This window comes from Phragmites australis, chromosome 7, assembly GCF_958298935.1.
Source record: "Phragmites australis chromosome 7, lpPhrAust1.1, whole genome shotgun sequence".
In the NCBI taxonomy this organism is placed as follows: Eukaryota; Viridiplantae; Streptophyta; class Magnoliopsida; order Poales; family Poaceae; genus Phragmites; species Phragmites australis.
In genome coordinates this window covers 31,379,686-31,629,036 of record NC_084927.1, presented here as the reverse complement: position 1 = coordinate 31,629,036, position 249,351 = coordinate 31,379,686, and the positions used below count along the sequence as shown (strand labels likewise).

At 44.2% G+C, this 249,351-nt stretch overlaps 25 protein-coding genes, 1 long non-coding RNA gene and 2 pseudogenes across 40 annotated transcripts; 16 read left to right on the top strand and 12 right to left on the bottom strand.

Moving 5' to 3' along the window:
* Positions 1-14,485: 14,485 nt before the first annotated feature.
* Positions 14,486-15,650, top strand: LOC133925583 (uncharacterized). The gene is made up of 6 exons (XM_062371460.1): positions 14,486-14,693; positions 14,782-14,884; positions 15,034-15,164; positions 15,244-15,325; positions 15,438-15,570; positions 15,633-15,650. Exons 1-6 carry the CDS (start codon positions 14,561-14,563, stop codon positions 15,648-15,650), a joined length of 600 nt encoding a protein of 199 aa, XP_062227444.1. The 5' UTR covers positions 14,486-14,560.
* Positions 15,651-31,443: 15,793 nt separating this feature from the next.
* LOC133923623 (uncharacterized) lies at positions 31,444-32,798 on the bottom strand. Its single transcript, XM_062368906.1, has one exon. The coding sequence runs from the start codon at positions 32,678-32,680 to the stop codon at positions 31,625-31,627; it is 1,056 nt and encodes a 351-aa protein (XP_062224890.1). The 5' UTR covers positions 32,681-32,798; the 3' UTR covers positions 31,444-31,624.
* A 13,896-nt stretch (positions 32,799-46,694) lies between these two features.
* LOC133924758 (lysine histidine transporter-like 8) lies at positions 46,695-49,048 on the top strand. Its single transcript, XM_062370448.1, has 5 exons — positions 46,695-47,243; positions 47,358-47,494; positions 47,607-48,034; positions 48,139-48,270; positions 48,370-49,048. Exons 1-5 carry the CDS (start codon positions 46,897-46,899, stop codon positions 48,862-48,864), a joined length of 1,539 nt encoding a protein of 512 aa, XP_062226432.1. The 5' UTR covers positions 46,695-46,896; the 3' UTR covers positions 48,865-49,048.
* A 5,419-nt stretch (positions 49,049-54,467) lies between these two features.
* Positions 54,468-57,460, top strand: LOC133923622 (L-ascorbate oxidase homolog). The gene is made up of 8 exons (XM_062368905.1): positions 54,468-54,611; positions 54,733-54,842; positions 55,495-55,765; positions 55,865-55,967; positions 56,179-56,521; positions 56,602-56,973; positions 57,077-57,155; positions 57,257-57,460. Exons 1-8 carry the CDS (start codon positions 54,468-54,470, stop codon positions 57,458-57,460), a joined length of 1,626 nt encoding a protein of 541 aa, XP_062224889.1.
* Positions 57,461-59,236: 1,776 nt separating this feature from the next.
* On the top strand, positions 59,237-60,941 carry LOC133923621 (GDSL esterase/lipase At5g55050-like). Its single transcript, XM_062368903.1, has 5 exons — positions 59,237-59,489; positions 59,670-59,806; positions 59,924-60,148; positions 60,333-60,606; positions 60,718-60,941. The coding sequence occupies exons 1-5, from the start codon at positions 59,237-59,239 to the stop codon at positions 60,939-60,941; spliced, it is 1,113 nt and encodes a 370-aa protein (XP_062224887.1).
* A 2,384-nt stretch (positions 60,942-63,325) lies between these two features.
* LOC133923620 (GDSL esterase/lipase At5g55050-like) lies at positions 63,326-65,014 on the top strand. The gene is made up of 5 exons (XM_062368902.1): positions 63,326-63,581; positions 63,679-63,815; positions 63,945-64,172; positions 64,277-64,550; positions 64,665-65,014. Exons 1-5 carry the CDS (start codon positions 63,326-63,328, stop codon positions 64,886-64,888), a joined length of 1,119 nt encoding a protein of 372 aa, XP_062224886.1. The 3' UTR covers positions 64,889-65,014.
* Positions 65,015-68,444: 3,430 nt separating this feature from the next.
* On the top strand, positions 68,445-73,416 carry LOC133924755 (uncharacterized). The gene is made up of 15 exons (XM_062370446.1): positions 68,445-68,909; positions 69,493-69,845; positions 70,223-70,346; positions 70,453-70,567; positions 70,670-70,833; positions 70,924-70,995; positions 71,221-71,289; positions 71,363-71,443; positions 71,507-71,626; positions 71,728-71,802; positions 71,972-72,052; positions 72,171-72,244; positions 72,325-72,385; positions 72,706-72,761; positions 72,938-73,416. Exons 1-15 carry the CDS (start codon positions 68,793-68,795, stop codon positions 73,014-73,016), a joined length of 1,641 nt encoding a protein of 546 aa, XP_062226430.1. The 5' UTR covers positions 68,445-68,792; the 3' UTR covers positions 73,017-73,416.
* A 261-nt stretch (positions 73,417-73,677) lies between these two features.
* On the bottom strand, positions 73,678-76,433 carry LOC133924756 (uncharacterized). The gene is made up of 4 exons (XM_062370447.1): positions 75,656-76,433; positions 74,494-74,613; positions 74,055-74,102; positions 73,678-73,966 (listed from the first exon to the last, which is right to left on the bottom strand). The coding sequence occupies exons 1-3, from the start codon at positions 76,232-76,234 to the stop codon at positions 74,091-74,093; spliced, it is 711 nt and encodes a 236-aa protein (XP_062226431.1). The 5' UTR covers positions 76,235-76,433; the 3' UTR covers positions 73,678-73,966; positions 74,055-74,090.
* A 970-nt stretch (positions 76,434-77,403) lies between these two features.
* LOC133923727 (uncharacterized) lies at positions 77,404-78,946 on the bottom strand (annotated as a pseudogene).
* An 11,023-nt stretch (positions 78,947-89,969) lies between these two features.
* On the top strand, positions 89,970-90,649 carry LOC133925582 (protein IQ-DOMAIN 17-like). The gene is made up of 2 exons (XM_062371459.1): positions 89,970-90,374; positions 90,470-90,649. Exons 1-2 carry the CDS (start codon positions 89,970-89,972, stop codon positions 90,647-90,649), a joined length of 585 nt encoding a protein of 194 aa, XP_062227443.1.
* A 1,784-nt stretch (positions 90,650-92,433) lies between these two features.
* On the bottom strand, positions 92,434-96,694 carry LOC133923619 (mechanosensitive ion channel protein 5-like). Its single transcript, XM_062368901.1, has 5 exons — positions 94,354-96,694; positions 93,921-94,044; positions 93,530-93,823; positions 93,235-93,437; positions 92,434-93,072 (listed from the first exon to the last, which is right to left on the bottom strand). Exons 1-5 carry the CDS (start codon positions 96,315-96,317, stop codon positions 92,787-92,789), a joined length of 2,871 nt encoding a protein of 956 aa, XP_062224885.1. The 5' UTR covers positions 96,318-96,694; the 3' UTR covers positions 92,434-92,786.
* Positions 96,695-101,858: 5,164 nt separating this feature from the next.
* Positions 101,859-103,825, bottom strand: LOC133924754 (uncharacterized). 2 transcript variants are annotated; one of them, XM_062370444.1, is made up of 3 exons: positions 103,562-103,825; positions 103,184-103,344; positions 101,859-102,248 (listed from the first exon to the last, which is right to left on the bottom strand). In XM_062370444.1, exons 1-3 carry the CDS (start codon positions 103,691-103,693, stop codon positions 102,086-102,088), a joined length of 456 nt encoding a protein of 151 aa, XP_062226428.1. In that variant the 5' UTR covers positions 103,694-103,825; the 3' UTR covers positions 101,859-102,085. The 2 variants fall into 2 exon arrangements, with proteins under 2 accessions (XP_062226428.1, XP_062226429.1); XM_062370445.1 differs by having other exon boundaries at positions 102,181-102,318.
* A 5,669-nt stretch (positions 103,826-109,494) lies between these two features.
* On the top strand, positions 109,495-112,293 carry LOC133924751 (calcium-dependent protein kinase 12-like). Of its 2 annotated transcripts, none has more exons than XM_062370439.1 (8): positions 109,495-110,427; positions 110,688-110,861; positions 110,935-111,075; positions 111,185-111,297; positions 111,377-111,544; positions 111,622-111,749; positions 111,981-112,080; positions 112,149-112,293. In XM_062370439.1, exons 1-8 carry the CDS (start codon positions 109,728-109,730, stop codon positions 112,206-112,208), a joined length of 1,584 nt encoding a protein of 527 aa, XP_062226423.1. In that variant the 5' UTR covers positions 109,495-109,727; the 3' UTR covers positions 112,209-112,293. The 2 variants fall into 2 exon arrangements, with proteins under 2 accessions (XP_062226423.1, XP_062226422.1); XM_062370438.1 differs by having other exon boundaries at positions 109,497-110,427; positions 110,688-110,831; positions 110,923-111,075.
* LOC133924752 (uncharacterized) lies at positions 110,587-118,275 on the bottom strand. Of its 4 annotated transcripts, none has more exons than XR_009910848.1 (12): positions 118,002-118,275; positions 117,777-117,837; positions 116,668-116,718; positions 116,545-116,592; positions 116,254-116,419; positions 115,899-116,137; positions 115,613-115,703; positions 115,405-115,533; positions 115,160-115,313; positions 114,769-114,863; positions 112,205-113,038; positions 110,587-110,997 (listed from the first exon to the last, which is right to left on the bottom strand). XR_009910848.1 is itself a non-coding variant. In XM_062370442.1 (12 exons), the coding sequence occupies exons 5-11, from the start codon at positions 116,281-116,283 to the stop codon at positions 112,964-112,966; spliced, it is 753 nt and encodes a 250-aa protein (XP_062226426.1). In that variant the 5' UTR covers positions 116,284-116,419; positions 116,545-116,592; positions 116,668-116,718; positions 117,777-117,837; positions 118,002-118,275; the 3' UTR covers positions 112,162-112,281; positions 112,935-112,963. The 4 variants fall into 4 exon arrangements, 2 of the variants coding, with proteins under 2 accessions (XP_062226426.1, XP_062226425.1); XR_009910849.1 differs by having other exon boundaries at positions 112,205-112,281; XM_062370442.1 differs by lacking the exon at positions 110,587-110,997 and having other exon boundaries at positions 112,162-112,281; positions 112,935-112,978.
* Positions 118,276-120,016: 1,741 nt separating this feature from the next.
* LOC133924753 (putative alpha-L-fucosidase 1) lies at positions 120,017-126,839 on the top strand. The gene is given in 6 exon segments (XM_062370443.1): positions 120,017-120,646; positions 121,195-121,428; positions 122,662-123,429; positions 125,524-125,586; positions 125,588-125,845; positions 125,847-126,839. Coding segments are annotated over 6 exon segments (2,490 nt in total). The 5' UTR covers positions 120,017-120,104; the 3' UTR covers positions 126,472-126,839.
* A 2,135-nt stretch (positions 126,840-128,974) lies between these two features.
* Positions 128,975-132,138, bottom strand: LOC133924750 (thioredoxin-like 3-3; annotated as a pseudogene).
* Positions 132,139-140,934: 8,796 nt separating this feature from the next.
* On the top strand, positions 140,935-143,087 carry LOC133924749 (cytochrome P450 86A4-like). Its single transcript, XM_062370437.1, has one exon. The coding sequence runs from the start codon at positions 141,193-141,195 to the stop codon at positions 142,807-142,809; it is 1,617 nt and encodes a 538-aa protein (XP_062226421.1). The 5' UTR covers positions 140,935-141,192; the 3' UTR covers positions 142,810-143,087.
* An 11,669-nt stretch (positions 143,088-154,756) lies between these two features.
* On the bottom strand, positions 154,757-156,773 carry LOC133924748 (uncharacterized). Its single transcript, XR_009910847.1, has 2 exons — positions 155,297-156,773; positions 154,757-155,054 (listed from the first exon to the last, which is right to left on the bottom strand). It is a non-coding gene; the product is annotated as an uncharacterized LOC133924748 (long non-coding RNA).
* A 2,525-nt stretch (positions 156,774-159,298) lies between these two features.
* On the top strand, positions 159,299-173,616 carry LOC133924747 (mitogen-activated protein kinase kinase kinase YODA-like). Its single transcript, XM_062370436.1, has 13 exons — positions 159,299-159,544; positions 160,714-161,506; positions 161,587-162,327; positions 163,364-163,451; positions 163,560-163,622; positions 163,881-164,041; positions 164,153-164,228; positions 168,691-168,750; positions 168,862-168,969; positions 169,941-170,177; positions 171,610-171,701; positions 171,998-172,709; positions 173,127-173,616. Exons 2-12 carry the CDS (start codon positions 160,959-160,961, stop codon positions 172,509-172,511), a joined length of 2,688 nt encoding a protein of 895 aa, XP_062226420.1. The 5' UTR covers positions 159,299-159,544; positions 160,714-160,958; the 3' UTR covers positions 172,512-172,709; positions 173,127-173,616.
* Positions 173,617-177,549: 3,933 nt separating this feature from the next.
* Positions 177,550-179,536, bottom strand: LOC133924746 (aquaporin PIP1-2-like). Its single transcript, XM_062370435.1, has 4 exons — positions 179,086-179,536; positions 178,665-178,960; positions 178,427-178,567; positions 177,550-177,849 (listed from the first exon to the last, which is right to left on the bottom strand). The coding sequence occupies exons 1-4, from the start codon at positions 179,417-179,419 to the stop codon at positions 177,754-177,756; spliced, it is 867 nt and encodes a 288-aa protein (XP_062226419.1). The 5' UTR covers positions 179,420-179,536; the 3' UTR covers positions 177,550-177,753.
* An 11,614-nt stretch (positions 179,537-191,150) lies between these two features.
* LOC133924745 (branched-chain-amino-acid aminotransferase 5, chloroplastic-like) lies at positions 191,151-195,294 on the top strand. Of its 4 annotated transcripts, none has more exons than XM_062370430.1 (10): positions 191,151-191,408; positions 191,518-191,615; positions 192,313-192,490; positions 192,622-192,798; positions 192,880-193,011; positions 193,109-193,207; positions 193,762-193,878; positions 194,262-194,357; positions 194,472-194,584; positions 194,924-195,294. In XM_062370430.1, exons 1-10 carry the CDS (start codon positions 191,310-191,312, stop codon positions 195,045-195,047), a joined length of 1,233 nt encoding a protein of 410 aa, XP_062226414.1. In that variant the 5' UTR covers positions 191,151-191,309; the 3' UTR covers positions 195,048-195,294. The 4 variants fall into 4 exon arrangements, with proteins under 4 accessions (XP_062226414.1, XP_062226415.1, XP_062226416.1 ...); XM_062370431.1 differs by having other exon boundaries at positions 191,358-191,408; positions 191,518-191,859; XM_062370432.1 differs by lacking the exon at positions 191,151-191,408 and adding an exon at positions 191,739-191,859.
* Positions 195,295-200,648: 5,354 nt separating this feature from the next.
* Positions 200,649-208,555, top strand: LOC133924741 (uncharacterized). 5 transcript variants are annotated; one of them, XM_062370425.1, is made up of 9 exons: positions 200,649-201,673; positions 201,817-201,901; positions 204,476-204,551; positions 204,666-204,848; positions 204,988-205,040; positions 205,536-207,003; positions 207,105-207,199; positions 207,288-207,537; positions 207,623-208,555. In XM_062370425.1, exons 4-9 carry the CDS (start codon positions 204,713-204,715, stop codon positions 208,216-208,218), a joined length of 2,598 nt encoding a protein of 865 aa, XP_062226409.1. In that variant the 5' UTR covers positions 200,649-201,673; positions 201,817-201,901; positions 204,476-204,551; positions 204,666-204,712; the 3' UTR covers positions 208,219-208,555. The 5 variants fall into 5 exon arrangements, with proteins under 5 accessions (XP_062226409.1, XP_062226411.1, XP_062226407.1 ...); XM_062370427.1 differs by lacking the exon at positions 201,817-201,901 and having other exon boundaries at positions 200,649-201,049; XM_062370423.1 differs by lacking the exon at positions 204,476-204,551.
* Positions 208,556-208,613: 58 nt separating this feature from the next.
* LOC133924742 (rop guanine nucleotide exchange factor 3-like) lies at positions 208,614-211,146 on the bottom strand. 2 transcript variants are annotated; one of them, XM_062370429.1, is made up of 7 exons: positions 210,634-211,107; positions 210,421-210,537; positions 210,176-210,330; positions 209,997-210,071; positions 209,601-209,888; positions 209,187-209,519; positions 208,614-209,085 (listed from the first exon to the last, which is right to left on the bottom strand). In XM_062370429.1, the coding sequence occupies exons 1-7, from the start codon at positions 210,911-210,913 to the stop codon at positions 208,966-208,968; spliced, it is 1,368 nt and encodes a 455-aa protein (XP_062226413.1). In that variant the 5' UTR covers positions 210,914-211,107; the 3' UTR covers positions 208,614-208,965. The 2 variants fall into 2 exon arrangements, with proteins under 2 accessions (XP_062226413.1, XP_062226412.1); XM_062370428.1 differs by having other exon boundaries at positions 209,187-209,888; positions 210,634-211,146.
* A 10,100-nt stretch (positions 211,147-221,246) lies between these two features.
* Positions 221,247-223,484, top strand: LOC133925581 (subtilisin-like protease). The gene has a single exon (XM_062371457.1). The coding sequence runs from the start codon at positions 221,247-221,249 to the stop codon at positions 223,482-223,484; it is 2,238 nt and encodes a 745-aa protein (XP_062227441.1).
* A 2,531-nt stretch (positions 223,485-226,015) lies between these two features.
* On the bottom strand, positions 226,016-228,460 carry LOC133925580 (subtilisin-like protease 1). Its single transcript, XM_062371456.1, has one exon. It carries the CDS (start codon positions 228,395-228,397, stop codon positions 226,016-226,018), a length of 2,382 nt encoding a protein of 793 aa, XP_062227440.1. The 5' UTR covers positions 228,398-228,460.
* A 1,333-nt stretch (positions 228,461-229,793) lies between these two features.
* On the top strand, positions 229,794-230,581 carry LOC133923618 (uncharacterized). The gene has a single exon (XM_062368900.1). It carries the CDS (start codon positions 229,904-229,906, stop codon positions 230,195-230,197), a length of 294 nt encoding a protein of 97 aa, XP_062224884.1. The 5' UTR covers positions 229,794-229,903; the 3' UTR covers positions 230,198-230,581.
* A 1,707-nt stretch (positions 230,582-232,288) lies between these two features.
* On the top strand, positions 232,289-239,392 carry LOC133924740 (uncharacterized). The gene is made up of 2 exons (XM_062370422.1): positions 232,289-232,631; positions 238,815-239,392. Exons 1-2 carry the CDS (start codon positions 232,388-232,390, stop codon positions 239,009-239,011), a joined length of 441 nt encoding a protein of 146 aa, XP_062226406.1. The 5' UTR covers positions 232,289-232,387; the 3' UTR covers positions 239,012-239,392.
* Positions 239,393-240,142: 750 nt separating this feature from the next.
* Positions 240,143-246,879, bottom strand: LOC133924739 (acyl-CoA hydrolase 2-like). 2 transcript variants are annotated; one of them, XM_062370421.1, is made up of 17 exons: positions 246,712-246,877; positions 246,544-246,636; positions 245,925-245,992; positions 245,106-245,187; positions 244,925-244,971; positions 244,676-244,801; positions 244,145-244,222; positions 243,370-243,457; positions 242,783-242,895; positions 241,811-241,873; positions 241,682-241,737; positions 241,291-241,383; positions 241,004-241,060; positions 240,826-240,927; positions 240,672-240,720; positions 240,512-240,580; positions 240,143-240,422 (listed from the first exon to the last, which is right to left on the bottom strand). In XM_062370421.1, the coding sequence occupies exons 1-17, from the start codon at positions 246,725-246,727 to the stop codon at positions 240,345-240,347; spliced, it is 1,278 nt and encodes a 425-aa protein (XP_062226405.1). In that variant the 5' UTR covers positions 246,728-246,877; the 3' UTR covers positions 240,143-240,344. The 2 variants fall into 2 exon arrangements, with proteins under 2 accessions (XP_062226405.1, XP_062226403.1); XM_062370419.1 differs by having other exon boundaries at positions 246,544-246,879.
* Positions 246,880-249,351: the final 2,472 nt, after the last annotated feature.

Sequence of the window (249,351 nt, the reverse complement as noted above, 5' to 3'; positions counted from 1 at the left end):
CGACAGAGAACGGGCTTCAACCACCTGGGATCCATTTGATGCGTCCAAGTCCAACAACGCCTCTTTACGGCCGCGGCGGTGCGCGGGCGGGCCTCTAGACTCCATCTCGTTCGTTCGTTCTCGGCTAGACCACCTCGTCGAACCGCGCCGGCTCTCCAAGCGCGTCGTGGCAGAAAACACTTGGCCCGTGCAGTAGGCGGCCGCCTAGACTCCATCTCCAACTCGGACCCCGAACAGTCGGACGCGCCCGCACCGCCTTCCTTTCATCCTCTGTTACGTGCGGTCCAATCCGAAGTCAGGTTCTGACTCACGCTCAGAACGCACGCCGGAAACTAATTCAACTAACAACCGTGCATTACCACTACAACAGTTTCTAAATTATATAAATATTTATTATATTTCAAGCTAACATAAATCAAATAACCAAATATGATGATATATATTTTAAATAATTCAAATTATGTAATAACACAACTCGTAAAATATAAAATAAATAAATAACTCATTATAACCATCGAAAATAGCACTACTAATTGAAGGAACCATACGACATTTAGCAATACCTAAATATATTGTATCTAACACTTTGTGACCACTAACACTTATCCTGCTATATAAACCTTCGGTCAACACTCACATATCTCCATTTTAGAGATTCAATTGAATTTAACCTAGAGCCTCGGAACATTGCATATTCTGGTGGAAAGTTGCCACTTTTGATGTGCCCGTAACAATGTCAATAGTCTTTAAATGATGGGCAAAGTCATATGGATCTCCATAAAAATGCTTATAGGAGTAGATATTGTTCATCTTGTACTTGAAGACGCTTGTTCCACTGAAGCTGTCACTGAAATGCTTTGACGTGAATAATGTCAGGTCGTCGACATTGTTCACCCTACACCATTCTAGCCTCCGATCCAAGAGATTGCACTTATAGATCACATTGCTATATGTAAAGCTCCATGCCCTATGTAACATGTTCACTATGGTGTCGGCTATGTGTAGCTCACTGTTTGATTCCAGGTAGTTACGATGGCTGAGTTGCGCAGACGGTGATAGTGAAGACATCAGCTTCACGATCATGGTTGCATCGATGGTGATGCTGCTGCAGATGGATATATCTTCGGTGCAGTCGATTATCAAGAAGCTCTCTTTGCAGTGTAAGATGGAATCCAGGTAGGTATCGAGCAACGTCTATGCATTGTCCCCCGATCCGGCAGAATGCGACCTCTGTGGACCTCGTGAGCATGACCATGACCACGCACTCTCGACCGTCAACGTCAAGCAACACAGAGAACACGATCTCATTGTAAAACACGTGCCTCATCTTGTCTAGCATGATGGCACTTGTTTCAACCATGTTAACGTAGTCGTCATTGGAATGGAGCACCCACCGGCCATCGACTTTAGACATGCATGTTGAGGAGGGCGTCGTTATGACATGCTGATCGGCCAATGGGAGCTAATTAACTGATTGATTGAAGTTTCTATATTGGTAGTGCATGTGGAAAGAAATCCTAAAGGCTATGGTTTTTAAATAGATAGACTAATTGATAGAAATGGAGATAATTGCGTGTGATTTCAAATTAATTAATAGAAAACTGACCATGTCTAGCGGGATTGGGTGCCAAATCTGATCCATAGTTGATTGCATGATCTTTTTTTAAGGAATTTAACAACTAAAAATAATTAGAGCAGATTAATGAAAATCAATGATTTCTCAACTGAGAGGGAATGATCATTGGATTTAGATCCGAGGATTCATATAGTTCCGTGGACGCTTGTTGGGATAAATATATGATTTTCAATGGTTGATGACAACTCATTCTTCATCATTGAATTGAATGAAACACCATCAAACGAATCTTGGTTGATGGATTTGTTGGATGTTTAATAGATCTAAGGATGTTGATTGTTCCATGGATACTTTTTAGAGAATGCATATGATTGTTTCGACTCGTGCTTTTATAGTTTATATTATATATTATACTATGTTGTGAGTAATTCAAATAGTTGTTTTGAAATTAGTAGTAAGTTAGAAAATTTTGACTGTGCACATTCTAGGAAGTCATACATTTATAAACAGAGGCAGTACATAGTTCGGAAATACCTTGTATTTCTTGATGAAGCCTTTTCATGTCATGTTTGAATGCTAACATGTTGAAGATTGTGAGATATTTTGATTCCTATAGTCTACTTGCAAGATATCGGTTAATTGCTGTACCTTTCTTAAGCAACACAAAATTGATCGGTGAATTCTCATTTTGTTGTTCAGGTGGATGTCCCAATCAGGTACCTAAACTTCTTCCTTGAAGACTATAACGACCTCGAGAATATAAAGAATGTATTATTATCAACTAGAATTTGTAATCTCTTGGCTTTATTTTGCGCCCCCCCCCCCCCCCCCAACTCGATCTTCCTGTGTACATAAACTCTTTTTCTAATATATCTGTAACCTGTAGGGACCTAGTCCCTCCAGTTACATGAGAAAGGCAGGTATTATTAAGGAAGGAGGGATGCAAACTAGCGAGGTGAAGCAACGACTCACCGCAGTCATGTCTGAGCTGGTTTCTAGCCATAAAACAACTAGAACAAGTGGTTAAAGAGGTACGTAATTAACTATATTAGAGCCGCGCGGCTTCCCGGCCAGGCGCCGCTTCCACGTCACAGGAAAATCCTCGCGCGTTCGATTCGTCATCCAGCGTCTGCTGTTGCGCGCTTCGCGCTTCGCGCTGCCGTGCTGGGCCCACGTCCTCTGGTTCTGTGTCTAGCGCGTTGCGCTGTTGTCCGCCGCGCGCCCACGTCCTCTGGTTGTGTGTCTCGTGCGCTGCGCTGTTGTCCGTCACGCGCCGGTTGAAGGCCTTTGCTGTCCCGGTTGGCTCGTGCTGAGGGATGGCTGCTGTCCGGTTCCCACGTTGCGTGACCGCCTCGCTGTTTGTGCCCTCCGGTGCCCATTGTCTAGCCTGGTCCGCAGCCCATGGAGTCTCCGCCCTCCTCTTTCCTCTTCTCCCCCCTGCTCCCTCCCTTCGCTGCTGAGCCTTGGTTCCTTGACTGGATGCTGTTGCTTGCTTTGGTCGCTGCTGCGTTTTTGGATCCCTTGCTGTGGTCAGTTCCTTTTTGCTTCTCTAATTTGGTTTGCGCCCGATTTGGATCGGACGTTTTTTCCCCGTAGATCCGTGTGCCTTTCTCTTCCGCACCTTTAGTTTGTTTCCTTTTTTTTGTGCGTTCTCTTTTGCTGTCCCTTTCTATGGCGGTGTGCTCAGCAGATGCTGTGCTCCCTTTTACATGTATCGATCTCTTTTTGGTTGTTCACGTAGTAGGGGGCAGGGAAAGCGATGTGGAGCTTTCCCTTTTTCTCTATCTCCCGTATCGTTGGGTTGTTATGCTCTTCGACGATTTTTGCAATCCCATGAACCTTTTCAATCCCATGGAGTTTTTCCCGGGGCTCGGTCTGCGTATTTTGTTTATTTTCCGTTCATTTCAGCCATTGTTCCCTGGTTTTTTTTTTTATCTTCTCGCTGCCTCTTGTGTTTTTTGCCTGCCCTTCTTTTTTTTTTTTGTCCCTGTTGGCTATTTTCCCTGCGTCTTTTTTGCCGTTTAAATAGGTTGGCGGATTTTTCCTCTCGAATCCTGCTTGTTTCTTCGTCATTGCGATCCCATTCGTTCGCTCTGATGTTGGTTGCTGTTTGTTGCTCCAATGGAAAGATTTGGCCCTCCAGTGCTTCTGATTGTTCTCGTGTGCAAGAGAGCAAAAGTGGAGCAGGTACAGGAGAAGGTAAGGAACAGAGGCTGTAAAAAACAACGCCAACCGATGAAACCCAACCTGAGGCTAATTTTTTTTAGCTCTTTGTGTAATTACAGCCGAAGAGTTTCAAGAGCGAAAATATTCAACATTGTACTTGTTCGTGGTGGTTTCTGGTATGGTCTTATTGTTCCTTTGTTGACCCCCCGCGCTCCCTGTCCGCTCTGCTTTAGGCTTCGTTGATCGTTGCTCTATTTTTATTTTATGCGAGGGGGGGAAAAGAGCCTGCCGCGTGTTGCTGATATCATCGGTATACTGATTTATGCTTGTTAGTCTAATGGGTGTCCTTTGTTCCATGTAGGTTTTGCATCTTTTGTGGCTCTTTGTCCCGTTTGGTTCACAAGGAGGATCGTTGCTCGATTGAAAACGTTAGCATTGATAAGGTATACTTCGCTCTCCCCTTTTATTGTGCCTAAGCAATATGTTTGTAGCCATATTGTCTGTTTATCCATGAGATTAGTCGATGTGCTATAATTGTGCTTAGACCATTGTGTCCCTACACATTCTATACCAGTTGCTAGATTACCCCTGCACATTATATTACACCATATTTTCCTTGTTCTTGTCATGCTGTGCCGCATATTGCTTTATGCTGCGCTCTTTACGGTTTCTGTTATCTTAGATATCTCACATCCTTTTTAAAAGATTGTTTATCTTTCCACCCCTTGCAGTTGTTTTCACTGTTTGGTCCATGAGCAGATTGCCAGAATACTGAGCTCATCTTTTCTGGTTTCCCAGGTGCAATACACCTCTCGCCCTGTTTTAGTTTGTTACCTTTGGTGCGATGTTATAAAGCGTATTGTTTGTCGGCTCTATTGCATTATTCGCTATTGCATAGTATATCACCTGCTACGATGCTCCCACATATTACACTATTGCGTATTTGTATTGTTTCTTCAGGATGGATTTGATCATATCTGTTGTTCTGACATGTATTCTTGGTTCCCATGTAGGTTCTTATAAATTAAGACCCCTTGTCTTATTCGATCTAGAAGGAATTGGCGTTGAGCCAAATTTGTTATCCTTGGTAAGATAACCCCCTCCCTCTCTATTGTCCTTGATTGATTTGCCGGTGACCATACTATGTGGGCATCTTATTCCTAGCAGTCTTCCACATGAAATTTGTAGTCGTATTTGCATTATGTTTATTACATTATCTTATTATGCAGAATATAGCGACTGACACATTGTTCCCTTCTTTTTTTTTTATTTTCCCCCTTTTCCTTCCTTTCCCCTGGACATCTTCTTCTTTTTCCTTATCCTTGTATTAATTGCTTGTTCTTTTCGTGTATGTTCCGAAAAAAAAATTGGGAAAAAAATAGCAGAGGCAGGACAGCGTTAGTGGCCTTATGTTTGCTATTGGAACTTCCTACATCTCCCTTTTGCAAATCGTTGCGTGTAGATGTCGCTTGCCATACGTTTTGTTGCTTTGTGAGGTTGCTAACGATGGAAGCGTCCTTTGTGGAGTAGAGATTGAGCTTCCTTTGCTGAGCTTCCAGAGCACCCCGCGCCAACTCTTTTTCTGGTCATCTTGTGAGGCAGGGTGCATGGCCGCTTATGAGCACGCTGCGCTGCAAGCCATTGTTTGTCTTCAAAGTATATATGGTTTTGTTGTGGTCGATTACAATTTTGGAAGGTTAGTTCTCTGCCAAAAAAAATATGCATGTTTTGCTTCCTAATATGCGTATCCTATGAGTGTGCATGCACATATTATGGCTCGCAGCCTCCTAATACTTTAATGGTCCCTGTGTTTTTTTTAAAGCAACTTGCATCGTTATATTTCTTTCTTTGCCTATCCCTTTCAGTACATATTTTCCCTACTCTATTTGCAGTGTTGTTGGTCTCTTGCTTTTACTTCTTCTTGTACTTTTAGTAAACAGATTCGTATCAGCGTTTCCATGTGCTACCGCTCAAATAAGGGGAAAAAACAATATAGAGAACAAATAAAAAACACATTCTTCGCTGCATGATTATCCTAATTTTTTTTTTGCCATTGTCTCTTTTTCTCTCTGTTTGTTTTCCCACCTCGTTCGCGCCATATAGACCCGTGCTTTTCGCATTGGTAGCCAATGGAGCCGTGTTCGTCCCAATCGCATGAAGCCGCTGCTGCTGTGCCATGTGCGTCTATCATCTTTTTCTTTTCATTTTCCATGTTTCTCCTTATGTTTAATATGTGCCGCTGCTAGGCTCATCACGTTTATGTCATTACATACCTTTTTATTTCTTGTTTCTTCTCTGTCACCCACACCGTCTCCGTGCCACCCGTACCCATTACTTTGACGGCGTTCAGCATTTTCGTCTGCTCACGACACACACTCTACGAGTGGAACTCGCAAAAGACAAAGTATGTCTCCTTTTCATACCTTGTTGGATTTAACCTATACACCCTCACAGCATTAGATATCTCAGTTCCTTATTGATAAATAGGAAATCCTGAAAAAGGCGCCGCATATCACCGCCCTTTAGTTCTGGACCCAACTGAGTGCCGCCGTAAACGACGCAGATTACTAGATCAGCAGAGGTTGAGGCTTGCAGGTGATTGGTACCAGCTTGTACCATCAATAAGAATCCTTTCTTGCCACTGCTAATAACCTTCACCTGCATTATCTAAGCCTTGTCTGCTGCCATGCTCTTCTAGGACCATTACATAATCACAGCTCTTCCATAGAATTTGGCCACTTCAATCAGGATTACATTAACGCGTTGAAAGGTACGTGTGGTTATCATGCTATCCCAACATTTCCCGTAGTATCGTTACATATTCTGTCACCCTCCTACCCTCCTCTTCTCCCCACAATTTTACACGCTCTATCCCTGCTCCTTCAGCTAATGCAAATAAATGATTAGTCGCATATGATTACAGCATTCTTACAAGCTAGCTAACCGTTGCTTCGCTCTCTTTCTACGTTGCTATAACAAATCTCTCCATCGTTGCAACATTCACGGTGTTTTGATTCTAACATCTTGGTATGTAGCTTCTTATCCTCATCGCTCTTATTTTGGCTCACCTGACTACGAGTGTAGATATTGCCATGCTATATTTTGGCTTGGAGAAAGGGTTAAATCTGATTCATCAATAAAAAATAATAGGATTATCTATAATTCTTGCTGCAAAGGAGGCAGAATTTCTATACCACCCTTTAGAGCCCGACCTGAACCTCTCAATACCTTGGCTAAATTCAATGGCAACGCTAATTCCAAAAAATTTATAAAACACATTCGCCAATATAACTGCTTATTTGCCTTTACATCAATGGGAGCACACATAGACCGTTCTATCAACGATGGTCGAGGACCCCCCGTTTTCAAAATTAATGGTCAAGTTCATCACCGCATTGGCTCTCTACTCCCGCACGAAGGAACACCTCCTAAGTTCATTCAACTATACATATATGATACCATTAATGAAATTAGAAACAGATTACATGCCTTAGATCCAGATGAGATACCTAGAGATCCTTTAGATGAAACAATAATTGAAGAGCTAATACAAATGCTTGATAACCACAACCCATTTGTAAGAAAATTTAGGCTTGCAAGAGATAAGCTACGAGAGCACGGCAACGAAGAATTTATCATTAGAATTATAGGCGCAAGAGAAGGCGACCCAGTACAATACAATTTACCCACGACTGATCAGCTTGCCATGCTTATTGTTGGTGACTTTACATTAGACACATTCAAGCGAGATATAGTGATAGAAACACATAGTGGCCAACTCCACCAGATATCTGCGCTACATCCCGCTTTCATGGCGCTTCAATACCCTCTTCTCTTTCCATATGGCGAGCGCGGTTTCCAAATTGGAATACCCTATAATGACACCAACCCGGTTCAAGGTACAGCGCGTGCTAAAGTGACAATGCAGGACTATTATCGTTATATGTTCCATTATAAAAAAAAATCAGCCAAATCCCTACTTATGTTACGGTTCTTTATCAAGCCAGGCCAAGGTTGATGCCCGCGCTTGCATAGATGAAATGAGGCTATGGTTTGTGCTTAGCAATCAATCCAAACTCAGAGTAGAGAATTTACAAGGTATCACTGATGCTGTCAGCCGTGGTTGCACAGATGGCAATGAAATTGGCAAAACAGTCCTACCGGCTTCACACACAGGCGGCAGACGATACATGATCCAAAATTACCACGATAGCATAGCAATATGTAGAGTATACGGCCCACCAGACTTCTTTACAACATTTACATGCGATTCCAAATGGCCAGAGATTCATGAAGCCCTATGCAACGAGCCAGGACAAAAAGCAACAGATAGAGCGGATATCATCGTACGAGTATACAACATGAAACTCGAGGAGCTTTTACAGGATATTAAAAGCGGCGCAGTCTTTGGTCCCATTGTCGCAAGTACGTTCCCCTATTCAGAATAGTTTTCCTCTTCGATATTTCTCACTGCCGAATTAACTTGCACGAATACTAACCATGGTCCCTTTTTTTAATTATTACCCTGCGTTTGCCCACATCGCATCAGTCCTACATACCGTCGAGTTCCAGGAGCGTGGCCTACCTCATGCACACATAATTGTGTGGATCTCCCACGACACTTCTCAACCAACAGCTGCGTTCATTGATTCATTTATAAATGCTGAGATCCCGGATCCAAATATTGATCCCCTAGGATACGCATTAGTTGCTGAACACATGACACATGGACCATGTGGTAACAACCACCGTGATAGTCCCTGCATGAAAAATGGCAAGTGTTCCAAAGGATACCCTAAAGCTTTACAATCTGAAACCACGATTCAGCAAGATGGCTTCGCCGTATATAAAAGACCTATCAACAACAGATATATTCAAAAAGGAAACATGCGGCTAAACAACCAATGGATAGTTCCCCACAATATGCATTTGTTGAAAAAATTCCAGGCACATATAAATGTAGAGTGGTGCAACAAAACCATTTTTTATCAAATATTTATTTAAATATGTAACCAAAGGTCCAGATTGCGCCAAAATTTATATCCAGAGAATGACTAATGCCCAAGATGCTCCATATGATAATGATACTCAAACTGTAAATGAGGTTAAGGAATATTTAGATTGTCGCTATATCTGCGAGCAAGATGCATGTTGGCGCATATTCGGATTTGACATCCACCGTCACTTCCCTGCAGTAGAGCGCCTCCCTGTACATTTGCCACATGAAAATAATATAACATATAACAGCAATGCTAATTTGTCCGCAATAGTTTCACAAGAGTTCCTCCGCAAAACAATGTTAACTGAATGGTTCGTCGCCAACCAAAACTATTCTCAAGGAAGAAATCTAACATATTGCGAATTCCCTTCCATGTGGCGATGGGATGAAACACTAAGAATGTGGCGGCCTAGACAAATAGGATCAAAAATAGGCCGTTTATACTATGTGCATCCATCTGTTGGCGAACGCTATTACCTCAGAATGCTGTTAATGATTGTTAAAGGTGCACAAAGTTACAATGATATCAAAACATATAACACTATTACATATCCAACATTTAAAGAAGCATGCAACTCGCGCGGCCTCCTTGGTAATGATCAAGAATGGTTTGATGCTTTCGACGAAGCAGCAACCTGGGCTACTTCCGCGCAGTTAAGGCAGCTGTTTGTTACAATGTTACTTTTTTGTGAAGTGAATGACGAATACATTTTCTTCGAAAAAGTTTGGGAGCATTAGCTGATGACATTCAATATAGATTTAGACAGGTCATCAATAATCAAAGCTACCAAATACCTGAACCTGAATTGCGAAATTATTTGCTAGACGATCTGTCAACTCTGATTGCAAAGAATGGAGGCAGGATCAAAGACTTCAACTTGCCGCAGAGAACATGCAACTCTCAAACAGCGTGCGCAAACCGATTTATAGACGAGGAGTTATCATATAACGTTGAAGACCTGATGCTTAAAGCAAATCAGTTAGTTTCAAAACTTAATGACGAACAACACCATGTCTTCAAACGCATAATAGATGCGGTCCTTAATAATACTCCTGCTTCCTTTTTTGTTTCTGGTTATGGAGGTACTGGCAAGACCTATTTATGGAACGCTATAGTTACGTACTTACGAGCGCGTCGAAAAATTGTCCTTACTGTCGCTTCCTCTGGTGTTGCATCATTGCTATTGCCAGGTGGCAGAACAGCCCATTCTCGCTTCAAAATTCCTTGCGAAATAGATAATGATACTGTTTGCGATATTAAACGAGGCACCATGCTCGCTGAGCTTATTGAGGCAACTTCATTGGTAATTTGGGATGAGGCTCTAATGACGCATAGATCAGCATTCGAAACCTTGGATAGGACATTTCGTGACCTACTATCGTCCCAAACACCATGCATGCAACATATTCCCTTTGGTGGCAAAATTGTTGTTTTGGGAGGTGATTTTAGGCAAATACTACCAGTCATCGAGGGTGGTACAAGGGCACAGATTGTAAATGCGGCAATAATAAACTCGCCCCTTTGGAACAATATCTCTGTTTTAACATTAAACAAAAACATGAGGCTGCTTTCTCCGCTTTTAGAACCACATGCCCAACAAGAGATTGCTGAATTTAGCAAATGGGTACTAGACCTAGGTGAGGGCAAACTAGAGGCAATTACACACGAAGGTGAATTAGAGCCCACGTGGATACAAATACCTCATGACCTACTGCTCATGACCAATGATGACAAAATTGCTTGCTTAGTCCATGCCATATACCCAGATTTGAACGTAAACTTTCCTGATATTTCATACCTTCGTGCAAGGGCCATACTCACTCCAACATACGACTTGGCAGATCAAGTCAATACGCATATAGTGTCTATTATTCCTTCCAGTGAAAAGGAATACCTTAGTTGCGACAGGATATCAAAGGCGGAGGGTGTTCATGATTCATATGACCTACTATATCCTGTCGAATTTCTAAATTCATTAAATGGAAATAATTTCCCCCCTCACAAGTTGCACCTTAAAAAAGGGGTTCCAATAATGTTACTTCGTAACTTAAACCAATCTGGAGGCTTATGCAATGGAACACGCCTGATAGTTACAGCTATGGGCGATATGATTACTGAGGCACAAATAATCACTGGCACTCATGCAACCCAGCTTGTATATATTCCCCGCATTTGTTTGACGCTGAAAAACCCTAAATTACCTTTTATACTTGAACGTCGTCAATTCCCTATAAAGATATGTTATGCTATGACTATTAATAAAAGCCAAGGACAAACACTCGATAAAGTAGGCGTGTACTTAAAAAAACCTGTATTCACTCATGGTCAATTGTATGTCGCAGTATCCCGTGTTACCTCAAAAACTGGCCTCAAATTATTAATAGAAGATGACAACAGACGCTGCACTGATACAACACGTAACATAGTATATAAAGAAGCTTTGCGATTTATCTCACCTGCAATTGCTTCATGATAGAACAGCCATACATTCCCCTACGGGAGAACCAAAAAAACTTTCCACCGTGAAACTGCACGTAAAAAACAGCCGTGCAGCAACTGCAAATACTGCTTGCATTCCTACTTACAGTTACATACTACAGCAACACAACTATGTATCGAGCTACATTTCCTCATACAAACATACAAATGCCAAAGATACATTTCATCAGTCGTTTATAAAATGCAAGGTACACAGCAGCATCTATTTACAGAGCGATTTTTTTCATCAATGCCCATTATTTATATCCACTTGGTGCAGGTGATTATATTCATTGCCAGTTCAACCGTTCTATTGTTCCCTAATATTTCCAGTGAATGTACAACCTGCAGATCCTCAACATGGCATTTGATCTCCTCCCGACACTACATCCAAAATCTAAACATTGGGTAATTTGCGTACGTGTTTCACGCAAATGGGAATATCGTGCTGGCACTGATGATGGCCCAATAGCGCATGTGGACCTTGTCCTTGCAGATCAGGAGGTACTAAATCATTCCTTCATGTACCTTCCACACTTCTATACCATACATATTACTATGTCTTCCATTTACTTATTATATACCTATCTACATATTCCCTTTTAATTGGTAGCGCACAACAACTCTATGAAAACGTGTGACTCAATTCTGTGCACCGCTGTTTGTTCCAAACAACGAACAGAAAAAATGTTCTACTTTCCTTGATGCAACATATGCTTCTGTTGACCCAACCTGCTGATTATTATACTGAAATCAAGTGTGCATATTTCATGTAGTCTTGTAGCTATCTGGAACCAATAGTGTACACAGAATTTCAAAATTTTCAACATACCAAGGGTATGACATACGTACCCACATTCACATGCTTGCATTAATTCTTCTTGCTCATCTAAACATACATATTTTCCATGATTGCCTACAGACCAATGCCATTTCATAGATCTAATGTGCGGGTCAGCTAAACAATGCTTTTGATTACCTAGGAACTAATAAATTTTGAACCAGATTCTAACAACCATAATTACAATCTACAACTAAATGCTATAAAAAAAACCATTCCTTCAGAGAACCTACAATTTTTGAAATATATATATATATATACATATATATAAGTACACAAAAAAACCATACAAGAGTCTTGCGCTTTTAGAATAAATGCATTCTCTAACTGTTGTTGCAATGCTTCACCGTATCCTTATATACAAATCTCCTTCTCATACCTATTCCTGTTCACAACCCTTGTACCTTAATTGTAGATGATATTGGTGATTATGCGCACTCTATTAACTTTTGCAAATACATAGATAACATATTTCTACTATTTCTAATAAAGTATAGTCCCTATAAAAATTTCAATAATATTAGAAAAGAGCTTACCACAGAGGGTTTGCAATTTTAAAATACAGTCATACTCTAGCTATTGCTGCAATGCTACACTATATCCTTGCTATGCTTTTTGTCTATTCATTGTCCACCAATGTGAATACTTCCACTTAATTCATAGCACTCAGCAGGTTTATCAAAACCTATAATACGCTCGACAACTTTATGAAAACCTATGGCGCAATTTTGCCCACCACTATTTGTTTCAAACCATGAGAAAAAAAAAGCATTCCTTTTTTTGCGTGAAACATCCAACTCTATCCGATCAACCTACTGCTTGCTATACTGAAATCAAGTGTTCATATTTCGTATATGTTTGTAACTCTTTGCAACCAATAGTATATACATAGTTTAAATTTTTTCTAAGTATCAATAGTATAACATCCATGTCCAAATTCACATACATCTATTACTTCTTTTATTCATTTGGACATGCACATTTTTTCGTACTACCCCACAGACCAATATTGTTTTGTTTCTCCAATATAGAAACCGCATAAAAGATACTTTCGTTATGTACAAAACAATGGATTTTGAAGGAGATTCTAAAAATGATAGTTAAAATATGCACCAAAATGATATAAAAAAGAGAGTTGTTTCACAAACCCTACAATTTTAATAATTCTAAAAAAGGGCCTTATGACAGCGCTTTTGTGTTTTTAAAATAAAACCATCTTCTAGCTCTTCCCGCAATGCTCCACGATATCACAATATACAAATTCCCTTTTCACAGCTATATCTCCTTAAAAATCTTCTACTTTATTATATATAATATACGTAATTAGTCATAATTCATTTGGTTTTCTAACTATACATACCATGTCTTCAATATTTCTAGCGAAATATAAACCTCACACCAATTGTGGTGCTACTAAAAAAGACTTTAGCACAAAGGATTTACAATTCTAAGATAGATCCATACTTTACCTGTTATTGCAATACATCACCAGATTTTTATGCAGATATCATTCTCATACCTATCCCTATTCAGAACATCACATAGATGATTGTGCATAGCCTATTTACTTTTCCGTATATATACACACCATGGTTTACTATTTGTATTCAAATCCTTGGCCAAAAAAAAAATCAAACAATACATGCCTTTGTGTTATTGCCTTGTATCTCCTTCTGTATTACATCGTGTGTAAGTTTTCCTCTATATATGCCACTCATTTATGTCACAATTGACTCATGCATACCTTGTAGCTTCAACAGCTGCACAGATTTTTAAAATCTTACATATAGAGGGTTAAAGGTTCAGGCCCATAGATAATTCCTATTTTGGGCGATTGATAATTTCTAATGCACCATCGTTATGATCCTTGGACATTAAGAAAGCCAACTGATTTCAATGCAATGCCATTTTTAGAGCCTACCATGAACATTTTCGGTAAAATCAGTTTACCCAAGCGTATTGCTGGACTCTTATATGTTTCAAATTAGATCTGTTGTCTGCCTCGGTTGCCTTATCTGGTTAGGAAGAGTGCCTTGCCAATAGATTTGGTGTTCCATTCTTCACAATACTTTTACCCTTGCCCTATAAATGCAGATGTCTTATTGCACCGCGTCCCTAAGCAGCCAAAAAAGCTTCAACCTCCAGACCTTGAAATCGACACTAAAACAATTTTGCAAACATGCAGCTTCTTGTTCCACATACATATGTGCGAGCACAATTCTTTACATGTCTTGCACACTATATTATCATATGACATATTCTACCTTGCAGACACATAATGCTTTCTAAATTTACACATACAGTTCTAGAATAACAGTTTGATAATTTACGACACTTACTTTCAATTTGACCCTGCAGGGAAATGCCATCTACGCCGAAATACCTAACTCTGAAATAGACAGTAAAAGTCCTTTGATACAAGAGGGTGGCATCTATATCATCAGCCGTTTTAGAGTATCAAAAGCCAAATCCTTTTACAAACCTGTTGATAGACCCTATATGCTAGAATTTACTTGCTACACAAAAATAACTCCAGCAAAAGATGTCCCAGAAACGTTCCCAGCATACATCTACAAACTTACACCTTTTGCTGACCTTCCAAGACACGCAGGCGAAAACAGGAACTTCCTAGGTTAATACCAGTGGTGCCTATAATTCAATAATCATGTACTCCCACCTCTCAAACAGGAACTTAACACATACTAATCTAACCACTGCAGATGTTCTTGGCATGATCACTGAAGTCTCCGACACACACTCGGTGCAGCTTCCAAATCAGCCAACGCCCACTTTAAACAGAGACATTGTCCTTAAAGATCTTAGGTAATCAACACATATTTACAATCTTATATACTAATATCTGTGATACAACATCAACCTGTGTTTTCGATTTTATATATTAATTCTTTTGACACTCCATCACAAATACAGCCAATACAGCTTTACACAAAACTAATTCTGTTTATCCACAGCAATGCTGAAATTAGATTGACTCTATGGGGCCGACGAGCTGCTGAATTTAGCATCGACAGCATTTACAATGAGGAACAAGCTAAGCCAGTTGTTGTCCTCATCGTTGGCAGCCTCATGAAAACCTATGCAGGTAACCATACCACTACACACAACAACAGCAACTCCTTCACTATGAAAAACCAACATTCCCATTTTGTTCGTTTCAACAGGTCAAGGATATTTGAGCGGCAATACCGCATGTCGCTGGTATTTCAATCCCACAATTCCTGAAGCTGAACAATTTTACACCGCGTAAGCACTACTAAAACTGCTCCATACCATTCCATGACAATCCTATGCCATTCTCTACTCTATTTTTCCTTAAAATATTACTGCATGTTTACTAACAAGTATCCATACACAGGCTTCACAATCAGCGCCTACCAATCAAGCATATCACTGCTGCCACACAACAAGCAACTCCACTGCGAACATCACTTCACGTCGAAGACAAATATCTCAGCGATTTACAAGCAATGGATCCATATGACTTCCCGGTATGCAATATTCAACCTATCATTGTAGCTACCCATTCACAGATTACTTCTTTCCACCACAGTTTTACACCTACCTCTAAATAACAAAGCATAATTAATCATTCCTCCATTATTACCTGCATCCCTTACCAATCACTCAATAAATCCAATGATAGGACGGTGGATATCGCTGCACTATTACTATCACCCGTCTAGTGCTAAACACAGCATGGTGGTTCCCATCATGTAATAGATGCAGCAGAGCCTGTGCACCAGATGCTGATGGTTACAGGTGCAACACATGTTCTTGCACAAGCTACCGTTTCAAGTAAGAATCACTCTCCCTTTCCTTACCATACAAACATATGTACACTGATTGATATTACTGATAAAAATCGACTTATCTAGATACAAGCTATGCTTCATTGCAAATGATGGAACTGCCGAAGCTGAGATGATAGCTTTTGGCGACGTTGCCCGGCGTATTGTAGGTAAACCTGTCCAACAAGTCCTGCGATCATCAAGATCTGCAAATAACACACCGCCAGACATCGCAGCTATAGTGTCTTTAAAATTCACTCTAGCAGTTACCTTAACAGAACAGAGCTACTACAACCCCCAAAAATCATACCAAGTGAACTCTGTTGTTACTGCTTATGGAAGGCAGCACGCACTCCCACACACAGGAGATGACCAGCAAAAACAGCCAGCAACTTCTCAAATCCCAATCCATTCACTCACATATCCAACATCGTCAAGCACCCACCCAACATCTCAAACACTAGACTATCCCATCAGTTCTTATGCTGCTCCACCTGATCCTACGGTACCATCTGAACCCAAGAGCACCGCACCATCACCGCAATCAGATATTGAGAAAGTGACTGCCAAGAACACGCCACCAGATGCCGTAAGAATGCACCCTTTTTTGTAGCCTATTACATAGCACATAAACACACACGCCACTTTTTGTTGTGATTACAAGCCAATAAATTAAATTCATTTTGCAGACCCCTCCCCCATCATTGGACCATGATGAGACACCATCGAAGAAATCTAAACTCATGTAACTGTCCATCACCATTACATATAAAATAAATATCCTTACTATTCTACTGCATAACATAACAAATGTTTATCCCTATAACATGCAGACATGATATTGGTTCATCTAAACATTCCGCTGCTCACAAAAGGCTATTCCAAGATACTGTAGACATTGCAAAGGCAAGCATACCTTCTCCTCACTGCTTAACCCCTCATATGCATTTAGTCACTCATCCTACTGACTCAACTTTGCACATATGCTTCTCTATTTAACTAGAACGACAATACTATCCGCAAAAGAAGCAAAAATGATTCTCCCGGATCAACAGCAGGCGCATCACTCCACTTGGCGACAGATCAGTACAGAATAAGCCTCCTCCAACCTTCCAATTTACATAACCTCTTTTGCAATCAGTCTTAGTATTGATATTGTCACATTATTGTCTATTCACACAGGACTGCTTTCCAGGAACCCACAAATGAAGCCACAAAAGCGCCCAATCTGAAACCTCCTCCTGCACACAAAAACAAATAACAAAGGTTGTTTCAATCATATACCACCTTTTTACTATCTATTTCCCCCAAAACCACAGCACAAACATACTAACAATTGCTTCCTCTTCTGCCCGCAGGCACCTAAAGCACTGAACAGAAACTAACTTTGGACCATTGCTTATCTTTTGCCAGTGAAAGTAACCTGATGCTCCCTTTTGTTTACAGCAACTTGCTTTTGCAGCTCTATTAGGCAACCTGTTAACTTGCCAACCAATACTAGATACACTATCAGTGCCCTTCCTGTACCATTATATGTACATATAAATCCTATTAGGATAGCAAAAATGCGGAAGAAGCTAACCATAGCAAACCGCTATCACTATGTCTTCCTGGAACTAGATACTATGGACAAAATAGCATTAGCCTCTTCTAATGATGGCCATGTATAATACACCAGTCTATATTCAAGCATCCACCGACATCTGCACACTAAAACAGCTTTTATGCTTTTAAACAACCAGTACACAAATATATTCAGCACTACTTCTAACACTGTTACTTACTAAATTCCTCTTACAGTATTTTGTACCTGAAAATCACTACTCTTATTGCTATGAGAAAAACAGTATTTCACTTTTGCCGTTGCCAACCTAGAGGTATTCTTCCTAACAGCTTCCTTACAACAATGGTAGCACATAAAAATACATATACTACTTTCGCACAGGATCTGTAGCTAGAATTTATATCAGCCACTATCTCGGATCTCTGTGCCCTTGCATGTACAATTTCTATGTCAAAATGCTTTTGCAATGACCCATTCACACTACATCAGCTTTTCTTTGCACATGAAAACTACATATACTAAGCCATCTTTTGTTTACAATCATTTGCCACCCAAATGATTCGGCTGTGATTCTCATTCTCATAACAGCAACACTTTGCATCATCTAATTACTCATTCATTTTGTTGACAAACTCCTCCCTCCAGCTTATACCTACCTGAACACCAACACATCTGGTATGCAAACTGATCACCTCATTCTATTGGGATCTTGAAATCTAAAATAGCTGCTGCATGTATTGTAGATTCTTTGCCTTATGACCACTCCCCATCTTCATTCTGCATTTACTTTTGTCACCGCTTACTCACTCAGCAAATTCCGCCACTGCTGAAACTATTTCCATCAGTTTTGCTAAATAACCACATAACAAAGGAAAAAAACCTAACAGTACATACTCTAAATCCTTTGACTCCCATTTATCTAATACTTCACTATAAAAAAATAGAACTGAGCAAAATATACCTTTATACTTCACAGCGCTGCTGTCACTCGCGCGCAAAGGCGCGCGCAAGACACTAGTAATTCATTAAAGCTGCCGTGCCGCACAATTGCAGGAAGTGTTGCACAATTCGCTTCTGGCAGTTGAGGACACACAAACACACCACATGTCTTAACGTCCGTAGGCAAACATTCTGACTACGTATTTGAGTAAAACACTTAAAAATGCCCCATGTTCGTATTGTAAATTTTCTCCATTGCTTTCGTAATTTCTTGTTTACGTAGATGGTTGATGCATTCCGTTAGATATATGGGCTTAGCCCAACTAAATTTCAAATAAATCTTAAAAAACCAACTAAATAGAGGTGAGGGTGTACCTTTTAGTTCTATCTTCTTAGCGAAGGTGAAGTAGGACCAATTTAAAAAGAATTACCTCTTTCACCCACTTAGCATATATAAATGAGAGAATTAGGAGAGCATATGTGCGCGCTCTCTTGCCTCACCGTGGCGAAGGGCGCATGCACACGACACCTGCGTGCATGGTTCGTCGAAATTGGATCAGTAGCTTGCGCATGTGCGACCTCTTTTGCAGTTTTATTCTTCTGCTGTGTGAGCAAACATGTATATGTGAAAATCGTGTCGGTTAATAATCTGATCATAGCACATAATCGAGTCCAATCATGGTGCATCTCAACCACATAATTCTCTATATATATCTGCCCAGCCGTCGCCACATATCATATACGTAATTAGGGTTTTACCTGTTTTTGTTTTGTTGCGCCGTCACACATAGTTTACTCCATCCAGTTGTGCCTGCGTGCATCGGCGAACGGAAAAGCAAGTTTCTAAAATCCGTCGCTCTTGGGATCCTACACTGGGAGAGGATGAATAAGGTTTTTAGGAAGCGCTCGTCGCGACTGCTCAGGATCTACTTACTCTACATTATCGCAATCTACTTTGTCTATTGCATCACCATCATGGAAGCTTCTATATCTCTCGCTGACGTCGGGTACTTACATTAGGATCTATTATATATTAGATATATTGCCGAAAGCTTGTCGGGCTTGTTGAGACTTTATCGGGGCTTGTCAGGTCTTGTCAGAATCTTTCTTGGAAAGATAGTCAGGTTAGTCGGTGCTCGACGGAGCTTATTGTTTGTATATGTTTCTATTCATGTTATATTTAGGAATTGAATGAAACTAAATTTGAAAGTGTTATTTTTTCAACACAACATTGAGACCTCTTCCCAATATGATTGGCTGAGCATCACGACAAGGAGGGAATAACATTTTTGGGATCAACACAACTGTGTCCTATTAATTTCGAGCATGCTCTGTCAATGTAAAACTTGAGTGCTCAATTTATTGAATTAGAAGATGACTGAAAATATAATGGAAACTGGACAGTTAAACAGTGTCCAATGAGTTGTGACAAGCTGCTTCTTTAACACCATTGTGTTAATCAGGATGGGCCTGTGTGATTTACGTCTTGTTCACATATCATGCGGGAGATATGCAGGAGTATAAATCGTTTATGATGATTAGTGCCATGATTATACCAAAAACAGACTGGCAAGCATAACTCAAAAATACTGACGATATATGATATTCCTTTTGCCTTTTGAAGTTCTTTGCAAAACTGTGCGACTGCATTTTGCTTTGATCCTTTCGTAGCCTATAAAACCAGAAATATGTGTTCTGAACTATCATCCAATAATTCGTACAGGATTTTCCTTCGTTTTTTTTTTAGAAAAGACCTGAAAAAAATAACCAGTGGAACTCTATAGAAGTGCCCTCTTCTGGCTCTTCAAAACTCTTTAAAATGATGAGCTATCCAATCCACCTCCAGAAAACCCCCACCCACGGGGCGGCTGGTTGCTACTTGAAGTTGCTTCTTGGGATCTGGCATCTATTTCACGGCGAAGGAATTCAAACTCCTTTTCTAGGGCATCCATCTTATGTAGCCATTGTTGGAGGCATGAAACTTCATTATGTCCATTATGTCGCCAACCATATCTCATAATTAAAGGGGGAATCTTTGGTGTAAACAAATTATTTGGTGTATATATGAAAACAGCAAATCTCATATGTCCGATCCTGATTTGAATGCAGCTCTTCCTCTCACCATCTCACTGGTCATTTTGCCAAGAACCCTGTGCGGTGAAAATTTTCATGCAGAAGGAAGAGCCGGTGGATGGTGCGAGGAAGATCCGGTGGGATGGTGGGAGGAAGAGCTGTCTTCAGATCTGAACCAGACGAACGGGATTTGATGTTTGTATATTTGCACCGAATGATTTGTTTGCACCGAAAATTTTCCGGAGGAGAGGAAAGGAGAAGGTGGTAGAGCAATGGTGAGCCCGTGGAAGGTGTCGGCGGGGAAGGGTGGCAATGACTACAAGATGGTGGACTAGTTCGGTTGTCAGTGCATCGATGCTGCACTCGGATCACGCGCCTCACGTCCTGTCGGGCTCTTGTTCACCCACCGGTGATGCCCCCAGAACCCTATTTTTTCAGTTTCTTTGTACTATAGGTGACTGAAATCGCAAAAAAGTTTAATCGATCAACTCCGGCGAGGGGAGCAAAGAAGCGCAGGGGCTGATGTTGAATGTTTTTAATAGTTCAGAGACTAAACATAGCTGATATCAATTTTAAACCAACAACACAACAGGTGGTTGTCCAAAAATAGACTTTTCCCTAGCAGAAATAGACGACATGACAAGCATCTAGATATCTCATAGCGCATCTGTTTACTGAAGAATCAATTTCATATTATATTTAGAGATTTGGAATTGGCTGGAACTTGGAACCCAGCAGAGTGCTCTGGGCTCGTGTCAATTGAATTGGAACATGAACTGGTCCAAATATTGGGCTTCAGAAGGAACAGAAGTTTTCGTCAAGCGGGGCCATAGAAAACCATTCGGTTGGCACTTGTTTGAATTTTAGCCCAATAAGGCGGCTACTTGAAGCCCGGGTCCGAATTGCATAGGCCATGACTTTAACGGCCCAGAAAGAAGTATATTAGCAACTCGATCTGAGTAAGTGCCGGTTTGGCAAAGCTCTTAAGTAGCTCTTTGAGTGAAATTAATGGAAGCTCTGTTAAATAATAGTTTTTAATTTTTAATTTTTAAGGTAATTTTATGGGAGTGATTCCCTGTTGGTGAAAGAAAATATTTTTCACAAACAAAGTACGGCGAGAGCTCACTTATAGGAGTGTCTCAAGCTTGAAGATGAAGTAGAGAGGAATACCCAATGCGGTGATAGTAAAAAAAATATGTTCTGACCTGATGGCTACAAGTCTGTTTATAGTGCCATTCAGGGTGTGGGTATACAATCATGCCCCTATCAGGATAATGATACACGTTTCTCTTATGCAATAGGGACCTAGGGCTGGTCGGGCAGCATGCTCTAGACCTAGCTAAAAATGCTATAACCCTATTTGGAGGATATTTTCTAACCATGACAGTAAGTGGTGGCAAGCTTGGTCGTCCATTGCGGTGTCGTATTTTCCAGCGTGTCAGGCCAGTCACCACTTGCTCCTAGAGTATCAAGGTGGCCACCACATGACCGACATTAAATGCCAGTCATCTCATGGCAAACATCATGTGGCCGACGGGCATGCTTCCGCTGATCTTTATTAGGGACTCTTCCTCCTTCCTCTAGCCTCCGGGAGTCTGCGACCTCCAAAGGTCAAGGGTCTCCGGGCCTTTGGGGGACTCCTAGGCTCGGGTCTTTGGGACTGTTCCGATGCTAGGGATCCGAAGGGGTCTTGAGCCAGAGTATCTTTGGGCTTAGACTGGCCGAACCAAGGGGCGTCAGGGGTCAGATAGCTTCCCTAGGCTCTGAGAGTTGGTGACCGGAGGAGGAGGCTCATAAGCTTCGGAGGCCTTGGTTGTCGTAGGGGGTTCAGGGCCCTAGGGATCCGGAGGAGTCCTTGATGGGGGCTTCTTACATTATCTATGGCTGGGGTATTTCCCCCAATAGCACCCCTTCATCCGCTGACCTCAAGGTCTGGAGGGGCGAACGGATGCAAAATTGCAAAAGAAACTAGCCCAAGCCCTGCCATCGAGTTAGGATATCCGAACAGCTTTTCACCCAGATTGACCTCTTAGCGATGGCCATGAGTGATGGCATCAAGGCTCAATGGAGAGGGTGTGGTCTGAAGCTTAGTGACAAGGCTGAAGACGGACCAAAGGGCTTCAAGGCTTGACAAAGACTATGCTCTGAAGTCCCACTGTGGTTTTTGAGGGGGAAGCTGATAGAGGGAGCTGAGGGAGGCACCTCGTGACCCCCCGCAGAGAGGCTTGACAGATGAGAGGTCGCCCGAAGCCTAGTAACAGTCACCGAAAGAGGGGTCGTTGGTGGCAATGTGCTCCGGAGCCTCAAGGTAGAAGCCGGAGGCGCAATTGACATCAGAGCTGAAGAGTGGCAAGGCTTGTTGGAGACGAAGTACATGGTGGTGTCGAGGGAGGAAGTCTATTACCCTCTCAGCATTGGCCATGGCATGGGTCGACGGAGATGACGAGCTCTGAAGCCTACACCGAGGCCGGAGGTGTAGCCAAAGTTAGAGCTGAAGATCAGCGAGGTTTGATAAAGATGATGGGCACCGAAGCCTAGCAAGGTGATCAGAATTGAAGTCGATGGTGATGCTGAGGGAGGAAGCCTATGAGCCCCTCAATGCTAGCTGTGGTGTGGGTCGATGGAGACGAGGAGCTCCGAAGCCTACGTGGAGGCCGGAGGCATAGCCAACATCGGAGCCAAAGACCAGCGAGGTTTTACGGAGATGACGAGCACCGAAGACTAGCAAGGTCATAGGAATTAAAGTCGACGTTGGCGCCGAGGGAGGAAGTCTGCGACCCCCTCAGCGCTGGCCGTGACATGGATCGATGGAGACGATGAGCTCCGAAGCCTACACCAAGGCCGGAGGCATAGTCGACATTGGAGCTGAAGACCGACGAGGTTTGACGGAGATGATAGGCTCTGAAGCCTATCAAGGTGATCGGAATTCAAGTCGATGACAGAGCTGAGGAAGAAAGTCTGTGACCCCCCTCAACGCTGGTTTGGCGGGGGTCCATGGAGATGATGAGCTCCGAAGTCTACGTCGAGGATGGAGGCGTAGCCAATGTCGGAGCCGAAGACCAATGAGGTTTGACGGAGATGACAGGTAGCAAAGCCTAGCAAGGTGATCAGAGATGGAGTTAACAGTGGTGCTGAGGGAGGAATTCTATGATCCCCTTAGCACAAGCCGTGGCGAGGTTTGACAGAGATGACGAGCTTCAGAGCCTAGCAAAGTGGTCAGAGACAAAGTCGACGGTGGCACTGAGGGAGGAAGTCTGCGACCCCCTCAGCGCTGGCCGCGGTGAGGGTCAACAGAGATGACGAGTTTCAAAGCCTACACCACGGCCAGAGGTGTAGTCAACGTTGGAGCTGAAGACTAGTGAGGTTTGATGAAGACGACAAGCTCTAAAGCCTAGCAAGGTGGTCGGAGATGAAGTCGATGATGGCGCTGAGGGAGGAAGTCTACGACCCCCATCAATGATAGTCGTGGTGTGGGTCAATGGAGATGACGAGCTCTGAAGCCTACGCTGAGGCTAGAGGTGTAGTCAACATCGAAGCCAAAGACCAATGGGGTTTGACGGTGACGACGAGCTTCGAAGCCTAGCATGATGGTCAGAGAAAAAGTCGATGGTGGTACTGAGGGAGGAGCGACCCCATAGCATGGGCCACGACGTGTGTCGACAAAGATGGTGACTTCCAAAGCCTAAGCCGAGGTCGGAGGCGTAGTCAACGTCAGAGCCGAAGATCAATGAAGTTTGACGGAAATGACGAGCTCGAAGCCTTGCAAGGTAGTCAGAGATGAAATTGACGATGTTGTTGAGGGAGGAAGTCTGTGACCCCCTTAGCGCTAGCCACGGTGAGGGTCGACGCAGATGACGAGCTCCAAAGCCTACGGTGAGGCCGGAGGTGTAGTCGGCGTTAGAGCCGAAGACCAGTGAGCTTTGAGGGGGACGACGGGCTCCGAAGCCTCTAGGTAGTCCGAGCATGCTCTCTAACGGTGAGTCTTCTCACCATTTGAATTGTCATAGTGGGGATTGTGTGTGGAGGCGAGATATTCTCCTATTTTTCTGGCACGAGTAAATGATGACGCCAGGCAATGGCAGTGCATCTGATGGGGTAACACGTCAGTTTCTTTGTGGTATTGTGCCAACAGCCCTTGCATACGCCAAAAGAGGCTTGAGCAATAAACATGACGAGACGTTTATGCAAAAAAAAAAACCAGAGCATTAACATGGGATGCTGCCACATGTGCAGTTTGGACTATGGCATGGCCATGGGCCCCCAGAGCAGTAACTAGGAAAGCCGTGAAATGACACCCATGGCGATTCTGCTTCCATCCTGTGGCACATGTTAATGGCCGGCCAGGCTATATAAGCAGGGGTTCACTTAGCTAGCCATTCACTATTGCCTTTGTAGGGTAAGGAGGCGATCCTCCTTGGTTGATCACGGCATTTTCTTTCTCTTCATCGTCGGAGATGTCGATGATCTCGAGTGATCTGGTAGGGGCTGGGCCACCCCTGATGTCGACGCTGGTTCCGCCAGCCGTGGCACCATCGGGGCAGGCAACCTAAAGGGCCCTTATCCCAATTTGGAGTTGGCGCCAGGCTACGTGATCTTGCCCTCACTGATAGGGCTACTGCCTGTTGCTCCATCTCGATCCCCAACCTTCATGGTTTTTCCTACCGAGATCGTCGATATCTTCAATGATGAGGAGGAGATCGACTAGGATCTCCTGGAGAAGGAGATTGACGAGGAGGATAAGGTAGAAGAGAAGGAGAAGGAGGTGTCCAAGGTAGAGAAGACCAAGTAGGAGGGAGAGGAGGCCGAGGAGGAGTCCTCCTGCTCCTCTTCATCCCGTGACAGCTCTGGGGCCGGCTACTGCATTAGTTTCCGCAGTGGTAGGCCGCACATGAAGCGCATGCATCGCTTTTAGGACCTTGCGGTTTCCTTCCCTATTCTTTTTTGGTGTTTTTTCTCTCGAGTAGTCTGGAGTACCTGGAACTCAGAGAGGCATGTGCGCATCTTTTGCATGTGAAATTATTAATATACTATCATCCTTAGATCTGTTTGCTATTTCATGATTAATTTGTAGTGCTTTTTTTCTTAATCGAAGTGTCAGGCGATCCTCCGAGCAAACCGGGTTTGATCCGGAAGAACATCTTCCTTGATCCTCAGATTTAGGAAAAGAAGTGTCATGATGGGGCCAGACGTGTTCTCTAGCACCTAGGCTCCAGAAACTTCCCTTTTCCTGGCTCACGCACCTTACGGTTGTTTACGGACGGAGTGTGCGATTATAGGTGCGCTCTTAGTGTCTTAGGTGCGACTAGGGCGACAAAAACTCACACAGGTTTGGACCTCGAGTCGACCGAGGTAGGGACCTTTGGAGGATTCAAGCCTCAACCCTTATGGTAGAATTTTTAGACTTTTACACCTATGGTGGAAGTTGCAAGCACTTATGCTTATGGTGGAGGCGTAGACGACAGCGGAGCTGAGGGACGGCGAAGTTCAGCGAAGGAAGGGCCATTCGGTGCGGTGCGATGGTGGCCACAAGTGAAGTTAAAGGCAAGGCCGTGGGAGGAAGTCAGCTACCCCCTCAGCACTGGCCACAGCGAGGATCAACGGAGGCAGGGCTATCGGGGCCCCACGTCGGTAGATGCAGTAAGGCTTGACGGAGGCAAGGCTGGCCGAAGCGTCGTAGCATGGCCAGAGGCGGAGTCGATGGCGAGACTAAGGGGGGTTCCACTACCCCCTCAACATGTAGTCACGGTGATGCTCGACAGAGATGAGGCCGTCCGGAGTGTCGTGATGAAGCCGGAGGCAAAGTTGATGGCGAGGCTAAGGGGGACAGTCCACTACCCCCTCAGCGATATACGCGGTGAGGCTCTACAGAGGCAGGACCGGCTAGGGCATCATGGTGTGGCCTGAGGCAGAGTCAATGCCAAGGTTGAGCGGGGGGGTCTGTTACCCCCATCAGCGGTATACATGGCGAGGCTCTACGGAGGCAGGATCGCCCAGTGCCCCCCGTGACGGTAGTCGAAGATGGAGTCGAGGGCGAGGCCAAGGGAGACAGTCTGTGGCCCCTTCAGCGGTTAGTTGCGGTGAGGCTCGACAGAGTTAGGGCCGTCTAGAGCCCTGCAGCGATGGCCAAAGCTAGCATATTCCGACTCCCACTCAAACTTCTTGTTATCTTAGCCCCTGCCTTGTTCCTGTAATTGTCTTAAAAATAATGCATTTTGATAGAGTTAGAAAATTTCTACCTCCTACACAGGATCGTCGAAGCCTTTTGACTCAGAGACTCCCCAGCCTCCCTCGCGCTTTTCGGCTACGAGCAAGCGGAGGGCGTGTCTTGCATCTTATGCACACTACATAGTGTGCATCACGCGAAGCATCATTCCCCTAACCCGCTCACGTCTTTTGATTGCGAGCGGGCGGAGAGCGTGTTTTATCAGCGCCATTGGCGTGGCTTTAGCCATGGCAGGGAAGCATCTAAGGTGATTATGCCTCGTGTATGTATATGCATATGTATGTATGCATGGAATGAGGTAATTTTAGGGATAATCGATAAGTTGATTCACGATGCTACCGAGGCAATGCTTTTGAGGTGCGGAGGGTTTTGATACCTCGAGGCGACCGATGCTATGCTTTCGAGGTGCAAAGGTTTTGATTGCTGTGCACTATGTGGCACAATTTGAGCAAAGATATAACTTAAGTTTTGTATGTATTGTTATGGGTGAACAGCTAACTGCAATAGGGAATGTCACTAGCTCGGATGACTATTCTCATCATACGCCAAATTGAGGCTTTTATATGGCTATGTAAAGGTCGAAAGTAGATGGCAAGGCTGAAATGGAGAGGTCTACAGTGGGGCATACCTTGGCCTAAACTGGGCCTTTATAGCAAGGCCGGAGGCTTGGAAGCCTCCGCAACTATCGAGGCGGTGGAGGGACAGACACCTCCCACGTGGGTTGTCTGCTGAAGGGGAAGGCTACTTGAACCTATGGGGCAACCGAAGCTTGTCTGCCAAGGCCCAACAGGCCTTCACCAAAGGGGCCCTGCCTGGGCCTTCGGAGCGGCCAGAGACCTGGGCGAGGCCTCCCATGTCACGTTTGATGTTTGACGATGCTGGATGCAACTATTTAGAGCATTAGTGAGGGGGATGATTCGCCCCATGATGTTTTTTGGAGGCAGAAGTCGCAAGGGCTCAAGCCTGGTTGCCCCTACACGACTGCCCCCACATGTGTAGTTCACCGATGCCATTTCAAGGGGCCATCGGTGATTCTTCACCGCTTGTGTGCTGCACCTTTGGTGGCGTAGTTTGAGTCGACAGAGCTAGTCGAGGGGCTCAGTGGCCTACTCCAGGCCTACGATCAGTTCCTTTCCCTACTGTGTGTGCCGCCTACCTCTCGATGTACCCTTGCTGGAATGTTACCAGTGTTTGGTAGTCCTCGGTATTATGGGCACGTCCAACCCTATGTAGAGTGCACCAGTGCCCCTCCGTTGGCAATTGACCTTGGGCGCGTCGTCGTTCAGGGGAGGAGACTTAGCACCCCCGACCGTGCCGCCTACATCGTTGGTGAGATTTGCGCACTTCGGACCCCATGGCCTCCTCGGTGCCCCTTTTCGCCGAGGGAGGCCAAGGAGGTTGCCGAACGAACAAGCTTTTAGAGGACAATGGTTCTACGAAAGTGTCCTAGATGTCGTCACAAAAGTCATCTTAGGGCTGGGTCCAAGCACAACTGCCCCTAGGTTTTAGCGCCCAGAACCATCAGAGGGTGGCCTACACAGCCGTGGCCTCAGCCGTAGCCCCTTGTGGTACAACAAGCTCTTCGCTGTATTGCTGCTGAAAAGCCTCCGAGACAACTCTGCCCCCTATGCCAACCACCGCCGTGGTTGTGATCGGTTCAGCGGTAGCCACGGGCCCCCGTTCCACCTATCTGTGGAACTGGTGGTGGCACATTGAGTGCTTGGCTACGACTACTGCGCCGACCTTCACACAAGTGTGATAGTAGAGCTAGTCGTCTGGGCTAGTGCCCAGGTGGCCTCCTTCTCTGATGACATCCTACCTCTCCTAGTACTTATATATTCCTCCCCACGGATGACGTAACTGTTGGTGAAAGAAAATGTCTTCCACAAATAAAGTGCGACAAAGGCTCACTTACAGGAGTGCCTCAAGCTTGTAGAAGAAGTAGAGAGAAAATAAATACCCAATACGGTGATAGTAAAAATCTGTGTCCTAGCCTGATGCCTATATGTCTATATTTATAATGACATTCAGAGTATGAGTACACAATCACGCCACTACCAAGATAAATACATGTTTCCCCTATGTAATAGGGACCTAGGGGCGACCGGGCAACATGGCCTAGGCCTTGGTAAAATTACTATAACCCTACTTGGAGGATATTTTTTAACCATGGCAGGAAGAAGTGGCAACCTTAGTCACCCATTGCGGCGCCGCAATATCTAACGTGCCAGGTTGGTCACCAGTTGCTCCTGGAGTGTTAAGGTGGTCACCACATGACCGGCATTAAATGTCGGTCATCTCATTGCAGACATCACATGGCCGACGGGCCTGCTTCCGCTGATCTTTACTAGACACTCCGCTTCCTTCTTCTAGCCTCCAGGAGTCTGCGGTCTCCGAAGGTCAGGGGTCTTCGGGCCTCCGGGGTACTCCTAGGTTGGGGTCTTTGGGTCCATCCGAAGCCAAGGATCCAGATGGGTCATGGTCGGAGTGTCTTTGAGCTTAGACGGCCAGATCAAGGGGCGTCGTGGGTCAGCTAGCCCCCTCAAGCTCCGAGAGTCGGTGACCGAGAAGGCTCACGGGCTCTGGAGGCCCTGATTGCCACAGGGGGTCTAGGGCCCTAGGGCTCCGAAGGAGTACTTGATGGTAACTCCCTACAATATCTATGGTCGTGGTATTTCCACCAACAATCCCTGAAATAAACTAGATGATAGGAGCTAAAAAAAAGTAGCTTTTTCTAATTCACTTTTCATGTAGAATTATTTTCTCTGTAGAGTTACTCTAAAGAATCATTAAAAAATAAATTTGAACCACTGAAATTACTTCTTTTAAAGAATCACTTTCTTAAAAAAATTTAAATCAGAAGAGCTCTACATACCCTAAATCCTTAAAAAAAATGGATCTGACTAAAAGCTGCAGGAGTCTAGGAGAGGAGCTAAGCCAGGCACGGGGACGCGCTGCTGCGTGGGATCCAAACTCCGAACACCCGGCCGACACGGCACGGCCCCGACAGCCAGAGCCAGGACGCAGACCAGTAGACCACAGAGACCAAGACGAAGGCAAGCCAAGGAACGAGAGGAGAGCGCTGCAGTGCAGACCTACGTGGAACTAACGAGTTCACATCCACGACGCGGGCCCGAGGAGACTCGGGAGGGCAGCCTTGTCGGGCACCAGCCAGCCAAGCCCTGCGCGTTCCCGTTTCATGTATGCCACTGCCAGTGCCCGGGCCACGTGAGACGCGATCGATTCGATCTAACCTTAGCTTCATTCGACTTAAACAATGGAAACCCGGTCGCTTCGTGCATGTGACGTTGCGACGATTTGATCTTATTTGTACATGGGGGCGTTGATCAATGGCGTTGGCTGGGCAAGCTACGCGTATAACGTGCGACGCACTGATGCTTCTCGCCAAACCGCGTGGAGCAGGTCGTTGCTGCAAGTGATAGCTCCCCCAGTGCCGGTCGTGGCTTCATGGCCCGATTCGTACGTCCATATTTCTAAATCAGGATTGCAATTCGTCAAAGTTTCAAACTGAACTTGCAACGCTGTGTATGCATAGTCAGTTAAACATTGGAGAAACATGTGCTGCTTTGACACTAAGATGGATGTGCGCTGTGTATCTCTCTTGCCCACATCTTTGCATCGCGATGCACAAATGCACATGGTACTATTTGCCGAGAACGAAGGGAAGGCACCTTGATGTCTTTCTGAAATGAGGCGCGGCGTGGACGGGCAGGTAGAGGAAGGGCGAAGGAATCCACACCGACCCACCGAACGCACGCCATGTACCAGAGGGGCGGAGCTGTCCATCGATCGAGCCGCCGGTGCGTGCTCCCTGCACAAGCGCAAGCATCCAGCTATGTCCTCGCGAACGCACATCCGTCACCAGAGAAGCATGTCCCCGGCAAGGAGCAGAGGTGACACGAGCTGGACCCGAGAGCACTTGACTGGCTCGTTCATTCACAATTCATAGGGCAGCGAGAGCCTGCGACTTCTGCAAAAAATAATTGTTCTGTACTGATGATCCACCATTCCTGTGGCCTCGAGTTGTGATGGCAATAGGCAAATCGGCCAACAAGACAGTAAGATTCAGGTGATAAGGCACCATTGGATCGGAAAATAGTAGTCTGTATTGTATACTGCAGTGCTCGTGATGTTACAGTCTTTAAATATAACATTCTTTTGATTTAGAAATAGTAGACGTATTTTTTTAAAGCTAGATCTTTGAAGTTAGATTTTAACTAAAATTTGCTCATTAAATATATCATTTATAGTTACAAAACGTATATAAGTATGCAATATTTTTAATTATAAACCCAATTATACAATTTTTATGCACTATACATTATTATAATTTAATTAAATATTAATCAAAGTATAGAAAATTGATTTTTTTAAAAAAAATACGTATATTATTTCTGAACGGTGGTTACTAAGGGATGGATGAACGTCAAATTCCTAGTGTTTCTGGTATGGATTAGATTCCAGTCTTGTACGGAGGAGTTTGGTTCAGATATCTGACGTCTTTTGTGGTAGAACTGCACCATTTGGATCAGAAATAACGTGCTGTAACCGGGTATGGCGGCTGTAGCCATGGGCGACCAAAATTCTTCAGCGGATTTGCCAAAGGAGCACCAGGTATATTCTGTTTGTACTCCCCAAGAGGCAAAATTTTCGCTCAATCTAACTGCTGGTTGTCAGCCTGGATATTGCCGAGGACGAAGACTTTGTGGAAGAATGCGCTGCATTAGGATTCGATCGGTTGTTGACAAGAACATGGCCAAAATTCCGACTTTTGCAATTTAGAACGCTTGGTTTCAAATCTCTTGAAAGATGCAGGGGAACGAGCATATTGGATCCGGGACGATAATTTACTATATGTACAAATTTTGTCGAAGCATACAAACTAAGACAAAAAGTCTGAAATTTTAATTCGAGTGGTTCGGAGTCTTCGGACATCAGAAGCTCGGGCTCAGAATGTTGAGCAACGAGACTCTAGTGTTGACCAAAGCCCGGAACACCTTCTCGCCGCTGCCGTCGACGTTGGCGATGCACCGTTCCAAGTTCTCGTGGCGCTCGAATGCCGCCTTATGCGCCCTCTCCTCCGGCTTCATGCGGGCATCGGACCGGAGTTGCACGGTGGCAGACTCGTCGTCGTCGCCGCCGTTTTGCTTCTCGGCGGACCGCCGCTTCGCGCGCGACATCCAGCGCACGAGGTCGGCCACCCACCATATGCGGTGGTGGTTGGTTCTCGGTGCGTCTGATGAGGCGGTGAACTTTGCCGGGGCGGTGATCCAGCACGACGTGGAGGCGACGTCGACACGAACGGCGGCGGCGGAGTTGGAGAGGGAGGACAGGCCGGAGAAGACGGCCGCGGAGCCGTATGCCACAGCGACGGTCGCGTCGGCCACCGCGGCTGCGAGGGCCGCGGTGTCGGCGGGGAGGTCCTCCGGCAGCAGCGTGGGGGGCTTGCCAGCCACGGCGCGGACGGCGGCCGCAAGGCGGGGGAGGTCGCGCCCACCGCGTCGCTGCGCGCGCGACGCCGACGCCAGCCTCGCGGGGTCGCCGCGCCGCAGCGCGGCTCGCGTGTCCGCCTGGAGCGCGGCGAGCGCGACCAGCGCCTGGCGGAAGCTGCCGTGCGCGTCCGCGAGGCGGAGGAAGTCGTCGAGCAGCCGCTCCGCGAACGGCGACCTCCCCAGCCGGCGCAGCGGCTCCTGCGCCTGCGGGTGGTGCAGCAGCTCGGGGAGCGACACGAGCACCCGGCCGACCTGCGACGCGGCCGCGGACAGGGACGACGCCGTCGGCGCGTCAGTGGAGGGTGGCGACTGGCCGATCACCAGGCGCAGCGCGGCTACGTCTTCGTCGAGCTGCAGCAGCAACGGGTGGAAGCGGCAGGGGAGGCTGGCCGAACGGATCCGGTACGCGGCCAGCTTGTCGCTCGCGGTTGCCAACGCAAAGGTGTCCGCTGCGGGCTTTCGGGCCGGGAACGAGATGGTGCGTTGGTACCCGGCCATCGCGGTTCTGGCCGCGCGGTGTGGTGTATTCCAATGTTTTTGCCGTGCCGAATGGCGAAGCGGAGGCGGGATTTTAAAGGTGGAGCTGGGACCTGGGAACGCGCGCGGAAGGCGTGCGTGTAGGGTGCCTGCAAGGCGACGGGGGTATCGTGTGCTTTATTATATACAGGGTACACGAGGGCGCGGGGAGCTGGGAGCCGTGGGTTCTGCCACATTGACTGCCCCGTGCGTTGCAGCTGCACGCAGTGCCGGACCGCTAGAGAAAAATCCTATGAGACCAGGTCTCTAGACTCATCAAATTAGGCCTCCTCCAAATCATGACATCGTAGCGACACTAATCTTAAATCATACAACCCCTAATCCAATCCAATTCCTAAACCCTTGCACATACTTTCTATTCCCGATCTAAACTCTAGAACTTCCATCGCAAGAGAGACAAGGAACGTGGCTTCGTCAACAAAGAAGGGGCTCTGGAAGATCGAACAGACTACACACAACTCGGTTTTGCTTTTGAAGATCAATAATTTGCATAATGCTCTGCTCTAGAAACAGTTTTATCTGATTTTGGCAAATACTACTTAGATGTTACAAGGATTGCCCGGGGTTTATGTGTGTGCTCCAACGAATCTAGAATATGAGATCATGGATACATCAGATAAAAGTGTCAGACTGAATTGAAAAACGCCGCAGCATGATCAGGGAAGCAAATTTATATCAACCATTAATCTTGTCAGGATGATCCTCATTGATGTGATTATTGGTGAAAGAAAATGACTTCCACCAACAAAGTTGGAGATGGAGTCGACTACGTGGGTGAAAGAGGTGGAGCCGTCCGGAGACCCCGACGGCGGAAGCTGGATACAGAGTCGACGACATGGCCGAGGGGGCTATCAGCGAGCCCCTAGCGATAGCCAAAGGTGGAGCTGACGATAAGGCTAATGGGGGTAGTTCGTCACCCCCTTAGCCGTGGACGCGGTGGGCTCATCAAAGGTTGGGCCGACCGGAACCCCCTATGGTGGTAGCCAGAGACGAGGTTGATCTCGATTCTTGCACCAGTCTTGTGCAAGATCGGTCAAGTCTTTTGGAGCTAGTGAAACTCTGCAAGCTGTACAGTATTGATCAAGCCTTTTGGCTCCTTGACTTCTCGACCCTCCTCGCGCTTTTCAGCCACAAGCGGGCGAAGGGTGCGTTCTATTAGTGCTATTGTCATGACTTTAGCCAAGGCAGGGAAGCTCCTAGGGCGGTTATACCACATGTGGGTCTATGTACTCATGTATATATGTATGTGTGTACATGTATGTATGTATGTATGTATGTATGTATGTATGTATGTATGTATGTATGTATGTATGATACATATGTATGTATGTATGTAACCCAACCCCCTTGCATTCTGCTGCTGCTAGCGGCTGGAGGGTGCAATTTTTTAGGGGTGCTTAGTTGCGTTAGGTGTGAGCAAAGCTAAACTCTTCGTTGGCTAGTGGTTTGATGCAACATATCTATGGCACGGAGCTATGCCTTCAAGATGTCGGGGGTCTATATCTCTCCGACATGTAGCCGGATGGTCCATACCTCTCCTACGTGAGGAGGGTTCACACCTCTGCAGCACGTAGTTTAGGCCTTAAAAGATGCTAGAGGGTCCATGTCCTCGCCAGCACGGAGGCTATGCATTCAAGATGTTGGTGGGTCCATTCAGCTCTCGCATGTAGACAATGCCTAAAAGATGCCGGAGGGTCCATGTCCATGCCGGCATGGAGGCTATACCTTCAAGATGTCGGTGGGTCCATACCGCTCTGGTACGTAGCCAATGCCTTAAAGATGACAAAGGGTCCATGTCCACACCGGCACGGAGGCTATGCCTTCAAAATGCTGGTGGGTCCATACCAATTCGACACGTAGGCAATGCCTTAAAGATGTCGGAGGGTCCATGTCTACACCGGCACGGAGGCTACGCCTTCAAGATGCTGGTGGGTCCATGTCACGTCCGATTTTATTAGACAAAACCATATACGGCTTATGTGTGCTCAGGATATTTAACACACGTAAGGATGTCACAGGTAAAGTAACAAAAGCAATACTTTAAATTAAATAAACATTAAACTCTTACAGCAATCGACATATATTGTCTTTTAGGAAGATATCTGCAGTAGAACAGAAGCACTGGTGCACAACAACACCATAGGCAACCGACCAGGAGATACGCGTCTAGAACATCAGAACCTCGTCTTGATAGTCTTCAACATCTTCACTCATTGAGCATGCTATTTTCCCTATATCATATGGTATAGGAAAAATAGCATGTGTGAGCACATCAACAAGCATAGAGAAAAATAACAATATGCAGGCCTATAACAATGATAGGCTAACACATAGGTTTATTTGCATAAATATGAGCGATAAAAGATAGTAAGTAAAAGCATTAAATAAAGTGAAGATTAACCACACTTTCCACCAACATCACCACTAAAGTCAAAATCTTACGCAAAACCTTCACCACACATACCATCTAGTACCATTGTAACCACATCTATGACCATAACCAAAATCATTTCAACACCAACTAATCATGTGAGGATCCAAGTCTCTCATGGCCGTGAGCATGACAGAATATCAGACTTTATACTTTGTAGAGGTTGTCCAGCTTTTCCCACGAGACGTGATTTCGTCTCCTGCAAGCAAGTGACTAAATCCTCCATTATGCCCGTGTTAGCTAGACGTCTACACACTTCCAAGGTGTGCGGCCACGAGATCACTGCAAGGCTGTTATAAAGTTTCCTCCACATTGTGCATGCCCGCTGAGGTTTCATCGCCGTCAAAGTGGCGTCAAACCACCCAGAAGCCCCCTCTTATGCCTTGTAGTTCCAGAAAGAATTACTCTTCCCTTTCACTACACATCACTTACCACTAACTAAATGGTTGTAGCTTAAAAGCCTTCCCCACACAGCCACTCTTACGGTTTGGCACATACATGTTGGAATCCACAAATTAATAAGCCAGGCCCCCCATAAGAGCTCATGGTTGGTACGATACTTCTTAGGTTGTTGCTCTACGAACCGGTTCTTACTTAGGTTACTTGAGCAAATACTAAACCAACAACATAACTACGATCATCATCAACACCTCTTGCTCAAGGCCTAAGGTTCCATGTTGCTATGCCATTGTTCAATTAACAATCATTATTGCATAAGTTCATTAATCAAGTATAAGACACTTCAAAATATTCTCGACAGCATGGCTAAGCAATTCTACCCATGAAAGACGTATAATCATAAACCGATGAGGCCTTCACTAGCATCAGCGTCTATGTGGCCTCGATGGCACATCTAGCGTTGCTGCACCGCGCGGGGTGCAGCCATCTTGGGGTGCTGGAGCAACCAGTCCCTGATTCCGCGGTGGAGGCCATCCTGTCCAAGGTGCTCCCAACGGAGGTCCGTGCAGCGGTGGTCGGGTTTCGCTAGGGCATGTGGACGAAGAATGGCCGGTCGGCGATGCTGCAATTCATAGCATATTGCCTAAGGCCAAATCGGCATCACATGTCCTTTCTTTGGAGCCATCATTTCTTGAGACTTGACCTGATCTGGCTCCCCCACCTTGATCTCTTGTACCACATTTGTCAAGGTAGCATCTTTTTCAATCTAGATTACCTCTTTAAAATATTCACTGTTTTGCTTGAGGAGGTCTTTAGTCAATGTGGGAGCCAAAGCATCATTGTCCAGAGCACCACACCTGATCAACCCTATAGGATGGACACCTTGAATTTTAGGGTCCCTTTCTAGCATCTCATCAGATAAAAGATCTTCATCATCCTCACTAACTTCCAGATCATTCAATGCATCAGTTTTCTCTATATTCATAATTCCACTTACTTTATCACTCCCGATACTATTTAAGAGGAATCAAACCATGACTTCCACCAACATCAGAGGGTAAAATGTCAGCACTTCCTCCAATAGTTTGAGCCATAGCAAACTGGGTTTGTCCAGAACCTTGCATCTTTGGAGGAGTAGATTGAGACTGATCATGTATCAGCCTCAAAGAGGAAGCACTCTTGAGATAGATTTTGCCCCCACTAGTAAAAACAAATGTAGAAACAGTCCCCTTTTCAACATTAGTTTTGGCCTTCTTAGGAGTCCTCTCACTAAGATTAGGCTCTACAGGAGGACATGGATCCTCTGCATTAATAACGATTAATGCAGATAATTACTATTTTGCACAGTAATATGAGTCTGTTGCTATAGTTCTCAGCATTCATTAATCACCGTTTACTGTGGATTACTATAGCAACAGTGTTTGATTCTATTGTAGCGTGGATTTGTACTGTAGCACATGGTACTATAGCAATACTGTATCAATTGATCCAATCCATCCATCTCCAAATCAACGGTTGTGGAGTGCCCCTAATGCACTCCATTGTAGCTCTCTGCAGTTGCCAGAGGATCCCGATCGTTTGCAGGATGTTTCTCTTTGTCAATGTCAATTGGGACAATAACAGATTCATTTTGAGGTGGTTCTTCCACAGGAATTTCTCTTTCAAATAAGAAATCATGGAAAAATAAGCCATCTGGCATAGCCAAGCAACCTTCAACTACCGCAGAGACTTTTTTTAACATCTATACATCCAATTTTCAACCTCACAAATTCCTGCTTGTACATGCTAGCTTTATCAATTTCCAGTGTAATACCAACCAGAGAACCCACATAGGCCAAGACTAGCTCAGACCTGCACTCATGAGGGATTCTTCTAACACGAAACCAAGCCACTTGCAAAGCACCTTTAGCACTAACAGCAGGATTCCAATTAGAAACAATAATTTCAGCTTTAGCCCTTCTCATCCCCATAGAAGTAAAATGGGACCACTCCTCTAGCTTTTTAGCATTAGGAAACCACACACTGTATTGAGTTTCTGACCATTTTTTAGCATGGCGTCTCCAAAGAGCTACCAAAAATGTTTTGGAACTTTTGTTCAATTTTTTGAGTCGTCACAGAGCCCCACTGTTATCATAGCAAGGCTAGCACGTTCTTTCACAGCATAAACATTAGGAACATTCTCAATAAAGAACTCCCATTGTTGTTCAGCACTTTGAGTCCTACACATAGGTGCAATGAACTCCCATGGTTGGCGCTCAAGATAGAGTCGAGACCCATGCCCTTCACGATCACACCGAACACATCTAACAACCACAAAATAATCTCTTGCAAGATGATCAAAATATCCACAACTATAGAAAGCCCCAACATCAAGATTACCACCCCCAATCCCTATTCCACTAAGAAGAAGAAGATTTATGAACTGCCTGAGAAGATCCAGATCACTTATAATGTTTTGAGGTGGATTAAGGTCAGAGATTGGCGGTAACACATGTTTTCCTCCCTATCATCATGCATCCCTTGATATCTCTTAGATCGCATCTCTGGACGATGATCCAGGCGACCTCTATTGGTATCACCAGCAGCAACCGCCCAAGGATCTGGAGCCTAATGCACAAGGATTGAAGAAGAGTTAGCATTTTTGAGAACCCTGACTTGGATCCAGATCAGAACGAGGACCATATCCCACTAGCTGCCAAGTGTGACCCCCCTCAGAACGTCCAAATCCACTTCAAGCCGTAGTATGGCCATCTCTGTGCCCAAATCTTCCATCTCGCCGAGATCCCCAACCTTGCCGCCCCGCCATAACCACCAGAGCAACAAGTTTGTATCGAGGTGGAGGTGAAGCTACCACTTGGGAGAATGATCTCGTATCTCCGATGATAGATCCACTCCAAACCAAGGAATCAAGTGAAGAAGGAGATTTCTAGAAGTGTTGAAGTAGTCTCCCAAAAGTGGGATTGAAAGAGAGAGGCGCAATCAGTGGAACCCTAGAGTTCTCCACAGTTAAAGGAGGAGGGATCTCCACTAGACCGTGGAAGCTTGAAACTACCCTTCGGGAGGACTCTGGCCCCGCCCTCAGAGACCGAGCGCTCACCAATGGTGGACCATCCCACTCCATCGGCGCATGTCCTAAGATCCCTGGGAATATTCGAGTGTTCACCCACGTCGCTTCGCACGCCCCAGGAGCGCGCGACCTCAACCGCGTGAATGTCACATATCTGAAAGCCTCTCGAGGGAGAGAGAAACGATGTGCCGCAATCTCCCTTTTCATGGCCACCGATGGAAGCACGGTAGCCGGCGGTGGTCACCCCGGCTGGACAAAACGAGCGTAACTGTCGTCCCTCATGCCAACAAGATATGTGTCGAAACTATCTTGGTGATTCATAGATGGCAAGGAGGAGAGCACAGTTTTGTGTCACCTATCATGCTTCGAGCTCATTTCTTTAGATATTTTCCTAAGCGATTAAGGGCATATTTGTTAGAGCTCTAGCTCCAATAATTTCTAAAGCTAGGGATGACTAGCTTTAGAAATTCTTAGAGTTGGAGCAGTGGATAGATTGAGGTACTTTATTGAGTCATCTTGTTTTTATTTTGCACTGAAAATAGATCTTTAAATCATTTTATTTTATCTTACAAACTCCAAATCTTATATGGATCTCGGAGCTAAGCTCTGTCAAACAGAATCTAAGCTTGATGTGGACAATTTTGATAGGATCCGCAGAGGAGACAACCTTTGTCCATGATTCATGAATGAGCTCGTGGAAGCCTTCCATTTGAACCTGAAAGTTCTCAACCGGAAACATGAATACCTTGCCATGAAAAGTTCCTTGCGAGGAGAGGAGAGTGGTCAGACATGAGGGTTGTAGATCTCCTGTCAAATTTGTTTAAAAAATGCAATTCCTCTTTTAAATTTTACTGTGAAGAGAGGATGAGAGAAGCTTGAAGGTTGGGTTGCTCGCCATCTTGCTTACTAACGGATAGACGTCAAATAGAAGTTCCTTTAGAACACAATGGTTGCGCCGGAGCCAGGCGGTCGGATCCTAGTACACATCATTTTGCCTTGGCTCAAAAACACATATCATTTTGTCCGGCCATGCAGAGGACAATGAGCAATGACATCCTAGCATTTAAAAGTTTGAGTTTCAATGAGAAACATCCATTTAAAATGTTCGAAATCTAGTTAATTAATTTCAAAATGAAAGTCCAGAAGTATTTGAAATTCAGATCTTTTGTATAAGCGCAAAATCTAGTTATTTCAAACTGGATGTCCTGAAATGTAGTTGAAATTCAGATTTGCCATATAACCTTTCCCAAAATGAAACTAGTTTTCAGTTGGAAATTAAAATTCCTCCTAATTTCTTATAATTCAGCACCGGAATCAGCCAATCGGATCCTACTACCACACATCATTTTGCCTTGGTTCGGGAAACGCATATCATTCTGTCCGGCCATGCAGAGCGTGCACAATGTGATGATACTGTCGCCAAACTTACCGCCCTGGCAACGCTCACTGAATATGCTCCATCAAGCTGCCTCGAGAAGAACACTATTTCAAGTTCCAACAGAAGATTCTGCGTGGTGCTGGAACTGTTATTGCGAGAACGTAGCACGTAGGATAGGTGCGCAGTGCTGTATATTCCCCTGCCCCCTGGGAGGCTGGGACACTCGCAGCATGGACCCATGGACACCAGTCAGGCAATCACCGCTCACCAGCCAAGCCTCCTCGCAGGGCCAGACTCGCACGAAACCGGTTCCTCTGACGTTGGTGGAGCAACCTCATATGTGCACAGTAACTCGTGAGAGGTGCTACAGTTCTCTGATGTAGCACAGTAGCGAATTTTACTGTTCATTAATATACTGTACCGATTTTACTGTTCGCATACCTACTGTAGCGTCATATCTTGTCCGCCCATTTGTGATCGAACGGCTCAAACCTGCCCAACTGCTCTCTGACGTCAAAATCTTCAACCTCAGAGGATCTCGTTTCGACTCGCACACCGTCGGTGCAGAACTCACACCCAACTCTAGGCGTATGGTTTAGCCATTTTACGCACGCATATATGCACCGCATGGTATGCCATAGATATGCTTACACGTGAAGTATGATGAGAAGTCGTGTATCTCGGACCGTGTGATCGACTGCCTCGATTAATCTGGAACATGAGAAAGGCGAGATCGCGACGCCTGTGTTGACCTCTGGCTCTTGAACGGCCGATCAGCTACACGGCAACTGAATACTGTATATGACTTGAGCTAACTCTAGCTGCGTGTATGGTCACTGGTCACTGGTCAAAACTCATGACCCGTAGCCATTCTGAAAGTGACTCGGAGAGCTCATCTCGACATCTCGTGCTGTTCCTCGTGACGCCAACGGCGCTCTCTCAATTACCATCTCCTGACCGGCACTTGCGGCTGCGGTTGCGGTTCTCAACACTTCTTGTTGACCTAATTAGATGGATATTTTGAGACCTGAAACAAAAGGTAAACACACATGGCGAAGAAGTCAGATCAGATGAAAAGAAGAACTGACGAAGAAAAAGTCAAGTTCCTGGAAGGGTATGGTCTTAGTAATAAAGTACTGAGGAAAATTTGAGACACAATCGCGCCGTGCTAACTATTTAAGATGGGGTATTTGGGGTCTATAGCATCACTGTTGGCCTGTCGCACACGGCACCATTGCCTATTATTTATTGACGAATGAGGTCAATAGTTACAAGACTGCGAGTGTAATTTAATCCAGAAAGGAAATGGTATTGTTTGGCTCCTGTTCTTAATCTTGGAGTAGCTAAACTGCACAAGCAAAATAAAGCTTTCCGTTAGATCAACAACCATATCTCGTGACTAGCAATAGAAAGAGAGCAGAGCTCCTCGTGATTTATATATTAGAGTTGCCAAAACGAAAAGAAATGGAATATTTGCCCGTCGAGTGCGGCCTATATCCAATATTGATTCAGGTCCGGCGTATTTAAATGTTTCAACACGGATGCAGCCAAAAGACCAGTCAATTTTGAGATTTGTTGAGAGCTGAGGCTAGAGACCAAGACTTGTTTTTGCAAGCCTCTCTGCCCCGAAGAGCAATCCCAAGTGGATATACATGAATACTGATATAATCTACAGTTTTTTTTTGGTTTTTTTTTTTTGCTTTGATTAGGACTAGTGATCAGTTGTGAAGCACACGAGCATTTCACATATTTTTGTTTGATATATTGTTCGAGTGACATGCATCATTGCATGGTGCAAAGAAGGGGAAGTTGGTTTGATTAATCTTTTTGTTACAAATATGCCAAGAAGCAGTTTGGAGCTTGAATGGTGCAAAGAATTTTGAGCATATACATGTCTGATTCTATGTTTCTTTCAATCATGATAGCAAAGTCACAACAAATGTTTCCTCGGAAAAATAAAACAAAAATGTCAGTTTCAATTGATTGAAAGTAATAAAACTAATGTGATGAAAACTAGTGATGTCAGCGTTAGGCGCCCCTGCATGGCATGCATAACAAACCGACTGAAGAATAAAAGAAGGGCAGAGGTAATAAGTTCTATAAACACTAGTGGACTAAAAACACAATACGATATGCAGCGATAATAGCATTGATTCGAATTTAGATGTGAAAGACGAACGCTTAGGCCGAAAGGAATCGCCGTCTGGTAGGAGATAGAAAGCAATGCGCCAAGGACCGTTTTGTTTCTGCAGACAAACATTCAGCACTGAATAACTAACTATACTTGGAAAGTGAGTGCTCCCTTTGACGAAAACCTCACATATTTGCCTCTCAGAAGTCAGAAGAAAAGAACCAAGAATATGGAAACAAAGTGTTGCTCGTTAATTGTTACAGCATGATCAATCCGAGAAAGCGAAGCCTCCAGGATGACAACAATTTGTTGCAGAAAAACCCATGCTATGTCTTTATCTTTTTTATGTTTTACAAGGACAGGACACAGGTGGCATGGACAGTCACTGTGTTTAATTCCCCCGGACAAATTCAGATGTCATCGATGTTATGCTGATCTATAGTAAACTCAAGAACAAGGCATACGCAAATGCATCAACTATGCATTTCTCATGTAAGGAAGTAATAGGTTGGGTCCATCAGATGCCAGTACATTCTTTTGACAGCAATTACCAAGCAGCACATGCTGTGTTTTAACTGAGAAACGCAAAGCGAACAGCTTGCCAAGGTAACAAAAAAGGGGGGCGACCTGCACCACACGGAAGTTCAATAGCTATGCTAACCGTATGTCAGGAGCATGTTTCGTGACCATTTCTTTTTGCTTTGGATGCCGTCCAAGTGTGGTTTCCATGTAAAGAAAAGAATGTCCAATGATGGTTGGGATCCTTCAATCATGTTTACCAAAAGGCATATCCCTTGATGGAAGCAAAGGGCTGAGAGGAGGAACAAAGGTGAATGCGTCAGTTCAAGCCCAGATAGAGATAGGCCCTCGTTTATCGACTAATCTGTACCCGGGTTTTTCCTAACGTGGTCGTTTAAGGGCCTCACCTCAACCACCAGGCTCGTTCCATTTAAGCCCATCATGTACTTTCTCCCGTCCGTCCGTGGTAGATGCTCTCCCGTTTTGAACTGTGCTTGTGCCTGTGCCTGGATGTCGGCAAATGCTACCGGGATCCGCGCAGCAGGGCGTGCGTCGCAGCTGCAGGTTGCACACGCGGGTTGTTGTTCAGCCGCGCCGAGAATTTGGGGGGCGGGGTGGAGATTTCAGAATTCTAAACTAAAGGTGGCCACGGGGCGGGTCAAATAGGCTGGCACAGGGCCATTTTAGTTTGGTCCAGACACGGCGGTTTAGCTTGGATCTTGTAGGTTGGTACGGTTTATTTTACTGTTTATATTTTTTAATATTTTATATAATTTATTTAGATTTAATACTATATATGATACGTTGTGTAATGATAGTTCGTTTGGCTTCTAAATAAAAGATCGTATGTTCGATTACAGGTTAAGTTTTTATGATATTTTTTAATTTTTTACACACTGACGGGCTAAAAAAAGTCATCGAGCATACCGTGTCACGGTCAGCACGGTACGATTCGGTCTTAAGTGGGTCATGCCTAAGCTGAAATCGCGACACATGGATCAGCATGACACGAACCGTTTAGCGAACGAGTATAAACGAACTGTACCTCAATGAACTCATGCCGTATTGGATCGAACCGTCCATTTAGCCACCTATGTTCAGAACCAGCGCGCCACGCATTAGCTTCATGAGACTGAAGATGCGCGAGACCGGTTGCCCTTTAAAACGTCCCATATGAGTGAAACTGATTCCCACTAAAAACTTGCTTTTTTAAGCCACTACGATCGTCGTCCATCATTATTTCTGCCGTTTTCCCAACTTTCTTCTGCCTACTTCTTTCGCCTTTGTCTTTTGCAGCTAGTGAGTGACCTGCAATGTGTGCGGCGTGCCTTAGCCTGCTCGACCCATCAGCTGACAGCCGATATCCATTTCGTCATGCGAGTTTCTAGCTCCTTTTGACAAGTCCACACCTGTATGGGCTAGGCCGCATACCCCCGGTACGGTTGGTGTGCTTCACAATTGTCAAACGCTTCGTAACTAACACTGCGAGACCTGTGCCGACCCTTCACCCTTGGTCACCAAAAACCATCAAAGATCGGTAGTTGTACAACAAAACTTCTGTCAAAGTCATGCCTGCTACAGAAGGACCTGAACCTTGTTTTGTCAACAACCTAAACCTCACAGCATCTCTACGACTCTACCTCTGGATTGAAATTCCTTCAAATATATGGCTACGTTGGTTACTTTTGTACTGAAAATAACTTTATTAGATTGTGATTGTGATTTTGATGATGCATAATAATACAGTTAATGAGATTAACATGTTTATTAAGAATATATATTAATAAGTCTTTGGTCTTATAGATATAATATATTAAAAAGTTATCATAGTCGGGACAAAATTTGATTGAATTGGAGAAGTCATAGTAAAAATGACTACACCGTAAGGTCCAGCGCAAAGGAGTTGTGAACGCCAGAGTATTTTTTTGCCGGGTGTTTTTACACGCCGAATGATCTGACGATGTGGAGATATGAACGCGGAGCATTTATGAGTTGAAACTCAAGGATGGTACACACCGGAAGGTACGATGATTGAAGTGTGCACGCCAAAGTATACGCTGAAGCATTTGTTGTAGAGAAGATGTCAAAGTCCGGTTTGGAGTAGTTTAACACGTCGAATGGTCCGACGATAAAGCAAAGCAATGCCGAAGTATTTTGCACTCAGGAAGGCGCGGAATGGCTCAGTTGAACATGCCAAAAGGTCCGACGATGAAACTGGTGAACACATCGAAGCATCCATGTTCATATTGGTTTTGAATAGAGTTCCAATGGCTAGTTTTTGGAAGGTGTACACGCTAAAAGTTTCGGTGAGTACAATCTATCTACACCGGAACATCCGGCGTATACAAAGAATTTGAACCATTGTGGCAACGGGTAGTCTGCGGGGTTGAAACTATAAATACCCCTCCACTCAGTCATTTGAAGGTGTTGGAGTCTAGAAAAGCTCATATACACTTGAAAAGATATTTAAGCCATCAAGTTACTAAAAGTGATCATCTAAGGTGATTAAACACAACATTAGATAGTGATTAGTGCTTATAGACCTAGAGATAAGTGTTGCTAAGTGCTGCAAACTAGAGAGTGGATCAAAGAGTGATCCAACCTTGTATCGAGAGGTACGGTAGCATCTTGGAGTCTTGGTGACTCGCTGTTACCTTGAACCTTGGTGGCTCAAACTTGTTGACCCTCTGACTTGGTATGAAGCGATAGCAAGAAGTGTGTATAGGGACACCGAGGTCTTTTTCTCGGTGTTTAAAACACCGAAGTTAAGATATCGTATAAGTGATCAAAAGAGAGGTTAGTGGTGAGACCTTATCTTGATGGCTTGGTTGCTCATCGTGTTTGAGGGCTGTCGTGCTGGCCTGGTAACTCAAGAGTTATGACTGGAAGAGTCTTGACGATCGAGAGCATATCTTTTGTAGAACTCTAACGTGGAATAGGTGTGACTTGTGTGCCACATTATATTATTTATGTCAAGTTTATTTTCTTTATTTTATTTATGTTTATATATTTATATAATTGTATTTTATCTTTCTAAGTAGGTTGTAAATCTTTTTGAATCGTAGAATAGTCACGCTAAATAAATCTAGATCGTATTTAGATAAAAATTAATATAAATTTATCTTGTAAAGTTTTTAGAATCATTAATTTTTATATATCCTAATTCACCAATCTTTTATTACTTCATCGTTCCTCACATCTTTCATCACTGGATTCATGCCCTTTTGAAGTGCTTGGACGATATTCAAATCAGGACCGATAGTTGTGGGGGTGATCTTTGTAAATGGTGTTTGGTGATTCAGGATGACAACATGCGTCGCATTTCTTTCTAGCTTCCAATTTGCCATTTTGCCACCTCTGCATTTGGCTGTCACATTTCATCAGCACAATTTTAGGTTGGGATTGGGTAAGTACTTACTATCACAGAACATAGCGGTGCCACTTGCTGCACCCCATGGATAGATGGAATCTTGTTTTATCAGCTTCCATGGAAATGAACGAAGATATATATGCTGAATCTCCTCTTGATGACTCCAACATGGTCTAATCCCTGCTAAAGATGTGAGCACTCAGACGCTTCGACAATATCCTACACGAATCCCTTGACACAAAAACAAAAGCAGTGGAGTGCCGTGGAATAATGAATGTTTTTGTAAACGAAGAGAGTTGCCTATTATATTAAAAAGGAGGAGCCACGGAATAATGTGGCTGATCGTCGAATCATGCACGCGATTTGTCGACGGTGGTAGAAATCGCCGCACCCAGTTGTTGAAGTTCAGTTATCCGAATTAATTGTCTCACCGAAGAGGCAGAGACGCATGGATCCGCTCATGTCCAGCCGTTCGGGAGCTGATGCAGACACCAGCAGGCATATTGCACACACATGCATGTCATTGTGGCCCGACAATTTGACTTTCCGTTACCACGAGAAGCCGACAGCAACGCCAATGTCATCGATCAGTCGAAGCAAATGATTTCTACCGCGGTAGTTGTGCAGGGGACTCTGCTGTCTGCTCCAGTAGCGACATCGTTACGGCTACACCCGCTCTGCTCACAGACCCCGGCGCACAACGTCCGGACCTACGCTGCATGGTTCACCATTTCACCAACCCCGTGAACGAGAGAGACACCACCTATAAATTCCGAGTCCCGTGAACCGCTGCAGGAACAAAGAAACTGAATCGCGCAGGGTGAGCAGTACAGGCACAGCCAACAGTTGGGCGCGTGCAGCAGTGCACTGGAGCGCGCGGCCATGTCTTCGCCCAAGGAAGCGATCAGCGAGGTGCAGTCGGCACCTCCGACGCCGCCACCGCCGGTGTCCACCCCGCCGTTGCGGATACACTCCCCGGTGCCCAGCCAGTCGCCACTGCGGGCGATGGCGACGCCGCTCGCGAGCCCCGTCAAGAAGGCGGTGGCGAGCGTCAGGGGTTACCTGGAGGAGGTCGGCCACATCACGCGGCTCGGGGACCCGCGCGACGCCTGGCTGCCCATCACCGAGTCCAGGAGCGGCAACGCCTACTACGCCGCGTTCCACAACCTCAGCTCTGGCATCGGCTTCCAGGCGCTCGTGCTCCCGATCGCCTTCGCCTTCCTCGGATGGTGCGTGGCGTGCTGACGCTTCTAGGCTCCTAGCTAGTGCTGTTCCATCGAGTATGCGCATGTTTCTTCGTTGCGCCATGGTTTAGACAGCGATGTGTTGTTTGGTTCTTGCAGGACGTGGGCGATCGTCTGCCTGACCCTGGCGTTCGTGTGGCAGCTCTACACGCTGAGGTTGCTCGTTAAGCTCCACGAGCCCGTCGCGGGTGGCACCCGGTACAGCCGATACATGCACCTCGCCACGACCGTTTTCGGTGCGCGCGCCCCTCAATTCCCGCCCTTCTTTCAGACTTGAACGGCAACGTCATGCGTGATTTAATCGATGGTTGTTTTTGTTCTGTGCTGACGCATGGTTTGGCTCTTCAGGCGAGAAATGGGCGAAGATCCTCGCGTTGCTCCCGGTGATGTACCTTTCCGCGGGGAACTGCACGGCGCTCATCATCATCGGCGGCAGCAGCATGAAGATCCTGTTCAACATCGCGTGCGGCCCGGTGTGCCTGGCGCGGCCGCTGACCACCGTGGAGTGGTACCTCGTCTTCGTCTGCGCGGCCGTGCTGCTGTCCCAGCTCCCCAACCTCAACTCCATCGCCGGCGTGTCGCTGGTGGGCGCGACCGCGGCCGTCGGCTACTGCACCATGATCTGGGTCGTGTCCGTGGCCAAGGGGAGGGTGGCCGGAGTGTCCTACGACCCGGTCAAGGCCCCGAACGATGTGGACGGCGCACTTGGGATCCTGAATGGCCTCGGAATCATTGCCTTCGCTTTCAGGGGGCACAATCTTGTACTAGAGATTCAGGTAAGCCAAGAAATGTATATCTTTTTCCAATGCATAGATAGCACTCCATTGCTTGTGTCCATTGAATTGATGAAAAAAGGTCACTGAGTGTGTTTGCTTTGCAGGGCACGATGCCATCAACTCTGAAACATCCTTCTCATGTGCCCATGTGGAAGGGTGTCAAGGTAGCCTATGTCATCGTTGCGCTTTGCTTATACCCCGTCGCTATTGGTGGCTTCTGGGCTTATGGCAACCAGGTGCTTGCCGCACACCTGACCTTCGAGTAATATTTGAGATGGTTGATTGGTTATCAGTGATCGAATTGTAAGGTTTGCGGTACCGTTTGTTTCACGCAGATACCTCCCAATGGCATCCTGAGCGCTCTGTACAAGTTCCACAGCCGCGACGTGTCCCGGCTGGTGCTGGGGATCGCCACGCTGCTGGTGATCATCAACTGCTTGGCCACGTACCAGATCTACGCCATGCCGGTGTACGACAACATGGAGTCCGGGTACGTGCACAAGAAGAACCGGCCGTGCCCGTGGTGGCTGCGCTCGGGCTTCCGCGCCTTCTTCGGCGCGGTCAACTTCCTCATCGCCGTCGCGCTGCCGTTCCTGTCGGAGCTCGCCGGCCTCCTCGGGGGGGTCTCGCTGCCGGTCACGCTGGCGTACCCGTGCTTCATGTGGGTGGCGATCAAGAAGCCGGGCAAGGGCTCAGTGAGGTGGAACATCAACTGGGCTCTCGGAATCCTTGGCATGGGCTTAAGCTTTGTGCTCATAGTTGGAAATCTGTGGGCTCTTGTGGAGAAAGGCTTGCGGGTGCAGTTCTTCAAGCCTGCGGATTTCCAGTGAAAACATGCGAATCTGTCAAGTCATAGGATTCTTAATGCAATGTAATGTTATTATATCTTAGTATTGTTTTCCTGAGAAATGTATGATGCTATATTTTGAAATGTTGAATTTTCGGGAAGCAAAGTTGAATCAACGTATTAATTAGCCAGATTGCTCGTGCAATTGCACGCCTATTTTATATTTTTCTTTGGTTTTGAATTTGTTTTTTCCTATACAATTACGTGGCCTCATAATAAGGGCACACGATTGCACAACGAATATAATGGTACATTGATTCATGTACTTATAGCTTGATATACAATTACGTGGCCTCGTAATAAGGGCACACGATTGCTCGGGGTCACCTACCTCCTCGGAGGCTATCAAAAGTCAGTCGATATGATCGATCACAGTATCTTCAGGTGTTGGACGAACTTGAACACTGCCAGACCAAAACAGCAAGTCGAAGGAAGGAAACGTCTAACTAAGGCAGTCGTAGAAATACACTTGTCGCTGGTTGTTGTCCCTCGTCGACCGCTCCAGATCCCTCCGCACCGCCAGTAGTTTCACTCGGCAAGCTACTCAAAGAAACAGGTCACAAACCACGCAGGAATCAGCTGGTTGAGTCTCACTTGAATAGCCTAGGACTATACAAGGATAGGTTGTGGTAAGGCCGACGCACCTCGAAGATAGGCATGTCAACGGGGAAAAATCCTGCGGGGAATGGGTAACCATCCCCGTCCCCGCTCGTGGGGAAAAAAAATTTCCCATCCCCACCCCCGCGTGGGGAATGGGTACCCGACGGGGTCCCCGTCCCCGCTATCAAGAAGGAATTTTGGGCTGGGCCGATTGGAGTTAGGCAGAAATTTTCGGGCTGGACCAATTGGAGTTAAATAAGCTCAGCTTAATAAAAATAAAACTTAATATCCAGGGCCTGCGGGGAAACAGGGACGGGGGATGGGGAACCATCCCCACTCCCGCCATACCCGACGGGGAGGATTTTTTCCTCATTAAACTCCCCGTGGGAGAAAAAATGATCCCATCCCCGTCCCCTAATAGGGGAATTCCCCATCGGGGAACGGGGATCGGGGCCCGTTGATATGCCTACTCGAAGATCACTCTGTAGGATCTCTTGCTCAACCACAAAACTAACTTCACACTTGGCCACTACTTCCTAACTGCGCTGGTCGTTGGTGTCATCGATAGATGTGGTCGGGGGCTTGGAGCGAGCATGAGGGTCAGTAAATTATAGAACTCAACGACCACAACAGGAACACAAGCCCATCAAAGAAATAAAAAAACTCCATCCAGGTATGATACAAGCCTAAGTTACAATCTGATGTTTACTCTTCAATGGTCTCCATTCGTAAGAGAGACCCTACGAACTCCACCGCCCCTTTGCACTACGCTTGCAGTCTCACCTTGGCTTTGGCACCAGCGATCACGACACCCTCCCGGATGACCTTGAGGTTGAAGTTGGGGTTACAGCAGTAGCAGCACTAGAGAACGTACCCCGCTGCGGCTTTAGCCGCCTTCGCCACATCCTTCGTTGCCCTCGCCGCCAGGATGCCTGGGAGCTAGGCGAACTTCTCCCACAAGATATTGATGGCGTAGGCCTAGCTCTGCGCGGACTCTTCTTTGGTTCATGAACTTCCAACCCGATGCTCCGCAGGTCATTCACTCATCCTCCATCAGCTTGTAATGTCAAGCGGTGAGCATGGTCTTCTCCTGTTTAAGTGCGGCATTCTCCCGCTGGAGCGATCGTCTCGCCTCCTTTTCTTTGGCCACCAGCCTCTTCAGCTTAGCGCACCTGCAGTATGTCGCTTCCTTCTCAGCGATCAGTTTGCTGATGGAGGCGGGGAGGCTGGCGACCAGGGACGAGCAGGTCGAAGGTGGGAGCGGGCTCCACGGTAGGCTCTGCACGCATGAGGGTCACAACAAGTACTTTCGGCGTCGAGGCCACTGTTGGTTCAGGGGTGGAGCATCTTGCCGAGACGCCGGAGGAGGAGTTACGATCGGGGTTGTTGGCAGGTTAGAGGACATGTAGCGACGACAAATTACGAAGTCAAGAAAGAGCTCGAGGTATCTGCGCCTAACTAAAGGACTTACCGCGCGATTGGAATGGGGAGTACAACTCTCCTCGTGAAACCACTGAGTTGACCCGGCGGGGAGGAGGTCATAACTGTCATCGAGCGGTCGGCGTCCCACATGCGTGTTTGGACGCTTCCGTGGAAGCCGAATCATCCACAGGTCTCTTCCCCCTGCGTGGAGGCTTGGCGAGTAGCGGTCTGGTCACCCCCGGCTGACTCGAGGCGAGGCTAGTCGCTCCCCTACTTGTCAAATCGCATTTAATGGCGTTCACTCAAGTGTTTTTCCTTCCCCAGGTACTCCCTTTTGACGAGCTTCATCGTGGCAGGCGTGGTGCTTCAATGACCCGTCTTGTAGCATTTAATGCTACAGGACAGCCTTGCAGGCAAGTGTGACGACGGCCGGTGGATGTGACAGGGCATGCAAAGCGACCAGAGCATGATGGGCGTGCCTGCCTCCCCGTCATAATGAGCTAGGAGTGGTTAGCTTCGTTAGGAGTAGAATTGCTATAGAGTTTGGCATGATCCATTTGTAAATATTCCTTTTCCTTGATATATAAAGGGGATGACTGGCTTGTAAGGGCACAAGAGAATCAGTTCACACATTCATAAGAAAATACATAGAACGTAGGACTATTATCCTATGGAAAGCTTGAATATAGATAAATCCTTGTGTTTATAAGTTCATTCAACACACACACGCAAGAAATGCAGACTCACACAACCATCATCTGGTATACCCCAAATACATTATCAGGTATCATCCTCGACAATGTAGTTTTGAGTTATGTATAGTCAACATATTTAAACTAGACCAGAGCAGATATGGCTTGGCCTAACCTGAGCACGAAGCCCAACCCAAACTTGACCTAAAAAAGTCCAAATATGCAGACCCGAAGTAACTTAATGGATGGGCTTAGGCAGATGACAGTAAGCCTGAAACAAATCAGGCTAGGCCCAAGCCCGGCACAAACAATTGTATCTGGCCCAAACCCCTTTGTCGCTGCTGTAGGTCATGGCTACTATCGTCTGCGGTTTACGTATTCTGCCTCGCCCACCGCCTGCTTTACACGATGATACACAATGCTTTTACACGATGGATGCTTCTTTTTTCTATTTTTAACCTACTTCCAATTATTATGAATTATATTTTATATGAACTCTTTATTTAAATATTTTGCTTCCCAATCCGTATGGAAATTAAACTATCGATTGTTCATTTTTATTTTGAATTTTAGCTATTTATTAATTTTATTTTAGATGGACTTTTTATTTAGATATTTTGCTTACCAAATTGTATGAAAATCAAACTACTAATTTCTCATAATTTTTAATTTCAAATTTAATTTGTTAGATGATCATAACAATCAAAGGTGTAGATTCCTTTTTTTATTTTTTATTAATATGGTAAAATTTTCTTTAGAGAGGGAACGTGGGGTTTCTTTTATGGACATATCTAAAAATTGCACATACATGCTTTAGATTTACAACATGCACACCTATTTTTAGTAAAAAATATCTAAATATGAGTATTTTATTTTATTTTATTTTTAAAACTTTTTTACATCTGGACTTCCAACATTTATCTATGACTCACTTCAATGTGTGGCAAGAAACAGATGAAACATTTGATAAAAAAACAATTTGGTCGTACGCTTCTTAAATACAGTTTGTAAGCAATTTTGTGAAAAATCGTAAGTAAATTATATTAGATCTGTGAGCAATTTAAGAAATAGGTTAAAGCAATTCAATCCGGTGTTCAACAATTTTTCAATAAATTAGAACCATTCAAAGGTAATATTAGATCTTTCTGCTATATGTTTTTAATAAAAAATGAGAATAATTTGTGAACAATTTTGCTACAAACAAAATTCATAAAAGCAAATTGGTTCAAACTCGCAAACAATTTTGTATATTTTCAGAAGCAAACTAGGTGTGCATGTCATAAAACTCAAACATACGCGTGTAATTTTTAGATTTTACATTCTTTTATTGTCCATTTACTAAGATAATAGATGACTCTTGTTAAGAAAAAAAACCCACCATGGGCAATTGCCATGGCGTTCGCTGTAGCGCCAATGACTGCGGACTCTGTCGAGTACGAGACTAGTAACCATTATGTCCTCACAAACCATCGTTTCCTTCTACTCGACTGTGGCAACTGTGACATAGGCACTTGCCACTTGGTCGTCAGCGGCGTCAAAGAACAACCAACCTTTGTAAGCTCCTCGACTTGCTGTCCCGCGGTAGCGCCTTTGTCTGCAGCGTCTGCATCGGTGACTCCTCCCTAGAGGACTGCCACGCGTGCCTCAGCGTCGCCGCGTGGAGCATCACCAAAGCCTGCGGCCTGGCCAGCCGGTGCGTCGTCCGACGGAGTACACTCCTCCGCTGCCTCGTCGGCGCATTTGTTGCGACATCACTCCATGGATGATGGCTCCCCATGACATCCGAGGTACGCAGTTTGTGACCGTCACGAATCTCCACCCCGCGCATCGGCGGCCTCGCGTCGCGTCAGGGTGTTGCGCGTCGTCGTTAGGCACAACGCCGTGTCGTTTGTGCCGAGAGTCCTAGGGCGGTGCTCGACGTCCCTTTCTCTAAACCGCTGGCCAAGCTGGAAGGCACAAGGTCGACGCTCTCTGTGGGGAAGGACAAGGGCCGCGGAGCTCGCTGGATATGAGATACCGTGCATGGTGGATGAAGGCGTGGGATTTCAGGAGCTCCTCACGGATCGGAGGGCATGGAGCGGAGCTCGCAAAGGAGGTGGAAGCCCACCTGTGACCGGTGAAGGAGGTGGCGGTGATCGTGCGCAGATTTTTTTATGGGTAAATAAAATTTACTGTAAGTATCGAAAATACCGGATAAAATTAAAATAAATTTAAATAAAATTAAAAAATAAAAGAAAATATCGGTAAATATGGTATAAAAATTTCTACCAGAGTGATATACTGGAAAAAAAATTCCGTGTCGCGAGTCATGACTTTTGTTGCGAGCAAGGAGCATGAGCAAGAGCAAGGAGGCGGCGTGGAGACGGGGAAGTTTTCCGACATGGGCTGGCGTGGGTTCTTCCCCATGGAAACGACGAGATTTGGGACGTGAATTACCTTTCATCTGGGCTCCCAAACAGTATGGCCATATGGCCCGGGGAAATATGACCCGTGGATTTTCCACCCAGGGAAATGGGCCGGGATCCCGGCGGGAATTGATGCTTCCAAACGAGCCCAAAACGAGGTGCTAGGCCGACTCCAAAACGAGAGCTTTGATCTTTGGGCTGACTATTACGCGGGAAATACTTGTGGGTAATGGGCCGGCCTGGTGCTCGGCCACAGCCAGGCCTGACTCGCTCATTCTTCGCTGGGTCTATCTCAAACAGAAATCGTTTTAAAAGATGATCTGGAGCGCCGCATCTCCCTGAGAATCCGCCGCAGCTTGCCTCGTTCATAAATACGCCGGCGGGAGCCGACGCAGCGTTGCCATCTCCTCCTAACGAGAAAAGCTCTCGCCTTGCGGCGCGGGAGGAGACGAGGGAGAGCGGTCCAGATGGCGGGAAGAGACGAGGGAGCTCTGGTTCTTCTCGCGTGCATCTGCTTGTCCATTGCCTCCGCGGTCGCGGAAGCTCCGTACAGATTCTTCGATTGGGAGGTCACCTATGGCGACATCAGTCCCCTGGGTGTTTCGCAACAGGTGCAAGGTTTCGCTCTCTCGGTTTAACCTGCTAAGCTATGAAACGCGTGCTACATCATTCTGCGGTTTCTATTGCATCCGCCGATTATTCAGCATGCGTTATGTGTTTGCTTTTCTCTAGGGCATTTTGATCAACGGGCAGTTTCCGGGACCGGAGATCGAGTGCCAGACGAATGAAAATTTGATCATCAACGTGCGCAACAGCTTGCCGGAGCCGTTCCTGCTGTCATGGTACGATTAACTCTCCATGCTGCTGCACTATTTAATCTGCTCTTTTGCCAATTTCGATCAGTTTATATATAGGACGAACACTGCGCATTATACCGATGGTACTATTAGATGCCGTGCAGCAATAAACTGCTTTGTTGATCACGGATTCACGGTTACTTAAACTAGATGTACCATGCATGATGTCGTCGAGAACAAACAAAGCGACCGGCCAAATAGTGGAAGCTTTTTTTTGGCGATGCATTGTGTGCGTGTAGTATTGGTTGCTTAGGCACTTTACTCCATCTCCTCTCTCCGTATCAACAGACTAACTTAGACGACCTTATCTTCTCTTAGGGGGCTTCTGTATTTAGGGACAAAGAGGCAGGATAGGGATTGTGATAGAATGTGGACCGATAGGAAATGATGAAGGGTCCAGATTAGTCCAGCAGTGGGGTATGATATCCAAACGGGCCCTAAAGTATACAACATGAAGTGCATGTACGTCTCCTGTCTGTCGTACTATTTGACGGAGTATTTCTCTCTTACGAGAGTTTTCATGAGCTGGGAAGTTAGTTGGGAAAATATTTGATCTGCTTCATTTTCCGGTTAATATATAGATTTAATTTGTCCAACAGAAATGTTAACTGATTTGCTTGTTTTCATAAATTGGAAGGAACGGTTTGCAGCAACGCAAGAACTCGTGGCAAGATGGCCTGTCCGGCACCAACTGCCCGATCCCGCCGGGCCAGAACTTCACGTACCATATGCAGGCCAAGGACCAGATCGGCAGCTTCTTCTACTTCCCTTCGCTGGCGTTCCACAAGGCCGCCGGTGGCTTCGGCGCCATCCGCATCCAAAGCCGCCCGCAGATCCCCGTCCCGTTCCCCCCGCCGGCCGGCGAGTACACCGTGCTCATCGGCGACTGGTACAGCACCAACCACAAGGTGCGGCATATGACGTCGTCGGCTTGTGTGAAACATTCGCAGATGGTTGTCGTTATTCTTGGTGGTACTGATCATTGGGCATCCGCTTTTGTTGCGTAGGCTCTCCAAGCTACGCTGGACAATGGAAACGAACTGCCTTCCCCTGATGGCATCCTGATCAACGGCAAGGGTCCAGATGGTGCGAACTTCGCCGTTGAGCAAGGTGATTAACTCCTTTCCTTCTTCACGTGAACACGACTTGGTAATTTTCACGTTACTTTGGTGGGCTTTAGTCGGATCAAAACTGCACCTGTTTACCAAAACGGCCCAGATCCCTTTTTTTTATTTATTCCGGCCCATTACACCAAACATTCGTAACCTGAGAAGAACATGGCTGATGGCTCACTCTGTATCTCTTTTTCTCCATCGTGCAGGAAAGACATACAGGCTTCGCATTTCCAATGTTGGCCTGCAGAACACGCTCAACTTGATGATCCAAGACCACAACATGACGCTGGTCGAGGTGGAGGGCACCCACACGCTGCAGAACTCGTACACCTCCCTCGACGTCCACGCCGGCCAGTCGCTCTCGGTTGTGTTCACCGCCAACCGCCCGGCCAGGGACTACCGCATCGCCGTCTCCACTCGCTTCGCCAACAGCACCCTCGACTCAACCGCCATCCTCCGCTACACCGGCTCAAGCCTCCCTGTTTCCGGGTCGCTGGCCGCTGGGCCCAGCGACGTCGACTTCTCCCTGAACCAGGCTCGCTCCATCAGGTACACTCGTCAACTCATCCGGGCCGTCCAAATCTCAGTCGATTCGTATCTGATCCAGTTAAACTTCTCGTCGTGAGCAGGACGAACCTGACGGCGAGCGGGCCGAGGCCGAACCCGCAGGGCTCGTACCACTACGGCTCCATCAACGTGACCCGCACCATCCGGCTGGCCAACTCGGCGGGGCAGGTCGGCGGGAAGCGTCGGTACGCCGTGAACGGCGTCTCGTTCGTGGAGGCCGACACGCCGCTCAAGCTGGCGGACTACTACAACATCAGCGGCGTGTTCCGGCTCGGCGGCATCCCCGACGCGCCGGCGGACGGCGCCGCGGAGGTGCGGAACGAGACGGCCGTCATGGACTCGGACCACCGCTCCTTCGTCGAGGTCGTGCTCGAGAACAGCGAGGACAGCGTCCAGAGCTGGCACCTTGATGGCTACAGCGTGTTCGTCGTCGGGTACGTAAACCATTCTCGGAGATTCCACATGATCTTGCGTTAAAACCGACACCTTTTGAGATTGATCTGTGACTGTGAGCCTTTGGCTGTGAATTCCTCGTAGAATGGACGTGGGAACGTGGAGCGAGCTGAGCAGGGATGGCTACAACCTTGTGGATGCCGTCTCGCGGTGCACGGTCCAAGTAAGAGCCAGTCGCGTACATGGTTGCGCCTAGTCCAAATATACGTGCACAGCGGCACAGGTTGATGCTAATCCGTTATTCATTTTTGTTGCACTGTGCAGGTGTACCCAAGAGGGTGGACGGCAATTCTGATCGCGCTGGACAACGTGGGCATGTGGAACTTGAGGTCGGAGGTGTGGGCGCGCAGGTACCTGGGCCAGCAGTTCTACCTCCGGGTGTACACACCGACGCACTCGTTCCGCGACGAGCTCCCCATCCCGGACAACGCGCTCCTCTGCGGCCGCGCCACCGCCACCAACAGCTAGCGACCGCCTGACCTCGCGGTACTAAGCAATCAGCTGAGGGTCAACTAGAATGCGACCCTATACGTGATGTTTTCTAGAGTCAGGTTGGAGGCTCCACCACTCCGGGAATGATCCGATGAACGGACGTGTATTGGCTTGCTAAACAGATGCCTTCGATATAAACATTTTTTTAGTCTATGTTACTCCATCTCCTAAAAAATGTAAGCTTTATTTTGTTTCGAAAAAGTCAAATTTTATAAATTTTAACCGATAATTAGTTAAATTATATGCACGCTTAGTATATACATTTTGTTTTAATAGATTTGTATTTCAAAATATTTTTATATCCGCACAAGCAGGAACTGGAGACTTTAAATAAGGTCCTAATGGCCTTTGAGAGATGCTACAATCTGATTATGAACTTAGCTAAAATAGAATTATTCCTGATTAGATGCCACAACGTTAACATCAACGGACTCCTCTCTAATTTCCCAGGACAGATCAAATCCTTCTCTTGGGCTCCCACTGCATATAAGGAAATTAAGAAAGGTTGACTACAGTCATTGATTCACAAGCTTATAGGTAAACTTGAGGGTTGGAAGGGCATTTCTTTGGAAAGGACAAGTCTCAAAAAAGGTTTGCGAGTCAGATGATTATGGTACCAATAGATAGACACGCAATGACTGTGGGCACATCTTCAAGTGCCATGTGACAAAAACAAACATGAACTTGTTTATGCTGTCCACGGTAGTCACAATCGGAAATGGCAAAAATGCCAAGTTTTAGCATGACAGTTGGGTGAATAGCTTGGCCCCAATAGTAATTACATCGGACTTGTTAACGCACGCAAAAAGAAAGTACCAAAGCCTACGCAACTTAACAACTCAGGAGGAACTCGCACAATTCGTCAAACTTTGGAGCGTGTGGCAGAAGATCGAGCTTGACCTGCTTCGGAGGATCAAATTCCGAATAGCAATAGCATCGCCCTGTTTACTGTTCCAAAACAGAAAGTTCTAAAGGACGGTTTGGCTTCCAGGTAAAAGTTCCTTTCCAAATCCCGAATACAGTTTCCCTCATAGCAATAGCATCGCTCTTGCTCTAGACTATTTGAATACTCTTATTCTCGCGCTCAAGCGATAACTATATCTCAAAGATTCAACCGCTGATTTGTTTATGCCTCAGCCGTCATCCAAATTTCCTGAAAGCAGTCACATCAGCGTGCCCTATGCCTTCGACTGAAAAGGATTCCGGCCTCTAGGCGCATGGAACATGTCATAGCTCTGTGCTGATGTATTCTATGCTTCACAATGCAAGCTTGCTGCGACGTCGCGTCTGCCCAAGAGCCACCGGCTTGCAACCGCGAACGGACTGAAAATCCAATCCTGAATTTTTTACTGAACCACAGGCGATCCGAAGTTGTACTAGTCTTCTATACGCTGGCACAGAATGCACAGATGCTTCATCCTAGCTCTGTCTGTGCTAGCTACTTCCCAACAATGACAGGTTGCGATTGCAAAACCGTACTTCTCTGTGCGTTTTTAATAGTCAGCGTGATCGACGAACTCAATGCTGCGAGGTTAACCGTTTACGCATTACAGAACAAAGAGCATATCCTTTAGATTATTTACTAGGACGAGGGATTCGAAGATACTGACACGTATACTGCAGTATCTTATGCGGGCCCATTGAGTCATCTATTATGCAATCCTGTCTATATATATATATGTACACATACATGGCACCTCCTTACAAATGCTAGCATCGGACTGAAGAAGCAGAGAGCCGGTCATTGCTCCAATGGCTAGCCGCGGCGGGGCATTCGCGTTCGTTGCACTGTGCTTGCTCGACCTCGCGCTGCACGGCGCCGCGGAGCCCCTCGCGCCGGCGATGTTCGTGTTCGGGGACTCCACGGTGGACGTCGGCAACAACAACTACCTGAAGAAGTGCAAGATCGAGTGCAAAGCTGACTACCCGCGCTACGGCGTCGACTACCCCGACCAGGCACCCACGGGCCGGTTCAGCAATGGCTACAACTTGGCGGACCAGCTAGGTATGTGCATGGCATGTACACATACGTCTCTCTGTCCAGCCCTAACCATTCCATGATAGAATTATTGCCGTTTTGCTCCAAATCGAGAACAAGTTGGTGACATTTGCAAACGACGTTGTGGAGGAGTTGTTCAGTAAGCAGGAAATTAATGTGACTGATCAATTTGTTGCCGACGAACAGCTCAACTCCTTGGCTTTCCCGAGAGCCCACCACCTTTCCTCTCCCTCCCGAACGACAGCCTCATTCCACAGATGAGCAAAGGCATCAGCTTCGCGTCAGGAGGGTCGGGGCTCCTTGATAACACCAGCTCCCATGCGGTACATGCACACTTATGCTTCATGTTTGCCCAACGATGCATGTTTTTGGTTGATCGTTGGGATGCAAAGGTTCGGATATGAATCGCTGACCTTGCATGCATTGCCTTGTTTGTGCAGTGTGGCGAGGTGTTGTCCATGACCAATCAAGTCCGGAACTTCACAAGTCTTGCTCGGCAGTGGAAAATCGAAAACCAGACGGCGGCTGATCTCGTCACCAAATCTCTCTTCTTCATCAGCGTCGGCAGCAACGACTTGTTCGAGCACGCCGATATCACGGTGGATAACCGTAACGACACCGAATTCTTGCAACTCCTCGTCGCCTCCTACTCGAGCTATCTGAAGGTATCAAAACTATACTCCCTCCAATCCAAGAAATAATTAAGTGATGTTTTTATTAATTTTTCATAGACAATAAGATGCCACTTTAATCACTATATCTTGTTTTTAGAGGTGCCACTGCACTGTATCTTGCTATTAAGGGCTTTGCATTTTACGACACTGGCCATCTGAACGTGAAATGCTACAGGACTTGCACAGAGCCGGGGCCAAAAAGTTCAGCGTGGTGAGCCCGTCGCTGCTGGGGTGCTGCCCGTCGCAGAGGCTGATAGCACAGGAGAGCAAGGACTTCGACAAGTACGGCTGCTTCGGCTCGGCGAACAACCTCTCCAAGCAGTTGTATCCCATGATCGCCTCCATGCTGCACGACCTCACTCTGGAGCTGCCCGGCATGAACTACTCCCTCGGGGACTCGATCAGGATGGCCGAAGGGGTCTTCAACAACACGCACACGCCTGCCTATAGTAATCATGCAACTCAACTAAGACCCTCGATCCTCCCCTAATTCTTCTTAGATTTCTCTTCTGGTGCAGTGACGTTCCATGATTCTGATGCTAATGCTTTGGTTTCTGCAGACTTCACGGTGCTGAGCAAAGCGTGCTGCGGCGTAGGCGATTTCGGCGCGAGCGGGTGCAACTCCTCGGTTCCCCTGTGCCAGAACCGCGCCAACTACATGTTCTGGGACAAGTTCCACCCGACCGATGCCGCGTCGGCGGTCACCGCGAAGGAGCTCTTCGGCAACACCGGGTCCTTTGTCCACCCGATCAACGTGCAGCAGCTAGTGACGTCGCAGCCGTAGAGAACATTTTTGCTTTAATTTGCACTACATATACCTACATGCTTTGATGATACCTTATTACTACGACTATGCTACCAATTAATAATAATAATAAGCGGTGGTGTGAAGAATGTACTGGTGTGACAATTAGGAGAGTGACGGTTATAGAGATTGCCGTGCGCGTCGAGAAGTTTCCCACTGCGGTGTGTTCGTGACCGAAGATTCCTATATGTATTGATGTTTGTTGCTTGTCATGTTTGTCCAAAACAAAATCCGAGAAGTTTGCACGAATGATAAGGACTGCATATGTGTTGTTTCTGTTTTATACGCGTTGAATGCCAGCAGTAGTCCTTTTCTTCAATGTTGTAAAACAATTTCAGTCGACTGGACAATCGACTGAAAACTGAATTTTTTTTACAGCTGACTAGATCAGCCTTTGGATACAAATCTAACAGCTAGCATTTGTTTCAGTTTTGCTGAATGCGTCAGCAGCTTGTACTCGCTAAGTTTTTTTTTTGGGAATACAGTGTTTTTTCGCGTCTTCTAAATTTCAGAATTTAAGAGTTGCACTTAGGCGATGACTTTTCGATGGGGATTAGGGGAGGGGTTGATGAGGGGAAGGGGGTTTCCTTCATATTAGACTTAGAAGAGATCTTTGGGATGGAGGTTGGTCTAGCGGAGAAAGTGGTTGTGGGGGTGGAGCTGCGAGGTGGCATGGTTGAGCTGAGACGGGTGGAGCCAGGTTAGTACGGTGTCAGGTGGGGCGGGCAAGCAAGTCACTGTCGATGGGGAGAAGAAGAATAGTCAGCAGGCAAGAGGAGAAAGAAAGAACCACGTTTGTCCGATTGAAATCCGATGGCTGGGGAGCGTCGACTGAATCAAACCATTTTTTAGGCGCCAGACGGAGAGCACAACCCTTATTTTTATATCATGTTTGACAGAGCTCCAGCTCCAAAATCCATGCAGGATATAGAGTTTGTAAGATAAAATAAAGTAGTTTAAATATTTATTTTTAGTTTAAAATAAAAACAAGATGCGTCAACCAAAGACTATCACTCTGTCCACGGCTCCAGCTCTGAAAATTTCTGGAGCTAGGGCTTACCAGCTATAAGGCCTCTTTTGGATTTGCGGGATTTTTTTTCCCCGAATCCTACGTTTTTCCTGTAAAATTAAATTGATTCCTATGAAGTTTCTACGTTCCAAAGGAGCTCAGAAAAATCTTTAAGCTAGATCTCTGTCAAATATACCTTTAGATCATGTTTGTTTCGTGCTTCTAGTTCTGCTTCTGCTGCTACCATAAATCAGAAGTCAGAACAAATAAGATTTTGGAGAAGTGGCTTTTAAAGAAGCCAAAAACCTACTTCTAATGAAAATAAACTAAAGCTAAGAAGTTTGTTGAGAGATGTTTTTCTTGAGAAGCTATATGCTAATAAGCTAAAAAATTATTATAAAAAACAAAAACCTATTTAAAAACAGTTTTTCAGACAATAAAAACAAAACTTAAAAAAAAAACCTAAAAATAGAAGTACAAATAAATAGACTCTTAGTTAAGTTTGTTAAAAGGAGAGAAGAGGATGAGTATGAATTGTAAGCCTGTATTGACTTGCCCAAAATGGGCAATATAGAGTAGAGACATGATACACACTGCAAACACTAATACTAGAGTACAATGACCACTTTACCCTTAACAAATTTAATGGGCCCGCCACCCGCTGTTCTCTCAAGGGCGTGGCAGTTGAACCCGCTAAGACAATGGACCAAAATCACCAGTGTACGGGCCCAAAATTGAACAATATGTGGCCTGTTACTATATGGGCTTGTAAGTTATACAAAGGTGAGCCCGTCTAAATTGTAAAATTGTGCTTGTACATTTGTTTTTACGGATTTACTAGTTTCAATCAGCTGATATCAGAGTTTTTTTTTTCACTCGATATGTTATCCATCCGACCGTCTAATTATATATCTGTCTTTTGATTTGTACTTAGTCACGAATTTTTGTCTGACATGCAACAGAAAATTGTATATGCCTCTATTATAGAAAAATATTATTCACTTGTAAATCAGATTTTTTGTCAGCCATTAGATCTTCATCTAATAGTTATTGTTATTAAGTGAAATATATATTTGTTTTTACTGGATTGAAAATTAGTAACTCGCTTGTTTTTAATAGTGGGCGTGATCGACGAACTCAAAGCTGCAAGGTTAACCGTTTATGCATTACAGAACAAAGAGCATATCCTTTGGGTTATTTACCGGAGCGAAGGATTCGAAGATGTGAACATGTATACTGCAATGTTTTATACGTCCATTGAGCATCGCACGTCTATAAATGTCAGCGTCGCACTGAAGAGACAGAGAGAGCCCAGTCAGGACTCAAAAGCAAGGAACGCAGTAAGGGGGCTTCCATGGCCAGCCGCGTCGGGGCATTCGCGCTCGTTGCCCTGTGGTTGCTGCTCGAGCTCACGCTACACGGTGCCGCGGAGCCCCTCGTGCCGGCGGTGTTCGTGTTCGGGGACTCCACGGTGGACGTCGGCAACAACAACTACATTGAGAAGTGCAAGATCGACTGCAGAGCCGACTACCCGCACTTCGGCGTCGACTACCCCGACCAGGCACCCACCGGCCGGTTCAGCAATGGCTACAACTTGGCGGACCAGCTAGGTATGTGGTATACAGTTTGTGTGCAGGTTCTGGAGTGGAAACTTTGTTCAGTGAGCAGGAAATTGTGTAATTGACCCACATCGTTGCCGACGAACAGCTCAACTGCTTGGCTTTGCCGAGAGCCCGGCACCTTTCCTCTCCCTGCCGAACGCGAGCCTCGTTCCGCAGGTGAGCACGGGCATCAACTTCGCGTCAGGAGGGTCGGGGCTCCTTGATGACACCGGCAATGGACATGTGGTAGATCCACACATCTATCTATATACTATACTTGCATATATGCTTTACGTTTGCCCGCCGTACGTGCTTGGTCGATTGCTGATGCAGACAGATATACATGTCGCTGACTTGGCTTTGTTTCTGCAGTGTGGGGAAGTATTGTCCATGACTGAGCAAGTCGGGAACTTCACGAATCTTGCTCGACTGTGGAAAAGTGAAAACCAGACGGCGGCTGATCTCGTCTCCAAATCTCTCTTCTTCATCAGCGCCGGCAGCAACGACCTTTTCGAGTACACCGATGCCCCCCCAGTCCCTAACCGTAACGGCACGGAATTCTTGCAACGCCTCGTCGCCTCGTACACGGCCTATCTGAAGGCATGAATCACCAAAATACTCCATCCAATCCAAGAAAACTCAGGACTTGTATGGTGCACAAGTGGCTTTGCATGTTCGTTTCTCTGAAAGTGAAACCACTGCAGGACCTGTATGGCGCGGGGGCGAAAAAATTCAGCGTGGTGAGCCCGTCGCTGCTGGGGTGCTGCCCGTCGCAGAGGTTGGTCGCGCAGGATCGCAAGGACGTCGACAAGTACGGCTGCTTCGGCTCGGCGAACAACCTCTCCAACCAGTTGTACCCCATGATCGCCTCCATGCTGCACGACCTCAGTCTGGAGCTGCCCGGCATGAACTACTCCCTCGTGGACTCGATCAGGATGGTCGAGTGGGTCTTCCACAGCCCCTCCGCGCCTAGCTACAGTAACCAGCCACAAGCCTTGCTCCTCACATATTGTTTCCTCTTAGAATTCTCCGCTGAGATAGAAAATTAAGCCATACAATTCTCATGTCGATGTTCTGTTTCCCGCCCGGCAGACTTCACGGTGCTGGACACGGCGTGCTGCGGCGATGGGCGGTTCGGCGCAGGCGGGTGCAACTTCTCGGCGCCCCTGTGCCAGAACCGCGCCAACCACCTCTTCTGGGACGACTACCATCCGACCGACGCCGCGTCGGGGGTCGCCGCGAAGATGATCTTCGGCGACGCCGGGATCTTTGTCCACCCGATCAACGTGCAGCAGCTAGTGGCGTCACGACCATAGATCGAGCAATTTGATTGTGTGGTTCATGTACCTTCATGCTCCGATGATATCTTATTACCACTACTATGCTACTGCGAATAATAAGTTATGCTGTGTGGAGGATGTACCGGTGTGACAATTACGAGAGTGACGGTTATAGGGATTGCTGTGCGCGTCGAGAAGTTTCCCATGACGGTTGCAGAGATTCCTATGTGTATTGAAGTTTGTTGCTTGTCATGTTTGTCCCAAACAAAATTCGGGAGTATATACACAGTTCATACGAACGATAATGAGTGAATCCAGGAGTATATAGGGATTGTTTCTGTTTTAAACCCCTGTGTACCGCACCAGTCCTTTTCGTCAAAGTTGTGAAACAAATGTTTTAGTTTGGGATCAAGGGGCGCTCAACCGAGATCTTAAGGAGTGTTACTTTCGTTCCGAAATAATGGAGGCCATAACCATATGTTCAACTCGTGATTATAGAATTTAAAAATCTGTCTTGAATCATGTCAACTTTAAATAGGAGTATGTTGGTCACGTGCATCACGTGATATGGAGGCTAGAATAATTTTTATTCCTCTGTTAAAAAGAACTTAAATTTTTAGATAATAGAAATAATTTCAGCCTTTTGCATCTTCCAATACATACAACCTTTTGTTCATTCTTACATATTCTCATCCTGGAACATTCCAAGGATTAGATGATAAGGAAAAAAAACAAAAGGTCGACATAATAATTAGCCACATATTCTATAATTAAGCCGTCACTCATTTTTGACAAATATTTTCATGGCCCCCACTTTCAAAGCTTGGCAGGTCTTAAATAAGCTTCCCTTTGATCAACCCTCTGAAGCAACCTCCATAATCGCAACCAATATATCTCCCTAAAAATTGCATGCAACAAAGATATATTAGAAGTATGATTGAATACAACATCTTCCGGCAGAGCCATATTGATCAAAAGATGACTGCTACCCCCATTAACATCTCGTTCTTAGTTCTTGCTCCATTTTCTCTTAGCTAACTACCCATAATGTGACTCATACTGCTAGGTTTTTAATACCTAAGGCAATATAGATAATTTGCCAACAAATTTTAGTAAAGTGGCATTGAAAGAAAATGTGATCAATGGTTTCATTATGGTTAAAAAACAATACTTTTGGTTTCCCTTCCAGTTTCTTTTGATTAGATTATCCTTAGTCAAAAGAACACATGTACTTAAGTACCATAAGAAAATCTTAATCTTTATGGGAATCTTGAGTTTCCATAGACATTTGGCAGCGATAATAGTAGATCTTGATATCATTTGTTTGTACATGGATTGAACTGAGAATAATCCATATGCATGTAAATCTCACTTATATATGTCATGTTCATTACATAATTGAACAAAGGTTATTTGTAACATCACATGTTATCAAGCAGTTAATTTATCCTTACGATCAGTCTGCGAAATGAGAGGTTTAGTGGTAGAGATCACATAACATCTGCCACAGTGCCTTGTTTCCTTTGAACCACATTATATAATGTCGAAATTGTGCACTAAGAGGAGCATTACCTAGTCATATATCATTTCAGAACCTAGTCTGGTGGCCATTGTGAACTTGGAAGGAACCCTATTTAAGAAAGTTATTTTTAACTTTCATGAGCCCTGACCAGAAATAAGAATCACTTGGTTTCCCTTCTACCTGGGTGAGTGTTTTACCGCCGAGATATTTATTTCTAAGCATTCTTTGCCAGACACCATCCTCGTTAAGTAGCCGATAAAGCCACTTGCTAATGAGGTATATATTCTTAATCGAGAGATTGACAATGCCAAATCCCCATTGGTATTTTGGCTGGTACAAAATGTTCCATCTAGCTAGTCTATATTTCTTCTTGTGATTGTTCCCTGGCCAAAATGATCTAAATCAAAGATAGTCCAATCTTTTAAGCACACCACAGGGAACTTCAAAGAAAGACATCATGAAAATAGAAAAGACAACTTAAAACTAAGTTGATGGGTACTAATCGACCATCTATAGATATAAGTTTTTCCTTCCAACTACTTAATTTCTTCTTGAACCTCTCTTCAACCCCTCTCCAATCTCTATTCCTTAGTTTCTTGTATATCAAGGAATACCGAGGTAACGAAATGGTACCTGACCAATATCACAACTAAATAAATGTATGTATTGGTCCTCCCATTCTTTAGCATCACCATAACAGAATAGCTCACTCTTATGAAAGTTTATCTTTAATCACAAGAGTTGTTCAAACACACAAAGTATGAGCTTAATATTTTTAGCCTTTTCAAGATCATTGGTCCATAGAGATGATAGTATCATTTGCGTATTACAGAATTGATAATCCATCATCCGCCAGGTGTGGAACAACTCCAGTGATATGCCCATCATCTTTAGCTCTTGATATTAGTACTGCAAGCATATCAGCCACACTGTTGAAGAGAATAGGCGAAAGATGATCATCCTGTCTAAGTCCGTTATGAGTTTGAAAATAAAGTGAAACATCACCGTTGACCTTAATTCCAACATGCCCCCCATACACTATATTTTGGATCCAGTTACACCAGTGTTGAAAATTCTTTTATTCTCAGAGTTTGTTGGAGGAAGTATCATTTCACTTTATCATATGCTTTCTCAAAGTCAATCTTAAGTATCACCATATTTTGCTTTTTCCTATATAATCATGAATGGTCTTACAGAGTATTATGACTCCTTCCATTATATTGCAACCAATCATAAAGGCTATTTATGTAGGACGGATTATTTTTGTAGTCACAATATTTATTCTATTAGTGATAGATTTAGTAAAGATTTTAAAACTAATATTAATAAGGCATACATGACAATACTCTTGAATTTTTAACGCATTACTTATTTTAGGGAGAAGCATAACTACGTCAAAATTCAAGCTGAAGAGAGAGGAATCTCCTGAGTGAAAGTCTCTAAATATATCATGAGATCATTTTTAATGACTTTTAAAAAGACTTGGTAAAATTCAGCCAAATAGAAGTGTGTACTGTGTGCTCTGTTATGTCCATCTAGAAAACGGGAGTTGTTCATTTGGGGTTGTGGCAGTTGAGTTTTGAGCCCTATCTATTATATTATTATTTGAGTGTTAAAAGAATACTTTTGCTTTTAAGGTCATAACATTATCACGTTAATAAAAAAATCTAAATCACTCATTTTTATAAATATATAACCGTTTAAATTAAACCAAATAGTACATAAAAAACGGTTAATAAATAGCTAAATTTGAAATTGAAAATTATGAAAAATTAGCCGTTCGATTTTCAGATATTTTGGGAAGCAAAATATCTAAATAAAAAATCTAAATAAATAAAATAAATAATAATTAAATTCCCAAAATATCTAAATAAAAAATCTAAATAAATAAAATAAATAATAAATAAAATTAATAAAATATTATAATAAAATTAGCTACGCTATTAATATAGACCACTTGCTAGTTACTCGTTGCCCATTGCATACGCCACCTTAGCCCAGTCCAGACTCAGCCTCCTTGCCCGGCTAGGGCCCAGACTCACGAAGGCCGGAGCCTACACCTGCCGAGGCATCGACGCAAGAGGAAGAGGAACACCTCAATCGCTGCCGGCCCATCCGCCCTGCTCGCTCGGCGCCTCGGTCACTTCAGTCCCCCGTCTCCGCGCCGCCGGCCGCCAGGATCGCCCCTCCCTCCCGGGCCCTGGCTCCTTAGCCCTCGCCGTCGCCGCGCCCCACGCCTGAGCTCCGCCCCCCTCGTCCCGCCGTGCGCCCACGCCCGCGCCCGGCGACCGTCAGTTACGAAAACGAGATTAAGCATAACCTTGGCTTGCTCTGTTGCTCTCAGCAAACGCTGGTCACAAGTCGGCACTGGGGGATTAGCTCGGGTTTAACTCAAAGCCTTCACCCACCTCCAGCTTCATGGCGGCCACCAACGCAGCGGCGGAGGCGGAGGCGGAGGCGAGGAGCATCCTTGCACGCGCCGCGGAGTCCTCCTTCCCGCCGCTCCACGCCGTGCACCACCTCCTCTCCGTCGGGGTACGGCCTCTCCCTGACTCGCTCATGCTCTGTTCATTGTTCGCTATTTGTTGATCCCCCCCCCCCCACCCCAAATTCCGTTTCACTTTCACGTCTGCGCGAGCGCGTTGGATTTAAGTAGGCGACTGTTAGGGACGATTCATGTAGTGCTGTGAACGTTTTGGATTTAACGCTTGTCCTGTCTCCTATCCTGAGAAGTGTGCATCGCGTTCTATCGGGGTCGAGGGCGATTGTTTGACCACTCGTCTTCACTTTAATTATGTCTACACTACTAGTTGTTTCTAGTTTTAAAATTTAGCGAAGAAGAGAGGTTTTCTTCTGTGATGTAGCCTCTTTTGGTACATATGAAAAGGAATGTAGGAGATAGTAAAAGGAAATTCTGACTGCTGTTTGTTCAACAGAGAGGAACACCCTGTTTCCTGTGCCCCTAGTGAGTATGCTTGGGAGCTTTATTGAATATTGAGCTTTTACTTATCTGGTGGTTCTTCAAGTTCGCCTGTTATTCAGTCATTCAGTGCACCCTACCTGCTGATGCTTTTGTTCATAACTGGAGAAAAATGATGAACACTATGTTGTATTGCAGATCTGTGTACGATGCATCCTTCGCCTGTTTGGAGCCTATAGCAGTTCCTGCTCTTGTGTGTCTCTTACGGCATCAGTGTTGCATTCGTTTCTTGAAGAGCATGATGATTTCATAAAAGGAGGGTTTTGTCCATGTCTGTCAACAGATGATGCATACTGCTCTGTCTGCTTGGGAGTATTGCTGCCAGCCTGCCATCAAGATGAAGGGAAAGGAACGCCCCATGGTGTTTCTCATATTGATAACATCTCTTCAATGATATCTCAAGTAGTCCAAAGAGAGAGTTACCAAGTTGACGGGTTCTCTCTAGAAATTTCACTGCCACCAGTTATAGCAGTTACTGAGCGTGCAGTTAGGTAATCATATCTACTTAACATCTCTGACTCAGTTTTTCTGTTGCACCATTTTCGATTGGCTATTCATAGAGATAGCACTATATTGATCATGTAAAAAATCTAAAAGTTTTTGCAGGATCAACTTATAAGGGGTACTTGATACAATCATATATTGTAAAAAAAATGTCATCACAACTTTGTTGAAGTAGCAAAAGTTTCATCATAGTCAGCACTGGGCCATATTCAGTCTTAATGTATGATTAAAATGTAAACTCATGCCTTTTCCGTTGTTGAGATTCACATGGGACTGTGTTGTCAATCATTCTAACATTTTTCTTATATGAAACATGTGATACCGCATAAATATTTGCATAACATGTTGACTTTCACCTGAACAGATTGTATATGAAACAAAAATATGGCAATGAGAATTGGTTCAAAGACAAAACGTTTCCACAGCAAACCATGTCAGTGAAGGAAGCCTTGCGACTCTTGATAGTACCATCACTCGAGAAACAAATTGTAAGTGTTTTTGTGGCTGCAACTTTTCTGTAGTTCTGGTGATACCAGTCTAAAACTAACAATTATTTGTTCGCTTATCTCAACCTGGTTGACTGAATTTGTGCAGAATGCTAAACATTGTAACAATTCTTTTCGAATTCGCTTAACATATACTCATGGTGATGCTTCACAAAAGCTTCAAAGTTTATTGCCAAATGAACATGGCCGTAAAAGAAAAACAGGTTTCATTATACTAGCACTCATCTTCCAACATACTACTTTATATATTCTTAAGATGCATCAGATTTTCCATCCATCTGATGATTTTTGTGATGTTTTAACAGAGTCAAGAAATGGAAGTGATACTTATAGTGAGGCTCACAAAAGGAATTCAACAGATGACAATGGTAAACATACAATAAGTGAATCAGATTCATTCATCAACAAGACTCTTGAGGGCATCAAAGATCAAGAGTTATGTAATTTAATTCAGTTGCCACCTGAAAAGGTGCTCACTCTTCTACTACTATAATATTGATTTGTTCAAGGAAATAAAAAAAAATTACAACTTTTTCATCAACTAATTCGATCCCTTCAGGTGTCCAAATCCTGCCATCTTGTGATATCATGCCTGAGATCACCTATATATATTGGTGGAAGATACTTGAAGGTGTGCTCAGTTAATTCTTTGTCTAACTTGCATTGTCATTCAGAGCAGATAATAGCATATAGACCATTTTGCTGCCCCCCTCCATTTTTTTTGGCATAACTTAAGGAATATTTTGTGGACTACTTCTTTCTGTAAAAGGTTCACACGTTTACACTTGCATTGAACCTGGTGCAATGATATTCCAGTAGGTTCCTGTTCACTCATGATACTATTCTTCATTGTCAGCTTTCAAGGAATGTCAGTCAGTCATGTTGGATAATCGACGATGAGAGAATGGGGGAAGCATCAGTTGAGGTAAGCTTCTCTCTCTCACTCTGCCTAATCCAAGAAAGAGGAGCACAGCTAAACATCACTATAACGTTTATAGGAGATAATTGGGGAGAACGTTCGTGCCATCTGCAGATGTGATAGCTACAAGTTCCACGCTGCTGGAAGAGAAGACATTGATGTAATGTTATAGTCTGGAACTGTGCATGTTGATATTTTCTATGCTGATCATACATGAATGCAGGTACGGATGCTTGGATCTGGTCGTCCATTTCTAGTTGAAGTCCTGAATGTTCGATCCATCCCATCTGCAATTGAAGTTCAACAAATTGCAGAAAAGATTAATAACTCTGAAAAGAAATATGTAAGAACTCAATAATGATACTGAATCAACATTGTAGAGGTCGCAGAAACTGACACACACTTGGATTTCATATGATTTGTTTTTGTCTCATCATTTTGTAGGTCAGAGTTCATAATCTCAAGTTGGTAGGCAATGAAATATGGACCATGATGCGTGAAGGAGAATCAGAGAAACAGGTACTATATCAAATTGAGGACAATATATCATTTTGCTGAACGATGCTATTAGACTTTGTTATTTGCTTTCCATCAATCATTTTTCCTGTCATGTTACATTATTACCTAAATTCTGAGTCTATACATTGTCTTGCTGAGTATTAAGGCTTGTTTTACTTTATATGCGCAGAAACAATATGCTGCCCTTATATGGACTTCTCGTGAACTGGCGGATAATGACCTGCATAACATTTCCCTTATGAAGGATATGGTATGACAAACTTGTGAGCTCTCAATATTCGATTGTGCTTATTGATGTCGCTCTTTAGTTGCTCTATTGAACAAATTTTCCTTTAACGCCTGACAGCATTCTCTTGCCTGCTCTGTAGGAAATTGTACAGAAGACCCCAATAAGAGTACTTCATCGTAGAAGCCCGTTAGAACGAAAACGTATTATACACTGGTGAGACTGATTCCAGCTTTATGTAGTCCGTTATTTCAAATTTCATATCATCTCAGAAGCAGCATTTTTTTCTCAAACAGGATGGAGATTGAGAAAGTTGCAGGCAGCTCAAACTATTACTTGCTGCATCTATGCACTCAGGTAAGTACTGCAACCATCTTGACATTTTTAATAGATTATTCCACTGTATATCCTTCTTTGTGTCTGTATGTTATTTTTCTGTATGTCTAGATGGATTAGAAAATGTTGCGGTTGTTAGATCTTTTAGTAGATATCAGCCAAGAGAATGCATAAAAAATTAAGGGTCTGTTTGGATACGGAGGACTTCTCTAAAAATTTATAGGAGTCAGTTGAAATTTGATCTAAACCCAAAAGATTCGGTCCCAATCCCCCCTATCTAAACATGTCCTTAGTCTATGTTATGTTGCTCTTTCTCGTAATCCGCTGTTATATGTTTATAGGCTGGGACATACATTAAAGAATTTGTGCACGGTGATCTTGGACGCACGCACCCAAGGTAACCTCGTCCATTCAACTGTCACATATACAGCGGCCTAATGTCTTCGTTTCAGGAAAAAGAAAATTCTAAATACATATCCAGTTCTCTCATTTCATGTGAAGACTGAACTGATGACCTTGGCTCTAGAGTTACTTTTCCTAATAGGCCTCGTTCCACTTGTCTTGCTATTGCAGTATTGGTGCCATATTACAGTGCAGAGCTGAGATATTGCAACTCGATGTCACTGATGTTAAGATGGACCTCCTGCAGTAGCGTGCCCCTATCTGATACCATGCTCCATTTGTATGACCGGTTCCCACATGTGTGCGTCTACGAGACGCGATCCCTGCATATGACGAGGCAATGCTGTAGCGGCAAGCACAAGGACGCCAAAATCTGTTCTGTTCGTTGTGCGTACAAGCTCATGGAAAAATAAAATGCAAATTCCCGCAGCTACATTTTTGTCCATGTTGCGGAGAGAATCGACCCAACCTCTTTCGGCTCCAGTGTAACCTTATGCTGTAGTATCACAAAATCATATGTACATCGAGTGACGCCCAGGCTCCAGTGTTACCTTATTGCCTAACGCTGTTAAACTGGGCAATGACACACTGATACTTTCCAAATAAGCAAATGAGATCATACTTGTAGCTTGGTAACTTGACACAGAGAACTCGGCCCTTCTCTCCTGTGTCGTTGAAATGCAGCCATATTATTCACGGTAAGCAAGATTTCGGGTATAGTTTTCCTTGACGGCCAGGGTACGGCGGTACTAGTGATATTTCTGCTTGGGATACGTTTTATTTGGCAGTTTTTTGGATGTTAAATACCATTGGATGGGTTACTTTTTATTGGTATTAGAAACACATCATATTATAGCAGGGCAACGTTTCACAATTTAATGAATCCTCCACTTATTTGATGGGATGGTTAAGAGATTACCCTGTACTACTCAATGGCATAGCTGTCATGGTTTAGCCCATGATATGAATTTGTTCAAAATTCAAAGTACTAACACACCCAAAACATATTTGGGAGTACCAACATGCCCCAACCATATTAAGCACAAAAAGGAAACTGAACAAAATCTCCAGTCAATATACACAGCAGCAATTTGATAATTATTAGCCGAGAAACTGAAACATCTGTCTAGTTCAAGCTCTGCTGCGCATCCACTCCAAGAAAATTATATTGGCGCAGTTCAGTCCTGTTTGGGGATTGGCCTGCATTTACGAAAACAGTATGCTATTGTTCATGAAATTTGACAGCAGTAGAATGAGCCCACATTAGTCACAAAGATTGAAGACTTGCCTTAAACTACTCAAACGGTCCAGTAGGAATGCAACATCACTCAACAGCCTGCACATTAATATTTGTTTGATGATTAGAGCTCAAACATACATCATTCTAAACACACATAATATAATACACCCAACCACTTCTGCTTCCTAAGTCCAACAAGAAATGCCCGAAAATATCACTTGTGAAAATTAGTAATATTTTTAACGTGATGCCCTCAAGAGTAGCCTATGTGTCAAAGTTTGCTTCCACTCTTCTGTAGATGTGTCCATATAGACACCAAAACTTGCTTGTGGACAAGATTTAGGTAACAATTTCAAAGGGCATCCTTTAAATGCTGAAGATGGCAGATTCACATAAATCAGATAGCAAAAAATGATAAAGACGTAGGGAAAAAGTAGCTGGCAGATAGAAGATGACAAGATGTGGTAAATATCTTATGTAAGCAAACCTGGTTAAGAGGGTTGTCTGGAGACTTCTTCCATAGTTTCCATATCATGTCTTTGTACTGATTCAGTGTTAGGCCTGGCTTTTCTTCCTTCAGCTTAGGGAGTTCTGCCTCTTCAAATGCCTGTCATAAAGATTATCCCAAATGTATTTAACCACCAAATGTCATATCAAACAGACAGAAGTTAAAACAAACACCAAGATTATCCCAAATGCATTTAACCACCAAATGTCATATCACACAGACAAGTTAAAAACACACACCAAGGGTTGGATTTTGTAAACATGATCGCACAGAACAGAACACGCCGCCTTATCAAAAGTCAAGTAATTAAATATGTATCTTCTAACAATCCGGTTACACTGTATTCCAAATTCAATTACTGAATATAGAAGACTGCTAGCGTGATTTTCTTGGATGAACTATATGCTACTTCAATATTTTTATTTTAATATATATGTAAAATTATTTTGTGTTTGTGTTTCTTACTTTGGAAAATGTTGTATCGCCAATCGTGTTGTCTGTATAGTACATCGGTACAACTTAGATTCGAACTAACTCAACCCCAATATTATATTAAATCTAAATGTAATGGATCAGCAACTATTGCACATTTCTCATTCTCCAAGTGTGATAGCTGAATCAGGAGCCATATTAAAATGCATACTCCAAAGCATGCCATCTCAACAGCCTAGAGGCTAGAGCAGGAGAGAAACATGCCATCTCAACCATAAAAATAGTGTGCTATTTTCAAACGGTGCTACTGGCATTTGGAACAATAACTTCCATGGATGGTACCCCATTCATTATGTCCACACAGCAGGTAGTGTTAGAACTTATAAGTCAGATGTCAACTCATCCCCCTCCTCTCTTAAGAAAATTTCAAATTTAATTCCCAGTGTGGATATTGATTATAAGAGCACAAGAAGGCTATGCCAAACCAGTGTAAACCATGCATCACAGAACATACTACCAAAATTACTAAAACATTTTTAAGCAAACCTAATGGCCATTCAATGACAGAATTATACTACCACAGGGTCATATTCTTACATTCCAGTACCGCAGATATCTATTTTCTTTGTAATCGCAGTGTAGTCCTACAAATTTAATGTAGCTAGGAAGCAATCTAGTTAAAAGCAAACAAATTTTGGTCGAATTATACCTTGAAGGACGACTTGAGGCGACGCTCGGGATGCTTGTCAGCGGGCAGGGCCGCCTGCGAGTCCACGATCGACATCCGCGCGATGGCCTCGTCCACCGATCTGGCCTCGATGATGGAGTCGTCTCTGTTGGTGTTGGCGACGAGGACGACGCGCTCGTACTCCTCCTCCTCGGCGGTCCGCGCGGCGCGCTTCTTCGCGGCCTCGGCCTCGCGCTCGAGGCGGAGGCGCTCCTCCTCGCGGCGGCGCGCGAGCTCGGCTTCGGTGACCTTGGGCGCAGGGGCTGCGACGCGTGAGGCCTTGCGCACGGCGGCCTTGGACGGGGCCGAGGCGGCGGAGGCGGCGGCGGCAGCCTCAGCCTCGGCGAGGCGGCGGTTCTCGGCCTTGCGGGCGGCTGCCTCGGCGCGCTTCTCGGCGTCCTCCTCGCGGCGGCGGGCGGCGCGGGACTTGGGGCCCTCGGCCTCCTGCCAGTACTGCTCCTCCTTGGAGCGTTCCTGGCGGTCGCGGCGGTCGGCCTCCGCGGCGGAGCGGCGCTCGCGGACCGCCTCCGCCTTGGAGTTCACGCCCATCTTCTTCGGCATCGCGTCCCCGCGTGCGGGGGCCGGTGGCGCGGCGTGGGGCTGGGCGGCGAGATTGACTAAAACCTTTGCAGCCCGGTGCGCGATTTGGGGGATTCCGGGGTCGGCAAGGTGTCTTCGCTGGAGAAATCGGCCGGCAGGCGCGGTGCCCGGCCAGGGCACGCGTGAGAGAGCTTATTCTGTACGCGCGCTGGTCATCGGGATGACGGTATCATGTGAGAATTGAGCTTCGCAGTTTTACCATTGTTAAAAGATTGGTTTCACAGAATTATCACTCAAAAATGTTACCTCTTATTTTTCTTATAATTATATCGATTCATATTATGTATAATGATACTTAAAATATTATTTTAAAACTGCATTATGATAAGAAAATCAAGGAGACAATATTTTGAGCGGTGATTCTGCAAAACTAATTTTAAAAATGGTAAATCTGCGAAACCTATTCTTTAGATTAGTAAAAATCCAAATTTCTAGAATGCGTGTTTTAAGGGCTTGGGCGGTTACAAAAGTTCTCGGCAATTTCATCTCCACCGCTCTCCTTCAATTTTGGTTTTGATGATTATTATATCATCTTTTTTTCCCTTCAGGATTCATACTCGGTCATGTGAATTTTCGGACAGCAGCAGTTTTACTGTTTTAAAAAAACTTAGTAGCACTTTCACTATTCAATGTAACTGTACCTCACAGACCTGGAATTCTAGAGCGCGCAACGGATACGGTTACTAACTGTGCACCTCTTGCCGTAGCAGCATGCTAGAACTTCATCGTACGACTCCAGCAACAACGTTGGCCAAGTCGGGCAGACCAAACTCAAAGCAACTCAATTGTCTTCAACAGAACAAACGTAAACAAGGGAAAGGGCTTGCTTGCACCACTCTCGTTACCCTTTAGATCCGTAGACGTATGTCATGACGCTGGGTCACTGACCTGAAATGGTGACGAAGTAAAAAAGCATGTTGCTGTACACGTCATGCCACTTTGAAAACCTGACCAGTTGTAAACTAGCAATACAATATCAGTTCAACCTAATCTGGTAGTGGTCACTTAGAAACTAGATGATCATATTCTATACAGGAATATCCCTCGAACTAAACATACCTTAAAATTGCCAATAACGCACCGAAATCACACACAAGACTCCTGCCGACTTCGCGTGGGTTTCGCTCAACTCAATCGATCCAAGAGACCCCCATCATCTTCGCCGCGAACGCGTATCCATCCGCCGCCTCGTCGATCTGCCATCCACAGAACGCAGCGACTCAGTCAGAAAGGAGCAGAAAAACGTGGCAGCCTTGAAGGTTTGTTAGGGGGAGCAGGGCGGGCGCGACGAAGCGCTTACGATTTTCTGCGTGGACCGCCCGCAGCCGTGCCCGCTCTTGCGGTCGATCCGCGCGATGATGGGGTTCGTCTGCGGGCTGCCCTCCGCGCCCGCGCGCAGGACGTGCTGCATCGTCTGACGGATCGGAGTGGGAATACCCAAGCGACCAAGCCTTTCTTGGTGGGAAACAGATGCGAACCGGTACGTTACGTACCGCGAGGAATTTGAGCGTGTGGGCGCGGTCGTCGTGGTCCACCGTCAGCAGCATGGTGGGAGGGTATTGGCAGCCGAAGCCGCGGCGGGCGTCACCGCCCTCGTCCCATGGCCGCCGCACGTTGTGGAGGGGAGAGTACCTCGGCCTCTGAATCTTTTCTCTCTCGTTTTTTTGGAAACTATAACAACTCTGACTGAATCTACGAGGAATGCGGAAGCAATAAACAATGTCATACTTGATAAGCCAATAAATTCTTCCTCTTTCTCCGAGCAACCGAAGTTGCAAGTCCACGCACGACCTAGGTGCAAACATTGCCGAGCACATGTATGAAACGGTATTTTTTTTCCAGTGAAATTAGTAACAAGTCATGACCTTCAGGAAAAGAAGCCGAACCTATGGTGAACTTATGGAATCGAAGCATGTCCATCAGACCATAACTCCCGCATGAGCCAGAGCGCAACCAAAAAGATCAGGCCGCGGCAATCAACCACACTAGTTCTTGCACATTTTTTTTGCATCAAATCATGAACTGAGACAATGCGACACAAAAGACTAACCTGATTCATGCAGGCAGCTACCAGGAGGCCTCCGTTGCTTCCGCCTTCGATGCACAGCCTCGTCGGGTTGGTGTAGCCGGTGGAAACGAAGAACTCGCCGGCGGCGATGAAGTCGTCGAAGGCTCGAAGCAGTTCTGCTTGTTCGCGAGTGACCTGGCCTTGTGCTAGTCCTCCCCGTATTCTCCACCGCCTCTGATGTTCGCAATGCACGTCACGAATCCTACGTTCCTCATGAGGATGACACGGGCGATGCTGAAATGTGGTGTTATGTTCATGCCGAAACCACCGTAGCCGTAGAGTACAGATGGATGTGATCCGTCAAGCTTAATGTTCTTCTTGGATACAATGAACATTGGGGTCTTGGTTCCATCCTTACTCAGATAAAACACCTAAAAAAACAATAGGTAGTTCAGGCATAATGATGAGATGACAGTAATAGTAACATCGATAACAGTTTTTCAGCTTAGGATATTACCTGTTTTGCGTCAAAATCCGTCCGATCAAATCCTGGAACTGAAATTTCTCTGTACACGTTCATCTCCGGCATCTTTGTGCTAACATCGCCACTTATAGATGATTCCGGGGGTAAGGAAGCCTGCAAACTCAATGAACACCTCGGAATCGACTCTCCTAGTGAAAGAAAATGTATTCTATAAACAAAATGCGGTGAGAGCTTACTTACAGAAGTGTCTTAAGGTTGAAGAAGAAATAAAGAGGAAAGATATGCTAAAAATCTGTCCCCTAGCCTAACGACTATAAGTCTATATTTATAGTGTCATTCAGAGTGTGAGTATATAATCATATCCCTGCCGGGATAATGATACATATTTCTCCTATGCAATAGGGACCTAGGATTGGCCGAGTAACATGACCTAGACCTAGGTAAAAATATAACCCTACTGGGAGGATATTTTCTAACCATGGCAGTAAGTGGTGGCAAACTTAGTCGTCTACTGCGGTGCTGCACTATCCAGTATGTAAAATCGGTCACCACTTGCTCCTGATGTGTCAGGGTGACCACCATATGACAAGCATTAAATGCTAGTCATCTCATGGTAGACATCAGTGGCTTACGCGTTTGCTTCCGCTGATCTTTACTAGGGACTTCACATCTTTCCTCTAGCCTCCAGGAGTCAGTGGCCTCCGGTCCTCTGAGGGACTCCTAGGCTTGGGCCTTTAGGACCGCTCCGAAGCCAGGGTTCCAGAGAGGCATGAGCCGGAGTGTCTTCGGGCTTAGACTCGCCGAACCAAGGGGCATCGGGAGTTAGCTAGCTCCCCAAGGCTTTGAGAGTCGGTGACCCGAGGAGGAGGCTCATGGGCTCTGGAGGCCCTGGTTGCCGCAGGGGGTCCGAGGCCCTAAGGCTCCAGAGGAGTCCTTGATGGTGACTCCCTACAGTATCTACGGCTAGGGCATTCCCCCCAACAGCACCCCTCATCCGTTGGCCTTGAGGTCTGGAGGGGCGAGCGGATGCAAAATTGCAAAGGAAACTAGCCCCAGCCCACCTCTAAGTTAGAATATTCAACAGAGTGACCTCTTAGCAGTGGCCGTGAGCGATGGCGTCAAGGCTCAATGGAGACGGTGTGGTCCGAAGCTCCGTGACAAGGCTGATGGCGAGCCGAGGGGCGTCGAGGCTTGACGAGGACTGTGTTTCGAAGTCCCACAACAGTTTTCGAGGGGAAATGACATGGGAAGCTGAGGGAGGCGCCCTGTGACACCCCCCCCCCTTCGGGTTGTTGTGGAGAGGCTTGATGGGGGAGAGGCCGTTCGGAGCCTAGCGGCGGTCACCGGAAGGGGTTTGTTGGCGGCGATGTGCTCTGGAGCCTCAAGGCGGAGGCTAGAGGTTTAGTTGATGTCAGAGACGAAGAGTGCTAAGGCTCGTTGGAGATGAAGTAGACAGTGCCACCGAGAGAGAAAGTCGGTGATCCCTTCAGCGCTGGTTGTGATGAGGTTCGACGGAGACGATGTGCTCCGAAGCCTACGCCAAGGTAGGAGGCGTAGTCAACATCAACGCTGAAAGGTGGCGGGGATTGTCAAAGACTGAGTAGTCCGGAGCCTAGTAAGGTGGTCGAATACGAAGTAGATTGTGGCGTTGAGGGAGGAAGTCTGCGACTCCCTTAGCGCTGGTTGCGACGAGTTTCGACGAAGATGATGTGTTCCGGAGCCTACACCGAGGCCGGAGGTGTAGTCGACGTCGGAGCCGAAGACTGGCGATATTTGACGGAGACAACAGGCTCCGAAGCCTCTAGGTTGTTCGATGAAAGGATCTAATGGTCCTAGATGGAGGGGGTGAATAGGGCTTTAATCAAATTTTAACTTCTATCAATGTCTAGAACAAATAGCAACATTAACCTAGATGAAGGAAAAGCAACTACTTGAAAGTAAGCAAGCTAGAACAAATCAAACAAACATGCAAGCAAAGAACTCAAAAGTAAATACAAAATTAAAACTTGCATAAAAGTAAATGCTTGAAGTAAATTGCAGGAAAGTAAGTGAGTAGAGAAAGAGGACACCGATTTTTTCTCAAGGTATCGAAGAGTTGACACTCTCTACTAATCCTCGTTGGAGCATCCATACAAGGATATCGCTCCCCCTTGAGTCACTAAGGCTCAAGTGCTCACTAGCGATTACCACTTCTTCATCTCTAGATTGACGGACATCAAACCAAGTACAAGCTCTTCCAGCTGTTCCCACGAGAACTCTAAGAGCTCACTGAAAACACCTCTAATCACTAAGATCGGCTAGATATTTCCAACTACCAAGAGTAACAAGCTAATTGCTTCACTTGATCCCTATCAAGCCTAGACAACAGCTAAACGCACACTCGCTACTCTTGAAGTACTAATGACGTCCTTAATCTTGCATTAAAGAACTTCGAAATCCACTCAAGTGCTCTCTCTTACTTCTTGATGACACAAACAATGTATGAAACTCCTCTGGGTTGGAAGAGAGATGAATGAAATCGAGTAAGGAGGTATATATATGCTAGGTCCAAATCTAGCCGTTATCTAACCACCCAAACTTTTTATGAACACCGTATGGTCTGGTGTACACACCGGGCAATCCGGTGTGTTTTCTTTTTGCAAAAGCTGGCTCTGCCAGCTATCAATAGTCATTACCTGAATTGCTTCGATAGTCTTCAAATCACTACACCGGATCACCTAGTGAGTTCATATCTCCCTACACCGAGACACCAAGTCAGAATAATGCTCTGGTGTGTTAAATTCCACAACACCGGATCATCCAGTGCCTTGTACTTCTTCTCATCTAAAAAATCCAATATTCTATTAAATGCTCTGGTGTTCACACTCTTTTAACACCGGATCATCCGGTGTACTTAACTTTATTTTTTTTTCAAAAATCAACCATTCTGTTAAATACTCCGGTGTGCTTTTTCTTCTATCATCAGACTATCTGGTGAGGTCAACTCATTTCTTTGCAGAACATTAAATTGCTTCGATGTGTATAATTAGTTCAACACCGGACTATCTGGTGAGTATAATTTTTCTGAGTCTCATCCAATTCAATCAACTTTGAGCTCTAACTTCTTGACTTCTCACCCATGAGTTTCTTTGAGCTACCTAGTGTTAGAATTTCACAAGTGTGCATCCAACTAAATCTTAAACTCAACTAGGTCAAGCTACAACACTTAGCTCCCTTTTATAGTATGGTCAAAAGACTAAAAAAGGAACCTGTAACTACTCTAAGTACCCTTCATCACATTGTGACACTTAGAACAAGATGATCCTTAATTTTAATGCAAATATCCATTGATCGTCCAATAGAATTCCATAAGGGACCAAAAAATACTCATATGATCATTGTGAACTTAGTTTTTTTATTCCCTTCAAAACATACATATTAGTCATAATGATACGGTTGTCATTAATCACCGAAACATTTATCACTTACATAGGGGACTAGATGCTACATCCGAGCATGCTCTCAGACGGTGAGTCTTTTCACCATTTGAATTGTCATAGTGGATATTACGTGTGGAGGCGAGATATTCTCCTATTTTTTGGCGCGAGTAAATGATGTCTCCAGACAATGACAACGTGTCTGATGGGCTAGTGTGCCAGTTTCTTTGGGAGTCTTGTGCCAACATCCCTTGCATGTGCCAAAAGAGGTTTGAGCAATAAAAGCGACGAGACGTGTGTGCAAAAAACCAAGGTATTAATGCGGGGCACCGCCACATGTGCAGTCTAGACTGGGGCGCGGCCACATGCCTCCAGAGCAGTAACTAGGAAAGCCGCGGAATGACACCCATGGCGATTCCACTTACCTTTCGAGGCACACGTTAATGGCTGGTCAGGCTATATAAGCAGGGGTTCACTTAGCTAGCCATCCATTGCTGTCTTTGTAAGGTAAGGAGGCGATCCTCCTTGGTTGCTCACGATGTTTCCTTCCTTTTTAACATCAGAGATGTCGATGATCTCAAGTGATCCATCTGGGCTAGGCCACCCCTGGCGCCATCGGGGGCAGGTGACCCAAAGGACCCTTATCCTGGTTTGGAGTTGGTGCTAGGTTACGTGGTCTTTCCCTCACTAATGGGGCTACCACCCGCCTCTCCATCTCGATCCCCAGCGTGCATGGTTTTTCCTAGTGAGATCATCTATATATCTGATGATGAGGAGAAGATCGACTGGGATCTCTTGGAGAAGGAGACTTACAAGGAGGAGAAGGCAGAAGAGAAGGAGAAAAAGGCGACTAAGGCAGAGAAGACAAAGGAGGAGGGAGAGGAGGTTGGGGAGGAGTCCTCCCGCTCTTCTTCATCCCCTGACAGCTCTGGGGACGGCTACTGCATCAGTTTCTGCAGTGGTAGGCCACACATGAAGCGCATGCATCGCTTTTAGGACCTTGCGGTTTCCTTCCCTATCCTTTTTTTGGTGTTTTTTTTTCCAGTAGTCTGGAGTACCAGGAACTCGGAGAGGCATGTGCGTGCCTTTTTTATGTGAAATTATTAATATACTATCATCCTTAGATCTGTTTGCTATTTCCTGATTTATTTGTAGTGCTCTTTTTTTTTTCTTGATCGAAGTGTCTGACGATCCTCCGAGCAGACCGAGTTTAATCGGGAAGAACATCTTCCCCGATCCTCAGGTTTAGGAAAAGAAGTGTCATGATGGGGGCAGACATGTTTTCGCTCGTACCTAGGCTCCAGAAGCTTCCCGTTTCTCGGCCCCCTCACACCTTGCGGTTGTTTACGATCAGAGAGTGCGATTATAGGTGACTCTTAGTGTCTTATGTGCGATTATGGCGACGAAAGCTCACACTGGTTTGGACCTCGACGTGACTGAGGTAGGGGCCTTCGAAGTGCGGAGGATATGGACCTCGACACTCATCAGGGAGGATTCAAGCCTTGACGCTTATGGCAGAGTTTTTAGACATTTACGCCTATGGCGGAGGTTGCAGGCCCTAACGCCTATGGCGGACAACAACGGAGCCGAGGGACAGTGAGGCTCAGTGGAGGCAGGGCCATTTGAAGCAGTGCGATGGTGGCCAGAGGTGAAGTCGACGGCAAGGCAGAGGGAGGAAGTCAGCGACCCCCTTAGCACTGGCCACAGCTAGGATCGACGGAGGCAGTGCTGTCTGGGGCCTCATGGCGGTAGACGCCGTTAGGCTTGATGGAGGCAGGGTCAGCCGGAGCTTCACGACATGGCCGAATGTGGAGTCGATGGTGAGGCTGAGGAGGGAGGGTCCGCTACTCCCTCATCCGCTACCCCCTCAGTATGTAGTCACGGTGATACTCAACGAAGATGAGGCCATTCGGAGCGTCGCAGTGAAGCCGGAGGCAAAGTCGATGGCAAGACTGAGGGGGGCAATCCACAACCCCCTCAGCGGTATACGTGACGATGATCTACAGAGGCAGGACCGTCCAGTGCTCCCTGCGATGATAGCTGGTGATAGAGTCGATGGCGAGGCCGACAGAGACATTATGCGACCCACTCCATAGCTAGCCGTGGTGAGGCTCGACGGAGGCAAGGCCGTCTAGAGCCCCGCAGTGGTGGCCGGAGCTAGCATATTTTGACGGCCATTCAAACTTCTTGGGATCTTGGCCCCTGCCTTGTTCCTGTAATTGTCTTGAAAATAATGCATTTCGACAGAGTTAGAAATTTTCTACCTCTTGTGCAGGATCAACCAAGCCTTTTGACTAAGAGACTCACCGGACCCCTCGAGCTTTTCGGTTGCAAACGAGTAGAGGGCGCGTCTTTAATCTTATGCACACTACGTAGTGTGCACCGCACGAAGCATCATTCACCCAACCCACTCGCATCTTTTGATCACGAGCGAGTGGAGAGCGCGTTTTATCAACGCTATCATTGTGGCTTTAGTCATGGCAGGAAAGCTTCTAAGGCGGTTATGCCATGTGTGTGTGTATGTATATATGTATGTATGAAGTAATTTTAGGAATAATCGATAAGCTGATTCACGACACTACCGAGGCAATGCGTTCGAGGAGCGGAGGGTTTGATACCTTTACGTGACCGAGCTATGCCTTCGAGGTGCAGAGGGTGTGCGTACCTTCGAGGAGCGGATGGTTTTGATACCTTAACGTGACCGAGGCCAAGCTTTCGAGGTGCGGATGTTTTTCATACCTCCAAGGAGCAGAGGGTTTTGATACCTCGACGTGGTAGAGGCTATGCCTTTGAGGTGCGAAGGGTTTTCATACCTCCGAGGAGTGGAGGATTTTGAGACCTTAACGCTATCGGGGCCAAGCCTTCGAGGTGCGGAGGGTTTCCATACCTCTGAGGAGCAGAGGGTTTTGATACCTCGACGCAATCAAGACTATGCCTTCAAGGTGCAGAGGGTTTTCGTACCTTTGAGAAGCGGAGGGTTTTGATACCTCGACGCGACTGATGCTATGCCTTCGAGGTGCAGAGGGTTTTCATACCTTCGAGGAGCGAAGGATTTTGATACCATAACATGACTGATGCCAAGCCTTCAAGGTGCAGAGGGTTTTTATACCTCCGAGGAGAGGAGGGTTTTGATACCTTGACACGATCAAGGCTATACCTTGGAGGTGCGGAGGGTTTTCATACCTCTGAGGAGCAGAGGGTTTTGATACCTCAACGCGATCGAAGCTATACCTTCGAGGTGCAGAGGGTTTTCATACCTCTGAGGAGTGGAGGTGTTTTATACCTCGACGCTACTTAGGCTACGCATTCAAGGTGTGGAGTGTTTTCATACCTCTAAGGAGTAGAGGGTTTTGATACCTTAACATGACTGAGGCTATGCCTTCAAGGTGCGGAAGGTATTCATACCTCCGAGGAGCGGAGGGTTTTGATACCTCGACACGACCAAGGATATGCCTTCGACGTGTGGAGGGTTTTCATACATCTGAGGAGAGGGTTTTGCATACCTCCTAGGAGTGAAGGGTTTTGATACCTTGATGCGACTGAGGCTATGCTTTTGAGGTACTGAGGGTTTTCATACCTCCAAGGAGCGGAGGGTTTTGCGTACTTTCGAGGAGCGGAGGGTTTTGATTGTTTTACACTATGTGACACTATTTGAATAAAGATATAACTTAAGTTAAGTTTTGTATGTACTATTATGGAAGAACAGCTAATTGCAATAGGGAATGTCACTAGCTCAAACACTATTCTCATCATACATCAAATTGAGGCTTTTATATAGCTATGTAAAGGTCGAAGGTAGACGGCAATGCTGAAATGGAGATGTCTACAGTGTGGCGTACCTTGGCATAAACTGGGCCTTTACAGCAAGGCCGAAAGCTCAGAAGCCTCCATAGCTGTCAAAGAGGTGGAGAGGCGGGCGCGTTTCACGTGGGTTGTCTGTCGAAGGGAAAGGCTGTTTGAACCTCTAGGGTGACCGAAGCCTATCCGCTGAGGCCCAACAGGCCTCCATCGAATGGGGCCTTGACTAGGCCTTCAGAACGGCTGGAGACCTGGGCAGGCCTCCCACGTCGGGTTTGATGTTTGGCGATGTTGGCCGCAACTATGTAGAGCGTCAGTGAGGGGGAGGTTTCCCCCACGATGTTTGTTGGAGGCAGAGGTCGCAATGGCTCAGGCCTGGTTGCCCCAACACAGCTGCCCCCATGTGTGTAGTTTTGCCGATGTTGTATCAAGGGGCCATGGGGATTCTTCACCGGTAGGGTGCTGCACTATTGGTGGCAGAGTTTGAATCAGTAGAGCTAGCCGTTGTAGGCCTACGATTCTCGGGTCACCCATCGTTGGTTCCTTTCCCTACCGGGCACATCGCCCGCCTCTTGATGTACTTTTGTAGTATGGGAACGTCTAGCCTTGTGTAGAGTGCACCAGTGCCCCTCCGCTGGCAATTGACTAGGGGCGCGTCATCGTTTAGGGGAGGAGCCAGAGCACCCCCCCCCCCGACCATGTCGTCTACATCGTTGGCGGGATCTACGCATTCTGGAGCCCATGGCCTCCTCGATGCCCCTTTTCACCGAGGGAGGCTGAGGAGGATGCCGAGCAAACACATGCTTTTATAGGACAATGGTTCTACAGAAGTGCCCTGAGTGTCGTCACAGAAGTCGTCTCGAGGCTGGGCCCAGGCACAACTGCCACAAGGATTTAGCGCCTAGAACCATTGCAGGGTGGCCTGCATAGCCTCAGCCTCGGCCATAGCCCCTTGGGGTACAACGAGCTCTTCGTTGTATTGTTGCTGGAAAGCCTCCGAGCTGACTCTGGCTCCCGTGCCAACCATCACCGAGGTCATGACCGGATTGGCGGTAGCCACCGAGCCCTCGTTCCACTCGGCTGTGAAACTGGTGGTGGCACATCGAGTTCTTGGCTGTGACTGCTACGCCTACCTTCACGCAGGTGTGGCGGCGGAGCCGATCATCTGGGCCAACACCCAGATGGCCTCCTTCTCTGGTGGCATCCTACCTCTCCTAATACTTCTACGTTCCTCCCCACGAACGATGCTAGCACATTGCCTCCACCGACGTCTACCACAAATGTCGCATCCGTCGTGTTATCTTTACACTAAAGTACTATGCAAGAATTGTTTTTATCATCTCATAAATCAGTCATCATCTTGATTCTCCTCACATGATTGTTATGGACGATCAATTCTGAACGATATAGTCTCCTCCACTCTCCTATTCAGTTACTCACCATTTTTCTCTCTTATGGAATTATATGATCATATTGTGAATTTATGTATACAAATATATTTTTTATTATGCTATTTTTTTATTTCTTTCAATTGCTATATCTTAAGTTGATTTTATATGTGTAAAATATATGTGTAATTGCTAGTAAAGGAAAGTACGAAGATAAATTGCAACACACTGAATAATGTGATGCCACACAGACCTGCACGAAAAGAGGATGTCGCCATGGCCCATGGAGGTGTAAGAATGTTGCCAATTGCCATGCATGAGGATGCGTGGCTGTCACGCGCCAACCACGGAACAGGGTCACAAGTCACAACTTCGTTGGTAGAATTTGATAACGTTCTTTCGAATTCCAGATATGACATTTTTACTGTAAAGATTCTCCTGACTGTAGCGGTCCTCTCAAGAAAAATGTTGTCGGATAGCTTGGATTTTGGTTTGATTCATTTGCGGTATGTTTGGTTGTTTGAATCTTTCCAGTTTCATCTGTTAAATGCGTATAATCGTTATCTATATTTATTGTTATAGTTTGATTTGGTGGATATAAATATACGATTTCGTCCTGGCTCGAGAGTGAAACTCGATTCGAACTTCACTTCGTAGCTTGATCTATTTTAAGCTTACATCTATTCATATAGATAGACTCACTTATCAATATCATAAAATCATCTCCATACGAGTAACTAATTATAATCTCAACTCTTGCATCCGCTCATGTGGCTTCAGATTCAGTCAACCAAACATAAATTTAATTCAGCTTATTTAGACAGATACAACCAACCAAATACTCTTTTTAACAAATATAACTTCACTAAACCTACTTATACGATACAACTATACAAAACCTTATCCGACGAATCAAACACACCAGAGACTCACATCCCCAAATCTGGGCCTCCTGTTTCCATTCATTACAAACGGAAATCCATGTTGCAGCAGTTTTAGAGCGATTAGGGATTAATAGCAACAAGATAAAAGCAGATAAACTATTTTAATGACGTGAATGATGCCATACGGTTGCAACTCAGGTCAGCTGCACCGCGCCGCATTCCATTCGGTGATGCGCCTGCAGCTTCAAGGCCCCGCCGGCCACCCACCAGACGGGAACGAGATGCTCTGGCATTAGGCTTCTCTGACGTTGTTACAGCGCCTCTGAATCCATGCATTTGTTGACGAACGAAGCAGATCGACTATACAGTAACATAGCGAACAGTGAAATCAGTACGTTCTTGTAACAAACAGTAACCGTAAACCACTGTTCGTCACTGTAACGAATGCAAATGCTTGTAACTCTAAACTAATTGCACTGTGCACCTCAGAGGATCCGGTTCCCACGAGACGGCATATCACAAGCATGCGCCGTGCAGATGCGTTCCGGTCCGGCACACAGTTCCCTGAAACCGGGCTCCGCTCGCGTCCAGTGCCCGGTTTGCTGTACCAAACCCAAAACCGGCACCGAAACCTGGTTCCGCGGGATGCCGTAGCCCCATACCTCATCAGCTCCGCATGCATTGCTAGCAACCACATAAATCCCACACATCCTGACCGTCCGCCCCTCGTATCCCAGGGCCCAGGCCAACCTCCTGCCGCTCACAGGCCTATTTAACTCCGCACGTGCAGAGGAACCTGGCTCGGAGGCGGAGGCCGCGCTGAAGCGGTACGTGCAGAGGCGGGGGTCGTGATCGTTTACATGCACTCCTCCCTCGTGAACCGCGGCGACAACTTTCCCGGCGTCGGCGCGGTCCGGGCGGCGTACAAGTCCCCGCCGGCTGAAGACAGGTCAGGGGGAGGCTGCACTCCGTGTGCTTCGCGCACCCTGGCCTCCAGTCCGGGCTCTTTCTTGGCCACCTTTGGACGTACGGCTCCACTTCATCGCCTCTGGGTGCGCACATCACATCATTTGGGCCGTGCAAGTAATTAAACGGCGCGAAATTTACTGGCATTTGCGTTCCTCAAGGGTATGCCTGTATGGCAACTCGAGGCACGTGACTAGCCGCTTGTTCGACGCCGAACGAGCGGTGCGATGCGGCATGTTTGATGCCGCGCGCGTCCATGGGCACCACCGCCTCCCTGCATTCGCCGCGCTGCGTCTTGTGGTTGCCAACGGGACGCGGCTGCCTGTGTTGTAGGTCTCGAGTTTTCCCACTGTTTTGTTCTTGTTGAACACAAGTTGTGCTTCGCTTTATCGTGCTTCCGCTCCATGTTTGATAGTAGCAGTTATCTAGTTGAAATCGCATATGGCTGGCTCTGTTAACCTGAAAAGTTCGTACAAATCGGTGAACCGTGTAGCAATATTGTAAGATCGGTGGGTCAGCAAGTCATGGACGATAGGAAGAACAAACAAGTTGTCAAATTTTCTCCCGATACAAAATTCACGATAAGATACAGAACAGCTCATCGCTCTATTTCATCCCGCCACGTTCCTGCTTTCTTCTTCTTCTTCTTCTCTCCCTGTTTTTTTTTCCACGCTACGCAGCGGACCTTGAAAACTGCTGTATCCTATCCCCTGTCGACTCGCCATCTCTACCTGGCACCACCAAAAAACCGCATGGACATGCTCCGACGCCTGCTTTGCTGCCTCGGCACGCGCCACCGCCAAGGGCAGCTTCGGCAACGCCATGATGGCCGCAGTGGTCAGGACGACGCGAGGAAGGGCTTCTTACGCGCCGCCCTCGTGGCCGGCGCCGCGCGGTTTAGTCGCAGCGAAAACGTTGAGCAGCTTGAGACGCCAACGCCTCGCTATCGCCGGTGGCCGCGCCAGCGGGGTACTAACCGTATCTTCGCCCGGTCTCCCCCGTGCGGCATTGCCGGCGCCGGGTCCGTCGAACCGAGGCCTGTAACAGATGCTACCGCGACGGCCGTGGAAGAAGTCATCGGACGAGCTGGCTGCCATGGGTTCTCCAGGGATCATGCCGCGGCCGCCACCATCCAGGCCCACTTCCGCGGCCACCTGGTACGCACGTTAACTTGCCGCTCTGCTCTTGACGAGTCTAGTCTGCTTAGAACCCCACGCTCTTCAGTGCTTCAGAGCCTTGTCCGTTTGATCAGGCGAGGCGGGCGCTCCGCGCCCTGAGGAGCCTGGTGAAGCTGCAGGCGTTCGCGCGGGGTTCGTACGTGCGGAAGCAGGCCAACGTCGCCATCCGGTGCATGAAGGTGCTCGTGAGGCTGCAGGTGCGCGTGCGCGCCCGGCAGCTTCTCTCGACACGGCAAGCAGGCAAGGTGCATTAGGTGACAGAAGATCCACTGAATTGCTATCAATTCTCTTTCTGCAGAAGAGTTGGCATTCAGCTGACAAAATTTGTACCTCCATTTGTAAATGAAAACGCCAATGCCTGCTCATCTTTATTCTTTAGAAGTGGTCCACGTTAATAATGTGATTAGTATCACTATAATATTTTGTTATAATAACCTTTAATTAATTGTATTTTACCTAGACACTTTATTTAGGTATTTGATTTTTATAATAATTTTTTTAAGACTATATTTAATATGAATATTTTTTCCTATCCTAACCCCAATTTCAATTATTATTTATTTTATTTAATTTGGATTCTTTATTTAGATATTTTTCTTTTCAAACCATATGGAAATCAAAGTGTTAATTTTCTATAATTTTTTGTTCCAAAATTACTATTTTATTAATCGTATTTGATATAGACTTTTTGCTTTAATTTAGACCATTAGATGTTCATAATAATGAATGATTATGTCTTTTTTTTTTCAACTAACATGGTAATTTCATGATGTTAAGAGCGAATATGTTGATTTCTTTTAATACTTAAATAATAATATAGATAGATAGATGTAATTTTAAGCCAAAATAAGAGTGATATCACTACTATAAAAAGTGTCTTCACTGTCATCTCTAAAGTTATCTTCACTATCTGTTTTGAAGCCAGCAGTGGGAAACAGACAGTGGTAGTTGTGACTATCATTGCCAGCTGAAGGTTTCAGTCGATAGTGATAGTCCATGTTCGAATTGATATTTTTTGGCAAAAAAAAAATGAAAAAAAACTTTCTTTGCTCGACCAGGCACCCCTTGCGTGCGTAGTCATAAGTCACGCGATTTTTCGCGCGTGCGTGGTTCATGGCATTCGAACATGGGATCACTTAGCTTGTGCAATATATCATTATCATCCCACCACAAAAGTTCTTGTGATAAGACCATCCCCAACCGATTCCTATCAAGGCTTAGAATCTTTTTACGAAGGGATTTTTATTTTCTTCAGCGCTCCAACGATTTTCCTTCACGGTTCCCGTCACGAAGGGATTCCCAAGATCATTCCCATCAGAACGTGATTCTCGCTCTTTTTCCTTCATGAATTCCTTCGAATGGAAGCTGTTGGAGATGGTAGAAAATAAAAAGAATGAGAACGAGAAGGGAATCGAGAAGGGAACAAAATGGAAGGAATATAGTTGAAGATGGTCTAACAATAACATTTGCAATCCTTTTGAACTCTTGTATCTGAAACTTCAAATGATTATTTATACATCTAAATGATATCAAATGAAAAGGTTTCCAATTACAAAGTTGTAGATCTCATCAAGAGCTATAATTTTCATATAAAGTTTATCCCCATCCGATTTCGTATGAAAAAAATTATAATTTTTATAAGATATGGTGTCATCTATTATCACTATCGATTCAGTGATACTTGATAAACTATCACTGTCGGTTCGTGGCTAGAGCAGACAGTAATATTCAAGTTTCACTGTTGGTTATTTTCAAATGTACTTTTAGTGCTGATCCTTGATACGAACCGATAATGATATTTCATCATCATCGACTCGTAATGAACCGATAATGATGAACCGATATATAAAATAGTGTATACCTTTTTTTTTAAGAATACCTAGGATGCAGGGGCTAGCTGGACCCAGGGCCATGGCCCTAGGTACAGGTCTAAAACGCTTATAAAAATCTCATTCAAATTTAAAATAGATTCAAACGGTTGTAGAATTTAGTCTATGACACATTAATCTGGCCATTGGTGTGGTAAGATCCTAGCTCCTTCCCTGGCAGGAAATACTGAAATTTGCAGGTACAAAGTCAGCCATTAATCTTCTGATGAGCTTAATGATCAGAATTATTCTGTAGCGAAGATGTTTTACTTCTCATCATATGCACCAAAGGTACGGACCACAACACAAAAAAAATTACAGGAAAGAACAAGTGATGGCTGCAGGGACAGCAAAACCTATTCGCTCCTCGTCAGCAAACTGTCACAGCTCAAACCACTCAAGGGAACACTTCCTTTCACAAGATGGAGGCAAGGACACATCGGTATACTTCACCTCCTCGTCCTCAGAAATACTACCTAGCAATCTCATCGCTGGACTGGTGGTGAGCGCTGCCAACAAAATCTCAATAAGTTGTCGTCCATGTTGACGGCATCCTTGAAGACTGGATAGTAGGCGCATTCCGGACATTGATGTCGAGCGGCAACATCCGGTACTCGATGTCGAGATCTTTCAAGACCTTGATCATCTCCTGGAGTAATAGCTCTCTTCTCTCGAACCTCATCCCCATGTCGTGGAAATTGATCGTATGACGGCACCAAATGGAGACTTTTAGTTTGTTTGTGTCGTCCACGTCGCGGAGGACGACCATGGAACCAGGGTACCAATGTTCCTTCTTGTTGTCAAGGTAACTGAAATTTAGAAGGACATGCTTGGTAAGCCTAAAGCAGTCAAAACGATAGAAAAAAGGTATCTAATATCTGGGAATTCTCATGTAAGTGATCAGCTTGCTCATCACACCAGAGAAGTGTGTTTCTGACAAGAGAAAATGAAGCTAGGGCATTAGTACTTACTGCAATAGTCTTTCCTTCATGAGGGCCAATTTCTCCACTGGTGTTGCGACATGAACCGAGAAGTCAACTGCATCTCCCATGTCAGGACTCCTATAGTAATTCATAATCGGTAACGCGGCCAGCTTACTGTTCGGATAATACACCTTGAGATTGTCGTATCGGAGGAAGATTGTTGTCATGATGTTCATCTCCTCCACAACCACCTTGAGATTGTCACATTTGAACAGTTTTTAACCAAGTCAGTTGTGTGAAGCAATTCTTCAATGTAGATAGAGCATCAAGGAGAATTTCTAACCTGCATTCCATCGACTTCACAACGATCACCGACATCGAAAGGGTGCATCACAAACAAGAATACGATGGCCTCGAAGATCGTCCTAAGAGTGTTCCCAAACATGAAAACTGCCACAAGAAGCTGCGAGCTGAGCAAGACAAAGAATTTTGACGTTGCGATCCCTAGAATGAGAAGCCATAGCGCAAGCACGATCAATGCGACTACAACATTGGCCATTTGGTGGAGCTTGTTCACTGCGGTTTTCGTGTCGTTGAGCGTCAGGGCAAGAGCTTTGCGCTCTCTGAATGCGTTTACCTACATAATCCACACGACAGTGATAGAAATCTCGAATAAGCACCGTGCAATTTCTTCCTAAGATAGAGCAGAGAAGGAGCTGTGTCGAGACCATTACCACCCAGTTCTTGAGTGACCTCTTGCTGACCCTGTTGTGCTCCTGCGCTCCTTCAAAAAGATCCAATGCTTTTAAAGCTTCCTCCTGCCTCATGAAACGCATCAAATCTGACAAGTATATGTGCCTGCAATAGGTTCAGAATGCAGGACGGGCTCAGCATACTGCCATGATATTTCAACAACATTTTAAATGTGACAATTTTACTGAAGGTTGCTTCTGAATTTCAAAACCCTACTTCCTAACAGACAATAGAAGATGCCAATTATTCAGTCGACATAAACCCGCTATCGAGTGCAGAGAGATCTTGTCAGGTACGGTTTATGAGCAAGTTGTGTTAAAAAAGATAAGAACGAATCTTGACACATATCTGACGGACAGAAAAGTGGGTGCAATGAGATATAGCAATTCCGAAGAAAGAAATGCTAGTGCTCACTTGGACCCAGGTTTGGCGACGTTATGGAAAATCCTCTTGGCAGCAACCTTGGCCTCGTACTCGCTGTGTATCTCTGTCGCCAGCTCGTCCTCGCCCGTTGCATGCTTGATCTGCTCGTCCATCGTCGTCAGCGCCCCGTACCGAACAATCTTCATCAGCCTCTTCATGCTCCACGCAGAGATGTTCTTCTGGCTGAGCCTGTGCAGCTGGTCGATCGAGATCCCCTCATCGAAATGCCGCTCGGTCTTCTGCCTCTGCAGCTGCTTGCTGACCCCTCGCCTGGACGGGGCCGTCGTGAGGCGTCCGCTCTTCGTCCCGGGCCCAAACTTGCTCGGCATTGCTGCCGTTTGGAGCTCATTCGGGATGGCTGCCCCCGCACTCTGCAGCCTCTGCACCTCGGCGAGCATGCGGCCTTCGTCCACCAACGGCGGCCCGGAGAGGGTCTCGATGACATACTGATTGAAGAGCGCGTCCTGGATCCTGTCGAAGTAGGTCGAGACGTGGAAGGACGAGGCGAGCACCTTGAGCAGTAGTGTCTTGACGAGGCGGATGACCGTGGCGACGAGGAGGCAGCACAGCACCTTGGTAACGTAGGGAAGCACCAGAGTGCGCGTCTCCCGCTTGGCGTCCTTGTCGAACAACAGGTGCCATGAGATGAGTGCGAGGCCCAGCCAGAGCACGTTCCGCACGGCCCGGCGCACGCCGTAGACGAAGTAGAGCACCTTCTTCCGTAGCAGGAAGTTGCGCTCGACAAAGAAGACGGCGATGCGGATGACCCAGCCGGAGACGAGGCGGCCACAGATGAGCACGAACACGAGGAGCTCCCATTTCCAGAGGTGGAGCCCAGAGAGCTTCTTTTTGGATAGGCTGGGTATGGTGAGGCTGCAGACCAGCGCGCCGACGATGACCACCAGGCTGATCCACTCCATGATGAGGAGGCAGTCCATCTTGTCACGCTTGAAGTCGGAGGTGAGGCCCTCTTCGATGAACGGGTCGTCGTCTTCGTCGTCGAAGGCACCTGACTTGCCGACGGGGCCTGACTTGCCAATGAGCCCCGACTTGCCGATAAGACCCGACCGGAGCTGCCCGGACTTGGGCGGCGGCCCCTTTGCCACAAACGACTTGCGATCGTTGCGCTCCCCCTCGGCGGGCGGGGCACTTGACGGCGGCGGGGGATCCATTAGCCGGGAGCGCGTCTTGCTACGCGCCAACAGGGTGGACCCGGTGGACGTCGACGTGCAGCGTAACACCTCGGGAGTGTCCCCGTCGGTGGTACTCAGCTTCCGGTTGTCGCCGGCGTCGTAGGATGAGGAGGACGCCGACGACGACGACGACGGGGAGAACCGTTTGTGGGGGTCTTGAAACGAGACGCGCAGCTCCCTGGAGGCGGAGACGGACGTCGGGGCGCGCGGCGGCCTCCTCAGCTCCTCCATCTCGATGTCGGGGTCTAGCGACAGCTCGCCGCCGGCCGCCGCCTGCTTTCGGAGGAAGCTGCCAATGAGGCGGCTTGGTGGGTCTTCACTGGACTCCCCGCCGACGCCGCCGACGCTGAGCGCCGGGGACGCCGGCGATTGCGGCGGCCGATTCTTGAAACTGAAGGAGTCGCCGTCACGGGACACGTCGGCCCCGGTGCTGGGCGAGGTCGACGCGCTCGACCCGGACCCGGACCGCCGGAGCACGGTCACTGCGCCCCCGTCCCGAGGCGTGTTGACCGTCGAGCTGTAGTTGGAGCTGTGCCCGGACACATTGGCGCCGCCTCCGCCCGCGTGTAGGGAAACTGGGTAGTGCGGTTCGGCGTCGATCTTGACGACGAACTCCCGGCGGCCACCGTCGTTTTGGTGGCGGTCGCGATCTTTATCCTGGTCGAAGTCGAACGACCCCGACCGAGACGAGTTGTTCGACCCGTACGACTTGATGCTGCTCTTCCGCTGAAGGTCCATCGCCGCTGGAGGCGACGACCCCATGCCAACGATCTAATCAGCAGCTCAGGAACAGGCCGTGGATCCTAGGCTATTAACGGGGGACCAGGCTCAAAACACGGGGCGGCAGGCAGCCGCGGACGCTCATGCATGCGCACCGCGCGGGTCGGGCGCGTTCATGCGGTGCAAGCCTCGCCTCGCCTCACGGCACGACACACACCGACGCACGCATGCACCTGTGGCGAGTGCGCGGTACCGCGGTTGGGGCGAGCAAAAGGCAGAGGCTCTTGGCTCGCCGGGGAGAGCGGCGCACGCGTCGGGCAGAGCCGGCGCTATCTGGCAATGGGCGCGCGACGGTTTTACGTGAGCGTGGGGGCGCCCCGCGCGCTGTATATACCGCGGAACGGCGGGGCATGCGCCGGGCCCGGGGCCGTGGCTGGCAATCATGCAGACGCGGTGCTCTCCGCGACCAACGGCGGGCGAAGTTAAGTTGGGGCTGTGCGATCCTGGTGGTGAGCTCTGGTGGGCTACCGGTGGCTATTTTTTTTTATAAGTACTTGTCTATATTAGACAAAAAGGTAAATGCGTACATCAATAGGTACAAATACAAACACATATGCAAAGGATACGGAGAAGAGAAGCGAAGCGTCTATACCAACTTACACAGAGGACCTGTCCATACCAACTTACACAGAGGACCCTATAACGAAAGGAAATTACAAATAGGTCCTTAGAGACCTTTGTGTTTGCTAGGAACACCACCCATCGTCAAATTCCGCCAATCTCAAGGCGTCGGCTAGAGGAAGATGATGACAACATGCTCCACACCCGGACCAAGAACATCACCATCGCACAAAGGCTTTGAAAGGAGCCACAACATCAACTCGTCTCTAGAAACGAGATCGAAAAAACCTTACTCAAGCATCAGCCAAGGATACGCCCATGCGAACCTGATCCTAAAACTGCCACTGTTGCCGAAAGACATCATGAAAGAAGGGTAGCTTCACTCGCCATAGTACCATAGCCCTAGTAGTCACCACTCCTTCCCCTTCGCTCCACGCTGCCGTCCAAGCCGCCGACGAACTAGCGCCACCCGCTACAGAAACTCAAACCAATAGCCCAAAAATGACCTCTGCCCTCGCTAGCAACAACACCGACAAGCCAGAAATAACCAGCACCACCGGCACAACACTGGTGATCTGGTAAACCATACACATACTCATACCCATACACAGACATATCCCATACACATACGCAGCAAAAACACATACGCAAAACAAACTTATGCAATGCAGAAGCAGAAGACGGTCCTCGATTTGGTGGTCCAAGCTGAAAGTCGACAGTCGGGCAAGGCGGACGAGGACCATGACAGCACCAGCGGCAACAACCGCACAGGAGGGGCACAAGGACGCATCGGACAAGAAGTCGAGCATCAACATCCTGTCATGCCCGAGCCTGCAAGACCCGAGCAACAATGGCGCCATCGATGCCTTGGCTGCCTGCGACACGCCTACAGCCAACAACCTGACCCGCATCGACAAGCTCCACCCAAGCTCGATGCACCTCTGCACGACGACGGAACCGAAGGCTCCACCGAAAACCCACAAGCCCACTAGCTAATTATCCCCTACTAGCTAGTCTACAGGGTTCACCGGACGTCGATCCACCGGATCCTCACCCCCTCGGGCACCAAAAGAGGCTGCTGGAGGAGGGGATTTAACGAGATCGATGCCAGCTTCTCAGAAATCGCTCTCAGTTCGCCTCTTTTTTTTTTTTTTACTGTAGATGGGAAACAGTCTTTCTCGAAAGCTCCAACCCTTATCACATTTTACCGATGGCTATTTTTTAGTGGAATGACTAAACATCATGTGAATAATTTTAGGTCAAAATCATTCGAATTTTGACCTTCTTATATGATGTGGGAACTGATATGGGACGTTAGATCGTGATCCGATGATTAGAATTCGAATGATTATGAGGAAGAGAATCATGTCAAAGATAGAGCATGTTTGGTTTGTGTCTAAGTTTGTCACGCCTAAAATTAGTTATGCCATAGATTTTTAGCAACTGTTTAGTTAACTGTCACAACTGTAACAAACCATATTTTGTTAGTCTTCTGGTCCATACGTCGTATACTCATATTTTTGACTAACTTTTTTATACTTGTAGCTAAGAATTTATTAGCTATATTATTTATAGCAAATCATACTTGACTAATCTTAAACGTAGCAAATTTAGACATGAAATAAACATAACCTTAAACATTATTTTTAGTCACTTTGACTTGCCACCCTTGGACATTATTTTTAGCCACTTTTGACTTGCATCCCTGTCTCTCACGTGAGCGATTCAATCGTTGGTGCCTTGCTGCCGCCCTCTCCTTTGATCTGGTGCCCTCGTGATACCCGTTGCCTATAAGCACTTTCGACGAGAGCAATGGCTTGCAAGGTATCTATCATCGGTTGAAAAGGATAATAACTTTATTTTTTTTAAATTATCACCGGTTAAAAGGACGACGGGTGTCTATTGTCTTTTCAACGGGTAACAATAGATTATTTTTCAATTTTTTCAAAAGGATGGTTAGTTGATTTTCGAAATAAAAAAATTCAAGGCCCTTGTGCGTGAAACGTGACTGCCAGAGAGAAGAAGATGGGCCGATTCATGCTGGCTGCCAGGGACAATTTCCTCGACGCGCCCGGACGGCTTCCTTGCGGGCCTGCTAGTCCAAACTATAGCCTATTGGGTAACGAAAGCCCAAAAAATGCCCAAGTATAGGTCCGCAGAAAGCGGAAAGGAAAATCCCCATCGCCGCCGAGCAACGGAGGGACGCCGGAGGGCTCGGCGACCGTTGGGTTGGCTGAACCGAGTGCTTGGCGCGCGCACATCGACGCGTTCTAAGCAGCGCTGCTCGCGTCAATGGTTAAACGGCCCTGCCCCTGCAAACCATGGTTAGGTTCGTCGGTCACCGTTCTCCTCTTTTTCTCTGTGCTGTTTAGCGTTCCCTGTGAAGCTTCGGGCAGGCGACGAGTACCTAGCGTTTGGTTATGTTTTTCCCCCCCCCCCCCTCTTCGCGAGGGTTTTGTTTGGGTCTGAGTGCTGATTGCAGAGTAAAGAAAGCTCCCCATTTGCTAGGATCTGATTGTTTGCTTTCACTTTACCACGTGGAATTTTTGACAGCACAACAGGTTTATGAACTGTAAGGAGAGATAACCACACGCACTTTCATTTATTGATTGTAAGTCAAGAGGTTATATATATAGCATGCCAATACTAATGTGAATGCATAACTAATGTGAAACCATGACGAATGTAAATCCATAATACGAATGTGTGACACAAGGCGATTTAGGGTGTGATTGGTTGTCCGTATGGACCATATATTTAGGTTGAGGGGAAGCAGGCTGAGCGAAGTCATATTTGTTGAAAAGAGTAGTGTTTGGTTCGTTGTATCTGTCTGGACAGATTGAGCTGAGTTTTTGTTTGTTTGACCGAATATGAGGACACATGAGCGGATACAAGAGTTGAGATTGTGATTGATTGCTCGCTCGCATAAAGATAATTTTGTGACACTGATAAGTGGGCCCGCCTGCATGAGCTGACGCATGAGCCTGCATCTGCCGGACCAGCTGCGGTGTACATTTACATCCATCTAAGCCAGACTGAAACATCACATGCAAGCAACCAAACATGTTTCTATTTGAGATTATACGCATTTACCGGTTCTGGTTGCTCTCATGCAGACAATCAATCAGACCCCTAGTGACCGGCTGCACGAACTCTAACTATATATTGCGCAACCCCCGACGGAGATCATGAGGATTGATCTCTCCAGGGCGATGTGGCGGAAGCGATTTAGTGGCTAGGTTCAGGAACGAACCCCTCTGATACTATGTAAGAAGAAATGAACTAAACCTAGCTCAATTAGTTGAGGGTATAGATGTACGTCTAGATCACCCAAGTTTGAGTTCTCTTGATGTGAATTTGAGTGTCTATTTTTTAAAAATAGATGTGTGCATTTTGGACATCTTGATGTCTTGTTGGTTCCGGAGGCTGGAATTATACTTCTATTATTTAAAATCATATAAGCGAAGATAATAACGCGTACTTTCATTGATTGATTGTAAGTCACGAGTGGTTATTTATATAACGATAAAATTGGTAAATATATATAATGATAAGTCCTATATAAAAAGGAAAGTGGAATATCAACGCCGGTAGCATTTAATTAATCGTATATATATATATCCTATAAATCCTTGTATATATTCACAAGCACTCGATATCCCTACTAAATTCATTGAATTGATTCTACTTAATTATATCGAACACCTCACATATTTTACATATAGTACCATTGATGATGGATTTGATCATACACCATATGCCTTTGTTATGAATAGCAGTTGAACTATCTCCACCACCGTTTGAACCTCCATTAATACCACCTATACTCTCAATCCCATCTTTGATTTTACTCTGCCCACTAGTATTGTCCAATTCCTCGTTTTCACTACTAGTGCTAGATTCTATCTTTAATGATGATTTTTCAAAATCTATCTGCTAAGTATCATCAACGAAGTAATTCAAATATGATTGAGTTTCTCCCATGAAATATATCTCAAAGGAAAGAAAGAACTTTCTAATAAGATTCTGATTCTGGATATCTTGGTTTCCCTTGTAAAAATTTGTAAAATCTATGAATTTTCTATTTATGATCATGATAGTCTTTGTTCAGTTGTATTGAAGTTGTTTTCGATTTTATTTGTTAGTTGTCAAGACCCCGTGGAAATACCTACCTCTTATTATGGAATTAATATAGCCAGTATTTAACCAGATCTATATTATTCCTTTAAAGATGCCAAAATGTGTGGGATACTATATATATATATATATATATATATCCTCACACATTTTGAATGCGTGCCGTAACATGAACAAACCAGACCAGGGTACAAAAAAATATGCAAAATTTAAGGTAGCCTCTGTTTTGTGCTAGAGAAGTAGAGACCACTCCTCGTGCCCAAGAAATATTATTGTATTTCTTCCAGAACTCTCTAGGTAGATTTTCTTGCTTTATCATAGCAATTTTCATAGGCACTAGAAAATGGTACTAAGTATATTAAAGGACTTTCTGACTCTTAAAGATTCCGCCGTGTACAGATACAAGGCTATAGATAATGCAAACAGCAAACGGAGGAGTTGTGATGGGACATTTTGGGATTAGATTAAGAATATTGACGTTTTTCTGACTTATCCATGTACCTAAGCCTTGCTCAATAGCGGCACTATCAGCTAGGATGGTGCAAACGTGAAGAAATGTCCTTGCTGATGGGTATTCCTTGTTACTTCAGTTTACCTCTTTTAAAATGGTTCTGTGGAATCATTAGCATACACGCGTTTTGCTCTATTTCAGTTTTTTCATTATTGATTCCTCATGTTCACAAACTTGGTGAACTTAGGAAACTTGTTCGTGTAAATAATTTTGTATGGATTTCCAACACCACTTATGCTTCGAAACTTGAATACAAGCAATGTTGCGACTTATATATTTCAAGCAGTCAAGGATTCATATGATACAAACAAAGCTGTTTTGACAATTTCTCATTAGTCAATGATCTTGCTTTCTATGCGAGGCAACAAGGTTATCCGTACTTATTACTTAATTACATAAGTAGTATTGGAATATAGGCATACGCTTAAATACTTGATGAGAAACAATGTGTAGTTTATTTGACCCAAAGTATAACTGACACAGGACTCGCATTCATATTTTCTGATTTCCCCATGTCTCAGCTTATCCTTGGCATGGACACCTAAAAGATCACAAAAACAGTGGTATTTGGCTGGCATGGAGTTGATGAGCAGATTCCGGTAGATCTCTCTTGCAGGACATATGTGATAGCATGCCTGCTTCTGCCGTTCTCATCCATGGACAGTGCAGGTGCATTAAGATAAGCATGAGCACTTCTTTTCCACCTGCACCCAGTGGGACAAGATGGTTTGTCTGTCATGTTCCATATGCACTTGGATATTTAAGATTCTTCTCCTAGGACGTAAGCATATGAATGTAAGCACGGAACCATGATATACAAATTTTTTATATACATATGAAAAGCCATGTTGGCACTGCATCACCAGAAACAGTTTTTTACATATATGTTTGAAGTATGATCTATATTGTTGTTTCATTAATCCAGTTGATAAGCACATATTCTTGCTAGGTTCTTAATTTTCAGAGTTTGATAGGATAGTGCTCATGACCAAGGTTGTCAAGATCCCAATATGGATCTAAAATCTTACGATCCTACGATACTACGAAATTGATCCCACCATATATTCTAAATTCATAGTATCATGATCATAGATAAGAGTTATATGTGATTCCACAAAATCGTTAAGATCCTATATACAATCACAATACTACGATCCTAGATGAGAGTTTTATAAAATCTCATAGAATCGTTAAGATCTATACATAATTAAGTTTTATTAGTTTAATCTAACATGTTTTATTAGTTTGTATCTTTAAAAATCTATATTTAACGATATTTCATACTTATTAAATGTATTTTTAATATAAAAAAATAAATTAAACTTTAAAAATAAAAATCGCATAGAATCGTGATTCTATGATCCAATCCTACGATTTGATTCTGCTCAATAAAAAATGATACTATCTAAGATCCCAATCCTAAAAATCTTGCTCATGACCATAACTTATATGGCATTGTGACAGGGAATCCAACTGAGGAATTGGATGGAGTGGGATACAGGTTGTTTTCCACACCGGACCACTATCCAACTTCTAAAGGATGGTGGAAATTACTATTTAGAAAGGTGCGCACTAGCGGCGGCGAAACTACAGAAAGAGGGCAGAACGAATGGATGACATGATTCTACGACGAGTTTACCAGTGTTTGATGCCAATCCGTGCCTCGGTGCTACTGGCGGCAGCAGCCACCGTCCTGCTGTTCCTGGTGATGTCTCTCCCCATCATCTTTGCCCCGTCTCCTTCGTTTCCGTCCTTGAGAATCTCCCGTATCATTTGCTCGAAAAGCACGTAATCTTCCACCTGCCTCCAAATAATTCAGTCGCACCAAGCCACATGATCGTAATAGGACTTGAAAAACATGATCATAATATGGAACAACAGTTTTTTTTTTTTTTTTTTTGGCTCCGATGATTATCTGCTGTGGTAAATACCATGCTGAAATCGAGCTGGTAAGTAGATTGGGAGTGGATATACTGACAGATAACAAAAATACAGTTGGTTAACTGCAAGGACTGACCTTGAGCTCCTTGGCTTTGATTCTCGCAGCTTCCTTCTCGGCAGCGAGGCGCCGCTCCTCTGCTTCCACCTCCTTCCTCCTCCAGAACTCGTCTATATCCGCTCTCGTGATGCTGTACACCGGGACTGCCATCCTTCTTGCAGCTTTGGGAGGCTGATTTGGTGGCTGCAGAGGTCGTGGCAACTGGCAAGAGAAACGGTCTAGAACTCAGCTCCTGCTATCTTCGTTGCAGTTGTTATTTCTACTAGATTGAGGCGCAGCAGGCGGCAGGGTCACCTCATTTCATATATATACACCTAAAATTGCAGGGTCTTGCGTTGCCGAACTTTTTTAAAATAATATTATTTTATTGAAAAATTATAAAATAATACTCAAAATCTAATAATTGTATAAATATGTACATGTCGGTATGTGAAGTGCCGACTAGGGATCTATCGGTACTCCGCGTGCCGACATGCTACCTGACAGTAGACCTTAGGGTGCCGACAAGTCTCGGACGCAGACGATATTAAAAAAAAATTATAACTTTTTCATATGATCTTTGATTGAGGTAATCTTTATATAAAAATTGTATCTATTGATGATATCTACAACTTTATAATGAACGTTTTTCCATTTGAATCTATTTAGATATCCAAAAAATAGCTAGAAGTTCCAGATCTAGTTTTATAGATATTAATTTTTTTAACTTTTTTGGAATATAAACAGATTCAAATGAAAAAGTGTTTAACTACAAAGTTGTAGATATCATCTATAGGTACAATTTTCATATAAATATCTTCATCCGAGATTATATAAAAAAGTTATTATTAGAATATCGTCTGCGGGACACAACCGACAGGCCTTAGGGCCCACTGTCATGTAGCATGTCAGCACGCGGCTCCGCATGCTGATAGGTAACTAGTTCTGCAAATATCAGATTTTGAACATGATTTTTGCAAATTTCCAATAAAATAATATTATTTTTTAAAAATCTGCATCACCCACCTAACTACTGAAAACCTATTGAATAATAATCTTTCGGACAGCCTCGAGCGCCTATGGATCACAATGGGAGGACGGCGTGCATGTCGCTTGTGAAACCTGAGGCTTCGTGAATCTTTTCAGTAGGCATATGTGAGTATAGGCTATAGGTCTAGCATGTGTCTTAAGGTATGTGTGTAAAGGTGTGGTGTGTATTTTGACTTGCGTTCAAATATTACAGCTTGTACCCTAGGCTTGATGGGTTAAAAAAAACTAATCATAACTTTTACAGCTGATGGCAATGGGTTCAGGCCCGTTGCTTTTCTTTCTCATCAACTACAAAATGAAAATGAAGAATTAGTTTGCAGCCATAATAAACTAAAAATTGCACAAAAGATATACCCTTGGACTTGTTTTGAATCCAATTTTGTGAGCACATTAGAGCCTTCAATAACTGAGAAGTGAGCCTACTGCGATGCTCACCAAAAACTCTCTCACTAGTGCTAAAAGTATATTCTGAAGCTAGTGTGGTAACAGGAATTGCAAAAATATCCCTTGCTATCCTCCTTAAAGTGGGATAATGTGTTCCAGCCATCTTTCACCAATCTAAAATCTTGAAGTTCTGTGTTACTAATAGAACCAATTCATCCTCCAAGTAACGGTCTAGGTGTTCCAGCCATCTTTCACCAATCTAAAATCTTGAAGTTCTTTGTTACTAATAGAACCAATTCATCCTCCAAGTAACGGTCTAGATCAGATTTAAATCTCATATATGTTGGCCTTTTACTTGTAACACGTGCACTGAAGGAAGATAAAAAATCCATATTGCCAAGTGAAGGTGCCGGTGATTCGGTGTTACCTTTATTCTCTTCCATATGGTACTCAAGCATCAAATCACTTAACAAGTCTTTTACTTCAACAACCTTATCCTCACAAATTTTACCAGTCGTACCAAGTAACCACTCAAAACACATAAGCAACATTAAAGTTTTGAATCGAGGATCAAGAATAATTGTGATTCCCATTAATCCTTGAATGTCATACCAATACTTAACAAAATTTTCTATCATAGTTGCTAACATGGCTTCTACCAATAGATTGCCACAAGTCGACCATTGCCTAATATTTGTTCTAATCTCACAAATTTTGGTGAAGTAAATATTGACAGTGACATATTCAATTCTAGAAAATAATTCAGTTATGTCACTAAATAGTCTAAGCCTTTCTACAACATCCGATGCAAATTGCCATTCTTTCTCACTTGACACATTAGTATATTGCCTATCTGCAGGACTTGCTCTCTTGAAAACAGCCTTGTAGGGCAATGCAATACTAAGCATTTTGAAAGTTGAATTCCATCTAGTCTTGCAACCAAGGCATATCTTTTTGTCAACACTAACTTTGACATACTTAGCTATCTCCTCAAACTTCTTTATCCTTTTTGGTGTGGTTGTCCAATAAGCTACACTTTCACGAACATTCTCAATTGCATCTTTTAGCTCTTCTAAACCATCCTTAACAATCAAATTAAGGATACAAGCACAATAATGTATGTGTAACACTTTCCCATCATTCATAAGCTTACTTTTGCCAATCTTCCTCACAAGCATAGGAATTACTGCATCATTTGTAGTGTAGTTGTCAAGTGTCATGATGGATATCTTCTCATCAAGATTCTATTGGACCAAGGATTCATAGAGTTCTTCACTGATGACTTCAGCGGTGTGAGTAGCAGAAACATAAATAAACTTATATAAGAAATCAGATTAACAACAGAAATCTGCAATAAAATACAATCATATTGACAAGTCACAATAATTACCTCATGATGATATTTCTAAGAGTTCAAGATTCATCAATCAAGTGGGCTGTTATGGCCATATAACCTCTCTTTTGATTGTCAGAGGTCCACATATCAATAGTGATAGCCATCCTAGAATTAATTCCAGCCATGTATCGAATGACTTTCTTCCTCTCCAACTCATATTGCACCATAATTTTATTTCTGAAACAAAATAAAAAAAACCCTTAAGAAATGCATTTAACACTTGGACAAAATATAATAATATTATAAGTCATATACTCATATACCTTATCGTGTTCCTAGTCTCAATCTTGAATAGTGGCTGAAGTGCATTTACAAATCTCCTAAAACCAGTATGATCAATCATGCTTAAAGGGTACTCATGGGGTATTATCATTGCACAAAGTTCTTTTCTATCTATGTCTTGATTAAACGTGTAATTCTCCACCGACATTTTCCCCAAATCTACAAAACCAAACCTCAAAGAAGATGGAGCCAATGTCTTGTCTCCCTTCAACTTGATCTTTTTAAGTGAACAATTCTTTAAATATTCTTTGTTTCCGCAGAGAGCTTCTTAAAACAATACATGCATTTAGCCTTAATTGTGACCATGTATTGCACTCTCTTAAACTCTTTCCAAACAACTGAAGTGAGTTTTCCCTTTGGCCCTGGATCAGCACCTTCTTCATCTTCTTCTACCTCAATCTCCTCTACATCATCATCATCTATGGGAATTGGTTCTGAGTCATTCACAGATTCTGGACATGAGTTTGATTCTGGATATGACGCTTGAGACAATGGAGATTGACGCTACTTCTACTCCCACTCCCACTAGCCGTAGACATTTTTTTTTCATCCGGCACCAAAATAACTCATTCAATATAGTAAATAATTACTTGCATGCATTCTTAGATATGAGTGATGAATTATCTGCTATGAATCTTAGGTGTATGAGATCCAACCATCATCTGCTCATAAGCAAAATTCTGCCCCTTTCCTAGTATATGGTCAAATACATCTAATTACATGAATGAGCTGCGGGTAGGGATGACAAACGGTCCAGACACGCCAGGTAATAGCACTCCATTGTAAGTCAACTCAAATGCTGCAATCTTTTACAGTTTAATAATTACGCATATTTGTTGCCTTTATTCAGATAGGAAACTAATGTCACAGCACATGATAGACCTTAGATAGACCTGATCCAAACTAAAAAAAGGTTGATGGGTGACAGGTTCCTAGTGAAACCAAAAAAAAAAACAATAATGACACTTAATTATGAAATCAGAATCTAAAAAATGATCTCTTATCCAGTTATCCTTAACCTTCCTGGCATAGGCAAGCTATTGAACCATGTCAGAATCAAAGGAAGTTGCTTCCTTCACTAGTTTGCCAGCTATGACATTTTACCATTATCTGTTTGCTATTCACCCAGGTATGAACCAACTGCAACAGTAAATGAGGTTGCTGCCTTGGAAAAGTGACATTTTCAGTTCAGAACAGGTGCCATGGATGCAAATGATGCAATTCTAAAAGACTTAAAACCTAGACTAAAAAACAGAGGAGGTATATAGGTGAATACAAGCTACAAAGGTATCTAGATAGCTTCACCAAAATAATAGCATACAACATAAAATCATAAACACAGTGAATGCCAAACATCTAGCACAGTAGGGAAATTTGATGATACAACACAAGAAATATAACCTGCTACCTACTTTATCGATGAAGGATATAGAAGTGTTAAAAACAACTAGAAATATTTTTTGACTTCAGTACATATGGTTCATAAACACTATGGAAGTGGAACCCATATATATACCAAAACATCACTTTCTATGCCATCAACTGTTACCAATACTATATCGTTCAAAGTTTATGTCATCACCCCGGAGGCTGCAGAAGCAGGTTGTTGCGGCCAACGGAAACGTCCGAATTGGAAGATTTGGGAGGCCTGCGGTATACTTGATGAGGAGTCACTTAGGCTCATGAACAGCGGCAGTCAGAGCTTGGATGGGTGGCGACAGCGGCGAAAGAATCGGAGAAGCAATCGGCTCTGGATCAAGGGTGACTACGACAGTGGTGTCTTTAATTGGAGGAGGTGCCAACCGAAGGGATGAAGGAGCAGCCACCGGGTCTTCTTTACCGACGTCCTTGTCCTTCGAATCCAGTGAAGCCCGATCAATGCTAGTGGCGTCCCTTCGGGTATGGGTCCGTCGGACGTGAGTCAGTAGAGGACTAGGCGCAACAAGGAAGAAGGAATCAAAGGAACATCACCGGTTGTTGTCGTATGTGGTGTCGGAGAGTGTCGCCATGGAGTAGTCGTTCAGAGCGACGGAGGTTGGGAGGCCGGGAGGGGAGCGGTGCAGCCGTGCGGTGGCCAGGGCGCCGAGCGAGGGGGTTGGCGGCTGGCCAACTGGGGGATGACAACGTGGGCGGTGATCGACTGGGTGCTAGCGGCTAGCGACGTGGGCGATGGGTAGGTGGCTGGGCACTGCTGCTGGGCGACGCGAGAGGCGACGGGTCATCGAGTCACGACCTCATGAGGTCACGAGAGTCTGCAGAGTGCAGTCGTGTAGACGGGGTTAGGGTTTTGGATTAAACCGAATGAATGAGAAAATGAGGTGGGTTGGTGCTGCAGTGAGCTGCTACGTGGTGGATTGGTGCGGGATCATAGACCTATGGATAAACATGTTCAGAAACTACGAAACGTATCCAAACCCGTTGTACCTGATGGGTGCTGATTTCACCGTTAACAGACCGTGCAAGTGGTCCCTTTCGCGAGCAGAAGATGGACGCGGAGCGGTTTGCCCGTTTGCTGAAGCCAGCGTTGGAGAAGTGCAGGCTCCTCCACGCTAAGCATTTCGCGGGCCAGGCTGAAATGCCAGGCCAGAGGATTCCGGACAACAGGCTGAAATATCACCAAGCCGGGCCTGATCCTGGGCCTAGTGTACAACAAAGCATAAGGCGACACTGGACTTGAGAGCTAGCATACGGCCGAAAATGGCGCGGAATAATTTGACCGTGCGCCGCTGCTTATCACCGACACCGAATAAAAATCCGCCGCGCTGAGCATGCAAATAAGATAGCGTGATTCCAAGGCATTCTCTGAATCTTCCTTTCCATCTTGAGACGACCAAACAGGGCATAAAGCTCAAACGCCGGACCAAAAGTAAAGAGCGAAAGGTAGGCAGGCGCAGGAGAATCGGCAGTTCAGCATCGCTTTGCAGCCTTCCTATCCTCGTCGACCTTTCGCTCCCAAAAGGAGCACTTGAAAACCCCGTCTGCTCTCTCAAACCATCTCGTCGATCTCCCACCACACCACCTCGACGGCTCGACGTCGTCGTCCAAACGAACACAGAAAGAAATACAGGAGCAGACAAGGCAAAACAGAAAGCAATGGGCAACTGCTTCACCAAGAGTGACGAGGTCGAGATGCCCATCACCACGGAGCCGAGGCAGCGGCCGGCGCCGTCGTACGGCTACCAGCCGCCCCCCGAGCGCAGGCCGTCCTTCCGGACGAAGCCGCAGGCCTTACCCTCGGGGAGTGGGAGGGGGTCGCTGTCCCGGCGGGCGCCCGCCGGCGAGGTGGGCCCGGTGTTGCAGCGGCCCATGGTGGACGTGCTGTCGCTGTTCGACCTGGAGCGGGAGCTGGGGAAAGGGCAGTTCGGGACGACGTACCTGTGCAAGGAGCGCGCGACGGGGCTCAAGTACGCGTGCAAGTCCGTGTCCAAGCGCAAGCTGGTGCGCCTTGCCGACGTGGAGGATATACGCCGGGAGATCACCATCCTTCAGCACCTCAGCGGGCAGCCCAACGTCGCGGAGTTCAAGGGCGCTTTCGAGGACGTCGAGAGCGTGCACCTCGTCATGGAGTTCTGCTCCGGCGGGGAGCTCTTCGACCGCATCACGGCCAAGGGAAGCTACTCGGAGCGCCAGGCCGCGGCCGTGTGCCGAGACATCCTTACCGTCGTGCACGTCTGCCACTTCATGGGGGTCATGCACCGGGACCTCAAGCCGGAGAACTTCCTGCTCGCCAGCGCCGCCGAGGACGCGCCACTCAAGGCCATCGACTTCGGCCTCTCCGTCTTCATCGAAGAAGGTTAGCTTGATCGCGCATACACACATGAACAATTTTCTCTTCATGACCCACCGCATGGTACCGATCAAGGTTTCAGTAAGCTGGGCTCAAAAGCTGTAGTAGAAAAGTGCAATATCAAAGAACAAACCGAGGCAGAGTGTGTTGCAAGAGATCAGGGAATGGTTGTTCATACGCCATACGCCTTTGCTGATCATTATAGACAATAATAAACAATTGCTCCGTACAAGTAATGCAAGGCTATTACCCCCCAACAAATGCAGGTAAAGTTTACAAGGAGATTGTGGGAACCCCATACTATGTGGCGCCAGAGGTACTACATCGGAATTATGGGAAAGAAATTGATGTCTGGAGCGCTGGAGTGATTTTGTATATTCTTCTATGCGGGTCACCGCCTTTCTGGGCAGGTAAATATCCTCACATCTTCATCATAACATGCCACATTATCTCCAGTATGATATCCATAGACTAAATGTCTGAATTTGCATATCTGAGCAGAAACAGAGAAAGGCATATTTGATGCTATACTGGTTGGTCAACTTGATTTAAGTAGCACCCCGTGGCCCTCCATATCTGAAAGTGCAAAGGATCTCATCAGAAAAATGTTGAATAGAGACCCCCGGAATCGTATTACTGCAGTACAGGCTTTAGGTAGTGCTCTCAACTGGCTTTTCATATATCCGCAGTTGTGAATTTAAATTTCATCTGCATTTGTATGGTCTATATTTCATCTCAATTAAGTGAATGTCTCCATGTGTAGAACATCCATGGCTCAAGGAAGGTGGTGCACCTGACAGACCTATCGATAGTGCAGTCCTGTCAAGAATGAAGCAATTCAAGGCAATGAACAAGCTAAAGCAACTAGCACTAAAGGTGAATCCTCCTTAACAAGAATAGCTACAACTTCGCCTTAGTCAAATTAAGTTGACAGATTGTTTCCTTTCATCATAAGGTAATCGCGGAGAACCTATCACCGGAGGAAATCAAGGGATTGAAGCAGATGTTCAATAACATGGATACCGACAAGAGTGGCACGATTACAGTTGAGGAACTGAAGGAAGGATTGACAAAACTAGGAGCGAAAATTAGTGAAGCAGAGGTTCAGAAGCTTATGGAAGCAGTAAGATTGCCTGTTTCGTTTCACTTTCACTATAAGTTTAGTGTACGGAATACTCCATTAATCGTACTCTGGTGCAGGTTGATGTAGACAAGAGTGGAAGCATTGATTATGCAGAGTTCCTTACTGCCATGATGAATAAACATAAACTGGAAAAGGAGGAGGATTTGCTCTGTGCATTTCAACACTTTGACAAGGATAATAGCGGGTAAAAACAATTCTGTTGAACTAAGAAAGTAAATTATCCTCCATGCATCACCTTGATGAAGAGCTATACAATTGAATAATGCTGGAACTTGTAAAATCAAACTACATGCCAATCATGTTGTTCATAGTATAAAAATTAACAATGCTCAATACATGTTATCGCTACATTATTATTATTTTGCTTGGTACAAACTCATTTATGAAAAAGAGAAAACATAAATAATAACTGTAGGTACATAACAAGAGACGAACTGGAACAAGCCATGGCAGAGTATGGAATGGGTGATGAAGCAAGCATTAAAGAAGTACTGGATGAAGTTGATAAAGATAAGGTAAACATATTCTTCCCACTAACTAGTACCATCTGCATAGGTTTAATCATTCCCCACTGAATTCACAGGATGGGAGAATCAACTATGAAGAATTTGTGGAAATGATGAGGAAAGGAAGCTATACCTGAGGCAGCTCTCTGATCTCTTGGTGGATGAGGTTGTGTATATATGTTTCAGCAAATACTGCTAGTATAAGCAACACTGCAAGTTTAACTCGGAACAAGTTACTTTGGCAATTATGGTCCGAGACTAGTATGTAAAAAAAAAAAACTCGACCCAAGGGGAGAGACATCTCGAATGTATTGCATTTAAGGTCAAGAAAAGGTCCCGAAAGCTGGCTATAACCCGCACGCTATTGCTGAGCGACCGCGCCGCAACCACAGGGAACACACAACGAGGGGCATTTTTTGCTAGAACCAAGATTCGAGCCCTGATTGGTAGCCTCACACCTAGAGGTCTTACCACTGTGCTATTCGCACGTTCTGGAGACTAGTATGTACATTTGTTGATAACCAAATATGCAACATATGAGAAAATGATCAGACTTAAACATGGGGCATAATACATATGCAAAAGACATAACCTACCATAAACTGGAGCTAATCCTGTCCAAGTCACTTTCACAAACAAAGTGCAGCTATTGAAGCTTTCTTTTAAATAAGTATGTTCCAGCCCTTAAAAAAAAAGTATGTTCCAAAACTGAGGCTACGAAAAAGGGAAAAATATGCTTAAACAAAAATACATAGTTCATGGTAAACCATAATACCATGCATATGCATGGAACACATGTACTGGGAATTGCTATTGCATGGCCAGCAAAATGAGTAACAATTACTGTTAAGTCTGTTATTCACCTAAACGTGTTGTTCACCTGAAGCAGCTGTTAGGTTTTGTTCACCTGAAGCAGCTGAAAGCCATCGGACAAGTAGCTATCTTTATTGACAGCACACACATATGCCTATCCATACCATCGAATCCATATAAGTTGCACTGTTGAGCAGATAGTGATCCCTTTTTCCCATGTAAATTACAAAGCAACCATTGCTATTGTATATGTAAAAAAAATATTGTTGCCCTCAGCCCACAATTTTTTCTTTTTTTAAACAGATTTGTATTGAGTTTTCTAAGACTTAAGGCTATGTATTCAGTTTTTCAAAATAAATAAATAAAATGAAGGCATATGATGAGAAATCAAGTTGAAATATATCTTAGTTTATATGTGATGAGTGATTGACAAGGTTGTCAATTTGGTTTGTCAAGTTTTGGATTGATTGAACTTGGTTTGAGTATTTTGATTATGGATTAATTGGAATTAGAGTTGGAAAAATATGTTTGCTTGTCTCATGTTGCGCAGGTGACGGATGCAACTTGTCAGTTGACAACGAGTGATTGGGGCTAAGCGGGTCTTTGATGTCGGACGATTAAGGAAGTCGGGTGGAGTCAAGGGTGATCCTAGCTGTACACATGGAAGTCAAGCAAAGTATGAAACGGAGGATGAAGACCGCGTGTTGACAAAGTCAAACGAAATGGATACCGGTGCAAGTGACAAGGCGGCTCGAGAGATCGGGAGCGGGAGAGACTTGTCGACGGTTAGGTCGCAAAACGGAGTACACATGTCAACATCAGAACGCTTGCATAAGGTGTAAGTAAGTGGCGAGTCACGTTTTGAGAAGCGTGCAGAGGGTTCCACGATTGGATCTTAAAACCGTAGGAGGACTAGAGGAGTATATGGTACCATCGCGAAGCTTACGTCGAGGCGAAACTAAGTCGTGAATGCGTCGTGGCCTGTCGATGGATTGAGTAAGAAATGGACCAAAATACTCTCAGTGGTAGGTATGTGTGTATTACAAGAGAGGTGTATTTTGGTAACAAGCTAAGAAACTTAAAGATCAAGTTTTCTAGGCATATAAATAGAGAGGTAGGGCTATAAGAGATTTTAAACCAGCCACTTGAGCCCCTTGTGCCACCCATTTAAGAGCTAGTATTAGGATTTTAGAGGAGAAGAAGATGAGTGTTTAGACTATGTAATAGGTGAGAGTTTTTGAGAGAAAAATTCTTATAATCTGTTTAAAATAGGGCTGATCTCTTTGGGTAATGAATTTTATGTTTTTGCATATGCTTGAATTCTCCTCCTTCTAGTCTCTCTCTATTAGGTTCCTTGCAAATTTGCAAGTTTTCTTTTTTCGGTTGTGATTTTCTTATTGATTTTAGTTTTTGCCTTTGAACTGTGATTTTTCAACCTTAGAAAATTATTTTTCTTGTTGCTAGAGACATAAACGTTCATATACTTATGTACTTAAAAGTGTCTTGAATCCCCTTGTCTCTAGATCATTAACTTGAAGAGTTGCTTCTTTTGGTGACTATTTTTTTGTCTCTAGTCTCTCTCTATTAGTTTCAAATTTTTGTACTCAAAAACACATAGAATTGTTTTGAATAGAGCATATGGTTCATATTTCATCCGTGGAGTCATATTATCTTGAAAATTTGTAAGACATCTATTCACCCCCTCTAGTCTCCGTTCTCGGTACTACACATGATCTCAGACCAAAGGCAGGTAGGAAAATGCACACAACAGTAGAAGAAATACTTTCTCTTAAAAAAATTATAAAGCAAATGACAAAAATAATATCAACCCATAAATACAAGTGCTTTTGTCAGTGAATCATTATGTGAAAAATTACGCCTGACCTTTGAAAAGGATCCATGTCGATTGACTATCCAATCACCAGCAGCAAACAAATTTGGAAAGGAAGTTGATCCTCGCAGTGTGTACTTGTAGGAACCTGCGAGAAATGCATTTCCCGTAGGATTCCTCAGGGTATAATCTGAAACAAAACATTTCTAAACCAGCACTTCCGATACACATATACTACAAAAGGGATCAAATGTAGGATTTTATTATCATGATTGTAGATCCTTATCACTGCATGAATTTACAACAAATGTTCAATAAGCTTGGACACTATGCACAATCATATATGACGGTTAGTGATAACTTGGTTATTCCCACAAACAGAAAGCTATTTCAAGAATAGTTTTCCTTTAAGCATTTACGTAACGATAAGATCATCATGTTCACCAGGAAGAAAGTTGATTACAGATCTAGGAGATCTTCTGACCAATTGTTTGGTCACAGTAGCACCCTCAAAATCTTGTACGCATTTCATAAGATGCAATGAAGCTTCAGAGGCGATGCATTCATCATTTAGAGGTAACAAATGGCTAGCATTATACTGCCAAAAAAAAGATATTTGCAGGAGTAAGATACATCCTGGCAGAAAATGCTATAGATTTTCGAATTGATATAAGTGGTCTTGAACATACAAATTCAGCCTCCACAACTGGTATTGGTTCTTCGTAATAATCATCATATATTGAGGTAAGGTCAAAGAACGTCCAGCTAGATGAATCATCAAAGCCAGAGCATACGTTGGCAACTTTTGGTATTGTGATCTGTAATTAAATTTCATAAAATTATATTGTGGGCACAATGAACTATTGCCTTAGCAGATGAAGTACATATTGTGCTTACCTTTTTATCAAACCATAATTTTATAGAGATCACGTCGATTGTGGACAGATGAAGAAGATTGGTGAATTCTCGATCAGACCGTAGGAATGGACTAGATGAAATTCACTTGTCAGAAGCACATCAATTAATTACAGATTTCAAGTTTTGAAACCTATGGCTCCCTTAAGTACTACTAGTATATATTTTTTTAGCAATCTCGGCTTCTAAAGTTACTGAAAATGTAGTAAGCTAAGGCAAAACTGACCCAGGACTCATGCAGTGACCAGATACAGTATTATACTATTACCGGCTCGTAACGATGGACTGTAGAGGAGAGAGTCCCATGGCTGAAACAAATGCATCTGCCTCGTATATATCCTCACTGCAGACAATTGCAGAGATGCATCCACTGTCCTTATCTATGGTCAAACTTGTTGGAATTTTGTTTGCAACAAATTTTAAGCCTTTCAGCTCCAACGATTTCAGCCAATGAGAGAAAATCTTTTTTTGTAGTTCACTGCGGCACAGCAAAAAATCAGAGTTTTCCTGCAAAATAGGGAATTCATTTATAGGAATTAAACCTATGAAGACACAATAAGATGATAAAGCTTATTTACCATAGTATTGTTTGGATCAAATGATCATTAAAAAATATATAGAACCTGATGAGACAGCATATAATAGTACAGCATCCCCGGTGTTGCAGCTGCACTACATTGCCCACCCAGAGCAAACAGAGCAGCCTAAATAGCTGGTTCAAAGACTTCCTTACTTCCTTGTAGAGCCTTTGAGAGCAACCGTACATCTTGAAAAGTTCTCTTGAGGTCACTGCAGAGGAAGATGCCAGCAATAATTTGAGAATGACAACTAGTGAGGAACAGTTACAAGTGCTCTACTCTGAACTATCTAGCAGATTAAAAAACGTAAGACAATAGACAACGAGCCTTCCTTACTAGCGTCATATTTCCTCCAAGCAGTGTCTGTGTTGTCAAAGTCAATGACTGGACCAAAACAACATATAAGTGGTTAGGAAGTGAGCTGATTATAACAGAAGCTGAACAGTTAGACACCCTTACCTGCAGCTATGACAGGAATTGATGTCAACCTATGACAGGAAGATTAGGGAACTGCAACAAAGAAAGTTCAGGATATAATGACTAATTCAGAATCGGATAGACAGGTATGCAAAAATATTTAAGTAATGAAAATGTACTTTTGGATATGCAAAGACTCGAAAGGTCTGGTTGTGAAAAATGGAAGATTCAACCTACATGGTGATCAAAACAATACAATTGGCCCTATTTGGCACAGCTCCAAATTCAAGATTTCGCTGTGGGTGGATTGAGGGTATTTAGTTGAGCTATCTATTTTTTATTTTGGACTAAAAATAAAAATTTGAACCACTTTATTTTATCATGCAAACTCTAGATCCAGCATAGATCTCAGAGTTAAAGTTGCGCTAAACAGGCCCTAAATCAGGATTCAGTATGGACATCCGCATATAGATCATTTAAATCCAGACTAGAGTTTAGTGTAAAATCACATGATACTTGCTATAATTTGAAAGAAATTTCAGAGAATTTCCCTGCAACCATCCATTGCAAGTAAAATATCAACGAGAAATAGCTCCTGAATCTCAATTACCAGAATCATGAAACCTTTCTTGAATCTCACTATAATCAAATTGAAAAATGGTGTTGAGTTGTTGACAATCTTGTTTAGCACGACCCACGATAAGTTCAGAAGAAGATAACTTGTTTCTAGTTTATTGTTTTTTAAGTCTTATCATGAAGTTACTGAAAGGGAAAAAACGCTGTGCCATCCAAGAAAACAATAAGCAGCGTAACAACAGCCCATATTTGACTATAAATAACCCGGAAAGTTAGTCGAACCCATGTACATGAAAAAAAATTACGACGCTCAAGCTGACGGTTTTCACTGAGCAAATAAAAATTAGTAGAGAAATTACTGAAAGGCCCTGTGGAGAATAGTACGCTGCTTTATTCAATTATTCCAGCCTGTGAAAGGCGAGATCCCCAGATCATCAACTAAAGAGAAGATGTTACGGTACGGATATCAGAATCCTAGGTGCAATTCCATGACGAACAAATTGCTGAAACAACACTGGCACGAACTTGAAATACATGTACTGATATCGTAGATTGGAATTTGGAAGTTGAAATACCTCTGAGACCAACCTCCTCGGTTGGCCCGCTCTCCGCCGCGAGAAGCGTGATATCGTACCCCTGAGCAGAACAATTTGCAAATTTGCAGCAGCGAACAAAATTATCATACTTCTGTGTTCGCACTTCGCACCCGCATGGTGCGGGATATCCACGAACTACTGCAGTTCACACGAGTGCGCGCGCTCTACAAGACGAGCACACGAATCGGGGACGCAGAGGCGGACCTGTTTGACGAGGTGGTGCGCGGCTGCGAGGCCGGCCCAGCCGGAGCCGGCGCCGGCGACGGCGACCTTCTTCCGCTGGGACTCGCCTCCCGGGGATGCCTCTGCCCGGACGGAGCTCCCTTGGCGGCGGCGTAGCCTGCGGGGGAGGGCGGGCGGAGGCAACCGGCCTCCGGCGACGAGGGCCGTGCACCCGCACATTCCTTCCGCGGGAAGCTTCCGGAGTCGAGGAGAGCGGGAAGACGAGTGGCCTGGTTGTCCCCGCGAGGTTATTCGTCTGTATGCCTTTCAGTTTCAGCCGGCTCACCTCACCTTCTCTGACATTTTACACTATTGTCCTCCCAAAGAGCTCAAATCTGAACAGCTAAGTCAATAAGCAAGCAAACTGTAGCTAAAAGCTGAAACAAGCATTTTGATTTATTATTAGCTTTTAGCAAGCTAAAAATTAGTTTCTAATGCAATAAACTAAAAGCTGATAAGCTAGTTAAAAATATCTTTTCTGGTTCTTGATGTACTAAGAACTTAAAAAATTCTCATAAAAACCAACAGTCAAAAGACATAAGTAGTTTTTAACAAAAGCTCATAAATTTTAGTTCTGACAAACAGAGTCGTATAACTTGGACGTGTTTGTTTGGGTTGAGCCTTTTCCAAAAGCTAGTTTTGGACGTTGATATTGAGAAGTTGCTTTTTTAAAAGTTGTTTATCTAAGAGTTGTGTCTGGACTGGCTAATTGTTTTTAAGCTGAATGAAGTGTACAATATTTATAATGCCTCGAGTGTTTGAAGTGAATGTATTGTTTTTATAAATTGTTTTAGTGATTGTTGTTAATATCTAGGAACAAAAACTAATATATAAGGTGTATGTACATATAACTAGTATTATTGGAAATATAAATAATTGACAATCAATATATTGTAATTTTCTAAAATATATTGTAATGTCCCTTGGTTACTGCTATGTATGTGTTAAACTCGTCACCTTGAGAAAATACATCTATATATCCATCAAACATACACACCCAACTCAGTCACATATGTCGAAAACTCAAGATAACATTTATTTCAATTAAACAAAGTATGTACATTGAGAAGTAAAGTTGATTAAACAAAATGTCAAAAACTGAGTTCACATTCAGATAATTTGATTTGGCAGGTAAAAGGAATTGCTCAAGAATTCCGATCCTTGTCACATTCAGCATAATGACATTATTCTAAATTAAAGCAACTTAAAAAGCATCCTACTGCTATCATGTTTTATCACTCATAAGATTACTGGGGGTCTGACAGAATTGGTTGTCACAGGCACACCAAAACATACATGTTAGAGGCATATTACATCCATCATTTCTAAACATGGTGCACGTCTTCTCACTCCATATCCTCTAGAACGCCTTGAAGATACATAAAGAGTTGTTGTGTTTGTCATGCCATAGTTTTATTCAGCTTAGATTTCACGTGTCGTACATAGATGTTTGATGAGATGTCCTTAGAATGCTAAGTTGCAGCAAAGTTTTTCTTCACCACAATGTTACCAACCAGACATACTCTTTAGCCGGCTCAAAGACCTATAACTTAGTAGAGACATGTTATGATTATTTCTAGTTCGTGTTGAGCTCGAGCATTTCTCCAATCCGATAAGGAAAAAGTTAGGTTTACTCAGGTAAAAATGGCTTGCAGTTTTGAACTCTTTTGTTTACTACTACACTTTAAAGGACGGAGTTTCATTGAGACAGAAGGAGCCCATAACCCTCCCTTTTGGTAGAAAATTTCTATAGAAAACCTTAATTTTCATCACATTATTATTAACAAGAACACTAAATTGACTATCTATTTATGTGTGTATCCTATATTTGCCAACTCAACTTTTCCTCTCAAGCTCCACCAGTGCAAACTTTATCAAAATTCGTCAGATTTTATGCAGTGGTTGTTTTGGTTTATTGCCATGTCATCGTTTTTCAGGGTTTTTTTTGCCCTAGTGTCATAAACTCAAAACATTATTTGCCAAACGGGCGGGGTCTAGCAAACAAGACTCTCCGCACGCGATCGACCATGGCAGAGAAGGTCAACTCTGAAGCTAAGCCACACTGCGCTCCCCTTCCCCACGAAAATGGCAGCACTTCCTGTCCTGCTCGCCCACCTACTACTACTCCTCCGCGCCCCCCATGGCGCCGCCGCCTCCGCGCCCGCGACGCCGCCGCCTCTCCCGGTCCTGCCCGTCCCCTCCTACGCGCAGCTCCGGTGGCAGCTCTCCGAGATGGCCCTGTTCCTCCACTTCGGGCCCAACACCTTCACGGACTCCGAGTGGGGCACCGGCCGCGCCGACCCCTCCGTGTTCGCGCCGTCCGCGCTCGACGCCGGGCAGTGGGCGCGCGTCGCGGCGGCGGGCGGGTTCGGCCGCGTCGTGCTCACGGCCAAGCACCACGACGGCTTCTGCCTCTGGCCATCGGCGCTGACGGAGTACTCGGTTGCCGCCTCGCCGTGGCGGGGCGGGGTGGGGGACGTCGTCGGGGAGCTCGCCGCCGCCGCGCGCGTGGAGGGGATCGGGCTGGGTCTGTACCTCTCGCCGTGGGACCGGCACGAGCCGGTATACGGGGACACCATCGCGTACAATGAGCATTACATGGGCCAGATGACTGAACTGCTCACCAGGTGTGTTAATTATTGCGTTCGAATTGCAGGATGATTGCTGTTCTATTTGTCATTTGGGGATTTTTCAGGTGAAGTGCTGAATTTAGGATGCAGGTCGTCCAAAGCTTCGATCTTGATGTGGCTGTGGAAAAAAAAAATAGAGTTCTAGGGACATGTGGTTGTGGGAATGGAAACTAAAAATTTAGCATTCTGCTTGTTAGGTTGCAGAATTTGAAATGGTTGTTGAATAGTTATTTCCTTGGTGGTTTTTTCGATTTGGGATTCATCAATGCTTAATAGTGATGCCGGATGCAAAGAAAACACTTAATTTTGTGGCGTTTCCTTGGCTAAAGTCGCTGCACTTTACCACGATGATGTCATACTTAATCCTTCTGTGCTTTACTGCATGCATTACTTGGAATTCTGGTAGATATATAGAGTCAGTGTTGCCGTAACTCCAGATTCCATAGTATTTCGGTGGCATTCTATACTCCACTCAACATAGTGCAGACTCGTCTATATAGTCCTGCATTTAGGATAATCTAAAGATTCTGCTTTTACATATGCAGGTATGGAGACGTTGAGGAAGTTTGGCTCGATGGTGCAAAGGGCGAGGACAAGAAGATGGATTACATGTTTGATGCCTGGTTTGCACTTATACATCAGCTACAACAAAGGGTTGTTATCTTCTCAGATGCTGGACCGGACACTAGATGGGTGGGAGACGAGGCTGGGGTTGCGGGTTATACTTGCTGGTCTCCCTTCAACAAGAGCTTCGTGACAATTGGGCACACCATAGCCGAGTAAGTAACTTAGTCTTACTGATCTAGAAAAGGTGCAAACACTGGTTAAATTATTGTAAGAAATAGTACATGTTCAAAACATATTCCAAATTTGTTATTGCTTCTCAGCTTAGCATCACACAAGTTATGCAATTTTCCTCTGTGGATATTCTAGCATAGATGAGATCCCTAGCTAAAAGCTGTACTTGGAATTTCAATATAGCTTTTCTCATCAGTGGATTTAAGATTGAATGACATATTTGTGAATTTGTTTTAAAAAGGATAATTAGGGCCTGTATGGTATTTTCGTTCGCTAGGAGCCTAGGAGACAATCTTTATGTGTTTGAAAGACCCTAGCTGTTTAGTTTGACACAGTGAATATTTCAGTTATGACTATGAATATTTATTTGGAGTGAGAAAGCTATTCACTTGTTGCTTTGAACCCACTCCACAGTTAAACTACAATACTGCATTTTGGGTGATAACTTGTTGCTTTGAACCCACTCCACAGTTAAACTACTAAACCTCTAACCTGTTTTAGGAATTGTCCTTGCAATGGTACTACAATTCTATATCCTACGATTGCAATGATAACTTGTTTTAGGAATTGTCCTTGCAAAAGTATATAATCATAATATTCTGTGTGAATAAACATTGTAGTTTTCTTCTCTTTGAAGGTAAGGATGATGATCCACGAAATCAGGCCATTGTTATTTGGTTAGTGCGCACTCAGCATTATTTAGAGATGGATGTGTGCCAGAAAGTGTCTACTGCAATGTCTGTACAAGTTAAATTTCTAGTATGGTCTTATAATAATAATAAAAAGTTTGCAATCCAAACAGTAGACTGGGTGATATGGGGTATAAATGTTGCACTGCATCAGAGAATGAAATGATCTGTAAGAGTAGTAACTTGTTTAGTCATGGAATTTCGGTACTCATATTGAAACACCAGTGCGACTCATGTTGAAACTCTACTCAAAACCCCTTGTGCAAAGCAGTTCAGCCGGTGCTGCTTCATTAGTATACTTCTGTCTAACAACATTGGGCATGAAAAATGTTCCGTGTGATATAACCTGTAGTTAATGTGCATGTTTTTAGAATCGATGTCATTGACATCTCATATGACAACTAAAAAAACTGCAGTATTCTGATCCGAGTGATGTTTGATGAAAGTGAAGATTGTTTATTATCGACAAACATCCTGCTTTTCAGTGTTCAGTAGTCTGACTAAAAATGCCAACTGTATTGACAGATACTCACGCAGTGGGGATCCTTTTGGGCAAGACTGGGTTCCTGCAGAATGTGATGTTTCCATCAGGCCAGGTTGGTTCTGGCACGCCTCAGAGAAACCAAAAACTGCAACAACTCTGCTTGACATATACTATAAATCAGTTGGTAGAAACTGTCTCCTCATTTTGAATGTTCCTCCCAATTCATCTGGCCTCATTTCTGATGAAGACATGCAAGTCCTTCAGGAATTCACTGAGATTCGGCGTACAATTTTCTCTCAGAACTTTGCTGCCAATGCCACTGTCACAGCAAGCAGTGTGCGCGGTGGGCTCGACAATCTGCTGTTTGCACCCTCCAATGTGCTTAAAGATGGCATATACTCCTACTGGGTTCCACAGGAAGGGGAAACGTGCTGGGAGATGTTCTTCGACCTTGGGCGATCTATTTCCTTCAACGTGCTCCAGCTGCAGGAGCCTATCCAGATGGGACAGCGTGTCATCAAGTTTCATGTGGATATCCTCATAGATGAACTGTGGCAAACAATTATTGAAGGCACGACAATTGGGTATAAGAGGCTGCTACAATTTCCAGTCATTGAATCTCGATACCTGAAGCTATCTGTCGACAATGCACGCGCAGATCCACTGATCTCATTCTTCGGTGTCTTCATGGATCCCTTCTCGACCAGATATAACTTAGAGAATTACGGCAAACCACCCCGCACAAATAGTAGTGAAGTTATAATGTTAAGGACGGACCATGCTGCTGGCAACAAGAGTACTGCCGCAATTTAGTTGCTGACTGTACTGCTGTCATGTAAAGTACTACTTGTGGTCTACCCTGGCCAATTCGACATGCCAGAATCACTTGGATGTTGATTTGATTCTTGTGATTCTATGTTCATCGGACTGAAGAAGGGTCATTCAACAATGAGCAATGTGTATATATCTCCATTTTTGCTTGCCAAAGCAACCTGCAACAAGAACTCCAGTTTCTTCTGCGAGCATACACGGATCTGGTTTTCCACAGACCAGTTGTTCTTCTAAAATAATTGAAAGATGTCATCAGAAACTTCTTCTGTAACAGTTGCTGCTGAATGATGTTAGCATGAAAAGCCAGGGACTTTACTCTAGATGAAGTGAGTATACGTTTTCTCTCCTTTGTAAAGTTGTAAGCACATGTATGGAGAGTGACAGTAATCACAACAATGAACCTCCTTTTAAGCCGTCTGAGAAGCCAAGATACAGGTTGTGAATTGTGATGTCTGAAGACTGAGCTTGTACCCTCACGGCCCCACACACACACACCTTACACTGCCCTCAGAGCCCACTCACACTGGCTCGACGCACTCCCAGTGAATGTGGCTAAGCCTTCACCGTGTTGGCACATGGAAGACGTTTTCTTTTGCTTTACACTTTCTCTCCTGGTCTACTCAGCAGCCGGAGATGCGGCGGATGTTGCAACAGACTAGAGATGGCAATTGGCCCTGAAACCCGACGGGTAATTACTTCATTAGGGACCGGGTATGGACCACTTCTCATACCCGTGGGTCTATTAATAAAAAAAATCGTCACCTGTCAGGTGGAGCGGGTACAAATCCGTTTTCCTACTACCCGTATCCGTGTACCCATGGGCCCTCAATCTCCTAGGCCACCAGCAAATCTGCCCCACCTAGACCTAACTAACCCGATTAGTCCAGATTACCCTCCCGGCCACCCCTCCCAGCCGCCTCTAAGCCCCTCTCACCCGTTGTCCACCCCTCCCAGCCGTCGCCCCTCCCAACCGTCTTCGCCCCTCCCGAGCACCGCCGTCGTCGCCCCTCTTCGCCGCCTCCTCCATCCCCCTCCTCGACCGTAGCCCCCTCTGCCACCCCTCTCGGCCACCGCCTCCTCCATCGACCAACCCCGTCGCTGCCTCTTCTGCCACCTCCTTCTCTTCCGTTGACTCCCCCGACAGCTGCCGCCGCTGCCCCCTCTGCTGCCCCTTTCGGTCACCACCTCTTTCGTTGCCCCTCCAGACAGCCGCCGACGTCGCCTCCTCCATCACCCTCCCCGACTGCCACCGCCTCCTTCTCTTCCGCTGCCCCTCCCAGTGGCTTCCACCGTCGTTGCCTCCTCCTCCGTCACCCTTCCCTGCCGCCACCGCCGCCTCACCCTCTATCGCCCCTTCCGATCGTTGAGGGTGAGTTTCCGGGTGTGGGTAACCCGTTGGGTACCCGTTACCCGCACGGATACGGGTACGTGTAAATATTGTACCCGTGTGCGGGTATAGGTATTGTAGTGGGCGTAATTTTTACACACGGGTACAGGTACGGAGTGGTACAACCTGACGGGTCTAGACCCATTGCCATCCCTACAACAGACGCCTCCGAAGGCGTAACTAATACCTTTCCGTATCCTTCACATGAAGGCGGAAAAACAAGCTGTGACCCCCCCCCCCCCATTCATCGAACAGGCGCACTTGCCGGCCGCCGCCGCAGCACGCCGCCGGCAACCATGTCCGACCAGGCGCCTCCCTACGCGCCCCTCCCTCTCGTCTCCTCCCTTCCCTCAGATCCTAACCCCACGCCGACCCCGACCCCAACCCTTGTCCTCCCCAACCCAGCCTTCCCCAACAAGCGCAAGCGCACCGGATTACGTCGCAAGGTTCTCTCCGGGGCCCCGGCCGCCCCCGCTGCCATCGCACAGCCGCCTCCCCCCGCCTCCGCCGCCGCCGACATCATAGTAATCAACCGGGAGCCGACCGCGGAGGCTGTCACCGCTCTCACCGCGGGCTTCCCGGCTGACTCCCTCACCGAAGAGGAGATTGAGGCCGGCGTGGTCTCCGACGTGGGCGGCATCGAGCAGGTGAACCACATCCTCATCCGCAACCACCTCCTCACCCGGTGGCGCGAGACCTTCAACTCCTAGCTCGCCAAGGAGCCCTTCGCGCCGCTCATCCCTCCCCACTGACCACCTCCTCACCGCCGCCTACTCCTTCCTCGTCTCCCACGGCTACGTCTACGTCAACTTCGGCGTCACCCCAGCCATCAAGGAGCGCATCCCCAAGGAGCCCACGAGGCCCACCACTGTCATCGTCGTCGGCGCTGGCCTTGTCGGGCTCGCCGCGGCGCGGCAGCTGGTGGCGTTCGGGTTTAAAGTGATCGTCTTGGAGGGCCGCAAGCGGTGTGGCGGCCGCGTGTACACAAAGAAGATGGAAGGCGGTGGGCGCGGCCGCTGCTGACCTCGGGGGCAGCGTGCTTACCGGGTCGATAGGGAACCCACTGGGAATTGGTTTGCGGGAGGCTGCTAACATGACACTCCATGCCAACGCCCGAGCAGCAAAGACTAAAGTGGACAGAAGTCTGTCGACAAACACACAGGCTTGTGCTGCTATATTACTGGACCTGTTTAGGCAACCATACTTGGAGTTTGGAAGCTTCTCTGTTATTTTTGGAGGGAAAGCTTCTGATCCAAAATCTCCAGCTATTCTAAAGGTGGAACTTGGTGGCCCTCGAAAGAAAAGTGCAATTGAAGGTTAAAAAACAGAACAGCACCACTCAAACAAATTGTTGTTTCAGCAGCTCCAGTCACATTTCAACCAGCAGCAACAACTTTATGTTTACACATTGCTATCACGACATCAGGCTATGGAGCTAAGAGAGGTTAGAGGAGGTGATGAAAAGATGCTGCATTACCTCTGTGAAAAACTGGGTGTGAAATTAGTTGGCAGGAAAGGTCTTGGTCCTGGGGCTGATTCTGTGATTGCATCCATTAAGGCACAGCGTAACAGAAGTCGAACTAAACCTGGCCCCTCGAAATCAAAGCTGAAGGAGGGAGTCTCTAAAGCCTAGTTGTGCTGCATCATGATCGCTGACTGCTGTTTTCTGAGGGGCTGATTGCATATAATTGATAGACCTGATGTCTTCGCTCTGTCGATCGTATATCTACATGCAATGAAGGTGTTTACTTGGATGTGGATGTCATACTTGGCGATTTTTTTAAGATGCAATAACATCAAATTAGATTGAGTGAGATCTCCCAGATTCTTGTAATGCCTTTTTTTCCAGAGAGGCTGCTGTAAATATGTCATCTGAAATATGATCGTGCATACTTTATTTGTTTTTAGCATAACTGCTTATTCTTGAAGAACCTTGAACCTTGTATGTGGATGTTCTTCAAAATCTCGAATTGGGAGAAGTGTTTAGATTAATAACATGGCTTTAGATAATTGAACAAAAAACCGTTGTTCTTTTTTTAATTTTTTGAGTTGTGTTTTTCTTACGTTTTTTTATGCTCAAATGAGAAGCAGGCAAATCAATGAGTTGCCGTCTTTTCCTAGTATGGACAGGCGATGAGAAATATGAGTAACTTTGTATTCACTACTCAATGAAGTCAAAATTGTCTCCGGAGCACTAAAAGAACGTGACTACGAGTGTAAGTGCATTCTGAAATGATAAAAATAATATGTTAATCAATTTAAGCAGCAGCACCCTAGTAAATATGCGAACAATAATATGTTAATCAATCCAGTTTGATTAACAGCTTACTGGGCATCTCCACCAATCATAAGGGGCTGATTGTTGCTTATATGGAAGGATCCTATCTGTCGGAGGGTTAACTCCTGTCGCAGGGATCCTGAGGGTTCTCTTTTTAGAGATTCGGTCGGGGGATGATCCTGAATATGTTTGTCGGAGAAATAAATGGGTATAAATGCGATGACTAGCGGGGCGGAATGATCTAGTGCGGAACGAAGTAAATGCACTGGGGTTTAGATAGGTTCGGGCCGCACGGAGACGTAACACCCTACTCCTGTATGGATACTATAAATACCCTGAGAATGTCCCTCAGGGATGTTGCTGGTTATAAGAATGTTTGTCTATCCTAGAGCCTGGGGCTCCTTGTTCTTCAGTCTATGTGTATCTGCTGGTTTTGGGTGCTCTTGGGCTTCTCTTATCTTCTCTACTTAATTCCTTTGGAATTTTCCCACTTCCGAGAGATTGTCTAACTCGTCGAGCTTGTTCAGAGATTGTTTTTGCGCCTCAGAGCTTGTTCAGAGATTTCAAAGCTTGTCTTTGTCCGTGCTGCCGGCTGCTTTAAATACCCGCCGGCAGTAGCGTGCCCCGAAGGGGAGGGCACGAGTTCCAAGGCATCATAAATGAAAAGGGCGTCATCATAGCCTCTGTGCGAAGTGACCGGGGGTGGAAAATACGCCCCGCGCTGGGTCATCCGTCACCATAAATGCACTGGCAACGGGCGCCATGGAGAAGGCCCACCTGGCAGCCGCAGAGCGGCCCGGCGTGCCCGTCCTATCTTATTCTCCTGCCACAGCAGCGCGGCAGACGGAACGCCTCAGCCCTCACGACGTTATCCCGAGACGTGCCGGATGGCACGGGATGGGACCCGTGCATTTAATGTCCCCACGCCCTTCTGCCAGAATGTGGCAAGAACTGACACCAAGCGTGGCGGGGGCAGTTGGAGGTGACAGGCCACACGCGCTCTTAAATGCTGCCTCGGGCCTTTGACTGGCTGATACCTCATCAGTGGGCCCCTGTGGGGACCACTGTCAGGGGGCTTCCTGGGTCGTCGGGGAACCAAGTGCTCGGGGGTCACTGTTCACCTCCCCGAGCACTCTCTCCCGAGAATACCCTTCCTCGGTCCTCGGGGAACCGAGTGCTCGGGGGCTACTGTTCACCTCCCCGAGCACTCTCTCCCGGGCACGCTTGTACGGATCCTCGAGGGACCGAGTGCTCGGGGGTCGCTGCACGCAGCCCCGAGCACTCTCTCCCGGAACTTCCTTCAGTGGGTCCTCGGGATACTTGGGTGCACAGGGGGCCACCGCTCGTGGCCCCGGGCACACGTCTCCCGGTACTTAGCTTTCCTGGTCGTCGGGGGACTTGGGTGCTCGGGGGTCACCGTATACCTCCCCGAGCACTTTTTTCCCGGCACTCAGACTTCGTAGATCATCGGGGAACTTGGGTACTCGGGGACCACTGACTGTGGCCCCGAGCGCCCTCTCCCGGAACTTAATCTTCTTTACCTTGCGGAGGAGACCCCGCGGAATAGCGCCATGTGGCGGATTGCTGGCCTGGCCTCGGGATTCGGGGACCCCCGGTTCCTGATTCACCGACACTAACCTAACGTGTTTGGCTGACCACATTTAATCAACCAAACAAAATTCAGCTCAATTTGTCCAGACATATACAATCAACCAACCACTTTTTCTTCTCAATAAATATAACTTCACTTAGTTTGCTTCCCCTTAACATACATATATGATCCATACGAGTAAGATCTCGTGCAGACAACCAAGCATACCCTAAATCAACACATTGAAATATTCTTGCTTCAAGCTCACTTTCTGACTATTGTTTGTTATGTTTTGACATGAACATGAGAGCTAGACAGGTACAGCAATCGTACATGATTCATATAGTAAATAAGGCATGAACTAATACAGACTAAGCTCTCCAAATGATCGAGTTTGGCAACAGTTTGTATTCCCGACAAGAAATTAGCAAGAATGTTCATCAGCATATATTGTCCATGAAAACAATGGCCGCTCAATCCATCACGAATGCAACCATAGCCGATCATGCAGTCCCTCTTCTCCTGTACCAAGCATCTCATCAACCCTTTCTCCATCTCGGTAAAAATGGAAGGTTGGGGTGTAGCGTATGTTTTGTGTTGTTTCTGGACATTCATCAATATCGGCATAGATGAAACTCAGGTTCTTGAATTCATTGCTGAACTTGCAGAAGGATGGAAGGATCTGACTGCGAACACGGCACTTGCAAAGACGCCAGGAATGAGTTTGGTTAAACATACAAAATCAAGGGGACAAGGCAAATGGTACCCTCGATTTCGAGTACAAACAGAACGGTAGAATAGGAAAGTTTGTATTGACACATTATAGATAACCAAATAATGAAACAAAATTTCCATTCAAAATTTGGTAGATGTCATACAACATCACAGAAATTTAGCACCAAAACAAAGTATTAGACAAATTTAGCTGATATCCATCACAGTTATAAACATCGAAGGTGCACATACATCCTGAAATGACTACAGAATCAAAGAACTACAATGCTCGAAGATTGACCACAAACCAGTGAGATATGAGGTACATGCTTTCTAAGACGTCGCCTAGGTGTTGAGGCGAGCTAACGCTCTGAGCGTCAACATGGCCTTGCTATCTGAGCGTATGGCGTCCGCCTTGAGGTTTGTGGCGCCGCAATGGTGCCTAGAGGCTTGAGGCAGATGCCGTTCAGCAAGCCGTGCGGGCAGGCGAGCGGGAAAAAAGTCCTGCACGGGAAAAAGAGGGACGCGCACGCGCCGCGCGGGGAAAAGAGAGGGAAATAGAGGGAGGGAAATAGAAACAGAGAGAGGGAAAGAGGCGGCGGACAACACCAGTAGGAGGCTACAGCGGGATCTCCTTGGGCAGCTTGGCGGCTCTTCTCGACGGCTGCCAAACCTCCTCCCGGTGCTGCTCTTCTCAGCGGCGGCTGGACCTCCTCCCGGTGCTTCTCTTCTTCGGCCTTCTCTGCTTGGCGTTGGGAATCGGGATCTCCTCCTGTTTTTGCTCTTCTCGGTGGTGATCGGACGAGAGAGAGGAGGTTAGTAGTTCTGTGCCTCTGTTTACATATGAAGTAGAAGTACCTCTGTTTTGCTATGTTTTGCTTTGTTTACATATTAATTCTCAGATTTTTCACTTACATGTTATTCAATATTGTTGTGTGGCTTTTTTTTATAAGTACTAACTGTTGAGCCCAATTTTTTGTGTAGCTTGTTGCATGAGACAAGAGAAGATAAGTCACAACAGATGTGAAGAGAAGAGAGGTCAGATCATTGACAGTACCAAGGTAAGTATATATGCTACACTGCTACTAAAATTTGGAGCAATTATAGGTTAAGATGTGTGTATGACATCGCCTCGAAGTGTGCCTTAAGTGCCTAGGCAGCTGGAAGGGGTGGGACGCCTCGCCTCGCCTTAAGAACCATGATGAGGTATCCTACAAATCAAATCACATGGACATTGACTATTGTACTGTTTATCACACAATCAAATTTGAACCAAAAATAATGCTGGGAATGCCTAATCGTATTCAAGTCATCAAGCAGTCCAAAGATTGACACCTATTCTTAGTAGTACTACAACTACAATGTATACATATCCATATCTTGAATAATGAAGCTAAAAACACAAGGAAGAGTAGTTACATACAATGATGCACCATAGTTTATCACAGCCTACAAAAGTACATACCAAAGATTTAATCAAAATAAACTATTGAACAGAAATATCTATGTACTAAGAGTAAATTTCGTAAAACTACAAATATTTTGATAAAATTATCATAAAACTACATATTTAACTAATAATTCACAAAACTCCAAATTTAATGCCAATTTAATCCCAAAACTACAGATCTTTGGCAAAATTATCGCAAAACTACAGATTTAAGCAATAATTTCGTAAAACTATAGATTTAAGCAACGATTTCATAAAACTACAGATTCTAAAGGAGTTATTCTAGTCCCGTTACCATGACAATCGGGCTCCGCTTGCAGTCTCACAGTAGTTGACAACTGATGAAACAGACCATTCGGGAGCTCATGAAACTACATATACTTTGATAAAATTATCGCAAATTGTAAAATTACACATTTAAGAAACAGTTTCACAAAACTACAAATTTAGTGCTGATTTTATTGTAAAACTATAGATTCTACCGCAGACTTATTAACCTAACGAATGGAACCGTTTGTAATCACATGAACTTCCGGATGGTCCGTTTCATGAGCTGGCAACTATTGTGAGACTGCAAGCGGGGCCTGGTCGTCAAGGTAACGTGGCGGGAAACAATTCCTCGAGAATCTGTAGTATTACGATAAAATCGACGCTGAATCTGTAATTTTATAAAATTGTTATATAAATCTGTAGTTTTACGATAATGTTACTAAAGTATATGTAGTTTTATGATAAAATTAACACTGTATTTGTAGTTTTACGATAATTTTATCAAAGTATCTGTAGTTTTACGATAACATTAACTTTAAATCTGTAGTTTTATAAAACTATTATTTAAATATATAATTTTACAATAATTTTATCAAAATATATGTAATTTTACGAAATTTACTCATGTACTGAATGATAGTTCATCCGTATCCTAAGAACATGGCACATGCTGTTTCCTCTTCCATTCTTATTCCCTGGTCGATTAGAGGCGAAACGTTACAATCAAAAGGATATGGAGGTCGTTTTGTTCGTTCGGTGTAAACGAGGTTAGTGCAGAGGAGCAGCTGAACTTACGCGCGACTTGGATGATTTGAGGGAATCGAGCATCTGCCTCATTTGCTGGTCGCAGCCAGCGCTGCGAAGGTTACCGTGGCCCGTGGGAGTCGCCTTGTGGCGGCAGGCCGGTGCCTTCCAGGCCTGTCTTCTTGGCCTCCTTCCCGTTGCCTGCCTCCCCCATGCTCCCCCGCTCACTCCTGGTACTTAATCCTTCCCAAACCCTGCAATCCAAGGCAGGATGCAGATGAAGAAATATAACTAAAAGAAAACGACGGACCTACCTTCAGATTGAGAAGGCAGTTTCCTCATCGGAACAAGGCAAAAGCGCAGAAGAACTGACCTGAACAGTAAGGGCGGCGAGACCGCGAGAGACAAGCGTGTGGAGGAGGGAGATCGGCACCCGGCGCAAGGTGCACGGCTAGACTCGACCGCGGCAGCAACGGACGTAGCCTACGGCAGTTGGCTGGGCCGGACGCAAACGGCTCCTATCCCACCGGCTAGCCCGTGCGGCATGCCTCTCTAGCGGCCCAGCGTTTTGGGCTCGCCACAGTACAAGGCCTGCGCAGCCGATCCGTCCCCCGCACGGGGATTGAATTATATTTATATATATATAATTTTTGAAAAATAGCAAAAAATACGTGCCTATTTTAAAAAATTGCAAAACATAGGACTTATGCTGGACGATTTATTTAAAAATCATAAAAATATCGTGTTCCGATACTCTCAAACCTTCAAAACACTATCTAAATAGTCATGAAAAATTATAAAAAAAATTGTTATTGAGGATGATATCATCTAACACTTCACAAAATTTTAACTCAAACAATTACTTGTACAATAAGAAAAAAAGATAAATTTGTCTCTCTCTTTTTCTCATCTTACAGGTCATATTTTTATCTAAAAATTTATGGAGAGCTAGATAGTAGTATATTATGCACTATCATATTTTTTTTAATAATTTTTCATGACTATTTAGATAGTGTTTTTAAGGTTTGAGAGCATTGGCACACAGTTTTTATAATTTTTAAATAAATATTCCAATATACGGTTAATAAGTATAGATGTCCACTCGATAGGTGACAAACGCCTATTTTTTTGTAATTTTTTGAAATGGATGCATATTTTAGTGGTCTGGAAACTACGACCCATATGTTTGCCCACATAAGCAGTACCACAAATATGATTTCACTCATTTTGGAAGGCACCCACCGACAAAAACTGGTAGCATGTTAATTTCGCTCTTCCTTTTAAGCGCTTTATCGGTTGAGTGATTGGTAAAATGATCTCGTATTTCCGCAGTTAATTTTGATGAAAAGCAGAGTAGTACGTACAAGTTTATCAGGTGTTTCTTACTAGTAGTGCCTCTACTTTATTTTATTTTTTTAATAATGGGAAGCAGTTTCCTGCCTCTACATTTTGCAATGCACGCAACCTAATTCTTATTATAATTTTCAGCATCAAGCTAAGATCATAGGAGAAAATAAACCATTACATGATTGAATATGTCAAACATTAGAAGGTCTTTTATAAATTTATATACATGCTTTTGTGAATAGCTCCATGGAAATGATCTCCAAAGCGAAGCATACCGCTGAGGTATCCTCCTTTCCTCTACATACTGCAACAATGCTCAAAAGCAAAGCCAGTAGATGCCCTTGAAAACAATATGCATAAAAGAAGTGTGCCTTGCTTTGTCAAAACCATATCATTTCGACATAGCCATATAGCTCACCATAGTATCGCAGCCCCCCACTAAATATTCTTCTTTTGATTTTTACCTATACCCTAAAGCCAATTGCTAAGCATATGAGAAATACAACTAGGCAAGGCTAAACCAGTAGCAATTTGGAATAATCACCAAAATGATCTAGGACCAAAATGATCTAGCGAAGTGTCTGTCAAAAAAGAGATGTTGTATGATCTCATCATTGTTGCAAAAAGCAGCACTTTTGATTGCCCCTCCAATTTGGCTTAGCTATATTATCTTTAGTAAAAACTACACCACACTGGAGCCCAACGAGTTGACGGAGGTTCCTTAATCTCTGATGGTGAATTTCGAACATCGAGCCTTGGAGCTTGAAGGTCAAGATGATTAGTCACGTGATCATACGACTAGTAGATCAAAAAACCTAACTACGACCATGACCTCAGTTTTCAGTGGCTTTTGCCACCAAGTAGTCTCCAATATAGAGAGGAGATTACGGAGGATGAACCTCACTTCTCGGATCTTGATTCATCTACATACGAAGAAGACATGAAAGATTACAGTGTCAATGTGCTCTCTAATGAAAATAGGTGTACCTAGCGGCAGTTAGTCTTGGCCACGAGAACTCTGTCGCAAGTAACAGTGGTGACATGGCATGACAAGAACAGCCAAAGTCCATTAAGACAACCTGCACCAGCATATGTTCAAGATGAGCACGAATGTCGCGAGAAGCAGTAGACGTTGCCTGACTAAATGATTTTGGTTCATTGGGCCGACAAGGTAACGAAGGCTAGTTTATTTCTGGTATTGCCCAATACTTGCAAGGGAAAAACTCTACTCTCCAATCCACCTCAGGTGATGATGAATACTCTAGGAGGGGCGCAGTGGTTGGAGGACATTGTCGAGGTTATCATCGATGCACAACAACTGGCAGAAGGCACCAATTTGATGAGATCTACCACTTGGATGAGTAGCTCATGCCAAAACAGTTATGACCAAGTTTCCTTAGATCAGCATAGAGATGCTAGACTAACCTACAAAAGGATGCATGCCCATGACCAGCGAGCGTCCTGTATAATGCCTCCCTTTACGAACATCGCAATAGGGTGGAATATCAAGACATGTCTCCTAGAAGGGCCAGCCGAAGTTCTAGGAATCATGCCAATACGATTCCTAAGGGTCAGGATTATGTCTCCAACTATCGGAGAAGCACCGCAATGGTTATTGGGTGTCGTGCTTTCACACCCGATCTTCGAGCAGTATGCTGGCCAGATATATTTTGACCTGGCACACTGGAATAGTACGATGGAAACTCTAATCCATCATAATTCCTTCAGATATATACAACATCTATCCATATGGTTGGAGGGGATGAGAATGTGGTGGCAAATTACCTCCCTATGACGCTTGAAGGGTTTGCTCATTCATGGCTTACCAAATTTGCTAGCAAAATCACTTTACTCGTGGGAATACTTATGTGACATTTTCTTGGCCAGCTTATAAGGAACTTATGAGCGTCCTGAGAAGGAAGATGCTATGCATCATTTTCACAAGAAAAAGAGCAATGAAACTCTCTAGTAATTTATCAAAAGCTCCAGTAATATCAGGAACACAATTCCCGATATTACTGATTCCTCAGTGATTCGAGCTTTTCGACAATGAGTGTGGAATAGAAGGCTAATTGAGATATGGATATGTGTCCGCCTCAAAGCGCCAAAGAGTTATTCGAGATGAGAAACCAGTGTGTTGTAGTGATAGAAGCAGTTAAATGGAGTCGTTCCCTTGATAAGGGGATAAGTTACCTAAGCCTGGCCTAGAAGGTGAGACCTCCAAGTCGGCTGACAAGTGCAAGCTTAAAAAGAAGGCCGATAAGGCCAAGAAAAATAGGAAGATCGAGGTGCCAAACGTTATGTAAGTAACACATGACAAGGACTTCAGGTCCGTTGTTTTCCCGGTTAGGGTAAGAAACCTTCATCGGAGGATGGCACAACTAGAAGGTGGTGTTCTATTCACAAATCATATACACATGTATTGGCTATTTGTCATGTCATGCTTAAAGAGGTGGAAAAGAACTTGAGAACCAAGTCCTCGAGTAGGCCTTCCGACTCTAAAAAAATTCGCACACCTTAGGAGTCTCTACATATATGGGGTCTGGCCAAAGGGGTTGGTCGGCCTAGTCCCTAGGTTGTGGCAATAGGAAGGGGCCAAACAGCTTGGAGAAGAGGGTCGGCCGACCCTTGTGTCGCGCTACTCCTCGGTCGTCCTGGCAAATAATAGTTACATTGATGAATACCTCATTTATTTATCAAAAAATAGGGAGTGAATTATGGTGTTTTACACGTCAATAACCACTTGGGTGAGAACCCTTTTATTCATAGTATTAGCCGGAGACAGGGACATTTTACTTTATTATAAGTCTTTTCAAAATTAATCGCCTTGCCACGAACAGTACCTGTGGAATTATTGCATCGTAGAAGATAGTACACTGAGTTTCCATGGCAAGATTGATGGCCGACGAAGTAGGAGCAGCAGAGCATTAGATCCCGTTCCAAGCAAGATAGTCGGTCAGAAGGACCCAACAAACACCGGACCTGCCCTTTTAAATACACACCTGCAGGTCGGTCTTGATCTAGCTAACCAAGCTACAACTGCACTCGGGTGAGGTTGGGTGACCCAACTCCTCCAAACCGTCGTGAACCCAGGTGCCTGACCCCTGTTTTGCTCACGCTCCCGTCTCCAGCACAGTCCACCAGTTTCCCTCATCTGACGAATTTCTAAAGGCTCCCAGACCATGTAGAAAAAAACTGTTGGCCAGTTTCACTCTCCCGGCTATCTACCTGCTGCTTGACAAAATTGTCCATTGTGAATCGATACGATATCGGCGTCATCTCTCACCTGACACGTACGTCTCCTTCAGCTTAGCTGCCGTAGTCGCGTACGTCCTCACCAAATCAGGTCACTGCATCGTTGCACGCTTGTGAGCTGTGGCTTTGCAGACACCGGGTAAGCCAAAGGTTTACTCAGCTGTACAAGTAGGAGTAGTGCGCCGTCGATCGGCAGCAATGGCGCTCGGGTAGTGGAGTAGATTTGAAGCTCTGCAGCTACGACCCTTCCTCCCGCCGTGCGTATTCAATGTGCGCCCGCGCGCTCGTCGCCATGCATTGAAGAGGTTCCCTCACAAGTAGGTGAGGGCTGAGCTCCAGCTGCCCGGCGGTTCGGAGCGGCCCGCTCGACCAACCAACGGCCCCTGACGGCAATTTATGGGCGAGTGAACCGACGCTCGACCCACGAACGAAGGCGAATCGGGACTCCCGTAGACCGATCGGTTAGACCCTCTACCGTCAGATCAAAAACCAACCGATCATTACATTAATCAATGAGCAGTAGAAAATATCGCTACAGTATAATGAAGCACTGTTGTTACAGTGTTTTGGCTACAGTACACAGCAAATCAGTATTCACCCACTCGTATTTTACTGTTTCAATTGGGATGGGTCATGGACGCATAGAGCCACCAGTACAGAACGGTGATAATACTAGCTATCACTGGTACTACTACTTAGTAGTATGCACTAAGACCGACTCTAACGGAAACTTCTTTTTTGCCGTATCCCTATGCCTCCGTACAATTACTGCTCTCCAACGTCGGCAAACCACTCCAACAGAGACTGTATTTTTTCTTTGGCCGGTGCTACAGGGATACGGCATCGGTATTTGATCGGCAAATTTGCCGCCGAGTTGGGGGCTCTCGCATCACTGTTCCTGAATATGCGCGTGGGTTCGGGAGAGGAGGAGAGGAATAAAAGGTAGGAAATAGGGTATTTGTTGGAGATGGAAAAAAATAGAGGATACTGTAATAGTATTAGGAGATGCTGTAATAGTATTATAGAGGGTGAATTTTTAGAGTTTCTGTTGAAGATGACCTAAGACTGTCCATTGGTAGGTGCAGTATGGATGACCGTACAGGGCCCTAAAAAATTAGGATTCTAATCTAGTTTTAATACTAACTATATATTTAATTAGCATCAAATTAGATGGCCTAACAAAGAGAGAAAAATGAAAAAAGCTCAGAAGGGCACCCTCAAGCCTGCTAAGTGAGACATCCACCATCGTGAGTTTGTGACCATCACGTGTCCCAACGACCTAACCCGATCGTAGCAACTCCCGCATTCCTAATCAGTTGATCGCTTTGTCTTCTCATGTTCTCCATTGGCTGCCAACTCGAAGTCTCGCAGGTCCGCCATGCGCACCAAGTCGCAGGCTTGCAACTGGCCAGCCGCTAGCCGCAACTCCCGATTCCCAAAGTCCCAATCTCACATCGTAGCAACTCCTAAATCCTGAACTCCTTACTCCAGATCGCAGCAGCCAGTAACTAAGGTAGAAGATACGACCCCTATCCATCATGCCACATCACAGCTAGATTTTTTCTTTTCTCTTCTAATCTGTAGCTAAGTCTAAAATTCATGTTATAAATAGGAAGGCATTTGTTTGGTTATTTCATCAATCCTCATCATGTCTTCTAGTTCTAGAAATAGGAGCTATGATTCTAGTTATGAAAAACGTAAGAAGAAACAAATATTGGAAGTAGCAGCTCAAACTTAAAAGGGTGCTTTTGATAGGTTTGTTGTGAAAATAATCTCAATTTACTTATGAAAATAAAACCCACGATGGTAATGTTGATGAGGGTCATGGTGATGATGCTAACAACACAGTAGAAGTTGAGGCACACACTGTGGAAATCGATCATGGTGATGATGCTAATATTATCGATGAAGTTAGTGGCCATGTTGATGGAGTTCATGCTAGTGTAGATGGATCACAAAATACTGAAAATAACAATGATATCAATAACTCTTTTTTGCAAGATATATTTGATCCAAGATATTGGGATACACTTGATCCTAAACTAGTTAATATTTTGGTGCAAAAGGGTCCTAAAAAGAGACTTGTCTATTCATAAAGATCCTAAAGATAGATTCTTTAGAAGATTTTCTCTAATATTTTACACTAGAGTTCTCTCAAATGGAGAAACTTTTGATAGAGAATGGCTTGTATATTGCAAAGATCTTAATAGAGTATTTTGTTTTTGTTGCAAATTATTGAGAAAGGGGTATGAAAAAGGTCAGTTAGTAAATGAGGGCTTCAATGACTAGAATCATCTTGGCACTAAACTTAAAGAGCACGAAACTAGTGAAGAACATATTTTGAATATGGTTACTTGGTATGACTTACACCTTAGGTTGAAAAAGAATCAAACAATTGATAAAGTTGCTCAACGAGAACTTCAAAAAGAAAGGGGGAATTGGAGAAAAGTTTTGTTCAGAAGTATCTTGATTGTAAAATTTCTTGTAGAACATAATCTAGCATTTCGTCGCGCTAATAGAAGGTTGACCAAGACAATAATGGCAATTTCTTAGGAAAGGTTCAAATGTTGGCTGAATTTGACCTAGTTATCCAACAACATGTTCAACGCATCACGAATGATGAAATTCATATTCATTATCTTGATCATGGCATCCAGAATGAGTTAATAAATTTGCTCGCTGTTGCAATCAGGTATGAACTATTAGAAAGGTAAAAGAAGCAAAGTACTTTTCAGTTATACTTGACTCTGATGCAAGCCACCAAGAACAAATGTCTTTGATCATAAGGTATATTGATGCGTCTTCAGATTCTGTTTGCATTGAAGAGTCCTTTTTTAGGTTTTGTGGAGGTAAATGATACAACTGGGCAAGGATTGTTTGATGTTCTACAAAATGAATTGAAGAATCTTGACCTTGATGTAAACAATGTGAGAGGATAGGGATACAATAATGGGTCAAATATGAAAAGAAATCATCAAGGGATACAAAAGAAACTTTTTGATATAAATCCTAGAGCTTTTTATTCAGCTCATGGTTTGTCATAGTCTGAATTTAACACTATGTGATATGGCAAAGTCTTGTGGTAAGGCAAAAGATTTTTTTTAGTTATACAACATATCTATACAATATTCGCTAATTCTACTAAAAAATAGCACATTCTGAAAGAAAACATAACATGATTGACTTTGAAGTTATTGTCATCTACTCGTTAGGAAAATCGTGTTGATAGTGTTAAGGCTATAAGATTTCAAATCGTAAAATAAAGGAGGATTTACTACAGGTGGCTGAAAGTGATAATGATCTAAAGACAAGTAGTGAAGCTAAATCCTTGGAGAACAATGAACTTAGTGGCTTCGAATTTTTAGTGGTAATAGTCATCTGGTATGAGATATTATCTGCTATCAATTTGGTCAGCAAGCAGCTACAAGCAAAGGATATGCTTATTGATATTGCAATTGAGAAAATACAGGGGCTGATTTCCTGTTTTAGTAAATATAGAGAAACTGGCTTTTAAAATGCAATGGAGGCTGCAAAAGAAATTGCACTTGAGATGGATATTGATCCAGAATTCCGCACCAAGTGTAAAATTAAAAGAAAAGGATAATTTGACGTGAGCACTGATAATGCATCTATTGCTTCACAATTTGCAGAGGAGTCATTCAGGGTCAATTATTTTATACTTGTTGTTGATCAAGCTATAGCTTCACTTACTAGCATATTTGAATAATACTAGAGGTACCAAAATACTTTTGGTTTCTTGTTTACTTCAGATAAGCTACGCTTCTTGGATGATAAGAGTTTATTTTTTTTCTTCTGTTCATCTTGAGGCTGCACTGAAGAGTGGAGAACATTCAGACATTGATGAAAAAGAATTGTATCTAGAGTTAAAATTCATCCAAGAATTTGTCCTTAAAGAATCTATGTGCCATCTTGATATTCAGGAGTATTTGAAATAGCTAAGCTGACTCTCTAATATCGTTATTGCATATAGAATTTTGTTAATCATTCGCGTGACTGTTGTATCCGCGGAAAGATTTCTAAACTCAAGTTGTTGAAGTTCTACTTTCGTTCAATTATGACATAAGAAAGATTCAATATATTAATGACAATAGCACTTGGAAATAATGTCTTAGAGAAGATTAATAATGAAGATATAATAGCAGATTTCATTTTAAGAAATACTAAAAGGATGATACTTTTCAGTAGAATACGATGTCAGTTTATTGCTTGAGTACTATCTTTACTCTTTTAACATTAATATTTGATATATTACTAAGTATTGTAAGGAATAATATATATTGAAGTTATATAATTAATTGAAAGTATACTTTGGTTATCTGTATTTTCTAATTTTAGGGTTTTATTCTGTGTTTCGCATCGGGACCTTAAATTCCTACATACAGCCCTGGTATGCACTGGTACTACTACTATAGCTGGAGCGGCATTTTCATTTCGAGCCGTAGCGGGAGTGATGAATTAATTGCCACCATCATCCCGCATCGCTTCCCGTTTCGGTGCTGCTCCTATATAGCTTCCCCTGCGTGTTCTGACGTTGCATCGCTGCACTACTCCAGTACTCGCTCATCCTTGCTGCGGCTCGCACAGCCCATGTGAGCTCACTTATTTCACTTGTCAGGCCAGCAGCCGCTCAGCTTAGCTTGCTGGATCGGATCACAGTTACTGAGCCAGCTAGCTAGCAGCGGCGATGGAGGCGGGGACGTGGGCGGTGGTCGTGGCGGCCGTGGCCTTGTACATGGCGTGGTTCTGGCGGATGTCGCGCGGGCTCAGCGGCCCCCGGGTGTGGCCGCTGGTCGGCAGCCTGCCGGGGCTCGTGCAGCACGCCGAGGACATGCACCAGTGGATCGCGGGCAACCTGCGCCGCACCGGGGGCACGTACCAGACCTGCATCTTCGCCGTGCCCGGGGTGGCGCGACGCGGCGGGCTGGTGACGGTGACGTGCGAGCCCCGCAACCTGGAGCACGTCCTCAAGGCACGCTTCGACAACTACCCCAAGGGCCCCTTCTGGCACGGCGTGTTCGGGGACCTGCTCGGCGACGGCATCTTCAACTCCGACGGGGAGACGTGGGTGGCGCAGCGCAAGACGGCCGCGCTCGAGTTCACTACGCGCACGCTGCGGACCGCCATGTCGCGCTGGGTGTCGCGGTCCATCCACCAACGACTGCTGCCCATCCTGGGCGACGCGGCCGCGAACGGCGCGCACGTCGACCTCCAGGACCTGCTGCTCCGCCTCACCTTCGACAACATCTGCGGCCTCGCGTTCGGCAAGGACCCCGAGACGCTCGCCAGGGGCCTGCCCGAGAACGCCTTCGCCTCCGCGTTCGACCGCGCCACGGAGGCAACGCTAAACCGGTTCATCTTCCCGGAGTGCGTGTGGCGGTGTAAGAAGTGGCTGGGCCTCGGCATGGAGACCACGCTAGCGCGCAGCGTCGAGCACGTCGACCGCTACCTCTCGGCCGTCATCAAGGCGCGCAAGCTCGAGCTCACCGGCGGCAAGAAGGCCGACGCCTCGGCCACGCCGCACGACGACCTCCTCTCGCGCTTCATGCGCAAGGGGACATACTCCGACGAGTCGCTGCAGCACGTGGCGCTCAACTTCATCCTCGCCGGCCGCGACACCTCTTCGGTGGCGCTCTCCTGGTTCTTCTGGCTGGTCTCCACCCACCCCGCGGTGGAGCGAAAGATCGTGCGCGAGCTCTGCGCTGTCCTGGCAGCGTCCCGCGGCGCCGACGACCCGGCATTGTGGCTCGACGCGCCGTTCGACTTCGAGGAGCTCGACCGCCTCGTCTACCTCAAAGCCGCGCTCTCGGAGACACTCCGCCTGTACCCGTCCGTGCCCGAGGACTCCAAGCACGTCGTCGCCGACGACGTCCTCCCGGACGGCACGTTCGTGCCGGCCGGGTCGTCGGTCACGTATTCTATATACTCGGCGGGGCGCATGAAGACGGTGTGGGGGGAGGACTGCCTCGAGTTCCGGCCCGAGCGGTGGCTGTCGGCCGACGGCACCAGGTTCGAACCGCACGACTCGTACAGGTTCGTGGCGTTCAACGCCGGCCCGCGGATATGCCTCGGCAAGGACCTCGCGTACCTGCAGATGAAGAACATCGCCGGGAGCGTGCTCCTCCGCCACCGCCTCGCCGTCGCGCCGGGCCACCGCGTGGAGCAGAAGATGTCGCTCACGCTGTTCATGAAGCACGGGCTCCGCATGGATGTGCGCCCGCGCTACCTCGGCCCGGTCATCGAAGAGCTCCGCGGCGCCGGGGAGTACGACGCGGCGGCCAGGGCCACCGCGGCCTGCGCGTAGAAGATCCCCCTACCGGTCAATGCATGCGCCGAGGTTCGTGCTGTTTGAAAAGGAACGGTTTGGGAATGGCAAAACATACGTAGATAGAAGAGTCCACTACGTGAGTAAGATATGTTTGGTTTTCTCGTAATATTTCATGAGATAAGATTATTTTTATTTTTTATATAATAATCTAATTTTATGTTTGATTGGATGGATACGATGGGTCAGTTGTCTGTTTGATTTGTGTGATTAAAGTGAATATGATAAGTCAGTTTTTTGTTTGGTTAGATGGAATGAGTGAGTTCAATTGTCATACTCAATTTGTGCACATTCATATTTATATACATTTCATAAATATTTAGATGAATTTGTACATATTTGAATTTGTTTGAATTCAAATTAAATTAAAAAAATATCACATGAAATGATAAAAATGCATATAAATGGTGCATTACAAAGTAACTCAATTTTTCACTAAATAATCTAGTGTTAGAAATATTTTTATAAATTAGAACATCATATGGGAAGAATATTAGTAAATTTTACTAGATTTTTGAAATTTTATTTGAGACATTAAAAATTGCTAGAGTTATAAAAGTAATTTTTTTAGAATTTTAATTAAATATTGTCTCAACCTTTTTGGATAAAAAAAAATGGGTGCTAGTGAGCTCTAATTTTTTCATAAAAACGTTTACAATTTTTAAACCACTTTTACTCCAAATAAAATTGAGATTTAAATGGAAAATAAAAACACACGTACACCCGAATGCCACCCGCCTGCGAACTCGAGCAGCGAACGCGAAGGTGTCGTCCGGGTATTTTCACTGGATCAACTCATACAGAATCTAAACGAATATTCTTCTAGATGGGATGACCCTATCCGCTCTTGACGGTGAACCAAATACCCGGCGAGACTAAAAAACTGGACGGGGGATCCCATCCAGGGGTGGTATTGTGAAACAAACACTGTCTAAATGATGGGTTTGGTGAGGTAATTTAAATTTTAAATCACTTTATTTTCCACTACATATTACTAGTATATTACTCCATTTTGAACAAAAATGTGTAAAAAGTCCATATCATTTTGATTTGGATGTTAAGCAGAAGGGGAGTCATGCTACTACAGAATTCATTTGTACATACGATTCACAGCACTGATATAAGAAACTTTTTTAACCGTCTGTGAAAAAAAGTTTATACAAATCAGATTTGTATAGATGAGTTTTTAATCATCTGTACAAAGATTTGTACAGACATCTCGTAACTGTAGTCATCTGTACTTTAGATTATCACAGATGGCTATAAGTTTTGAGCCGTCTGTGAAATATGAACAATACAGACGGTTCTAATGACGAGCCGTCTGTACTAGAGATTATTACAGACGGCTCTAAGTTTTGAGCTATCTGTGAACATGGTTCAGTATAGACGGTTTCAGTTTTGAGCCGACTATATTGTGTATTTGTACAGACTGTTATAGGCGTAGAACTATTTATACTATGCATTTATATAGTACTGTATTCATATATTATTGAATATAAACTGACATATCAACAATAAATCATTTATGGATCATTTGCATTTAAATAACAACAGATCGAACAACATACACATATCATACACACAGCAATGAAACATCTTCATTCAATATCACAAAGTAATACACATAAACAGAAGTAAAATATCAATATTACAAATCCTCACAACATTGCAAATCATTCTTCATTCTTCATTCTTGAGTCAACCCCATGCCTGATAATAAAACAACAAATTAGCTTTAGCACACTAAATTAAAAGGAAGTAATAAGTTTATTTGCTTTATTTTCTATATCATTAACCATAAAGTTATAATATATCAATAGCCTGCAAGATGCAAGTATTTTCAATATATTAAAATGACCAGCTTCTGTTGAGATTACAAACCATAGCTCCTAAAGTTATCGCGATCATGAAATTCGCCGCTCTCCTTTATGATATTCACAAGTGTGAAATGGATGAGCTGTTTTTGAATATATATGAGAATGTTCTTCATGAAATTATTTGTAATAAATTTATATATCTGTAGAAGAAAATTAAAATAGTTAGGCACAACAATGCAAAATGTATTTTAATATATTATAATTACACTAATCGACGGATATACTGGTGGACTAGAGCCAACAATTTGCAGCATATATTGGACAATATAGAACACAAAGAGGTTGGTACCTTGCGACTGCCTGTTACACTGTAGAAATTTATGCGCGGTATATTTAGTTCTATAGAATATATATTATAACGGTAAATTGATGTGCAATGAAGGAATTATTACTAGGAACTTATGTTGGTGGGTCGCTGAGGGTATATCTCTCCGTACAATCGCGCCCATCAAAACATACTTCGCGAACGCCCTTGTCAACAAATCTGTCAGATCTGAATACTTATTTGTGTCGTAGTACATCGAGTCAAAGTATATACAGTGTTGATTGTGTGTATAGATACAAACTAGCATCCAATAGTCTCGGTAGTTGTACGGTAGAAGAATAAGTTCCTTCAATTCACAGAGAGCGATCATGGCCTTCGCGACTTATTTTTCAACCTCGCCTGGAGATCAAGTGATTGTTGACCCACATACGACCTATGGGTTGAGGAATCCAATTTTCGAATTCTCTCTCTTAGCTTCTTGAATCATAAGTCTACACATAAGAGTAATATAGATGAATGAGGTATCAATAAGTTAGGCGGTTCATTAAGCATATACCACGACTAGTAACACTTACAATGTCCAGCATCTCAATAGACCGACGTCCAGCTTGTCAAGACGGTAGAGGAGGAATAAATCCTCGAAGGTCACGAGGAAGGATCCAGCTGGTTTCAGGAAATGTTGCCACTTGTACTTGGCACTGAAACAAGGAGAAAGATATTTCTCCTTATGGAACCTCTTTATGTATAGGTCGTGTAGAATCATACTTGCCCAGTCCAATTGCTCTAATGCTTTCTTGCTCAGTAACAGATGGCCTGCCACGTAGGTGTTTGATAGATGTTCTTCTTCTACATCCTTGCTCTTATACTTCTATTTGCTAGCTTTGCACTTTTCTAGAGGCGCCATTTTGGCAGACTGTTGGCCAGTTTTGCTGAACAGTTGTTATTGCTCATGTAGTGTAAAAGGAGATTTGACATTCGGCGGAGCACGACGAAAAGAGAAGTCGTTGTCGTCGCGTATTGGAGACAGAGACTACGGAGGTGGTGGAGGAACAACCAGTGTTATGAACTTCTTCGGCCACTGGTTGAAGGAGTGGACAGCCTTCCCAAGTGTCATGATGTCGTTCTCTAGGGGAATAGGAAGTGGGAGGGACGTGCAATTCTTATATACCATGTCGAGTGACACCCTAACATAACCAGGCTCTAGCGGGAGTGCGTGGATCATTTGTTCCCCACCACATGGGAATGCCAAGCCCGTGCCAAGCCCGTCCCTTCGTTCCATAATATTTTTAGATCTTCCACCAATGATCTTAAGTATATATCAATATCGTTCTCAGGTTGTTTCAGGCCTTGGATAAGCAGCGACATCATCAAGTACTTCCGCTTCATACACAACCAAGGAGGTAGGTTGTAAATACTAAGAACAACTAGCCAAGTGTTGTGCCTGTTGCTCATGTTCCTAAAAGGATTCATCCTGTTCATGCTCAAAGCAAACCTTATATTCCTTGGTTCTGCACCAAAGTCATCAAAGACCGTGTTGATGTTTCTCCACTGGGGAGAATCGGCTGGGTGCCTTAGCTTTCCATCTTGCTTGCAGCCCTCCGAGTACCAGCACAACAATTTGGTCTCTTTTCGATTCGCAAACAAACGCTTAAGACGCGGAATTATAGGCAGATACAGCAACACCTTAGCATGAATTCCTTTCTTCACCTCGTCATCATTTGATTGACTCTTACGCTTGTATCAAGATGCTTTGCACACTGGATATGAATGCAAGTCTTGTTAAAGTCTATCTGAGTACTTAAGTTCATGTCTGCATCTCACAACATCTGATCCAACATATCATCGTCGCATGCAGCACCACGGTCATCATCATCTGCACCAAATTTCTCATCATCTTCTCTTCTTACATCGACCTCAGGTTCTTCGACGATACCAACGTCTTCATGTAACATGTTCTGCTCTTCACCATGTTTGGTCCAACACTTGTAGTCTGGTTTGAAGCCCCTGATAATCAAGTACGCTTGGATCTGTAGGGCTACGTTCTATCTAAGAAAGGATCTTTCATTTCTACAATCGCAACAATAACAATATATAAATTCAATACCCTTCTCCAATAGATCACACCATTAAGGTACCCTTCTCATACGCACTCAGTTTTGTTTCTCCTTCGGCTCGTATATGAATCGGCGTCGTCAGGGAATCCCAACTTCCATGGAATGGAAACACCTATACCACGCATGTGACCCGGATGCTCTTTGTTCCCTAGAGCCGAGGTTAGTATATCCTTTTCCCGAGATGGTTGGAATGATCCTTGAATCGATTCTTCAGAAAGTTGCAGGTTTTTTGAGCCACTTGCTCGGTTTTTGGCTTCCTAAAGGTCGCAGAATCATTAGCCAAGCGTACGGCCCTTCCTCGGAACTAGTTCCAAACCTGCCTCTCTAGAATCTGTGAAAATGGTGTGGAGCAGTTCTCACAAGCTACCTGCTCATCCCCCTTGTTCCAGTTTAACTCCTTGTGCGCGTACCCACTGGTGCGGAGCCTGTGGGGGTGCGTGTTGCGTGATTGGCACGTGGCAGCCCCCGAGGACTCGGTTTCCCGAAGGTCCCACCGAAGTGCTCGGAAGAGAGTGCTCGGGGCTGCACGTGGCAGCCCCCAAGGACTCGGTTCCCCGAAGGTCTCACCGAAGTCCTCGGGAGAGAGTGCTCGGGGCTGCGCGTGGCGGCCCCCGAGGACCCGGTTCCCCGAAGGTTCGCGCAAGATCATTCGACGACCCGAAGGGTCCCATCGTCGGGGTGTCAGCCAGTCAAAGGCCCAATGCCACATTTAATAGGCACGCGCGGCCTGACATCCTGACATCCTGACATTCTCAGCTGCCCACGCCCCAGTGTCAGACCCTGCCATGCCCTGGTAGGGGGGCGTGGGTCCATTAAATGCACGGGTTCCGTCCCGTTTCATCCGGGTGCCTCGGGATAACGTTGCTAGAATCGAAGCGCTCCGCCTGTCACCCTGCCCTGGCAGAAGAACAAGACAGGGTGGGCGCACCGGGCACCTCTGAGGCTGCCCGGTGGGCCCCCTTTACGGCGCCCGAGGGCTTCCACAGTGGCGGGTGGTCGGATGTGCGCCGCATTTCTCCACCGCCCCTGTCACTTCGCCAAGACGAAATGATTACGCCTTTCTCCGTGGCACCTTGGCATTCGCATCCCCTCTTTCCCATTCAGGATATGTTGAGGTCGGCGCGCCTATAAAAGGAAAGGATGGAGAACACGTAAAAAAGACCCAGAAGTGTGTGAAGAAGAGGACGCAGACACTCGAACCAGCTCAAGCCAAGCTAGAACACGAGAGCCTCAAGCTCTTTGTAAACGGCTCTCCCCTTGGAACCAGATACATCCTTGAAGAATTCCCTTCAAGGATAAATATAGCGCTCACACAGGAGTAAGGTGTTACGCCTCCGTGCGGCCCGAACCTGTCTAAACCCCGGTGCACCCATTTTTCTCGCATTAGGGCGATCATCTCCCACCAGCCATCGCATTTGTTTCCGTTCCCGCTTATTTCCCAAACAAGCTTATCCAGGATCATCCCCCCGGCCGAATCTCTAAAAAGGGGTCTCTCGGGATCCCTGCGACAGGAGTTCACCCTCCGACAATACCCAATTTCAGTAATTCTAAAAATCATCGAGCAAATATTATACAAGACTTGCACTATCCAGAGCATCATCTAACGTAATCACGCATCATAGAGCATAATCATGCATATCATAGAGAAGAGAAGACCACGGCTCGGCCAGGAGGGAATGGTTGCTCACCACCATGGATGGATGGAGCACGATCGTTGGGGGCAGGGAGGTCGCCGGGAGGAGCACAGTCGCCGGGAGGAGCACAATCGCTGGAGGAGGGAGTTCACTGGGAGGAACACGGTCGCCAGGGGGAGGGAGGTTGCCGGGAGGAGCATGGTCGTTGGTGAGGAGCACTAGAGGCGGCTAGGGTTTTTAGGAGAACTTGGTGCGGTGCAAATTGGACGTAATGGTATATATATTGACATTAGTACAGACGAGTCGTAACTCCGAGCCGTCTGTACAAATAGTACACACAGTCTGTACTATTGATTTTCCAGAAGCATTAAAACTTACAAAATTCATAAATAATTCATTTAAACTTCAAATGAGACAAAAAAAAGTAAATCTATGATTAAATCTGTATTGTCATATGATATAGGTATCATTCTTGTTACTGTAACCAAAAAATTAACTTAAACATTAAACCTAAATATTAAATTAAACTAAAACTAGCAAAATTCATAAATAATTCATACAAACTCCAAATTAACAAGATCAAATTTTTAAGTAAATTCATACCTAATTTATTTTTTACATATTACATTGCAATATATAGGTACATAACAATCGAGTAACATCATACAGCTTTAACAGTAGCCCTTTTTGATGATCAACACGCAGATAGCAAATGGCTCCGGCCGGAAGTTGTTCTTCATTAAGGGTGATGCCATCTCCAAGAGGGTACTCATCAAATTGATTGTGGGGGTGCGTGTTGCGTGATTGGCGTGCCTTGTTAGCCTGACTCTGTTGCTGAAATTCCTTAGACTGGCACTTCACCACAAACTCTATTTATTGATCAGCAAAGTACCCATAAGCAATATTATTAGGGACGAGATCCTGCTTCACATATGTATTATACAGCTTGCTCTTGAAGGTCTTCCACGCCTTGCCCATCGTGGCTATTGCATGTCTTTCCATGTCCTCCAAGGAGCATCCTTCAGGGAAGTCAAATTAAGCTTTAATTGTTTCCCACAAGAAGCTTTTCTCTCTCTGCGGCATGATCTTCCAGTTTGAGTAGGTTATCCTGATCCTTGTCCGTCCAAGTGAGAGGCATGCTCTATGAAATGCTGCCTGAGCTTGCTGAGGGCGTGTTGGCACGCTCACCTCATTGACGTGAGTTATGGTGTAGTGACCCGTAAACATTTGGTTTTTGCCCCGGCCACCTCGCTTTTGCTTCTACGTCTGAGTTTCTTTTGTTTGCTGCTGAGAAGTGGCATCCGCATCTTGTTGAGCAGTGATCCCCTCTTGTTGGTTAGGAGAAGAGGCCAGAGGCAGTTCACGTTCATCTCCAGACACCATCTTCAAAATAGGAAGTCACTTAGCTGAAGCTAACTATCACTTAGCTCAAGAATGAGGAAAGATTCAGCAGAAGGATTTTGCTAACTATCACTTAGCTCAAGCTAGTTTCAAATAAGAACAACATGGGGAAGTATCCTGAGAACAACAAGCAAGTTGTAATATGTGCGATAATGAGATCATGAATAACCATATTCCATAAAAAACGTAACAAGAACAAAACTGATTAAAATTGATATACATGAACTTGAAAGAAAGAGCCATCAGAGCATAATCAAATATGTCAACCATCATATATATAAAATAGTACTGAACAGCAAGCTGAAGGATTACAATGTGCTCTCAGATAGTTCTAAACAGCTAGCCCCAGAACTATAAAATTCTGCTCCCTAGCTGACCATAATACACATCACAACTGAGTATTTAGCTAAGATCACACATAGAAAAAGAACATATCATCCATTCTCTGAAACTAAACAAACTTACTTGACAAAGTTACTAAATAAGTTTAGAAAAGCAGAGTATAACAGAAACTGCAAAAACCGAGTAGTAGAGCAATAGATGGAACTGAACAGACCAATAATTCTACCGCTCCACCAATCTAGTGGCAATTTATCCAGAATTTCAGATTACTAGAAAGTGCACAGAGAAGCAACCGAGCTGCAAACTCTGTATACAGGGGTTACTTTGAGATTCCCAAGTCACAACTTTCACAACCAGCTTGAGCAAAATAGTAACTGAGAAGTTTACAGGCTCAATCTATTTTACTTAGCCTAAATGCCCAATTTCAATAAATATTATCATCATCAAGCATATATACGCATTAAGGTACACGATCCATCTACAATATACGAAGTAAATTAATGTAAAATCAATATAATAAAAGAGAGCAACCAAGCTTTTCATCAAAAAAAAATGGAGCTATCATGCATCCATGCATGAATGAACCATACAATGACAATTAATTAAAAAATAATTAATAATTATCATTATATTATATACATGAATACCTAAAAATAAGGGCAAATATTAATTCAAAACTTATCATTAAATACTAGAGTTATTGATAATTTTATGTTTATATATCAAAAATCTAAAATTTATCTACAACACTAGATTAAAGCTAGCTATTTATAGTAACACATAATTAAATCTTCATATATACTTTGAGCTTCATATATACCCAGAACAATTAATATATTCAAGATCATCATGAAAAAATATTAAGTCTAGATGTAGATATAGTTGATCTCTCAAAACTAAATTAGAATATAAATCTACACCATCAAATTAATAGAACAAAACTATATGATTATAGAAAAAATCTAGATCTAGCTAGCTCTCCAAACCAAAATCTAGAACGTCTAAATCAAAATAGAACATAATGTTTTCCTAGAGTAACAAATACCAATAAATCTTCAAGTTTTCACTAAAATCTAACAATTTTTTTTGTCAAAATTGCCCTCTCCCTCCAAAAATTACGCATATTCGATCGCCACTGTTCTGCTTCGATCCAGACATAGTGAATGATGTACTATTCTAATAGTACAGATGACTTTATGTTTGGAGCCGTCTGTACTAAAGTGTCTCACATCTCTCCGACTATTTTTTTAGTTGGATTGTATTTGAAGCCATTTGTATTAATTTTACGAATAACTCGTGTTTGGAGTCGTTTGTGATATTCGTTTTATTACAGACGGCTTGTATTTTAAACTGTCTGTGATATTGATTTTTATTACATACGGTTCTAAATACGATTCATCTGTAATACTATTACAGACAGTTTCCAATAAAAACTGTCTGTAATAAAAACGTAAATCTTCCTTCGGATGAGTCCCTTCATTATCACAAATATTTCTTATTTAAAGTTGTTTGTGATAATCTTTGTCCAGATAGCTCTACATACGCATCTGTAAACAATGTTCCACTAAATTAATTTTATAATAGTATCATAATATCCCCCTCTCTCTTTTTTCTTTCTTTTTGAGCGTTGGGAGCCATAGCATCTGATGACTGATGTAACCAGATGAGGCGGCGCGAAATTAGTTTGAGTGGCTTGTGTTAATGGGCCGCCAATAGTTGTTGGAGATTTGTTTGTAAAACAAACTGAAACATGTCACCGATTCGATTGATAAGTTTCGGTATGAATATGAGAGTTTTTTTATTTTTATATATTCTAACATAAATAATTAAACAAATGTACTTTGAATAAAAAAGTTTACAATAATAAATCCCTACCGCACTCTCATAACGCGATTAGACCTTTATGCCAACGTGGCTTACAGCCTCTGGTTACTTCACGGGTGAACAGTATACCGCCAAAATTACTGTTCATAGAGGCTACTTTACATCTCCATCTTCTCTGTATAAAACAGTATTCTTTTGTTGCTCTAAAAATTCTAAAAAAGTTTACGTGTTTTATAATCCCTGTGCAACCTATTTTAATTAGATTCACTCAAAAATAATATGTATAATTTAAACTAAAATTTTCCAAAAAATACTACTTTTATAAGTTCTAATAATTGTTAGGATCTCAAATAAATTTCTAAAAATCTGAAAAAAATTACTAATATTCTTCTTATATGATGGACTAATTTTCAAAATTATTTGCAGCCATAGGTTATATAGTAAAAAAAATAAGTTCCTTTATAATGTTTTATTAATATGAATTTTTATCATTTTATGTGATATTATTCTTTTAATTCTATTTAATACGAACTCAGACCAGATTACCATGAAAGGGATTGTGTTGGAATGTGTTGGACATACATGTGTTGAGGTAGCTCTCGAAAGAAAGAGGCAGCTGGTACTCTAAAGGCCAAGGAGAAGAATGAGAGTTTGAAGATATCTCACAAGAAGAGTGGTTCAATAAGTGTATGCCATTGAGTTTGTTACTGTCAATATATTTTATGTAAGGTATTTATGTGCCATATGCTACGTGTATCGTACCGTCGTAGTTATAGTTTACGAGGGTGTTGTCAATTCAGTATTACTAGAAGCAATGTAACTCGATGTACTGTCTTAGTCTTATATAATATTTCTTTGTACCATGCAGTCAATGGGTGTATATGTTTGAATTCAAATTGAATTAAAAGAAAAATGTCACATTAAATGATAAAAATACATATAAATAGAGCATTACAAATGAACCCACTTTTTCACCATATAAAATATGGCTGCAAATTATTTTAAAAATTAGTCCATTATATAAGAAGAATATTAGTGAATTTTTTCATATTTTTTAAAAATTATTTAAGGTACTAAGAATTGTTAGAAGTTATAAAAGTAATATTTTTGGAGAATTTTAATTTAAATTCTACACATGTTTTTAGTGAATCCAATTAAAATAGATTGCATATGGATTATAAATATATAAAAAAATATAGAATTTTTAAAGCAACAGAAGACTATTTTTTTAACATAGAAGATGGAAGCGAGCGTAAGCGAGCCACGGTGGCTTGACTGCTCCATGATGCAGCAGCCGCTGCTTTCCATCTAAGGATCGTTTTAGAATGGTGCGATCGAAAACAACATGGTCGTTCGTTCTATTGATCGTTTGAATTTGCGTCGGTGTTTTAATGCTGTTGGTTGCACCGTTTTCTCTGGTGAGGAGATGCATGCTATGCCTGCAGCTCCAACGAATACTGGCTCGCGGAAAGCTGGTGGACGTTGACCCTTATGAAATGCCGATGAACACCGACCCTTTTACATAGGGATTTTTTTTATTTGCCACTACAAATACTTCTAATCCGGGATTTGCTATCACAAATAAGCTTATCCGGTTTATGCCATCGGATCTGACCTTACTTATTTGTCACTAAGTATAATACCCATGCTAATGCTACGACGATATTTGGTAATGCAAATAAAACAACAAAAGACGATATATATTTTGGTAATCAAGTATAGTATAAGATAGATTTAAGATTAAAAAAAGTGATACAGAGTTATTATATTATTAATATATAGTCACATATGTAAAATAATATCGTAACTTTTGTATCTTCCGAAACCAACTAAATCCTAATACGCTTAAGAAATTCTTATATAACTTCATAAATATTGTCTTTAAATTCATTCTTATTGTACTTCAACTTATCTGTCAAGAACTTAGTTCTCAGCATATTTCCATCCTGTACCTGTATTATTACGGATCACTGTAAAAAAAACATTAATATCATTGTTCATCTTGTAGCCAGAATAACATTCTACTGCTGAAATCCAACAAATTTTATTGTTGCATTTGTATTGAGTAGGTACATTTATAATTATTAGTTTTCTACCCATGCATTATGACATGTGCCAAAAAATTTCATAAGCTAATATAGTTGACTGAGTTGACACACAGAGCTACAACGACTATCTTACATCATATAACATTTATGTTCTACAACCCAATTTGTCTACTAAATCATCGAAGGAAAACAGTATACTAAAAACATAAACATATAAAATGTTTATTCACCAGTGACACCAACATAGAAATTTTTTGACCACCTATTCATACTTTGAAGGTGTTGGTTGGCCATACATGCTCTATTGTTAAAATAGTATGAAAAAAGAGCCTAAAATTTTGCAGTACTCGATAAGTTGCGGCGGAGAAATCCCGACCTCTACAACACTTATGGACTCAATGAGCTCGATTAAAAAGACACAAAGATCAAACCTCGATATTTTCATTCACGTAACCAGCTAATCTACTTATTTCGGGATACATCACCAAGTAACCATTTTTCTAACGGTTATTGCAACAAGTTGCCTTATTATAGTTTTCTGGTTTCACAAGATTTAAATTCAAATAAAACTAGATTAGAATGAGTTGTATTAGAATCTAACAATGACCAGGTCAAACAGTACGCCAATTGTAAATGAACTGCGTCGCAAGAGCTGACTGTGAAGGATAGCAGAAGAATGAGGACACCACCTATTGATAAGGAGACGATCTCTCTATCATCTGAAATACAGGAAAATAAGGATTCTCGTTTGTATCAGGAGTTTTTTTCTTAAAAAAAAGAAAGATTCATTTCGCACAAAAAAAAATGTACTGAACAAATGCATTTTGCTCAATAATGCGAGTAGCTCGAATAATGGAATGACTACTTGATAGAAGGAAAAACTATCTCAAAGAACTATATAGAATATTTTTCATGTAAAGTTTGGAATAGACTGCTCGATGAAATATTGGATGTGCATTACCTCTGCCCAAAATCAGTCATTAGGTTGCAAGTACCTTGAACATGCGCATTGTCTCCATGCTACTCCTGTAAAAGATTAATTAGAGCTAGGGAAAAATTGAGACGGTAGTAATCCAATGTACTGTCTTCAGCTTCAGCAATGAGGCCTGCTTCACAGCCTACAGGCTGCAGCATGGTAGAATCTAGTCAGGAAAAATGTCGAAGGTGAATCTGCGAGACAGCTCCAAATAATATTCTAGTCAACAACCATCTCTACATTCAAGAGTAACGAGCCAGCTCCAAATAAGATGAACAGCTAAATTTTGGTTTCAGGTGACGCTCTAATCTTTAATGTAGTGATCAATAGTTGTATTGCAACGAACTAATGGAGTAGGTACAAATCTTCAATTTCTTTTTTGCATAATCCCTCGTTGCCCCCAAATTGCATTCACTACTTTCTTCTCCAGCCACAAAACTATATATATGGAAGCAAGAATTTAGAACCTGCGGATTGCAGTTGGGTAAGAAGAAGCACGTGATAAGCACATAAATCACATAACCTTAATTGCAGGCTGGTAGAGATGGACAATGTAGCCCCGATGGAGAGTTAGAAATAGACGAACTCAGAGAAGATAGCGGCCGACCATTCTACAACGGTGCCGACATCCAATGTGCAGATGAAAAACTGAGACTTCGGTAGCTAGGCTGTTCGGTGAAAGCTTAGCAGTGAAAGCTTATCGGCGAATTCATGGGAGTCGGACGGGCAGACCTGGTTCTCGAAGGACCTGACGGTGCTGAGTCAAAGTCGTCAGGGAGTCCATCGGTGGGTAGCAGTGCAGCACGAGTGCCTCGTGGACCGAACTGGGGACCTCCATCTCTGGAGCACGGTCGTGAGGAGGTCGATCCGGTGGAGCTCGACGGGGATGATAACGTGAGGCCTATGGCGGCGGGGAGGGGAGAGCGTCGGGAATCGGATGCACCTGGGCTCAGAGGGAACTTGCATGGTTGAAGTGGGTGACGCGAGGTCGGGTGCGGTTGCGTTCCCAGATAGATAAATACTCGGAGGTAGTTGCGGCGAGGCACTCGGCGTTGGCGTCTAGGGCACGGATGGGCTCGGATTTGAGGGCATGGGGCGTGGTTGCGACGAGGGCATGGCGAGGCCCGGGGGCATGGCGGCTGTGAGGATTTGAGAGGCTCGGGGGTCGTGGCGGCGACGGTCTGTCGAGATCCCACCAGTCTGTCGCTCCTCCACCGGCCCTCACCCTCCAGATCTGCCCGAAGCACCGCCTCTCCGCTCTATGTTGGCATTATCCGCGCCTGTCGTGCAGCTTCTCCGGCCGTTCCAGCATCACGCTAGCCAGTAGTGGCGGAGAGGAGGTGGCCGGTGGCGGAGAGTGTGGCCCGCGGACTCACACTCCACCGGCGATGCGGTCGGCGACGAGCGACTTGTAGATGGTGAGGACCACTTGGACGGGCCCCTTATCCCCTTATCCCCTCGCGACGGTCGGTTTGTTTAACAGAGCACTCGAAACAGTTTTTTATTGAAATTAAGAGAGCTACATTAAATAATAGTTTTGGCTTTTAGTTTTTTAAAGTAGAATCTGTGGGAGTGGTCATTTAAAATAAACTAGAAGTTGAAAAGTTAAAAAAATGTTTCTCCTAATTCACTTCTCGCATAGAATCACTTTCTTCATATAGTTATTTCTAGAGAATCATTAGAGAATCACTTTCAGTCACAGAATCACTTTCTCAGATAATCACTCTCCGCAGAGAATTTGAATCAGAAAGAGCTCTACCAAACAAGCTCTCACAGTGGTGGTGACGACCGTGTCGCCCCTGCTCTTCCTCACCACGTCCTCTGAAGCCATCTCTCCCGTACTGCGCGCGCCTTTCACCGTCCATCTAAGACGGGCTCTGCTCGAGTTGGGAGGTGGAGGCCATAGGAGAGACACAAGCGATCCTAGCCTGGATGAAGGTGAGGAGCGGAGGCATCACGTTCAAGAGTTGGGAGAGGAGCAACGCGTTCGAGACTCGGAGAAGAGGCAAAACATCATGGGCCCATGAGTGTTGAATGAACTGAGTGTTTTGAGTCATTGGATTTGATGAAGCTATACGAGAAGAGGTATGAGCACTTTATTTTGAGGAAACAGGATTCTTACGTGTACAGATTGAAGTGGATGAAGAAAATGTCATCTGTGTGGGGCAAAATGTTGTATGGATATAAGAAAGAATTGAACTGATATATTATATAGGGATATAGATTACTACCAATACTGTTAGATTTTTTCGTTAAATTTCATTCATAATGCCCAACTTACCACTATCTCTTGCAGGATACTGACAAGTGGACCCGACATGTCATTCTCATTGTCACCTCTCTCTCTTCTCTAGCCCATTATCGGATCTGGCCACTTGGTCGTCCGAAGGTCTTTCATGGAGGCCATGGTGTGCTCGCCTTCGTGCATTCCTAGAGCGACATCTGCAGCTACATCTCCCCTGAGGATCTGATCGTGGATATTTCCCTGATGTGTGTGGTCTTCTCTGATGTCTACTCCGTGCTCCCAGACCAATCGCGGTCTTGATGCTGCCCAATTTATCCTCCTCTCTGCCATATGCGTACAAAAGCCGCTCCTCGTGCTCCATTACACCAAGCTCAAGATCGAAGACAAACTCGTTGCTGAAGTTGCCCAGGACCTTGCATTGACACAATTGGATCCAGCCATCCTTGGTCGTAGCATCGCCGGAGCTGAGGCTGATTTAGTGTGACCGTGTAGATCTGGTCACTCGTGCACCGGAAAAGGTGGCCTGGTGAGCTCTAAGGTCGAGATGTGAACCACGGTAGGAAGAGATGCAGCATCGTGGAGGAGAGCTCGTGTGGCCCGCTTGTGAACAGTTAAGTGTGCAGCGTGTGACATCATGATGCTAGTAGCTAACCTGAGGTGGCGAGCTCACGAGTTCACGGCAACCAGCGGTGGCCCTCCCTAACCATGCGACAGTTAGCTTCCCGATGGCTGCTTCCCTGACCGAGCTCTACGACGTCTTCACCAAATGGCATTTAGGCATCCTGATTCGATGTTCAGGTGTGGCATGGAAATCTTTTGGTACTACCAACTTCCCAATGGTACTATTTATATTAGCAGTGCAAGTACATCTTACAATCCGGTTGGTTTCTATTGCCGATACTCTAAGGTAAGATGGTGTAACAACATCTTGCTACCGGCAGTAATGCTATTAACAGACCATAAGCAATAAAATAATATCATAGGAGGAGACAACAGAAGTGGAAGAAAATGATGTATGCTATAAATTTCTATTATGATGTGAGTCTCACTTTAAAACCTTCTTTTAGTAATATAGATTATGCCAATTATAACAATTAATGCCTGGTGATATACAACCCCAGCTTATTATCTACTTGGATTATAAACATTGTGGTCGATCTAAGGATATGTTTGACAGAGTTTCTAAAGCAGCTTTTCGATTGAAATCAGAAGATCTCTGTCAAATAGTAGCTTTCAGTTTTTAACTTCATAAGTGAAATCCGTGAGAGTGATTATCTGAAATGTACTAGAAGCTAAGGAGCTGAAAAAGCAGCTATCCCTGATTTAATTTTCGCACAAAATCATTTCCTCCACATATTTTATTTTAGAGAATTATTTTCAGTCATAGAATCATTTCCTCCAAAACATCATTCTCTATAAAAAAAAAATTTAGATAAAATAAACTCTACCAAACAGACACTAATACCATAACCAAAATAAAACAAAGATGGGACATGCACACAAGCTAGCCAACTTTTTAAAAAAAGAACCGTTGCTCTCACGCCTCTGTACAAGCTACAGTATCATTACGCGGAATAAATCCTCGTAACTTCTCCGAAAAGGAACAAATCCCCCGAACCCTCGGATCCTCTGCACTCCCTAATGCGTGCGTGGTGTAAACATCAGCACCCGAGCAAGAGCAGAGCAGCCCAACGGCGCCGGCCGCAGGGTCTCCGAGTCGCAGAAGATCCAGACACCGCCGTCGCTTCCTTTCTCCCCTCCGGCTAGCGCGCACACCTTGCGCTCCTCCTCTCGCAAAGCGAGCAAACAAAAGCGCACGCGTTCCCCTACGCTTCCTTTCTTTCCATTTTTTTTTCCGCTCCCGTCCTTTTCTGCGTCTCAGTTTCGGCTCCGCTCCGCTCCTTTTGCTGCCCCAGGCCCGCAGCACGGCCTCCGGATTCCCTCCGGCTTCTGCTCCGGCGGTCGGATCTCGCCGCCGTGGCGATCCGGTAAGCTCCCCCCTCCCCTCCTGTCGCTCTGCAACAATTGCTTCGTCTGGCCCGCTGCTAGCTAGCCTGCTGCCGCTAGATGCTGCTGCTTCTGCTGCTTGCGCTGGTTTGGGGTAGTAATTTCGCGGGGACGGGGAACCCGGTGGATCTGGAGCGCGCGGTTTGTCCTGAGATCTGCGCGGGTTCGCTTGCTTGCGAGATAGTGCGTATCGTGTTTGGTGTAGTTTCAGTTCGGGGCGCGAGTTAGCTTGGGCGATAACGGATAGTCTGGTGCAGCTTGCTGATGAAATTTCCTTTCTGAGTGCGCGAGCCGTCAGTGGTGCCTGCTGAGGTTCGAACTTAATTGTAGAGTAGGTTGACCCTTAGCTCCCTAGATTCTTTTGCCGGATTGTAATTTTAGCAACTCAGTTGCGCTAAGCTGCTAAGTAGAGTTTTTGTTTGGCGTAAATTTGGCAACACTATAGAGTGGGCAGTTCTGTCAGGTGCGATGAATTTTTTATTTACTACCATGTTACTGCTGCACACCTATAAGTTAAGCGGTGTATTCAGGGAACTTCGCTAGGTGTAATGCCACATAGTAAATAAACCCTTAAACATGCACTACAGATTATTTCTGTTGGGGTACGTTTCGATTCTCAGGAGCCATGAGCCCATCAATTGTGAGTTTGTGACGTCGTAGAAACATGATTTTTCTTATATTGTACTATTATTTGCTTTTGTTCAATCAAAATATACTTGTTACGTTCAACACTTTCACTGTGAGGTGCCATTATGCCAAAAAAAATGTTTGTAATTTTTTGGCTGGAACAAGTATCCAGTGTGGGAAAGTAATCCAACATGCTTCATAGTTCATATACTCTTGGTGCATTTTCGACAAGCATGTAATGGTTGTTTTTCCTGGTAAAGATTGTGTCAAAAGAAGCATCATAAAATAGTAAAATACATGTTATGTTAAACCTGGTTATAATGTTGAATCACAGAAAACAGAAACTGGAACTGGAACTGGAAGAAATAAATCATGTTTCATCCTGGCACTTCTACTGATTATTGTTTGTATTTATATGAATCTGGTTTTTTTCGTTTACTTGTTCTAAGAAATTGCCAATGGCACATAGTTAATGCTTAATCGACATTTTCTGGTTTTAATGATATCTGTTTATGTATTTCAGCCTTTGAGGTCAAGAAGGTGCTAGCTGAAACTCTTGATTCATCCCTGTTTTTCATTGATTGGACTGCTTCTGTACTGTTCATTGCCAGCACATTGTAGAAATTGATGGTACTGTATGAGGTCACAAGAAAGTTCCATGCATATGCTCTCCATCTAATTGCCAGAATATGATAATTGATCAGTTTGGACAACATTCTGGCAAGTACTTAGCTGGTTAGATACACCACAAATTCTTTCATATTCAATATGCCGCCATGGTGGGGTAAGTCATCATCAAAAGATGTTAAGAAAACCACCAAAGAAAACATCATTGATACATTTCATCGTTTGATAAGTCCAAATGAACAAAAGGGAAGCACAAAATCGAAGCGGAATTGTAGACGTGGCAATAATACAGCTGTTGAGAAAGTCTGCCAATCTACCACAGTGTCACGCCCAACTTCACCGTCAAAAGAAGTTTCTCGCTGCCAAAGTTTTTCGGCTGATAGGCCACATGCCCAGCCACTTCCTATTCCTGGAGTACGTCCTCGAGTAACGTGCACAGTTTCTGATGTCATTGAGTCAAAGCCCATATTGGAAAAGCGTGGCAAACCACCACTGCTTCTGCCACTTCCTAAACCCAGTCGGCTGCACAGAAGGCCTGGAAACAGTGAGCTTGCTTCAGAAATAGTAAATGCTTCTGTCTCTAGCAACTGTTCTGCTGATAGTGATGACCATGGAGATTCTCAGCTTCAGAGCCCTGTTGGAAATGATGCTGAAAATGCAACAAAGGTTGCTTTGAAGAGCAAGTCAAGGTATGCTCCTCAGGCCATGTATTATTTATGTGCTTCTTCATTCAAACACGCTCTCATATATCTTTCTTCTCTTTCTGAAGTAATGCTTGCAAAGAGCGCCCTGGCACCATTACTATGAAGACCACGAAGGAAATGCCAAAGCCAGCTAATGCATTCCTCGGTAACCATACACTGTCCACATCACCAAGAAGCACTGCAGCTGACAGCTACCAACCAAACTTACAAAATCTCCAGCCAGTAGTTTTTGAGAGTGCTCCCAATAGCTCGATGTCAAGTCCTTCTAGAAGTCCTAGAAGAATATGTCCTGATCATATTCCGACTTCAGCCTTTTGGGCAGTTAAGCCTCATACAGATGTAACTTTCCTTGGATCTGGTCAATGTTCCAGTCCGGGTTCAGGGCAAACATCTGGGCATAATTCAGTTGGTGGCGATATGCTAGCCCAGTTTTTTTGGCAGCCCAGCAGGGGTAGTCCAGAGTGTTCGCCAATTCCTAGCCCAAGAATGACGAGTACTGGTCCTAGTTCTAGGGTGCATAGTGGAAGTGTTTCTCCATTGCATCCAAGGTCTGGAGGAATGGCACCGGAATCTCCAACAAGACGACTTGATGATGGGAAGAAGAAGCAAACCCACAAATTGCCCCTTCCACCATTGAGCATCTCTAACAGTTCATTTTTTCCAAACAACTCCACGCCAACTAGCCCTATTTCAGTACCTCGGAGCCCTGGCAGAACAGAGATTCCACCAAGTCCTGCCGCACGATGGAAGAAGGGCAAGCTGCTTGGTCGCGGGACATTTGGGCATGTATATGCTGGCTTCAACAGGTATGTGTTTTCCTACATATGGAACTTTGAATGTGCAGTTTGACTTTCGGTAATTGTATTTTAGACATCTTTATAGCTTTTGTAGGATCTTTGCGTAAGACACATTTGCTCTATTCTAATTATTTTACTGCTCTCTTATTCCTTCGTATGAAGTTTAATGTTGGCTAAAATGCTCATGTTCTGTTTGTGTAATTTCAGTGCTATATCAATATTTGGTCTGTGAAAAGCTTTATCTATTTGCTAACTATTTTTTTAAAAAAAAACATTTTAGACTAGATAGATAGGATATTCATGTATCTCTTAATTGTGGTTTATGCACTGTTTTCCCTTGAAGAGCTAAAAACTACCCCTACATTATTTTCAGTTTGATGTTTTAGGAATGGAAGGAGTTATTTTTTTATTTGATATTATAGGATTTTGAGAAGGGGCATAGCTACATCTTTCTAGGGTGCTGCTACCTCATTTAGTATATGCTACATTTTACAAGACTCAAATCTCTTGTTCCTCGGTCACTAAGATTAAGAGGGGGTGGTCATATTGTACGTTCCATTCATTGTGCGAACAAATTTACCGAGGTAACAACTAGCAGTACCGACAAATCTAGGAGGGGCTACATTTTGTTAACAAGTTTGTGCATCAAATAAAAAAAACAGATGGGGTAGTGAATAGAAACCATTCGGAACCATAACGTTGCCCATTACGCATAATTGTTGGCAATTGATCAACATCCTTGGCAATGAGAGATGACCATTTTCAGAGGAGCAAATGGTATTGACAACTTGTGGATGGTAAAATTCCGCATCATAGGCCATTCAAAAGTATCTGTCATATTGTTGTGTGAAAGAAGACCTTATGTTACAGATAAGGCCAAGATAAGTTGATCTCTTTGAATTATTGAACCTTGTTTTGAACAATCAGATAGTTTCCCTGGTTCCAATGATATAATATGATGTCGGCCTGAGTGTTTCCAAATCATGCCTTAGTTTTTGTCACAATTGTTTTGTTTGACTTATTTTGATTCTATCATCTATATCAGTGATAGTGGTGAAATGTGTGCAATGAAAGAGGTTACCCTATTCTTGGATGATCCTAAATCAAAGGAGAGTGCAAAGCAATTGGGGCAGGTATGGTTTTTCAATTCTTCCTCATTGACAATTCAGAAAATTTTAGTTTATATGTTGTTGTGTTTATTATTTTACCTTCTTTCATCAGTTTTTCTTTCCGTTTAACAGGAAATATTACTCTTGAGTTGCTTTCGACATCCAAATATTGTACAATACTATGGATCAGAAACGGTATAAGCTGTTTCCTCCAAATTATTATTTTCTTACACTTGGTTTCGTTTACTTCCCTATAACTTTACTACTGTTCCTGTAATTTCATAACATTCTGTCTATAATTTAGTCTTAGTTATGTACTCTTATCCCTTCAGCAAGGGTGGTAAGAAAATTCGTGATGGGCTATTGGACCATCAAATTTCATTAAAAAGGGCTATTTATGCACTGCTTTCAATTTTAGGCTTGAATTTATATATTATGCATGTCCAAAAACAGGTTGATGATAAGCTTTACATATACTTGGAGTATGTGTCTGGTGGATCCATCCATAAACTTCTACAAGAGTATGGACAGTTTGGTGAACCAGCAATACGCAGCTACACTCAGCAGATACTTTCAGGCTTAGCTTATTTGCATGGCAAGAATACGGTCCATAGGTAGCATTTCAGAAATTCAGTTTGCTTTGGTTGTAATTTTTGGGCTGCAGGTATTGGTCACTGTCGGTATTTTTAACCCTTGCTTTTATGTCTGTTCTACCCAATTTGCAGGGACATCAAAGGTGCAAACATACTGGTAGATCCTAGTGGTCGTGTTAAGCTTGCAGACTTTGGAATGGCAAAACATGTAAGTTTCCGAGCCATTTTACTTTGTTAAAAGTAAGTTATTAAAGCTGACATTTTTGCAAGGAGAAAAATGGATGTGCCATCCTTTCATTTATTGTTCCTTTCTGTGTTCTGCATCTGTACCTGAAAGTTATGACCAACTGAAATAGATCAACCTCTTCGAAAATATATAGCCATATGAAAGTCATGTTTTCTGCCGTTAACGGCACCTCTGCACTGATCAGTGGTTCTGGTGCTGCAAGCATACTGCTCTTACCACTGATGTTAAGGGTGTTCTAATCCTCTGTGGCTATTCATTTTTACCTCTAGTCATGATTAAATAACATTTTGGACATTGAAATGATCTCCGAAACCCAACTTTGACAACCACTTTCTAGTGTAATACTAGCTTAATGCTTGTGCTCTGCTACAGATAAAAGATATCATTTTATCACCGTAACATCAAGCCCCACTCAACGTGCTTGGCTTATACCACACCCTTCTCCCTGTCGCAGAACGACGAGCTCCTTCCTGGTGCTCATCATGCTCCATTCTTGTTATTGCCTACACTGCTCACTAGGTGCCACTGTTAGCCCATCAGAGCTCCACTGCGGTATAAGTGTACCTCTGGCACCGTTCCTGTCCTGCAATTACACCTCAGCCTGACATCGCACCGCTCCACCACTTGGACCAGGATAGGGGCCTCATGAGAGACATATAGGGTGATGTTGGTGCTGCTACAACCTCGTGTAGTGGTGACAATCTGGTAGAGTAGGAGGATGTGGAGAGGACAACAAGGGGCGAGGGATTGGAATTTGTGAGGGGGAGTTTTTTTGATATAAGATGAAAAATTGCTGAAAAAAGTACTCCCTCTGATCCCAAATATAAGTCCATTAGGACATCAACACGGTCTCCAATATGACACTATGACTTGTAATATCTATAAAAATATATTATTTCATCTTGATCGACAAGAGCCTCAAGTATGGAGTGGTAGACGTCAAGAGGCAAGTGGACCGGATTATCCTGGTCAAGCTGGTCGTTGGGGACTTAGTTCTCAATGTTATCAACGCGTATGCCCCTCAAGTAGGCCACAATGAGAGCACCAAGAGAGAGTTCTGGGAAGGCCTGGAGGACATGGTTAGGAGTGTACCTATTGGCGAGAAGCTCTTCATAGGAGGAGACCTCAATGGCCACGTGGGTACATCTAACACAGGTTTCGAGGGGGTGCATGGGGGCTTTGGGTATGGAAGCAGGAATCAAGAAGGAGAGGATGTCTTAAGCTTTGCTCTAGCCTACGACATGATCGTAGCTAACACCCTCTTTAAAAAAAGGGAATCCCATCTAGTGACCTTTAGTAGTGGCCAACACTCTAGCCAGATCGATTTCGTCCTCTCGAGAAGAGAAGACAGGCGTGCTTGCCTAGATTGTAAGGTGATATCTGGAGAGAGTGTTGTCCCTCAACATAAGCTTTTGGTGGCTGACTTCCGCTTTCGGATACGTGTCCAGCGGGATAAGCGCGCTAAAGTCGCTAGAACGAAGTGGTGGAAGCTCAGGGGGGAAGCGGCTCAAGCTTTCAAGGAGAGGGTAATTAAGGAGGACTCTTGGGAGGAAGGAGGTGATGCAAACAATATGTGGATAAAGATGGCGACTTGCATTCGGAAGGTGGCTTCCGAGGAGTTTGGGGTGACGAGGGGAAGTAGAAGCGAAGCGAAAGATACCTGGTGGTGGAACGAGGATGTCCAGAAGGCTATCAAGGAGAAGAAAGAATGTTTCAAACGCCTACACTTGGACAGGAGTGTTGACAACGTAGAGAAGTACAAGGTGGCGAAGAAGACCGCAAAGCGAGCAGTGAGTGAAGCAAGAGGTCGGGCGTATGAGGACCTCTACCAGCGGTTAAACACGAAGGAAGGGGAAAGGGACATCTATAAGATGGCTAAGATCCGTGAGAGGAAGACGAGGGATGTCGACCAAGTCAAATGCATCAAGGATGGGACAGATCGACTTCTGGTGAAGGAAGATGAGATTAAGAATAGATGGCGAGAGTACTTCGACCAGCTGTTCAATGGAGGAGGTGAGAGCTCTTCTATTGAGCTGGACGACTCCTTTGATGATGCCAACAGGCGTTTTGTACGAAGGATTCAGGAGTTTGAAGTCAAGGAGGCTTTAAAAAGGATGAAAGGAGGCAAGGCAATGGGCCCTGATGGTATCCCTATTGAGGTGTGGAGATGCCTTGGAGACATAGCAATTGTATGGCTAACTAAGCTTTTCAACTTTATTTTTTGGGCAAACAAGATGCTCGAAGAATGGAGGCGGAGTATATTAGTACCAATCTTCAAGAATAAGGGGGATATTCAAAGTTGTACTAATTACCGTGGGATTAAGCTGATGAGCCATACGATGAAGCTATGGGAGAGAGTCATTGAACACCGCTTACGAAGAATGACAAGCGTGACCAAAAATCAGTTTGGTTTCATGCCTGGGAGGTCGACCATGGAAGCTATCTTCTTGGTACGACAACTTATGGAGAGATACAGGGAGCAAAAGAAGGACTTGCATATGGTGTTCATTGACTTAGAGAAGGCCTACGATAAGATACCGCGGAATGTTATGTGGTGGGCCTTGGAGAAGCACAAAGTCCCAACAAAGTATATTACCCTTATCAAGGATATGTACTGACAGATAAGTCTTGATACTTAGATATTTTTCTTTAGCTTCTAGAAACCAAAGATAGCTTAGGGTAGAAGCAATCTGAACTGCTGTCCAGGTTGAGTAGTCAAAGCAAATTTGACTACTCTAGTCTTGTAGCTCAAGCTTTGAGCAGATAGGGAGGGGCTGACCCCATGCTGGATCAGTAGCAAAATCCTTTAGGACACTACTCTTGTAACTCTTTAAATAGAGGTATACACATAACTGAAAAAGGCTGCCAAGTTTTGCAGCACCAAAACACCTTGTCATTGTCTCCTTTCTGTGTGTGTGTGTGCTGCCCATTTTTTGCAGCAAGGGCAGAGAGGGTGCTGCTGTGTTCCAGCAATAGCCACAAGCTAGAGCTGTCCAATGCTTGCTTGAGCTCTAGGGGAGGTGCTGTCCGTGAGGTGCAGTAGTGTGTTGGAGAGAGTTTAAGCCAACATGTACGATAATGTTGTGACAAGTGTTCGGACAAGCGATGGTGACACCAATGATTTTCCAATTAGAATAGGACTGCACCAAGGGTCAGCTTTGAGCCCTTATCTTTTTTGCTTTGGTGATGGATGAGGTCACAAGGGATATACAAGGTGATATCCCATGGTGTATGCTCTTTGCAGATGATGTGGTGCTAGTCGACGATAGTCGGACGGGGGTAAATGGAAAGTTGGAGCTGTGGAGACAGACCTTGGAGTCGAAGGGTTTTAGGCTTAGTAGAACTAAAACTGAGTACATGAGGTGCGATTTTAGTACTACTAGGCACGAGGAGGATGAGGTTTGCCTTGACGGGCAGGTGATACCTCAGAAGGATACCTTTCGATATTTGGGGTCGATGCTGCAGAAGGATGGTGAAATCGATGAAGATGTGAGCCATCGAATCAAAGCCGGGTGGATGAAGTGGCGCCAAGATTCCGGCGTCCTCTGCGACAAGAGAGTACCACAGAAGCTAAAAGGCAGGTTCTATAGGACGGCAATTAGACCTGCGATGTTGTATGGCGCAGAATGTTGGCCAACTAAAAGGCAACATGTCCAACGGTTGAGTGTAGCGGAGATGCGCATGCTGAGATGGATGTGTGGCCACACAAGAAAGGATCGGGTTCGGAATGATGACATACGTGATAGAGTTGGTGTAGCACCAATTGAAGAGAAGCTTGTCCAACATCGTTTGAGATGGTTTGGGCATATACAACACAGGCCCTCAGAAGCGCCTGTACATAGCGGAAGAATAAAGCGTGCGGATAATGTCAAGAGAGGTCGAGGTAGACCAAACTTGACATGGGAGGAGTCTGTAAAGAGGGATCTGAAAGACTGGAATATCACCAAAGAACTAGCCATGGACAGGGGTGCGTGGAAGTTAGCTATCCACGTGCCAGAGCCATGACTAGATTTGCAAGATCTTATGGGTTTCATCTCTAGCCTACCCTAACTTGTTTGGGACTGAAAGGCTTTGTTATTGTTGTTGTTGTAAATATAAAGAGTTATATATTAGGAAAGTATTTTAACACAATCTTATGTTGTCAATCTATATGCTTTTTTCAGAAATTGATGGTCAAAACTAAAAAGGTTTGACGTAGGACAATCCTAGACGGACTTATATTTGGGATAAGAGGTAGTAGTTAGTTTGCTTGGAAGTTCCCCCCCCCCCCCCCCCCTTTTTTATTGTTAGAGGTTTTTATTGGAAGAGAGAGAAATATTATACAAATTTTTACTCTTAAGTGGTCTTTCCTAAAACATTTTTACTCGTTAATTTGGTTAAATTGTGACCTCTGCTTCTTTTTTTTATTCTTTTTTCCTCCCAGATCAATGGGCAGCACTGTCCTTTCTCATTTAAGGGTAGTCCATACTGGATGGCTCCAGAGGTATTGCTGAAAATCTTTGAATTTGTATTTTATTTTAATTTTTATTTGAGCTCCATGTTTATCTCACTGAGATTTCTGTAGACATCAAACTCACATGTAACACAAATGCAGGTTATAAAAAATTCTAATGGATGCAACCTTGCGGTTGACATATGGAGTTTAGGATGCACTGTCCTGGAGATGGCTACCTCAAAACCACCGTGGAGCCAGTATGAAGGGGTCAGTATTAGATGTTAAAGATACAATTTACATTTGTTCTACAGTACGGATGGCTAGTATGAGTTAACAATCTGCATTTGTTGTTAACCACTGCTGTCTCCATCAGTAATTCACTGCACTACTGCACCAAGTTGTGCCTGACCATATCAGTTCAGTACCCCTCAAGTTATTGTCGCATGTTTGTTCGGATGTAGCTGGTTCTGTTCTTCCTTTCCTTCTGGGCGTATCTACAATCTTTACTTTCGAACTTCATTAATACCTTGAGTTGATGAAAAAAATAGAGCCATATCAGCTTAAGATTTGCCCACTTCCTACTGTTTGTTTTGAAGGATAAAAGCCTCATTTTTTGTTGATTTTGATAATGCCCTGGAAGTCCTCCCCAATTTGGCTCAGAATGAGTTGTTCAGATTGTTAGTGCACTTCATGTCGATCAAGCACTCAGTTGATCTGGAAACAACCTTTTAGATGAAAAACTATGAACTATGTATGTACTGTGATTCTGTGAATAGGTATATTACGTTAAATAAGCCATACTCTTGCACATTGACATAGTTTTCAATGACCTTAATCTGGGCTGAAGATAATGGGTCGTTTCCCACTCATGTTTTGTTGGATTTGGACACCAAAACCAGGAAAATGCCGGCTTTAGGCTGGTTCCTTCCAGAAGTGCTGCTGACCAGCCAACGAAAATAGAACCAGCTAGCAGTTTCTGACTTTCTGGAGCACCGATTCTAGAAGACTGCCAGAGAGCTCATTCGTGAGACTTCTATATAATTAAATTATTCCTTCTTTTGAGAGCACAGATAGGATGGGCCATTATATCGGCATCCACAATTCCACACTGGATGAACATTTTCCAATTTCTCACTTTCTGAAATTCTATGATATGTTTGACTTCTTCTATAATCAGAACTGAAGTAAGCATTAAATGGAAGCAACTTATGAATGCTTCCCCTTTTATTCGTTAACAGATTGCTGCAGTTTTCAAGATTGGAAACAGCAAGGAACTTCCACCAATACCAGATCACCTTTCGGAGCACTGCAAGGACTTCATTAGAAAGTGTCTGCAACGTGACCCATATCAACGTCCGACAGCAGTGGAGCTCTTGCAACACCCGTTCATACAAAAAGGAATGTCACTTGAGAAATCTGTTGTTCCCGATCCTTCGGAACATTTGGCTGCCATATCTTGTCGACCAAATCCCCAGGTACCACCTGAATACTGTTCTTAAGTGATTCTTCAGCTCAAAATTGCATATCTGCTCCGACTAAAAACATACGCATTTACCTTCAGCAAATTTCATACTCCCTCCGTTTCAAAATACAAGGTGTATTAGAATTCGAAAAAGTCAAACCTCGTAATTTTTTACCAACAATTAGTCAAATTATACGCATGTTTAGTGTAAAAAAATGTATCAATAGATTTGTATTTCACATATATTTTGATAAGATATTGGTTTCGTAGCAATTGATAACATATTATAAGAGAAATTAATGGTCAAAGTATACTTTGAAAGACTTTCTCAATTCCTAATATGCCCTATAAAAAGAAATAGAGTGAGTATGTTGCTGATATACGCTTCTTTTTTCTCAATGCGCAAGAGAGCTGCATTGCCATTTCATTAATAAAAGAAAAGGAGTTAGCTTACAAGTCCGAACCACCCATGAAAACTGAAAACATACGCACCACAAAAATTAATACGTCCTTTGAACTTCTGATGCTTTCCGTTTGCTTGTCCCTTGTTGTCAAATTGTACACCCACATGAAGTTTGTGTTTGAATTATTATTTTTGTTTTTGGCATCAAGAAGCGATTAATTTTTATAGAAGGGGCCATGGGGCTGTGATAGCCGGCAATCCTTGAAAAAATTAATCACGCCGTAGTGGATATTGAGACATGGGCTACTAATTTTCATAGAAGAGGCCACGACACCGCAGCTTGGCTGTGCTACATGTACGGAGCCCAAGAAGAAACAGTCTGGTGGCGGTTGTGAGGACTTGAGCCAAAGAAAGAAGCCGCACCCGCAAGAAAATGATGGCATTTGGTCGAGGGGAACCCATTTTGATAACAATGGCACAGCGCTCTAGGATTGGTGGTGACAAAGATGGAGTATATCCTTGTGGTAGTTACAGCTGCTTCTGACAAAGATGGAGCATATCCTTGGTACCTGACAAGTTTCACCGGTAGTGTGGAATTGCGTTGGAGAACGTGACTAAAGGCGGAGGAGAAAAACTGTCGACTTGGCTTGCTGAGTGCACTAAAATCAAATTAAATTGGAAATCAGTTCATAAAGGGGTAGAACAAGATATGACCCTAATGGATGTCGATATAGCTCACCGGAATGGGAGGTGGAGCACAGGGGCAATAGTTGGAACTCGGATTAGTGATGCTTGCAGGGCTTTTGGCATTTCTCTGGTCGTTTCCATGGTAGAACGTGGATATAGGGCAGAGGGGCGTTCATTTCGCAGTGGCATTTTAGGGATATGGGGATTTTACAAGGGCAGAGAAAATTTTCCTTGTTAACTTAGCTCTACTGAACTGATATATACCTATGTAGAGTTCATGATTATTTATTTGTTGGGATAGTTTACTTCCTTTCATTTAGCATTCTCATGGCCTGTTCATCTTTTGACTCTTCAGGTGGCTGTGCAGACAAGAAATACATCCTCCTTGGGTTTGGAGGGTCAGACCATTTACCAGAGAAGGGGTGTAAAATTATCTTCGAAACACAGGTACAACATATCCCACACCCTGCTCATTAAGTTGAGATGCACACACCAATAGTATGTCCAAACAGTTGTTGCAGGAGTCAGTAATGCAGCAATCAAGAACCAAAATATTAGATATCCAAAATAAAGCTAAATTAGTTGTAAAAATGTTCCATAACTAACCAAACTGCAGCTACTTTACTACAATTTTATATAGCTAGACTCATTTCTTCTGACAAAATGGATTTTCTGATGAATGTTATTGTATGTTACTGTTTATGCATGAGCACTTCTGTCCTCTAATCCTTATTAACGTGCAGTGATATCCATATACGGAGCAATATATCCTGTCCAGTTTCTCCATGTGGAAGTCCTCTGCTAAAGTCAAGGTCTCCCCAACACACAAGTGGCATAATGTCACCCTCTCCTATTTCGAGCCCCAGAACTACTTCAGGCGCTTCCACACCCCTATCTGGTGGTAATGGTGCTATTCCTTTTAACCATCTAAGGTATGCAACCTACAGCAGCGAGGGATTTGGGATCACATCAAGAGGCCCAGATGATCCCTTCCCCAGCCGGCATACAGATCCTATTCTTGGGCAATTCGCTCAGGTGCATCAAGTCTCACAGGGACCTCGAGAAAGGGTAGTATCTGAAGCTGACATTCTGAGCCCTCAATTTGGAAAGAGACTTGGAAATGTTTTTGATTTGCGCGAAAGGCTCTCCCCTTCTGAACGTTTTACTCATCATGCCTTTGTGGATCATATGGAGCTAAATCCTTCGCTAGACCTGACATCTGGCTCTCCTAACCTTGGACTCAAGCATGGTAAATAACTATCGAGTGTAAAAAGCAGGGTGGCATTTTTTTGGAGCTTGTTAGGGTAACTGGTGGTTTTGGCTGCTATGATCATTCAATATCTGGAAGTCTGGAATTGTATCATAGTATTAGAAAGATTGATAATTTCTTTAGAAGCTAATGGTTGATAATGGATGGGATCTTTGTTGTCATTGACGCAATTCAAGACGTCAAAGGTATGCCCCTTGCCCCGATTTACAGCTGTTTTATTATCTGCATTCAATTACATTAGGTCTGACTGTTCTACATCACTTGCAGCTTTTAGTGTTGCAACGCTAGCTGCTAGAACCATGTGTAGTGTCAAAAGAAGCATGATTCTAAATGTTTTGTCCTTGGCTTGTAGAGTCCTTGGATCATTTTATTGTTTATACTGCATGAATAGAAAATATGATCTGATATTTTTATGTGTGGTTCCTGAAGCTTTGCACCTGTTCGTCATAAATTTTAGTGAACAGGTTCTATCTCTGGTGCAGCAGTCACTTTGATTGCTTTAATATCACATTTCAGCCTTAGCTAATTGAACATGATACTTATTGAAGACACAGAAGTTGTTTTGATTATATGTACTGCTAATATTGTTCCATGAATAGCAGATTCCGTTCATTCCTATCAGGCAGAACAACCCGCAGATGCATGCTACAACTGGCGTGCTAACAAGTGGCAAATGATGGGACTGTATATTAGATTCCCACAGACTGAATCACTGAAAGACCCAAAGCAGTAATTCTCCCCCTGTATACCCCTCTTACTCCGATATGTAACTTATTTTTCTATTTTTTTTCTTGGCGTCCTGATGCCAATGTACAGCAGGAATCTCAACTAAGAGCCAAGATTTTGCACAGGAAAAGCAGTTGACCCATTCAGCAATCAGTACCCATTTTCTTTTTTCTTTTTTTTCTTTTTGCGAAGACCCATTTTCTTTTTTCTTCCTTCACAGTTACATATCTCAGCCGTGGTTGAAGCTGGTGCTGCATGTCGACTCGACACTGAAAGTATTTTGTAGTAGTACTCGACTAATGAGCCAACTCATTCATGTACCAGATACTCTCGAAATTTATACAAAGAATCTGATCCCTACTTAAATGCATGTTGTCCATATGTTCTTATATAACCTTCTTGCGTTGCTAATGAGGTTCTGAAAGTTTTATCTTGCAACGATCTAAAAAAACTTTAGTTCTTGCAACCAGTCGTTTTGCTACGGTTTTGTGCAAGATGGTGCCCTTTGCTTAGTGGCAAAAGAAAAATTATCCCTTGATATAATAAGTGATTTGCAATCTACCGTCTATTTGTTCATTTTAGACAAGAACCTACTGTCTAATATCTAGTTTTCAAAAATTATCGTGGCTTTGGTGAATTCTGGAGGGGAAGGTATTCATCTGAAATTTGCCCCTGTGCTATTCATGTTTGTCATGTGGCAGTATTTCTTTCTTTTAATGATCGAATAGAATTATCCGCATCCTAAGATGCACGTAGCTGTTTGTGGCAGTATTTCTACCCTCCGCGAAATCCAATTATGTATCAGGGTCGAAGGGACTACCTGGCATGCCCTGGCTTTCACGGCAATGGCTCCTCGCGGCTCATGGCCATCTGATCCCATTTGTCCCCAGGTCCCTACCGCCCTGGCCCTGAGCCCCTTCGCCGGCACGCGGCCTCTCTAACCTTGGGGCGTCTCGGTCCTCCTACCTCGGATGCACCAAGCACCATTGAATGCACTAAGGGCGTTGCCCGCAGAATTTTTTTAATAATATTATTTTATTAGAAAATTGTAAAAATAATAGTTAAATTAAAAAATTGTAAGCATATTTATCTATCAGCACGCGGAATAACGACGAGAGACCTATTAGTATTCTTCATGCCGATAGCCTAAGTGGCATTGAGTTAGGGGTCTATCGGCATGCAAAATTCCCACAATTTGTTCGTGCAGCGTATCGGTCTATCGGTATTTCGCGTGTCGGTAGGTGAAGCGTTATGACCTGTTGGCAAGTGGAATGCTGATAGGTGTTATGTTAGACATGTCGGCATTCCGTATGCCGATATGCCTTTAATACCAGCCTAACTGTTGATTCCTCTTCTGTTCTCGTCTTCCACGCCCGCGGTCGAGCAGAGAGCGGTGGCGACGTGCGAGAACGACGACGACTGCGCACGAGAGCAAGACGGCGACGAGCGGGAGCGGACCGGCAAGCGACAACCAGGCTTCAACGACTAGCGACGCGCGGCGGCCTTGACCAACGGGGAGCAACCCGACGACAGCGGTAAGGATCTTCCATTTTTTATAAGAAATAATAGTAAATAGTTAGAATAGAGTAGAAAAAATTAGTATGTAATATTTAGAATAGAGTAGAAAAAATCTAGAGTAGAGTAAAAAAATTAGAAAAGTTAGGATAGGAAATTTAGAATAGAGTAGATCTAGTTCGGAAATTTGCAATAGTTAAAATAATTAGTATAGTTAGGTAGAAAATTTAGTATAGTTTGAAAATTTGTGTTATAATAGTTTGAGGTAGTTCGGCAATGTAGAATATTTAGAAAAGTTTGAATATTTAGATAATTAGTGTTAGAAATACTTAGAAAAATAGTATGAAAATAGTTAAAGAAATATCGAGTAGAGTAGATAATTTAGAGAATAAGGATATGAAATTTAGAGTAGAGTATGTATGGTTCGGAAATTAGCTATATCTAACCTCCATGTTAGATACTATGATAATTGTGCTTCATAAGTACTATTATTTAAACATTTAGATTTTGTAACCTTCCAATACTTCTTCACTGGAAAAAAATTACTCACAGAATTTTACATCAACTAAATAAAGAAATATTGACAAAATTGCATCGAATCAATATTGGTAAAAAATGAACCACTCTGTAATGCCGTTTGGACAACTCTTTGAACAACAAATATTTTCGGCTGTTCAACAGCGCGCATCATTGCCTCAACCTACATATAGCCTTTAGTTGCTACTTTAAAAAAGTTTAACTTCTTTTATAAAATGCATATTGAGTTCTGGTTATGCCTCATTAAATATATGATATTCTCCTAATTATCAAGAAAAATCAATTAAAAGAGACAGTTGTCGACCTATCAGCTGTTCGCTACTGCGACACCCTTATCGATGTTTACCTGGATGCCTGTCGGCACGCAAAATATCGATAGGCCTTTGGTCCTCATTCCACGTGCCGATTGGCCCCCAGGCCCAATGCCACATAGGCTGTTGATATGCGGAACACCGACATATCCCTTGTCGGTATTCTGTCTGTTGACAGGTATCTATACTTGCAATTTTTTAAATTTAGCTATTATTTTTACAATTTTTTAATAAAATAATATTATTAAAAAAATTCTTGCTCATATGGCCCAGCCTGACTCGTATCTAGTGAGATAGGTTGAGTTGAGGCAGGCTAGAAAGATGTAATATGGTCTGTTTGGTTAGTTATATGTGCTCAGTATAGCTGAGAAGATATGGTGTTTGGTTTTCTGTATGAGTATATGTTACATTATAAAGCAACTTATTTTGTCACCAAATAACCTAGAGTTAAAAATATTTTTATAAATTAGCACATTAGATGATAAGAATATTAGTAATTTTTTTTTTCTGATTTTTGAAAATTTATTTGAGACATAAAAAATTATTAGAAGTTATACAGTAGGTTTCTTTGAAACTTTTTAATTAAATATTGCTTTAGCTTTTTTATCAAACTAATTAAAATGAATTAATAGTGAGCTCTAGTTTGCTTATGAAAATGTTTAGAATTTTTATACCACTTTTATCTCTAAATAAAATCAAGAGTTAAATAAAAAAATATACACGCACATAGGCTTCACCAATCAAACTAGACTCACCAGAAATGCCATCCAAATGTGTTTCCCGCGAACCGAACCGGCACAAGATTTGTACACGCATAGGGCCTAGCCCAAGCACTCTGCGAGGCAACCTAAGATCATCTCTAACAAAAACTTTAAAAATTCATTCCCTATAACACTATTACAACATCCTCTATCACTATTACAGTATCCTCTATTTTTTTATCTCCAACGGACACCTATTTCTTACATTCTATTACTCTCCTCCTTGTTTCGGACTCACGTGCATACGCTGTGAACAGTCATAGAGGGTGCTCCAAACGTTTGGCAAATTTTCCATCAGCCAGCTTCAAAATGCTGCTCGCAGCAACACTGTAGGGCCAGTTGCCGTCTCCGTTGGAGCTGGACGAGCAGCAAATTCTCGCTACAGTAACAAAACAGTGATGGGGATGCGGATAGGTCTGCTGTTGGAGTAGCCTAACACCGGCGCTTGCACTGCCGGACCTGACCGAGCGCTCGGCCAGTCAACAAAAAGCACCATAGCCGTTCCAGCACCACGCATGCTCTTTCGTTCGGTGTCTATGCATATGCATTTGTGGTTACACACTTACACCTACTAGGCATGCGCTGCCATATTGTGTGACCTGTCAAGGTTGAAAACTTCCATCATGACCTTGCAATTCACTCTCGAGTGTGGAGTAAGGCAGGGCTCGAACGAAACGGCCTATGAAGATTGAAGGCCATGTCTGCCTGACACTTCTCATGGAAGTTTGCTCATAACTCTCGCTACCTCTGCGCTCTGCATGTTCCGGCCAGATAACCGCTGCCTGCCTGTGGGCGCTGCCGCACCGGGTGGGCGATCAGGGCGGTACCAAGCGGTCCAAGCCGCCGTGCAGAAATCGCAAAAACCAACTGACCCTTGCGGGCTCGCGAGAACAAACAATCAGCAGGACATGTGCCACGGTGTAGCCGTGCTGGTTTTGTACTGTTGCGCTGGGAAGGACCGGAGCACCCACACCACACCCCTATCTGGTTGTGAATGCACTCATCGTTGTCCTTTGCCGTCACCACCAACCCCAATTTGCCAAGAAATCGCTTCACCCACAACCTGATGGGCTGACAGGTACAGGCTGTGTGAGTGCGATACAGTAGTGCTGTCCACATAGCTGAACAGCTCCAAAGAGATTTTTTTTTTTCATCAAATGCAGAGAGACAGCAGCTGAACTAACAGTCTCATTCATAACTTAAATTTGCACATAACGGCATACACAATTGGGTACTGAAATTACAAGTCTGGGTTCAGATAACGACAGCAGTAGTACAGCAAACTTGAAGAGAAATTGGGATTCCACAATAACGTAGCAGGCATTGGAAACATCAGAAGCAGCTTGCCTCTTGGATTGGCATCTTACAGCACCAGCACCTTAAGACCTGCTCTTGAACGGGATTGCTCTGATGACCACCTGGTGGTAGATGGCAGCCAGCGCAGCGCCGATGAAGGGGCCAACCCAGAAGATCCACTGCAAAGCATGAAAGAAACAATTGTTGTGATTGCATAAGGATGAGATAATCTATTCCATTATCTAAAAAACACTCTGAATTATATAATGCAATTCATTGTCCTAGAAGGTAGCGGTTGCTTGCTACAATGAAGCAAGTCTCTCAGCATTTCCCTTCGGATAAGGGCAGGTTACCATAATAAATACCCAACAAACGTTAATGAGCTTATCCTATCATACTTGGACATTTAGAAATCAGATACTGAATGATTTCTGGTAGTTGGCTACTGTAAACAAATTTTACTTGGCATTTTTCAAGAACAATAGCTAAGGGCCCAGATACTACCCCTTGGATCTGGAACCTACACGCTGATGCTCACGATTTCGATAGTCATGCCGGAGTTACTCCCCAATTTTACACCAGTTAATCAGATTAGAGACTTCACAATTTAATCTCAGCTAACCAGAGTAGAGTAGTGAACTTCACAATTCGTCATCGGTTAATCAGATTAGACTCTTGCACCAGTGCCAAGTTACTGAAAACATTCATAGGAAGGAACAAGGGACAAGGATGTTGGTTTTCATTCACTTCACTCACATGATCATTCCAGGCATGCTCCCTGTTGTAGATGATGGCAGCGCCAAGGCTCCTTGCCGGGTTGATGCCGGTGCCGGTGATGGGGATGGTGGCCAGGTGGACCAGGAACACCGCGAACCCAATTGGCAGCGGGGCAAGGATCTGTTCGTCCCACAATGAAACCATCGCCATGTCAAGCTCAGAATCTTTGATGCCATGAACAAGTAATTAGGTAAGGTTACTTGCTAGGAGCACTCACCGGGACATGGGAGTCCCTGGCGTTCCTCTTGGCGTCGGTGGCGGAGAAGACGGTATAGACGAGGATGAAGGTGCCGACAATCTCGGCGCCGAGGCCGTCGCCCTTGGTGTACCCCGGCGCGACGACGTTGGCGCCGCCGCCGTTGCCCATGTACAGCCCCTGCTGGAACCCCTTGACAACGCCGGCGCCGCAGATGGCGCCCAGGCACTGCATCACGATGTAGAAGAGCGCCCTGGTGAGAGACAGCTTCCTCGCCAGGAACAACCCGAAGGTCACCGCCGGGTTGATGTGCCCGCCTGCAGTTGCAAAAGCAAGCCATGAGCAGCTAACAAGAGGCCTAAGAGACAGCCAAGAAACAGAGGAAGAAGCCAATAAACAGAGGAGATGGTCAATAAGAAGCAGAGAAGCGCGAGTACTGTACCGGAGATGCCGGCGGTGCAGTAGACGAGGGCGAAGATCATGCCGCCAAAGGACCAGGCGATGCCCTGGATGCCGACGGTAGCGCACTTGGAGTTGGACTTGGAGACGCCCATGACGGTGAGGATGGTGATGTAGAGGAAGAGGAAGGTGGCCACGAACTCGGCGATGCCGGCGCGGTAGAAAGACCAGGACTTGAGCTCCCCGGGCTCGAACAGCGGCGCCGGTGGGGGCTCCTTGTAGTCCTTGTCCTCAGCGCCCTGCGCCGCCGTGCCGATGGGCTGGCGCTCCGAGAACTTGTTCGCGCCCAGGCGGACGTCCTCCTCCTTCCCCTCCATGCCTGCTTCTTGCAGCAGCAGCCGAACCTCGCTAGCTACCTGAGCTGAGGTGAAATGGTGCTGTGCTTGTGGTGAGGGTTGCGCTGCAGCGGGAGTGAAGAGTCTTATAACGGGCAGCAATGGTGGCGAGGAGGTGGTTCTGGAAAGAGTGGGGCGAGGACGGTGTGGGGACGGTGACAGGGAGGAGGAGCGGAAGATTGTTTTTTAAAAATCTATAACTATTTTAATATATACGGTAAAAAACTATTATTTCTAATGTCTAAAAAAACTGAAATCATTTTGATATAAGTGGTAAAAAATTATAATTTTTTAACTAGCGAAAGTTGTAGTTTGTTCAATACATATTAAAATAATTGTAGATTTTCTAGATAAGTATTAAAAATTATATTTTTTACAATATATGTCAAAATAGTTATAGATTTTTAAATTTTACTCTCTTTTTTTTATAAAAGAGCGGAATGGTTGTTGTGTTGCTGCTGACTTGGCCTTAGGTGTCATCCGCAAATATTCGAAGTTCAATAAACATCTCTGGGATTCAGAAATATTCAGAAATATTACTGCTACCTTTTTTGAAAAAAGAACTTACAATTCTCTGAAAACAGAAAATTTGCACAGAAGTCTCAATCTCTTAGGAAATCTGCTCATGCTTGAACTCTTTCCCCCTTGGTCCTTGTCTCTTTTGGATTCTTTTTTATATAATTTTTGCCTGCAGAACGTACATGCACTATCGCACTTGTATCATCCAGCTATTGTTTGTTCGGTTATCTTATTAACGTTATCCTGTTCTTTTTCTCAATATTTTTACTTTTTTTTTCAGTAGTCCTTTTAGGCGTCCTCCATGCTGTTAGTTGTTACTGCTTTTATATGCTCTTAAAATGGTAATTTAGGGTACAATTAGTTTAAGCTAATGGCATCTCTTTTTCTTGCACGTGGAACGGCATCTTTTTGCTGCTGTTGTCGACGTCGTTTTGTTTTGGCAACTCTCATTACTGAACACAATTTTCTTGCAAGGGAAGGACGGACCAATGATGGTAATGAATTGGACGAGTGACGTGACATGAGCCTAATTCACTAGGCTTGGCGAATAAAGACATGTTTAGTTTCTAACTCTGACACATCTAAAGTTAATTACATTATAGATTTCTAGCCAATTATTTAGTGGACTATAACAATTACAACAAATCATATTTTCTTAGCATCCTGAATCGCACTTTATTCATTCAATTTTTTTAAAACTAATTTTGTCATACTTATAGTTAAAAATTCGTTAGTCACAGTTTTTATGTTAAATTATATTTGACTAATCTTAGACGTGATAAATTTATACGCGAATCAAACATGCTCTTAAACTTCTTCCCAAAATTGTCCAAGGCGTGCACAAGCGTGTTATCTGCCAGTTAGAGAGTCTAGTATCAATCAGGAAAGAGTGAAAAAGACAAAGTAAGCATAGCAGCTTAAGCTGCAGCGGTACCTGTTTGTTGTTTACTAGTAGTACGTTAGTACAGCAGTACTTTGCTAGACGGCACTCTGAAAAATTGAGTACTGAAAATGCACCGCTTGGATCTTCCGGTCAAGAAGCTAAAAAAAGAGCAAGGAGCTTCTCCGGGGCTTCAGAGTCTCCAGCAAATTCAGCCCCCCTCCCCCTCCCTACCCACACGCTATCCAGATGGTGGAATCTTTAGACCGAGGAAAGAAATGATTGCGAACAAAATTCTCTTGGAGCGATAGGAGGAGCAATATCAAAAAAGAGAAATTTTACGATCCGTTATTGAATAACTACCAATTCTACAATTCACTATCGAATAAATTCTGTTTACTTCTATACCATTGAATAAATGTTTGAGTTCCTTATATGCCATCGGCTTCTAATACTACCCTATGATGTACTATTCAGCTCATTATAAACAGTACCCGAGAGTAAAAAAAGTCAAAAAAATATGTCGATTTTTGTGTACGCTCTATAATTCATAATCAACCCATTTTAACTGTATTCACTAAAAATACTGTGTAAAATTCAAACTAAAATTCTTCAAAATGTACTACTTTTGTAACTTCTTGCAATTTTTAAGCCTCATAAAAATTTACAAAAAATCTAAGAAAATTTACTAATATTCCTCTAATGTGATGTAATAATTTCTAAAATTATCTCCCGCGGTGAAAAAGTGAGTTCTTTGTTATGCACAGTATTACAAAAGTAGCACATTTTGAGAAATTTTAGTTTGAATTTTATTCAGTATTTTTAGGTGAATACAGTTAAAATGGGTTGATTATGAATTATAGAGCGTGCAAAAAATTGACATATTTTTTTGACTTTTTTTTAGCTCTCGGATACTTTTTTTAGCTGAACAGTACAACGGAGGGTAGTATTGGAATCTGATAGCATATAAGGAACTGAAATATTTATTTGATGGTATAAAAGTAAATAGAATTTATTCGATAGTGAATTATAGAATCGATAGTTATTCGATGGCGAATAGTAGAATTTAATTCGGGCATGCTTTCGGTCTTCACTCTTCAGAACAGAATTCCACGTCAAACTCTCGAGCGGACCGTTGGACACTTCTACAGCATTTTCAGTTATTTTTTGTTCTTTTCAGCAACAGTAATAGTGACAGTGGCGCAGCTTCAGACGCCGCGGCACGGTCGTCCGAACCGGCCGTATCCTCTCGTATCTCCCACTCACCACCGGTCATCTCATCTGCACCAATCGTTGCAGCTAGGATTCAGACATCCCTCTCTCCAACTCATCACTTCTACAGACCAACGCTAATCTCACTTCTACAGACCAACGCTAATCTAGGGATGGAGGCGCGGCTTCTGGTGGGTCGTTTTAGTTGGTGCCAACGTTGCTTTACGATGCTTGCGACAATTCCGTTTTTCTAAGCTCGTGGCTAATGTGTTCGCTGCCTGATGGTTGGTCGGTTAGTACAGAGAGGAACTTAATTAGAAGGCTTTCTGTAAGCCGCGAACTCATAAACAAAGCTGTCCCAAACGGTTGACGAGCATCATCTCAACGTCCGTCCGTCCGAACTTGGAAGACTTGGCGCATGTTAATCCCGGTGTTGGTTGGTTGCACAAAATTATTGGGGACCAAGAGCATAACCGAAGCGTTCAATAATACTAGCTCATGAAAAGTGTGACACCCAAAAATTTATCGAAATAAATAAATAAAAATAATCTCTCTTTCTCCCACGATGCGCACGATGCGCAGCCGTCTCTTTTCTGCCTCCTCGTGCTCGTTACAGTCCCCATCGGCTATGTACTGGCACCATGCTGCGCGGTATGTCGCTCCCTCTTTTTCATATGTTGTAACCACATCACCAAATAACAGTCGCCACTACCTACAGTGCTGTACCACTCTTTCTCTCCACCGGTTATAAAAGGACCCAAGCCCCTCTACCTAGCCACGCTCCACCCTGGCACCCTCATCCCCTTTCCTCGCTATTCACACTGCAAATCAGTCCTCATTTAAGAGGAACGGTAACATTTTAAGAAGGGATAAAGTGAATTAGAATATTTAAAAATTAATGGTTTTAAAAACTTTACCAGATAAATTTATCCTAAATTTTATCTAAATATGATATAGAGTTATCTAATATGTTTATTCTACCGCTAAAAAAAATTACAAACTGCTTTAGTAAGGTAAATTAGAAGTATATATATACGAAAACATAAATAAGATAGAGAAATAAACTGGCACAAGAGATTTTTATCATGTGATATTGGTGACATATAAAATACCCCTAGTTCATGTTGGAGCTACACAAAGGATATGATCCGATCACCAAGTCTCTTCCGATCACAGCACTTGAGCTACCAAGTCACTAAGACAAGATCTCAAGCACGATTAACTATAAGCCACCAAGGCAAAATCTCACCATTAATATCTTTTCCGATCACTTATACGTCGTCTTCACTTCTGAGCTTTAGTAACAAAAATAAGGGTCTCCGCGTCCGCGCACAATCTTTTTGTCACTGCTCCACACCAAGTCGGAGGGTCAACAAGTTACCGATGAGTCACGTAGACTCTAAGCCGCTGGTGTACATCTAGGTACATGGTTGGATCACTCTTTGATCCACTCTCTAGGTTACAGCATCTATCAACACTTTTCTCTATGCTTATAAGCACTAATCACTCTTTAATGATGTGCTTAATCACCTTGATGAACACTTTAAACACTTGGATGCCTTGGATGTCTTCTCAGGTGTGTATAAAGTTCTCTAGACTCTAGACTCTAGCACCTTCAAATGATCGAGTGGTTGAGTATTATAGCCTCAAACCCATCAACTAGTCGTTGCTCCAACGACTCAACTTTACTATGAACACAGGATGATCCGGTGTAGATAGTTTGTACTCACGGACTATCCGGTATGTACACCATCACAAACTAGCCATTGAAACTCCACTCATCAACTCTTTTGAACACCGGATGTTTCGGAGTAACATTCACTCCATCACCGGACTATCCGGTGTGTTGACTTGAGCCTAACCATGCCACTTCTTCTCTGTGCAGAAAGCTATGGTGTTCACCATCTTCATCGCCGGAGCTTCTAGTGTGTACAACACCATTTTTTAAGGATTTTTTTGCACACTCTATTAAACGCTCCGATGAAGCCTCCGGTGTGCATTATCGTCGGACCTTCTGACATGTTGATCTTCGGTCTTCCACTTTGCACCATCTCTCAACAATGCTCCGGTGTAAGCATCTGGTGTCTTCAACTCCGAACGTTGGACCTTTCGGTGTATGAAAAGTTCTTTGGCTTCTTCTGATAAAAATTCTCCGGTGTGTATAGTCCTCTGAGCATCGGACTATTCGATGTAGTTAATTTTCCTCGAATTTCTTCCAATTCAACCGAACATTGTCCCAGCTGCAGTGACTTCTTCATATATTGCATCTATGAGACATATTAATATATATTCTTGACAAACATGTTAGTTCTAATGACTATATTATCATTAATCATCAAAATCACAATTATAACCTATTATGGCCATTTTCGCTACACTGCCTCTACTATCTATGCCGCGCCACCGGCTTTCCTACTATGCCAGCGAGGCCGTCGCCATCGAGGCAGATCTAGCCACCTACCTTTTTCTTCCGTTCCATCTTCCTCGCCGTCGGTCTATTGCTCGCCGCTCCCCCTCTGCTCTCTATCTAGCGACAAATCTAGAAATTTTGAAAGTGTGTACCTATTCTAGCATGACATATCACATGTCATATGCACTATATCACAAGTACGATGAAATTAAGGTTCAAATTAACCAAAACATAGTACAAATTATTCAAATAAGAGTACCATCAATTGCTTTCTTAGGACGGTTAGACGAATCAATTTGAGACCTAGTCTCCAGACTCCAAGTTCTAATTAGACACTACTGCACTAAATCCTAATCTCTAAATCAATTAATCAACATGGATAAAATAAATTGAGAAAAAGGACAATACCTTGCAGGTTCATGAGCCGGGATTTCAGCCTTCAGGCCTTCAGGAGAAATGTTTGTACAAAAGAATTAGGCTTCAATTGAGCTTACTAATTAGTGCCGGCTACTTCAGGAGAATTGGAGAAACCTAGCCGAGGCTTTAGCCTTCAGGAATCACCAAAACAGGCTTCAAGCAACTCTGCAAATTACAAGATCACACACATTGACTAAGGACTGATGAGATCACACGCATTGACAAAATCACAAAATGACACATACCTTTACTGGTCTGTGGCTCTGGACACGCCTACGCAATGTTTCCCCCCTGCCACGCTCACGCTCTACCGGGAGCACCGTCGCATTGGAGCAGTGAGACTGTGACAATTGAGCATGAGACACATGAGAGGAAGCACACACTAGTCAGACGGCGAGCAGCCAGCCGTTGAGGTGTGCCAGTGCGCCATCAGGGCAAGGCACGGAAAACGTCGGGCGGCAGGGCGGTGGATATCGGAGTATCGGGTGAGTACCATGATTCCTTCCCTGGAAATCTCTTGGAAAACCCTACAGTGAATTTAAGATCTATCACTGGATCATCCAATGAGTATAATTACATTAGACCTCATTTTGCAACATCTCTGTTAATTGGTCTGGTGAAGCCTCCGGTGCTCACGCAGCTCATCATCGGATTGTCTGTTGTGCATCTTCTCTCTGGCACACTTCTCCGAAAAACTATCTGATGTTCACATCCTCTGAACACTGGACCATCCGGTGCAACATTCAAATTTTGCCGCTAAAGAAAGAATACTCCGACGTGCACTGGCAGCACTGCCTCTGATCACCGGACTATCTGATATGTATAACAACTCTAGCACTGAAAGTCTGCCTCTCTTTTAAATGCTCCGGTGTTGTCTCCAATTGCCCACCGGATCATCCGGTGTGTACAAATTTCTACATATCGGACCATCCGGTAGTTGCAATTTTTCTTGAATTTTGATAGAACTATGTCAATTCTATTTCCCTCAAATTTGGTTAGTCATGATTATAATTACAACACATATACATGCTTATGCAATCAAAACATCATCAAACCAAAGCAATACTTTGTAAATCACTTATCACAAGTAAATCAAGTAGATCTCAACTTGGTTTCTCAAACCCATAATCTAAAGTTAACTTTGCTTTCATCAACTGCTTTGAAAAAAGCTTTGCAAATTGAACCCCTTGCATCAAAATTGACTTCCAGCCAAAACCTAAAGATTTATATTTTTATCCTTGTTCCACTCCTATACATCTATTTATCCTTTAAGATAAGATTTACTGAGCACTTTATGTACCCACTCTTATTTTGTTAGATTCCGATGAAGATCCAGATATTCACTACGCAAATGTTGGCAATGAAGAATAAAACTAATGAACGTCACTCACTTCTCTGTCACCTGTTATTAATCTCAGGTTTCCTCCCATATAGATTCCACTACGCGACCAGCCTATGATCTAGTATGTCGTCCTTATCTGCATGGTACTACGCACGAATCATGAGGCATGTGCAGAGAACTCAGCGCTGCTAGCCTGCCTCCCAGACCCCACGAGATCGGTCTCTACCTGTCACACACGACACAAAGAGACATGGATGAGTGGACTGCGCCACCACCAGCAACCATCCATCCGTGACTCATGCCATGTTTATTTCAATTAAAAAAATTTAAAAATAATTTATAGATTATGAATTGTAAAAAATTATATTGTAAAAAGTTTTTAGATTGTTAATTTTTTTAAAAATTGATGAACAATTTTGTAAAATAGACTTTAACTATTTATAAAAAATCGAGAAAAAACAGTTTCTTAAATTCTCACAATTTAATAAGAGAACTGAAAAAAATTATGACAAAAATATCTATTTATTTCAGTTTCAGACCGTAAAAACTGAAAAACCATAATTTAAAACCGAAACAAAAGTACCCACAGCTCACTAGCGTCGCTTGTTGATCAGTAGCTGGTTTCGAAATTCGAAAATCTTCCGTCCAGTTGATTGCCCACGGTTTCAGAGATCAGCGCACCCGACCCACCCGTCCGTTTCTCCAAAGCTTTTGACGCATGGTGGCGATTGCTGGAGACCAAGCGGCGGCGGCCGCAAGCCAGTAGGCTCGTCTCAACGGAATCTGGACGGGCGTGGCCGCCCAGACGACACGCACGCATTGGAAAATCGAGGCCCAAACGACCGGACTCGACGTCGGCTCGCCTTGGCTGCCTCTCGAACCTTCTCTTCTCCAATGTGACGCACGAGTCGCGACTGAACCTGCTATCTGCGAAAGCGAGTTAGGTACACTACGACGGTTGCGGAGCGCAAGTATGTGAGAGGCTGAGGTTTAGCTAGGCAACTGTTTCTCTGTTCTTCATCCCATCTCTCTATCTGTCTCTCTCTCTGATCGTACATTCGTACGCAACACAGAAAATGAATGGTTTGCTTCAAAAAAGGAACGAATGGTGCTGTTAATAGCGACTATCGCTACTAGTACTGCACAATACAGTGGTTCGTCCTGAGATTCGTACTTCTATCAAACAGCGCTTCAATCCTCTCATGTCGACCGGGTCCGGGTGCCTGTGAATGTCAAATCCGAGAAAACGGTTGGTGAATGGCGATGATCAGGGGAACCCGGTCCTAGATAGCAATGCCCATATCGGCTCTGTATGGCCATATGCCCAGAAAAGTCGGCTCAACAAGCAAGAATTTTTATTTTTATTTTTATATATTTTAAATCCAAAATTATAAATATAAGTATCCGTTTTCAAATTTAAACTCTTATCACCTTTTCAATGGGTAACACGAATGTGTCTCCCATTTAATGGTGACAGGCCACGTAGACCTATCTCCTGGATCTGTTGCATGTCTGTTAGAGGTGCGTTGCCTAATTAGGAGGGTCTGATCTTGTTCTGACCCGAGCCGAGGAAGGTATTAAAGTCAGCTGTGCAGTGTGTTATTCCCTTCCTGATGGTTTGCTTCATGTACTTTGTTGTCGCTTGTATATCATCAAAATCATCGAGCTCTATATGTAGTTTATGGAGCAAAATATGTTAGCACCAATTGTGATTCTGAAATTTATGAAGTATATATTGTATTCTTGACAGAGATATTTGACTCTCTGGTAGGGGCACGAGATGAGGACACACCAACATTTTGTGTAAGACACCCTGGAGGCGCTGCCTTGTCCTCCTTATCATCGTCTGAGATATGGCCTTCAGGAGCTTCTGCATCCTCCTGGTCCTCCTGCTCCACCTATTCAATTAAACTAGGTATAAGTTCTTTCTCATCTGCTTCACCAATTGGTTTTATCGGATCGTCGAGGACTACCTAACATCCGTTTTTTCACCTCGTGTACCACCATTTCGTCACCTTACTCCCCAACATCTCCACCCTAAAACTCCTCAACTCCCTCTTTGTGCCTTTATTGAACAAGCAATATAGGTGGTCAACTTCTCTCAGTTGTCCGCTCTAGGTACCTCCTCCAAATCAAGGTTTTAGTTAGCTCGAACTCATCCTAGTAAACACATTTACTTTTACGGTCCGCTAAAACGCTAATGGTCAACTTCTAGGTTATTAGAGCATTAATCAATTGTATAATGCCACAAAAGTCTTTTACATTGGTATAGCTATAATCTTGTCCATGGAGTCAAACCCTAATAGATCTACCCTATGCGGACTATAAACAATATCCCCTTCCCTATAAAAAAAAATTAAAATACCACTTATCCGATATATCTACTCACAATAAAAAAAACTATACTATTATTTTAACTTACAATAACTATATGTGCTAGGTGTACGAGAATAGAACATAATAAAATAGCCATCTAATTTTACTCTAAAAAGTTAAGTCTAACAGTAACTCTATGGTGCTCTAATAACCTAGATCTAATAACAATACAACTATCTCTATAAAACTTAGTTCTAACACTCTACGCTGACTCTACTTTGCTTTAAAAATCTATATCTAATAGCATTATAACTATTAAAAAAACTAGGTCTAACTTAGATTTAATTTAGGGATAGTTACATTGTTATTAAATCTAGATTTTAGAGCAATTTAAAGTTTTTAACTAATTTTTATTTTTTTATTAATATTAGGATTTTTATCTCACTCACATATAGATTCCAACCGGACTTCATCGCGCTCTCTCTCCTCTCCTCCTGTCTCCTCTCTATTCTCCCTTTGTGGTGAATGCAAATGAACCAAATGGGCATAGTGTCTTGTGAAGAGGTCGACGCGCGCTTTATATAGAAAAAGTTGTCTCTCTTTAAATGGGTACAGTTTTTTCATAGGCCCGGCGCCGCGATTGTTGTCACCAGGGGCGGGCACACGTGAGGTCATGGGTGTACAGATGTACACCCAAATATTTGTAAAAAATATTACTAGTTTGGTTGCTCAGAGCTTTCAAATTCACAAGCTATTCTTGCAGAACGGCATCCAAGCGACAGAGATCCAAACTTTCCATGCAATCGGGCAGAATCGCCGTTTCTCTCCCGATTCAGCCCTTCTGTTCAGCTGTTGCAAGATTGCCTAAAAATCCATATTTTCAATCTCTTTTCCCTATAAGTTTAGACTTTCTAAAAGGCTTCAAAAAATCTACCAATTTTTTGTGTATATTATATAATCTATAAGCAACCCATTTTAACTAGTTGCACTTAAAAAGCCTTAACAGAATTCAAATTAAAATTCATTTAAGTTGATTGTTTTTGCACATTACATGAATTTTTAGAGCTTTAAAAGAATTCCCAAAAATAAGGAAAAAAATCGCCAATATTCGTCTTAATTAATGGGCCAATTTCTAAAATTGTCTTCAGATCTAAGTTATATAGTAAAATTTCAAGCTTCTTCATATGACCTCACTTTTCATGAATTTGATCAATTCCAATTAAATGCAAATGCATGCAACAATTGTTCAAAAATGATCAGAGATGATGCTCATGTTGTATATGTATGTCATTTGTTGTTACTGAAAAAAAAAATATTTCCAGAGAGAATCTGGAACCAAAATGTTTATGAGAGAATCCAAACGCTAGGCGGGACGTGATGACGGCGCGGGCATGAGCGAGGCGGGGGGCACACGGCTACGCACGGGCATGATCACGATGATTATGTACACCCAAGTTAAAAATGTTAGATCCGTCACTAGTTGTCGCCCTTTCAACAGACTACATAAGTATAAATTTGCAAATTTTGAAAACATGCACATATATTTGTAAATTTTGGATTAAAATATATATTATATATATATAATCAGCAGGCAATGACTGTTGTTAGCTTAGAGGCTCCGAGAAACTCCGGGCCCAGTAAGATTTGCCTTGCCACTCGGGTCGGGGGCAGTGGCTCCTTCCTCCGCATGGCGGCAAATAAAATCACTCTCTGAGAAAAAAACTAAAAAAATCTCCACAGCACGATGGAGTCTACATCTGTAATTTTTCATAACATATACATATATTTATAATTTTTTATTTTCAAAATATAAAAATAAAAATCCTCAATATGCCGAGGCAGAGGCTTGCTTACAGACCATTCAGTTCGCTTCCGACGCGGGCATGGGTCGGATTGTCCTGGAAACTGGTGCACAGAATCTGAAAACCGCCCTGGAGAGTGATGCTTTCGACTTAGCTCCGACTGGTGTGCTGTTTAAAGAAGCAAAATTTCTGTTTTTTTCAAATTTCATCGAGTTCAAAGTCATGTATAGGCCTATAAGTTGTAACAAAGTAGCACATGAGCATGCTGGTGCTAAGCGACTTAGCTGGCCCATCGGTTTAATGGAATGCAGTGAAGTTCTACTTAAAAAAACAGGTAACAGAGGGCACATTTAGATCTCTTGCTGCCACTTGTCTTGCCTAGCTGGGCAATAAATCGAAAGTTTTGGTTGTGTGGCTCACTGTCTTAGGTTTTGGTGCTCTCTAGAATTTACTTTGCTACCCGGAACAAATCGAAACCGCTTGAGCTGCACGAGCAAGCCGAACACGCCCAGAAGGTGTGAAACTTGCCTGGGCCCATCTTGCTTCCTAGGCCGGCCCAGAGCACAACTGAAGCCCATGCGGGAGGTGGGACCGAGCCGCTTGCACGACCAACTCCTCCCTGCCCACAGAAACGTCCGTCCCGGTCAAAACGACGGTCGCCGCCGACGCATGCTCCCTTTCAAGTTTCACCCAACCCACACCCACGGACAGGGTGGACCCGCACATCTTGCGCCCCATTCGTCATCGACTGGCCGCCTCTGCGCGCCAGACAGGCCTCGGGCCCCCACGTCTCCGTGACCCGGCAACCGAAGCGCGCGACCAATGGCAACGAGCCGCCGGCTCGGCGGTGTCGACCTGTTCCCCAGCCGTCACCCTCGCCGCACGCGCGTCTCCTCCCTCCCTCCCCGCACCACCAAACCACTCAGAGTCAACCAGCCTGCCCCTCGGTCACCGGCCGCCGCCCATACCAGAAAATGGAGCTCCGCCTCGGCGCGGTCCGCGGCTTCGCGTCCTCCGCTCCCGTCCGCGGCACGGCGCCATCCCCTCGGCTTCCGCGCCTCCTCTCTCGCCTCGTAAGTTTTGAGCTTTTGCGCTCAGATCATCTGCTGGCCTGACCGGCCCTGATGTGATAGCGTGAAGCTCTGTGCGCGGCGTGGTACTGATGGTTCACTACGCCTGTAGATTGGGAACTCATCGACGCAGGGCGTGGTCTCCTCCTCCGGACAAGGCGCTGTTGCCAGAAGGAGCCGGTGTTCTACTCTGATGACGACTGCATACAAGTATGGCACGGCAATTCGAGCTGCATAGTCTTTTGCTTTAGGTTTAGGATGAAGCATTGGGCCTTACTGTTACTACCTTAACAAGAAAAAAAAGGCTGATTAACCATTTGAGGTTTGTAATAGCAAGGGAGATTGATTCATGGTGTACCAGCAGTACACTACAAAACTAGGGGAAAAAAAAAGATGTACCGAGGTGCCGGAGAAGGACGAGACACTGTTACAATTCATTTTTTTATGAAGCGAGGTATGCAAAAGTACAAAAAAATTCAATGCCATGCTAAAGATTTACTTCCTCCGTTCAGAAATAGTAGTCATTTCGGTCTTCAAAGTTGAATTTTAACTAAAATTTTCTCATAAAATATATCATTTATAACTACAAAGCTTATGTATTGTGAAATCATTTTGAATTGTGAATTTAATTGTATAATTTTTATACATTAAACATACTTATAATTTAATTAAATGTTAGTCAAAACACACAAAGTTTGATTTTTTTTTAAAAAAATACGTCTACTATTTCTAAACGGATGGAGTACTAATCAAGGAAGAAAATGAAGAAGGAACTTAGTGACTAGAAATCGTTGTAGTACTCGAAGAGTCGCAGTTATGCACAAAGAGGTACAGAACTTATTAGTTGCACGTCGCTGTTTCAGCTTCATTACGGGAATCATTTGTTCATGTGAGCTGCATGTTTCAGCACAGGGACCCCGGATCTAGTTGACTTCAACTGGGACGCCCTTGGGTTTGAACTGGTCCCAACGGACTTCATGTATTTGATGAGATGTTCTTCAGACGGGGTGTTTGAGAAGGGTGAGTTGGTGCCATATGGTCCAATTGAGCTGAATCCAGCAGCTGCAGTGTTGAATTATGGTCAGGTTTGTTTACTATGAGAGCTGCCTTCAAGAATAACTATTTGATTGGAGAACAATGGTTTACATAAATAGCCTTGTTGTTTTCTTTTTCTATTCTTTTGGCAATGCCTATTATGCTTATAAAACTTCTGCAGGGATTGCTTGAAGGTTTAAGAGCACATAGAAAAGAGGATGGGTCCATCCTTCTTTTTCGCCCTGACGAAAATGCGTTCCGAATGAGAAGAGGTGCAGATCGGTTATGCATGCCTGCACCAAGTGTGGAGCAATTCATAGAAGCCGTTAAGCTAGCTGTTCTGGCAAACAAACGTTGGGTAAGGACGTGGGGCATCTCTTCTTGGATAATGGCATGTGATGCATCTCTCCTTTCTCATAGACCATGTGCTATATTGCAGGTACCTCCTGCTGGCAAAGGTTCTTTGTATATCAGACCACTGCTAATTGGAAGTGGGGCTATCCTCGGTGTAGCACCTGCCCCACAATATACATTTGTTGTGTTTGTTTGCCCAGTTGGGCATTATTTCAAGGTTGGTGAAATTCACCTTGTTTTTTTTTCTGTTCATTCTTTGTATTGTGTTCTTTCTAGTTAGATTTGTGAGATGCTATGGTCTTATTTGCTTTCAGGATGGTTTATCTCCAATTAGTTTGTTAGCTGAGGAGGAATATCACCGTGCTGCACCTGGCGGAACTGGTGATATAAAGGCCATTGGGAATTATGCTTCGGTAATGAGTGAATATGATTTACATGTCATTCTTCTGGTTCCTCATTCAAATCAATTTGAGTACCCTAGACAAGGATTTATAAAAGAGAAAACCACTGTTTTTTAAAAAAATCTGATAACGAAAATCATCCCATCAGGTTGCCTAGTTTTGAATTTGAAAACATTGGAATTTAAAACCCTTTTCAGCCAGTTTAAATCCAATTGTTGGCAATAAACTGGAACCTGAAATGAGATCTAGAACGATGTCCTACATATGACTTTGGCTTTTCACTATTTTCCCCCTTCTTATGGTTGGCCTCAACTTATATGCTAGTGCTGTGCTGTTTAATGCAATCTCAACTCTCAACACTGATTTGCTGCAGAAATGGTACTTATTATTAGCTTGTGATCCACATATTTGGTCTATGTAAATGCATAACTTGGTTTCTCTGGTTATAAGCTATACTTATCACAAAATAAACATGTGTGGTATAATGCAGCCTTAGTCTTGAGGAACATTAGCACATTTATGTACGGTTCTTGATAAATTTCTTGATAGTTGATGCCCGCTTACAGGTTGTTAGTGCTCAGAGAAGAGCCAAGGAGAAAGGCCATTCTGATGTTCTGTATTTGGATCCTGTCCACAAGAAGTTTGTGGAGGAAGTTTCTTCTTGTAATGTATTCATGGTGAAGGTATGTATATTTACTTTCTTCAGATTGACCACCTTTGCAACTGCATGTAAGAAAATACCAGCATAAAGCAAATTCAACTAATCACATCGTAAATATTAAAAGGGAGTACATCGTCGAGTCTTAACAATGAAGTTGACACTTGATCTCTTTCCAGCATTTTGCTAGTATATCTGTGTAATTTACCAGTCATGTCTTTGGCAATGATTTTGTGAGCATTTTTGGTGTTTAGTGAGCAATCTGAAAAACATCGGATGCATAATATGCTCATCCAGTTAGCATTCTATTAATTTATCTTCCAGTAGTAGTTAATTTAGTTCATTATGTTTAGGAGTTCTACATAATGCACAAATGGTCTTAGAGCTATCATCACTTTCTCGTGACAGGATAATGTTATTTCTACTCCACTGTTAACGGGAACAATTCTTCCTGGAGTCACAAGAAAAAGTGTAATTGAAATTGCTCAAAACCTTGGATTTCAGGTAACTCAAACAGGGATATTCATGTTTCTGCTCACGTTGAATTTACATCAGTGACTAGAGATATATACATAATCTTTTCCTTTTTACCATACTGTCCATTCCGAGAACTTTCAGGTTGAAGAGCGTCATATTACAATAGATGAGTTGCTTGGTGCTGATGAAGTCTTTTGTACTGGAACCGCTGTTGTCCTGTCACCTGTCGGCAGCATGACTTACCGTGGAAGAAGGTAAGTGCCTACAAGCAGCGTGTCACAATATATATATATATATATATATATATATAGGACACCCAGGAGTATGTACTAGTTTTCCTATATATATATATATATATATATATATATATATATATGTATATGGATCTGCAGTTTCACGAAATCGTTAGTCCTGAAATATGTGTTCCGATTATTCTCCCACTGTGATTTATCCTTTGTCCAGTTGTCATCCAAAACCTCTGTCACTAGCCTAATGCAATACTAAAAAAAGGAAATGTGCTCCTCAGTGTCATCAAATAATTGCTTTACTTTCGTGAAAACATTCGATACTCGTTGATCCAATGTTCATTACAGAGTGGAGTATGGGAACAGCCAAAAGAAGGTCGGAGTCGTGTCCCAGCAACTCTATGCGGCATTCACAGCTATCCAGAAAGGCCTTGCCGAGGACAGTACGGGATGGACTTTGCAGTTCAGTTAGCAGCTCTATCACCTGACCAATCTTTCTGGTCAGGTTGTGGTTTCAAGCTTTAAGCAAACGATATAACGCAGTAACCGAAACTTCCTTACCCTGGCGTCTTGACATAGCACAATGTGTGGAGCAGATTCGCGCGCGTGCACACATCATGTCATTAAGCTGGGTCCAGACATATTGACCACTGTTCATGTAAATAATTGGACCTTACCTGTGTCCCAAACCATGTTTCTTGCGTCAAACGGGTTGGCCACTTGTCATGTGCCTCAGCCTCTCTGATGTCTAAATTATTGCTACAGTTGGACTGCTGTGCTGGACAATGGGGGTGTGCATTTAAGACCGTGTCTAGTTACATTTCGTCAGGTGGCAACAGGTCACACATGAATGCAAGTTGCCAGTAATATTGCTACAGCAGGCAGAGCCCTGCACCTCACGTACGCCTGGGGCCGTCTAGTCTCTTCGGTGCAACAGCATCAGCATGTCCTGCACTGATAATCTGAAACCTTAATCAGCTACAATGCAGCTGCAACATAAGCATCTAACCTAGCCACATCCTCCAAAATTTCATGAATTTTCTCAGTTCATGGCCTTTTTGGTTGGTTTTACCAACTCCATTAATCCACCATTAAGGCATGGCCTTCCTCTTTCTTCTGCATGTTTAGATAAGTAGTAGATAACTACCTGTCGAATTGTTCACAAGGACACATCAAACCATGAGACAAAATGGCTACCTGCTAGTCTCTTGACTTCTGAAAAGAGTTTGGCAGTTGCATGGGGATTGGACTACTGCAACATTAACATCTTAACAACCTGTTCTTCTAAGCACGGATGGAGACAATTCTGTCTGTGGTAATGGCCGGTGAGGTGTTCACCTCCAAAAACTGCTGAACCCTGTCTGGCCGGAGAGGTTTTCAGTGTAACCTTCCATCGGCAAGGTATCATACGGATTCCTTCATATATTTATCCCTGATATTGCGTTGGAGCAGGCAAGAACTTGCTGACAAGCCTGCTGAGAAATTTGACCAGGAGTAATACATGGTAACTGGTACTACTAAACAAGGAGAGCTCGATGATGCAACAATTAAAAGTGATTCTCTGGGTAGCTGGTGGCGGGCAAAAAGGTGATGTGCATAGCCTACCTAGACCGATACATCGGTCAGCGTCCATCGTATCAACATGACAACATTGCTATCTATCCGGGCCGAATTTGCAGTACCGGCGGAAGGGAACAAACGATGGCGTCGGCACGTAGACGGCGTACTATCCATCATGCAGCCATGCATGCTTACATAGTTACATCGTCCAGAAGCTCACCGAGTCATGATCCATATTATAGCCTGTCGAATTTCTTTGCTTTCTCAGATCTCTTCTCTTTATCATTTTTTAGAGACATCTTTATCATCTTTCGTTTCATTTTTATTCAGGCCTGAACCCGAAACAGTGTTTATAGACGACCCTTCAGATTGCAGCAGCTGAAAACAAGGCCTTCGTGATAGCCTGTCGTTATTACGACTAGGTAAACAGCCATTACCTAGTGGCGGATACAGACCCCGGCGGGTAGGGTTCTCTCTTCTTTCTCCACCTCCACTCCTCTTTCTTTTTTGCTTCTACTTTTTCCTCTTTCCTCCTCCATCCCTAATTCTTAATGGAGTTCTAGCTAGCCGGAGCCAGCCCCCTTTAGATCCGCCCCTGCCATTACCAGTTGTAAATTACGTGTGGAAAGTATTGCACCACTTAATTATATATCGCTGACTTAATATGTTGCAGAATTAAGAAAGCGAATTAAGCAGTTTAGAGAAAGGGGAAGTTGAAATGTCACAGAATACCGATACAAAAGCCCTTCAGAACCACCAGCCACACGAAAACGACCACTTCTTCCACACTTGACCGGCGCCCGACAGCCCAAAAACCCACGTCGCTCTCCGGGTCGTCCACACGTACGTATACAATACATGCAGACGTACCTACCTGATGGCCAAAGGCCGAAGAAATCATGTCCTTTCATTGTCAATCGGGTGGCTGTGGGAGCTATATACATCGTGTGTGCATGTATGGCTTCTAGTTCTACATCGTATAGGTGATGATGTATCTTAGGTATGCCGGTCTTTACGTATCTGGTAGGATCAGCGTCCGTATGTATATACTCCGAGGACATATTATACTGTATACAGCTGAACCCTATAGAACATTTATGCGGTATTGTAATTGGAAAAGGTTCAAGAATTGTATGATATTGGTATAGAGATATTATCTATTATCTTAGTAAATGACAAAAAAAAGTCTTCATGTTCGTTCTTAAAGAGGAACAATTGCCACATTAATTGGAAAAAAGAAAATAATTATTGAAAATTACTAGTTGGATTTTCATATAAATTGGGAAGCAAAATACCTAAATAAAGAGTACATGTAAAATACAATTAATCAATAGCTAAAAGTCAAAATAAAAAAAATAGTAGTTCAATTTTCATACGGATTGGAAAGCAAAATATCTAAATAAAGAGTGCATGTAAAATACAATTCATAATAATTGAAATTGGGATTAAAAATACAAAAAAGAAGGGTCCAACTTAGAAAAAATTAAAATAAATAAAGTTGGGTTTGTTTGGCAGAATTCTCAGACCAACTTCCAAGAATTAGTAAGAGCTCCGTCAAACAGTAGTTTATAGTTTTCCGCTCCCAAAGTGATTCCCTGAAATTAACTTAGATGCTGGGAGCTAAAAAAAATTAATTTTTTCTGATTCACTTCCCCCGCAGAATCACTTCCTCTATAAAGTTCGTCTTAGAGAATCACTAAAGAACTATTTTCAATCAGATAATCACTCCTTCAGAAAATTTAGATCAGGAGGAGCTATATCAAAAATGTCCTTAGTAACATGATTTCTATAAAAATTTAGAAGCACCGTACATCTTAAGATCATTGCGTTAAGCAGCCAGCGGGGCAAGGCACAATACGCACACTACATATGATATAAGCATAAAATCGACAAGATGGGACATAAGACCATATCAATAAGGGAAATTATGTGTGTTGTTATATTGGGCTTGGACCATGTAACTCAACATCGCAATGTTAGGCATGTGACGGAGTAAGGCGCAATTCGTAGTCTGTAGATGGTGTAGCCACAATCTCTAACAACGGCTAAGTGACATCGACAAGGGCAGGGCACATAATCTGGCTATGCATTTCACAGTCACAATAGTAGATAGACAAGGAGCTGTATTTGACTAAGTTTGTTAGGGTATTTAAAAGTCATGCAATAGAAGTATTGACATATAGCATGGGATCATGGTGTCAGATAAGCGACGAGGCAAGCCGCAATTCATAGGCTGTATTTTGGCAACATGGGACATTAAGGACACTGGAGCTAGGCTTGGGCCACGTATCTCGCGTTGGCGGTCAAGACTGGTGAGGATCTACATTTGACTTAATTCGTTGGGTAAGTTTAAAAATCTAACAATAAATTTAGTGTAGCATAATAGGAGGTAGTAGTGTCTAGTAAACGGTAAGGCAAACCATTAGCACCAAATAAAAATGGTAGAGCTATGACCTATGACGATAATAAGGAACAACTACAAAGCCGAGGATCAACCAGGCAGGTTGTAGTCGGACCGGTCACGACAGGAAGCAGGTGAATATTATGGTTCATGTGTTTTGTATGATCAAAATATGCTTATACAATTATGTTTGAACGAGATGTTAGAGAGATTTAGAAATCGGATAATAGATTTATTGGTTGATATATAAATATGAATTTGTAACCGAACTGAGTATAAAAAAACAGTGTAAGAAGCTAGCATAAAGAACATATGAATTGTATAGTCGTTTGTTATGCATCCTAATCCAACTGATTTCTGGCTAATCTTTTTTTAGTTGGTTTGTCACATCCTAGAAACTAATTAAGAATTCGATGACGACTGTTGCTGTTGTGTATAAAGTATTACAATTTCCCCCTTACTCTTCAGCTTGATTACCCCGTACTCTCTCTTTTTGCAAGGAATATTACCCCTTACTCTTCAGCTTGATTACAAACCGTTGCATAAAAGTGTATTGAATTTAATAGACGAACAACGTGCTGGACTTCTTTTGAGTGTCTTGCAATATTCTTTTTTTTTTTTTTTTGCTTCAGCTAAACTTATTTTCAAATGCTTTTTCATAAGCTTGGCCACAAGTTGCAACCAGGTTGATCTTCCCTAAGAATTTATATCGACGGCCGCTTCAAATATGGAATATGGATTCTGCAACGCATAAATACTCACATTAATAGCAGATCGAATTCCGTGAGGAGGCGTATTCTCAAAGGATCCATATCCATAACTGTGTTAATAGGGGTGATCTCCAATAGTCCAATAATTTTTATCATTAAACTACTCTGAACAGTTTACAAATATTAAATCAAATATCAACCTTGTGCCGCTTCGAATGGACACACCTCTGAAATAAATTATATCCCATAAATGATAAAATGTTAGAGAGATTGAGATAAATGTTTATTCTAACTAATTCAATCTGGCTTTCTCTATACACAAATAAGAGGAGTATATGGCATAATAATTGTGCATTCTAGTTCGGTACACCGATATTTAATGCTAGAAGGACATTTCACTAGTACTTAATTGATCAAAGGCGTCGTTAGAAAGAGGAAATATTGCGAAATGGAAATGAAATGCAATCTTGTCCTCTAACTTAATCCTATATGAATTAGAACACATGGACGCAACATCATAAAATCGGAAACTGAAATATGTTCCCGTGTTTGGATACTCGACCTCGATTTCATCAGCTGTGTGCTAGGGTGGGGTGTCCGTTTATACTATAATTAAAAAAACTAATGTGACCATTTTATTTTAGGATAGAATTGAAGAAAGAAAAAAAATACTATAATCACAAGGAAGTAGTAATCCCTTTGCATGCAATGTATAACTTGTATTTATAATTCAGAGTACCAACGGGTACAAACCATAATTAATTAAGTAAAATCTAAAAATTATATGCACATACTTTACTTTTATGGCATGCACACCTATTTTGTTTCTGAAAGTATATAAAATTACTTGCGAGTTTGAACCAATGTATTTTTTTAAAAATAATTGCTTGCAACAAAATTTCACAAATTGTTCTCATTTTTTATTAAAATATGTAACAGCTAGATCTGATATCGGCTCTGAATGTTCTAATTTATTCACAAAATTTGTTAAACATCCGATCTTAATTATCTTAACCTGTTTCTTAAATTGTTTAAGGATTCATTCTAATTTGCTTACTATTTTTCACAAAGTTATTTACGCAACTGTATTTAAAAGCAGACAGACACATCAATTTTGTATCAAATACTTTCTTTATTTTTTGCCACACATTGATGTGGGTCACAGTCTCACAGATAAACGTTGCAAGTCAAGATGAAAAAACATCTAAAAATAAAATAAAATGCTTATATTCAGAATTTTTTTATTAAAAATAGATGTACATAGCATAAGTCTAAAATATAGACTATACAGTTTTTAGATGTGTTCGATTAATTTATTGTAATTTTCAAGGTTGTATATCTCGAGAGAATAACATAGCATTGTTCGTCCTTGTCCTCACCACCCCTTTTTCTTGCCATCCACTGCGTGCTGAGCTTGATCGAGCACCTGTTGACGTAGAAAAAGAGGAGGCGGCCAAAATAGAGACAAATAACAAATCCAAGTCCCCTTCCCACAATAATCTACAAAACCAAAAGTACGAGCCACCCTCCAAATCCTACCTTCTCCTCCTCCTTTCGCCATTAGAGAACAGAGAGAATGCGGGAATGAGAGAGACACGGTAGCAGCAGTGGGAGAGGTTGGCGCGGCCACAGTGGCGGCAAGGCACCTGACTCCGGCGTCCCAGGAAGCCTCTCCGGCGCCAAGGAGAAGCAGTGCATGTGTTGCCGCCGGGCATGATTCTGCTTCCGCATCTTGAAGGATTTCAAGGAAGGAAGGATAGGAAAAGGCGATCAGGATTCGTTTGGCCCGTTCATGTGTTGGCTGTGAGTATCCGTTTATTTGCTTTTTATTCTCAGTTTTGGAGGCCGGAAAACTCTATCTTGGCTCTGGTGTCTGTATGTTGTGAGGGTTTGCTGTGAAGAAGCAGAGGATCAGAGGGGAAAAGAGTGGTTTTTTAATTGTTTTTCTTTGGCTTTTGGGTTCTGAGATTATTCTGGGTCACGAATCCCTCTTGCTCGTAAGATTCTGAATTGCTAGAGAATGGGGATGGAAAGGTCGGTGTGGCTGTGCTCTGCATGTTTGTTTGGGTGAAGACGAACCGGAATAAAAGAGAAAAAAGTTCATGTTCCTTTCTCTTCCGTGTTCTTGATCCTTCTGAGATATTTCTTGCTGCTGCTTCAAAGTTTCTCAGTTTCGGACTTGAATTTTGCATCTCGTGGAAAACGGGGAAGCACGGCAATTACAAGGGCCTTCGTTTGGGGCTGTTAGAGCATTATATTCTGTTCCTGCCTGCATTTTTTTTGGTTCCTGAAAGCTCAAAGATTGGATTTTGAGTTATCTCTGATACCAAAGCTTCCTACACTGAGTGGCGAGACGGGACAATTCAGATGATTTAGCAGGCTGCAGTGTATGAACTGTTGTGGAGCAGCCTCCTTTGTTATTGTTTGGTGAGTTCTCGGATCAATTACTGGTGAAGTCGCTAGTTTGTATGCTTTTTTAGTAGACTAATTTGGATGTTTTTTTAGCAGACTAATTTGGTTGCTTCATTCATCTGAATGGCTGATATTTGCCTTTTCCTTTTCCAATATAGGCAATTTTTGACGAAAAACAGGAGAGCGCTTTTTCATTCATTTGAAGAAACAAAGTGGTACAAGATGACCAAAACAAAACACCAGGTAACAGTGGTACAAGAGTGGTTGAAAGAAGCTAAAGCATTTTTGTCTTGGGCTGGCCACCCTTGAGCGCATGATCGCCCAATTGCGCTCCCACATCCTTTATATCAAGGAAGGGGACGTCTACACCTCCTCCTTCCACCAGCATGCTAGATTCCGAAAAAGGAAGAATTTTGTGGCAAAATTGCTTGTGGATGATCAGATTGTCACAAGTCAAGAAGCGAAGCAGGTTGCTGTTTTTGACTTCTATCTCAATCTCTTGGGTACAGCCGAGCAAAGGGAAATTTCCTTGGATCTCTCTCTGTTCCATGCACACCACCATGATGTGGTTTTCCTGGAGGAGCCTTTTTCCGAGGACGAAGTCTAGGCTACGGTTAAGGACCTTCCTTTGGATAAGGCCCTAGGCCTGGATGGTTTTACCAGCAGGTTCTACAAGACTTGTTGGCAGTTTATTAAAGACGATATTATTTGCGCATTGTTGGCTGTCCAGTAGGGGTGCACCTCCAAGTTTCACCTCCTAAACATTGCCTTCCTCACCCTTATATCCAAGAAATTGGATGCCATACAAGTAAAGGACTTACGCCCCATAAGTTTGATCCATAGTTTTGCAAAATTAGTTAAAAAGCTATTAGCTAATCGGCTGGCCTGTCGTTTACCTTCCATGGTTTCTACCAACCAAACTGCTTTTGTCCGGGGAAGATGCATACACGACAATTTTCTCCTTGTCCAACAGACGGCTAAGTGTTTACACCATTGAAGGAGCCTCATATTCTTCTCAAATTGGATATATCAAAAGCGTCCGACTCCGTCTCTTGGCCCTTTTTACTGGAGGTTTTACAAAGTTTAGGTTTTGGACATCGGTGGTGTAACCTTTTGTGCAGCTTACTAAACACCTTCTGCACTTGTATACTGCTTAATGGTGAGTCGGGTGATGTTATCACTCACCGGCGAGGACTCAGGCAAGTAGATCCCCTCTCCCCCATGCTATTCATTTTAGTCATGGATGTGTTGAACTCGTTGATTGGTCGGGCCTGTGAAGAACATTTGCTTTAGCCGCTCTCGATCCGTGGGGTGCAGCACCGTATATCTCTGTTTGCAGATGATGTGGTTTTGTTCCTCCGCCCAACCATTGAGGACCTAGACTTATCAAGCAAGTGCTGGGTATCTTTGGTAAAGCTTCGGGCCTCAAGACTAACATCCTCAAGTGCTCAGTGTCTCCAATCCAATGCCGGGATGAAGATCTGGGCATCATTCATGACCTCGTGCCATGTGAGGTTAGGGCCTTTCCTTGCACGTATCTTGGGATCCCTTTATCCATCAAGAAATTGCCCAAGGCGCAACTTCAACTTTTGTGACAAGGTGGTAGATCACCTGCCACTCCGGAAAGCTTCTTTGATGAACCAGGCTAGGAGATTGACTATGGTGAAAGTAGTTCTTACAGAATCTATCTATTCCATGATCGCGATGGATCTCCCCAAATGGGTCTTAAAGGCGATTGATAAATTAAGGCTCCCAACCTAGTCGCTTTGATCCCTCGACGAGCTATTGACATGAGGACTATGGCACAAGCTCTCCATCAGAGGAAATGGGTGTCTGACATTCAAGGAGGCGTATCCGTGCAAGCTCTCGATAAATACCTGCATCTATGGGAGTTTTTAGAAGAATTTACCTTACAACAAGGTGTTCAAGATCAGCCTGTTTGGAGGTTGAATAACTCGGTTATATACTCAAGCAAATCAACCTACAGTGCTTTCTTTGTCGGGTCCATCAGATGGGTGCCTTAGAGACGAGTATGGAAGACTTGGGCACCTCCTCGTTGCAGGTTCTTTATATGGCTCGCCACCCTTAATCGGTGCTGGATAGCGGACCGGCTTGCGAAGCATGGGCTTCCGCACCCGGTGGCATGTCCTCTCTGTGATCAAGCCGATGAAACAATGCAAGACATATTGATTTCTTGTGTGTTTGCTCAGCAAGTTTGGTTCTCAGTCCTGCAAAAGTCTAGCCTACAAGGTGTGACGCCAACACCAGACACAAAGGTCTTCTCTAGCAAGTGGTACCGCGTGGTTAAAGGGTTGGACAAGCAATCCCGCAAAGGCCTCAACTCACTCATCATCTTGGTGGCTTGGGAACTTTGGAAGCACCGAAATGGCTGTGTCTTTAATGGCGCTTCATCAAGTGTGAATGTGGTGCTGCTGGCAATGGCTCATGAGGGTGCTTTGTGGTGTGCTGCTGGAGCCCGACACCTTCGCAGCCTCCTACTAGGGTAGAATAGCAGGGCTCTACATCATGCATAGGTCGCTTTTAATCCGTTGTGGCGTGAATATAATTTCCAATTTGACGGTGTGCGTGGGTGTGTTTTTTGGTTTTTGTATTTTGTACTTTTTTTCTTCTTAATGGAATGACACGTAGCTCTCCTGCGCGTTCGAGAAAAAAAGAAAACAAGTGAACCATCCTTGAAACCTTAGGGTAGAACGTACTCCAAGCACAAAGGCATGTAACTTCGAGCATGTCAAAATGGACATTTGCATAAGTGGGGTCCAATATTGTTTTTGTCTCATATTTGTTTGTTTTCTCTAGGGCAACTGTATTTTTACGAAACTAGAGTTTGCAACCCTTCATTGGAACTTGGAAGAGACATGAGCTAATATGAGTAGTAAGGACTTGGGACTGTATAAAAATTGAAGCTGTTTTGCCATTTGTATTTCTAATTTTGTATGGTTCATACAACTTTATTCTGAGTTACGGAAATTATGTTTCTTGCATTCAGGTTGTAAGCTTGTCTAGAGCGAGCCCTTAGAAGGAAAGTATCTGACCATGTTCTCATCTATGATGGCAAAGAAGCGTTACAAACAGCATTCCAAGTCTGAAACAATCCAGGTGGGCTGTATGTCTGGGCTGATTCGCATGCTTGATTTCCGTCGCAATCCAAAACTTCTTTCAGATGGGAGAGGTGAGGGCATTCAGCAACATTCAGTTTTGATGTAAACAAGATGAATACCTTAGCTGCAATATAGCAGTATGATTTTAATTGAAGGCAATATTATGAGATCCATTGCTTTTGCTAATAGTAATTTCTGTGCTTCGTGCAGTCAAAACAGATCCAAAAGCTTCTGAAGATATCCATGTAAACATATCTGCTAATGTAAGTTTTCAATAGACAAAAGGCTATTTCTATCCAGATTTTCTTATAGTAAGTACGGAATTCTCGTACTTACCCTAACAAACAACTGATAATTGGAAGTAAAAAGTTGTGAGTTCATTACAAAATCTAACCTGCTAGGGCTTGTTTGACAGGTTTAGTTGGCATCATGGTGTTGCTTGTACCACACATGCAGAATGGTATAATGTGTGCTTCAGTGGGCACAATTCTGTCTTGCGCTAACATTTTTAGATTACATTGACCAAGACTCATTGTTCTGTAGATTTTGAAATTTGGTTATAGAGCACTTCCGCTATGCATTTTCCTAAAACACAAATACTCCTAATAAGCAACAAAATATACTACAAACCTTCAAATAGGAAAGTTTTAGATTTCTTTTGTAGGCTTTTCAAAACACTCTCTATGGAAAATTAAGTAGATTCGATAACCTTTTAATGCCAAACATAGAACTAACTCATATTCACTTCTTTTGCTCAGAATGAAAAAAGCCGTAGGGTTGAATTGATTTATTCTGGTAGGGCAAGTATTAAAACTTTGATGGAAGAAGAGATGAACAGCAGCACACAGCTCTTGAAGCAAGCACAAAGAAATGCAACTGGCATATGCTCTGAAGATATTGATCTAAACTTGGCTGTGAGTCTCATGGAAATTTACAGAAATCATAGTGAAGGCCAAGATATTAGCAATTCAATTGAAGCAGGTCATACTTCCATTTCGACTAACAAAGAGAACAATAGTGATCCTCCTGCTCATCTCAATCAGATCCCTTCTAGTATTCAGAGAGCACTAGAAGATGTTGCTGAAGCGGTAATAAGACATCAATCTGCAAATACAAAATACACAACCGACAGTGGTGAAGTTAGGTCCAAAGAATTTGTTGATGCACTACAGTCACTGAGCTCAAATAAGGAGTTGTTTCTGATGCTTATGCAAGACCCAAGCTCTAGGTTGTTAGAATGTCTCCAGAACCTTTACATGTCACTAGGAAGTACCAAGTTAGGATGTGAAGAATATGATGAAGAATCTGAGTTGCAAGGAATGACAAATAGTCTAGAGCAGTCTGTGACTTCTCCAAGTAAAGTGGAAAGAAGGCATAATTCTTTCTTGAAGGAGGATAAGTTAGTCATGAGGAAACCACCAAAGTTAAATGATAATTCTCGTGGCCTGAGCAGAATAGTAATCTTGAAGCCAACTCCTGCAAGAAGTCAAAGCAGTCTTATCTCAAGTAGTGCAACTTCGTCATCACTATCAAATCATACTAATTTGCAAATTCAGGAAGTCAGTGATAAATCTGATCGCCATTTCTCCCTCAGAGAGCTTAAAAGGAGGCTAAGGCTTGCCGTTAGCGACAATCAGAAGGATCACCAGTTGAACTCGATGAGTAGTACTTTCCATAAAGCTGAAGCTGATTCTAGCAAACAGCTTCCAGTCTCAAGTATGTCGGTGAGTTTGGCAAGTACAGATTCTTCTGACAGCAAGGGGGCTGAGGAACCATCTATAGTTGACAAGAAAACAGTCCCAGAAGATAGTGGAAGTGGCACGAGAAATGATGTTACTCATGGTGTCGGCTCATTCTCCTATCAAAAAGCTAAAATGTATCTAATTGATAGACTGAACAATCAAGGAGAAGACAGTTCTCAGATTGTACATAAATCTGAATCTTTGGAGAGATTAATTTCATTACCAGAGAGTGGTACATTTTCTCCAAGTCGTTGCCCTCAAGAGGAAAATGTTAGCCTATCACATGAAGCTACAAATCCATTGGACTTGCATACAATTGAGCAAGAGGATAGTTCAGCCAGTCCTAACCCTACAGAGCTGTACTTGGAGACAGAATCGGCCAACACCATAAACTTAGCTAACAACACATTGGTTGAGCTCAAGGTATATCATGGAAACCATCAACTAACTGAGGGCGCCATCTCCCAGGAGTTAAGCACTGAAGGTAATTTGTTAATGTATTTTGTACCGATCTGCTTCGATTTATTAGCCTTTTATGTTTTCTGCTTTCTTGTTCTGGTCAATATATTCATAAATTGTTTACAGGGGTTAAGATCATGCCTGATACAGTGGGGAACCTACCACTCTGTGCTGAGATTGAAACTTCACGGGAAAGTGTGGGAGAAAAAGTTTCAGATCAAGTAAGTCATAGCTTTGTAGCGAATTCAACAAAGTTGGTAACTTTTGTGTCTAACAATGATTTCCCCCCTTTTTCCCTCTCCACTGAAGTGTCCCTCGGAGGAACCACAATCCATGAATGTGTTACCAGAAGTGGCCCTGCATTCTCCAGATGACCCCGTTAATGAACAAGAGAACCATTGTCCATCAGAAGTTGTCGAATTAGTCAAGCCATCTGTATTGACATTTCCTTACTCCCCGGAGAATACTAATGACAGAGAGGAGAAATTGAGTCCACAATCCGTTCTTGATTCTGTCGTAGGAGATATTACCAGTCCCAGACACAAAACCCAAAAGCGAGGTATTGAACTGAAAATATGAAATTTTCTCATTTGGCACCTTTTATAACCTGAATGGTAATAGAACAAAACTTCATGTGTTTGCAGATGAGTTGTTCATGCCTACTTCAAGAGCTCTGTTCAAAGAACATGGCACTCGTTCAGCATCCCCAACTTTGTGGAATGGACCAAAAGTAGCTATTTTGGATTATAAAGACGCAAGGGTTTCCTTCATCAAGGCCGTGCTCGAAGCGTCAAAATTGTCGTCTGAGGACAATTCATGGAGATGGTGCACGGAAGAGTCACTGCTTGACATATCTGTATTGGCTGAAGTAGGAAATTTGTACTGCCTGACAGACGATGCAGTGCTTCTGTTTGATTGTGTGGAAGAAGTTATTCTCGAGATAAGGGACAAGTTCTTTGGTGTTGACCCTTGGGTTGCTTTTCTGAAACACAATGTGAGACCAGCTCCAGTAGGAAGAAATCTCGTTCAAGAGGTGGCCAAGTGCATCGATGCTCTTGTCAGTAATGAATTTCCAAATACTTTAGATAAGGTGATAATGAAAGACTTGGAAAGCGGGTCGTGGATGGATCTTCGGCGCTATGCCGAAAGCGTTGTAATTGAGTTGTGGGATGGTTTGCTTGATGACTTACTGGAGGAAATGGTTTTTGATTTGTGGCTTCAAGACTGTAATGCTGTGTAGTCAGCCATGGAGGCATGCTCCATAAGTACTGGAGGGAGGTTCACAGATACAGCAACCTTTTGTCAAAGGACAGAGAAAAGTGAGTTTGGCAGGTTTCAGAACATAATTAGTTAGGCAGTTCATGAAGACAGCTGATTTCCTTTTTTCGTATGACTGTGTGCTTATTGTAAGTCTTGAATGAACGTGGCTCCTAACACCGTAATTGTTCTTTTTCTTTATGCTCCTTTTTTTCTCACTTTTTTTAATCTCTGTAGAGTGTACAGGAGTGGAAACAGGGAAATAAGTGCTGTTGTATATAAAGTGGCCGTTTTATCTTTAAAATGATTTTTTTTTCTTCCTTGTTTATGAGATACACTACATTGCATCTCCATTTTAAGAATCACTTGCATGTTGTGGAGTATGATTTATGAACTTGTGAGGCAATAGCCATGCCCACGCTCCAATACCAAAAGATTCAGAGGTCACAACTCACAGCTGATACTGCAATCACATAGCTGTGACTTGTGACACCCATGGTGATGATAGAGAATGCAAGGCCCTGAGGGACCATTGGAATGAACCAATGAAACCCCAGGCATGGCTAGCTAGGCGAGTAGACTGCTGTGCTCTCAACTGCTTATGCTATCTTCCAATGGTACTGCTACGAGTCATGGCATAATGTACATGCTGTGGATGGATCATGGACATGGACCCTTATTTTGGTTTCCGGACCAGGAAGGAAGGATGAACAAATGATGACTCATTCACTCATGCTATCTTTCTGGCGGCCTCGTCGGCGAAGAGAACGTCATCTATACACGTAACGATGTTGTACGCCAGGCTCTCCAGCACCCTCGAGTAGCTCTCCAGGATTGCCTGCCCAACATCCTGCAAGATTCATTCACATCGCAAGCTCTGTAAGAAACTTCAGAGCTCGTGTTCATGGCGATGCTGCTGCTGCTGCATTGAGGTGTGGTCTGGTTGCTCACCTTGTTGTACTGGATCTTGCTGGCATCGAGCGTGGTCTGCGAGAGACCGGGAAAGCGCTGCTTGAGGCAGAGCAGGACGTCCTCGGCGCGACTCGCCAGCATCACGTTCTTGTCGGACTCCATCAGGTCCTTGACCGCGCTCCAGGGTGACCTCGAGTGGCTCTGGCTCGCCTTCCGCCGCCACACGTGCATCGCCGCCTCCACGCGGTCGGCCGCCTCGAGGGCCTCGTGCTCCGACGAGATCTCCAGGCAGTCGAGGAGGTACTCCGGCGAGAACTTGCCTGGGAACGACATGTGCCGGTAGATCAAGTCCCCCACGCTCGCCCGCCCGCACTGAAATCGGAATTCAGAATTTTCAAGATTCAGCGATGCTAATGAATTGCAATCCTTGTCATCAAAAGACTTGATATTTACCTTGGGTAGTGCTTGCTTGTACAGGTCAGGAATACGTATCTCCGCAAGAGCGCCATTGTTGATGGCCATGGCCGCCTTGTGGATCTGGATCGCGCAGTCACGCTTCTGCTGCAGGTCTCGCCGCGCCGGCTCCGTCAGCCCGGGCTTAGCGACGCACGGCACGGGCAGCCACCACTTGTCCTCTCCGCGGTGGTTCACCGGACGGCACGGCGTCGCGGCGGAGTCATCTTTATGCCCCTTGTCGTTCACATACCAAAATTCAGTCTTCTGAAAGCTGTCCAGAATCTCCTGCAGAAGTGCACAAGAACAGGTTAGCTCCCAACTAATTTGTACAAACAGCAATTTTTACGGCTCAAGTCCATCTCATAGCACAGTACGAAAAATCTTGGATCTTACAAGCAACATGTCATCGAGTTTCTCGAGGGCGGGGAGGTTGACGTAGATGTCGGACCTCGGCCTGGTCGCCATCACCTGACAGAATCAAAATGCGTCAGTGAGTCCGTGACACGGTAGAAAGCTTCCCTTCCAGAACACACATAGCGTCAGCTGTCGAGGTGTGCCGCTTCAATTCTCACCTCTCGGGTAGTGCCGTCGGGCAAGATCTCCTTGGATGGGAAGAACTCGACGATGTAGTCGCAGACAGAGAGCAGGCAGTCCATCCCGTGTCGCCACATGGACTTCTTCTCCGCCGGCAGGGGCTCCAGCCTGTGGCAGCTCCCAAAAACAGTCGCTGTGAGAAGAGGAGGCGACGAGTATTAGCATTCTCTGTTCCTAACCGAGCCGAAGATATCATCTTTGCAGCAAGGATAAGCACGCTGACCATAGAGGTTGGTGATGGCGTTGGAGATGGCAACGGAGGTGGAGACCCCCTTTCCGCTCCCCGACATGTCCTCCCCCAGGAGAAGCTTCGAGAACCTCTCTTTTATTAGCTGCAGCTCTGCGAATTCACGGCACCAGTAGTCAGCAATTCAGCGTCGAGAAGCTACAGAGCTTCGCAGAGAGAGAGAGAGAGATCTTCCAATGAGGCACCTACCACCGTCGCCGGCCTTCCTGTCACGCACGCCGCAGCCGCGCCGCGTCGTGCTGAGCCTCTTCAGCAGCGGCGGCTGCGGCATCCGCGCGGCGAGCGTGCATACCGGCCAGCGCGGGTAAGGCGAGCCGTACGGGCTCCCGGGCTCCCCGCTGCACTCGGAGGACACGTCGGAGGAGGCCTCCCGGCAGTGGCCCCGCGGTCGGTCCAGGTCGTCAAAGTCGGAGTGCGAGCGCGCGTCGACCTCCGAGCCCTCGTCGCACGTCGACGACGGGGTCTCCATGCTCGCATCGACCAACCAGCGCTCCACTTCGCTCTGCACAGCACGCGGTGGTGGCTGCGCACGCGATTGTGCTCGTGCAGTGGAGGACAGTGCAGGGGTGCCTAGGATGCTAGCAGCACGCGGCCGGAGTGGCAGGCAGGCAGGGAATGGAATGAGCAGCAGAAATAGGGCCGTGCCGAGGCCCACGATGACGGCGATGAGGTACGCTTGGCCCCTACTTTACGAGGGAGAAGGAAAGCGTGCGATTCCCTCGCTTTTCTCGATGCCGATGATGCCCCTCCTGCTCTACTTCTCCGTATTTCTTCTACCCGCCAAAATTTTCTTTGGAAGGCGTAAACACTAGCAGCAGCAGCAGGCGGTTCAGATCCAATACATGGCTACACACTCTGCCGACATATGATAATTGCTTTTGTAACAGCACTGCTAGCAAACTGATGGCCAATCAACAGCGCCATTTGTCTCCTTAAACAGCACAGCTATGGGATCCAATACCTCACACTCCATAGCTCCTGTCTTAATCAACACTAAGCTAATCATGCGACCTGTGCCTCTCATCAGTAAACAAGCGAGCACGGAGCAGTAGTACAACGATAGCCCCGGCGCTCTGCTCGAGCTGACATTTTTGGGGCAGGCAAGGCTGGACGGATGTGCTGCCCCCACAAGGAAAAGAAGCCCCAATGGCCATGTCGTCATGAGCATTGTCTGACACAAAGTCGCGAGCATGCCGGTCGTCAGAATCATGGCGACATTACGGACGGCAAAGGCGAAAGGGAAGGAGTCCCCGATCATGACCGGCGGTTGCGTGCGCCGGGGACCCCGGATTGGCACCGCAAAGTCAGAATTAGTACCGTCTTTTACCTCGTCTTCTTCCTCCCGTTCACCTCCATGGAAGACGCTGCTTTCTTCTTCCTTTCTCTGTTCATTAGCCTTTGCAAGTACTCCTAATTCTGTCCGAAGAAAGGAGCCCGGCCTAATTCTGAAAAGAGAAAAGGAGCCCCTAATCCATGGTGCTAGTGTAGTAAAGTACAAGAAAGCAGGGTACTTTTGGGTTATCACAACTCACAACTGACAAGCTGTGATAGTACGAGCAGAGTACTACTATAGCGAGTTCATGCAGAAGAGAGGCTGCATAATAAACTAGTGTGTGTCTGGCTGGCTGGTGAACAGCAAGCTTAGCTGATGAGACTTTTTTTTAGTTTATCCTAAGCACGCTTATGCCAACTCTTTGATAGGCCTGTCTGTGGTTCATGATGTCCTATGAAGTAGCGCCACGTGCCTGGTTTGTTTGTGCTGATGAACGTGTCGTAAGTTAGCCTGGCTTCTTACTGAATTATGCTGCCTGTTTATAAAATCCAGGGGACCAAGGATCAGGTTTTTGGGGGCTCCTTTTTTGCATAATTTTTTTTCAGGGCTGTATCCTGGATTAGATAGGATTACATTGTTTAGTCGTGGGCTTATACTTCTATTTGACAAGGCATCAAACGGAGGGAAAAAAAGAAGTCTCAGTGTTTCACAGGGAAGCAGGTTAATAACAGCTTCAAATAATGGTATGGTATCTTCATTTTGAAATTCAAAATGTCCAACCAGAGAAATTCGTCCAAGACTCCAACTCGTAGAAATATAGAATGACAAATTGGGTACAAACTGGTAGTCTTCTTGATTAATTTTAGATGTCTAGACTGTAATTAGGCTTGATGTTCTCAATAGTTCTCTGCACGCACCCATGCTCCATCAGTAGTAGTTGAGATGACAGATACTATGCACTCATGCAGCCATCGCGCAACTGAGTAGTGAGCCCTGTGTGGCCGCCATGACTACCTTCTAAGCCTATTAACTAATACTCCTATGAAGTCTTCATGCTCTTTTTCGTTAAGCTTGCAGGAAGCAAAGTGGAACCCAAACAGTTTGATATGATGACAAGCAGAACATTTTGGAAAGGAAAAGGATTGAGCTTCTCAAAATAAAGATGAAGAAAATAAAACAGAAATAAAAGTACACAGGGGTACGGATTTCAAGGCCATCCTAGAAAAAAATCTTAAAATGTGCTTCACAATGATAGCTACAAAAGGGGACGGAGCATTTGCTCCGTTGGTTGAGGGTGCCATCAGGCACTGTCACATCTAATTTTAAAAGAATAAATCAAATACATTATATATATATATATATATATATATATATATATATCAGGATTAAATTTCATATATTCGGTGATTTTATAAGTGATAACATAGTAATATCATTACATAACGATAAGATTCATTACAAAAGTACATGTAAATCTTAAAGAGAACACTAAGATAAGTTATTAGCGACAGCGAGTCTTCCATCAATCCACAGGCATTGTCCGGGAGAGCGTCAGCCTAGAACATAATCTTCGGGTCGAAATCTTCCTTCGTCTAGTACTCAGCTACATCATCCGGGAGATCCTCCTTCTTAGCAGCAACAAGAAGTTGAAAGAAAATAAGCGTGAGTACATGGAGTACTCGGCAAGTGTGAAAAAACATGACATGAAGGCTCAAGACAAAAAAATGTTTGACTCAGCTTTACTGCATCTATGCCATACTAATCTAAAACTCAAAAGGATATAACATTCCTATTTACTATATATGACAACACTAACTTCACAAGAACAACTCATTGGATTCCATTCGACTATTAAACTCACCAGATATTCCATATCCAGCTAACCAACCATCCAAGATCCCTCACTAATAATGAAGAAGTCTAAACCCGCTCTTGACCGTAAGTGCAGCTGATATATCAGTTTTACACTCTGCAAAGTTTGCACACTTTATCCACGAGCCGTGATTCCCGTATGCTCGTGCCCGCGAAGCACTTACACACTTCCTTCGGTATGCGGCTAGGTCTCACTGCAAGGCCTTTCAGAAGCATCTCCCAACATGTATTTGCCCACTAAAATTTCACCGTCGTACATAAGTAGAGCAAATTCCACCCCAAAGATCCCCTCTTGTGTTGGTAGGAAAAAGGGAAGACCACACAGGCTCCTTCCATGGAAGTCCACACAACCCCTTCCACACCCTACACCACCATATAGCCCATACAGTACTAGGAGAACATCTAATTATTTGGCTAGGTTGTACTCATATAAGCCTCGTGGCTATGTTGTTGTGTCAGGTTACATGTCCATGAACCGATCCTTAGCCATTGATTCGGGCAAGACTACCACTAACCACATGGGTAAATTAACCATCATGAATACCAGAATAATCAAATCACCCGGAACACATCCATAGGTCAACAAGAGAATACCATAACATCACAACCACTTGCGGTCCACTTGCCCAAGTCCCTAGGTATCCATGTTGCTACCAAGATTAACAGACCAGATCATGTTGCATAGATCATTAAACAGATTAACATTTAAACCACCCGGCTCGACCGCATGAGTAAGTATTTCTATCTTTGACACTCAAACTACAACACAAGTGACAAGGATAATCATGAAAGAATCTAGTAAACCCTAGCAGTGAGATTCATATTGACAAGCATGCAACTAAAAGTATGTCGGTGTATCGAGTAAAGGGGTACCCTGGCTAATAGATCCCGTCGAGGACTTAACGACTAGAGGTGTATATTTTTCAAAAACTGATCAATCGTGCGACCAGGATATGGCTCTGTTTCCTACGCAACCAAGTCTCCCTATGCCATCGCATTGGTATCTTGCGGTTCTGATTTCAACATTTTTAAATCATCGTAAACAATATACCTGTGAACTAAATCCATTCGTGGGATGTCGATTCCAAGTGCTTAAACATGGCTTAAATAATTAAATCTCTCACGCAGCACTTCTTATCATAAATATAAAGTTGCTCGGAAGCTACCAAGAGAGTGCAGTCTCCTTCAGGCACTGACCAATGGAAGGGATCATTCTAGGTGTCTTGCTTTAGCCAAAATATAATAATTTGCAATCAAGGTCAAAGATATCTAATAAGGTATAATGATCCATATGCAGGCACATATGATACGCCCGAAACCCTAAGTGTAAAATAGGACAATTTAATGAAGGATAACAGAAATCGAACAACACTGACACTTGTTTATCACCATGTGAATAAGCATAAACTCTGTTGAGGAAGGTACAGCAGACAACAATGTGGAAGATGATATACATTTCGAAAGACGCTTTTAGGAAGAGAACTCACCGAAGGTAGCTTGTTTTACTTGATGACCATAGGAGCCGTTTATATGTATTGAGAGTTTGAGACGATCCATGCCTGAAACCATTTCACTGGAGACAATATAGAAACATTCAGCATGGCAAGTTTAGCCTCTCAAAAAATAATATAGAAAAAAAGGCAATTTAGAAGAGAGGGAGACAGCTTTACTCGTTTCATGATTTTCGACTGATAGATTTCTAGCAATCCTAAATCAGGAAATGAGCAAATTAGCTGTCGTTTCTGTTCAGCCAAGAGGCTGGCTGTCTTAAATCAAATTTTGCACATTCATATATGTACTTACTTGCAGACTTTTGTCAGTCTGTGACTTGTATTCCTTAGAAACTGCTTGTGTTACTGTACCGTGGGCATTAGCCCATTTTGCATCAGAGGAGTGATCTGACCCTGCACAACCAATCGGATGATTTCCGGAATTCCTTTAATTTATTCAGTGCTGTGCATCTTATGGCAACTGTATTCAGCCTCGACACACCATTATCACATCACCGTCTCAGGCCCCCGATACTCATGGCACACTGACCATTTGAGCTGCTAACTATACTGCCTGTGCTGCGTGACTCGTGAGACAGCAACGCTTGTCTTCTCCCTCCTGCAATATTTGGGGGCGCGACCCCGCTCTGCGTCATTCTGTCGAACACCTTGCGCGCGCCCGCGGCTCCAGAACGACCGACCTCGAGCACCAAGTTCGCCGTCTCGACGCAGAGCGGCAGGACGCGGCTGCGCATATCCAATGATCCAGGATCATATCGGCAGCCTCTGGGGGATCACTGGCCCACAGCCTACACTACACCTTCCTCCGGCCAGAAGCCGAGGCCTCCCTTCCCACCGAGACGCATCCGGTGCTACGCCACTCGCCATGCACCCAGCCTTCCCCAACTCCGCGGCGGATGTTAACCCATCGACCCGGCCTCCAGAGCCGTGGTCGAGCCCCGACCACCGCCGAGGGTGGTCAGTGGCTTAGGCCCAGCGGCTTAGCCCCAGCATGCCACGCACGGTGTCGTGCTGCCATGAGAGGGGCGCCGCAAGGCTGCATGGGGCGGCGGACCGTCGGAGCGGGCAGTAACGTGCGGAACTGCGGACACGACCTGGCCCGTTCATTTGGTAGTGCACGGTTAGGATCCGTTCAACGGCAGAAGGGATTGTCCAGCCGTTGATTTGGACTGCCAGGCACGCCCAAAACGGAACGCGATCCCGTCCAGCACGCCCAAAATGGATCGTGATTACCGACTATTATTCGAGGGTAGATCGCCTAGCCCACCAAGAAACTGGATCGCGATATTATCCGCGACCCGACTAGGCTCATATTTTTTATATTTATATTTTAAATCAAATAATTATAAAAATATAAGCCCCAACGGACTGCAGGTTTAGAAATAAAAAAATATTACGCTCGAATACTCTTAAAATTCAAAAATTATCAAAATAGTTATAAAAAATTATGTGGTGTAGATGATGCTATCATCTAGCTCTTTAAAAAAAATTAGATAAAAAATATGATTTGTACACAAGTAATTTGTTTGGGTTGAAAATTTTGGAGATCTAGATGATAGCATATTTTACACCATAATTTTTTTCATAATTTTTTATGACTATTTTGATAGTGTTTTGAATTTTAAAGTCTTAGGATATATTATTTTAAAAAAAATCTATTGTCCTTCTAACGGACGATAATAGTCTATATTTGTAATTTTTCAAAACAAATTTATATATTTATAATTTTTTATTTAAAAATAAAGATATAAAGAAGTTCACTAGGCTCTCTAAGAAAATGGATCGCAATCATTAACTATAATCCGTGTCGGCCCACTAATAAATGGATCCTTATTATTGTCCACCAACAAAATGAAAGCGGCTGCGGGCCTATATGCAGCCCAGCAATGGAATTCATCCTTTCTTTTGACCTACTTCTTTGTCATCTTTCTCTGCAACTGCATAAAACTGAAACGATTTCTTTTTTCTTTTGGGAGGAAACTGCATCAAATTGAATTCAGATCTCTGCAACCTTCATTTTTTTAAGAAAATTAGCTGGTAGCTTTGACTAAAGACGTCCAACTGAAATGTGTTGCCCGTAGCTCCACACTATAGCCACGTCCCAGGTATGGCCTGGGCCGAGGCTATGTGTCATGTTTGGGTTGAGCGTGCGGCATGTTGTGGCTGAGATGGGTCGGCACGGGTACGACACGGCAAGCACGACACAGCCCAGGCCGACCAGGCACGGCACGGCACTGCCCGTCCGGGCCGGTCAGGAGCCGTTGCACGTGCGGCTGGCTCGGCCAGGCATGGGTGGCACAAGAGGGCACGCCCGAGTTACGGGTTGTGCCAGACCCGTTTAACCCGTTAACTCGTTATTTTTTAAATTTCTAGCCATTTTGTTACCTTTTGAGCCTAAAAAATTTAAAAAAATTACAAAAATCACCATTTTCACCTATAAATATAGAACCACCCTGCTCTTACATTCCACACCAGCAACAACATTTGCTCTTTTGTTTCCTCCTCTCATTCTTGTCTCAAAGTTCTTTAGAATTTGCGATAATTTGGCAAAATTAGTTTGAATTGTTGCCAAAAATCTGAGAAAATTCAAAACTATCATCCTACTGGCTTGAAAAAATCTTGGTGAATTTTTGCATTGTTGTTCTATCTTGTTTTATTATTTGATTATTTTTAACTCGGATATTTGAATTTTTTTAGTGACATTCAACGTTAATCACGGATGTCGATGATCATGATAATACATCCATCGATCATAATTTTTTCTTGAAGGACTCACAAGGGATTACGACCCCTTTGATAGCGGTGCTGCAGGTGAAGGACCCGAAGGTGAACCTTTGGTTGGTTCACATGTAGCAACACCTACATCGTCAAGCTCTACAAGTGTGCACACATTAGCAAGCACCGGATTTAAAAGATCAAGAGCCGGTATTTTCGAAATTTGGTAAGACTTTGAAAGGTTCTACAAAGAGTAAGATAGGGTAAGTATTAGGTATGCTAGATGTTATATTTACAAACATAAATTATCTGCAAAGCACTCAGGTGGAACGGAGCACTTGAAGAGGCACGCCACAAGTTGTAAGCGAAAGAGTGGAGCAGCCATGAAGCAGACGGTGTTGTAGTACAACCCCGATGGCTCTATTCGTTATTGGGAGTATAACTCCGTCAATTCTCGAAAAGAGTTATACGCTTCATTGCAAGAGCGGATCTACCACTTAACATCAATGAGTCTGCTGCATTTGAAGATTACATTAAGCAAGCTCATAATCCTAGGTTCACGCATGTTTCTAGACAGACAACCAGTAGAGATATGGTAAAATACTACAATGCGTGTCATAGCAAGCTTAAAGAAATATTGCAAACATGTATATTTTCAGTTGCTTTCACCTTAGACATATGGGTAGGTAGCGCTAGAGAGGATTATCTTAGTGTGGTTGCTCATTTTGTTAATAATGATTGGAAATTAGAAAAGAGAATAATAAGTTTTCAGTTGATTGACAACGCGCATACCGGTAAAAATATTGCTGAAAAAATATCTCAAGTAGTTGAAGACTTTGATCTCATGAATAAAATATTTTTTATCACTTTAGATAATGCCGGTGCAAATTATATAGCAATGTATATTCTTACTACATTATTTAGTATATATGTTAAATCTTTCTTGTTACATCAACGTTGTACTTGTCATATTATCAATCTTATAGTAAAATCCGGTTTGAAGAGGTTGTCGCAATACCTAGACTATTTCTGTACTGCAATATCTTTTGTGAACTCCTCTAACTAATGAATTATAGCATATAAACAGCATTGTGTTGCAGTGGGTGTGCATCCACGTAAGTTTGTTGTGGATATACCGGTAAGATGTAACTCTACTTTCTTGATGCTTAAAAATATTATGCCATATAAGAGCATATTTGGTGTGTTTATTCATACATATTATCATAAGCAGGCGGGTCAAACTTTACTCATTGAAGTATATTGGTATGTTGCTGAAAGGATACTAGAGTTTCTTGAATTTTTTTAGATTCAACTGTGAGTTTATCAAGGGTTTATTATCCAACATCTTGTTTAGTAGTGCATAATATTATTGAAATTGCTACTCATTTAAACAGCTATGAAAATGACAATCTTTTTAAGAGATTATGTAGTTACTATGAAATCTAAATTCTTAAAGTATTGGAAAGAAATTCTTTTGTTGTACGTCTTTACCTTTATTTTAGATCCTAAGCTAAAATTGTAGCTTTCTGTAGAGTTCTCGCAATTCTAGATGATTCTTTTAGCCACGATTATTCTAATTATTATAGTAATGTTCGTTCTAAGTTATTCGAAGTTTATAGTAAATATGAAACAAAGTATGGTGGAATTCGTCTGCAACGACCTCCATTGGCATCCACAACCAGCAAGAAGACGATAACGTGGGGAAAATATTTGGTACAGGTTCTTCATCAAGAAGTTTAGACTCTCCGTCACGATCATCTACGACCACCGGAATTCTAACATCCGAAGGGAAGCTAACTACCTTCATTAACATCGATGTTATCAGTCATGAACAAGAAAACTTTAACATACTGCAATGGTGGCATGAGCACAAAATGAATTATCCAATGCTTTCACTGTTAGCACGAGATTTATTAACGGTTCTCGTATCTACAATTTCTTCTGAGGCTGCTTTCAGTCTTACTGGAAGGATAATCGAAGAGAGAAGAACAAATCTGTCAAGTGAGATGGTTGAAATATTCACCATAGTAAAAGATTGGGAACAAGCTGAAGCATGAATGCAACACACTGCAAAGAACACTGAGCTTGAAGATTCATTCTAAAATTTTGTATCTAGATGTTGATGAGAACATGTAATTTCTAATTTTTTGAGCTAGATTGTACTCTTTTTTTCCTTTGCTAAAAAGTTTTTTAATGATGCAACCTACCAATAAAACTCATTTTTAGAATTAATTAGGTGTCCCTATTATTTTTAAGTTTTTTATTTTTTAATGATTTTTCTTTATTTTTAAACGACCTGTCACCCATCTCTCATCTTGCCATATAAATACCATCTCAAACTCCCTGTGATCCGATCAGTCGCTCATCTCTCTTTTTCTACTTGCTAGCCAGTAGCCACTTGTCCACTTCAAGAAATTAATTCTATATTTTCATTCATGGATCAAGACGCTGATAACCCGCGTGCATGGTTATGGGTGTGGTAATATTATGAAAAGGTCTTTAGAGAAATTAACGATAAATAGGTAAGATTTGTTAAGTGTAATATATGCAGCTATAAATTAGGTGCCAGATTTTCAAATGAAACATGACACTTGAGAAAGCATATTAAATATTTGAAGCAAAATTATGAGGTTTCTAATAAAACCATATAATTTCAGAGCATAACCGTATATTGTACTCTTTTTTTCTTCTAGTAGAAAGGTTTTTAACGAGATAACTAATCAATAAAGCTCTTTTTTATTTATTTTTTATAATTTTTTTATTTTTGAATTTTATAGCTATTATTTTTTGATTTTTTCTATTTTTAGAATACTATTGGGTCGAGCGTGCATCCACTGTGCCCGTCGGTCCTTGCTGTGTCGCCAGGCCCATCGTGCCGGTCGGGCCTCGCCGCGACGTCAAACCCATCGTACCGACCATGCCACTATACCCGAATGACCTATTTTATCATCTCTAACTTTGGCATTCACTGCCGAACGAGACAGGCACACAAGAATGTGTACGAACAGCTGTTGTCCTTGTGGCTTGTGCATAGGTAGATGTAGTTGAGAAATATACTTTCTTTTAATAGATAATTTTTTACTGCACGGTTTACTTTAAATATCTTTTAAATGCGTAACAGGAGTCAAACTTTTATCGGCTCTCTCCACCCATAAAATTTTACCACTGGGTTACCAGCCTGTCTGCGAGAAATATACTTCTCGATTCTCCCTTCACTGTCATCTAGCTGCACAAAGTGCTTGCAGGCAAAGGATTACGTGCGAATGCCACAACGTTCTTCGGCGAAACCCATGATCACCTTCTGAACTCGCGCGGCAATTCCCACGCAAAATCGTAGGTGGTGGGAGTTCCCAAGCTGATCGATCGAGCATGTTCTTGCGTTATATAAAGCCCGTGCACGAGCGCGGGGTAATGCTCAGAGCAAGCCCGCCATGGAAATATTCAAATTCTCCTTGCTCGCCCTTCTTCCCTTCCTCCTCCTCGCAGACGTTGCCTGGGCGACCGGCGATGACATGCGCACGTTCATCGTCCACGTGCAGCCTCACGAAAACCACGAGCTCGAGACGGCAGATGACCGGACGGCGTGGTACAAGTCGTTCCTCCCCCAGGATGGCCGGCTTCTCCACGTGTACCACCACGTCGCGAGCGGCTTCGCAGCCCGGCTGTCGCCGCGGGAGCTCGACGAGGTCTCCGCCATGCCCGGGTTCGTGAGCGCGATCCCGGACCAGACGTACACGCTGCAGACGACGCACACGCCACAGTTCCTCGGGATGAACGTGCAGCAGGGCGTGTGGAACGACACGTCGGAGCGTGGCGCCGGCGTCATCATCGGCCTGCTCGACACCGGCATCTTCCCGGAACACCCCTCCTTCAGCGACCACGGCATGCCACCACCGCCGGTCAAGTGGAAGGGGCGTTGCGACTTCAACGGCTCGGTGTGCAACAACAAGCTCATTGGCGCTCGCGATTTCACTGCCGCCAACGGCACGAGTGGCACCCCTTCTCGGGTGCCACCGGTTGATGACGCTGGGCACGGCACTCACACGGCGAGCACGGCCGCGGGAGCGGTCGTGCCAGGCGCTCAAGCGCTTGGCCAGGCCATGGGTGTCGCCGCCGGGATGGCTACCCGCGCGCACGTTGCCATGTACAAGGTCTGCCTCGAGACGGACTGCGCCGGGTCCGACATACTGGCCGGTGTTGACGCCGCCGTGGCCGACGGCTGCGACATTATCTCCATGTCTATTGGTGGGCCGTCGGTGCCGTTCCACCAAGACCCCATCGCCATAGGGACATTCGGAGCGATCGAGAAGGGCGTGTTTGTCAGCATGGCAGCTGGCAACTCCGGCCCGAACGCCAGGTCCCTCTCAAACGAGGCGCCCTGGATGCTAACGGTTGCCGCGAGCACCATGGACCGCTCGATTCGCGCGACGGTGCGGCTGGGGAACGGCCTCTATTTCCATGGCGAGTCCGCCTACCAGCCAAAAGACTCAGCCGCCGTCTTCTACCCGTTGGTCTACTCTGGCGCAAGCGGAAAGCCGTTCGCCGAGTACTGCGTCAACGGCTCGCTGGACGGCCTCGACGTCAAGGGCAAGATAGTGCTCTGCGAATTTGGACTCATCCCAACAATCTTCAAAGGTGCGGTGGTGCAAAGCGCCGGCGGCGCCGGCATGATATTGATGAACCAATTCCCCCAAGGCTACGACACGCTTGCGGAAGCGCACGTCCTCCCGGTGTCACACGTCGACTACGCCGCCGGCTCAGCCATCAAGTCCTACATCAATTCCACGGCGAACCCCACGGCGCAGATCTACTTCAGGGGTACAGTACTCGGCACATCGCCTGCTCCGTCGATTGTTTTCTTCTCTTCTCGTGGTCCTAGCCACCAGAACCCCGGCATTCTGAAGCCCGACATCACTGGCCCCGGCGTGAACGTGCTCGCCGCTTGGCCGTTCCAAGTCGGCCCACCTTCGGCACCGGCTCTCCCTGGACCGACCTTTAACATCATCTCCGGCACGTCTATGTCCACGCCGCACCTTAGCGGCATCGCGGCGTTCATCAAGAGCAAGCATCCGGATTGGTCACCGTCGGCGATCAAGTCGGCCATCATGACAACCGCAGACATCGACGACCGCTCCGGCATCCCATTACTCGACGAGCAGCACTCGCCGGCCAACATCTTTGCCACTGGCGCCGGCCACGTTAACCCAGAGAAGGCCGCAAACCCCGGTCTAGTCTACGACATTGCTCCTGGAAACTACATCGGCTACCTCTGCGGCATGTACACGAGCCAGGAAGTCTCGGTGATCGCAAGCCGGCCGGTCAATTGCTCGGCCATCACTGTGATCCCCGACCGCATGCTGAATTACCCATCGATTTCGGTCATATTTCCGGCAGCGTCGAATTCAACAATGCCGGTGATTGTAAGGCGCGTAGTGAAGAACGTAGGCGAGGTGCAGTCATCGTACTACGCGGCGGTCGACATGCCAGAGAGCTCTGTGCCCGTGGTCGTCTATCCGGACAGGCTGGAGTTCACCGAGGCTAACCAAGAGAAGAGCTTCGTTGTCCTCGTGTGGCCAAGACAGAGCGACACGAGGGTGGTTCAAGGTGCGCTCCGGTGGGTGTCGGAGACGCACACCGTGCGGAGCCCCATCTCTGTCACCTTCGTATGACACACACAGTAGAGTTAATTAAGGATTTGTTTGTGCTTTCCGCACAAAATCGATCCTTATTTAAGTTTGAAATCCAATAAATGGCCCATAAATAGGAGAGCTGTGGTGTCATTAGTCCAATCCCGACCCAGAATAAGAAACAGCGTGGCCTGGCCGGCTGGCCCACTTGACCCACTGACCCTTAAGTATACAATCCTATCATATCATACATTTACTAATTGGAGATTAATTCTGAAACTCCTTAGCGATTTTTTACAAGACGTGCTAAGAAAAAAAATTAAAATACTAGAAAATCTAAAAAAATTAACTCTTAATTTCATGGGCCCTAATTGTTGTATGAATAATTGGAGGCTCCTTCAAGAACTCTGTAATAATATTTTTTAAGTGTACAGCAAGAGAGTTATCATAAATATACTAATAGAAGGAGAAAATGAAAAAAAGTTTTACAAAATATACCATCAGATAAGGGGTGCAAAATGACTACATCGCAATCATGCAAAGGCATCATAAATAAAAAAACACGCCCCACTGGACAACCTCCTAGAGCCTATAAATATCAGTGAACCTCCCACCAAAAGGGAAACGCTAAATTTAGAAAGACAGCTAAGCCCACATGAGGTTTTTCTTATCAATATCTTCTTTAATCAATCTTGCAACCAACTTCAGATCAAGGTTTTTTCTTAAAAAACCCCCAACAATTTCATTCTTTCCACACTTGCCATCAACAATAGATCATCCCTCCATTTAATTCTTTGCGGTTTTCTTTGCTAACTCCATGATGTTACTTGGATAAGACACACTAAAAAAAAGAGAAAACTAAAACAAAACTCCCGATCCTTAATTTAGTCGGGCGCCTAATTATTGCATCAAACCATAACCGATGGATGTTATTCAACTTGGATGCGACGAGTCCTAAAAACGTACGTACAAATTCAACTACAATGTAGGCGAGGAAGACTTTAGTTCTAACGGTTGAGATGAAACTCGAGCTCTGTCACCATTGTTCTACGTCTCCACGTTGGACCAAACTCCGCCCCTGTTACGGCAACTCGGCAGCAAATCAACGAACAACAGGTTTGTGTACAGACGTATTAGACGATGAATTGGTTTGGATCAAGGCCAACACTACAAATAGGAAGACCCTTTAGTGATTGATTGATACTGAAAATCACATCTAATTACTGTTGGTTGTACAATCGGTACTGAAAGTAATTCTCGAAAGAAAAAAAAAGAGTAAACGAGCCGATTCGATTGAGCCGGCTCGTCTATCGCCGCCGTCGTGGCCGCTTGGCTTACCGACGCAGCCTTGCTCTGTCCTACACAAAGAAATCACGAGGCACAAAAACCGTTGCCACAAAAACCGTAGGGTAAGAAGGATCTCCGTAGATCCCACTGCTCACCACAGTGGATCCTACCGCTCACCACCGTGGATCCCACCGCTCACCACCGTGGATCCCGCCATGGATCTCATATGCCTTGACTCCACCGACAATACAACCCTTTGTTGCATGTAACATGTTTCCTACCATACTGCGCCACGATCAAACTACACTGCTGAAAGAATTGTTTCATGAGGTGTTTGAATCAAATAGGACAACATTTTGCCACTCGTACATATACAGTCGATTATCTATTCCTTCCGTATAAATCCTATGAATGTACGTGAGTTAATAAGACGTACCCTTTTATGACTAATACAAGAGCATAGAGAAATCATGCATGCATGTATTAGTATAGGAGTCGTAATAAGAGAAAAGGCATCCGTGCATGCGAAATCCAGAGGTGTGAAAATTGAGAATGAGGACAGGGGGCACGCGGGACGCGATTAGTAAAAAAAGCTGAAATCCTTCACAGCCACCAAACATTTATATATGTCGAAATGTGTTGAAAGAAAAAGGAGAAGAGAGGTAGCCAGTACAAACACAGGAGAGAAATAGCAGGAGATGGAACAATTTCGATTTTGTTGTTGGTCCCCTATTTAACAGAATGAAAGGGGCTAAAAACTATACAAAGAAATGTAAAGCTTAATACTTTCTTTGTGGAGTATCGGCATGTGTAATAGCATCTCTCTAATACTTTACCATTTCATGGCATCTACGTGTGTAAAAAATGAACTGAAAAATTATCGGTTCCAGTCTTAAAGAATAAGTTCCGCATTACATTTTGCAAACGCTAGAAAATTAAATTCTAATTGCATATCCCGTACTGTAAACATGCAACCTTATTCTCACGAAATTCTACTATTTATGTGCCTTCTAAAATTTCTAGCTGTACAAGTGTACGGGTTGATGGGCTAGTATACAAAATAAGTATACAAAATAAGTGGCCATGTGATTCAACTTGCATTTCACGTTCAACTTTTGTTTTCGAAAGAAAAGGAAAGAGGAAGAAAATCATCTCGCACTTGCACGAAGGAAAGGAATCGCTCTGCATGCCTGCTAATTAAGCCTACCGAACCAAAAGCCAAATAAGCGCATCACAACAAAGGCTAGTTCATATGGCGATCTAAATCATCAACAGCTACGTACCAATTAGGGTTTATGTGTGGCCGGCGCTGCCCTGCCGGTCCCGGGCGTGATCAGGATCGGGCTGCGCACGACATACTTGCCGGAGACCCACTTCAGCTGCCCCTCGACCGTGCCGGCTGGAGCCCGGCCGGACTCCGACTTGACAGTGACGGCGTAGTTCAAGACCTCGTCCAGCGTCTTGAACGTCAGCTTCGTCGGGTTCACCTCCACTTTCACTGACGCTGGCACGTCGACCTCCACGACGTACGTCGAGCTGGCGGCACCGACGTTGGTTACGGAGCGGTTGGCCTTCACGGTGAAGGGCGGCTGGTCGAGGATGGCGGTGATGGACGGGTAGTTAAGGTCATCCTGTTCGAGTTTTGTCACATTGGCACACGATACCGCCGGCTCCGGGTAGATGATCGTGTTCACCTTCTGGTCCGTGTAGTTGAGCCCGCACAGGTACGGCACGTAGTCCTTGACCGTCATGTTGTACACGAGCCCCGGGTCCATGGCCCTCTGCGGGTTCACGTGCCCGGCGCCCACGGCGAGAAAGCTCGCCGGCCTGCCGTCCACGTCGGCGATGGGCTTCCTGAGGTTGTCGGTGGTTTCGGCCGTTGTCATCAGGGCAGATTTGATGGCTGCGGGCGACCATGTCGGGTGCGCGCTCTTGATCAGAGCGGCGATCCCGCTCAGGTGCGGTGCCGCCATGGACGTGCCGGACTTGATGTCGAACTTGGGCGTCAGAACCTTTGGCGGGAACTCCACGTCCACAATAGTGGGGACGCCGGCGAGGACGTTCACCCCGGGGCCGATGATGTCGGGCTTCAGAATTCCACGGCTCCGCCTGTTCGGCCCCCGCGACGAGAAGGGTGCGACCATCGGCGACTGTGGCGCGTTGAACGTTGTTCCTTTGAATAGGAACGTTGCCGTCGCGTTCCGTGAGGACTGGATGTAAGCCCTGATCTTCTGCCCCGCCGCGTAGGGGACTTGAACCGTCGGGAGGGCGTGCGGCCTCGGCATGACAATCAGACCGAACACCTGCGGGGTGACCAGGATCATGCCGGCCGCGCCGGCGTGCTTTACCACCTTGGCCTTCGCGGTGCTGACGTTACCACCAGCTTCGCAAACGATGATCTTTCCGGTGATATTCTCTGCTACCAACACACTCTCGCTGGAGCACGTGCCGTCACCCACGTCGCGCACCAACGGGCACTGCTCGCCCATGGTGGTGTTGAGATCATTGAGCGACTCTCCGTCAAGCTCAACCCCACCGCCGAGCTTCACGGTGGCCAAGAATCGCCTGTCGCTGGTGCTCGCTCCCACGGAGAGCAGCCACGGCGCCTCGTTGACGAGGGTTCCCGGACTCGGGCCGGTGTTGCCTGCGGCTGTGCAGATGAACACGCCGTTCAGGATCGCCGAGTAACCTCCAAGTGAGACGGGGTCGTCTGAAAAGTCCACAGCATCCTCATGCCCAAGCGAGAGCGAGAGGATGTCGACGCCGTCCTCGATGGCATCGTCCATCGCCGCCAATATGTCATCCCGATCACAGCCTTTCTCCTCATAGCACACCTGGTAGAACGCAATGTGCGCGCGGGGGGCCATGCCGGTCGCCGTGCCGAGACCGTTGCCGAAGACGCTGGCGTTGGGCACGAACGCGCCGGCCGCCGTGCTCGACGTGTGCGTCCCGTGCTGGCCCTCGCTGATCGGAAGCACCGGGTCACGAAGTCCCTTCCACTTCCACTTGGCCGACTCGAAGTAGGACCGTGCGCCGATGAGCTTGTTGTTGCACACCGTCTTGTTGAAATCGCACCTGCCCTTCCACTTGGCCGGCGGCGGCTTCATCCCCGCCCCGTCGAACGACGGGTGCCCGGCGTAGATGCCATCGTCGAGGACCCCGATGATGACGCCCTCGCCCATGTTGCTGGTGTTCCACAAGCCGCCAGCGCCGCGGCCGCCCATGAGCCCGAGCATCTGCGGCGTGCGTGTGGTCAGGAGGTGGTACGTCTGCTCGGGGACTGCCCTGTCGAACCAGTCCATCTTGGACATCATCTCCACCTCGTCCGGCGTCAGGCGGGCGGCGAAGCCGTTCACGACGCTGCGGTAGGAGTAGATGAGCCGCGGCACGGAGGCCGGGTCCGCAGCCAGCGCCTCCTTGGCCATGTCGCACACCGACGCCAGGAGCGACGCGTGCCAGCTCGACAAGTTCTTGTACAGGTTCTGGTCGTACTCATACGGCGTGCGCACGATGACGAGGTAGTTGCTGTGGACGCCGGTATCATGGCCTGGATGGCTGGCCGCAGGGGTGACCGCCGCTGGGGATAGTAAGAGGAGGATGACGGCGGCGTTGGCGATGCGAAGGCTGAGACACGGTAGTGTGCACCGTCTGTGGGTTGGATTGTCCATTACCGAAGGGCTAAACGAAATGAGAGGCTGTAGTACAAAGTAACGTTACATACGCGAGGTTTGTTCTTGCGATCTAAAAATGGCCTAGGGTTCTGTGGTCAAATGGTGAGATGGCTTAATATAGGAATGCATATGCAAGATCTGTGGATGCTTAGTCCTGACCACAAGTTCATCTATACTTCCGTCCGAGGCTTACTTGTTGAGGAAATGAAGGAGATGCATGAGAGATCTGCGCCTCTTCTTGTATTGACTTTTATTTCATGCATGGAGTAGCCAACGCCATTTTTTAAGGAAAAGTCCAGAACGTTGCCCCCATCTTCAAATTTCGCTCCTAAACTATGAAATGGTATATATTTCATCATGAATTTTATAATACTATTCAAATAATATTCTAACCAGTTTTGAATATAATTTTACCTACGTAACAGATATGCATATGAGGTATTGCCACATAGACAAGTTGACATGACTGATTTAGTCTAACTTACCATCCAACTAAGTAAATATAACAGTGCAGACCCTAGTCCCACATATCATTATCTCTCTGAAGTGTGAGAAAAGAAGCGACACCACGAGTTAATGCACGGTAAACCCACTTGACAAAAAAGAAGAAAAAAAACATGATGAACTGACACGTCAACGCACATGACAAAACTAACCATTCAGATCAGTCATGCGAGCAAAATCAATCTCCACAACCAATTAGGGTGTTATTGATTATCTTAGAAAAATAGAGGTAAAAGAATCCACCACATTCACTCTCCAAAGCTAGAAATTACCACATTAATTAAAAAAAGATATACACCATTGATTTTATAATAATCTAACAGTCTAGATTATTATATATGTGATTAACTCCATATAACCTAAAACGATCTTCTTCCTTTTTAAGTAAATGAAGTAGCATGTTACAATATTTGTATATCTGTGAACGGTGATCTTCTGCATATCCGATACACAAACCTACCAAAACTCATAGCAGTAGCAAGCTATCTGCAATCCTCAAACCATACTAAACCAGCTATTTTTTACTACTTAAAACCCCAAATTTGTAGCATGATCTCTACATTTCGATGCAAACGTTGGCAGTTCTCATTTGAATTTTAAAAAGTCTAACTGTATTGCTGGAGTAGATTTTAAACCCAAAGGGAACCATGCAGACGCCAACAAGCAAGCAACACATTGCTTGCACTCCGGATCTGAAAAGACGTGCGCTCGCCCGAAGGACCGCACGAGCCCCACGTCAGCCGAGATCCCGCTGGCACGATGGAATGTGCCGACGAAGCCAGGGAACACGTCCCCGCGCACCGTCCTTCCTTTCATCTTCGCCGTCCATCTTGCATCCCACGGCTCCCTCCACCTTCGCGGCTTCGCCGCTCTCCTAAACGCCTCCTCTACCCAGACCGACCGACCAACCAACCAGCAACACACACACATCACTTGCCAAGGTTGTTTCGGTCTCTCTCTCTCTCTCTCTCTCTCTCTCTGGCAGAAGGAAGAGCTTCCATGTGGGCGCCGGGTTCGCCGGGGAGGCTGCCGGCGATGGCCTCCTGCTGGGGCCGCTTCGGCGTCGCGGCGCTGTGGCGCAGGCTGCGTCAGTTTAGCCTGGCGCGGCTCAGGAGGCGGCACGGCCGCTCCATCCTCGGCGCCGGCGGGCTAAACTACGACCCGCTCAGCTACGCGCAGAACTTCGACGACGGCAGCCTCGAGCCAGACTTCACCGCCAGGTTCGCGCCCGCGCGGCACGCCGCCGGCTCGCCGAGGGCGGCGGGCGCAGCGCCGGACGTCGCCGCCGCATGACGCGCGCGGATTCTTGGCGCCGTACGCGCCTCGAGCCAGCCCATACATGATGCCTACGGAGTTTCTACCACTGCTCGGCTGCTCGCTGTGCGCCTTGGCAGAGTGACAGAGTGGCATACTGGTAAAATTGCTCCACACGCCTTCAGTTAGTTAAATGTACATACATATCGCACGCCATGGACGATGGATGTAAGTACTAAGTAGATTCGTTACTGCTTAATTTTTGCGAATTCACTCGACCAAAAAATCTTAGCCGGTTTGATGGTTTCTGCGGCGTTCTTGCAGAGTGCCAGGGATTTTTATCAACTGTACTGAATGTTTTGATCATGCCGTGTACACTTGTGATTCGAGCTTCGGCAACACACAGCAATCGCCGTTCTGAAGTCTAACTCACTTTTCGAGCTAATATTCAGCCGTTCTGCATTTTTTTTTCTCTCACGAATGTAACCAAATTTGTTGAAACTTCACTTTTGCATTGTGCAATTTTGTGATGCGGCTGTAACGACATACCACTAGTTTCTCCAGTGGGCTGGTTGCCTGAAAAGTTACGCCACTGGTGCTATTCAGGAATCATTTCTCCTGTCCTTTTCGAATTATTACGGGAAGAATTTGAGATTTGATTGCCTGCATCTGTTTGGAAGAGCAAGGGAACAAGATAGGAGTGATATGCCCACTTATTGGGGGAGGGTGTTTGCTACAAATTCTAGGATAGCTTTAGGTGCGAATATTCTTGCAAATCCACGGTTGCAGTTTAGCCTGACCTCATCTACGCTGCTGGCACGTCAACACGCAACTTGGAGGAGAAAAATATCTTGCCCACAATGGCGCCAAATAGACAAAAGCTCTCAGGCCGTTTATGGGTATACTCCCGGTAAATAACCTCAACGTAAAAGAACGGAGAGTAAATATATATATATAGAGAGGGGGGGGGGGGGGGAGATAGCTTGCAAATAAGTAAATTCTTTTTTATTATTAAAGTTAATATTATTTATGTATAATCATAACGACCAACAAAAATGTATACTAAGAGTATAGAGGGCGGGTGGTAGCTATTTGCGCGTACTTGGAGTAGATGGTCAGAGAGCTTTTTACTCGGTTTGGATAACAGTCTTACTACGGATAGCGGCTCCTCCACAATAAACCAGCACCGGGGCATCCCACTTTAATTGTGTTTCCTTTTCTTTTTGATGTGTTTTAGCTGTGTATATCTTAATTATACAGATATTGAGAGTGTATTTTTAATCTATATCATCTTGTTAAAAGTCAATAATTTTTTTTTTCAAAAAAAACTATTAAACATGTGATTTAACTCCTTGGACTAACCAAACTAGGCTGATTTACATCCGGAGGCGATCTTAGGAGGTGGTTTTGCTTATTTTAAACAAAAATGAAGGGGAAATAAACTGGAGTACTGCCGAAAGAGAGGATTCAAACAACATGTTTACGAGGAGGCATGACCAAAAATTGAACTGAGAAGTAGAAGCAACCTCCTACCTAATTCTTCCAAAAATAAACATTTAAGCACAACGCTAGAAAATACTCTGTATAATGAAAATTATATTTTTTCTTATTATTGTACATATCATATTTTTAACTGAATTTTTTAAAAAGCTATGTCATAATATCCTTTATAACATATTTCTTTTATAAAAATTTATTATTATTTAAATAATATTTTAAATTTTAAGAGCAATAATCGCAAGTGTTTTTTTATTTTTTAACATGTTTATTTTTAAACCCATTGTCTGTTGGAATGACGATATATATCGTTTCAATGAATAACAGAAGCTATTTTTATAATTCTTTCAAACAAACATCTAGTTTACAATTTTTTGATTTTCAAAATAAAAAAAATCGGAGGTCGAGCCTGTTTGACTTGTTATACGACCCAACAGCCGAACGAACCTACTTCCATACGGGCCCACGGCTCCTAAGCCCCAAAGTTAAATGGGGTCTGTAGTTTTCTATCTAAAAATATTTTTAGGAGAATTTATCTATATCTTCAATCTTATAATCCAATAACTAGAATAAAAGAGAAAATAGGCACGTGGAGAAATAATTTTTCATATAACAGATTCGTATAAAATTTCCCTCCGCTCTCGCCCTCTGCGTCCGCTCCGCCCGTCTCGGCCCGTGCCTCCATCCGGCCTCTCTCCACTCGTCTCGACCCCGCGCGCTCCCACACTCTCCATGGCGGGCGGCTCGCTCGCGCTAGGTCAAGCTGGTGCCTCGCCCAACCGCCGCAAGCGCAAGGCCCCGGCCCCCTCCGCCGCCTTAGAGGCTGAGGCGGAGGCTGAGGAGGAGGTAGAGGAGCTGGAGAAGGAGTTGGCGGATCTGGACCGCCGCATCCTCGAGCACCGCCGCGGCACCGCTACCCGCCTCCTCGACGCCGCCGCCTCCCACCTCGCCGCGCTTCGCCCGCCCGCCCGCCTGGGTATGCCCCCTTCCTGCCCTGCTCTAGTACTAGGGTTTTTTTTTTTCAAATGAAAGGGGAACAGAGGCCCCTTCCAGTGCCAGCGCCGGGGCTCGAACCCGGGTCGCCTGCGTGGGAGGGGGCTCTAGGAACCAACTCGGCTCAACCCCCTCCGCAGTACTAGGGTTTTGGACTGGTCCGCCCCCTTGCGTGGGGTTATTGTAATTGGTGCGTCAATAAGCTTGTTCTCGAGGTATATGTGGGGAAATGCTCCCTTATTGTGGTTTCTCTGGGGATTAATTGTGGATACGCAAGGCCATGCAGTGTTTGCTTGATTTGAGTTGGGGGAGGATGGGGGAAAGTTCAGGCCTTTTCCTTTGGCGTATATTCTGAACTGTTGACCTACATTAAGAGGAATCAATGGTTTACCTAGGGATATAGTCTAGGGAATTTTTGTATGAGAAATTTGTATATTTGTCACACAAAAGAGTGGGCTTCTCACATTTGCCACTCAAAACAATGTATTGGATTATTTGCCACCCAAAAGATTGTCACATTGCAAATTTTCCATTTTGGCCATTTTTTAGTCCTTCCGGCTGCATTTCCCCTCACAGGCCATCTGAACTGCCCAAACTGCCCCTAGCTGGCTGCACCGCATCCATTCAGGCTACTAGGAATATAGAGTCTTTATCCCTTATGTATAGGTTCCTAGAATTCTTATCCTTTACTTCCTTATGTACTCTCTGTATATATTGCTCCCGCAAGCTACTATTGTATACAAGTTGCTATTCTTAACATGGTATCTAGAGCCAAAATTAGGGTTAGGGTTTTTTCCTTACGCGTTGTAATTTTTACGCACCCTAATCCCGATCTAGTCCACCCGTCACCATTGTCTCTCTCTAGCCGGTTGGCTGGTCTTCTCCTGTTGCTCCACTCTGTCCTTGTCCGCCGCCCGCGCTTCTAACTAGCTGGATTCGTTGGTCGTCGTGTTGCCGCTGGTGCTTCCGCACTTAGCCTGATAAAGAGCCAACTCTACGAGCCGTCAAGAGAAGCCACGCTGCCGGCTCGTGCGACCGTTCGGGCTGCTTCCCTTTGGATCCCCCGCCCGTCGTCCTTCCCTAGGCTTCTCTCCTCCAGATCCGGTCGCCGCCGCCCCTTCACGGACTATTCCCCTCCAGATTCGGCTGTTGCTGCTCTTCCCTAGGTTGCCTCGCCTTTGACGTCGCACGTGGAAGGAAGTAGCCCTTCGGGTGGGCTACCTGGCTCGTTGTTGCCATCTTTAGGCTCGTTGGATACCCCCCGCGCATTGCATCTGTGCGCTTCCGGTCGTGCGCCGAATTCCTGGCAGCCACCGTTCGGTCTCTTGCAGGTCTATTGTCGCCGCTTCGCCGATCTCGCGCTCTGCCCCGCCCTCCTACCGCGGTGTGCCTCCCTCCCCATTGACATCGCCTTTAGTCACCTCCACAAGTGGCTTGTCGACCGAAAGCGGATGCCGCACGTGTGATGGCTAATGTTGTTGGCCTACAGAATCTAAGGTCTATGAGTTTTATCTCTTGGCCTAGAGTCACTGATCTCTATGCCATCTTCGGCTTGACAATATAAGCTTCCATGCTCACCATCATGAGGAACGGCTATGGTGTCAAGCTTGCCAATATATTCCATGGTTACAGGTGCTATTTGGTCCTGTTGCTGCGCACTTTGGTATTGCTCCCGCTGCTGCTGTTGTGCTAGTTGCTGTGTGGTGTTGCTGTTGTGCCAGGTTTGTGCTACTGGTGCATCTCTGCGCAGCTTTTGTCTCCTTTGCTAGTACCTGGTAGTATCCCACTCTGTCAGCTACTCCAGTGTCGTAGTCTCGTATTAAAGTCTTTGCAATCCCGTTGCGTCCTCATTCAAGTTGTAGTCTCTCATTGAGTTTGTCTATGCCATGTAAGTCAACATATTCCTTCGTCAATTAGTCGATTTCTTTTATGGTTAGCTAAATATTCGTCTTTTTTTGGCTAATCCTTTCCCGTCGTTATTCATGCAGTTGTGCCATCTAGGTCTTTCCGTAGCTTTAGCGATAACTTCTTTTGTTGTCTTGCTACTCATCGTCTTTTTGTTGCGATTCTTGACCAAAAACATTATTTTGTTGTTATCATCACGACTCTACTTTTGTGCTCCGTTTTGCACTTCTTCGGTTTTGATTCGATAGGATTACCAAGGCTCCACTCATGATGGCTTTGAAGAGACAGTTTTTGGATGTATTAGTCTAAGTTTATTACTTAGTGTCATCTCTTTCAAATGCAACGCTATTGCATACCTTGCATTTGGAAGGGGGGGGGGGGGGGGGGAAGGGGGTTAGGAATATAGAATCCTTATCCCTTACATATAGGTTACTAGAGTTCCTTATCCCTTACATATAGGTTACTAGAGTTCTTATCCCGTACTCCCTCATATACTCTCTATATATTGCCTCTAGAGACTACTATTGAATACAAATTGCTATTCCTAACACAGGCCAGCCCGCATCGCTCCAGTCCTCACCACCTCCCTCTTTCCATGTAAAATCTTATTGTTTGTTGCACATGATGATCACAGATTGGATGATACAAATGATGAATGGTCCACAAAACAATTTGGTATAAGCACATGATGAAGTTCAAATGAATTCACTTCTCCTCCATTTGTAGTGAAGACATAACATCTTGGAGCAAATTGACTACATGCCATTGACAAACACCTCAATTCATCATTCGCCATTGACAAAGTCCAGTTTCGCTTCATACCATTGGCAATCCAAAATTCGTTTACTCCTTACCGTTGTTGTGAAGCTATCGTTGGGATCACACCGTTTAGCACGTCGGATATTTTAAAAATGACTAGATTGCCCTCAGTCCAAAACACATCTCCTTGCTTGTTCCCTAACCCCACTGACTCGTGGTCTTCGCAACCCATGCTCTCTCTCCCCAAACCCATGCTACTCTCAGCGTGGTGAGGAGGGCATGACAAGGCCCATGGCGACGAGGAGTGGCCTGCGACGGTGAGTAGGGCAGGGCGACATCGCGCAACGTGAGGAGGCCTGATGGTGGTGGATCCAAGCGGGATGTGGCTCTGCGACACAAGCCACATGCACTCATAGGGGACGAGGTACAAGATGACGGGATCTACGTCGACCTGTTCGGGGACTTCCGAGAGCAAATGTACATTGGCATCTTCGCGCCCACAGGGCTCCTCGCGAGCTTGCACTCATGGGCTGGAGCTTCGGCACTGGCGGCGTGGGTGTCACCAGTTCAATTACGTCGAGCTCTGGCACGCGACGTGGGGCTTCCGTGAGTGCGAGCTCCTCGGCACCGGCAGGTTCAACAAGGTGTACAACGGCGTACTTTCGGGCTCCGGCGAGACTGTCGTTGTGAAACATGTCTCCATGAGTCTTGGCAGGGCCTCTACGAGTCTGTCGCCAAGATCACATCCATCAGCTTGCCTAGATAATAGAGGTTTATGGACTTATTGTGTGACCAAATGGAGGTCAAGTAATGGTGATGACATGGAGTGAAGAATCTTGAAGTTTAATGGTATGGAGTGAAACCGGATTTTGTTGATGGCAAATAGTGAAATTGGGACTTTACCAATAGCATACAGTCAATTAGTCCAACATCCTAACAAGTTGTTGTAGACATACATGAGTTCATAACTCAGACAAAAAAATTGAGTTCACATCTCATACACATACATGAGTTCACATCTCAGGCAATTTAGTAGTTCACAACCCATAACACAAAATAAGTGATCCATATCGCATCTTAGTTCTTCTTTCTTGCATGGCCCCTCTTTTCTTGGAGATGAAGTTCCTCTCACCCTTGTTTAAGATGAAGTGCCTCTCACCCTTATTGGAGATGAAGTAGTGTCTGTGTCTTGTGAAGGTGCACACCCCATCAGTAGTGCTTAGTCCCGGCCCTGAGGTGGGTCGAGCGGGGCGGCCGCCCCGGGCCTTCAAAATCGAAAGGCCACTTTTCATGTACCTGTGTATATATATTTAACAATCCGTAAGATAACATATAGAATTAGATTAAAATAGTAGGTAGGCCTAATAGTCCGTATAATAGGACGTATGTGATATGGTTCCTTCGGTCTATAAAAAATCAAGTGACTTGCTTGCATGCCTAGTCTATTTGGCGGTTTACCTATTTCGTATTTTCTTCTGTCCAGTCAGTCTAGTTTTCTGCGTTCTGTGGAACCACGACTCCAAGACGTTCCATATGCCCGTAGCTTCGATCGAGGACAGGCGTCAACCATTGCCATATGAGTTTTCGTCCCTGTTTTTTCTCCTTTATAGTTTCTACTCCACCTTAAATGGATCCGACCCTTGCTGAGATTGCACGTTTGAAATATGAAAAAGTCTTTGCTCGCTCTGGCGATCGATGGGTTCGGCTCCGTTGCACGGTACAGGGGTGGCTCCCGTGTGCGCCCAATCATCGCCGTCACAAAACCCAATCGTTCACGCTATGAATCAGAGAAGCACGCAGCCGGTCGACCACCTGTAGTTGAACCTAGCCGTTTAGCAGTAAGCAGCTGCCTACTGTGGTGCTGGCACCTATGAGCAGATAGCTCTAAAACCATAATGTGGCTGCAAGCTACCTGCTGTATGTACATGTGAGTAGTTAGAGCTATACGTAGCAAGTTATATATAGACATGCAAATACAGCTGATCGAGTGAGTATCTCTACCTAGCTAGTATGTATTAACGCAAGCATACGTACGTGTACTCCGATCTTTCACAATTTTGTTCTCGCGAGCATTTACGATAATTTTGTTCCGCAAGCATTTACGATAAGCTGGAATGACCTGGAATACATCTGATCGTTAGCTGGAACAACCTGGAATATATCTGTGTTCCAAGTCGTTCCAGCTTATCGTAATGGACGCATGTTAAGTTGTTCAAGCTCATCGTAAATGCTCACGGACTCTAGCCAAAATATTGTCATTACAATTGATATATAAATATTTTAATATTTATGTTCAATAGGGTTCTATTTTTAGTTCCGCCCCGGGCCACTGAAATCTCAGGACCGGCCCTGGTAGTGCTAGTTGCTTGCTTGAAAGAGAAAAAACAATTACTACTGAAATAGCAGGGAGGGAGAAAGAAAAATTAAAAGAGAGAACAATTAAATAAGTGCCTCTCATCCTTACTGCTTGAGGACAGGATAGTTTACCAGTTCCGAAGCACAGCTGGGAGGGGCTCACCTCTGCCGGACCAGCCCTGGCCGCTGCCGCTGTTGAGTCGCCTCCCACTCGCCTGGGTCGGGAGAGGTGAAACAGAGCAGGGAGGAGATGGCCTGGAACGGGTGCGGTGCGTCAGGCTAGAACAGATCAGGGAGGAGTATTTTGGGCAGTTCAGATGACTGGGAGGGGAAAAGGAGTAAAAAGATTAAAAAGTGGTTAAAATGGCAATTTTGCGAAGTGCCAGTCTTTGACTGGCAAATAATCCAATACATTGTTTTGAGTGGAAAATGTGAGAAGCCCACTCTATTGAGTTGCAAATATACTCTCTTTTTGTATGGGGCTCAGCTGTTAAATGGTAACCACCACTTTCCACTGCCTTGAGACAATATTTGCTGTTTCTGAATGTTTATCTTCTTAGTATAACGAGCCATACTTAGTTCAAGTACCTGACACATGCCCACATTCTTTTACATATGTTGTTGTACAATTTGCTGTACGGTTCGCCGTGCGCACAAAGATTTAATTTCACAAAAATCATAGTAAAACCTATTACTTGCAAACTGACGCATGATTCCCAGAAGCGATGCAAGCAAGCTCGATGTGCTTTGATTTGTTATATTGTAGTTTAAACTTACTTGGAAATTTGGTAAGTAAATTTTAGCATTATTTGCTTAGCGGCTTAATTGGATTTAGGGATAGGGGATTAGAATAAGGCATAGGGGGCGGGCTAATCCTAGCCCTCCATCGTTTCCTTTTGAGGGTTAGGATTATCGCACCCTATATCCCAATCCCATATTTGTTTTTCTTTCTTTAACGTCGAACCTAGCAAAGTGGGTGTTGCTTATCCCCATTTTTTTTCTCTGCATAATCAACTAGCCTTGCATCATTTCAGTTCATTATGACAAAACATTTGTCTCCTCTTGCCAAACTCAATTACTTCAAAGCGATATTTACAAAATTCTGTTAATAATTAAATAATGTCTGATACCTCTATGGATACTGCAGAAGTTCCAACGGAAACATCAATTGCTGAGGATGACCAAGAGAAGCTTGAAAAACTGAAGATCCTCAAATCCAAGATCGAGGCTAATATTACTGCTTTGCCAAAGGTACTTGAGGGTGTGAATGAATCCGTTGCGCGGTGTGAGAAGTTGGAGAATTTGAATTTGAATATACATCCTGCTTTCCAAAGAAAACGGTAGAGTCTGACATATTATGCATGCGACTGTGTGTGGTCACTCCTTAATCAGCTTGCCATTTGTACCGTTGAATACTGTCTTGTCAGTATTTAGCTGAGATTGATTACTGACAAGATATCCATAATTAGATGTTGGATGTAATATGTTTTCTAGGTGTATTTAGCCAGAAAGCACTGCGTTGTTGGATGTGAGTTCTGTAGTTTTGGCACTGACCATTGTGTCGCGTGAAATATCATAGCAGTGCCATTCACAGGAAGCTACTTGCAAGTTGCAACTGGAGCAGAAAGATCGATTCAGTAAGAGACTCGTTGCGTTTTCTGCATTAAGATTGAATTGCTGGTAGATGACAGGAAAAGTACAATTATATTGGTCTCGTTTGTGTATTTGTTCCAAGGCGTACTGCATGTACATTGTATTTATTCGAGGTGCATTGTATGGCCACTGACGTTAACTTTGTGAATCAGAATTTAGAAGTGCTGTGGCAAGTGCCAAAAACAGCATATAGTAAGAGCTTAACAATCCGAAAGGCATTAAGACCCTGTGTGTTTGGGTTTTTATAAGCTGTTGCTTCTTTAGAAATCTGTTACGTTGCTGGTAAAAACCAATAAAAGATTGTTTTTGGTTTTTATAATAGTAAAGACTATTTTTATTTTTTAGAAACCACATTTAGAAATCAACAAAAACAGCCTGTTCTAGCTTCTGAGAAACAGAAACCCAAACAAACAGAATTTCTAAATTCTAAAGCATTGCAACTAAACCAATGTCTTTCGTATTGTGAATTCTGATTCGCAGGCACATCTTCTGAGCATTGCACAACCAATTTCCTCCCCCCTCCCCCCCCCCCCCCCATACCACATACCTATACTCCAGAAAGAAGGTGCAAACACCAAACCTGCCGCCGCAAAGAAGCCTAAGCTCTAAGGACTGTTTATTTCAGATTCTAGATTGTGCTCTACAATATGATTATACAAATAAATGCACAAATTTCGGAAACAGATTGCAACAATCTAAACCTAGATTGTGGCACAATCTACCTCAAAGTAGCTTCTACAATCCACAATCTAAAGTCCAGATTATCACAATCCGCAAGGGAAACAAACAAGCACTAAGTTGTAGCACGCAAATGTCATGATGTGAGTTGAAAGACTGGACGGGATGCCAGTTTCTTGCTTATTTTCCCAACCCCAATTCATATTCCAGTAGGCATGTTCGCATCTTAAGTTACAAAATCATCCTGCTCACAACAATTGATGTCACCTTTTCCTTCTATATACCGCCAGATTATTTTACATTTTGGCGCTGCGCGTACGTAAATAGCTAAACTCTTCTGCACCTCTCAAAGCTTCGGCCTCGGGTTTGGTCCTCGTGTCTTCTCCTTCCTAATCAGCGCCTCTTGGGTCAGCGACATGACAAGCTGAGCATTCAAGAAGAGGATCGCAATCATTTCGGTCACAACAGGTGCAGTAGCAGAGTCGAAGCTCTGACAAAGCAGCAAGTGCATACCTCTCCCTGCCGATTGAACATGCGTCCAGTAACGAAACCCCGGCCACCGTGCGCAGATGGGCTCTCGATCTGTGCTCATGGAACACGACATGATCCTCAGTATCTCACACGGAAAGCTTATTTTGTATCTGTATCGATTAAGAGATGCACAACCGCTTACCACATACAGCAACCAGTCATCAGCCTTCACAGACTTGTGGAACCAAATCCTGCAGAGAAGTGACATGCAACGGTAAGAGCAAACAAGAATTTGCTGAATGGACGCATGTGGTGAATAAAAACCACAATATTGATTGAAGGTTATTGGAACGTACGAGTGATCGAGACTGAGTGAGTACGTCTTCAAACCCTTCTGCCGATGAGGATTCAGGCTGACACCAGAATATAGTAGATCCGAAGCATATGCTACAACACATCTGTGGCACCGCAGAATAACATTATGCCCGGTACATAAATACATGAGCGATGGAGTACAGTGATCAAATGACAAACCTATGCAGAGCTTGATCATCTGATAGTTTTCCTCTTGCTCTAAACCAATAGTTTAGGCTGAAAAAGGAATCAGAGGCATCACTGAATCATAACTATACTAGTAATATGCAATAGGAAAAATCATGCTGTGGTGAATTAGGATCTATACTGAATTTCAGGAGTAACAATTCTTAAGGTCCACATAGAAATTTCATGGCGAACTTGCCAAAGTTAGGCCAACATAAAATAACATGTAAAACAACAATGTGAATGGGCTGCGCTGAGGGAAAAAGACAGTATCTAGATACCTTGGTCTATGTTGAGATGCTGAATCTTCACAGAATCTCATTTCTATGGGCCAGGGCATGAACTTTTTTTTGGCTGCTAAGTTCCTATATTGCCTGCATATGACTAAACAGTCAAGACTTCGCCACACAACAAGTAATAAAAAGAGATGAACAATATTGAAACTTGCTTAAAAAAGAATATTTGATATTCTATGTGATATCCAACTTATTGCATTAACAGAAAGGTAGATCCAGTTGCAAAATGATGCTTATCAACAATCATGCTTTTTAACGGCACAAAGGAATTAGCTTCTCAAGGCGATAATTTTGATGGTTAAATTTATGAATAAACTGAGATCAACATTAATATAGCTAACTATCAAAAGATATGCTAGGAAGTCAGAAAAATTACATTGGGAAGCGTGGATCAGTAAGACGTCTTTCTCGTATCTCTTCCATATTCGGGAGCTGCATTGGATTGCTTATTAGTTGTCTGTTCTTTCTTCCAAAGATATTAAAGGAAAGAGAGAAATATCCTTGCCTGTTCTGGAGGAGGAACATCAGGCATGATTGCAGCCTGATGCTCAAATCCCAGTTCTTCCTTCTGCAATAGAATCAATTGAACATATAGTAAGACCCCATTTTGCTTCTGCAGGCTGACTGATTTCATGAGACTAGCCTTCGCAGTTCCCAAATATCTCAAACTAGCGGTATCATTTCTTGCAGTTGCACCACAAAACAAATTTATTCACGGACCATAAATAAATATACTAATCAAGTTAGAGACTAAGGATATCGATTGGGCTGATGAGAACCATAAAAGTTATGGGTTTAAAGTACTTAGATTTTAGTATGGTATGGTTATGTGGTTGCATAATACTCTTCTGTGCTAGGGCTACAAGGATTCATTTTTCTTTCCAACTGTTCATGTTCTCCTTGAATTGCATTTTATGTTACATCTGATAACAGTTTGGACCAACAATACCGTTTAAAATAAACAAAAGTCACAGTGACGTGATGCAATGTTTTGGGAGGTACAAGGTTCAAACTGTCATTTAATCTACTATGTAACAGATTCTCAACATGAACAAGGTACATGTGTTAGCGTAAACATCCGCCAGGAGGATAGCCAGGAGGCGTTAGCCACTAGAGGAGGGATTGAACTATAGATTGCGAACATAGAACTATAGAAGACATAGGAGAAGGGAATTGTGAACTAGATTGATTTCTCTTGCTTGATTGCCTCCTTAATCACGGCTGGCGCCGTGTATATATAGGCGGCCTACAAAGTTCTAATTCAAATCCAACTCTAACTTATCTTTAACTCTTATTTGATTTAAATTAACATATCTCTAACTGAATCTGATTCAAGCTTACAAACCAATCTAACTAATCTGATCTCACCAATCTATTCCCGTGCTACAGTACCGCGCGTGAACAGTAATTCAAGCCTAAACAATAGAATATTCCAGTAAAATTGTCACAGAGGTATAAGCACCACAAGGATACGCACCTGAAAAGAAGCAATCAAAGTGAATATAACTAGGCCTTTCTGCTTTGCCTCCACATTTCTGGTGGCAAAGCTGGATCCATCACGCGCCCGATGAACTTGATATATTATTGGCACTACACCAGAGGTGAAATCAAAGACAAACATGATCATCAAACTTCTTTGTTGGATAAAAGGAAGGTGCATTAATGATCCCCAGCTTACTAAGAAGCCAGAGATAAGCAGTGTTAATTGGACACGGACACAGCTGCCAGAATCTGACTCGGATTCGGGTGCCCTTTTCGGCAAAGAAAATTTGGACACACGAAATACAACTCAGAATCTGACATGGGCGTCTAGGTAACACTGGAGATAGGACATATGGGTGTCAGACTTATGGAAAAATTGCAAGAGTATATACTGTATATACTGACTGTTATTTAATTGATCATGACTTGCATGAAACTAATAAGAATAATAAACAGAAGCCCAAACTAAAAGCTTATACTTATACCGTGTCTTTATGAACTGTTAGATCAATGGTTTTCAAATTACATTTAGATGGCCAACTTAATGTTGACAAAAGAGCACATAGGTTTAAACAATCTTACAGTTATTGTCTCCAGCGACAAGAAAAATCGCATGCAAACTATGCACCATTTTTAGACAATCAACAGTCTTGGATGCTGCTGCTAGTGCCTGCATGTGGATAAAAAAGATAAGTGGTTAAGACATGCTGAAAACCTTTGACAAGGATTCCCAGCCTTGTACTAAAAAGAAACATATAGTTAACACTAACAAACAGAAAGATTAATTCATACTCCGCTTATTCTAATTTCAAATAAATTCCTACATTTATACAAAAGAAAACAATGGTCCACAGTAATGGAGCTGGCATATAGGACTTCAACTGGACCTTATTCTGAATTCAAGTGAATACCTACGGGTATTCAAATAAACCTATGCATTAAATTTTTATAGCTCATTGTCATCCTAAGCTACTTGGCAACACAGTTGATACTGAGATATCTATCAGGTGAACAAATCATGCAAGAAAAGTGTCATATGATAAAGAAGACCAACAATAAAGCAGCATAGAATGTCTGGAAGAAAGTTGACAATGACTAGATTATTAAAACAAAAGCTTTATATCTGTTACTGAATTATTTGTTTCATGGAGATGCTCTTACATGCAACCCACATGTTCGAAAGTAGAGGGAGCATATTTAAAGAAGTTTTCTTTTTACCATTTACTCAGTGATTTACAAATTTCTACTTGAAGGTAAAAGATCGAATAAGGCATCTGACTGGGAAAAGGAAGTGGTCAAATACACATAGTTGTAAGATTTAAATGGCAGAAAGTAAAAGAGGGTGGTAGAAAAGTGCCTGTCCAATGAATTGTCCTCCAAAAACTTGCCTAAAAGTCGGAGCTTCTGGCAAAGTAAACCCACGGAAGATATCGACCTAAAAAAACAGAGACAAGAATTGTGGTAAGCAAGACAGGGGACTTCACTGCAAAATATCACGATACCATGTTTGCCATGTCCTTTTGATTTGTAAATCAGGAAATGCAATCATTCAAATCTGGAACTGCCAAATCTGCTCTTATATTTGTTTCTGTTTAGGTAATGTAAATCAAAGAACATGGCCCTGATGATATAAAACTAAAAAGGTTTAGTCTTCAAATGACAATAATATACTTCCGTTGTCTGTATTAAGTCCACTTGGTGCACACTGGAGCAGGTAAAAGAGTGAATAAAGCTAAAAAAATGAGGTGTTAGCATCTATATATATGTGTTTTAAGTGTTAGTATATTTGAATAATAATTCGGGTACAATGATCAAACCGTAACACTATACATATTACATACCCATAACAAAACAAAAATATCAGACATTGTATTACATTTAGACTTACCTCTATTGATTCTAAGTGCAAAATTTGTTCCAGCAAAGAGTGGCTTTCAGGTGTCTCCTCTGCATTCCAAATTGTTTTTGGTTGTAACAAATGTCCATATTGATTGGGCAATATGAAGCAGGTCAGCTGCAATAGATGGCCAAAATAAACTAGAGACAGGTATACACATTTGGAAAAGCCATCAACCAAGTACCACTAGAAAAGGGGATTCCTGCAGCTAAAAGAAACACCAAGTAAAAAAATAAAGACCTTTGATAGTGCGACAACATTTACTTGATGAACGGAACTATTGGTCCCTACAGAATAATGCAAAATATCAGTACTTAAAGAGGAAATAATACATGGAATATAACTGTTTTATATCTTTTTTTGATACAGAATATCTTAGAACTAGATTAAATCGAAACAATCATGACAGGAAAGGTCATACCATAACCAAAGTAGTCATACTTATTTAGCACATAGTCTGGGCGGTTTGCTTCTTCTGTGTTTGCAGGCGCGGAAACTTCAGCCTTCAAGACAATGAGAATGTCAGTTCAAGTAACAGAAATATTACTGCTAAGAATAGCATCCGCCTCTGTCCCCTCTCCCATTTTGGTAGATAGCAAAGGTACTTGTAATTGTAGCATATCTTCTTGGAGATAACAAATATGAAAGCAAAATAACTGAATGAAAAGTATGAAAAAATAGCAACATGACTGTGTAATACAGTTGGGGCAGGAAAATGCTACAGAAGAACAGGGCTATAAGCTGGCCAGAAACTATGGAACCCGGTGTAAGTCTTTCGCCTGAACACCAATACAAATGATCATTGTTATAACAAATGATAGTTCCTCTATAATTTACCAGGAATTAACCAGGAAAGAAAGGACAGGCCAAAATGATACAGTCCAGTTATTTGAATTGACTACTGATAGGATAACACTGTGTAGGGGCTCTATGCCCCCCCCCCCCCCGATAGCACACGCATCTGCGCCAACGCAGAGTTAATTTAGCATCGATGCTGACAATGGGTTGCAACAATGAATCACAGAAGTATTTCTATGAACGTTTGTGTGCACCAGTGCAGACTCGATGAAGCATCAATGCTGAAGATGGGTGGCAATCATAAGGAGTAAAAGTACTACTACAAAGGTTAGGGCATATATCTCTTTAGCTTTGGCATCTAATTAACAGTTCATACACCACCTATATATTCAGATACAAGCATAGGAACCAACAGAAGTAAAGAAAATAGCATAAAGTTTACCTGACCATCCAATATGATGTAAAGGCCATCTACAGGTTCACCGTCGCGAGCCACATAATCACCAGATTCTGTTAAATACCAGCATCAGAACAAAAAATAAATCAGCGCACATCTAAAAAACCATAAATCAGGTTGACGCCACACCATGTTCAATGAATGCAAAATTTTACTTAACAAGTAGAACCTTCTAGAATGACGCATACACTGAACAGACACCAAGGGCAAAACAATTAGACATTACAAGGCAATGTGATCCTAGCACAACTAGCTAGAGCGTGATTGGAAACGCATGATCCTGTTTTCGTGGGAGCTTTCCTTCGTGTTTGCTTGCTTTTGCAACTTGATTTTGGCTGTAATCTGAGCAGAGCCCACATATACACCCGCAAACCACATGTTGTAAGCTGAGCTACAACAAAATGAGGTACGCAATTCGAGAACACAGCGAATTCCTACGAAAACACTCATCAGAGCATGCATCGGTAGCAAACAGACCACTCACAACCGAAGCAAAATTCGCTGTCTATTCGCCTGAAACACCAAAACCGATTAAACAACCAATCAACCTAGTGTTCCAAGTATCCAACACACAGCAACACTAGCGGCCGCGCTAGGTACGTACCGTAGTGCTTCACCTGGACGACCTCGGCGATCCTGCGGATGGAGGAGCCCGGGAGGCACTGCAGGAGGGGCACCTGCCCCAGGAACTCCGTCACTGCACACCAATGGCAACCAGTCCCCAGATTAGCCAGAATCGCTCCCAGATTCGTCGGGCTCTGCGCTGCTTTACCTTCTTCGCGGTCCATCGGCCGCGGCTGCAGCGATCGGCGGAGGCGGTGTCCGCGGCAGGCGGGGAGCACCGGGGCGGGGCAGCGAGGCGGCTACGCTTGAGGGGACGCGGACAAAAAAAAAATCTCCTCGGTTGGCGTGGAACTCGTGGGGGAGGAGAGGAGGAAGGAAGAGGACACTCCAATTTGTCCGCGTGGCTTGTGCGGATCGGATGCGAGTGCGTGGGACCCCCGTCTCAGGCTGGGGGTGGGTGGGGATTCCCGGTGCTGAGTTTGTGTCGTACGCATGCCGTGTGGGGCTGGGCTGTGGGGGATGGAAACGGGCCGCCTTGTCAGTGGGCGTTATGACGGGGTGGCTTCCTTAACTGCTGGTGAATGGTGAAAGAATAAAGGAATACTCTTTCTTTTAGATGACAAAGGACTACTCTCGCATAGAGTCAAGTACTTGTACAGTTGGGTCGCGGTCGTAGAATTTTTAGATTTTGGCTATTTTTAAAACTCTTTTTACTCACGCACAGATCTATAGGGAAATAGTATGTAAAAATAGATTAATTTTGCTGTTAAATGGCATGGTGTCGTGTCAATTGACATTATATTAGATGTCACATATGATTTTACAATCCAATATAAAATATCATACGTGACAACTGCTGCAAGTTAATTATCATAATATTATGCTATTCAACTATACGTCCACTATCATAGCACTGTATATAAGTGTTTATCTTTACAAATTATTTTTCTAAGAATATATTTGTAAAATATATTTTTAAAAATGGTCAAAATGTAAAAATTGCACGGTCGCGGTCCCGCGGATATAATAACTGGAGGCAATAATTAAGGGTGTTTAGCATGTGCCCATCACGGAGCCTTTGATACCGATGAGCGTCTTTGCAGCCGTTGGATGCTACTGGTGTTTGTCTGTTTGATCGTGTGTACCCATGATATCGCCTAGCGGTGGAAATGAGCCGGGCTGGCTCGGCTCTAACAAGCTTGCCTGTAGGTGAGCCGAGTCAGGCTAGGCTTGTGAGATGACCGAACTGAAAAATAGATTTGGCTCGGGCTCGTTGTCAGCACGAGCCGGCTCGGCTCGCGAGCCAAGGTAGTATAAGCTAATACTAGGAAAGTACAAACGCCAAGCCAATACAGGAGACTGTAAGCTGACATCACCGCAAGCTCAATCCGCACCCAAAACTTAGCAACACGATCATGTCAGAGCTTCGTCTCCTCTGAACAGAGCACTCGAGCACTACGCACAAGCCACCAATCTTCTTCCTTCTCCTTCCCAAATCAGAAACGCTGCTGCACTTCATTCCCTTTCTGTGGTAGCACCTTCCCAAACGCCTCAGAACAGCAGCAGGGAGATGCCACCAGGCACCTCTGCACCCCCTCTCCTCAACACACGGCCGAGCTGTCGAGATCCCTCCGCCATGGGTGCTGTGCTTGATGCCATGAGTGAGACCACGCCGGTGTGCCCTGCCGCGAACGGCTACCGCCCGACGAGCGCATCTTGACCAGTGCGACGCCCAGCCGCTGGCTGGGCCGGCGTCGAGCCACTAGCTGCTCGCAAGTCAGCTCAAGCTCAGCTTATTTGGTCACCCAGCTGGGAAGGTGGTTCGGATTCGAGCTCAGCTCATTTATCCATCGGAGCCAAACCGAGCTTGAGCGAGGCTCACGAGTTTCGAGCTTTATTTTTTAACTCTAATATCACTCGAGAACAGTCAAAACATATTACAATTGAATCTCAATACTATAATAGTACTGTAATAGGATCAGACATTTTTCATATAAAAGCATGAGTGTGTGCATTGGGGCTATGGAAGTGTGAGGAGATGTAAAAGGATAGCGGGACTTTGTAAGAATCATCAAACATGTAATGGGCTGAACTCTGACGAAGGAAGGAACAAGACGGCTGCTTGTTCCGGAACTATCTCTCTCGCTATTGTCTTGGTCATTTCTCTATTGCTTTGTTGTTTGATCAGAATCGTTGTAAGGTATGTAATATCTGGTATCAAAATCTCTCACCATCGATCATCGTTGATCATCACTAGAGACTCGTCGTGGAGGACCCCTACGCAAAACCACGATACAAGTGCACCATCAGCGGAAGACACAAGCCATGGAGAAGCAGTTCCAACAGCGTCAAGATAATCGAATGATGCAAGAGCACACGTGTAACATCTTAAATTTTAGCATTTAGATTATAGCAAAAATCACTCATTTTTTTTTAAAAAAAAATCTACTTTTTAAACCAACTTAAAACCGAGGAAGTATATATTTGAATACATGTATATGCTTATATGCGTATATTCAAATATATTATTTTGGCTAAGTATTCCAAGGAGTACCAAATTAATTTTGAAATTAATCCTTACAAAAGATGATCATATGCATCTTTGATTTAATTTTTTTATGGTTCTTTGAGTGGAAGTTTGAATTTAAGACTTAAATTCAAATCTATTTCTTAGATTCAAATTCAGCTGAAATCCAATTTCAAATCTAAATTCAAATATTTCTTTTTGAATTTAATCCCAAATCAAATCTCTTTTTGTTTCTCTACCCGAGTCGTCCTCTTCTTCTTTCTCCTCTGCGCAACCCAACCCCACGGCCCAGCCAAGAAGCCAGCGCGACGTCCCCCTACT

Coding starts and splice junctions, on each gene's coding strand:
- LOC133925583 (XM_062371460.1), top strand. CDS start 14,561: ATGCTAGAATTTACTTGCTACACAAAAATAACTCCAGCAAAAGATGTC. Junction 15,165..15,243: donor CCTCATGAAAACCTATGCAG/GTAACCATACCA, acceptor TCGTTTCAACAG/GTCAAGGATATTTGAGCGGC. Junction 15,326..15,437: donor GCTGAACAATTTTACACCGC/GTAAGCACTACT, acceptor ATCCATACACAG/GCTTCACAATCAGCGCCTAC.
- LOC133923623 (XM_062368906.1), bottom strand. CDS start 32,680: ATGGCCGGGTACCAACGCACCATCTCGTTCCCGGCCCGAAAGCCCGCA.
- LOC133924758 (XM_062370448.1), top strand. CDS start 46,897: ATGTCTTCGCCCAAGGAAGCGATCAGCGAGGTGCAGTCGGCACCTCCG. Junction 47,495..47,606: donor CCTCGCCACGACCGTTTTCG/GTGCGCGCGCCC, acceptor TTGGCTCTTCAG/GCGAGAAATGGGCGAAGATC. Junction 48,035..48,138: donor ATCTTGTACTAGAGATTCAG/GTAAGCCAAGAA, acceptor TTTGCTTTGCAG/GGCACGATGCCATCAACTCT.
- LOC133923622 (XM_062368905.1), top strand. CDS start 54,468: ATGGCGGGAAGAGACGAGGGAGCTCTGGTTCTTCTCGCGTGCATCTGC. Junction 55,968..56,178: donor GAACTTCGCCGTTGAGCAAG/GTGATTAACTCC, acceptor TCCATCGTGCAG/GAAAGACATACAGGCTTCGC. Junction 57,156..57,256: donor TCTCGCGGTGCACGGTCCAA/GTAAGAGCCAGT, acceptor TGCACTGTGCAG/GTGTACCCAAGAGGGTGGAC.
- LOC133923621 (XM_062368903.1), top strand. CDS start 59,237: ATGGCTAGCCGCGGCGGGGCATTCGCGTTCGTTGCACTGTGCTTGCTC. Junction 59,490..59,669: donor CAACTTGGCGGACCAGCTAG/GTATGTGCATGG, acceptor GCCGACGAACAG/CTCAACTCCTTGGCTTTCCC. Junction 60,149..60,332: donor CCTACTCGAGCTATCTGAAG/GTATCAAAACTA, acceptor GAAATGCTACAG/GACTTGCACAGAGCCGGGGC.
- LOC133923620 (XM_062368902.1), top strand. CDS start 63,326: ATGGCCAGCCGCGTCGGGGCATTCGCGCTCGTTGCCCTGTGGTTGCTG. Junction 63,582..63,678: donor CAACTTGGCGGACCAGCTAG/GTATGTGGTATA, acceptor GCCGACGAACAG/CTCAACTGCTTGGCTTTGCC. Junction 64,173..64,276: donor CGTACACGGCCTATCTGAAG/GCATGAATCACC, acceptor AAACCACTGCAG/GACCTGTATGGCGCGGGGGC.
- LOC133924755 (XM_062370446.1), top strand. CDS start 68,793: ATGGCGGCCACCAACGCAGCGGCGGAGGCGGAGGCGGAGGCGAGGAGC. Junction 69,846..70,222: donor GTTACTGAGCGTGCAGTTAG/GTAATCATATCT, acceptor TCACCTGAACAG/ATTGTATATGAAACAAAAAT. Junction 72,245..72,324: donor CGAAAACGTATTATACACTG/GTGAGACTGATT, acceptor TTTCTCAAACAG/GATGGAGATTGAGAAAGTTG.
- LOC133924756 (XM_062370447.1), bottom strand. CDS start 76,234: ATGCCGAAGAAGATGGGCGTGAACTCCAAGGCGGAGGCGGTCCGCGAG. Junction 74,614..75,655: donor GCCTCAAGTCGTCCTTCAAG/GTATAATTCGAC, acceptor TCTTTATGACAG/GCATTTGAAGAGGCAGAACT.
- LOC133925582 (XM_062371459.1), top strand. CDS start 89,970: ATGGACATGCTCCGACGCCTGCTTTGCTGCCTCGGCACGCGCCACCGC. Junction 90,375..90,469: donor CCCACTTCCGCGGCCACCTG/GTACGCACGTTA, acceptor CCGTTTGATCAG/GCGAGGCGGGCGCTCCGCGC.
- LOC133923619 (XM_062368901.1), bottom strand. CDS start 96,317: ATGGGGTCGTCGCCTCCAGCGGCGATGGACCTTCAGCGGAAGAGCAGC. Junction 94,045..94,353: donor GTCGCCAAACCTGGGTCCAA/GTGAGCACTAGC, acceptor AACCTATTGCAG/GCACATATACTTGTCAGATT. Junction 93,824..93,920: donor GGTCACTCAAGAACTGGGTG/GTAATGGTCTCG, acceptor TGGATTATGTAG/GTAAACGCATTCAGAGAGCG.
- LOC133924754 (XM_062370444.1), bottom strand. CDS start 103,693: ATGGCAGTCCCGGTGTACAGCATCACGAGAGCGGATATAGACGAGTTC. Junction 103,345..103,561: donor TCAAAGCCAAGGAGCTCAAG/GTCAGTCCTTGC, acceptor ATTTGGAGGCAG/GTGGAAGATTACGTGCTTTT. Junction 102,249..103,183: donor CGGATTGGCATCAAACACTG/GTAAACTCGTCG, acceptor CACTGGGTGCAG/GTGGAAAAGAAGTGCTCATG.
- LOC133924751 (XM_062370439.1), top strand. CDS start 109,728: ATGGGCAACTGCTTCACCAAGAGTGACGAGGTCGAGATGCCCATCACC. Junction 110,428..110,687: donor CTCCGTCTTCATCGAAGAAG/GTTAGCTTGATC, acceptor CAACAAATGCAG/GTAAAGTTTACAAGGAGATT. Junction 112,081..112,148: donor ATGAAGTTGATAAAGATAAG/GTAAACATATTC, acceptor CTGAATTCACAG/GATGGGAGAATCAACTATGA.
- LOC133924752 (XM_062370441.1), bottom strand. CDS start 116,283: ATGCTGTACTATTATATGCTGTCTCATCAG. Junction 116,138..116,253: donor ATTATATGCTGTCTCATCAG/GTTCTATATATT, acceptor CCTATTTTGCAG/GAAAACTCTGATTTTTTGCT. Junction 115,704..115,898: donor CAGTCCATCGTTACGAGCCG/GTAATAGTATAA, acceptor AATTTCATCTAG/TCCATTCCTACGGTCTGATC.
- LOC133924749 (XM_062370437.1), top strand. CDS start 141,193: ATGGAGGCGGGGACGTGGGCGGTGGTCGTGGCGGCCGTGGCCTTGTAC.
- LOC133924747 (XM_062370436.1), top strand. CDS start 160,959: ATGCCGCCATGGTGGGGTAAGTCATCATCAAAAGATGTTAAGAAAACC. Junction 163,623..163,880: donor AATACTATGGATCAGAAACG/GTATAAGCTGTT, acceptor GTCCAAAAACAG/GTTGATGATAAGCTTTACAT. Junction 168,970..169,940: donor CGTGGAGCCAGTATGAAGGG/GTCAGTATTAGA, acceptor ATTCGTTAACAG/ATTGCTGCAGTTTTCAAGAT.
- LOC133924746 (XM_062370435.1), bottom strand. CDS start 179,419: ATGGAGGGGAAGGAGGAGGACGTCCGCCTGGGCGCGAACAAGTTCTCG. Junction 178,961..179,085: donor CTGCACCGCCGGCATCTCCG/GTACAGTACTCG, acceptor TTGCAACTGCAG/GCGGGCACATCAACCCGGCG. Junction 177,850..178,426: donor AGCATGCCTGGAATGATCAT/GTGAGTGAAGTG, acceptor CATGCTTTGCAG/TGGATCTTCTGGGTTGGCCC.
- LOC133924745 (XM_062370430.1), top strand. CDS start 191,310: ATGGAGCTCCGCCTCGGCGCGGTCCGCGGCTTCGCGTCCTCCGCTCCC. Junction 192,799..192,879: donor TTCTGGCAAACAAACGTTGG/GTAAGGACGTGG, acceptor GCTATATTGCAG/GTACCTCCTGCTGGCAAAGG. Junction 193,012..193,108: donor CAGTTGGGCATTATTTCAAG/GTTGGTGAAATT, acceptor ATTTGCTTTCAG/GATGGTTTATCTCCAATTAG.
- LOC133924741 (XM_062370424.1), top strand. CDS start 204,713: ATGTTCTCATCTATGATGGCAAAGAAGCGTTACAAACAGCATTCCAAG. Junction 205,041..205,535: donor ATGTAAACATATCTGCTAAT/GTAAGTTTTCAA, acceptor TCTTTTGCTCAG/AATGAAAAAAGCCGTAGGGT. Junction 207,004..207,104: donor CCAGGAGTTAAGCACTGAAG/GTAATTTGTTAA, acceptor AATTGTTTACAG/GGGTTAAGATCATGCCTGAT.
- LOC133924742 (XM_062370428.1), bottom strand. CDS start 210,913: ATGGAGACCCCGTCGTCGACGTGCGACGAGGGCTCGGAGGTCGACGCG. Junction 210,538..210,633: donor CAGGAAGGCCGGCGACGGTG/GTAGGTGCCTCA, acceptor GTGAATTCGCAG/AGCTGCAGCTAATAAAAGAG. Junction 209,086..209,186: donor GCAAGATCCAGTACAACAAG/GTGAGCAACCAG, acceptor TGAATCTTGCAG/GATGTTGGGCAGGCAATCCT.
- LOC133925581 (XM_062371457.1), top strand. CDS start 221,247: ATGGAAATATTCAAATTCTCCTTGCTCGCCCTTCTTCCCTTCCTCCTC.
- LOC133925580 (XM_062371456.1), bottom strand. CDS start 228,397: ATGGACAATCCAACCCACAGACGGTGCACACTACCGTGTCTCAGCCTT.
- LOC133923618 (XM_062368900.1), top strand. CDS start 229,904: ATGTGGGCGCCGGGTTCGCCGGGGAGGCTGCCGGCGATGGCCTCCTGC.
- LOC133924740 (XM_062370422.1), top strand. CDS start 232,388: ATGGCGGGCGGCTCGCTCGCGCTAGGTCAAGCTGGTGCCTCGCCCAAC. Junction 232,632..238,814: donor TCGCCCGCCCGCCCGCCTGG/GTATGCCCCCTT, acceptor TGGATACTGCAG/AAGTTCCAACGGAAACATCA.
- LOC133924739 (XM_062370419.1), bottom strand. CDS start 246,727: ATGGACCGCGAAGAAGGTAAAGCAGCGCAGAGCCCGACGAATCTGGGA. Junction 244,802..244,924: donor ATGTTGTCGCACTATCAAAG/GTCTTTATTTTT, acceptor CATCTATTGCAG/CTGACCTGCTTCATATTGCC. Junction 241,874..242,782: donor CTTTGATTGCTTCTTTTCAG/GTGCGTATCCTT, acceptor ATTCTATTGCAG/AAGGAAGAACTGGGATTTGA.